We start from the raw sequence: 288,358 nt of genomic DNA on the forward strand, positions 1-288,358 counted from the left end.
CTTTCGATTGTACCTTAGCATGAATGTGAACAAGATGAAATATATTTTCTGCCTGCTCTACCCCAAGACATCACGGTAGCCAGAGATCAGCAACATATAATTTCCATACAGTTCTGCGGAATGGTGTTGGCACAGTTATATGCTGTGACCAAGAAGTTTTTTTAGTGTAATGTTTGCTTCTGTGACTGTCCTGAATTGTAGTTGGCGGTGTTCATGCTTTTGTGTATATATTTCAATACAACAAATTGCAGGCCAGTTGTCAAGCGTAGCACCTGCTTATTTAAAAGAACATCGCTTTGCACAAAGCAGCTAAGGGAAATGATTTTGAAGTGCACTGAAGCGAATTTGTGAGGCTCACGTTTTTGCTCGCACTCCGTGGACTGGCTGAAATAAACTCACGTTTCATCGTTTACCCTGACTGCGAGGCGGTATTTACTCTATAAAGACAAAGAACAACTACCTTGCGCAGTTTGCGTCGGCTGCAGCAACCAACAGCAGTGACGTAAATTCAATTCTCTATGTGATAGGGCGATGTCCAAGATTAAAATTGAAACCAGTTGTGGTTTGGGCTCTTTGAAACGTGCTCCGCATCCGTCAATATCATTGGAGCGCATTGTAGATATCTTACTAAACGACATACCGCGCTTCCGCCATGTTGTCGGCTGTGAAATGCATGAGAGAAACCTGCCATTACAGCTTGGAATCGTAACAATCACTAGCCGGTGCATTAAAAGTGAATGAACCCCCTTCACGTCACCGGAGACGCTTAAATGCGATGCGCTTTTCCCCTATTATAGCGTCTTGCCTGGCTCGTGCCTATATCGTAAGAGGCATGTTCATTGGGGACTGTGTCGCAAGCAGTCGGTGCTTATGGCAACACCATGCATGCCAATGGGAACTGGCCAGCGCGTAAGTGTTAGTCTGAACGCGTTCTGCGATTTCGCTCTTGGAGGATTGACCGTTAGAGCGTCACAATGGGGAATTCAGTATAACAAACATTGTCAAAAACAAACATATAATCTTAAAAAAGATGCACAATCAGGGATTCAAACTTGCGGCTTGGTAAAAAAAAATGCCATGTGCTCCTGACCCCTCGGCCAAAAGCCAGCAATGCCAGCGGCGGAAACATTATGTAGATAATGTATAGCCAGCTTAGGTTTTGTTTAAGCATTTAAAGCAGCTGGGATGACCATTTCTTGTATAGCGCTTGTGCATTAGGCGCTCCTATATTTCTCTCAATACATCATGTCTAGCGACTGCATTGCGTATCTGTGGTCGCGTGGCTGACTGCTGTGCGAGTTCACTCAGAGCAAGAAGTTTATCCCGCACTTTGGTTTGAGGCTTTAGGATACAGGTTTTGGTTGAGTTTAACTGCTTAGTTCCAAGAGAACGTTCGCTGACTCTTCTACCGCCTTCAAATGGTATTGGAGTTTTCTACTAGCGTACTGGCGAAGCGTCGCATGTGGGCTTGTGCGGAGCGACTTTGACTTAGAGCTTGATACAGCCTATAAACTTACAAAGTAAAGGCACATTCTTTCAGGAACAAAATTTTCGTGGCTTAGTTTAGGCTGAGCGAACGAATTGTCACGACCCCATCTCCCGCGGCCGACTAAATGGTGGGCCGAGTGGTTCTCTCGGAGTATAGAGGAGCCGTGCTGCAGCGTAATCAAGCCAAGCGATTTTGTATTGACGCCTTATGAAACGTCAAAGATATCGGCAAAGAGGATGCAGAGATGAGGACAGCATTTTGAAATTGATGTATCTACTGAATAAAGTCGAGTAAACACAGCTAAAGTGGTCAAAACATGGCCTAGATACTCGGTACTACAATTTGCGGTGCCCCGCACGGGGCACCTTGAGTAATCTTGGTGACGGTACTGGCGATACCGCGGACCCCGAGCCCCCCAACATAAGCTGTGACCTACCGTGGTGACGTGTTTTTAAGGTGAAGGGTAGAAACCTCTAACGGTGGCCGTTGGAGCCTTCGTCAAGCTCCGGCCGATGGGCTCCCTGCCTGTCCACCATGCAGGGAGCTCCGGGACCTCTTTGATAACCATGGTAAGGTCAAAGAAGAAGGTACCCCCGTCTCCCTGCTTTTTCCTATGCCATATGGATAATTCAACCCCCCCCCAGACGTGATCAGCCTCCGAAAAGGGGCCGCACCGAAGTTTCCTTTCTATCCCTTCCAACAATCCACATTTCGAAACCTGATAACTATCCTCGATTCTTGGTTATCGAGCCAGTTGACAAAACTAACCCTGTTTCTTCCATGTCCGCATTCTTGATCACTAAGTTCCTGGAAGGCATCCTCGGAAAATCGTTGGATGCTAAGAAACTCCGTACCGGTGATGTCCTAGTCAATGTCAAGACGCAACAACAAGCCAGTAACCTCCTCTCGCAAACCTGCATGGGAGATCTGGCCATCAGAGTCACTCCCCATCGTAGCCTCAACTGTTCTCAAGGTGTGATTTCGGAGACCGATTTGTTGAATGAGACCGAAGCTGATCTGTTAGAAGGCCTGAAAGATCAGGGTGTAACTGCAGTGAGGCGTATCACCATCAGACGAGACAAGCAGGAAATCCCCACAAAGCATATAATCCTGACTTTCAACCGCTCCACACTTCCTGAATCCATTAAGGAAGGCTTCATCTCGTGCTCCGCCCGAGCGTACATCCCGAATCCGCGTCGCTGCTACAAGTCCCAGCGGTTCGGGCATGGTACCAACTCGCGCCGGGGCCAGCCAACCTGCGCTAAATGTGCCCAACACCATCTCACTGATGACGGTTCATCCAACCAATTGCTCTGTGCCAATTGCCAAGGACCTCACGCTGCATATTCGCGAAATTGCGAGCGGTTCAAGCTTGAGAAAAAAATAATAAACATCAAGGTCACGGAAAACATCACCTTCCAAGAGGCGCGAAAGATGTTCGCCTCTTTCCCCCTGGGGAGGTACGCCGACGCAGCTCGCCGGGGGGCGGAGCGGCGTCTGGTTTCGGCGGGGACCCAGTACCGCGAGTCAGACTTGGTCCCGCAACCCCCCCCCCCCTGGGTTGCCTCTGGGAGCCGAACCTGCCTCCGCACCGCTCGGTGAGCCATCAGCGGTTGTGGTGGCAACCTCTTCCGTCGGGACCGGTGCCCCTCCCGTCCCTGCCTCCCGATCCTCCAGTGCTTTGGAGGGTGCCATGGACACCACGAGCTCCGCACCGGCTCCCACCGCCACCGCACCACAGGGGGGCCAAGTCCGGGGGGCCCGGTTCAACGGGTACACCCAGGACATCGGACGACGAGATGGACGTCGAGCCACTCTTGCCTGCAACGCAGCGCAAGGATCAGCCTGCGACGTCCAAGCCTACAAAAAGGCCCAGAAAGCCCAATCCAAGAGTCACAGCCCCGAAAGACGACACATAAACATACACACTCCAGTAGCTCTTACACTAAATAATGGGAAGAGAAAACATATTTCAATGGAACTGCAGAGGCTTTCTGAATAATCTTGACGACGTGCATGAGATTCTGCATGCCAATCTGCCAAGTTTAATGTGTGTCCTGGAAACACATCTGAATTCCAAGCACACAAATTTCTTGAATAGTTACCTGGTATACAGAAAGGACAGGGATGGCTGCACGCACTCTTCTGGCGGTGTGGCCGTAATTTCCCGGCAACCTTAGCCTGCCACCCTGTCATTCTGAACACTGCCCTTGAGGCTGTAGCAATTCGAACAATAATATTTAATAGGTTGATAACGGTATGCTCCATATACATTCCTCCTGATGTTTCACTTTCGAGCTGTGACTTCGAGGCGCTGGTTGACCAGCTGCCCGAACCGTACATCCTTATAGGCGACCTTAATGCTCACAACTCTCTTTGGGGCTCTTCTCGCACCGATGCCCGAGGTCGCCTGATAGAGAAATTCCTTAAATCTTCAGGAGCATGCCTTTTCAACAATAAACAGCCTACATACCATAACATAGGACACAACACATACTCATATCTTGACCTGGCGATTGGCACCGCAGTTCTCTTTCCTCTTCTCGAGTGGGGTGTGGGCACTAACCCATACGGTAGTGACCACGTCCCCACCTCACTAACGTATATAGGTAAAGGCCCATGCAGTCCATCTTCCCAAAACAGGTTCAATGAAGCAAGAGCTAACTGGAATACATTTACAGAGACATCCAAACTACACGACACATTCATAGGACACCTACAGGTTGAAGAAGCTACCCAACTGCTCACGGCGCACATCCTCGACGCCGCCGAAAGGTCCATTCCCCACGCCTCTGGTGCCCCGCGCAACCAGCGGAGGCCGTGGTGGAATGAGGACTGTAGGCGGGCGCGAGAGGCCGAGAACAAGGCGTGGGGTATCCTTCGTCGGTAACCCACGTCGGGAAACCTCCTCTTGTTCAAACGGGCCAAGGCGTTAGGAAAACGTGTGCGTCGTGAGGCAAAACGAGAAAGTTGGCGTACATTCATAACATCAATAAACTCCTACACAGACACACGGAAAGTATGAACGACATTACGTAAACTCAAAGGACAACAAAAACACAGCCTGCCTCTGGTCAGCACAACAAGGGACACACTCGAAGACCAGGCGGACACACTCGCACAACACTTCCAACACGTTTCTAGTTGAGCACACTACACAAACACTTTCATGAAACACAAACAAATGGCCGAAAAGAAGCCTAGAGTAGATAACAATCGGTCAACATCTTCTTATAACTCAGAGTTTTCACTGCATGAGCTGAGGGCTGCTTTGAGCACGTGTAAACCCTCAGCTCCAGGGCCAGACAACATCACATACACAATGATACAACACCTGCACGCAGACACTCTTCTAACACTCTTACTCCTATATAACAAGATTTGGCTTTCGGGGCACATTCCAAACTCTTGGAAGGAGGCTATAGTTGTAGCTTTCCTGAAGGAGGGAAAGGACCCGTCGTCCCCCTTAAGTTACCGTCCTATTGACCTGACGAGCTGCCTGAGCAAGCTCTTCGAGAAGATGATAAATCGCAGGCTCGTGTACTTCCTTGCGTACAACGGTCTTCTCGAGGGCTGCCAGGCAGGCTTCAGGGCTGGGCGATCCAGGAATGATGAACTCGTCGCTCTTGAATCTTATATTAAGGATGCTTTCGTGCATAAACAGTATTGTGTAACTGTGTTTTTCGACCTCGAGAAGACCTACGACACCGCTTGGCCCTACGGGATGCTCAGTGACCTGAAATCTTTCGGTGTTTCAGGTAACATGTTGAACGCTCTTGTCAGTTACGTGTCAGACAGAACGTTCCGAGTAAGAGTCGGTGGTGCACTCTCAAAAGTTCACGTGCCAGAAAATGGCGTGCCACAGGGTGGCGTGTTGAGGTGCACTCTCTTCATAGTAAAAATGAACTCTCTAGGTAAGGCACTGCCACCTACAATCTCTTATTCCATGTATGTAGATGACGTCCAGATATCCTATAAATCATGCAATATGTCAATCTGTGGACGTCAAGTCCAGCTTGGTGTAAAGAAACTTGCCGGCTGGACAGACAAGAATGGTTTTAAAATTTATCCCGGAAAGAGCTCTTGTGTTGTATTCTCCAGGAAGCGTGGGGTCCACCCGGACCCAGACATCACTCTTGCGAATGTGCCAATTCCTGTGAACAAGGAGCACAAGTTTTTAGGCATTTTATTCGATGAAATACTTACGTTCATTCCTCATATAAACATTCCTCAAAAACAACGAATATTCTTAAGGTTCTCTCACATCAATTTTATGGGGCCGACAAACAACTCCTGCTGCACCTGTACACAGTGTCGGTGGGGTCTCGGCTCGACTACGGCAGTGTCGTGTATGGGTCGGCGACAAAGACCGCACTGAGAATGCTCGACCCAGTGCGGCATCTTGGCCTTCGCCTCTCATGTGGCGCATTCCGCACTAGCGCTGTTGAAAGTCTTTATGTCGAGGGCAACAAATGTTGTCTAGGGCATCAGCGGGAGTATGTTGACCTGCTATATGCATCCAAGATTGTGTCCCTTACCAACTATCCTTTTAATCTCATCATGAACAATACATCAAACTTGCAACTCTTTTTAAACAGGCCATCCATTTCTTTACCTTTCTCTCTCAGAGTTAGGGAGGAGGAGGCTTCTGCACTCACGGTCCATCTTACAGACAAGCACAAGACACCCATCCATAATTTAATTCCACCATGGCATCTACATTCTATATAATGCGACCTATCATTCACATTAGAAGAAAAAAATAGGGTACCCAGGAGTGCAATTCTGCAGCACTTTCTGTTCCTGCCGGACAAGTACAGGTGCGCAGAATTCTAAAGCGACGCGTCGAAAACTGGTTTTACTGTATCTTGTGCAGCGCACGGACCAAATTTTACCGTTACTAAAACAATGAATTCTCATAGCAGTATTTACACGGCAGAAGCCTATGACATATTACTCGTTTCATACCACATCCTCGAACATAAAATTCCAAAGTCCATCGTCTACACAGATTCTCTAAGCGTTGTACAGGCTCTGTCATCAGGAAAGACATCTAAAAACTATGTGATCAATGCTCTTTTCAAGGTACTAATGACTGCATATGCCTCAAATCTTCAAATAACTACATTCTGGGTACCAGGTCACTGTGGGATCCCTGCCAATGAGACTGCTGATCAAATGGCTGGTGCTGCTGCTCTCATGACCACAGTTGACATAACAACAGTACCTTACAGCGACCTAACGACACACATCAGACGACAGCTTCGTAACACATGGCAATTACGCTGGAGTCAACAAGCAGACAACAAACTACACGTAATCAAACCACAACTGGGACGCTACATAACTGACTCACACAACAGATACACTGAAGTCGCCCTGGCTAGGCTGCAGATAGGCCACACTCATGTTACGCACTCCCACCTGCTCACTTGAAGTTCGGAACCCCCGTGTAGCAGGTGTGGAAAGGGCCTATCCGTAGTCCACATACTAATCACATACAAGGCACTTGACACAACACGACACAAGCATTTCCCTGAAATATACAGACGACACATTCCTTTGCACCCATCATACTTTTTAGCCGACGAACCAATGTTTTCTAGTCAACGTGTATTTAAGTTTTTAGTTGAGGTAAACTTCCTGCAGCTCTTGTCATATCACGTGTAATCACCCTGGCCCTATACACCAGCCATCTCCATTGTCTTTTGTTTTGCATCACCTTCACTTTTAGTTACATATTTTAGTACTTACGGTCTGATGAAAACTCAATAACTTCTTCTTTGGCGGTCTTTGCTCATAGTCGGCCTTAAGCCAATAAAGCCCAACCATCATCATCATCATCATTCCAATTTGCGGTAGTAATCGCGCAATGCTTACAAAGAACCTCAGTGTCCTTTTAACATAACCAATACATTATATAGCAAGTTTTGATCTGTAAATTCGTAACACTGCTGTGCACTAGACCATTCTGGGAACACTGATACATTTTGTTTGTGCAAAGTCGTCGAATTGTACTGCCTCCTAGATACGTGGAGTGCTTAACATTTCTAGAATAAGTAGAAAAAGCTCTGTTATCGGGTATTCAGCGGAATGCAAGATTTTCTCTGACTTTTAGCTGTGATAAACCAATATATACAGCATTCAGAAATACTCCAAAAATCATCTTCGAACTGATGCTGTGCCGTTAAACACAGCCAATGGGGCCCCATGGCGAGAACTGTTTTGAATTTCTTACGTAACAGCAGTATGTTCAATACGAAGGGTCGTCTAATGACTAAATGTAGAATTGAGATGTAGAAGTGGGGAAACAACATTGTAATTTATTGAATATTTGAGCAAAAGAGTTATTAGGCGTGTCTTTAGATCATCAAAGGAAAAAGGTAAGATTTTCTCAGGCTATATCTTATCATAACATGACAAAAGGATAAACCATAGGCATAAAAACGCCAACAAATAAGCGACTATGCGTTAAGAAACCCGATTTTTGTAGTTTGTAGCCGCACTTGAGCACAGGTTACTTCGCAATGGTCGATCCGTGTGCTACTTTGGCAATAATGGCAGTGTACGTTCATACGTTCATTCATGTATGTTCTTCTACTTTCATATTTATAAAAAAAATTCCCTCGTGCTGGGAGGGATTCATGTTTCAATACTTGGCGTCAACACTGGTCGTCCTTCCGCAAAATTTCAAGTGTCAAGGTTAATTAAACCGATTGGAAATTTTGCTAGCTTAATCAAACTATTGTGCTTTATAGAATAGAAGAGAACTTAGGAACCCAATCATGACCACACAGCCTGGTGACTGTTTACACTGCCTGTAACATTGCACACACAGTTGCATACTCTGCAAGAGTGAAGCTACTATGTGTCGTGCACCATGTGTGTTCGTGGGATCAAGAGTGAGCGGGAACCAAACACTTGTGCAGTGTGCATAAAGCCTGGAACATGCACACAGTTGCCAGTTCTGGCAAAAAAAGCGTCCACATGTGGGGCGGGAGGAGTTACAGGGAACTTCCCGACAGCAGCAGATGGCCAGAGCTGCAAGAGGCAGACAACCGGAAGCGCGACCCTCGTCCCAATTCTTCCAATTCTTTTTCCATGTTCCCCCCTCCCAAAAATAAAAAAGAGCAACCTGGGGAACAACACCCGCTCCAGCAACGCTATGACAGGTTTCCAGCCAATCAAAAATAAATGAACAGGGGTTATAACCCAAACGCACTTTTTGCAGTAAAAGCCAATTTGTAGAATGCAAAATTAAATACACCCCCATATTGGTACACTTTCGGCAAGTTCATAGCAGTTCGGCCAGTTCGTACCCGCACGGCCACGCAAGTCCACTGGCCCGTCCACACGCGTACGAAACGTGAGCGTACACCACCCTAAAACCTTAAGACATGCCACTAGGGCACGAGCGGGTCACCAATCCTGCCGTGCCCATCCGAATGCATGGGAACACCACTGTCAAATCGCGAACGGCACGCACTGTTTGAACACACGGCAGCAGGAGCACAGCACAAAGGAGCAGCGTCCGGAAGAATTACGCAGCGGATGACTGTACAGACACAGTTGACTCCACGAAAGCTCCAGAAGCTGTAGAACTTAAGTTCCGTCTTCTTCACAGTCTTTGCCTTCAGGCTTCGCCCAAAAGGTCGTAAGGAAAGGCAGCTGTCATGTGCAGAGCAAACAGGTATCTGCTACTACATGCCAGATTCACTGTCGTGAAATCTCCGGCATGCTGTTACCGACAAACTCCACCAGTCCTATTAAAATTTTCACCGCTTTAGCGTTGTCCAGTTCCTGACGCAAATAAGGAGGTTCCAGTGAGAGGCGAACTAGGCGACCTTATCTGGACACAAAGGGAACTGTTTTTGCACAATCCAGGAGATAGTGGCTGACGGGAGGAGCACTGAGTCCGCAGAAGCACGTATTCTTATGCAGCAGATCAACCCAGTGGAAATAAATGGGGAAACCATTCATGTCCGGTTAAAAGTTGGGCGAGTCTTCGGGGCGGAGGAAAGAATGTTGGTATGGCCAGAACACTTGGTACCCATCGAAACAACTTAGTGTCTGTGTTGTCGGAGCTCCACCTACGTTGCCACTCCAGCCGACCTACCTTCAAAAGCCGTGCTCTTACAATTCGCTTCGAAGTACGCCCCTCCACTTCTGCACCCCTAGTTGCCGCACTTGTAGCGACGAGATCGGCGAGCTCGTTGCCCCACACACCGGAGTGGCTGGGAACGTGGAAAAGGGAGACTGGAATGAAAGAAGCCAGTGATTGATAGTTTATTTGAATTTCGTGAACACTTTGTGAGGGGTTGAAAGGATCTCCTAAAGCCAAAAGCAAAGACAGACAGTCAGAATAAATGAAAACGGGACCGGAGGGCTTGTTGTTGTTGAGGTAGAGGAACAAACGGTGTAAGGCAATAGCTTCTGCGCCATAAGAGCTGGTCGGTGGCAAAATTCGAAACCTTTGCGTCACCAAAACCTCATCAGACGAGCTGAGCACAACGAACGCTGCACCGGAAGATGTCGTGGTAAAAGAACCGTCTGTGTACGCATGTAAACCGGGGCTCAACTTTATCCTCTCAGCTGTAGGGCAGTCTATCCTGCGGTGTGAAATTGCGAAGCGTAGAGCGGGATGACAGCAGGTCCAGAGAAGAGGATGTTCCACCTCGCCCGGGAAAATCGTGTTCCATGCAGCTCAGTGGACTGCCGCCGGTGAAACAAGTCGAGAAGACCTGTCTCGATGTCCAAGACGATCGACAGCGGAAGGGAGTTTGCCAATACTTCCAGCGCCGCGGTTCTAGTTGTGGTGTAAGCTCCGGTGACCACAAACAGTGACGAATGCATCAAGGAGTGAATTTTAGCGTTTAAAAAATGGTGCTGATGATCGCCCCACCATGCCGCTGCAGCATAAGTTACAGTCGGCAGAATTGCTCTGTCGTAAAGGCGAAAGTGACTGCGGTCCAGAAAGGAGTGAAGACGCGCAAAACGGATGAGGGCGGCGGACATCTTCTCAATGCGGTTCCGCACATGATTCGTGTGGGCGACAAAGGTCAAGTGGCTATCGAACACCACACACAAGAGCTTCACCTCAGTGACTTGCCGCAAAGTCGTGCCACACAGCTTAATGGTCGGCTTCCGCTGTGCACCTCTCTGTCTTCTCAATACCAGCAGACACGTCCACTTATTGGGGTTCAATTTTAACTTCGCAGCACGCGTCCATTTTAATATTTTCTCTAGGGTCTCATTGGCGAGATTCTCAAGCGCCCGCCGTGTACCTCCCTTGATTACGACTACTGTATCGTCAGCGTAGGCCTGAATATGTACATTGGGTGGTACAGGAAGTCACAGTAGGTCATGAATCGCGATGTTTCACAATAGCGGGCTCAAACGTGAGCCCTGGGGGCTGCCCATCGTTGTCTGGACACGCACACTCCCCGCATGGCTTCTGCAGTGCACCGACCTTCCATGTAAGAAGGATTCAAGCAAGCGGTAAATGTTAATAGGGCAGCGGTGGGCTCGCAGGAAGTAAAGCAAGAAAGGGTGCCAAATTGAGTCAAACGCTCCTTTAAAGTCCAATAAAATAAGCAGAGCCAACAATCCCTCTTCACCGCTAGCCTGGAGATGCAAGCGCAGGTTGTGCAGCGCCCATGATGCACTCTGCCCCTGAGTGAATCCATACTGATGTTCGTGCAGTAGGCTAGACGTGTGCAGCAAGAAGTACAAGCGACCGTTCAGCATGCGTTCCAGTAACTTACCGAGAGATGAAATGCAAATGGTGCGGTATGAAGAGCAGTCATGCGGCGGCTGGCTCGGTTTCATAAGAAAAATAGCGCTCGCTTCTTTCCAGACCGACAAGAAATGGCCGAGGAATAAGCACGCATTAAACACGGACAGCAAAAACGGGGAAGCATGCCCAACAACAAGGGCCACCATACTGGCCGTAATACCATCAGGTCCAGGCGCGGAATTTAAATTTAAATTCCTAGCAGCCAGTCGGAGTTCGTTCATAGTCCTCGGCCCACCGGGACTTAGCCGCTCATGTGTTGGGCGCGCAGGGTTAGGCTTGGCGCAAAAACTCGAACATTTTAGTAAGTGTCGAGGCTAGTGCCGCGTTATTTTTCTGCACAAACAGTGCAGTGCGTTATTCAGTATCGCGTTACTGCTACGACCACAAAGCATTTGATGTCTGTTTTTCTGCATGTGTCGGTTTTGTTTTGCTGACCCGGAATACACAAGCAATTTCGGTTGGTGGCGTGCTGGCGTAACTTTGTTGGGCGGGGTCGGGTTGCTCGCGATCCATTAGCACATTAAACTCGTACCGACTGCAAAACTTTTCCTCTGCCTTTAAAACAATTTCTCTCCAGGTTCATGTTTAAGCAATGGAAATAAAATGTTTTATTGTCTGGAACTGAAGGCTTGTGAGCTAGATGACCATTCTCTGTGTAAACGTGTGGGGGCATTACAGCGAGACGCCCAAGTACCACAAATATATATATCAGTGTTGAAGGCTGTTTAAAAATAACGCATTTCTATCGGTGGTCGCAGGCGTTTCCCTACCACACTGAAAGAAAATTAGGAGAGATGACAAGAGAAAGTCCTACACTAAAAGAACGCCCGAATCACCGCATACATGCCGACGACGTGACGTTCAAGAGTAACGAAGGCCAAATAGAGGGAGCTCTAAAGACGGCAGTGGATGACATTGAAGGCTATCTCCCGGGCAAGGTCCGAAACTTCTCGGCCAAAAGTCAGAATTTTTATCCTTCAAACGGCGGGGTCATTAATGGCCAGAAAGTGGCGATCGGAACTAATGCAAGCGCAGAAGCAATCCAGAATGCAAAGCGTTCGCTTCCTCGCCTCATTGCTTCAGTCCAGCGGCACACAATAATTGGACACAATAAAAAAAGAAGCCAACCTCCGTAGACTTGGTGAAGCGTATGTGATATGCAGAATCACGTAAAACCATGCTTAAAGCTATGGTAAGACAAATAATACAACCTAAACCTGCTCATCAGAAAATTGGTGTAGTTTGCACTAGGGGGGAAACGCCAGAAAAACACCAGACCTGGTGGCCCCCACGGATTTTCAAACTTGCACCTGAAGCTTGATTTTTGGCAAGCCAGGCTCATTCTGTCCATGGCCTTTCTCTCGCAAAGGGGACCGCGTTAGCACGTGCTAGAACGCACGCACTGGCAAGCCTAAAAACAACGCCCCCGAGCTACGAACCCAAAGCAAACGCTGCCACCCTGGAAGGCGGGGATAGCTCAGTCGTAGAGATGCTGGTGTTATAATGCGAAGCACCCGGGTTCTATTCTGAACACTGCAAAGGTTTTTTTCACTTGGCTGCCCATATCATTGTTCTCCGCTGCGACTAAACCCGAAATCCTCGGATATTTGGAGAGCGGGGAGCAGAAATTAGGTGGCCCGTGTGATGGCGTAGAGTTCTCGGGTTCTATGCCAGGGACCTCCATAACCATATTTTCTTCTTAAAGCTTCAAGGTTCGTTGTGCGACAGGCGGGCAAAGATACGCCTAAACGCTCTGCAGTTAAAAGCACCAAAACTGACCTACGACGCATTATACGTGCATGTGTGGACAAGCTCATCAAAATAGGCGTCGCTGACTGCCGTGGTGGCTCAGTGGCTAAGGCGTTGTGCTCATGAGCACGAGGATGCGGATTAGTTTGCTGGCAACTGCGGCCGTTTTTGTGATAGAGGCGAAAAGCAAAAGCGCCTGTGTGTACGACATTTCGGCACAAGTTAAAAATCCCCAGGTTGTCAAAACTATTCCAGAGCCCTCCACTACGGCGCACCTCATCGTCTCTGTGGCGTCGGTGCATTAAAACCCTACAATCAATCAATCAATCAATCAATCAATCAATCAATCAATCAATCAATCAATCAATCAATCAATCAATCATCAATCAATCAAATCAAATCAAATCAAATCAAATCAATCAATCAATCAATCAATCAATCAATCAATCAATCAATCAATCAAAGCACTGACATCAAACTAAGGATGGCGTGGCAAGCCACAGCCGACTGGGAAAATGATATTGCCGGGAAGTTTGAAACAATACCTGAACACCCGTTTTCAAAGAACATGAAGCTAGCGTTTTGTGATGATAGGCGACCGAGCAGCACCTAAGCGCTACAGAGGAAGTACAGAGGAAGGTTCGTCGTACTATACAATGATGGTGTGGAATATCAAAACAGAACACACAAAATTACGTTTGTGTACAAAGAAAAGATGGCGATACGCCCAAGCTGATGATAAGATGCCGGTTGGCCACAATGCTAGAATCTACGTACAAAAATATCAGAGTAATTATCTGCGGCCCCTATAAAGCCATAAGCAATTATAACAGAAGACGAATGTGAGCTGCGGCAGTCGGGGTAATTGTAAGGAACCGAATGAATCCCTGGCCGGGAAGCCAGCCCAGCCGGCTCTCAGTGGCAATGAAGGACCGAACGTGCTGTCCCGATGATTTACTTTCTGAGCAGACTGAGACACCCCTTCCCCGGTACACAATCGCCTGAAACAAAGAGGATAGTCACCTACCGAAAATAACACAGTACTATAGGCAAACCAGGAAGCAATACCCACACGCGGATCGCCATCTCAGCTATCAGGAAGAGGCAATGTGGGCGAAATTAGAGGTTGCAACCTACTCAAATTCTTTACCAATTAGGGAACTCTACCTAGGTCAAACGGAACCTAAATGCAGACACTGCGCAAGTCTGGGAGCCATGGTTCACATGATATGGACGTGCAACCAAAAACGGCTGGCACACACTAGGCACTTGGGAGGCCCTGATGCTCTGCTCAGACGAAGAACCTCAAAAGAACCAATTGGCCGAGTTGATATTTATTCATCTTCTTTAACAGCGTGCACACACGAAGACCAAGGCAAAGAAGGGGACAGCATGCGCGCTGATTCACAGCTACTGTTTATTGAAGAAAGACATGAAATTATGTACTAACAAAACACCAGCTGCGCATGACAATACAAAGGAAAAACATCACATTAATATAAAGCTTGATATGGATAACCAAAGCCAAATCATCAAAAGGTTACGCCACTACAAGAAGTAAGACTTTACCGGTTATCTAAACACTCTAATTCTTCGTGGCTAAGCGATATCGACGGATGGCTGACGCACGTTTTTCCCAGTTTGAACATATGGAATGCCTCCACCACCTCTCGAGTCATCGTATCTTTATGTTAGAATAGCACTTTTGTTTCTCTGAAATGAGGGCAGCACTGAGGAGGACACGTTTTCCAATGCATTGACAGGTGTGCCTGCGCGTCTTTTTTTATGCTATTCCTGTGCTCCACTAGACGCACAATAAGGCACCGCCCGCTTTGGCCTATATATTGGCTCCCGCAAAGCAACCGAATGCTGTAAACCACCCCCGTGCAACAATGAACAAATGGGTCTTTGTGATTCACCCCGCACCCTCGGCGCCTGCTTGCTCCTTGGACATCCCTCCTTTCAACCACCTGACACACACCGCTTAGCTTTATAGGCGCTGAAAGGACCCCATATACCCAATACTTTTTTCCAACATTCTTCAAACCGTGTGATAGTTTATGCATATAGGGGACGACGGCTAACGTTTATCTTTCTCTTTGAGGCGTGCTTTACGAAGAAAGGTGCTTTGCTGTCCTGCCAAAAGGGCTTTTTCATGAAAAGACCTGTGCTGCAATTGAAAAGAATTTTAGACTTGTTTTTCCTAATGAGAGTAGGAATAAGGAACGGGCCTTCACCCTACTTGAAGACCTTAACCTTGAGAAGGTGCGGTCGTGTGTCAAGAAGTGTCAATTGTCTCACCTGCAAGTTTTCCTTTCTGCAAAAACACACAAGGCTGAGATACCGTTCCGCGCTATTGTCACTGAAGGGGGCACATGGAAATTTGCAGTGTCGAGCTACTTCCAGGAGCAACTTCAGTCATTGGTAGAGGGAGACCCATTACTTGTGGTGGATTCTGGTGCTGTGGTTAAGTTTCTGAAGGATGAGAATCCAGGTGTGTGTCATGCATTCAGCGTCGATGTAGAGGATTTGTTTTATTCTATACCGCATGATGCCTTGTTAACGTTTATAAAAGACTGCATCACGGAGAATAATGACGAGGCCCTGTTTAGGCAGAGCTGTGGAATTTCTGTTGAGGCATTTGTAGAGTTAGTCTTTTTACCTCTAGTCCACAGTTGTTGGTTGGCATGGTCGGTTTTAGGTACAGAAGTCTGGAGTTTGTATTGCTTCTGAGTCGCGCCTGCTCTCAGCAACACTTTTCTTGGTAGAATAGACAGGGCACTGGAGCAAAGTTTGGGGGACATGCACACAAGGACTTCCCAGTGTGTTGACGACTATGTAGTGTTCGCTGAAAAACAAGGGTTTGAGTATAGGATGGCGCACATCCTGGACATGCTCAAAAAAAGGGGGTTGGGGTTGCTCTTTACGTTTGGAGTGCCGCGGTGCAATGAATAGCAGTACTTGGAATTAACCCTCCGTTTCTTGAGCAGTCATGTGTGCTGGCTTTACAGGCCAAGATCTGTCAAGCCATTGTTGAAGTTTGATTCGGGGCACTCTAAGATAGTAAAATCGAGTGTTGCAAAGTATCGCCTTCGATCCTCACTTCAGAAGTCTTGTTTACACACGGTTGAAGAGCCGTTCTTAGAACAAGTAACCCGGATGAAGTCAGCTGGGTACCCTGATCAGGTTCTGGCGCAAAGCAGTCAGAAACTATTACATGGCTGAAGGGTACGTAGTCGGCTGACGTGCCAGAAAGCACGCCTCAAAGAAAATGAAAAAGGTTAGCATCGTCCCCTATATGCATAAACTATCACACGGTTTGAAGAATGTTGGAAAACGGTATGGGGTAAATGTGGTCCTTTCAGCGACTGTAAAGGTAAACGGTGTGTGTCAGGTAGTTGAAAGGGGGGATGTCCACGGAGCAAGCAGGCACTGAGGTTGCGGGGTGAAACACAGATTCATTTGTTTCGTGTTGCACAATGGTGGTTTACAGCATTCGGTTGCTTTGCGGGAGCCAATGTATAGGCCAAAGCGGGTGGTGCCTCAATTTCCGCCTAGTTGAATATTGCCCTTGTGCTCCCTTGTTGTGAGGCAAGTTCCTGTGGCGCCAACGTGCGGGTGTACCTCTCGCAGCTTCACGTAGAAGTTCAAAACTTTGTTGTGAACGTGGCGAGAAAGAACAATGCCGCTACAGTTTTTCCTGTACAGATGTTTGGGCGTTGATGGGCTCTTTGGGTGAGGTTAACTCGTCTCAGACCTCAAGCGGAATGACGAATCTGCACTGCAAGAAACAGTAACAAATGTGGTTCCAGGTGGGACTGCGTCGTCATGTTCCGCTAAAAAATCTATATCATGCGAGACGTATATGTTGGAGAATTAGATGGAAGAAGATGTGCGAAGAAAAAAAATGCGGAAAAGAAACGCTCACAATACTCTAATACTTCGTAATTTCAAAGCAAGTCAATAAGCCATACGTGTGTATAATACACCACGTAAGTCACAAAAAGTAAACTTACTTTTGTAATTTTTACCTAATCAGGTTTCCGTTTACCTTTTTCGCCCCAGATTTTGACTGGCAACGGGAATTTTTTATGATAGGTATACGTTCTGCTACACGTTGGTTGTGGTAATGTATCCGACATTAAAAATTTAAATTCATCACATAATTAGGTTCACTTGTTTTGTTTTTGTGGGTTGTTTTATTTCGTGCTTCCAGAAATATTAGCAGCAATGCATTGTTTCCGCCGAGGGGAGGAACAGTCGGTTGCGGTGATGAGGAACAAGGGCTTCTTCTGTTGCCGGTATTAAGTTGTAACCTAGTATTGTAACGGCTGATAGGAAAATAACGAATAAACGCGCTTTCTACCCCGTTTGCGGCTAAGCTCTCTTCAAATATTGCTAGTCATGCGGTGCACCATTGCTGACAGTAAATCTGCGGGCTTCGCGTACGCATCACACTCAGTTGTATTAAATTTATTCGCAAAAGCCGCTCCTTGACGAAGGTTAAGACATTTCCCATTGTCTGTGATTGATTCAGCAACAGCTCAACGCTTTGGCAGGGACCACCCATTGCCAACCCCAATTTGTTTAAAGTTCGTATCAGCGCTCCCACTGCATCCGTCAGAGGTTGCGATTGGGATGAGAGCAAGCCACCCAAAACAATGGCGGCGCCCGCAGGAGCATGCCAACCAAGGAGGTTAAAAAACATTTTTTTAACCTCCTTGATGCCTACGTACAGGTCGTGATCAAAATAGCATTGGGAAGGCAGGTGGAGTAAAATTTACGTATCTAAAATTATTTCCCAACTCAATTTTTGTTACTGAAGTCGCTCGGAGCATTTCTGTCTAAATTTTATTTCTCGATTTTTGAAAAGATAATAATTTGTCTTAATGCAAGGCTTTCTTCATCTACAAGCCAACGATTCTTTTGTGGTATGCGGGACAATAAACTCTCAAGGCGGCGAAGGCGCGGGGATGGTTTTTCAGTCATGAAGCACACTGTAGATTTCGCGGCAAGTTTACCCAGCATTCTCCTCGCGGAGTTGCCTGCCTGCCTGCGGGTGCGTCGACGGCACGGCTTTGTCGTCTGGTTTAGCGACGGTTATTTTGGGCCTACTTTGGCGCAGCTTCGCGTCCATTGCGTGCTTGGTTCGCAAGGCTTAATGTTCGACAGCATCTTCTGGTTAACCCACACCCGGCAGAATTAAGTGTTTGTACGGCAAAGATATGCAGGGCGTCAAAACAAATTCTAGAAACCATAAACAGACATATACAGACACCTGACTGCTAGGAAAACCCTACATTTGCGCACCGCTTGCAACGAACGGGACTGTTTAAAAAATTGGTAAACACAAATTCGGTTGTGTTCTGAGAGGTATTAGACAAAACGACAGGAGCAACTGGTTCTGATAAATAGCGATTATAAAAGTTCCTTCAGCTTTCGCGCAATTCTCAAACTTACTAAACTAGTTTCAATGGGCATAAATGGGTATCACTAAGCTGACATGCCGGTTTGTTTCGGTGTCGGCGCTTGTGTCTGGCGGTGCTGTGGCGCCGACCTAGCACATCAGGATGAGAAGGTTTCGCTGTCTCACCCTTCGAAAGACGCTCCTGTCCCTTTTCTGTCCCTTCCCTTTCCTAGAGCGGCAGCTTCCGGCGCTCTAGCCCGGCTGTGGCTGAGGCTCTTGCTTCGGGATGCCGCCTCCGCGAATTCCTGGTCACGGCAGGCAAAAGATCTCGTTTCACTTTTTGTAGAGCCAAGTGTGAAAATTTAAGTGACGTCGCATGGGCAGTTGTTGTGGGTGTCATTGAAATCATTGCTCTCCAATCTGTGGATTGAAGCCAATTCTTTTAACGGTTCATTTCTAAATGTTTACTATGTTTCTTACTTCAGATTATTCGGCGGTTAGCGGTAAGTGGTTGAACACTTCGTGCTTTCAATTAAGACACAGGACATGCTTGATAAATAAAAATTGTGAATGCAGCGAATTCTTTCAGAGTTCGTTTCTGAGTGTTTACTATTTTTCTCTCTGCAGAGTATTCCGCGGATGACGGTAAGTAGTTCAACACTCTGTGTTTTAAAGTAAGAGACGACAGTTCATACTTCATAAATAAAAATTAAAATTTTAAACTTTCGATTGTACCTTAGCATGAATGTGAACAAGATGAAATATATTTTCTGCCTGCTCTACCCCAAGACATCACGGTAGCCAGAGATCAGCTACGTATAATTTTCATACAGTTCTGCGGAATGGTGTTGGCACAGTTATATGCTGTGACCAAGAAGTTTTTCTAGTGTAATGTTTGCTTCTGTGATTGTCCTGAATTGTAGTTGGCGGTGTTCATGCTTTTCTGTATATATTTCAATACAACAAAATGCAGGCCAGTGGTCAAGCGTAGCAGCTGCTTATTTAAAAGAACATCGCTTTGCACAAAGCATCTAAGGGAAATGATTTAGAAGTCCACTGAAGTGAATTTGTGAGGCTCACGTTTTTGCTCGCACTGCGTAGACTGGCTGAAATAAACTCACGTTTCATCGTTTACCCTGACTGTGAGGCGGTATGTACTCTTTAAAGACTGAAAGAACAACTACCTTGCGCGGTTTGCGTCGGCTGCACCAACCAACAGCAGTGACGTCAATTCAAAGTTCTACGTGATTGGGCGATGTCCAAGATTAAAATTGAAACCAGTTTTGGTTGGGCTCTTTGAAACGTGCTCCGCATTTGTCAATATCATTGGAGGGCATTGTAGATATCTTACTAAACGACATACCGCGCTTTCGCCATGTTGTCGGCTGTGAAATGCGTGAGATAAACCTACCATTACGGCTTGGAATCGTAACAATCACTAGCCGGTGCATTAAAAGTGAATGAACGCCCTTCGCGTCACCGGAGACGCTTAAATGCGATGCGCTTTTCCCCTATTATAGCGTCTTGCCTGGCTCGTGCCTATATCGTAAGAGGCATGTTTATTGGGGACTGTGTCGCAAGCAGTCGGTGCTTATGGCAACACCATGCATGCCAATGGGAACTGGCCAGCGCGTAAGTGTTAGTCTGAACGCGTTCTGCGAATTCGCTCTTGGAGGATTCACCGTTAGAGCGCCACAATGGGGAATTCAGTATAAAAACCATTCTCAAAAACAAATATATAATCTTAAAAAAGATGCACAATCAGGGATTCAAACTTGCGGCTTGGTAAACAAAACGCCATGTGCTCCTGACCCCTCGGCCAAAAGCCAGCAATGCCAGCGGAGGAAACATTATGTATATAATGTATAGCCAGCTTAGGTTTTTTTTGTTTAAGCATTTAAAGCAGCTTGGATGACCATTTCTTGTATAGCGCTTGTGCATTAGGCACTCCTATATTTCTCTCAATACATCATGCCTAGCGACTGCATTCCGTATCTGTGGTCGCGTTGCTGACTGCTGTGCTAGTTCACTCAGAGCAAAAAGTTTATCCCGCACCTTGGTTTGAGGCTTTAGGTTACAGGTTTTGGTTGAGAACTGCTTAGTTCCTAGAGTACGTTCGCTGACTCTTCTACCGCCTTCAAATGGCATTGGAGTTTTCTACTAGCGTACTGGCGAAGCGTGGCATGTGGGCTTGTGTGGAGCGACTTTGACTTAGAGCTTGATACAGCCTACAAACTTACAAACTAAAGGCACATTCTATCGGGAACAAAATTTTCGTGGTTTACTTTAGGCTGAGCGAACGAATTTTGACGACCCGCCCTCCTCCGGCCGAATAAATGGTGGGCCGACTGGTTCTCTCGGAGTATAGGGAAGCCGTGCTGCAGCGTAATTAAGCCAAGCGATTTTGTATTGACGCCATACGAAACGTCACAGAAATCGGCAAGGAGGATGCAGAGATGAGGACAGCATTTTCAAATTGATGTTTCTACTGAATAAAGTGGAGTAAACATAGCTAAAGTGGTCAAAACATCGCCTAGACACTCGATACTACAATTTGCGGTAGTAATCGCGCAATGCTTACAAAGCACTTCATGTCCCTTCAACATAACCAATACTGTATATAGCAACTTTCGACCAGTAAATGCGGAAAAGTGCTGTGCACTAGACCATTCCGGGAATACTTATACGTTTTGTTTGTGTAGAGTCATCGAAGTTTGCTGCCACCTAGATACCTGGAGTGCTTTAACATTTCTAGAATAAGTATAAAAAGCTCTGTTATCGGGTATTCAGCGGAATGCAAGATTTTCTCAGATTTTTAGCTGTGATTAACCAATATTGACCGCATTCAGCAATACTCCAAAAATCATCTTGGAACTGATGCTGTGTCGTAAAAGACATCGAATGGGGCGCCATTGCAAGAACTGTTTTGAATTTCTTCAGCAACTGCGGTATATTAATAACGAAGGGTTGTCTTACGGCTAAAAGTAGAAATGAGATGTAGGAGTGGGGAAACAATGTTTTAATTTATTGAATAGTTGAGCAAAAGAGTGATTAGGCGCGTCTTTAGATCATCAAAGGAAAAAAGTAGCATTTTCACAGGGCGCATCTTATCATCACATGACAAATGGATAAACCACAAGCTTTTAAACACGCCAACAAATAAGCAAGTATGCGTTAACAAACCTGTATTTTGTAGTTTGTAGCCACGCTTGAGCACAGGTTACTTCGCAATGGCCGATCCGTCTGCTCCTTTTGCAGTAATGGCAGTGTACGTTCATACGTTCATTCATGTATGTTCTTCTTTCATATTTATAAAAAATTCGCTCGTGCTGGGACGGATCTATGTTTCAATCCTTGGCGTCAACACTGGTCGTCTTTCCGCAAAATTTGAAGTGTCAAGGTTAATGCAATCGATTGGAAATTTTGCCAGCCTCATCAAACTATTGTGCTTGATAGAATAGAAGGGAACCTAGGAACCCAATCATGACCACAGCCTCGTGAGTGTTTACACTGCCTGTAACGTTGCACACACAGCTGTGCACTCTGCAAGAGTGAAGCTACTATGTGTCATGTGCACCGTATGCATTCGTGTGATCAAAAGTGAGCGGGCACCAAACACTTGTGCAGTGCGCATAAAGCCTGGAACATGCACACAGCTGCCATGTCTGGCAAAAAAAAGCTTTCACATGGGGAGCGGGAGGAGTTGGAGGAAACGTCCCGACAGCAGCAGATGGCCAGAGCAGCAAGGGGAACACAACCGGAAGCACGACCCTCGTCCCGCCCGGACAAAGCCGCTCATGTGTTGGGCACGCAGGGTTAGGCTTGGTACAAAGACTCGAACATTTTAGTAAGTGTTGAGGGTAGCGCCGCGTTATTGTTCTGCACAAACGGTGCAGTGCGCTATTCAGTATCGCGTTACTGGTACGACCACGAAATGTTTGATGGCTGTTTTTCTGCGTGTGTCGGTTTTGCTTCCCGGAATACACAAGCAATTTTTGTTGGTGGCGTGCCGGCGTCACTTTGTCGGGCGGGGACGGGCTGCTCACGATCCCTTTGCACATTAAACTCGTACAGACTGCAAAACGTTTGCACTGCCTGCAAAACAATTTCTCTTCTGGCTCACCTTTTAGCAATGAAAATAACATGTTTTATTGCATGAAACTGAAGGCTTGTGAGCTAGATGACCACTCTCGGTGTAAACGTGTGGGGCATTACAGCAGCACGCCCAAGTACCACTAATAATATATCAGTGTTGAAGCCTCTTTAGGAATAACGCATTCCTTTCGGTGATCGCAGGCGTTTCCCTACCACCACACTGAGACAAAATTAGGAGAGATGACAAGAGAAAGTCCTACACTAAAAGAACGCCCGAATCACCGCATACATGCCGACGACGTGGCACTCAAGAGCAACGAAGGCCAAACAGAGGGAGCTTTAAAGACGGCAGTGGATGACCTTGAAGGCTATCTCCCGGGCAAGGTCCGAAACTTCTCGGCAAAATGTCTGAATTTTAGATGCGACTACATCTCACTCACTCGCCTTGTCCCTCCATACGGCGTTGTACGTCCACACCCCTCCCCCCACACTATAAAAAAAATATTAGTTAGCGGCGCCTGCTTTCGATCCCACGACCATCTGGGTGGAATGCGAGGTATATGGTGCCCTTCCCACTGCGCCACAAAACCGAGACAGAATCAAATGCTACGAACGCGCCTTATATCCTTGACTCATTCAAACTACGTCAAGATGCTGCTGTTACCACGCATGATGGGGCAATGATTAACACTTGCAATAAAAGAAAAGAAGCTCCCACTTAGAGCAACAATGATGAAGGAAAGGTCGTTGCGACAGCGAAGCCCCAAGCATACCACTTAGAGAGATTGACCAGGATTGGCCAATAAAACATAATAATATTCAAAAAACATAATAACCATACGCGTTCCCGACACGTTTCCCGCGATCTCAGAATGAATCCAAGGGAAACACCAAGTGAACCCCACGATGCGTCGCATCTACAACGGGTTCCCCTCGCGGGGAGGTGGGCGCAATTTTTATCCGACGATCGGAACAAATGCAAGCGCTGAAGCAATCCAGAATGCAAAGTGTTCGCGTCCTAGCCGTATTGCTTCAGTCCAGCGGCACACAATAATTGGACACAATAATGAAAAAAGCCAACCTCCTTAGACTTGGTCAAGCGTATGTGATTCGCAGAATCACGTCGTATCATTCTTAAAGCTAAGGAAAGACAAATTAAATAGAGGAGAAACGCCAGAGAAACAGCAGCCCTGGCAGCCCCCCTCCCTTCGTCAGAGACTTGGAGTTTCAGCCTCGCACGTATTTTCAAACTTGCAGCTGAAGCTTGATGACTGGCAGGCCAGGATCATTCTGTCCACGGCCGTTCTGTCGCAGAGTGGACCCCGTCACCACGTGTTAGAACTCACGCACTTGCAAGCCTAAAAACAACGCCCCCGAGCTACCAACCCGAAGCAAATGCTGCGCACCCGGAAGGCGGTGATAGCTCAGTCGTAGAGAGGCCGGTGTTATAATGGGAAGCACCCGGGTTCGATTCTGACCACGTGAAGGGTTTTTTTCAATTGGCTGCCCATATCATTGTTCTCCGCCGCGGCTGAAACCGAACCCCTCGGACTTTTGCGGGCGGGGAGCAGTACTTAGGATGCCCGTTTGACGAGGTAGACTTCTCGGGTTCTATGACAGCAACCTCTATAACCGTATTTTCTTCTTGAAGCTTCAAGGTTTCTTTTGCGACAGGCGGGCAAAGATCCACCTAACCGCTCTGCAGTTAAAAAGCACGAAAATTGCCCTAGGACTTAGGATATGTGCATGTGTGGACACGCTCATCAAACTGGGCGTCGCTGACTGCCGTGGTGGCTCAGTGGCTATGGCTTTGTGCTCTGAGCACGAGGATGCAGATTCGTTTCTTGGCAACTGCGGCCGCTTTTCTGATAGAGGCGAAAAGCAGAAACGCCCATGTGTACGAGATTTTTGTACAAGTTAAAAACCCAAGGTTGTCAAAATAATTCCAGAGCCCTCCACTACGGCGCACCTCATCGTCTCTGTGGCGTCGGTGCATTAAAACCCTGCAATCAATCAATCAATCAATCAATCAATCAATCAATCAATCAATCAATCAATCAATCAATCAATCAATCAATCAATCAATCAATCAATCAATCAATCAATCAATAAAATCACTGACATCAAACTAAAGATGCCCTGGGAAGCCACAGCCGTCTGGGAAAATGATATTGCCTGGAAGTCCGAAAGAATACCTGAACACCCTTTTCCAAAGAAAACGAAGCCAGCGTTTTGTGATGATAGGCGACAGAGCAGCACATGAGCGCTACAGAAGAAGTACAGAGGAAGGTTTAACGTACTATACACTGGTGGTGTGGAATATGAAATCATAGAACACAAAATTGCGGTTGTGTACAGAGAGAAGATGGCGATACGCCCAAGCTGAGGATGAGATGTAGGTTGGCCACAATGGGCGTAGCGCTAGAATCTACGTCCAAAAATACCCAAGTAATTATCTGCGGCCCAATAAAGCCATGCGAAATTATAACAGAAGGCGAATGTGAGCTGCGCCAGTCAGGGTAATTGTAAAGAACCGAATGAAACCCCGGCCGGGAAGCCGGCCCAGCTCTCAGGTGCAATAAAGGACCAAACGAGCTGTCCCGATGATTTACTTTCCGAGCAGACTGAGACATTCCTTCCCCGCTACACATATCGTCTGAAACAAAGAGGATGGTCACCTACCGAGAAATAACACAGTACTGTACGCAAACCAGGAAGTAATACCCACTCGAGGATCGCAATGTCAGCTATCAGGAAAAGGCAATGTGGGGAAAATTATAGGTTGCAACATACAAAAATTCGTTACCACTTGGTGAATTCTAGCTAGGTCAAATTGAACCTAAATGCGTACAGTGCGAAAGAGTTGCAGCCATGGTTCACATCATATAGACGTGCCCACCAAAAAACGGCCGGCACACATTAGGCACTTGGAAGGCTCTGATGCTCTGCTCAGACGAAGAACCTCAAAAGAACCGACAATTGGCCGAGTTGGTACTTATTCATCTTCCCTAACAGCGCGCACACACGAAGACTAAGGGAAAGAAGAGGATAGGACGAGCGCGGACTCAGTACTTGTTATTGAAGAAAGACATGAAATTATATACTAACAATACACCAGCTCCGCATGACAATACAAAGAAAAAACATCATATTATTATAAAGCTAGATATGGATAACGAAAACCAAATCGTCGAAAGGTTACGGCACTGCAAGAAAGAAAACTTCACCGGTTATCTAAAAACTCCAATTCCTCGTGGCTAAGCGATATCGACGGATGGCTGATGCACGTTTTGCACAGTTTGAAGATATGAAATGCCTCCACTACCTCTCGAGTCATCCTATCTTTATGTTTGAATAGCACTTTTGTTTCTATGAAACGAGGGTCGCACTGACAAGGAAAAGTTTCGCAATGCACTGACATGTGCGCCTGCGCGTCATTTTTTCTCCTATTCCTGCGCTCCATTAGGCGCACATTGAGGCACCACCCGGTTGGGCCTATATATTGGCTCCCGCAAACCAACAGAGCGCTGTAATCCACCCCCGTGCAACACGAAACAAATGTGTCTTTGTGATTCACCCCGCACCCTCGGCGCCTGCTTGCTCCCTGGACATCCCTCCCTTCAACCACCTGACACACACCGCTTAGCATTATAGGCGCTGAAAGGGCCACATTTACCACATACTTTTTTCCACATTATTCAAACCGTGTAATAGTTTATGCATATAGGGGACGACGGCTAACGTTTTTCTTTCTCTTTGAGGCGTGCTTTACAAAGAAGGGTGCTTTGCGGTCCCTCCAAAAGGGCTTTTTATGAAAAGGCCTGTGCTGCAATTGAAAAAAAATTTTGGACTTGTTTCTGTTAATAAAAGTAGGATGAAGGAACGGGCCTATACGCTACTTGAAGACCTTAACCTTGAGAAGGTGCGGTGGTGTGTCAAGAAGTCTCAATTGTCTCACCTGCAAGTTTTCTTTTCTGCAAAAACGCTCAAGCCTGAGATACTGTTCTGCGCTATTGTCACTGAAGGGCGCACGTGGCAATTTGCAGTGTCGAGCTACTTGCAGAAGCAACTTCAGTCATTGGTAGTGGGTGACCCATTACTTGTGGTGGATTCTGGTGCTGTGGTTAAGTTTCTGAAGGATGAGAATCCAGGTGTGTGTCATGCATTCAGCGTCGATGTAGAGGATTTGTTTTATTCTATACCGCATGATGCCTTGTTAACGTTTATAAAAGACTGCATCACGGAGAATAATGACGAGGCCCTGTTTAGGCAGAGCTGTGGAATTTCTGTTGAGGCATATTTAAAATTACTGTATTTTTACCTCTAGTCCACAGTTGTTGGTTCACATGATCGGTTTTATGTACAGAAGTCTGGAGTTTGCAATGGCTGCTGCGTCGCGCCTGCTCTCGGCAACATTTATCTTGGTAGAATAGACAGGGCACTAGACAAGAGTTTGGTGGACATGCACGTAGGGACTTTCTGATTTGTTGACCACTATCTTGTGTTCACTAAAAACTAAGGGTGTGAGGATAGAATGGCGCACATTCTGGACATGTTCAAGGAACAGGTGCGGGTTGCGCTTTACGTTTGAATTGCCGTGGTCTAATGAATAGCAGTACTTGGACTCAACCCTCCGTTTCTTGAGCAGTCATGTGTGCTGGCTTTACAGGCCAAGATCTGTCAAACCACTGTTGAAGTTTGATTCGGGGCACTCTAAGATAGTTAAATCCATGTGTTCCAAAGTCTTGCCTTCGATCCTCACTCCAGAAGTTTTGTTTACACACGGTTGAAGAGGCGTTCTTGGAACAAGTAACCCGGCTAAAGTCGACTGGGTATTCTGATGAGGTTTTGGCGCAAAGCAGTCAGAACCCTATTAAGTGGCTGAAGGCTACGCAGTCGGCTGACATACCGCAAAGCACGCCTCAAAAAGAAAGAAAAAGGTTAGCCGTCGTCCCTATATGCCTCAACTATCACACGGTTTGAAGAATGTTGGAAAAACGTATGCGGTATATGTGGTCCTTTCAGCGCCTGTAAAGCTAAGCGGTGTTTGTCAGGTGGTTGAAAGGAGGGACGTCCAAGGAGCAAGCAGGCGCCGAGGACGCGGGGTGAATCACAAAGACCCATTTGTTTTGTGTTGCACGGGGTGGTTTACAGCACTCCGTTGGTTTGCAGGAGCCAATATATAGGCCCAACCGGGCGATGCCCTAATGTGCGCCTAATGGAGAACAGGAATAGCATAAAAATGACGCGTAGGAAAACCTGTCAATGCAATGCGAAACTTGTCCTCCTAAGTGCTACCCTCATTTCAGAGAAACAAAAGTGCTGTTCAAACATTAAGATAGGATGACTCGAGAGGTGGTGGAGGCATTCCATATCTCCAAACTGGGCAAAACGTGCGTCAGCCATCCGTCGATATCGCTTAGCCAGTTGGAATTCCAGTTTTTAGATAACCGGTAAAGTTTTGCTTCTTGCAGTGGCGTAACCTTTTGATGATTTGGCTTTGGTTATCCATATCAAGCTTTATTTTATTCTGATGTTTTTCATTTGTATTGTCATGCGCGGCTGGTGTTTTGTTAATATATAATTTCTTGTCTTTCTTCAATAAAAAGTAGTTGAGAGTCAGTGCTCGTCCTGTCCCCTTCTTTGCCTTAGTCTTCGTGTGTGCGCGCTGTTAGGGAAGGGGGAGAAACTCAAATGATGGTCATCATTCAAGCTCAGGCAGCCGCAGGGCCCGAGAGATATTGGCCCTATCCTGGGAAGGGGTTTGGAAAACTGATTGATTGATACCGAGCAAACCTTTTCCATCTTGATCATCAACGTTGAAGAACATGCTCACATGAACGCTTCCTTAACCGAGGGTTATGCGCCAGTGAAAAGTGAATGAAGAGTGTCGGCTTCCTTGGCTTTCGCATGCAAGGAAACATCAGCGGCAAGCCAGGGCAGGAGTGTTTACATTCAGCCGCAACCGCGAAGGGGACACCTCGAGAGAGCCCACGGTTGCATTGTCTGCGGGCGTTGCAGGGGCAGTGCCATAAAATCGGCACGTTAGTTTTGTAGGCGCAATAAAATGAATGCATATTTCGGTGTGACAGCAAAATTCATTTATGTGATTGGGTTTTCTGGAATTCGTGCCGTATATCTGTGTATATCACAGGCGCGTGCGATCGAAATGGTGGCGGGGGACCAGAAAAACGTGTTATTCCGATTTGTTCATGATGTTCACGATTTCTTCACTCGCGGTGCAGCGCGATCATACTGACGCCAGAAAAAATGGGGCGTTGTTCAATCAATATGCGTCTAACGTGCCTAGTAAAATGTTTCACTGCAGCAAAGGGGAGCAGGTTTTTGCTGTTTTCAGAAGTGTTCACGATATCTGTTTACTGCAAAGCAGTATATGTCTAACCACCCAAGTTTTCATTCAGCTGCCATTGATTTACTCGGCACCAGCCGGGACTCCCTCTCACCACCGCTGACACATCTTTCACAACTATTTCCCCCCTCGCCTCACCAATGGCCCTTCGGCAAGTTGCGCAGTCAGCAGCTAACGGAAGTTGTGCGGTTATCAGATGAATGCAAGAATAAACAGAAGCATAGGTGGGCATCAAAAATACACTGACGATTACTGCACTCTTCATTAAGAAACTTGTGCGCAGTGCGAGCTGCAGTCTTCGCATTCACGGCGCATTTCTGCTGCGTCTCAGGAAGCGTTCGCATGATCAGCGAATGTATGGTGGCGTGCGCTACTCTTTGGCTACATTGCAGTGGGCCGCCGCCGCCAGCCAGGATGTTGCGTATGATCTTTGAACCTCCCACGCGAACGTCACGTGGTAAAGATCAGCGGATACTCGAACAGCGTCTGGGGAAAGTGTCAGGAGGAGGTCGCTCTTTGGTGGCGACACACGAAACATGTGTGAGGGAAAGGCAGTGACAGAGATGACGCCGTAGCCGCACTTGTCGTACTCTACTTCGCCCTTTGCAAGACACTTCTCTCCGTTCTATTTCTTCGTCGCTGCTGCGTTCGCTCACTCGGTTACGCGGACATAAACAGAAGCCGCTCCCGCGAAGCCCTGGTAACGGCTTCTAAAGGTGTCCCCTAAAACGACCGAAACCGGCTGCCACCGTCTCCACTCGAATCCCATATTGCTTTTGTTATCGTTGACGCCGTCCTCCCATCAAGGACGCAAAAAAGTGTACAAAATTGTCGCCACAGCGACAAGAAAGAGAACGTAGTTACCAAACACCAACCTAACGTCCACAAAAGAAAGGACACTTCGCCCGTGGAGACCGACGCCAAGTAAATCAAATGCATGCATTCGACATCGGGGGCATGTCCAGGACAGTACGCATGCGCTCAGGGCAAGCGGCACTCCAGACGTCATATATACAGCGGCCAATCAGAGCGCCAACGTTTTTTTCGCTCCTCGTATCAGTCCCCGTCTACCCCAATGTGGCGCCGTCAAAGGACTCAAAAAGTCGCACAAACAGCGTCGGTCCTGTGTGACTCTCTACTGCAGTCAGCAAGCGTAAAAAGGAGTCGTGATTACCGGGACTCTTTCCTGACCTTCTTTTAAACATGATAGCCTTTCTTAGGAAACGTGAACACAAAAATTTTGGTCTGTCTGTATGTCCGTCTGTCTGTCACTCAATTCAGCTGCCCGGCGAAAGTAAGACAGTATCAACACAATAGGTTCACAGACGCACCGACAAATCTAAACGGCTAAGTCCGGTGGCAATGTATATTTATTAATTAATTAATTAATTAATTAATTTATTTATTTATTTATTTATTTATTTATTTATTTATTTATTTATTTATTTATTTATTTTATATTTATTTATTTATTTATTTATTTATTTATTTATTGATACGGCAATCCCCATTAGAGGGATTTTAGCAGGGTGGTTACAGATATATATATATATTTTTAAATGTTGGCACTCTAGAATACATACAAATAAACAACAACAACAACAAAAAAACAAATGCATCAACAATGTTGACAAATACTTGTCAACATTGTTGAACAATGAGGTGCAAAACAATAGCAAATATGAGGTAAAAATCAATACCGAAGTAATATTGGCAGTGTTCGTTTATTATTATTCATAGATGCTTGGTTTTTGTGATACATTCACGGCAGGAAAAAAATTTCACTCTTTCGGCTGCTGTTGCCCGCGCCACTATAGCTCCTGGCGCAATTTTAAGAAATCTAATGGGCACAGCAGCGAGAGATTCTACTGGCTAATTTCCACGTTCCGCTTGGAACACACGAGTAGCAAGGCAACGTCGTTTTATAAACATTATAGTAGGGTGCCTGAATTCACGCGCGTCTCTACCCTGCGGCAGCGCTGACATCGTGGCACGCGGCCAGGAGCAGTGAAATGCGGTAAGGTGAAACTGACTTGAGGGAACCTCTAGCGTGCCCATCTTGGGAGGAGAGAGACGGGAGAGGAGCAGCAAAAGAGGTGAGCGGGAAAGAGGAGGTAGGCATTTACTTGGCAGGGGCTCCCGACGACTATCCTCTTTCGCCAACATTGGCAACGAAAGGAGCATATACGGGGCGAATTTTTTTTGTAGAGTGCAATTGCTTCAGCGGGCGGTAATTGTGAAGCTGCAGAATGCTAACGATTCGGCGTTGGAGCAATAATGACATATTGAGGTAAAAATGGCACATTGTCAATGCACCGAAAGACTTTTTTTCGGAATTTCCTGCTTGTCATTATTCTTATTAGTTGTCCCCCACATTAGCATGCATTAGTTCCAGTAACGTTTAAAGAGGAATGATAGAGGTGCAGGAACACAGACGTAGGAAATATATCGCGCCCTCAATATATCGCACCAACTGCACGGGATAGCTTTGCAATCAAATCAGCAGTGTGAGCGTACCGGGTGATGTTTGAGAAGGTATCATGACAAAAAGTTTGGTTATTGACAACATTTGTGCAGAACCTAAATACAATCACTTCGCCCACCATGGACATGTGTTTTTGGCAGTAAACAATAGGCTTTTAAATTTTTGTCTTAACTGCCACTAAATTTTTGTTAGACTACTCGCGCAGAATAGGTAGAACGGCATTTGCACGCGTGAGTGTTTCGGGAATATCATCCGAAGCAAAAAATAGGCTTGTGTCATCAGCGCACTGCACGAATTTTCCGTACTCATAAATGCTCACAATGTCGTTGACAAACAAGCTGAACTAAAGCGGGCCCAACATGCTTCACTGTGGTAGCCCGCACAAATCTGTTTTAAAGATGATGCACCCCCATTTATAACGACGGATTGTTTCATTCAAGTAGTCCACAATTGAAGTACAAGTGATGCATACGACGGATCCATAGCTTCTGAATTTTTTCAATGAGAATAACGTGCCTTAGGGAGTTCAATGCGTTGCTGCAGTTGACGAATATTTCAAATGTATATTTATTGGGTTCTTCCACTATCTACTTGATAGCCTCGTGAAATTGAGCTGTTTAAATTCCTGCATTCAGGCAATGTGTCAGTTATTTTTGTCATTTATTTGAATATCATATTTGTGTTTTCGCTGCGTATGCATTCTGCCGTAGTGATGAACAACCGAGGGTCCCGGTTCTCTTCTGTGTTTTAAACTCTGTATGTGTACCCGCGTGTATGTGCCATTTTAGTTACGCGCAATAAACCTTGTAAACCGTTATATTTATACACTGGAAGATCCAGACGGCGTCCTTTTCGTACAAACGACTACTGAAATGTTTGCTCTAAAACCAGTTTGATGACGCTTTCTCAGTATAAGAAAAATAGGCGCTTTCAAGCACATAATTTCACAGCGTAGGTTTCGTGCGCACCCCTGCCGCACGTGCCTGTGAATTGTCCCATCACCGCAACCATGACCTTTAGCGAGAGACGGGGGATTCTTCTGTCAAGCCCCGCCCTGGAGGATTAGCCACAGGTGGTCATCTGAGGCCGGACGTCGTGAGCAGCTAATGAATTCCTGTGAAGACAGAACCACTTCCGTACAATATGCAGTTGGCACTGAACGCTTTCTGAATTAAGTTTATTTTCTTTTTTTGTCTTTGGTACGCCAAAGAGGAAGAGATGGCCGGAACCTTGGCAGGCCACGTGATGCAAATTAAGGCGAACTGGAGGATCATACGTTTAACGAAGGGGATACCAAGAGACAGAAAACACATAATAAACACAGATGACCCGGCGGAGTAACAAAATACCGAACTGCGGGTCATAACACGTATTGAGAAAGCCACCTACAACAGTGGTTGATATGCCTGGTGGATGCCGCTTTCGTGTAGGCGACAGGAAATAAATAGGTTATTAACGCGGCTAATCACGCTGAATATTTGAGGCGAAAAATGTTTGTATGTGAGACGAATTTTGGCGACAATTTAGTAAGGGTTGCCGGTAAAATATCACGGCTGATCAGGAATAAAACATGTCAATCGTACGGGTCAAAATAGCACCGCAAGAAGGAAATGACCTTGTCCATTGAACTAAAGCCAATCCACAGACAACCGGCACTTGCCCAGACAAGCACTTTCATCGGCAGCTACTGCATCCCAACCCTTTTTTTTCCGATTCGTATGGAACAACCGATGCACAGCATGCGTACGGAGATGCAGAAATAGCCCAGAACATCTTTTACACCAACTTGGTGTGTTCAAAGTATCCGGAAGGGCAGTATACCTGCTCAAACCTCACCGGGGTACCTCTTCCTCCAATCACGGTAGAATTTCTGGCCATCCTTAATGGGCGGTCCTTGTTTGAGCACCGGCTCCTCACAAACCCACCACCGTGCCTGCACTATACAGACACCACACAAGCACTTCGGGAACTCTGAAGCGCCACATTTCTCTGCGCCGTGCGAGATCTGTGGAATGAATTTTTGGCACCTGGCCACGCCAACGCTTACCTGGCCTGCTTGCCTGAGAGCGTGACTAGGTGGCTAAACCTACTGCAGTTATCTAAAAGTGACAACCTGTTCATTCACAAGAAGTCTCCCCAGCCCATGTTATGTTTTTATGTTCCTCCCGGTGGGTCTTATTTTCCAAGCGGTGTACGCCGCCGTGAGGATTTGGCGCATCGGAGAATCCGCGGGGCGCAGGTTCGTCCCCGGTGATTTACACCTCATTGAAAACGCGAGCTCACGCGGAAACATTTCCTTTCTGTGTAGCCCATGCAATTGAAGCGACTCAGTATCACCTCTTGGAGACATGTCTGGGCCTTCAGCCATCACGAGTTCGCCATATGAAAACCCCTACGGGCCCCTTCCGAACTTGATTGTGGAGAAGGGAGTACTCGATTTCATTTAGATTATGCCGAATGGCACCTGTACCCAGGCGAGCCGTTCGTCAGCAACCCTTCCGTCGTTTATCAGGGAGGCACTTTATACCTGTCCATGGCGTGGCTCATAAAAATGCTCAAAGGTTAGCTGTGGCTTCTAAAAAGCATTTATAATACGGCAAAAGATATCTACATTACATCTTATCCTTGCTATTATAATAACCATGCAGGTCAAAAATTATTTTTTGAAGGAATATTTTGAAGCCTGCACAATATTCTTCTAAAAAAAGCCATGCGGCTAGGCAAGCCCAGTAGGCGGAAAAAATCGCTTGCTGCTATGGTGGTGCCTACCTTCGATAGTGGCTGCAACAACAGGGATTGAAGGAGGGCCAGTTGGTACATAGCTGAGTTAAAAAGTAGTGCGGGAAAAGAGACGGCGAGAGGAAAACCAGGTTTCCCTTTGGTATATATTATTATGAAGCTGCCTGGTGCCAACCTGTCCCTCCGACGGGCCCTAAGAGGTGCGCGCCTACTCGCGGACATCAGATGTGTTTGTTTAATTGCGTGGTCCCACTGGTCTTTCGGGGCTGACACCACCGTTAAAATAAGAAGAGAATATATTTTATCTGAAAGTGTAGGCTTTTTACGCGGGTCCTATAAGGCTGGTCTTACAACAAACATTATCTAAATGCGTTAGCTTTATTTGGAATGAGCTGATGTATTCACCATAGTGGTCGAGGCGGAAAAGTTGTCGGGAACGCGAAAAGCATTTTACGTAGGGTGTTAAAAGAGATTACTTCTTACGCTTCCTGTACATAGAAGGTCTGCATAGGCGATCTTATAGTTCAGTTGGAGCTAAAATATACTACCTCAAACGTTTTGTTGTTTACCTACTTTCTTTTTTGCACAGTTTCAGGCATCTACTCTGAATCAGTATTTGCTCAACCATCAAGCTACACGTCGGAAGCAGGTAAAAGGGTTACATTGTAATACTTCACGCCGTGCTTTGTTTCGCGGTCATGATATATTTAACGAGCACATTTTGTTAAGGCTTTTGCTTTTGTGATGACGGAGGGATGCTTTAGTCTGCGTTTATAGACTCAAAAATATTCATGGCTAAGGAAAGATGTTTAGCGCGATGATGATTAGTTCCGCGAACACTCTTTGTCGTGAGTGCGCCGAACCTTCTATGGTCACTAGTCAAGCCGCCCAAGAACACTTTTTATCGAAACCCTCCGTTTGTAATCTTTCTCTTCAAGTAGACGAACAAACTCCAAGAAGTAAATTTACGACAGATCGCACTTTTTTATCATAGCTGTTACACATCAAGAAATTTTGCTTGAAAAAATTATTACAATGGCTGAAAAAGGAGCATGTAGATGCTAACTGTTGTTTTAAAGGTGGAGTCATTGCAGCCGCGCTTTTGTAGGAGGGAAAAAATGCCTAAACGCTGACTTGACCTGAACGTGAAACTAACTGGAATGTAGTGAGCGTAGTTTGTATTTATTAGGAGCGGCACGAAGAGATAGCGGAACAGCGCGGACCGTGTTTCACAAAGCATTTCCTGTTGAGCAAGCAGATACGGGGCCACAGTTTCTCTTGCGCTGAACTTCACCATGCTTGCGCTATTTATGCTTTGTGAGGTGCACCCTATAAGAAGCGCATTTTAACCACCATTTAAATTGGTACGTTTTTATTTCTATTGCCTTTACGTCTGTATCTGTTGAAGTGAAAATAACCGGTGTTTTATTTCTGTTCTGCCCCAGGCCCTCCGCCACAAGAGTAAGTTTTCTGTGGCTTGTCACAGCTAATGGCAACCTTCATGCTACTCATGCTTATTCCGCGAGGACTGGCCCCGACTCCTAATTTGTTACCACGACTGGAGCAGCTAGGAGAGGATCCCGACTATCTCGCTGAATGTCCTCTCATTCTGGAACATTAGAAAAACATTTACCGCAAAACGAAGCTCATCCAGGAAGGGCGCGTTCCTGCAACAAAAGAAACAGACTCAAGTCTCTGCAGCAAATACAGAGGCTACGCTTCTAGCAGCGCAAGGTTCTGTTTATATTTTTGTCATACGCATCAATTGTTTTTCGGGAATCGTGGTTTTTCAGCGCCTGAAGCCGCTGAGCCGAGGAATTGGGATCCTTTTACCGCAGTAGGTTATTTTGATGCTGAATACGAGACCTAGTCTACGTCGCGATGCCCCATTCCGCAGGGGTGCATGGCTAAGGTAATAAAAAATATAGTAACCGAATACTCTGCTCCTTGTTGATTCGGGCATCCCACATTTTCAAAGGTGTAACATTCAAGGAGAAGCCCTTAAATATGCCCTTTAGCTTGTTAGTGTACCGCGACACCTCCCGCTGTCGTGAAGTGGAGGCGCGTTGTCTACACTCAAGGCGGTTTTGATTGAGGAACACAAATGCTCCAGTTTGCTGCCCATAAAGCCATTGAAGGCAGCTTTTACATAGATCATCAAGCCCTCTTTCTTTTGTCTGCCGAATTTCAAGGCACCGAGACGTGCTCGTTCTTAAACCGGAATTTCTTTTTTTTTCGGAATTGCATGGTTTGGACAACTGCGCAATAAGGCAATTGTAGGCGTGAGTGAGGCATCCTCCGCCTTTAACACAGTCTTCAACCGCTTCAATAAGCACAGATAAGATAAGAACGAAAGCACCGCTTCTAATGATAGTATAGTCGCCCAGAGGCTTAACTGGAGCAGGGCATTTGCTTTTAGCGTGGAATATCTCAAAAGTTTCAAAAAACTGGTCAAACGAATGTGGAGGAACAAAGAGCCCTGTTAAAACTTGAAGTAATGAAGCAGTTGGGACTTAACGACTTCACACAAAAGCCGTACGAAGCGATTTCTGGACCACTTGACTAGACGTAGGGGAAACCGCCTCTCCTCATATTCTCTTGCAACTTTATGCCTTGGTCAAGAATGTCTCGCCACTAGGCGAGATCTGTTTCTAACAGGAAAGGTGCTGATTAACATGGTTTAGGCAAGACGTGTTTCCCTTTTTTATTGCGGGCTGCAGTCATTAGGTTCAACAATTCAGTCGATTAGAAGTAGTTCTTGAAAAAGAGTTCCAAAATCATTCGTCTTGCCTCTTGTCATGGTGGCTGTATCCCACGTGGTTGGGATTGAGCCTCCGGATCCGGCATCCGTACGCCGTTTCGGCGTGACACAAGTAGACGGTGCCATGGCTGCATGGCATGTGGGGCCGTTCCAACGTAGGTTACTGCAAGCTATTTGAAGACATCGCCCCCCCCCCACTATGGAGGTGCAACGATTATGCACAGATCTGGATCCTCTACAAGTACAAGATGTACATGAGCCACAGCGGATGGTGTCCGTAGAGCAAAAAACGAGGCCCTCAGAGCAAGGTCACCTGCGGCCCACGGGCTTGGTTCTGTTCTTCTGTACTTGGTACAGCGTATGGCATTACCCGCAATGCAGTTAACCACGGTAAACTCAGCATCCTCCTGGGTCCGGCCAGTAGGCGTCCACCTCCAAGGAATGTGCGCCTTGATGTACAGCCCGTCAGACTTGCTAGCCCTTTGGAATGGTGATGGTGCAATATCTATCGATGTCGTCGCTGTCGGAAAAAATCTTTACCACTCCGCCGAGTTTCCAAGGCAGTGCCCCCACGTCGTCGTCCTGGACATTCACCACGTTGCCAACGCGCAGTATCGACGATGATGATGGGGGGGGGGGAGGGCAACGATGAGCGGAGCGGAGAAGTGAATATTAAAGCAAAGCTTTGTTAATCTCGTCGATTGGTTTTGCCGTCGCTGTAAATTTTACCTTGCATTCACCGCAGCTGCGCCGCATCTGCTTCGAACAAGACAGCGCGTGAACAAATCCTCGATTGTCTAGATGCCGCGTTCCTAGAAACAACCCCACCACAGAGCGCGTTCAGCGATAAACTGCTGCAAGCGCGACTGTTTTGAAGAGCTTCGGAATGTTATGACGATATCGCAGACTGTTGGTGGGATGTCACGTCTGGACGTAAAGCTACCAAAGGCGAGGATGAAGGCTCGTGGCGTCATGAGGTTAATTTATGGAGAACAGCCAGGGTCACAACACAGAAAAAAGCTGAACTATTTAGCTTCGCAGAAAGTTTCGTAGAGCGGAACAAAAAGAGTCCGCAGAAGTCTACACTCCGACGCCAAACGGCTACGAGTCTGCTGTGCGGTCATTCTGTAATAGTGCTACCGCGACTGCCACGGGAGGCATACGACGACGGTGTCATGCCAGGCACGACAGAAGAACCTTATTGATGGTTCGTCACCCTTTCAAGATAAAGAATCTCCACCGAGAATCCACGAGTCTAAGTTGAACACTGGTGGGCCGAATTGCGACGTGCGTACGCAATGCGGTTGTGCGCCCACAAGGTGGATGTGACTTGGAAACAACATTGAATGTGAAGATTCCTCTGCCCCTTAAAGTTCCTGTAGGCGGCCTCCAACTCCGAGAAAGCCTTCTCAGCCAATATCTAGCCGCAGGGTTAAATTGCTGGAGGATGACGGCAGCGGCTGGCCAGCGTCACGCGTAGCGTTCTTAAATAGGGGCAATTTTCTGTACCAGCTGGAGCCAGTACTGCTCCGCCTTATCTTATTATGGTGACATAAGTTGTCCAGCTGCTGATGTTGGGCTTGGGAAAGGGTTACAAACAAAGCTCATAACCAAGGCGGATGCTCTGGACCGTGAACCAGAGTTCCCGATGTTCAGCAGCGGGGTAGGTGGACGAGCTGCTTGCTGTGAAACTACAGTCAGGAACTCGGACGCAAGCTGCCTGGTCAAGTGGTCAGGCTGGTCAATCGCAGCATTCGAATTCAGAGGCCAGTTACCTTCTGTTTTGGCCAATTATGCAGGTCCACTCCACTACGTAGTCTCCACTGTAAGGGCTACCACAGCCTGTCCGTGCATCAAAATTCTCGCCGGGTGTCTGCTCTAGCACATTTACTCCATGTTTACCCCTTAATAAGCAGCTCGACTGAGCCTAAAAAACCACCACAAGGCTCACGGACAAGCATCATCAGAAAAATTGCAGTTTCCACTTCAACACAGGAAAATAGCATCGCAAGAATAATACAAAGAAATAAGTTACACACTTTAAAATATTTACAATACTTCGCAAATGCCCAAAAAACACCGACAACAAGGTGAGAATATAATTTCCTGGAAGTCATGCAAAAGATAAATGCCAAAATATGTATTCAACAAATCTCAAATTAAGTACACAGAAGTAATCAAATATAATCATACAACAAATTTCAAAAATATCGCCGCGAGCAATGCATTGGGTGTGTTTATTTATGTTTTGCTTTTACCGCCCGTCTGCGCCGGTCTGTGTTATCTGTGTGCCAAGGAAAGCGCGGGTTCCCTTCTTTCTTTCTATGCGGCATGTGTTATCTCTTCTGACAGGGGGAGCGTTCCGAACTAACGTGAATAGCCTGGAATAATCTTCTTTGTTCTGCATGAAAACCGACGGTTCGAGAAGCACTCGCGCCGAAAGAAAAAAGGATGCAGAGCAGAGGCCGCGGCTTTAATTCGACTCTCGACGCTCGCCCATGCACGTCACTTTTTTTACTGCTTTCTCGCCGCCTGTGTATTCTTTCAGTTGGTAGGGAAGCACAAGTTCGCTCCAATAAACTCGTTTTCTTTGAAGACAACTGCGTCGTCTTTGACTTCGTGACATCTGGTGGAGGTGCTGGGTACGCACGCTTCATGCTCCCTACAACCTCTGGAATCCACTAAGCCAGTCCACAAGAGCCAGCCTCCGCCTCCAAGGTTTACCACCCGATCTCGGTCTACTACCGGAGAAAGCGAAGAAAGACGTCGCCACCAGCACCATGGTCAACCAAGCCAATGCTCCTGTCGTTCTGCAGCAGCCTCGGGAGCCCCCATCATTCCGAGGATCCCCTGGTGAAGACCCGGAAGAGTGGCTGGAGAAGCTGGAGCGCGTCCGATGTGTCAACGGATGGGATGATAAAGAAACTCTGAGGCAAGTGTTTTTCTACCTCGGAGACTCGGCTCAAGTCTGGTTTGAAAATCACGAGAGCTCGCTAACATCATGGAGCATGTTTAAAGTGGAATTTTCGAAAGCATTCGCAACTGTCGTACGGAAAGAACGAGCTGAGGTGTTGTTGCAGACGCGAACCCAACACCCTAACGAAGGTGATGTGGTGTTCGTTGGGGAGATGAAGATGCTGTTTATATGAGCTGGCCTAGAAATGGCGGAAGAAGCTGGCTTTCTGATGCGGGGAGTTAAACAAGGGCTCTTCGCTGGACTCATTCGCAATCCGCCCAAAACCATCGTTGAATTCGTGACAGAGGCTTCGATGATCGAGAGGACCCTCGACTTGCGTTCGAGGCGATACGATCGACCACCGAACGTGTTTTTTGCGAACCGCGTCAACACCCCTGGATTCGCTACGGAAGACCTGCGGGAAACGATCCACGCCGTCGTTCGTGAAGAATTGAGGAGGCTTTACCCAACAACGCCGCAACCCCAGATCGCCTCAATGACAAACGTGATCCGAGAAGTCCAACTCGCAATCGGGACTTCTATGCCGTCAGAAGCACCCCGCGAACCACAAGCGAAGAGCTGCTCCATGGCTGTTCGTCGACCCCCCCCTGCTCCAACTCGTCGTCAAAAGTTCCCGCCATACCGCCGCCCACGGTCGCCCGCCCGACCCCCTGTGGTCCAAAACCAGACGCTGAGGAAGACGGGCGTATGGCGAACTCTCAATAATCGTCTTCTGTGCTACCACTGCGGAGAGGCCGACCACATATACCATCACTGCCCCTACAAGTGGCTTGTTTGCGAGGGTTCTCCGTCGACGCACCCCACCCCTGACCCGGCCACCGCCCATCGGAGATTGAAGAATACCTGTCCAACACCAGCCGTGGACCAGCCCGTTTCAACCTATCGCCGTCGCCTTACCAATACCAGCCACCCAATCGCTGCAGCAATGCCTTATTCGCACGTGGAAGGTCCCCCAGCCCACGCGGGGGAAACTAAAAGCAGCAACTTCTGGAGGTGAAGTTGCAGAACGGCGGAAAAATGGAAACCCTCGAACGCCGAAGACCATGATTCACGACATTCCCTCATCCCGACGACCCGACCGAATCCTGATGAGACTCCCGAACACGACGGCAGCTACACGGCACGACGTGTACCCAATATGACCAGGACTGCCGCTGAGAAGACGACAACGACGCACAGTGCCCGACCGTCAACACGCACAAGCCGAGATGCGACTATTCGAAAAATCAAACTATTCAACAACTTAAATTTGACGAAAGGCAAAAGGTGGCTTAGCGATGGGTCCTTTGGTTCAACCGCTCACGCGTGTGCTCTGAGGCCAGGCCGTAGTCTATGCAAGACTGTCTATTGCCGCTTTTATGCCCATTTTATTGCCGTCCCATTTATGATCCAGGTTAACTATCACCAGTTGCTGTTCTTTACTTATATCTAGACCTAGGGCGCCGTTATAGTCCGTATATTCATCTAGATCCCCAATGTGGGCATTTAAGTCTCCTACTAATATCACCTCGCCGGATTTTTAAAATTCTTTGTCCTTCCTGAGGCACCCCAACCACTTTTTGGTTCTCTGGTGTCATTTCCTGTCCACAGATAGGCCACTCCCAAACGTGTCTTTTTCGCCCACCGTTTCACAAACCCATAAGTGCTCCTTACAGCCCTGATTCTTCCTTTGCCAGCAGCACTAGTCGCTACTGCCAAGTAACACGCCGGCGATTCTAGGCCTCCTTGTCATTCTTCTATGCTGTGATGTTGCCGCCGATGTACCTGACCACCGGCGGAGTTGACGATCACGTCCATTTGCTGATAATCCTGAGCTTGAAGCCGGGTTTCCGACGGGGCAAGCTGTTCCGATGTGATTAGCCGACTGGTGTGGCTGCCGAATTGGTGTCCTACTGTCAGTTCGATGAGCTCGTCGACCCTGCCGGCTCGCGCGACGCTCAAGTCCGGTCAGCGGTGCGGGCTGCGGCTTGGGTGCTTTAATCAGAACCCAGGCGCTGGTTCATTTCGCACGATGAATGCGTTCGGCGACGGTACGCAGTGAAGCCAGCCGCGGACCTGGAACGCTGTGCGTGCTGCACACGCTTGTCTTAACACGGGAGTGAGGAGCCATTACACACAAACGCTGCTGAGTAGAACTTCCACTTGTCGCCAGTTCATGGGGTTGACCGGCTCAGTAACAGAAAATTCCTTTTCTGTGCCGGGAAACTTCGGTGCATGCACAGGGCATGACGGTAGCCGCGCAGGAAGCGTGAAAGCACAAGCTTCACCAGATCCAGCCGAAGCGCCCGTGCGAGCCACTTCCGCACATTAGCAGGGGACGCGAACGAGAGTACTTTTTTATGTTGTAGCATAAGAAAGAAGTCGTTCACCAGCCTCGGAAATGCTTCCTGCAAATTCTATTGTTTGGCTGACTAAGATTAATTGTTAACAGTAAGCTTCACCGGCGCGTGAGCCAAACTTTTTCTTCAAAGTGACCTTTAGTTAAAGGTTTCATGCAGAAATTAAAAAAAAAATGGGTCACGGCATTTAGAACTGTGGAGTCTTGTTTATTAAACGAATAATGCATAGCGGTTTCATTGTGCAATATCCGCATATAGGTATAAAATGCAGCTTAGGTTTCACCGAAACGTTTCTCCTTAACTCGTGAAGTGACGGTGTGTTACGAAGCCAATCATAGCTCGCCCTTGCCTGCCCAACATGACGGCGTAAAGCTCGTCCCTAAAGGTCACATACAGCTGCAACAACGGCGCCATGATCAAATTAGCCAGCAGCAGAATGGGGGATGCCTGATCTCTGTCTAATACGATTGATCAACATGGCCGAATTGTCAGTAAACAACCCGCACAAGTGGTGCTGGCTGAAGTAACAATGTTTAAAATTAATCTGCGTATTTTAAAAACAGTTTACGCTGTTTCGCACTAGTTGAAACTTTTTTTTTGGTAGCAGTTATTGCCCAAGATTGCCGACGTCTGACATCGCTTCTAATAAAAGTAGGGCGAACATGAACATCGTAACCTGGCCATCGGGATAAATTACCAAAAGTACAACATGCGAATTTACTGCATGAAGACGTTTATTCAAGGAACAGTAATCGGAAAATAAAGCAAGCTCGTCTTTTACTCTTCAAGCCAAAAAATAACACGCGAGAATAAGCGATACAGCTCGTCGCCCAGTCACACCACCACTCAGGTCGGTTGTTTTTCTACAATCGACAATGATGATGATGACGGTTGGAGTTTTTTGGTGCAAGGCCAGCTCGGGCAAAGAGCGCCGAACAAAAGTATCTTTAACAAAATAGTGGCTACTAAAGCCAGAACAATAATAAAATCAACTAACGAAAATGGTGATGGCTGGTCTAGAGGGCCAGATTTGATTATGCGTGATAGGAAATGAGGTTTAAAAACTTAAGGTCTGACAAATACTCAAACACACGTTTCTCGGAAACCATGGCATCGTCACCTAGAAACAGCGATGGATGTAGGGGGAATCTTTTGTCTGTAGAGTTCTCTGAAGTGTTTGTGTCGTGTTGTGTGAAGTGACTTGCATATGATTAGTATGTGCAACACGGATAGGGCCCCTCCGCACCTGCTGCAGTGGGGTATAGGAGATCCCTTCAGCACATACGAGTGCGTTGCATGGGTGTGCCCTATCCGCAGCCTACCCAAGGCGATTTCCGTGTGTCTGTTGCGTGAGTCAGCTGTGTACCGTCCCAAGTGTGGCTTTATTAGATGTAGTTTGTTATCTGCCTGTTCATTCCACTGTGCTTGCCATTTCCTACGAAGGTGTTGTCGAATTTGTTGCTTAAGGTCACTCTGTGGTAGTATTGTTATATCAACTGTGTTCCTTAGTGCAGCAACTGGGGCCTTCTGATCCGCAACCTCATTGCCAGCAATCCCAGCATGGCCTGGAACCCAGCACAACACCAGAACAAGTTTTTGGGCATATACAGACATGATAGTGTTGAAAACGATATGAACAATTCCGTTTTTGCCTGGCTTGTATAATGCCAATGCGCGCACAACGCTCAAGGAACCTGTATAATATGATGGACTTCAAGATTTTGTGTTCAAGAATGTGTTGTACAATGAGTAAGATGCCATATGCTTCAGCTGAGTAAATTGTGGTGTATGTGCTCATGGTCCTGCATGCAGCAAAGTTTGGTCCATGAGCAGCTCAAGACACTATGGTTCCAGTTTTTGATGCATCACTATAAAACTCTGCACATTGATACTTGTACTGCAGGTACAAGACGTTCTGAAAAATTGCAGTTTGTGGTACCCTGGTTTTATCAATATTCGTGAAAGACAAGTCACAACACACAGGTTGAAGCTGCCAGGGTGGTAAAACGTCAGTAAAAGATGTGTAAATGTCGGAAAAAGAGATGTTGAAATCCGAAGCCTCCTGTCTCACTCTAAGTGAGAATGGCAAAGGAACGGACGGACGATTTACAAACACTGGTGATGTGGATGCGTCATTAAAAAACGGTTTAAAAGGATGGTTGTTCATCGATAAAATTTTGAAAGCGTACATCAAGTCCATGTACGTTCGTTGATCCTCAAGGCACCATTTGTTACATTCAACGTATAGACTCTTTGCGGGCTAGTGCGGAATGCACCCGATGAAAGGCGGAGGCCCAAGTGGAGTACTGGGTCAAGCACCCTTAGTGTCGTTTTTGATGCCGACCCATACACGGCGCTGCCGTAGTCTAACCGAGACCCGACTAAGGCGGTAAAGACGCGGAGAAGCAGTTCTTTGCCTGCATCATAGGATTGGTGGGAGAGGACCTTGAGAATGTTTAGTGTTTTGAGGCATTTATGTTTAAGTGCTTTGACGTGAGGTATGAACGTGAGCTTGTCATCAAATATGACACCTAAAAACTTGTGCTCCTTTTTTTAACTTGTGCTCCCTTTTAACGGCCAAGAGCAATCTCAGGGTCCGCACTAAGCCCACGCTTGCGGGAGAACAGAACACAAGTACTTTTGCCCGGGTTCAGTTTAAAACCGTTAAGGCGCGCCCATCCAGCAAGCTTGTTAACACCGTGCTGTACTTGACGTTCGCAGATTGACAGGTTACAGGATTTAAAAGATATTTGAACATCGGCTACATAGATGGAATAGGAAATGGTTCGTGGCAATGCCTTTCGGAGGGAGTTCATCTTAACTATAAACAATGTGCAGGTTAGAACTCCACCTTGCGGCACACCATTTTTCTGCACATGTATCTCGGACAAGGATCACCCAACCTTAACTCGAACTTTCCTCGGGGACATGTAACTAGAAATGGTATTTAACGTGTTACCTGACACACCAAAGGACTTGACGTCGTTAGGGATGCCACATCGCAGGCTGTGTCGTAAGCCTTTTCAACATCAAAGGATACCGTAAGGCAGAACTGTTTATGAGCAAATGCATCTTTTATGAAGGATTCCAATGCAACAAGTTGATCGTTGGTAGATCGCCCCACCCTAAAGCCTGCCTGGCAGCTCTTCAAAAGACCGTTGTACTCAAGGTGGTACACGAGCCTGCGATTTATCATCTTCTCGAGCAGCTTGCACAGGCAGCTTCTCAAAGCGATGGGACGATAACTGGCGCGAGAGGAAAGGTCCTTCCCTTCCTTCAGGAACGCCACTACTATGGCCTCCCTCCAAGAGTGCGAAATCTGCCCCAAAAGCCATATTTTATTGTATAGGTGTAGGAGTGTTTCAAGAGTGTCTGGGTGTAGGTGTTGCATCATGGTGTATGTTATCTTATCGGCCCCTGGAGCTGAAGCCTTATATGTGCTCAGGGCAACCCCCAACTGATGGAGCGCGAATTCAGAATTGTAACCAGATTTTGACCTGTTATTGTCATGTAGGGACTTTTTTTCACATGCGATTTTATGTTTCAGGAAAGTTTGTGTTGTGTGCTGAGCTCGAAACGTGTTGGAAGTGTTGTGCAAGTGTGTTAGCCTGGTCTTCGACTGTGTCCCCTGTTGTACTGACCAGGGGCAGGCTGTGTGTCTGTTGTTCTTTTAGTTTTCGTAATCGTGTCCAGACTTTGTGTGTGTCTGTGTAAGAGTTTATGGATGTCAAGAAGGTGTGCCAACTCTCTCGTTTTGCCTCACGGCACACACGTTTTCCTAACGCCTTTGTCCGTTTGGAAAAGAGGAGGTTTCCCGACGTAGGGTACGAGGAAGGATACCCCACGCCTTGTTCTGGGCATCTCGCGCCCGCCTACAGTCCTCATTCCACCATGGGGCACCAGAGGCGTGGGGAATGAACTTTTCGGCGGCGTCCAGGATGTGCGCCGTGAGGAGTTGGGTAGCTTCTTCAACGTGCAGGTGTCCTATGGATGTGTGGTGTAGTTTCGATGTCTCTGTAAATGTTTTCCAGTTAGCTCGTGCCTGATTAAACCTGTTATCGGAAGATGAACTGCTTGGGCCTTTACCTATATATGTCAGTGAAGTTGGGAAGTGGTCACTGCCATATGGGTCAGTTCCCACACCCCACTCAAGACATGGAAAGAGATATGCCGAACCAATAGCCAAGTCAAGATTTGAGTATGTGTTTTGTCCTATGTTATGGTATGTAGGCTGTTTCTTGTTGAAAAGGCATGCTCCAGATGATGTTATAAACTTCTCTATCAGGCGATCTCGGGCATCCGAGTGAGAAGAGCCCCAAAGAGAATTGTGTGCATTGAAGTCGCCTGTTAGGGTTTATGGTTCGGGCAGCTGGTCGACCAGCGCCTCAAATTCAGAGCTCAGAAGTGCAAGATCAGGAGAGATGTAGATGGAGCATACCGTTATCAACCTATTAAATATTATTATGCGGACGGCTACAGCCTCAAGGACGGTGTTCAAGGTGGCAGGGTGGCATGCTAAGGATTTGCGTGCGATTATGGCCACACCGCCAGAAGAGTGTGTTCTAAAAAGTGGTTGAATTAAATAAAACAAGAAAACGCAAATGTATTTTCTCTTCATTACCACTATTTCACTGATCACTCGAATGCAGATTCAAATGGCTCTTACAGGGTTTGTGTCAAATTTAATGTGTCCCCGTTCCGCGGATCCACCCCTTTGTTCCGTCAGCTAAGTTCTGGAAATTTTTACAGATAATGATATCGTGAGTAAAAGTGCATCTACAAAAGTGTGAGCCAATTCAACTTTTTTATTTATTCACACGATATATTATTTCAAACAGACATTCTTTGCTAACGGTAAATAAATGCGTAATCCATGAAGGACTGTTGGTTTAAGCGAATTGGTAAATCACATGTAAAGGAAGCTCAAACGCGGTGTTAGGCGATCTCACTTCTCTTTCATGACTGCCGCCACTGACGGAGGCGACGAAACCGGCGGCAGAGACGCAGGAGAAATGAGATAACATGCGTTGGTGTGAGGGTCTTGGTGGTAGGCCACCTTCAAAAGTCTTTTTTTTTCGCGAGATCAATTTTTAGGTTTTTTTTGCACGTCCAAACATTCACATATATGTTGCAACAAAAATTATCCTCCTATCGTCATTAGTTTGCGAGTTACAGCAAGTTTTCTATACCCTATACTTCTATAGCGAAACCGAAACCACATTTCCAACTGTGGTTTCGGTTACAATAAATCGCTTTCGAAAGTAAGTGTTGTTTCGTCTATATTGATGCTATTCAAAATACTTTATGCATTTTATTGTGACTGTTATATAAGAGGACGTCATTAAATACAACAATATGTTTAAAAGTTTTCGTCAATCTCTAAAAACAGCCACAAGGGGGACGCACGATGCTCGTCGGAATTTTTGTCTTTTTGTTGTTGCCTTGGCCAGGGTACGTCAGGCTTCGTTCTGCCTTTGTTACACGTGTCAACGCTAGTAGGCTGTATTCTTAGGCCACCTGGACCATATTACGACCAGCATGGGTAAGTGCAGAACACAGAACACGGGGAAGCGCAAGTTTGCTGAAAATCGCTACACGACGACCAGGCTGCCTGCTGACACAGACGGGGTATTTCGGCAACCGCGAAGAAGCTTGGGGACATAACGAAGGCGTACAAGGCTCCGCTACAGAATTCTACGCTCCAAGGGAACAGGATAATGGACATTGGTATTCTTTCTTCAGTGTTTTCAGCACTGGCAAGTTCCGAATGCATGGACACAACGCTGAATCTCGAGGAACGCTCTCACCAAGAGATATCCTCGGCTTTTGCGGTCGTGTGTACCGACTGTGGGTTCGAGCGCCCATTTCATACGTCGAGAAAGGTGGGTCGTGCCAATGAGAACAATTTACGTCTGGTTTACGCGACGTGCCAGTTCGGAAAAGGGCACGCTGGTGCGAAAACTTTTTCCAAATTGATGAACATGCCTGCTCCTCCACGTCACTCCGCCTACGACAAATTGTCATCTCGGCTTTCTGCAGCCGCAGGAGAAGTGGCGTCGAAGTCGATGGCTGATGCGTCTGTGGAAGTTCGTCGTGTTGTGGGGAGTGCCGAGTGTGGTGTTTTAGGTGATGGCACATGGCAGAAGCGTGGCCATTCATCTTTGAATGGTTGTGTGTCTGTGATTTTTGTTGACACGGGAAAGGTTATTGATGTTGAGGCTCTTTCTAGATCGTGTAAGTCTTCTAAAATCAAAAGCAAGTTGAGGCAAGATAGTGCTTCGTACCAGGAATGGATGGCAAACCACACTTCCTGTCAAGCAAATCATGAAGAAAGTGCTGGCAGTATGGAGACGGTTGGTCTATACCAAATATTTGAAAGGGCGAAAGCCAAAAGGGATTTGAAGTACCTGCAGTACTACGGCGATGCTGATTCCAAGAGCTATGCCGCTGTGAAAGACATGTAGGGAAACGACAGTGTGCAAAAACTAGAATGCATTGGGCATGTCCAAAAGCGTGTTGGCTGCCGCCTCAGAAAACTGAGGAAGACAGTGCGTGGACTCGGTGGTAAAGGAAAGCTCACTGATTCCCTCATTCACCGCCTGCAAAACTACTATGGCATCGCCATAAGGGCTAATGTGGGGAACCTTTCTGCAATGAAAAAGGCTACCCTTGCCAGTCTTTTTCATTGAAGCTCTCCCGACAAGCAGCCGAGACATGGCCTATGTCCACTTAGACCGAAAAGCTATTGCGGATACCAAACGGTCGAAGCCCTCGGCCAAGGAAAATATGTACACAAAAGAGGACCTCCAAATGATGTGCTCAACAAAGTTAAAACTTTCTACAGCGATGTGTGCTCTGATGAACTTCTAATGAATTGCCTGCATGGAAAGACGCAAAATGCTAATGACTGTTTCAATGGTCTAATATGGCAGCGAGCACACAAAGAGGTCTAGGTAAGCTTGCCTACAGTAATGTTTGCCTTGCATGATGCTGCGGCACACTTTATTAATGGCAGTTTAAGCATCCTAGATATCCAGAGGCAAGCTGGCAGAGAACCAGGGTACTACACGACGAAAGCTTGCATTGCCAGGGATCACCCGCGCATGCAGAATGCTAAACGCAAGTCAACGGATGGGACAAAACAGGCCATGAAGAAAAGACGAGCAGCCACCCGAGCAAAAGGAGACTATAATGCTTCCGCAGTAGGGCCCAGCTATGAATCTGGTGCATTTTAGGTCTGCATGCGAAGATTGTGACACTTTTTACAAGCTCGGAAATCTTTGTTTACGTTTTTCTGAAAATAACAATTTGCTCCAAATGATGCGACGCAAACTTTCATAACTTATTTCACAGCGTATACTTCGAAATGAAATTTTGCACAATCATTTACAACGTATATATCTGTGCAGTGAACTAGAATAAAAGAAATCCATGGACTATTTTTCAATTCACAGCTGAATTCTCAAACAGTTTCAGTCTAAATTGGCTCTTTTTCTCCGTTTTTTTGTTTTTTAACATTACTTCCTTGATATTTACTGCATAATATTTATTCTAGTTCACTGCATAGCTCCAGCCATTATTTACACAAATTTTAAAGCTTTAATGAATAAAGCCACCCATTATTCAGCTATCAAAGCTGGCCGGGCTAGCACTTTTAATGCAATTTTTGACAAAGATTACCCCCCAATAAATATATATTCAATAGTTGGAACTGTAAATGGTTGCGTAAGTTAAATAAGACATGCTTGTTTTGAGGAAAAATTTTTTTCAACGCTGGCTGCTCTTAAAAAAAATATTGTTTTTGAGTGGCCTACCACCTTAATTACATCGCCGCTGTAGGCGGAGCACACAGCGGCGCATTAGGTTGCGTGACGCTATCATGTGCAAGCGGGTAAACCCCAACATCTGCTCGGAGAGTGCACCCTCTGTCTCCCACGTCTAAGCATGAACTCGTAGCTCAATCGATAAGGCGATTGGCTCTCGCGATGTTTGTTCGCGGAAGTTTTCTTTTGATACCAACGGTCACGTAGAACCCTAGGGTGGCGCTGAAGAGAAAACATCGCAACCAGCAGAAAGCATGAGGACTTGGCAAATAAGACAGTACTGGACGGGCGCTTTGCCCACGTGCGATGTACTACAGTTCTGATTTTTTTCTTCCAGCGCAAACCACGTAGTGTTTGCAAGATTGGGGTCGAGGCTTTGCAAACGTTTAGATCCGCCCCTGAGCGTTGCCAGAAATAATATTATCATTCATGAAGTGGAGGAGGAAGGTGCTACGCCAAGGCGTGTGAGGGTAAGTGGCGAGCAGCCAAGGTGCCAGCGAGCAGCAGTTGGGAGTGCGCGACCAAGAAAAAAATGCCCTAACTCACTCTTTGAAACTGTATGAAGGCGAAGCTTTAAGGGACACCGACAACAATCACCCATGAGGTTTTACTTGAATTCACAAACGTAGCTCTACAAAGAGCGAAACCAGGGACAACTGAAACGCACCTAACCACTACCTCCTGCTTCAGCCCCTAAAGGCGCTGAGTTTAAGGCCAAAATTTTCCCCCCAATTTTATGTGTCGAGCTCTTTATGACTTCAGCTCAGGCAGTATTTTGTAGCGGACCGGCTAACTGTCGTGGCAATATCATCTGTGTCAAGGACCTTCGTTTGCCTCTACATCCCGGCATCTCAACAGATCTGGTGCCATGGCACAAACAACGAAAAATGCTGGAGTTTAGCTTTGGGTAGCCCTAGTTGATAGCGGAAGCTTCACTCTCCAGGCTAGGGCCATTGTCAATGCGTGCTTTCGCAATCATATACAGACATGTTGAGAAAAATAGCAATTCATCATATTCTTTCGCTCACGGCGTTGATTGAGCCTTGCCGCTGTAAAAGCGACCAAAGCTGGATTTTCGTCTTCCTCTATCGCACACCGCTCTGCAACGGACGCAGCCTCCTGGCCTTTTTTGTGGCGCGGGCCTATTACTGTGGCGGCGGCCTCCTCGCCTTCCCCCGCCAGTTGGCAACACAGGTTCCGGGACCGTCTCCGTTCTCTCCTGCTCTTCCTCCACGCGGTTGCATATTTTCCCCCGCTATCGCGCCGCTGCTCGGTGCCGGGCGCTTTTGCAGGAGGTGACACGTGTGCCCCCCAAGGCTCCCTTTCCTCCTCGCCTATCTCTCGGCAGAAGGATTGCAAGCTGTGCTAGATCGAAAAGCATATTCCTGGATTAGGCAAGCGAGTACATTTGTACGAGATAGTATGAATTGTCATTAAAGGGCCCCTCATCATTCCATGTTTCCTCACGTTGTACTAAGTGCAGTGAATATAAACACTATTTTCTTGCAACGGACATTTTATTTAGACGCCGTGAAGCGTACAGACCATCGGAAGCGTAAAGAACACCATGAAGACCATCGCAAAGCCAAACAGGTCAATCGTATAAGTAGCGAGCTGAATTTTATGGGGATGACCCGTAATCCAGTCAGAGTGCGTGCGCTCCAGTGCGAAACGCAAAGGTCAATGTGCTCTTCAAATGAGCGTCAACACACAGTCAACTCATCCAAATATCAAATGGCGAATTCGGGTTTTGCGTCGCCATCAACGCTGTCCATCATTCTTTGATAGGTGCTTGGGCTCTTTCTTAAACCAAAGGGCATGCGTATAAATTCAAAAAACAATCTGACAAGTGAACCCCGTCTTTTGCGCGGCGGCCGGGTGTATTTCAATTTGAAAACAGCCGCAAAAACAGCCAAGGGTAGTGAAGAAGTACCTTGCACCAGACATTGCATAGGTGATTTCCAGAATAGACAGGAAAGGGTAGGCATCTTTTACAGTCATCGCATCAAGTTTGCGGTAATCCTCACAAATCGACCCATTCTTGTTTTTTTAGGGGCACCATTTGAAATGCCAACAGGCTTTTGGATGGGCGGAAAGTTCCGGTTTTTGGACATATGACCTAATGTCTTATCAATGACAACTCCTTTCCGATGCCTCAGAGGGCTTGGATTGCACCGCCGGGGGCGGGCGTTGCCAGTGTCTACAAAATGTTGCTACACCGTCGTTTCCCACGCTTTTCTGTTACCCTAGTGGCAAGCTGCAACAAAAGCTTCTCGAGCCAATTCCTCTGAACTGCCGTTCCTTATGAGATTTGCAGCTGGTATTCCTGAGGCTACGGCAGCTGGGCTCGAACAGCGGCCGAGGATTCCGTGATAACCGTGACGCCCTCAGGTAGAATCGCAAATGGGTGGAAGTCGCGTCAGCAACAAGCTTGTGACCACAAGCGGTAATGTCAAGCAACATCTTGTCCTTGCAATAAAGTCTTGTCCTATGATCACTTCAGCCGGCATGTGCAGGACAAGCGTTTCAAATTTTTGTTTGAAACCCTTGCGTTTCAAAGCCTTGCGTTTCAAATTTCCCTCCAGGACGAGACGTAGACGGACGGCGCTCTTGTTCACAACTGCATTGTTGGATGCCTTGCGGAAGTGAAAGTCGGTATCTCTGAATTTCATATTCTTTGCTTGGCAGCCCTCGTATGGCAAGTCACCAATAAGGGAAACGCAAGAACCGCTGTCTGGCAGTGTTGTTACAATGTAACCATCGTACTTTGACTCTTATTGTTGGTTCAAGGAACCTTGGTATAATTGAGACTCGGAAAACAGAGGGTATCAGGGTGGGCTCACCAGTATAACACCACCAGGTGGCTCACAATCCAGGTTCACGTTATCCCGAAGGCGTAAATGCGACGAATTCGTGGGTTCGTCGGGGACCAGCTGGCTCTCAACCCCGTAGCTCATGTTGGCAGGAACCGCGTGACCTCTCGCCCCACAGCCCGCGTGGTCAGGGACGTTGTGGTGGTCTCTGGCCCCGTACCTTCCATAGTCAGGGACGGGGTACCCTCTGGCCCCGTAGCCCGAGTCGTCAGGGACCGGATGGCCAATAGCCTCGTTGCCCTCGTCGTCAGGGATGTGGTGGCCTCTTGCCGTGTAGCCTATGTGGTTGGAGGCGCGGATAGGGTAGTGCTTTGGTCTTCTTGTTGCGGCTGTCCAAGGCCATGTATCATGATCGGCGCGTCCCACCCCTCGAGTGCGGCTGGGTTCCAATAATACCTCACATTGTAGTGGGGGCACGTACTCGGGGGCTGCGATCAAGCACTCCTGAATAGAACGCGCATGTCTGGCCACCTCCTAATTGCTTGAAACCCTCCGAATGTGAAGGTAACCGATAAAGTGAGGATTTCACTTTCCCAGAAGACTCTCTACGCGCTCTTATACCGGTGCTAGCTGGTTTGCTTTGCGGTACAGGTCTGGTAAACCTTGAACATACACCGACAGACTTTTGTTCGGATGCTGGGTTTCAAGGTAAAGGTCATGGATTGTATAGTATTGATGCCCTGGAGGCAGGAACTTGTCCCAGGTCTGTCATTCGGCCTGCAGGCGCCACGAACATGCCGCTGACCCATATAATGCAAGCGGCAGCACTCTGTTAACAAAGTGGCTTTTCCGACTGTCCGACAGCTGCTTGTACACGCCCACGTGGTCCAAGAAGTCGCAAAGCTTGCGGGTCGTTGTAGCTTCCGTAGAGTGGAGTTATGGTACGTGGTTCTGGCGGTGCATTTTTCCAACAGCAGGAGGCAGTTTTTGATGACGTCAGAAATGCTGGGCACCTTCCCATGTGCGTCATCTGCATTCGCCATCGCTGCTAACAGAGAAAACAAACACATTGAAGAAGCGACGGCCCCAACACTAAAACATTGCACACAAGCCGGTTGCAAAACCTCTTTAGGCGCCATAGTAGCAGATCGCCCTTGGCTCTAGCGGGAAGGAGCGTACGCTGAACCAGTGTTTCAAGAACATGGCAGAATTTTTGCCACTTCCAACACCTGATGCCTGATGGTTGCAGTTCACCTCCTGGGACCCTCTTTGCAGACCGGGTGGTTCTTCCTGAAGTACCGGCGACGCCGCCTTAATGGCCGTCGCTTGCTGCCCTCAGGTGCAGTCGTCAGTGCTCTCGTCAAGAACCTTGTGTGAGGGCGGCTGCAGTCCACAGCGGCTCCTACAGCTACAAGAATATGGCGGTAGACCGGCGCCACAAATGACTTCCTAAAATCTGAGGGTGCTTGCAGAAAACCCAACCATGGCAGGGTCACCTCCGTCACTCGCTCTCCGCGGGATTATGTCCGGCGCAGTCGTCAGCAGCTGTCTCTCCAAGGAGGAAAGAAAAGCCTCCCACCCGGAGCCCAGGCCGGTTATAAAGACTGCCCGGGCAGCTCGCATATTGCGTCGCGCACGAGTAATCTCGTAACGCCTGTCTGGTGCGCACGATCCACAAGATACACTGGTTGCGGTAGCACGTGTCCAAGCATAGACTGGCTGTGTGGGCCCCTTACACGTGCATCGGCACTTGCTTAATCCTTTTGAGAGAGAGAGAGAGAAACAACATTTATTTGGTATCCGGCATGTGGGAAGTCTCCGGCCACGCAGGGCGCGGTTGATCCCTGTCGTTGAACTATGGCTAATACGCCCTATAGTTCCGGGCTTAGACCCCGAGGATTGTGGCTCCGGCTAGGCGTCAGGTACTCGGCCTCCTCTACTCCCGTTTACCGGGGCAGAGGTTCCCTTTCTCGTCTGCTTTGCTAGAGCCTCCTCGAGCCGCTGGATGGCCCTGCGTTGTGTTGTTGGATCTTCGGAATGTAACCACGCTCCCACTTCTTCGGGGTATGTCGCATCCAGGCACTGCGCATCCCCTGCGTTCACAGCACTGTCACCCTCCCCCCACATGATGTGCTTGAGGGTGGCGGGTTCGCGTCTGCACACACTACACACGGTGTCCGCGAACATTTCTGGGCATATGTGTCAGGCCAGGGTGGGAGTCAACACACATTCTGTTTGTAGTTATCGTAGTCTCACCGCCTCCGCGCGCGTGAGTTCACGGTGCGGTGGCGGAAAGGCTCTCCTGGCTACCCTGTAGGCTGCTAGGATCCCGCTGTATTCTCTGAGGGGCTCGCAGTCTTGTTCTTGGTCTTCTCCGCTGGTGTCGAAAGACGCGGTCGCCTCGGTCCGGCACGCGACGAGGACACGGGCCGTGGCGTCCGCTTCTTCGTTGCGGTTCTTGATGCTGGTAGCTAGTTCGTTGAGTGCTCGAGAGATATAATACTCACTAAAAATTTTGTACACGCAAATGGTGGCGTTAGTGGTTTGCCGGTATCGACTATCACCCTGTCGGAAAAGGCAGCTAAGGCAGTGCACATCACGCCATGGCGTGACGTGGTGCTTTGGTTCATTGTGGAAGCCTGCGCAAGCGATTGTGATGGCGTCATGAGCGATGCATTTAAGAATACGAATGCATCTTCAAAGGCAATACCACTTGAATTTACGGCTAAAATCTCTGCATTGCGAAGTGGTATGTACGGCTGCAGAATGGATGCACAACTGTCCCACTTACCAAATTCGTCAAAGAGCGTCGCCATCATTCGAAAGGTACCACCCTCGCACTCTGAAGAGATCGCTGACGATAACGAACCGATGTACATCAAAAACATCGCCAGATGAGCTGCCGCCTGCGGATTTAAGTCTTTCTGGGGTATTCAATCAGGAAGGGTCAGTCAACCCACAAAATACCATAACCAGCCTTGGGCGAGAGTTCTCAGGCTGCGTCGCCACGACGTCAAAATTCCGCCGTACGCATGTGTGCGGGGTACCGCATTATAACTAGGGTTGCACATTTTCGGGGTTTCAGCCAATTTCTCCCCTTCGAGCATGTATCAGGGGGATCGGGTTACCCAACTAGCACAAAAAGGTTTCAAAACGTATATTCTGCGTATATCCGAGACGAGAAAATGGCTACAGAACGACTCGGAAAAAACTGCCGGCGTTTCGACGACGTCCTATATATCTGGTATTTTCCGGCTGGTTAAACCTTTTCTACAAGATCTAAATCCGGTTTGCTAAACGTTGAGAAAAATCCGGTTTAGAATGGGACAATAAAGGATGTGTAAAATACATTTTCGGTGTATCCCTGAATACTGGTATCTGAAAAATTCTGGTTCAAATATACTCGTTCGGATACCATTATTATTTCTTTGTTCGCTTACTGCAGCTCCATTTAGGCAGCGTGGTAAACGACCATACTGTGACCTTTTTTTCTCTCCCTACACGCCATTTCCGAATAAAATAACAAAAACACTGCAGTGTTCTACAAAATACAACGCAACGGACGCCATGCGTTCGTTACGCACTCTTCGGAACAAAAAAATTGCAATCATTCGAAACATCTCATTCATTCCAGTTCAACACACTTGCAGACACTGCAATGTTGGACTGACGGTTTTGTTGTGGTTTAAAAAGATTAGTCTGGAATGACTATAAATTTCCCCAGGACATTCTGGCCTCTCTTGCATCGATCTATCGCTGTCTTGGCAGCGGAAAAAATTTCATAGAGCGGTCATAGTAAAAAAGGAACGCAAAAAAGGAGATTAAGCAGACTGGGGCGTGATAACACGAGAATTCGAACCTGCAACTTAACACTCCTCAAGGGGCTCTAAAACGCACTGGAACATCACCAAAAATCACGATGTTTGCAGATACAGCCATCAAACGTTGCATACGACATGGCACAGAAAATTTGAAACCGGTGTTAAGGAGAAACATACAAAACAGTGTTACTGGCTGCGGAGAATACACGATTTTTCACAAGCCGGTGGCGGAGGCGCACGCGCGGTATGGGCTCTACAGGCTCCGGTGGTAGACATGCCGATGCATGAACGTCTGTTGGCGCACCGCGGCTCAGATTCCTGCTGCTCGCGCCCTCCGGCCGTTACTTTTCCAACCCTGCACGACTGAATTGCCCCAGCCTTTTTTAAAGGGTCCAATGCTCCCATTGGCTGCTGGCGCTGGCGGGAATACAATATTCCGGACCACGCGATCGCGTGGCTAAAGTGTTCGCTGCGGATGCTGAAGGCACGGCGCCTGCTTTTCAGAGTGACCTGCGATGCATGCGCGTCTTTGCTTAATCATAGAATCGCGAGTTTTCACCCGTGCAGCAGCCCCGCTATGGCTGTTCGTAAGCTACCGCGGGGCGACGCATTCGTAGCATTCATTTCTCCACGACGACCAGTCCACGGGCCGACGGACCAATTCAACGCCATTGCGCGTGTGTTCTTCACGCTCCCAGATTCCTTAGAAAACTTCTTAGAAGATTCCTTAGAAAACAGCGAAGTTGTTTATCAAATCGTAATTTTTCGTGTCCGCAGTATAAATACCGAGAAATTGCAAAGCGCGCGCACGTGAGCGGGGCCTCACGACGACCGCACGCCAGTCACCAAAACCAATAAAATGCCTACAGCTCGTCTGTGCGTGACTCGCGACAACCGCTCAGCGTACCCTGTAGACGTTTTACAAGTGAAGCATACATACCTAAGGAGATTGGCCAAGATTTGCCAAAAAAATCCAGCGTTTTCAGTAATCGTGGCAACACTTGCTCGGGACGTGAAAGACACGTCATAGCGTACGGTCCTCGGAGGTGATTTACAATGACTATCACGTGCAAAAATGATAGAAGTTCACACCTATAGCAACAAAAAGAAGTAACGGTCGTTGCGGCAGCGAAGAGGCAAATCTGTGCTTCTCCGGACTTGAACTACGGACCTGCAGAGCACATGTGTATTCGACCATCTTCTGCGATACGACAGTTTTCTCGTGGCATCCAGATAAAACCCCTCGTGGGCTGATACAAGAATTTTACATTAAAACGGTCCAGGGATAGATGTGTTAGTGCCCCATCAAGAAATATTTTTTGATATGTTCCTTTCATTGCTATCGTAGCCGTTTTATATGTTATCGTGCTGCTGTTTTAATGTCCTTGCGCTTCGGTTCTCGCGTGTACACCGGTATATATTTAATCCCCGTAAAAAGTGACTTTCATGGTTTTGTCTTGGACGAGATGAGCGCACCAGGTGAGATGTTGAAAGTATAAATTTGTGTTTATTTTCAGTAAACAAACAGTTGCGAGTTAAATCCGTGTCGTCTCTGTTTCTTCTACTTTCGTCCCTGTTGTGTGAGCGCTTTCACGTTACGATGAACAGCTACCAACTATCCCGATTGTCCGTTCTACTGTAGTACTCATCAGCAGGATACCCTTTTAAGTAGTCTTGCGTGATTTCCTTCAGCTGGACCCCACACCATTCAGCGGCATCACTTTTAACCCACATTATTATTACGCACGATAACTGTCGTGACTACGGCCGGGCAACTTTCTTTATTTCTCCCACGTGCTTTCCTTAATCGAGATGTGTATCTAATACTCTACGTGATTTAACTCTGCCAATCTGACTTTTATGTCAATATATGACTCAAAATGAGTATGACATGATTAAAACCAGGAACAATTTTTAATTTGATTTCCAGACGCCTAAGCGCCATATATCTGAATATTTGTTATAATCCTGGCATATTTGTTATAGCCATGGCTTTGCCACGATTAATATCAGGAAGCATTTAATATTTGAAGTGAGTCCCATCATCGCGACCTTCCGTTTGGTACCCCGCACGCCCTACCTGCATTACTTTGAGTTTTTCTCCAATCTATGAGCACCCATGAAATGTCATGAGTATAACCAGGAGGCAATTTTTTTAACCCTAAAGTGTTCCTGGTGTACCCGGGCATAGGAGCGGGTACACCAGGATCTCTCGGCATCATATCTGTCATAGAAATGACATTGCAAGAATGATTTAAATTGACGCCGCTGCGCCCGGATTCGATCCATCAGCGCTCCTGCCTCAACGGAAGGTACACAGCGCTCTGCCGCCGCTATGCGTCGATGCCGCCGCCGATTCACAGCGTGATGTCATCTGCGTATATGGTACGGCGGGCGCCCTTTACTGTCAGCGCCCTACAACTCCGATCAAGGATGAAGAGGTTGAAGAGGGTTTGAAGAGGGGCGGCGAAACCACCGATTCGTGCTGCGTGCCTGTGGTGCCAAAGCATCTTCTATTTCAGTTCTACCTCGCGTGCAGTTCTACCGCCCGATCCGTAAGCAAGTCCTTGCGTATTTAAAGCTGGTTTCGCCCGTGTTCAACTAGGCGACTTGTGCAACGATCGCCGAATGCTTTACCTTGTCGAAAGCACTGTGGAGGTGCAGGCCAAAAATTATCTTTTATCACTCGTGCCTTCCTTGTCGATTATTTCTGTTTTAACCTCGAGCATGGCGCCTTCTGTGCTCAGTTTGTATCGGAGTCGTATCATGGAGTCTGGATAGAGGCCTTCCTTTTCGAAATAGTCTTGCCATCGGCGCTCGAGTACCTGCTCCAGCACCTTGCCCACATGGGATGTGAACGTGATTTAACGGAGGTGTTCGTGTCCGGCTACTTTCCCAGTTTCGGAATCAGGATGGTCCTGGCACATTTCCATTGGCGATGCAGCATACCAAATCCTCAGACTCGTTCCATTAGCAGGTAAAGGCCTCTATCGAAATGTCGTGTAGGTTGTTGAGAATCTTGTTCGTGGTGAGGTCTGGGACTGGTACCGAGCGGTTGTTTAGCTCGTGCACCTCAGCTGCCACTTTCGCCGTCGGGTTGCCCCCGTCAAGCCACGCGTTGGGTGACTCACCGTGCGGTGGGTGGAGCACCTTGGGGTCAGTAGTCGGTAAGTATTTGTGCTCCAGCTTCTGGAGCACGGCATCTTTACCCTAGTTATGCACCGCCATGTGCATCAACCTGGCGAGGCGGTCGCATTGGTGCTACTTGGTTTTAACCTCCCCAAGCAGGTGGTGTAGGAGGTTCCACGTTCTGGCGCGATGTAATTGTCCATCAACCTTGTAACAGATCTCATTTCACTACTGTTTGCACAGTACTTTGGAGGGCATCTCGATGGCCCTATTTAGCTCAGCCACTTTGTTGCGCAGTTTACGGTTCAGTTTCTGTTTCTTCCAACACTCCATGGTGGAGAATGTGGCCAAGATGAGGTGTGCCAAGCGGCTGTACATGCTTACTATGTATTCATTGGTCTCCATGGTTTTTGTTGCCGATCTGACTACTTTGAGAAGATTAAAGGTCCATTAATCTGTCTGGGATCACCAGACAATCTTTGGGTTGGTTTTATTAGAACCCGTTCGAATCCCTTCACTTGTGTGGCACGGTGTAATAACAATCTGGCGGGGTATCGACATCTCTATAATGTAGTGGCCACTGCCCAGATGGTCTCCGGAATTTTGCCACGCGAACTTGCCCATACGATTGTTCTTGGCGATAGTGAAGTCGGGTGTAAGCAACTCCTTGCCACGGAGTTGCCTATCCTAATGGTGTTGCCGGGGTCCGTGATGACTACGAAGTCGTTGTCCAGGGCTCTCTTGGGCAGGTCCCTACCCTTTACCGTGTCTCGGAAGTAGTCCCATGCTGCGTGCGACGCCTTAAAGGCGCCACCGATTACGAGCGTGCACCCGCTAGCCGCTGTCCTGGCAGGTAGAGGAGCGAGCGAAATTTCCCGTGTATGTGGTGGTGGTTGCTGTGACCGTTGAGCAGGAGCAGGCTGCCCTTACGTTGCTTGCTCGGTATGATCTCTGTAAATGTGCATTGAGTATTCATGTTTATTCGCTTGATCGTGTTTCGATATGACGAATGACAAATTCTAGCGCTAGGACGACACAGATAGGCACGAAGACATACAAAAGGTGCAATAGCGGGTTGTGTGTGTCATCTTGCGTATTTGTGTGGTCCTAGTGTTTCAGTTCTTCTTCATGTTCTACCAACAAGCCGAAAGCAGCACTCTCATGATACTAATGAGTCGCCATGCTTGAAGGGCGGTAGCAGATGCGATCAAAACACGTGGGAAATAAACGTTCCAACAGAGCCAAACAATTTCAAGTGGATATGAAATGTCTACGACTGAACAGTGCAGATCCCGATTGGTGGCTATTAAGACACCCCCGTGACGTTGTGTATCTGTTCCTCGATTGGGGTATATGTCAAACGTTTTAAGGGATGGAAGGTTTCACAATCTACAATAAATAAGTTTCCACAACCAGTTTCCACCACCAGTGCAGTTTCCACCACCAGTGCCATGACTTGAACACTGCGTGAAACTACATTCAAGGGTTTTTTGAAGTTCTATTCTGAGTCATACACACTTAGTCTGTTCGTGGATGCTGCGCAGCAGCCGAAGCCCGGCCCAAGCATGGCGTTGGTTTTGCCGTTGGGGTAGCGTTGTATCTCCGAACTCGCGTTAACGCGATGCACGTTAGCAGACAAAAGGTCTTTGCACCAAACAAAAACGAAGCCCCCAGGCTGTTGTGAGCCAGTGCTGGCAGTCGTGCGGTGTCCGGTCCGATGTGGTGTTCACTCTAGTTCGAGCCGATAGGAGCGGCAAAGATGACAGGAGTTTCCCGCAGGAGCTTCCAGGAAGAACATTGAAAACACAGTCAATGGCGGACGACACAACTTCAACGTCTAAAATGCACTGGTGACTGCTCATTAAACCCGCTCTTGACTGGATGAGTTTGGGACAACTTCTGAGGAACACCCCCCGTGCTAGAGTGTAAAGGACCACAGTATTTGATAGTCTGGAGCAGGGCGGGTTTTCTTTGCTGAGGTAATCTCGATTGCTCAGTTAGTTTGTGCTTGAACTGAGGTGCACTGGGGCCACCCTCAAGCCGTGTAGCAAAAATAATTCTCTGGAAGGTGACAACCCAGAAAAAAATGGAACGCTGCTGCACCAGAAGTGGCCTACGGCCAGGGAGAAGTTTTAAGATAAGTTGTGGGATTATCTCCATTATGCTAGTGAGTGAATACTGCAGCAGTATTTTAGGCGGCTCTGCAAGCATTTCTTAGGACAAGCTGTACTGTTTCAACGTAAGCGGCACCAATAAGGGCCACCAAAAAATGCCACGCGTTCTTCACGTGATTGCATTGGTTTCACACGCGGTGTGTCAGATGGTTCACTATCCCGTCTTTCTTAACCCAAGCCGCTGGAAACACAGGAGTAGGCTGATCTCAGGCCGTCTGGAGTTGCGCCCCTCGTTATTTCATTCGCTGCCACCGTGCATAATTGTCCTATGTTTCAGAATGATTGTTCTCTTACTGCGATTCGCTTCACCAAGATGACATATTTTTATGGACAGTTTAGTTTCAGAAATAACACCATATCAGCTCTTCAAAATTTTTTAGGTTTAATACGTATTTGTAGCTAAGCTAGAATATTCATGTAGAAAAGACCAGTCGCTAGAGGTTTATTGATTTCCGAAAAGAGCATGTCTAAAAACGCACACTTTTTGTCTAGCAGATTTTCTTCCGCAAGCCTGGTGGAATATTTTAAAATGTATAAAAAGAATACTACTTTAAGAAACGCCTTTCACACTCACTTCCTGATTAGGCAATTAGGCATACACTGAATCTTGGGGGCTGCGCGAATACAATGTCGGGTACACGGAGCAAGAAAAACTTGCTCCGTGGTCGGGTACTGGTTCGGGGGGAAAGGCATTCAGTGCAGCAACGCGGAGCACCCTCCCTCGTCCCCAAACTAATGACTTATTTAAAGAACATTCTTCAAAAATGATGTTCGAGGCAGTCGGCAAGGTTTACATCAAGAGGGGATTAAGGTTTCTGAGCCCGCCTCTGGGACAGACGGCGCCCAAACCCTAGTGCTTAGGAACTTGGCGGGGATGCCCGTGTCGGGAATGCTTCTTTTCTTCAACCTTCTCATGGCGCGGAAGGGGACACCTCCAGTTCTGTGGATGAGGATGCAGGTTGTAGCAACTCAGCCTCACAAATGGTTCTATTAGTGCAAGATGGAACCCTCTGCAAGCTCCCAACTGATTTTCTGTCTTCGTCAATGCACGACTGCCTTGGATAGAAGTAATCGTCAAAGCCTCAAAAAACAGCAACTATTGGTTCGCTGACTGCCTCATGTACGCTCATATTCTCTGCCAAAATGCGGCTGAAATATGTGTCCTGTCTTTTGTCTTACACGCTGTCTCTTGTCGGTTTTCCGCTACAGGCAGGACGAGACGCGGTCCATATGCTACGTCTGCCTAGCACTACTGGCCATATCGGTCTGTATAGCAACAGTTGCTTTTGTGCTTCATTCATATGACGGTAAGTTTATTCGTTATGCTTTTATAACGTCGCATACGGGGAAAAGATGTTTGTTGCCGTGTTTTTTTTACGGAGGTCATCTTTACATTTTTGAACGAGCCAGTGTCCTGCAGTTCAAAACATGACATATGAGATGGAAATTTTTGCGTGAAGCATGCATCACAAACAACGTACTGTTTTAATTATTGTTATTGCTGGGAGCACAGTGGCAAGGTTTTATTGCAGCCAAAAATTGCCTGGTGTGTCAGCGGATACCGTGCAACAGAGTTCTCACGTTCTACTTGTTTCTAAAGAGGAAAGAAAAGGCATACAGAAAAGTGTTATTGTTGTAACTGCGGTTTGCCCGCAGCTTTCATGCAACACCTGAGAGTGTATTTAAACTTTCTCGGTGTATATTGAGTTGCTTTGCTTCTGCACTACAATTGCCGTTTACATGGAGCCTCTCGGTGAAACCATGTATTCAGCAATGCTATGACGACCTGCTCAGTTTCCCATTTCCCAATGAATTTATATTTAGTCTATTTAGTATTATAGTCTTTCTTGCGCTACTTTGCCACGAACATTTTGTGGTGTTCAAAGTGCAAACAATTTTTCAAGAGAAACATACATACGAATAAGCGTCACAAAGAAACTTGCAGGACTAGGTCATACACGTCCCCATTTCTAAGAGCAAAGAAGACCTGAAACACAGTTGAGCAAAAGTGTAGCTACATAATCTTAAGTTACCAAGTTCTTAGTTACGGATACACGTTTCGTGTGGTTTTGCTGTAACAATAGCAAACGTAGGAATGATAAAAATGAATTTAAACATTAGCAAATGTTAGCTAATGATAGCGAATGTAAATGTAATGGCGCACGCTGGCACCAGCTCGTGCGAGATAAAAGCAATGTGAAAGAGGACAATGCTCGCGTGCTCATCCCGTTCTAGAAAGAACAAAAAAATGAAAATATAAGAGATGGTGCGTCAGCAGGGCAAAGGCGGGAAAATTGAACCGATTTAAACTACACAAATAACGTTTCAAGGAACCAAGAGAAAGGCTATGAGCACAACGAGTATTTTTACCTACTGGCCGTCACTTCTACCTCTGGAGACGCTGGCGCTGCAGTCGTTTTGACCTCACCCATCGGATCGCTGTGCCACGTTGTTGCGGAGTTGGCTTGCAGCGTGTGACACTTGCTTTAGGACGCACTTTCTAATTGTAGTGTCGAGTTAATTTTCGGCGTTCGAAGTCAGTTCTTAGTTCTTCAATCGTAATTTGACCTCCTGTGGTATTCGTAACCGTATCAGCTGCGCTAGACTTCCCGCAAACAACTAGAGCACGGTGGTGCATGCGCACCTACGCCACCGAATTTCATGTACGCGTACGCTGCAACTCGCTTTCCCGATCAACAATGTACGTCAGGACGAACGCTTCCCGTTCTGCATGCAGAGACGGTCTGACACAGCCATTACACACGCCGACTGTACGTGCACGAACGGCTAATGCAGCGGCTCCAACCGACGCAGGCGGCGGTAGCAACGCCTTGTCGCATTATAAAATAACATTGGTCGCGGAAAAAGACATTACACGAGGGCAAACGTAGACGGTAGTTTGGCGCCAAAATTATGCAATCTTTTTCCGCAGCGATGATTTCAAAATCAACGATCACAAAAAATGCCGCAGGTCCCACTGGTTGTCCAAAGATAGAGAAAAATCACAGCTAGCGGCTCCTCTCCCCTGGTCGTAGATCGGCTGGTTGCACCTCATATGTATTTAAGGACTTGCGTTAAAAGTTTTCCATGACTGCAAGCTTTCCCATCTTTTTAAAGTGGACCACGTCAGCCCGCACTAGACGTATGCCAGTTGGAAAAAGCCAACCCGGGGCTACGAACAAAAAGAGAATTTTTTTGCGCCTGGAATGTAGCGATAGCTCAGACACTAGGTTCATACTACGAGGCGGTTAGTTTTGATTCCGGAAAAGGCAAGCGTTTTTTTCCCCAGTGGCCAGCTTATCCTAATCTGCGCCACCGCTGCTAGCCCCGTAGCACTCAGGCCCAGTGGTGATGTTGCCGGTTGCACGAAGTAAAGGTGCAGGATTTGATTTCCTGAGACCTCTGGAACCACGATTCTTTGCTCAAGGCACGCACTCCCAACACGTGTTCAGGGTCTACTAGCCACTTTCCCATACTCTCCAAGGTTTTTTGTTGCAAAGGTTTTTGTTGCTTGGCTTGAACAGCTCCGCTTTTAATAATTGCGAATAGATAATACTCGCGAATAGACCGTTTTAGCATACTGTGTTCCGTACGTCCCGCTTGCACAGTGCCTACCACAGCCCAACTGGGACTGCGCAGGCGGGAACGGTGAGGGGTGCCGCACTCCGCCTGAATGACTGCGCGCATATGGCGAGGCGGGGGCGGCCCGTCAGTGGAACGAAGCCGCCCTACCGGAATGAATGCGCAAGTGCCCAGTCGGGTGACGGTACATACAGAACACACGGCCGCAATATACGGCAACCGACTGCTGAGGTCGCTGCGCGACCCTGCACAGCTGGCACCAGAACGTGCTTGTTCACGCGCGCTACGGTGAGCGGGTACGGAGGTAGAGGAGGATCAACACTTTATTAGCGAGTTTTAGCAGTCCGTCCGTTCCGTCGCGTACGTAGCTAGCGTGTGGACCGGGACCGGTCGGGCCACTTGGGCATTCGTCACGGTAGTGGGATTTGTTCCGCGGGCCTGCCTTCGCCATTTCCGCGCCTCCTCGACCTTCCTCCTCGCCCTTCCGCGCGCGCAGGCGTAGACCGGTTCCGGTGAACCCGGTAACAACGTAACGAATGAAATGGAGGGACTGCTAAAACTCTCTATTAACAGTGAAGTCAAGCGGTTTAGTAGGCGTGGTCGGCCCTACTCTCGAGGAAGAATACACAGGCTATAGCAGGCTTCTTGATTATCGATCGCTAAAATGACAATCGCCACGTAAACCAAGTCCCACATGAGAAATGGTTGCTATCATGTTATGAAAAGTTGTGTTAATGAATTACATTCGGAACGGTATTGCTAGCTGAGAATAAATATCTGCCTGACGCTAAAGATAAAGTTCCCAACATCCGACGTTCAGCAACTGAAGCCGGCTGCGTGCTGCAGGAGGGGACCCCCTTCTAAACTGCGTCTCCCGCTAGCTTGTTGAGTTTGGGTTCCTCACTTCTTCGGTTCCCAACGCTTTATTATCCTATTCTAACACCTCCTATTGCCGGAAATCTTTACATTACGACTTTTTGGCTACGTAAACATCCGCGCCTTTTGCGCGCTGTTGTACGTTCTTTACCTTGATGCTACCGACAGGTGCGCTTATTCAGTTAAAAAACCAAAGTAAAGCCAACGTTGCACATATAATTTCTCACTCTGAGGAGCTAGGAAAAAGTAAACAAAAGCATGAATAAAGCCGCTAGAAGCCGCTGAAAAATTTTGTTGATAAAGGGCGGGCAAGTTGTGGCAAAAGGTAAAAATCTCCCCCGTACAGACTGCGGCAGCGATTGTTAATGAAATGGAGGATCACTAAAAATCTTGCATCCCTTTTTCTAGCGACGACGATGGTTGAACGTGAAGCTTTGTCGTTGGGGATTATTTGGTTTGCGAACCCCACAATGCGAGTGTGTGCTACTGCGGAGGTATGCACCACTTTTCTAGAATACATTGAGCAACTATCGGGAGGGCGCTGTGTAGGCCTTACGCTTGGCTTGAGAGTGTACGGCGCGAATCGATACCAGTTGCGTCGCGTTCGCTTTGACCATGTCAAAATTGAGCACGCGGATAGTCGCTGGCTTCCCAACACGAGAGACCCAGGTTTTGTTCCTCCCACGGAAAGCGTTTCACATTAGAAGCATTGTAGGGGAGATGGGCGCGGCTTACGCCACAGTGAATAGATTTGATTATGCGGTTTAACGAGCCACGCTACACAGGCGCGCCGTAGGAAATGGCTCCGGATTAATTTTACCTACGTAGCTGCTTTAACGTGCACCAAATTCTCGAACATACGGGCGCTTTCGCTTTTCGCCACCAGCAGATTCTGGAAAATTGCAGATCATGCCAGCACAGTTAAGCATGTGGGTCCAAGCAATCAGCTAACGTTCTCGCGTACAGTTTATGATTGCCAAGCAATGCTTGCCGTAAGCGCGGTAAGATCAGAACTGAGCGACACGTTTCTGTCGCTGTTGCAAGACCTGTTACATTCGTTGCACACACATTCTGGTACATTAGGTAGCAAGTATTCCTTCATAAATTAACAGCGTACTTTCCTCAGCATCAGTTGCATTGTCCTATGGCGTTGGCTGACTATACGAGCTGTGAGTCTCAGTTGTAGCAACTATATATCTAGACGCGGCGGTGTCGCTAGGACTAAGCGAGTCGCTGTTTCCTTACACAAATGAGTCGGTCAGTCGACAACCTTCTAATGCCAGAAACAACGTGGAGGTTGGGACAAGGCCGCTATAACAAAAAAAAATTACTCGCCGCAGCATAAGCCCATGAAATGTGTTCTACGAAACGACAACGTGACACTGCATCTAATAAATGGCGTTCCTCGTAGGCTGCGCCACGTTATGTCATCGAGGCGAATACTGCAGCCTGTTGGCAATTATTTTCCTTTCATTTAATTTAACTGTGAAGGACAAATGTTGAAGTGAAGCAGTATCAGAAGGAATAAATTTGCATCACGCTGGCGGCGCCGAAGCGACATGAAATGTATAGGCTTGAGCTGAACACTGTAATTTATGCTTCCTCTTTTCTTTTTCTGAACTTCGCTGCCAGATGACGATTCCACCGAACCTGACGAATCTGCACCGGAGGGCAGTGATCGGGATGGAGGACCAAGGACTGGTCGCCCCGTTATCCAACCAGAGCGACGAACATCGACCGATGGTGCGTGCAGAAAATACACAAGCCCGCAGGAAGATGGAGTGATTTGCTACAAAAATAAAAGAGGGCTAGAAGCGTTCTACTTACCAATAAGATGACTGAATCAGTTTGCCGAGTTCCTCGTACGCGTTTGCAGGAGCGCAACAAAGGGGCAAAAAAAATTGAAAATAAATAGTCTTTTCATAACCTTGTAGGCAGGAGGCCTGGAATCGGTTATGGTGTAGCCTCCTATATTTATTCAGGATGTGTGAACCCGTCCTGAACACAGTGGGCGGCAAACACAGGCGACCGTCGCGTCGCACAGCTGAGGCAACAGTCCCCGCAGCGCTGATGATGATTATGGAGAGAAGCGGATGACGATCATAGAGGGGCTAAAGGTGGCCGATGTTGACGCCACTACAACCTACTTTGAAGGGGTTTCTCTGTTGATCTCTGCGTGACCCATGAACTGGTTACCACTGTTACTGGTGTGGTACTGAACCTGTAAGAATGCGGAGTAGGCTCTACAGTCCTACTAAGGAAAGACAGGCTCAGAAGGGGTAGCTGGAATATAAAGAATGAGGATAATAGGCGAGTCCAAGAGAAAATAGAATTTGCAAGAGTAGCAAGAGAAGTACGGAAAGGGAGGGCTTCCAAGGAAATTGTGAGCTCAAGGACGATAGTGGGATTGTAGAATTAGTTGAGAGTGAGCTGCTGAAAAGGCCAAATATGCAGTTGTGATGGCATAAGGGAAGAAACATACAAAGGAAGAGAAGAGCAGCAGGCAGTAAAGGGAAAGGGCGAGTTAGTATAGAACACGGTTAAAGGAAAATGACAGATTCAGGAAAATCATTGTCCACAAAAGTAAAAGAGGAAGGAGACAGAGGTAAATCGAAGGAGTGAAAAGACCGAAAAGAGGGGCTCAGAGGTCGCGGGCTATCGAAGTAGGCCAGGTTTAGTAAAAAGCGAAAGGCCGGAGGTAAGGGGAATCCTAGCAGAGAGATTATGAAGGGGACGCAAGGGAACTGCATGGTGGGAGGAAAATAGAGGAAAACTGTACATGCCAAAGGTTTCGGCGAGTTGCTATTCCAACCCGTACTTCATGCGCGCGAAAAAGACGACGGATGAAGCCCGCCGTGCAATATTTGAACAGTCTGAACATAAGGCGCATAGTGAACATTGTGAACAACATTGTGAAGAACAGCGCAAACTAAGTTCGCATTGAATTCACCCATTTTACCTCACGCAGGAGAACCTACCATATCGTCGGAAAACGCCATGGAGACGACGCCCCTGACTGGTAATACCGGAGCCGGATTATTTTGCACATTGTTATTTAAAATAATTCGTGGACTCCATTTATTTCATTAAAATAAACAATTTTTAGGCAGCAAATTAGTCCCTATGTGGAGTTTAACTTTACCACGTAAAGGGTATGCACGCGCGAGCGAAGAAAAGGGTCGGAAATCTTGCCGAGACATTTCGTACCGCGTAGGTTTGACTTTTGCTTGCCCAGTAAAAAAACACATAGATGGAATTTATGAAGGCACGGGAGATTGAGCATAAAACACAGTGTGGCAGTAAGGCTCCCCACAGGTCACCAGGCTAGATGTCTTCGTATAGGGAGGACTAACATGTAATGGGAGGTAACAATAAAGTGAAGAGTAGGTTACGTTCGGGAGCGCTGAGTAAAGGGACAAATACGGCTACTGCCGGTATTTCCACCATATGTGAGAAGCCGGGAGAGGAGGTTATATTGCAGGGTACTTAGATCCCGCTAGCGTCAAAGGACCTGTCAGAGTACATGTGCGGTATTACCCACGGGCAGCAGTCCTTACGTTTTGATTAGGCTGGAAGAGACTAGCCTCAATACGAGTGAAGAAGATTCCGTGCAGTGTAGAGCGTGCACTGTGGACGTTTGGCACCCTTACAGGGCGCCACATGGCACCATAGTTTAAAAGTACCCGTGGCTGTTTCCTAGAGCAGAAGTCAAAACGTAAACTAACGAAGACTCCGGGTGCACTTGCTGCACCTGCTGCAACGTCAACCTGCCACGTTCACCTGCTGCTGCGGCAGTATCTGAGTTCTGCAGGCTATGCCGTGAATGAAAACCGTTGTACTACTCAACAAAACCTGCCTTTGATGGTTTGCCCTCTTCTCTGACTGCTTGATTTCTAGGCCCTCAAATCCGGCATTTTAATGTTCACCGTTACCATTTTCACCCATTCAGACAACGTATCATGGTAGATATTACCATACTCTTGCAACTTTCCTGCGGGGCTGTCCGATAGATTCGCGCGAGTTAAACATCGAGTAAGAAAACCAGGGCTTGATGTTGAGCTCGTTGTTATAGGTGCATGATAAACGGTATAACGCTTTTGAAATTACAGATGAAAACCATAAAATGGAAATAACATACAGCAGGAGTGAAGTGCGATTTTCTGTTTCGCGCGTGTGCTTGAGCCTTAAGTTCATTCCGTGTATTGGTTGTTCTACAGGTGTGTTTTAAAAACGCTCACCACTTTGCCATGTGTACAGGTAGAGGCACTTTTTTATTCCTTCTGATTGCTTCTTTTGGCAAAAGGCGTGTGGTTCCTCTGCGATAGGGTAATTGCAGTTTGTCTATCTACAGTCTGGAACCGAACAAATTCCTTTGCGGTTGTGATTGCGACCAGCCCAGATTTTCTGTGGACTCAATTTTGGCCACCAGGCACGTGGTGTTCTTAAAAATGCTGTTATTCTTAACACTCTGCGTAAGCTGATGCAGCCTAATCACCAGTATGTGTGGAACCCAAAGGAAGAACTTCGGTTTATAAGCGCAAACATGCTTCATGTTGCCACACAAGCTTAGAAGTATGTGGGTTACAGAGTCGCCGGCTGCTTACAAGAATGCAACCCCCCTATATTCCATAGTAGCGGATTCTATTTGGAAGCATTATCTCATGAAACAAAATCTCACAAACAGTGGCGAAGTGAATTGTGAAGAACATTGTGAAGAACAACGGAAACTAACTTTGCATTGAATTCACACATTTTCCCCACACAGCAAAACCTACCACCTCGTTGGAAACCACCGTGAAGACGACGTCTTTAATTGGTAATACCAGACCTGGATTTTTTGCAGATTGTTGTTTAAGAATGATTCGTGCACTGCATGTGTTTTTAAATGAAATATTTCTAAGCAGCATACTAGTAAAAGTTGGACTTTCGCAAGTAATGGGTATGCACGCACGAGGGATGAAAATCGGAAATAGCGCGTCTTGGCAAGACACATCTTATGCGTACGTTAGACTTTTGCTTGGCCAGTAAATGGGAGCATATAATTTATAAAGGCAGGGGAGATTGAGAATAAAACACTGGGAGGTAGTAAGGCTCCGCACAGGTCTCCAGGCTAGACGTTGTGCTAGTGGGAGGACTAAGATGTAATCGGAGGTAACGATAGAGTGGAGGGTAGGTTATGTTTGGAAGCGATCAGTAAAGGAAGAAAAAAACGGGTGATGCCTGTCTTTCCGTCGTATGTGAGAATCCTGGAAAATAGGTCGTATTGCAGGGTTCTCAGACTCCGCTAGCGACACAGTACCCTCCAGAGTGCATGTGCGGTATTACCCATGGGCAGCACGCCACAAGTTTTGATTAGGCTGCAAGAAACTAGCCTCAATACGAGCGAACAAGGTTCCGTGCACTGTGTAGTGTGCACTGTGGACGTTTGGCACTCTTACAGGGCGTCACATGGCACCAACGTTTAAGCATAACCCGTGGCTGTTTCCTAGGACAGAAGGCAAAATGTAATCTAACGAAGGGTCCTTGCGCACCTGTTGCACCTGCTGCAACGGGAACCTTCCACGAGAACCAGCTTCTTCAGCGGCAGCTTAGTTCTACACGTTATGCCGTGAAGAAAAACCGTGCTGCTACCCAACAAAACCTTGCTTCGCTGGTTTGCCCTCTTGTCTGACTGCTTGAGTGCTGGGGTCTTATATCTAGCAATTCAATGTTCACTGCTAAGATTTTCACCTATTTAGACAATTTTTTACCGTAGGTATAAACATACTCTTACCAATTTTCCCCGGGACTCTCGGATAGATTTGCACGAGTGAAACGTCTAGTTATAACACCAAAGCTTGATGTTGAGCTGGTTGTTATAGGTGCATGATAGGCAGTATAACACTTTTGAAATTACAGACGGAAACCCCAAAAGGGGAGGAACATATAGCACGAGTGAAGTGCGATTAACTGTGTCGTGTGTGTGCTCGAGCTTTACGTTCTTTCTGTATATTGGTTGTTTTGTGTGCTCAAAAATGCTGTCCACTTTGCCATGAGTACGGGTAGAGAGAGGCTCTATTTTTTAATTCTGATTGCATCGTCTGGCAAAAAGGTGTGTGGTTGGTCGGCCGTACGGTAATTGCAGATTTAAGGGGGGGTTTATTTCATTAGAAAAACAGTAGAAACATGTTTTCATACAGACGAGGGTCCCAGATTCAACACACTGTAAGGTGACCCTCGATTATTAATGCACAAACAATTTAGTAAAAGCAGCAAATAGCCGTGAGAGCTCATCATATAATCAAATCAGTATAAAAGACAAGTGAAGTAAATTTCTAATGTACAGAAACTGAAAAAGGTGGCCTAAAATAAATACCAAAAATTATACAAACAATATGAAGAAAAGACAAAAAAGTAAAAGCATACGACAACATATGAGAATAACAATCATAAATACGAACTAAACAGGATTATAAGTAAATAAAAAAAAACTCTGAATGATTTTTTCAAAGCACGTAATATATGACGATAATTTGGCCATGACAGGCAAATATTCCGCAATGTGACAGCTGCGAAACAAGAGGTTTTCTTACCGTAATTAGTGCGAACAGTTGCCAATAAGAAGTTATATTACTTGAAAGTCTAGTGAAGCTTTTGCTTCTTAAACTAACAAGATCAATGAAATCATGTGAATGGTAACAGTGCAATAATTTGTTAAAAAATTTTCCCAAGTTGTAATTAAATACTGCTTTAATTGAGAGTATGTTATTCTCACGTCGTATACCTGAGGCGGAGGAACGACATGAAAAAACGTTATATTACGAATACATGAATTTTGAATGTAATGATCTGATGAAACGTGAGAAGAGCAAGCGTTTCCCCATGAAACAATGTCATAATGGAAGTGACTGTGAACAAAAGACAGCAAAGCATGATGCGGGAAAAAGCGCCGAGGCTCGATTAAAGGTCGAATGCCGAAAGCGGTTTTTTGCTTGAGATTGAAAAACTGAGATTGATATGCAAGGTTAGGGTCGAGATGAATGCCGAGGAATTTAACTCGGTCACATGGCGCAATTAAGTGAGGCCCAAGTTTTGTTCCCGGAAAACAAGTGATAGTTTTCTGACAAGAACTGAACACCATAAATTTATTTTCCTGGGTTAATAATTATGTTATTGTCATGACACCAGTTTACAACATTGTTAATCACTGCATTCAAGTTAGAGGTGATGAAAATATTGATTTATTAGATAATGATACGGTTGTCTTGTCCGCGTACAAGACGCCATGAGAAGAATTACAGCAACATATACATTGTATTGTCTGTTTAGTAAGCAACTTTTCAGAAACAATAATGCACGTCCGTTTATGCCATAAGCTTCTAATTTATTACACAAGATTTGGTGAATAATGGTATCAGAGGTTTTAGCAAAGTCTAGAAAAAATGAACCCGCGAAATTTCTATAGACAATTGATTTCTTTAAATAGTCAGTTCACGAAAGTAATCTAGGTTAGTGGAACGTCCAGACCGGAAACCGAATTGACAGGGGTTAAGTATATTAAACTTAGTGAGGTAGCCGTTGAGACGTTTGGAAAATAGCTGTTCAATAAATTTACTCATACAAGAGAGAATCGACATGGGGCGGTAATAATATTATAATAATTTATTAGGGTATTAATAATCGACCACCTTTTTAGAAAATGGGTGCCACTTTCGATTTATTTAGAGATGACGGAAAAGTTCCAGATCTAAATACAAGATTTATTATATGGCTGAGTGTATTTCCAAATAATGGGAAACGAAATTGAAATGGCGAATACAAGTGTTATCTAGGCATGGGCTCCTGTTTTTCAGTGCGCCAAGGGTAGACGGCACTTCTCCCGGCGTAAGAGGGAATAAAAAGAAAGATTGGCTAGCACGGCGTATACCAAGTTCCGCATTCACAGAGTGAGGGGTATTGTTAGAGGCAGAAGAAAAATAATCGCAAAAAGCTTCGGCAATTTCAGTTGGCTGATTTAGGTTTGTGGGTAATTTTTCGTATTGAGGCATTAACTGTAGTCATGTTGAGGAAGGTGTTAAACAGATTCCATTGTTTTTTGCGGTTATTTTCGTGTTTACCAAATTCATTGTTATAATAACGTATTTTTGCCTGTTTTAAAAAAATGTTTAGGAGGAAGCAGTATTTCTTGTAACGTATAGTTAAATTGGAATGGGATGGTTGCTTTTTGGTTTCTTTCGCATGCTTTCTAAAAGACCATTAGCAATTCAAGGATTAGTAGGGTAGCTGAATCTTTTTTTACATTTAACCGTAGTTGTGCTAGATGACACAGCTTTTACAAATGCACAAGAAAACTGCTGCATTGCTACTTCTGCATTATCCACAGAGTTATTTGTACATCTGTCAGTCGGCCATATAACGTCTCTAAATTATACTGAATCAAATACAGATGTAAGGTGAGAACTGCATTTTTCAGGCACGTCCGTGTCAAAAATAAGCAAAATAGAAAAAATATCGGTGATGTCTGTGTCAATAACGGCTGAAAAAGGTTATGGTGATAGGTTAGATAACGCATGGTCTCATAAAGTACAAGGACAATTGCGCACGCATCTGGTAGGTGAATATATCAGAGATTCGAATCCCAATCTGTATATGCAGCAAATGAGTTAGACTCGGTATCAAGCAAGTTAACGTTTAGATCGCCAACTACCAAAACGTCCATGTTTTCAAATGCTAGCTAATTAAGAATGGTGTCAAGGTTAAGCAGGAATTCAGCGAGAGAAGATGAAGGGGAACGATAGATGCAACCAATGACGAAATTTTTATTGTTATGTGAAAGGAGGGACTTATCTGTTTCGATAAAGACTGATTCGCAAAGGGTAGTAGTAAACGATAGATCATTTCTACGCGTGTACGAGATATTAGGGGAACTGAAAATTGCTGTTCCTCCATGGCTATCTGATGCTCGATTACAATACTCGTTTATTATGAAGGGAAACTGTACATATAGCTGTCAGAATCAGAAAGCTAGGTTACTGATACGCATAAGAACGAGAAGGGATGTTTGAGCGAAGCTATAAAATTATTGATTGCGTCGATGTTCTTCTTTAGGCTTCGTGCATTGAAGTGATTTGGAGACTGCTTGTTAGAAAGACGGATTTTTGCATAATTAGGTGACAGCAAAGCCCTTGGAGGAAGGTTGTCACTAGTTACTCAGAAAGATGCAGGACAGAGGATTATGTGAAGACCCTAAAGTCCCTCTCTGTCTCTATGCGAAAGCCCTTGCTGCCCTCAGTTTTTCTTGCCTTGATGCGACAGTTGTCGGTACATAGAAATTACCAGTTGTGTTCCTTCTTAAGAGCAAGGGCCTTGGAAAATTTTCTTCTTTATCTAATGTCAAATTCTCATTGACGAAGATAGGCACATCGATATTCCCAGAAAATCCTATGTTGATCGTGCACAGTCTTGCCTTACGAACCTTCCAGAGGAAGTCGTGCTTTTTGTCGCGCGAGAAAAAAACCACGATGATGTTTTTTTCATTCGTGTTTTTTGACATTGTTGAGACGCGATGCACGACGTCGATGTGAGGTACCTCAACATGGCACTCGATAGCGTTTGCCACGCTCTGCACAATGTCATGGCAGCTTTCACCTTCCGTCACTGGGGCTCCCTTGGTCTCAATGTTGTTCAGCCTTGAGTACTGCTCAAGTTCGCCCAACCTTTTTTCAAGAGCTGCGTTGCGTGCCGAAAGCTTCTTATTGGACGCTATCAACTGCGCCTGTTTGACCTTTATCAAGTCGTACTGTGTACTAAGAACGCCAACAGTCTCGGAAAGCTTAACATGTTCCCCGAGTCGCAGGTTTTCTAATTTAGCCTTAAAATTTTCAGCAAGTGTGTTGATCATAGAATTCAGCTTGTCTTGAAGCAACACCTCAACAGACGTAATCCTCAGAGCTAGCTCTGCGTTAGTAGGCATTGCACGGCAGAAAATGAGCACCAAGTCACCACAATCGCTGGGAAGAAACAATTGCTGCAATACGATAACCAGTAGTAGCAATATTTACACAACCAACCTGTATATAGAGCAGACGTGGCTTAGAAGCGTGTCTTGTCGCCGCAACTGCTGCACATTGTCCATCGGCAGACGAGAACCTAAAAAATGCCTTTGCGGTTGTGATTGCGGCCAGCCAAAATATTTTCTTCACACATTTTTGGTCACCAGGCTCGTTGTTGTCTTCAAAATCCTGTTATTGTTAACTCTTCCGCGTGAGCTGATGCAACCTCCTCACCAGCATGTGTGGAACCGAGGGGAAGAACTCCGGTTTACAAGCGCAAACATGCTTCATGTTGCCACACAATAATACATGCATGTGGTTCGCAACCTGGCTTCAATAATATGTCTCCATAGATTCCATGATAGCGTGCATTGTTAAAAACAATGTTAAGTGCATTGTTAAAAACAGCACAAAAAACGTCGCATTGAATTCACTCATTTTCCCCACGCAGGAAAACCTGCCACCTCCTTGGCGGCCTCCATAAAGACGACGACCCTGACCGGTACTACTGGACGGGATTTCTTTTGCAGATTGTTATTTAGATTTGTGAACTGCATGTTTATTTGATAAATTCAAAAATTTCCAGGCAGCGTACTAGTCAAAGTGTGAAGTTTGACTTTCGCACGTAATGGGTTTGCACGCTTGAGCAAAGAAAATAACCGGAAATAGCGCGTCTTGGCTAGACACGTCGTACTGCATACGTTCGACTTTTTCTTGCCAGTCAATGGGAAGCGTACATTTTTTAAAAGCAGGGGAGATTGAGAATAAAACACTGTGAGGTAGTAAGGCTCCGCAGAAGTCTCCAGGCAGGACGTCGTGGTAGTGGGACGACTAAGATGTAATCGAAGGTAACAAAATAGCGAAGAGTAGGTTATGTTTGTAAGCGCTGAGTAAAGGAACAAAAAACGGCCGCCTGTCTTTCCACCCTATGTGAGAAGACGAGAGAAGAGGTCGTATTGCACGGTACTAAGACCCCGCTAGCGACAAAGGACCTGTCAGAGTGCATGTGCGGTAGCCCGCACGGCAGCAGATCGCACGTTTTGGTTAGGCTGGAACAGACTCGCCTCAATACGAGCGAAGAAGGTTCCGTGCACTGTGGAGCGTGCAGTATGGACGCTTGGCACTCTTTTTGACGCCACATGGTACCAACGTAAAAACAGCGCCCGTGGCTGTTTCCCAGAACAGAAGCCAAAATGTAAACTAACGAAGATTCTGCGCGCACCTGGTGCACCTGCTGCAACGTCAACCTGCAACGAGCAATTGGTTCTTCAGCGGTAGCTGCGTTCTGCACGCTATGCCGTGAAGGAAAACCGTGCTTCTACCCAACAAAACCTTGCTTCCCTGGTTTGCCGTATTGTCTGAATGCTTGATTACTGGGGTCTGATATCTAGCATTTGAATGCTCACTGCTAAGATTTTCAACTATTTAGACAACTTTTTATTGTAGGTATGACAATACTCTTACCAATTTCCTCCGGGGCTCTCCGATAGATTTGCACTAGTGAAACGTCTAGTTATAACACCGAAGCTTGATGTTAAACCAATTGCCAATTATCCATGGAAAGACTGGAACCTAACAAATGCCTTTGCGGTCTTGATTGCGGCCAGCCCAAATTTTCTCTTGACACATTTTTGGCCACCAGGCACGTAGTTGACTTCAAAATACTGTTGTTTTAACTCTTTCGCGTGCGCTGATGCAACCTCCTCACCAGCATGTGTGCAGCCAAGGAGAAAAACTTCAGTTTACAAACACAAACATGCCTCATGTTGCCACACAATCTTAGATGTATGTGGATTAAAAAGTCGCCACCTGCCTTCAAGAATACGTCTCCATAGATTCCATGGTAGCATCTTTTCAGTGAAACCTTCATCTCAAAGAGCAATGGCTCACCAACAATTGCTATGTGCCTTGTGAAGAACGGCGCAAACTAACTCCGCATTGAATTCACCCCTTTTCTTCACGCAGGAAAACCTACCACCCCGTTGGCGACCTCCATGAAGACGACTACACTGACTGGTAATACTGGAACGAGATTTTTTTGCAGATTGTTTTGCAAAGCTGCGCATAGGTCTCCAGGTTAGACGTCGTTGTATAGGGAGGACTAAGACGTAATCGGATATAACAATAGAGTGATGAGTAGGTTATATTTGGACGCTCTGAGTAGCGGTACAAAAAACAGCTGATGCCCGTCTTTACACCCACTAGGAGAAGCAGGGAGAACAGGCCGTAGTGCAGGGTACTTAAACCGCGATAGCGATAAAGGACCTGTTAGAGTGCATGTGCGTAGCACGCACCGGAAGCAGGCCTCAAGGTTTGATTAGGCTGGTGGAAACTAGCCTCAATACGAGCGAAGAAGGTTTCGTGCACTGTGGAGCGTGCACTGTGGACGTTTGGCCCTCCTACGGGACGCCACATTGCACCAACGTTTAAACAGCAACCGTGGCTGTTTCCCAGAACAGAAGCCAAAATGTAAACTAACGAAGAGTCCGGACGCACACATGCTGCTGCAGGGGTAGCTGGGTTATGCAGGCTATGCCGTGAAGGAAAACCATGCTGCTACTCAACAGAACCTTGATTCGCTGGTTTGCCCTCTTGTCTGACTGCTTGATTGCTGGGGTCTGATACCTAGCAATTCCATGTTCACTGCTAGGATTTTCACCTGTTTAGACAACTTTTTAGTGTAGGTTTGAGCATACTCTTACGAATTTCCTCCGGGACTCTCGGATAGATTTGGGCGAGTGAAACGTCTAGTTATAACACCGAAACTTGATGTTCAGCTCGTAGTTATAAGTGCATGATAGACGGTATAACACTTTTGAAATTACAGACGGAAATCGCAAAAGGGAAAGAGCATACAGCACAAGTGAAGTGCGATTTACTGTGTCGCGCGTGTGCTCGAGCTTTACGTTCTTTTTGTATATTGGTTGTTTTTTTTATTCAAAAACGCTGTCCACTTAGCCATGTATAAAGGTAGAGGCTCAATGTTATTTATTCTGATTGCTTCTCTGGTAAAAAGGCGTGTGGTTGCTCGGCCATAGGGCAATTGCAGTTTGTCCATCCACAGACTGGAACCTAAGAAACGCCTTTGCGGTTGTGATTGCGGCCAGCCCAAATTTTCTCTCGATTCATTTTCGGGCACCAGGCCCGAGGTTGTCTTCAAAAGTCTGCTATTGTTAACGGTTCAACTTGAGCTGATGCAACCTTCTCACCAGCATGCGTGGAACCTAGGAAAAGAACTTATGTTTACAAACACAAACATGCCCATGTTGCCACACAATCTTAGATGTATGTGGATTAAACATCCGCCAGCTGCCTTCAAAAATACGTCTTTATAGATTCCATGGTAGCATCTTTTCAGTGAAACATTAATCTCATAGAGCAATGGCTCACCAACAGTTGCCAAGTGCCTTGTGAAGAACGGCGCAAACTAACTTCGCATTGAATTCACACCTTTTCATCACGCAGGAAAACCTACCACCTCGTTGGCGACCTCCATGAAGACGACTACCCTGACTGGTAATACTGGACCGGGATTATTTTGCAGATTGTTTTGCAAAATATTTTCTTGACACATTTTTGGTCACCAGGCTCGTTGTTGTCTTCAAAATCCTGTTATTGTTAACTCTTCCGCGTGAGCTGATGCAACCTCCTCACCAGCATGTGTGGAACCGAGGGGAAGAACTTCGGTTTACAAGCGCAAACATGCTTCATGTTGCCACACAATAATACATGCATGTGCTTCGCAACCTGGCTTCAATAATATGTCTCCATAGATTCCATGATAGCGTGCATTGTTAAAAACAATGTTAAGTGCATTGTTAAAAACAGCACAAAAAACGTCGCATTGAATTCACTCATTTTCCCCACGCAGGAAAACCTGCCGCCTCCTTGGCGGCCTCCATAAAGACGACGACCCTGACCGGTACTACTGGACCAGGATTTCTTTTGCAGATTGTTATTTAGATTTGTGAACTGCATGTTTATTTGATAAATTCAAAGATTACCAGGCAGCGTACTAGTCAAAGTGTGAAGTTGGACTTTCGCACGTAATGGGTTTGCATGCTTGAGCAAAGAAAATAACCGGAAATAGCGCGTCTTGGCTAGACACGTCGTACTGCATACGTTCGACTTTTTCTTGCCAGTCAATGGGAACCGTAGATTTTTTAAAAGCAGGGGAGATTGAAAATAAAACACTGTGAGGTAGTAAGGCTCCGCAGAAGTCTCCAGGCTGGACGTCGTGGTAGTTGGATGACTAAGATGTAATCTAAGGTAACACAAGAGCCAAGAGTAGGTTATGTTTGTAAGAGCTGAGTAAAGGAACAAAAAACGGCCGCCTGTCTTTCCAGCCTATGTGAGAAGACGAGAGAAGAGGTCGTATTGGACGGTACTAAGACCCCGCTAGCGACAAAGGACCTGTCAGAGTGCATGTGCGGTAGCCCGCACGGCAGCAGATCGCACGTTTTGGTTAGGCTGGAACAGACTCGCCTCAATACGAGCGAAGAAGGTTCCGTGCACTGTGGAGCGTGCAGTATGGACGCTTGGCACTCTTTTTGACGCCACATGGTACCAACGTAAAAACAGCGCCCGTGGCTGTTTCCCAGAACAGAAGCCAAAATGTAAACTAACGAAGATTCTGCGCGCACCTGGTGCACCTGCTGCAACGTCAACCTGCAACGAGCAATTGGTTCTTCAGCGGTAGCTGCGTTCTGCACGCTATGCCGTGAAGGAAAACCGTGCTTCTACCCAACAAAACCTTGCTTCCCTGGTTTGCCGTATTGTCTGAATGCTTGATTACTGGGGTCTGATATCTAGCATTTGAATGCTCACTGCTAAGATTTTCAACTATTTAGGCAACTTTTTATTGTAGGTATGACAATACTCTTACCAATTTCCTCCGGGGCTCTCCGATAGATTTGCACTAGTGAAACGTCTAGTTATAACACCGAAGCTTGATGTTAAACTCGATGTTATAGGTGCATGATAGACGGTATAACACTTTTTAAATTACAGACCGAAGCCGAAAAAGGGAAAGAGCATACAGCATGGGTGAAGTGCGATTTACTGTGTCATGCGTGTGCTCCATCTTCACGTTGTCTCTGTATATTTGTTGTTTTGTTTGTGTTCAAAAATGCCGTCCACTTTGCCATAAGTACGGGTAAAGAGAGGCTTTATTTCATTATTTCTGATTGCTTCCTGTGGCAAAAAGGTGTGCGGTTGCTCGGCCATAGGATAATTGCCAATTGTCCATGTAAAGACTGGAACCTAACAGATGCCTTTGCGGTCTTGATTGCGGCCAGCCCAAATTTTCTCTTGACACATTTTTGGCCACCAGGCACGTAGTTGACTTCAAAATACTGTTGTTTTAACTCTTTCGCGTGCGCTGATGCAACCTCCTCACCAGCATGTGTGCAGCCAAGGAGAAAAACTTCAGTTTACAAACACAGACATGCCTCATGTTGCCACACAATCTTAGATGTATGTGGATTAAACAGTTGCCACCTGCCTTCAAGAATACGTCTCCATAGATTCCATGGTATCATCTTTTCAGTGAAACCTTCATCTCATAGAGCAATGGCTCACCAACAATTGCTATGTGTCTTGTGAAGAACGGCGCAAACTAACTTCGCATTGAATTCACACCTTTTCTTCACGCAGGAAAGCCTACCACCTCGTTGGCGACCTCCATGAAGACGACTACCCTGACTGGTAATACTGGACCGAGATTATTTTGCAGATTGTTTTGCAAAGCTGCGCACAGGTCTCAACGTTACACGTCGTTGTATAGGGAGGACTTACACGTAATCGGATGTAACAATACAGTGATGAGTAGGTTATATTTGGACGCGCTGAGTAGTGGTACAAAAAACAGCTGATGCCCGTCTTTACACCCACTGTGAGAAGCAGTGAGAAGAGGCCGTAGTGCAGGGTACTTTAACCCCGATTGCGATAAAGGACCTGTTAGAGTGCATATGCGTAGCCGGCACCGGAAGCAGGCCTCAAGTTTTGATTAGGCTGGTGGAGATCAGCCTCAATACGAGCGAAGAAGGTTCCGTGCACTGTGGAGCGTGCACTGTGGACGTTTCGCCATCTTCCAGGACGCCACATCGCCCCAAAGTTTAAACAGCAGCCGCGGCGGTTTCCCAGAAAAAAGCCAAAATGTAAACTAACGAAGAGTCCGGGCGCACACCTGCTGCTGCAGCGGTAGCTAGGTTATGCAGGCTATGCCATGAAGGAAAACCATGCTGCTCCTCAACAGAACCTTGCTTCGCTGGTAATGCCCTCTTGTCTGACTGCTTGATTGCTGGGGTCTCATACCTAGCAATTCAATGTTCACTCCTAAGATTTTCACCTATTTAGACAACCTTTTGTGTAGGTATGAGCATACTCTTACGAATTTCCTCCGGGACTCTCGGATAGATTTGCGCGAGTGAAACGTCTAGTTATAACACCGAAGCTTGACGTTGAGCTCGTTGTTATAGGTGCATGATAGATGGTATAACACTTTTGAAATTACTGACGGAAATCGCAAAATGGAAAGAGCATACAAAACGAGTGAAGTGCGATTTACTGTGTCGCGCGTGTGCTCGAGCTTTACGTTATTTTTCTATATTGGTTGTTTTTTTGTATTCAAAAACGCTGTACACTTAGCCATGTATAAACGTAGAGGCGCTATGTTATTTATTCTGATTGCTTCTCTGGCAAAAAGGCGTGTGGTTACTCGGCCATAGGGCAATTGCAGTTTGTCCAGCCACAGAGTGGAACCTAAGAAACTCCTTTGCTGTTGTGATTGCGGCCAGCCCAAATTTTCTCTCGACTCATTTTCGGGCACCAGGCCCGAGGTTGTCTTCAAAAGTCTGCTATTGTTAACTGTTCCACTTGAGCTGATGCAACCTTCTCACCAGCATGTGTGGAACCTAGGATAAGAACTTATATGATAAGAACTTATGCCACACAATCTTAGATGTATGTGGATTAAACAGTCGCCTCCTGCCTTCAAGAATACGTGTCTATAGATTCCAGGGTAGCGTCTTTTTAGTGAAACCTTCATCTCAAAGAGCAATGGCTCACCAACAGTTGCCAAGTGCCTTGTGAAGAACGGCGCAACTAACTCCGCATTGAATTCACCCCTTTTCTTCACGCAGGAAAACCTACCACCTCGTTGGCGACCTCCATGAAGACGACTACACTGACTGGTAATACTGGACCGGGATTATTTTGCAGATTGCTTTGCAAAGCTGCACACAGGTCTCCAGGTTAGACCTCATTGTATAGGGAGGACTAAGACGTAATCGGATGTAACAATAGAGTGATGAGTGGGTTATATTTGGACGCGCTGAGTAGCGGTACAAAAAACAGCTGATGCCCGTCTTTACACCCACTGTGAGAAGTAGGGATAAGAGGCCGTAGTGCAGGGTACTTAAACCCCGATAGCGATTTAAGACCTGTTAGAGTGCATGTGGGTAGCCCGTACCGGAAGCAGGCCTCAAGTTTTGATTAGGCTGGTGGAGACTAGCCTCAATACGAGCGAAGAAGGTTCCGTGCACTGTGGAGCGTGCACTGTGGACGTTTGGCCCTCTTACAGGACGCCACATGGCACCAACATTTAAACAGCAACCGTGGCTGTTTCGCAGAACCGAAGCCAAAATGTAAACTAACGAAGGGTCCGGGCGCACACCTGCTGCTGCAGCGGTAGCTGGGTTATGCAGGCTATGCCGTTAGGAAAACCGTGCTGCTACTCAACAGAACCTTGCTTCACTGGTTTGCCCTCTTGTCTGACTGCTTGATTATTGGGGTCTGATATGTAGCATTTCAATGTTCACTGCTAAGGTTTTCACCGGTTTAGACAACTTTTTACGGTAGGTATGAAAATACTCTTACGAATTTCCTCCGGAACTCTCGGATAGATTTGCGCGAGTGATGTTGAGCTCGTTGTTATAGGTGCATGAAAGACGGTATAACACTTTTGAAATTACAGACGGAAATCGCAAAAGGGAAACAGCATACAGCACGAGTGAAGGGCGATTTACTGCGTCGCGCGTGTGCTCGAGCTTTACGTTCTTTTTGCATATTGGTTGCTTTGTGCGTATTCAAAAACGCTGTCCACTTAGCCATGTATTAAGGTAGAGGCTCTATGTTATTTATTCTGATTGCTTCTCTGGCAAAAAGACGTGTGGTTGCTCGGCCATAGGGCAATTGACGTTTGTCCTTCCACAGACTGGAACCTAAGAAACGCCTTTGCGGTAGTGATTGCGGCCAGCACACAATTTCTCTCGACTCATTTTCGGGCACCAGGCGCGTGGTTGTTTTCAAAAGTCTGTTATTGTTAACTGTTCCACTTGAGCTGATGCAACCTTCTCACCAGCATGTGTGGAACCTAGGAGAAGAACTTATGTTTACAAAACACAAACGTGCTTCATGTTGCCACACAATCTTAGATGTATGTGGATTAAACAGTCGCCTCCAGCCTTCAAGAATACGTGTCTATAGATTCCAGGGTAGCGTCTTTTTAGTGAAACCTTCATCTCATAGAGCAATGGCTCACCAACAGTTGCCAAGTGCCTTGTGAAGAACGGCGCAAACTAACTCCGCATTGAATTCACCCCTTTTCTTCACGCAGGAAAACCTACCACGTCGTTGGCGACCTCCATGAAGACGACTAAACTGACTGGTAATACTGGAACGAGATTTTTTTGCAGATTGTTTTGCAAATCTGCGCATAGGTCTCCAGGTTAGACGTCGTTTTTTAGGGAGGACTAAGACGTAATGGGATGTAACAATAGAGTGATGAGTAGGTTATATTTGGACGCGCTAAGTAGCGGTACAAAAAACAGCTAATGCCCGTCTTTACACCCACTAGGAGAAGCAGGGAGAACAGGCCGTAGTGCAGGTTACTTAAACCCCGATAGCGATAAAGGACCTGTTAGAGTGCATGTGCGTAGCACGCACCGGAAGCAGGCCTCAAGCTTTGATTAGGCTGGTGGAGACTAGCCTCAATACGAGCGAGGAAGGTTCCATGCACTGTGGAGCGTGCACTGTGGACGTTTGGCCCTCCTACGGGACCCCACATGGCACCAACGTTTAAACAGCAACCGTGGATGTTTCCCAGAACAGAAGCCAAAATATAAACTAACGAAGAGTCCGGGCGCACACATGCTGCTGCAGCGGTAGCTGGGTTATGCAGGCTATGCCGTGAAGGAAAACCGTGCTGCTACTCAACAGAACCTTGCTTCGCTGGTTTGCCCTCTTGTCTGACTGCTTGATTGCTCGGGTCTGATACCTAACAATTCCATGTTCACTGCTAAGATTTTCACCTGTTTAGACAACTTTTTAGTGTAGGTTTGAGCATACTCTTAGGAATTTCCTCCGGGACTCTCGGATAGATTTGCGCGAGTGAAACGTCTAGTTATAACACCGAAACTTGATGTTCAGCTCGTAGTTATAAGTGCATGATAGACGGTATAACACTTTTGAAATTACAGACGGAAATCGCAAAAGGGAAAGAGGATACAGCACAAGTGAAGTGCGATTTACTGTGTCGCGCGTGTGCTCGAGCTTTATGTTCTTTTTGTATATTGGTTATTTTTTTTATTCAAAAACGCTGTCCACTTAGCCATGTATAAAGGTAGAGGCTCAATGTTATTTATTCTGATTGCTTCTCTGGCAAAAAGGCGTGTGGTTGCTCGGCCATAGGGCAATTGCAGTTTGTCCATCCACAGACTGGAACCTAAGAAACGCCTTTGCGGTTGTGATTGCGGCCAGCCAAAATTTTCTCTCGACTCATTTTCGGGCACCAGACCCGTGGTTGTCTTCAAAAGTGTGCTGTTGTTAACTGTTCCACTTGAGCTGATGCAACCTTCTCACCAGCATGTGTGGAACCTAGGAGAAGAACTTATGTTTACGAACACAAACATGCCTCATGTTGCCACACAATCTTAGATGTATGTGGATTAAACAGTCGCCACCTGCCTTCAAGAATACGTCTCCATAGATTCTATGGTAGCATCTTTTCAGTGAAACATTCATCTCATGGAGCAATGGCTCACCAACAGTTGCCAAGTGCCTTGTGAAGAACGGCGCAAAAAACTTCGCATTGAATTCACTCATTTTCTTCACGCAGGAAAACCTACCACCTCGTTGGCGACCTCTATGAAGACGACCACCCTGACTGGTAATAGTGGACCCAGATAATTTTGCAGATTGTTTTGCAAAGCTGCGCACAGGTCTCCAGGTTACACGTCGTTGTATTGGGAGGACTTAGACGTACTCGGATATAATAATAGAGTGATGAGTAGGTTATATTTGGACGAGCTGAGAAGCGGTACAAAAAACAGCTGATGCCCGTCTTTACACCCACTGTGAGAAGCAGTGAGAAGAGGCCGTAGTGCAGGGTACTTAAACCCCGATAGCGATAAAGGACCTGTTAGAGTGCATGTGCGTAGCCGGCACTGGAAGCAGGCCTCAAGTTTTGATTAGGCTGGTGGAGATTAGCCTCAATATGAGCGAACAAGGTTCCGTGCACTGTGGAGCGTGCACTGTGGACGTTTGGCCCTCTTACAGGACGCCACATGGCACCAAAGTTTAAATAGCAGCCGTGGCGGTTTCCCAGAAAAAAGCCAAAATGTAAACTAACCAAGAGTCCGGGCGCACACCTGCTGCTGCAGGGGTAGCTGCGTTATGCAGGCTATGCCGTGAAGGAAAACCATGCTGCTCCTCAACAGAACCTTGCTTCGCTGCTAATGCCCTCTTGTCTGACTGCTTGATTGCTGGGGTCTCATACCTAGCAATTCAATGTTCACTGCTAAGATTTTCACCTATTTAGACAACCGTTAGTGTAGGTATGAGCATACTCTTACGAATTTCCTCCGGGACTCTCGGATAGATTTGCGCGAGTGAAACGTCTAGTTATAACACCGAAACTTGATGTTGAGCTCGTTGTTATAGATGCATGATAGACGGTATAACGCTTTTGAAATTACAGACGGAAATCGCGAAAGGGAAACACCATACAGCACGAGTGAAAAGCAATTTACTGCTTGCGCGTATGATCGAGCTTTAGGTTTTTTTTGTATATTGGTTGTTTTGTGTGTATTCAAAAACGCTGTCCACTTAGCCATGTATAAAGGTAGAGGCTCTATGTTATTTATTCTGATTGCTTCTCTGGCAAAAACGCGTGTGGTTGCTCGGCCATAGGACAATTGACGTTTGTCCATCCACATACTGGAACCTAAGAAACGCCTTTGCGGTAGTGATTGCGGCCAGCACACATTTTCTCTCGACTCATTTTCGGGCACCAGGCGCGTGGTTGACTTCAAAAGTCTGTTATTGTTAACTGTTCCACTTGAGCTGACGCAACCTTCTCACCAGCATGTGTGGAACTTAGGGAGAAGAACTTATGTTTACAAACACAAACGTGCTTCATGTTGCCACACAATCTTAGATCTATGTGGGTTAAACAGTCGCCACCTGCCTTGAACAATACGTCTCCATAGATTCCATTGTAGCGTCTTTTTAGTGAAACCTTCATCTCATAGAGCAATGGCTCACCAACAGTTGCCAAGAGCCTTGTGAAGAACGGCGCAAACTAACTTCGCATTGAATTCACACATTTTCTTCACGCAGGAAAACCTACCACCTCGTTGGCGACCTCCATGAAGACGACTACACTGACTGGTAACTTGACCGGGAATATTTTGCAGATTGTTTTGCAAAGGAGCACAGGTATCCAGGTTAGACGTCGTTGTATAGGGAGGACTAAGACGTAATGGGATGTAACAATAGAGTGATGAGTAGGTTATATTTGGACGCGCTGAGTAGCGGTACAAAAACTGCTGATGCCCGTCCTTACACCCACTGTGAGAAGCAGGGAGAAGAGGCCGTAGTGCAGGGTTCTTACACCCCGATAGCGATAAAGTACCTGTTAGAGTACATGTGCGTAGCCCGCACCCGCAGCAGGCCTCAAGTTTTGATTAGGCTGGTGGAGACTAGCCTCAATACGAGCGAAGAAGGTTCCGTGCGCTGTGGAGCGTGCACTGTGGACGTTTGGCCATCTCACAGGACGCCACATGGCACCAACCTTTAAACAGCAACCGTGGCTGTTTCCCAGAACAGAAGCCAAAATGTAAACTTACGAAGAGTGCGGGCGCACACTTGCTGCTGCAGCGGTAGCTGGGTTATGCAGGCTATGCCATGAAGGAAAACCATGCTGCTACTCAACAGAACCTTGCTTCGCTGATTCGCCCTCTTGTCTGACTGCTTGATTCCTGAGGTCTGATATCTAGCAATTCAATGTTCACTGCTAAGATTTTCACCTATTTAAAAATTTTTTAGTGTAGGTATGAGCATACTCTTACCAATTTCATGCGGGGCTCTCCGATACATTTGCGCGATGAAACGTCTTGTTATAATACCGAAGCTCAATGTTGAGATCTTTGATGTAGGCGCATGACAGACGGCATAACGCGTTTGAAATTACAGACGGAAACTACAAAAGGGAAAGTACTTGCAGCAAGAGTGAAGTGCTATGTCATGTTTCGCACGTGTGCTCGAGCCTTAGTTCTTTCCGTATGTTGGATGTTTTGTGTGTTTTAATAAACGCTCACCACTTAGCCATGTGTACAGGTAGAGGCTCTATTTTTTTATTCTGATTGCTTCTCTGGCAAAAAAGCGTGTGGTTGCTCGGCCATAGGTTAATTGCAATTTGTCCATCCACATACTGCAATCTAAGAAATGCCTTTGCTGTTGTGATTGTGGCCAGCCCACATTTTCTCCCCACTCATTTTCGGCTTCTGACACGTGGATGTCTTCAAAATTCTGTCATTGTTAACTATTCCACTTGAGCTTATGCAACCTTATGCAAACTTGAGCTTATGCAAGCTTATGTTTCCCAGAACAGAAGCCAAAATGTAAACGAACGAATAGTCCGGGTGCACCTGCCGCACCTGCTGCAACGTGAACCTGCCACGTGCACCTGCCTCTTAAGCGGTAGCTGAGTTCTGCAGGCTACGCCGTGAAGGAAAACCGCGCTGCTACCCGTCCCCCTCTCCACGACGTCGCTCGCCACCGCCGGGAAACTAGCCGGCGCGGCCGATGGGGGTGAGGTCGCGGGACAGTCTTTTTCGGAAATACCTCTGACTGTCTTAATTTTAAAGAACAAAGTGGACGTTATAATTGACGGAATTCCCGTAAGCGCTTTGGTGGACACTGGGTCCACGGTTTCGGTTATGAGTTTGAGATTTAAACAGAGTTTACGACGAAAGGTGATGTTTCATTGGGATCAACCTATTACATTTCGTGGAGTTGGAGGCGAAGTGTTGTGTCCGCTTGGGACTTGTTTAGCAGGAGTGCATCTCGGGGGAAAGGTGTTCAAGACAGAATTCACTGTACTCCCCCATTCCACACACGATGTCATATTGGGTATTGACTTCCTGAAAGAGTGTGGCGCTACTGTTGATTGCGCGAATGGAGAAATTCACCTGCCAGATGATGTTCCTTCACCCCTCATGGACGATTGCACTGATGTCGCCGCTCTTTCTGTATTGGAAGACTGTGCCGTACCAGCACTTTCGGCAAGATTTATTGTTGTTACTTCGCCCACAATCCCTTCAAGCACGTTCGAAGCCTTGGTGGAGCCAGTACATGAACGCTGTGCCAAAAAGAACCTACTTGTTCCGCGCTGTGTCGTCTCAGTTGCTGATGGCTATGCCAGATTGTGGGTGGTGAACTGCTCGAACAAAACCACCGTGCTTCCCCAGGGCATGAAAATTGCCTCGTACGACGAATATGCCCCAACCGCAATTTCTGCACTGACCGATGCCCCAGTTCATTCTCTGGATCCTTCTCCCCAGGAAGCAAAGTTCATTGGAATGATTGATAAATCTCTCCGCTCTGACGAACGCCGGTCTCTATTGAGGATTCTTTCCCGGTACTCTGCCGTATTTGATTTTTCCCAGACCCGCTCCACGCTGTCGTTTCCGAAATCCCGGGCGCACCACGTCATAAATACCGGATCAGCACCACCAATTAGGCAGAAACCTTATCGAGTATCACCATCCGAGCGCAAAGTTATTAACGACCAAGTCGGCGAAATGTTTAAGCAAGGCGTGATTCAGGAGTCCTCGAGTCCTTGGGGAGCGCCCGTTATTTTGGTGAAGAAGAAAGACGGCTCCTGGCGGTTTTGCGTTGACTACCGCCTTCTGAATTCTGTCACAAAAAGGATGTATATCCTCTACCAAGGCTTGACGACGCTGTTGACTGCCTCCACTCAGCTTCTTACTTTTCTTCCGTCGACTTAAGATCAGGATACTGGCAGATTCCTATGCATCCAAGCGACAAAGAAAAGACGGCTTTCGTCACCCCAGATGGACTATACGAATTTAATGTTATGCCCTTTGGCTTGTGTAATGCGCCTGCCACCTTCGAACGCTTCATGGACACAGGTTTGCGTGGTCTGAAGTGGAACATATGCATGTGCTATCTGGATGATGTCGTCATTTTCGGTCGCACGTTCGACGAGCATAATTCCCGCCTAGCTGTTGTGCTTGACTGCATACAGAACGCAGGCCTCGTATTGAACAAAAAAAATGTCGCTTCGGCGAGCGCCAAGCCCTTGTTTTAGGCCTTTTGGTTGACAAGGATGGTGTGCGACCAGACCAGACCAGAGCTACCCCCTTGTTGACTTGGCAATAAACCGTCGTTCCCCGCACATAACAATATTATAAAACAGAGCAGAAAAAAAACAATAAACAGAACAAAACCAGGAAAATACAATGCACTTCAATGCTTCTGATTATACAATGTTAGCTAAAGCAGTTTTAAAAAGTTGATGGTCAGAAATTGTTGCCGTCAGTGCGGGTAGGTGGTTCCATTCTTGTGATGTACGCGGTATGAATGACTGGGAAAAGGAGTTAGTTCTGCAGGATGGCAAGCCGGCTTTAAGGACATGATTAATGCGAGCTGAAATGTACCGAGGAGGCCGGATGAGTTCGTCGCGTAGATGGCTGTGATGAAAAAGCTTATGAAAAAGACAAAGGCGAAGGATTTTTCTACGAGAAGATAAAGAAGGTAACCTGAGGCTGGATTTCATAGTGCTTATACTAGCAGTCCGGTTGAAGTTAGAAAGTATAAAACGAACAGAGTTATTTTGTACCATTTCAAGTGAGTGTGTTAGATTTTCTTGGTTAGGATCCCAAACTGATGCAGCATATTCCAGTTTGGAACGTATAAGCGTTTTGTAACGAGTCAGTTTTAGTGTTGAGGGAGCCTGTGAGAAATTTCGACGTACGTAGCCGAGCATGCGATTAGCGTTATTAATTACGTACGCTGTATGCAAGGACCAAGTGAGGTCGTTAGTAATATGTATTCCGAGATATTTGTAAGTTCTGACAGATTCCAAAGGAGCATCGTTCAGATAGTAAGTGGGCAATAAATGGTTAGTTCTAGATACGCGAAGAAACTTGCATTTGCTAGTGTTAAGTTCCATTACCCATGTTTTGCACCACACTGAAATAGCGTATAATCGGATTGAAGGTTTAATAGGTCATTGTCATTAGATATTTCACGAAAGAGGACGCAATCATCGGCAAACAAGTGAATGTGAGATGTAACAGATAAAGGTAAGTCGTTAATGTAAATAAGAAATAGCAGGGGAGCCAGGACATATCCTTGAGGGACTCCAGAAAAGACGTTCGTTCGGGGTGAGACGTCATCATTAGCTAAAACAAACTGAGAGCGGTTAAAAAGAAAACATTCAGGCCAAAATAAAAGTTTGGGATCAAGATTAAGATTTTGTAGTTTGTGAAGTAACAACTTGTGACATACTTTATCAAACGCTTTCGAAAAGTCTAAAAAAATGCAATCATCGATAGATGAACGATCAAGAATGGTGTGTAGTCCATGGGTGAAAGATGCACGCTGAGTTTCGCATGAATAATTTTTCCTAAAACCGTGTTGGCACTTAGAAAAAAACGAGTTAGATTCGAGAAAACCTGCCAGGTTGGAATATATTATGTGTTCTAATATTTTACAGGGTATGCTGGTTAGCGAGATGAGCCGGTAGTTAGATGATGAATGTTTGTTACCCGTTTTAAACAGTGCAGTTATTTTTCCAATCTTAATGTCGATGGGGAGACAGCCTTAATGAAGCGATTGTTCGAATATCTTTCTTAGTATGATTGAACAATAAGAGCTTGTGTTTTTCAAAAATTTCGGACTATTCGTATCACACCCAGGAGACGAGCAAGGCTTTAAAGACTTGATTATACTCTCTACACCAACGTAGTCAATAGTAATGGGAAACATGGGAGGGTAGTTAGAATGGGGGGCAGTCGGAATAGGAACATCTGTTGTTACAGAAAAATTTCTGGAAAAGGCATCATTTAGGGCTTCTGCACACAGATGAGGGGGAATGGTGTTTCCAGTACTGTCAGTCAAGGTTATCGTATCGCTATCTTTGGGGTTAATAATGCGCCAAAATTTCTTAGGATCAGTTAACAACATTGTCGGTAGCGTGGTGTTAAGATAGCAATATTTCGCATTTTTTATGGCGGTGATGCACTCTTGCGACGCTTTTTTGTAGTCGTCCCATCGAGCGATGCTAGAGGATTTTTTCGCGGCCCTATAAATACGACGCTTTTTGTTTAAGAGGCGCTTAATCTGTACGTTGAAACATGGTGCATTGCGGCCGGATGTGATAGTGCGAACAGGAATGTATTTATTGGTTAGTTGTTTCACCTTATCTACAAAAACGTCCCAGTTAGTTTGAACACTACGACTATCAAAAGTGGAGAGGAAACTATCAAGAAATGTGCAGAGTTCATTATTAATGGAGCTAAAATCGGCTTTACCGTAGTCATGAATTGTTTTAACCGTTTTTACATGCTTGGGACAGGATGCATTGATGATTGAACTCAAAAAGTAAGCCTAAAATAAATACTAAAAGGTATACCAACAATTTGGAGATAACACGAAGGAATTAAATGCATAAGACAACATAAGACAACAACAATCATAAATATGAACAAAACAGGATCATAATTAAATCAAAACAAACTCTCTAGCATTTTTTAAAGCACGTATTAGATGACGATAGTTTGGCCGTGACAGGCAAATGATTCCACAATGTGACAGCTGCTAAACAAGAAGTTTTTTTACCGTAATTAGTGCGAACTGTTGGTAATAAGAAATTATTATTACTTGAAAATCTAGTGAAGCTTTTGCTGTTTAAAATAACAAGATCAATGAAATCATGTGAATGGTAACAGTGCAATAATTTGTAAAAAAATATTCCCAAGTTGTAATGAAAAAATGCATTAATTGACAGCATGTATTCTGACGTAGTAGACCTGAGGCAGAAGAACGATATGAAATAAATGTTATAAATGGAATACATTGATTTTGAATGTGTTAAACCGATGAAACGTGAGAAGAGCAAGCGTTTCCCCATAAAATATTGCCATATGGAAGTGGCGGTGAACAAAAGCACAGTATAAAGACAGCAAAACAGGATGAGAGGAAAAGCGGCGAGCCTTGATTAAAGGTCGAATGCCGAAAGCGGTTTTTTTCCTGAAATTGTAAAAGTGACATTTACATGTAAGGTTAGGGTTGAGATGAATGCCAAGGAATGTAACTCGGTCACATGGCGCAATTAAATGAGGCCCAAGTTTTATTTCCGGAAAAATACTGATAGTTTTCTGACATGACCTGAACACCATAAATTTATTTTCTGGTTAAATAATTAGGTAATTTTTATGACACCAGTTTACAACATTGTTAATAACTGCATTCAAGTTAGAGGTGAACGAATTTATTGATTGATTAGATAATAATATGGTTCTGTAGTCTGCATACAAGGTGCAGTCAGAAGAATTAACGGAACCTGGAATGTCATTATTATATGAAAGAAAAAGTAAAGGACCTAAGATTGATCCCTGAGGTACGCGTTGATTAAAAGTTCTGGTATCAGAGAAAGCATCAGCAACATATACAGTGTATTGTCTGTTTAGCAAGTAACTTTTCAAAAATAACAATGCAGCTCCGGTTATGTTATAAGCTTCTAATTTATTAAACAAGATTTGGTGAATAAGAGTATCAGAGGTTTAGTAAAGTCTAAAAAACTTAACCCACAAAATTTGCATAGTCAATTGATTTCTTTATATAGTCAGTTCACGAATGTAATCTAGGTTATTGGAACGTCAAGACCGGAAACCTAATTGACAGGGGTTAAGTATATTAAACTTAGTGAAGTAGCTCTTGAGGCATTTGGAAAATAGCTGTTCAATGAGTTTACTTAGACAAGAGAGAATGGAAATGGGGTGGTAATTAGGTATTAATAATCCATCGCCTTTTTTGAAAATGAGTATCACTTTCGCTTTCTTTAGCGATGATGGAAAAGTTCCAGATCTAAATACAAGATATATATATATGGCTGAGTGTACTTCCAATTAAATCGGAAACAAACTTCAAATGGCGAATAGAAGTGTTATCTAGGTCTGGGCTCCTGTTTTTGAGTGCGCCAAGCGTAGACAGCAATTCTTCTGGTGTAACAGGGAATAAAAGGAAAGATTGGTTACCACGGTGCATATCAAGTTGCGTATACACAGAATGAGCGGCATTGTTAGAGACAGAAAAAAAATAATAGCAAAAAGCTTCGGCAATGTCAGTGGGCTGGTTTAGGTTTATTGTATTGTGGGTAATTTTTCGCAATGAGGCCTTAACTGTAGTCGTGTTAAGTAAGGTGTTAAACAGATTCTATTGTTCTTTGGGGTTTTGTTCGTGTTTAGCAAATTCATTCATATATAACGTTTCTTTGCCTGTTTAAAGGAATGTTTAGGAGGGAGCAGTATTTCTTGTAATGTATAGCTAAATTATAATTGAGGGGTTACTTTGTGGTTTATTTGTAGAGGTTATCTTTCTTCCGCATGGTTTCTAAAATACCATTATTATTCCAGGGATTAGTACGGTAGCGGAATCTATTTTTTTACATTTACCCGTAGTTGTGCTAGATGACACAGCTTTTTAAAATGCACAAGAAAACTGCTGAATTGCTACTTCTGTATCATCCAAAGAGTTAATTGTACACCTGTCCGTCGCCCTTATAACGTCTGTGAATTTTACTAAACCAAATACGGATTTAAAGTGAGAACTGCAATTTTCAGTCACGTCCGCGTCAAAAATAAGCAAAATAGGAAAATGATCGGTGATGTCTGTGTCAAGAACGGCTAAAAAAGGTTGGGGTGATTGGTTAGATAACGCATGGTCTAATAAAGTAAAAGGACCATTGCGCACGCATCTGGTAGGCGAATGTATATAGATTTGAATACGAATCCACTAAAGCAATCTGTATATGCAGCAAATGAGTTAGACTCGGTATCAAGCAAGTTAACGTTTAGATCGCCAACTTCCAAAACGTCCATGTTTTCAAATGCTAGCTGATTAACAATGGTATCAAGGTTAAGGACGAAATCAGCGAGCGAAGATGAAGGGGAACGATAGATGCAACCAATGACGAAATTTTTATTGTTATGTGAAAGGAGGGACTTATCTGTTTCGATAAAGACTGATTCGCAAAGGGTAGTAGTAAACGATAGATCATTTCTACGCGTGTACGAGATATTAGGGGAACTGAAAATTGCTGTTCCTCCATGGCTATCTGATGCTCGATTACAATACTCGTTTATTATGAAGGGAAACTGTACATATAGCTGTCAGAATCAGAAAGCTAGGTTACTGTATGCATATGAACGAGAAGGGATGTTTGAGCGAAGCTATAAAATTATTGATTGCGTCGATGTTCTTCTTTAGGCTTCGTGCATTGAAGTGATTTAGAGACTGCTTGTTAGAAAGACGGATTTTTGCATCATCAGATGACAGCAAAGCCCTTGGAGGCAGGTTGTCAGTAGTTACTCAAAAAGGTGCAGGACAGAGGATTATGTGAAGACCCTCAAGTCCCTCTCTGTCTCTATGCGAAAGACCTTGCTGCCCTCAGTTTTTCTTGCCTTGATGCGAGAGTTGTCGGTCCATAGAAATTGCCAGTGGTGTTCTTTCTTAAGAGCAATAGCCTTGGAAAAACGCTTCTTTTTATCAAATGTCAAATGCTGATTGACGAAGATAGGCACATCGATATTCCCAGAAAATCCTATGTTGATCGTGCACAGTCTTGCCTTACGAACCTTCCGGAGGAAGTCGTTCTTTTTGTCGCGCAAGCAAAAAACCACGATGATGTTTTTTTCATTCGTGTTTTTTGACATTGTTGAGACGCGATGCACGACGTCGATGTGAGGTACTTCAACATGGCACTCGATAGCGTTTGCCACGCTCTGCACAATGTCATGGCAGCTTTCACCTTCCGTCACTGGGGCTCCCTTGATCTCAATGTTGTTCAGCCTTGAGTACTGCTCAAGTTCGCCCAACCTTTTTTCAAGAGCTGCGTTGCGTGCCGAAAGCTTCTTATTCGACGCTATCAACTGGGCCTGTTTGACCTTCATCATGTCGTACGCTGTACTAAGAACGCCAACAGTCTCGGAAAGCTTAACATGTTCCCCGAGTCCCAGGTTTTCTAATTTGGCCTTAAAATTTTCAGCAAGTGTGTTGATCATACAATTCAGCTTGTCTTCAAGCAACACCTCAAGAGACGTAATCCTCTGAGCTAGCTCAGCATTAGTAGGCATTGCACGGCAGAAAATGAGCACCAAGTCACCACTAACGCTGGGAAGCAACAGTTGCTGCAAGACGATAACCAGCAGTAGCAATATTTAAACAACCAACCTGTAAATAGAGCAGACGTGGCTTAGAAGCGTGGCTCGTCGCAGCAACTGCTGCACATTGTCCATTGACAAACGGGAACCTAAGAAATGCCTTTGTAGTTGTGATTGCGGCCAGCCGAAATTTTCTCTTGGCACATTTTTGGCCACCAGGCACGTAGTTGTCTTCAAAATCCTGTTAATGTTAACTTTTCCGCGTGAGCTGATGCATCCTCCTCACCAGCATGTGTGGAACCAAGGGGAAGAACTTCGGTTAACAAGCACAAACCTGCTTCATGTTGCCACACAATCTTAGAAGTATGTGGGTTCAACAGTCACCACCTGCCTTCAAGAATGCGCCTCCATAGATTCCATGGTAGCGGCTTTTTAGTGAAACATTAATCTTATAGAGCAATGGCTCACCAACAGTTGCCAAGTGCCTTGTGAAGTACGGCGCAAACTAACTTCGCATTGAATTCACTCATTTTCTTCACGCAGGAAAACCTACCACCTCGTTGGCGGCCTCTATGAAGACGACCACCCTGACTGGTAATAGTGGACCCAGATAATTTTGCAGATTGTTTTGCAAAGCTGCGCACAGGTCTCCAGGTTACACGTCGTTGTATTGGGAGGACTTAGACGTACTCGGATATAATAATAGAGTGATGAGTAGGTTATATTTGGACGAGCTGAGAAGCGGTACAAAAAACAGCTGATGCCCGTCTTTACACCCACTGTGAGAAGCAGGGAGAAGAGGCCGTAGTGCAGGGTAATTAAACCCCGATAGAAATAAAGGACCTGTTAGAGTGCATGTGCGTATCCCGCACCGGCAGCAGGCCTCAAGTTTTGATGAGGCTGGGGGAGGCTAGCCTCAATACGAGCGAAGAAGGTTCCATGCACTGTGGAGCGTGTACTGTGGACGTTTGGCCCTCTTACAGGACGCCCCATGGCACCAACGTTTAAACAGCAGCCGTGGCTGTTTCGCCGAACAGAAGACAAAATGTAAACTAACGAAGGGTCCGGGCGCACACCTGCTGCTGCAGCGGTAGCTGGGTTATGCAGGCTACGCCATGAAGGAAAACCGTGCTGCTACTCAACAGAACCTTGCTTCGCTGGTTTGCCCTCTTGTCTGACTGCTTGATTATTGGGGTCTGATATGTAGTATTTCAATGTTTACTGCTAAGGTTTTCACCAGTTTAGACAACTTTTTACGGTAGGTATGAAAATACTCCAACGAATTTCCTCCGGGACTCTCGGATAGATTTGCGCGAGTGAAACATCTAGTTATAACACCGAAGCTTGATGTTGAGCTCGTTGTTATAGGTGCATGATAGACGCTATAACACTTTTGAAATTACAGACGGAAATCGCAAAAGGGAAACAGCATACAGCACGAGTGAAGGGCGATTTACTGCGTCGCGCGTGTGCTCGAGCTTTACGTTCTTTTTCTATATTGGTTGTTTTTTTGTATTCAAAAACGCTGTCCACTTAGCAATGTATAAAGGTAGAGGCTCTATGTTATTTATTCTGATTGCTTCTCTGGCAAAAAGGCGTGTGATTGCTCGGCCATAGGGCAATTGACGTTTGTCCATCCACAGACTGGGACCTAAGAAACGCTTTTGCGGTAGTGATTGCGGCCAGCACACATTTTCTCTCGGCTCATTTTCGGCCACCAGGCGCGTGGTTGTCTTCAAAAGCCTGTTACTGTTAACAGTTCCACTTGAGCTGATGCAACCTTCTCACCAGCATGTGTGGAACCTAGGAGAAGATATTATGTTTACAAACACAAACGTGCTTCATGTTACCACGCAATCTTAGATCTATGTGGGTTAAACAGTCGCCACCTGCCTTGAACAATACGTCTCCATAGATTCCATGGTAGCGTCTTTTTAGTGAAACCTTCATCTCATAGAGAAATGGCTCACCAACAGTTGCCAAGAGCCTTGTGAAGAACGGCTTAAACTAACTTCGCATTGAATTCACCCATTTTCTTCACGCAGGAAAACCTACCACCTCGTTGGCGACCTCCATGAAGACGACTACACTGACTGGTAATACTGGACCGGGAATATTTTGCAGATTGTTTTGCAAAGCTGCGCACAGGTCTCCAGATTAGACGTCGTTGTATAGGGAGGACTAAGACATAATCGGATGTAACAATAGAGTGATGAGTAGGTTATATTTGTACACGCTGAGTAGCGGTACAAAAAACAGCTGATGCCCGTCTTTACACCCACTGTGAGAAGCAGGGAGAAGAGGCCGTAGTGCAGGGTACTTAAACAACGATAGCGATAAAGGACTTGTTAGAGTGCATGTGCGTAGCCCGCACCGGCAGCAGGCCTCAAGTTTTGATTGGGCTGGGGGAGGCTAGCCTCAATACGACCGAAGAAGGTTCCGTTCACTGTGTAGCGTGTACTGTGGACGTTTGGCCCTCTTACAGGACGCCACATGGCACCAACGTTTAAACAGCAACCGTGGCTGTTTCCCAGAAAATTTAAAATAACGAAAAGTCCGGGCGCACACCCGCTGCTGCAGCGGTAGCTGGGTTATGCAGGCTATGCCGTGAAGGAAAACCGCGCTGCTACTCAACAGAACCTTGCTTCGCTGATTTGCCCTCTTGTCTGACTGCTTGATTCCTGGGGTCTGATATCTAGCAATTCAATGTTCACTGCTAAGATTTTCACCTATTTAAACACCTTTTTAGTGTAGGTGTGACCATACTCTTACCAATTTCCTGCGGGGCGCTCCGATACATTTGCGCGAGTGAAACGTCTAGTTATAATACCGAAGCTTGATGTTGAGCTTTTTGATATAGGCGCATGACAGACGGCATAATGCGTTTGAAATTACAGACGGAAACTACAAAAGGGAAAATACTTGCAGCACGAGAGAATTGCGATGTCATGTTTCGCACGTGTGCTGGAGCTTTACGTTCTTTCCGTATGTTTGTTGTTTTGTGTGTTTTAATAAAGGCTCTCCACTTAGCCATGTTTACAGGTAGAGGCTCTATTTTATTTATTCTGATTGCTTCTCTGGCAAAAAAGCATGTGGTTGCTCGGCCATAGGGTAATTGCAGTTTGTCCATCCACAGACTGGAACCTAAGAAATGCCTTTGCGGTTGTGATTGCGGCCAGCCCACATTTTCTCTCGACTCATTTTCGGATCCGGACACGTGGTTGTCTTCAAAATTCTGTCATTGTTAACTGTTCCACTTGAGCTGATGCAACCTTCTCACCAGCATGTGTGGAACCTAGGAGAAGAACTTATGTTTACAAACACAAACATGCTTCATGTTGCCACACAAGCTTAGATGTATGTGGGTTACAGTGTCGTCACTGGTGTTGAAGAATGCAATGCCTCCATAGATTCCATGGTAGCGGCTTCTCAGTGTAATCTTCATTTCATGAAGCAATGGCTCACCGACGGTTGCGGAGTGCAGAGAAGCTGGCCCCATTGCTGCTCTTACCGCCCGGTTCCGCTTCACTCCGCGGTAATTCATGCAGCTTAGATAGTTTCCCTTCTGCACTCCTGCACGCCTCATGTCATCACAGGCCAATCCACGACGGCGGCTGTGCAGATCTCGTGAAGTCTGGCATAAGTTTTTTGTGTACACTTACATTTTGGTGCCTCTGTCGAACGTTCGCGGACATACTTGCCCAGATTTTGGGGAGAGGGCGTCAGTTAAGGTAAGTGCTGTTTTTTTTTATTGTTCAGCTCGGTTGTAATCATCCAAGAACGTGTGATTTTAGACATCTCGGTGCCCCGGTGTGGTCGGGCTTTGCGCACTCAGGGACTGTGTGAGCGACCACCATGATCACTCGAATAAAATCTCGCGTTGTTCAAAGGAAAAAAAATGTGATATTGAGGTCTCGTCGGAGGTATTAAGGGTAGATTTGACAACTGAATCTTTTGAGCATAACTTCAAAATCGCCTTACTAATTGTTCTCAAATAGGCTGATATTTTTTATTGCAACTCACTTTGACCTTCCTAGCTTGAAGCCAAATTCCTATTGCTGTTGATTGATAGCTGTTCATGGCAGGTAGATAACACAGCTAAAACGAGAAAGTGGATGTCTATTACAATTCTACGGCAGTACAGCAGGGTAAACGTCATACCTACTTGTTCTCTTATGGCCCTTGTTTATCTGCTGTCAATGCATAAGTGTCGGCTCAGAGGTAGCCCCCATCATACAGAAGTTCTCGCTTTCACACATTGATTGAGTCTTCCAACTTTATTCTTGTCTTTTGAAGTACATCAAAGAATGTAATTATAAAGAGGAGGTTCCAATATACTGCAGTGATGCACTGCAGTAGTATACTGCGGTTATATACTCCCTTAACATCCAGAAAATGAGAAGTCGATCAACAGGTGTCTTGACGTTTCAAAGAGTTGAAAAAAATATTTTATTGCTACCAACTAATCTATAGGCGAGCGTTTCATCAGCATCCATGCGATTGTGCAAAGCAGTGATCATTTCCCAGGAGTTTCCCAGCCAAGCTTTTACACCTTTAGTAGAGATACCCAGCATACGGTGAGATAAGAGGTCTTTTTTGTTACGAATGAAAGTAAATCCACTTTTGGGGCAATTGAGACCGACGACCGGGCATATTACAAGAAAGTATGGACACAATAGGCACTATATACTGCTTCACCGCTGTTGCCTCGGCGGCCAAACAGATGAACGCTCAGTGAATAGGCCCCCTTTAAAAATAAGAGACACGTGATGGATCTCCGAGTGAGCGCACCAGCAACGGAGAGCAGTATTGCGTGCTTTGCAAGGAGATTGGGCACCTAGCTGTTCCTCCGAACTGCGCAGCGACGGCAATTTACCAAAAAGTGGCAAGGAATAAGAGGCCTACAGGAGCGAACAAAGCTCTCGCCGTGAATCAAGACGCCGATTTTGTTTGTTTATTTATTTATATATTGTTCATTTATTCGGGAGTGTCCACCACAAGCACTTTGCTTCCGTGGGTGGGGAAGGGTACGGTGCATTGAAGTACAGATGCATGAAAATAGAGGACGTCACTCAGAGGAAACAAACAATGTAGTAGGGAGACTGCTTGAGAAGTACAATGAATTGACATAGCAAGGCGAAATGCACCCAGAGTACACTGTTTAGGCGCCATTCCAGTGCGGGGCTCATCGGGTAGAGTCTGCATAGAACAGCAAATAGATGATGATGATGGTTAGATGTTTATGGCGCAAGGCCAACTGGGGCAAAGAGCGCCAAACAATAGTCATATATGAGGGCTGAAACCTTAAACACTAAGTAAAGTCAGCAAAAACAAATGTAAAATCACAAAACGACAATGAGCATGGCTGGTGTATAGGGCCAGATTTCATTATGCATGATAGAAAAGGAGGTTTAAAAACTTGACGTCTGACAAATACTCAAACACACGTTTCACGGAAACAATGGCATCGTCACCTAGAAAAAACGATGAATGTAGGGGAATATGTTGTCTGTAGAGTTCTCTGAAGTGATTGTGTCGTTTTGTGTGAGGTGCCTTGCATGTGATTAGTATGTGCACTACGGATAGGGCCTCTCCGCACCTGCTGCACTGGGGTCTAGAAGATCCCGTCAGCAAATACGGGTGCGTTGCATGGGTGTGCCCTATCCGCAGCCTACCCAAGGCGACTTCCATGTGTCTGTTGCGTGAGCCAGCTGCGTACCGTCCCAAGTGTGGCTTCATTGCATGCAGTTTGTTGTCTATCTGTTCATCCCAATGTGTTTGCCATGTTCTGCGCAGGTGCTGTCTTATGTGTGGCCTGAGGTCCGTGTAGGGTATCGTTGTAATATCTACAGTGTTCCTGAGTGCAGCAGCAGCGGCCCTCTCATTTGCCAACTCGTTCCCAGCGATCCCTGCGTGTCCTGGGACCAAGCAGAAGACCAGCTTATGCTTTAGTGCATACACAGACATGATAGTGTTAAATACAAGATTAACTATGTGGCTTTTGGGGGGTGTATTCGATGACAGTGCGCCAACAACACTCAAGGAACCCTTGTAGATGATAGACTTCGGAATGTGATTTTCAAGTATGTGTCGTACAATCAGTAAGATTCCATATGCTTCTGCTGAACAAAGTGTTGTGTGGACGCTCATGCTTCTGGCTCACTGAAATTCGGACCATGAGCAGCGCAGGAGACCTTAGTGGAGGTTTTAGACGCGTCACTGTAACATTGTGCAAGTGAGTATTTAAACTGCAGAGACAGAAAGTGCTGCAGTATGGCAGCTCGCGGTACCCGATTTTTGTCAAGTTTCATAAAAGAAAGGTTGGAGGACACAGGACAAACTTTCCAAGGACGTAAAATGTCTGAAAGGATGATCTGCACACATCTGAAAACGAAGCGCTCAGATCCGAGGCTCGCTCTCTCACTCTAAGTGCAAGGGCAGAGGAACGGATGGGCGATTTACAAAAAGCACAGATGTAGATGTGTCGTAAAGACAGGATAAAATGGATGGTTATTCAGCAATGAAATTTTAAAAGCATAAAGTCCATCTACGTCCGTTGGTTCTCAAGGCTCCACTTATTACACTCGGCACGCAGACTCTCCACAGGGCTAGTGCGAAAAGCACCCGACGCAAGCTGTAGTCCCAGTTGTAGCACTGGGTCAAGCATTCGCAACGCTGTTTTAGACGCCGACCCATATACCACACTGCCATAGTCTAAATGAGACCCAACCAAAGCAGTATAGAGCAGTAGTAGGAGTTCTTTGTCGGAACCATACGATTGATGGGAGAGAACCTAAAGGATATTTATTGTTTTAAGACATTTATGTTTAAGTTCCTTTATGTGTGGAATGAATGTGAGTTTCTGGTCAAACACAACACCTAAGAACTTGTGCTTCTTGTTCACAGGAAGCGACACACCATTAAGAGAAATGTCTGGGTCCGGATGGACCCCGCGCTTCCAAGAGAACACAATGCAGGAGCTTTTTGCAGGATTCAATTTAAACCCATTCTTGTCTGCCCAGCCAGTAAGCTTCTTGACACCAAGCTGGACTTGACGCTTGCATACTGACATATTACATGATTTAAAAGATATTTGCACGTCGTCTACATACATGGTATAAGAGATTGTTGGTGGCAGTGCCTTTCCAAGAGAGTGCATCTTTACTATGAAGAGAGTGCAACTCAACACGCCACCTTGCAGCACGGCATTTTCTTGGACGTGAACCTTTGAAAGTGCACAACCAACTCTTACTCTGGACTTTCTCTCTGACAAATAACTAACAAGGGAGTTCAACATATTACCCGAAACACCGAATGACCTGAGGTCACAAAGGATCCCATAATGCCAAGCGGTGTCGTAGGCCTTCTCGAGGTCGAAAAAGACAGTTAAACAGTACTGCTTATGCACGAAGGCATCCTTGATGTATGAGTCAAGTGCAATCAATTGATCGTTTAGCGATCGACCCACCCTAAAGCCTGCCTGGCAGCTCTCGAGAAAACTATTGTACTTGAGGGAGTACACGAGCCTGCCATGGTTCATCTTATCGAAGAGCTTGCAAAGGCAGCTCGTCAGGGCTATTGGATGGTAACTCGAGGGGGACGACAGGTCCTTTCCCTCCTTCAAGAAAGCCACTACAATGCCTCCCTCCAAGAGTGTGGAATGTGCCCCGAAAGCCATATTTTATTATATAGATGTAGAAGTGCTTCAAGGGTGTCTGCGTGTAGGTGTTGTATCATGTATACGTAAGGTTGTCTGGGCCTGGAGCTGAGGGTTTACACGTGCTCAGAGCAGCCCTCAGCTCATGTAGTGAAAACAGGGAGTTGCAAGAAGTCTGTGATTTGTTTTTGTAGTGTAGGGACTTCTTTTCACAAAAGGCTTTATGTTTCAGGAAAGTGTTCGTGTAGTGTGCTGAACTGGACACGTGTTTGAAGTGTTGTGCGAGTGTGTCAGCCTGGTGTTCCAGTGTGTCCCATGTTGTACTGACAAGGGGCAGGCTGTGTGTCTGTTGTCCTTTGAGTTTGTCTGTGTCTGTGTATGAGTTTATAGATGTTATGAATGAGCGCCGACTATTTCTTTTTGCCTTACGCCGCACACGTTTTCCGAATGCCTTGGCGCGTTCGAACAAGAGGAGATTTCCCGACGTGGGGTACCGACGGAGGATATCCCACGCCTTGTTCTGGGCCTCTCCCGCCCGCCTACAGTCCTCATTCCACCACGGCCTCCGCTGGTTGCGCGGGGCACCACAGGTGTGGGGAATGAACTTTTCGGCGGTGTCGAGGATGTGCGCCGTGAGGAGTTGTGCGGCTTCATCTACGTGTAGGTGTCTTATAGTTGTGTAGTGTAGTTTCGATGTCTCTGTAAATGTGTACCAGTTAGCTCGTGCTTCAGTGAACCTATTATGGGAAGATGCACGACTTGGGCCTTTACCTATATATGTAAGTGAGGTGGGGAAGTGGTCAGTGCCGTATGGGTCAGTTCCCACACCCCACTCGAGAAGAGGAAAGAAAACTGCGGAGCAAATAGCCAAGTCAAGACATGAGTATGTGTTGTGTCTTATGTTATGGTATGTAGGCGTTTTATTGTTGAAAAGGCATGCTCCAGAGGATGTAAGAAACCTCTCTATCAGGCGACCCCGGGCATCCGTACGAGAAGAGCAACAAAGAGAATTGTGAGCATTAAGGTCGCCTGTTAGAAAGTATGGTCCGGGCAGCTGGTAAACCAGCGCCTCGATGTCAGAGCTCAAAACTGACACATCAGGAGGAATGTATATGGACCATACGGTTACCAACCTATTAAATATTATTAAGCGTATTGCTACAGCCTCAAGGTTAGTGTTTAAAGTGACAGGGTGGCATGCTAAGGATTTCCGGATGGTTATGGCCACACCGCCAGAAGAGTGTGCAGCCATCCCTGTCTTTCCTGTATACCAGGTAACTATTCAAGAAATTAGTGTGGTTATAATTCAAATGTGTTTCGTGAACACACATTACACTTGGCTGATTGGTATGCAGAATCTCATACACGTCGTCAAGAATATTCAGAAGGCCTCTGCTGTTTTTTTGAACAATATTTTCTCTTCCCATTATTTAGTGTGAGAGCTACTCGAGTGTATATGTTTATGTGTCGTCTTTCGGGGCTGTGACTCCTGGATTGGGCTTTTTGGGCCTATCTGTAGGCTTGGACGTCGGAGGCCGATCCTTGCGCTGCGTTGCAGGCAAGAATGGCATGACGTCAATCTCGTCGTACGATGTCCTTGGTGTGCGCGTCGAACCGGGCCCCCCGGACTTGGCCCCCCTTCGGAGGCCCTTCGTTTGACCCGCCACCGCAGCAGGTATTGGAGGCACGAGAAGTGGCACGAGTGGTGCGGTGGCGGTGGGAGCCGGTGCGGGGCCCGTGGTGTCCAATGTACCCTCCAACCCATTGGAGGATGGGGAGGCAGGGACGGGAGCGGCACCGGTCCCGACGGAGGAGGTTGCCACCACAACCGTTGCTTGCAGTGCGGAGGCGGGTTGGGCTGCCAGAGGCAACCCAGGGGGGGGGGGCGGGACCAAGTCCGACTCGCGGTACTGGGTCCCCGCCGAGACCAGACGCCGCTCCTCCCCCCGGCGAGCTGCGTCGGCGTACCTCCCCAGGGGGAAAGAGGCAAACCTCTTCCGCGCCTCTGCGAAGGTGATGTTCTCTGTTAATTTGACATTGATTATTTTCTGTTCTTGTTATAATTTCCCACATTTGCGGGAGTACGCCGCGTGCGATCCCCCGCAGTTAACACAAGTGAAGGTGGTGGAGTTGCAGTTATCTGTCGGGTGGTCCTGTGCGGCGCATTTGGCACAGGTCGTTTTGCCGCGGCAAGAGTTGGTACCGTGACCGAACCGCTGGCATTTGAAGCAGCGGCGCGGGTTTCGTATGTACGGTCGGACTGGACATCGTATGAAGCCTGCATTGACCGACTCGGGGAGCGTTGAGCAGTCAAATGTCAAGATCAAGTGTTTTGTATGGATTTCGGTGTCATTTCGACGCATGATTATCCTTCGCACTGCCGTCACACCCTGATCTCGAAGGCCATTGAGCAGATCTGTCTCTGTTTCGTTCGTCAGGTGAGGATCGGAGACGACGCCCTGGGAACTGTTCAGCGTGCGGTGGGGTGTGATCTTTGTGTCTGTATCTACCATGCGGGTTTGTTTGAGGAGGTTGATAGATTGCTGCCTGTTGTTAATCTCGATCAGGATTTCCCCTGTTCTGAGTTTCTTGGCTTTGTAGGATTTCCCTACAATGCCCTCAAGGAACTTGGAGATGAGAAAAAGAGACTGTCCAGTGACGGGCTTTTAGTTGTCAAGAAATTCCATTATTAGAAAGCGGGAGAAATTGTCAGGTTTTGGAAATGTCAACTCTGGCAAGAGAGGAAAGGAGACTTCGGTGTGGCCCCTTTTCGGGGGCCGATCACGTTTTTGGGGGGGTTCTAACCATATATATAGCATAGGAAAAAGCATGGGACGGGAGTACTTTCTTCGCTCGGTTTACCGTTATGCCGAGAGAGGTCCCGGAGCTTCCTGCCTCGTAAACAGACAGGGAGCCCTTCCGCCGGAGCTTGACCTGGGCTCCGACGGCCACCGTTCGTGTTTTCTAACCCTCCACCTATAAACACATCGCCACGGTTGGATCCAGCTTATGTTTGGGGGCTCGGGGTCCGCGGTTGCGCCAATACCGTCACTAAGATTGCTCAAGGTTCCTCGTGCCTGGAGAACAGCAAATAGAACCAAAGACCCCAGTCTTTACCTCCCACGGGCGGAAATGCCAAGACGCGGAACGGCAATATAAGGAATTAGTTTGAACAGCAGCCGAGGCACCCAAACTTTGTAGCGAAAGCGCCGTCTAGCAAAAAAGAAAGAACTGCGCACTGACTTTCGCCAATGGGAAGAAGCTCACAGTGACTGCTGGTGCGACGATGAGATGAAAGTATTCGACTGAAATGAAGCGGTTACATCGAGGCCTCCAGACTGACACTACTACACTACCATCGCCACAAGCTGAACCGGAATTACCCTCACGAAGTAACACCTTTATTCAAGTGTACCAAATCACGAGATTCCCATTATGATTCAAATAGATCTATCAGTGAAAGAGAAGAAACAGCAACTTCGGAATATTGCTGCAGCAGGAACTTGCACATTGGAAGAGCCCCTGATTTGTGTTCATCAACTCATACACGCTGTACACGAAATCCTCGAGTAATACAGGGACCAGCCGCTTCAGCTGATCACGCAGACATTGGCACACATCATAACAGCTTCAGGATTGTCGCAGACGACGCCTGCCGGTCAACGACATCGCCAACATGCTGAAGAATGACACGGACAGCCCGCATTGAACACAGCTGACCAGTAATGAATACATCGGCATCTTTAACACCTCCTTATTTCCTGCAAGGGAATTGTGCCTTGCTCCGACAGTCGCCTGGAGAGTTGAAGGAGCTCTTCAGAGTTGTTGGCAAGCCTGTGCCAATTGTACTTTACCAGACGCGAGTAGGTGGGCCGGGTATTTTGAGGTAAAAATGGTGACTCTCATGCAGCCGTAGGACTTCGGCTACCCAGGAGTCAACAGAAAACAATAAGGTTGACGCAGAGGCGGATGTGTACTTCGTCACGACTACCCCCCCCAAATTATTCCTACTTTCTGCTGCAGCAGTTTTGAATAAATACTTGGTGTACATATGGGCATAGAGAAAATGAATGCAGTCCTTGTTTCGTATTACGCGTGTTTCCCCTTTGCTGTTGCCGCCTTCGGTCCAACGCTGACCATATCGAGTGCAAGTCGATGCTTCATTTGAGAAAACGGCAACCCAGAAACAGTTTGCTGGAGACTGGAGACTTTAACGCGTATGTACCATTGTGGGACAAGAGTACCGCCGACGGACGAGGGACAAAACGTGAGGAGATGGCGGACACTGCTTGCCTCACGCTCATTAACGACTTAGAACACCCTACTAGGAGCACACTTCCCGCAGGGCAGCGGGATACCATCGTTGACTTAACTTGGGCGCACCCCGATTTTGTCAGTGAGTGGCAGTGTGGTGTAGACTGTATAAGTTTTGGCCACTACACATGATAGATTGATGTAAACACAAAGCTTCGGAAAGCGTAACCACGCAATAAAGCGCAATCTTTTGGACGGACCACTACACTGGGACACTACCCTTTTTTTATGCTAATAGAACCAGCTCTTCTAAAGCATTCAATTAAATTAGTGCTAATTGGTTTTCTTTGTTGCAGTAGGGGGCACTGGTTCATTAATTAGGTTTGTATTTGTCCTAATGTGCATGCACCATTCACGTTGCGGGAAGGAGCAATTCGTTATTTTCATTTTGCCATAAAGTAGCTATACTTAATCTGATACCTTCATTTTTCCTGCACTTAGACATATTTGTAGACTGATCGTGGAGTTCAATGCCATTTTATGGGATTTTACTGGGGAGTTTCGAAGGTTAATGGTGCCACCTTAATGAGAACGGAAGCGGTAATAAACCACCATGGGTGTGCCGAAACAAGCTCAACAATAGAAGAAAATTATCGAGGCAGAATTATAGTGGTTTCACGTTGGTAGAGGGGCTTTAAAAAAGCACTTTTTTGGGCGGTTCAGCACTAACATTCCGACACTTTGTCCCCACAGCTGGTCCCAAATTTTTGACTTCCCTATTTTGCACGGCGAGGATAAGTGATATTACTTCACCACCCCTGCTTCCGGAGGACGGCCTTTGCTCCTATACGTTCCTGGATTCCATTTATTTGCCCAACAGACAGAAGCTGAAACCTCCTTATACCGGCGGGGCAAAGGAATTCATTGACGCAGCGAAGATTTCCCGGAGGACGGAATATGGTTTTGGGCTTCACTGGAAGTGAGTCTTTTTTGTCATTCACACTCTGTTTGCATCAGCAGTGTACAGATTGATAAGTGCACACTCGGGAGCTCACGTCTGAATTCCCAAATATTATGATGGGGCAAGCCTACACAAAAATGCTCCCCATTGTTGAAGGTAATCCTAGGCCGACTCAAATTATACGCTTTGGGGGTTAAAATTCGACAATACTTATGAAATACTTTTCACTGCACCGTTCTATTTTCGTTTCCTGTCTTTTGTTTTATAATCATAGATTTGTTGTGTCAGCGTTGCATGGTTTCTGCGTGAATGGTGAGAAACAATGCCGCGTTGTTGCTTTTTGTGTAGGGTCATCTAGAGGAAAAAGAAAGGAGCAGTTCTGACAATTTTTTTAGGCGGGCATGCTAGAGTGGACGTGCACATGCCAGCATCCTTGCTCATGTGTTTGCGAATAGGCATTTCATGACCTGCAGTTAAAGTGGCTGTTCTTACGTACCGTACATGCGCCAAGTTGGAGGTTATAGTTTGATGGCATAGTGAAGAATAAACTCATCAATGCAGAGCAATATTATAGCGGGGAAGCTTAAGCCTTCAACAAGCTTCTCTGCGGCGCCCTGCAGATGTGATGGTTTCACCAGAATAATTGCGTACACCGAGCAGTTACAACATGCTAGAAAAATGACAAAACAATACCAGAGGAACGTTGAGAGAAAATACAAACAAAACAAAACAAAAAGAAAAGCAAAGGGCGGAGAAGAAAATATTGCTAAACGATTCAGCTCAGCCACTCTCTAAAGCAAGTGTGATGCCCGTTCCTCTCATATTCAGGTTACTTTTGCAAGGCAACCTTGTTCCGCATTACCATCAATACGCATTGTCGGAGTCCGAATCCAAGAAAATGGGGCTAACACCGAAAGTATTCCACCCTCAAAAGGCAGCCCACCAGATTGGCAGACTTATCGCCCTCACAGCAAACCGCAACCATGGCATCACAGAAGCTGACCTCCTTCGCCAAGTGCGAGTATTTTTTGTCACTCCCATCTCATACGCCGCCACCTTTTTAAGGTTTAAGCAGGCCGAAATTGGACGCCTCTATTGCATATTACGTAATTCGGTCAAGTAGACCATGAGGTTCCCACATCATACCTTTACTGACAAGCTTCTTAAATCCGTGATATACAACAACCTCGGGGAGCTCGTTGAAGCCCAGCGTGTTGACAAACTCCACCATCTGCCACTTTTCCGAAAGGTGGGTCCGTGCATCCTAACAAAATCTTGGTATCTCGGTTGCTACGCAGCGTAAAAATAAGGTCAATTTGCATGACTGTCCGATCCCACTACAGTGTGGCTTCCATCCTCCGGAACACGAATCCTGCATCCATAAAGAACGCCGCCTTGCGGGGACCGAGGCCTTACACAAGGCCAACGATCCGCACACCTATACCTGGTACGTCCACACTGCGGAACCTCCCGACCGTGATGCCTGCATCGCCGTTGTCGTCAACTCCTAAGGAGACTCCGTTGATATGTGCTCGATCTCCCCGCCGTACCCTGAAAATGGTGAAGTCGCCATTTCCCTGGCCCTTAAAGCTGCCCGGGCCACTACAATAATCTCTCAGCCGGCTCTTCAAAACTTTGTTACAAGTCGTGTATCCCCCATCACTGCAAACATCCTGTAGACACAACTGAATTCCCCTGCACATTGCCCACGCATAATATAAACACCGGCCCATTCGTACCTTCCGTATAACAAGCTGGCAAAGGAGGTAGCCCGATATTTCTGCAGCCGGGATGCCTCGGATGCTGTCGGTCACCTTGGGAGGGAGGGAGAAGTCGCCTAGTCATGTATCGGGAGGTTTCGCAGCACTACTGCCTTAGTCGGACGTACTTTCCCGGCCCCGAACTCACCTTAAAGCGGAGGGAGTTTTTTCAGTGGTGTCGACTTCAGACGAACACTTTCCCGCATCCCGCAGTGTGCCACCTGCAACGCGCCTTGCGGTACTGCCACACGAGCACGTGGTGCGACGCATCGTGCGCTTCCCTTCACCACACAGGGGGCGCGTGCGCCGCGAAACCCCCTCCATGCTACTCTGTCTGTACACCTTACCACGCTAGAACAGTGAGAGGCGGGGCTGGTCAGCTCCGACCCGCTAGCGCAGGAGTGTATGATACAGCTGGCCGAGCTCGCCGGTACGCTCCACTGGGTCCTGGCCGTCCATTAGCGGACTGTAGTGTGCTAGGGCTCCCAGCCGGTGCCTCATTTATACAGCTTTGGATGAATATTTTTCACCACCCCTACCACTGGACTGTTAGTAGCTATTTATTGAAAAGTTTAGATGTCACGTTCTTCACTCTACAACAGTGGAAACCGCCGCAGAAATGGCCGATGCGCCATGAACATGGTACGGCTTGTGAAACCACGCCCCCAACGCCAAACCAAATGCACCGGCGTGCATCGTCGGCTCAATTTCAACCGGATTCTCAACTGTAGTGACAGCAAAGATGTTATTAATTGCACTCGAATTGTACTCGAGGAATTAGTTTGCGTTTCGTTGGGTAGAGTAATGAACGTCCAACACAAATCATGTGCTTGGCACGGACAAGTACAACCATCCCACGGAGCCCCACGAAACCAGTAACGACGCACTCACATGGTTCCCTGCATCCGGGCCTCGCCAGTGCATACAAGTTATAGAGACCTCGCGGCAGTGTTTCAGTCTTAACAAATGTCACGAGACTGATACTGTTAAGGCTCAGGACAAATTCACAGCAAGAGTCTTAAGGGTAGTTCTACCGGGGGTGAAATCATTCCTTTTTTTATGTCGGATATACAATATTTATCTGTAAAGATACAAATGTTCTACAGGGGTTTATTTCTACAGTCGGAAAGGGATAATTCGCTATGCAATAACACTAAAATTATCGAGCACTCTGTTTCACATTGTTCAAAGGCAGTTAGTTATCTTCCCTGACGTACTCGAAATGGTATTTTTGGAGAACAGCAGAGAAGAGGATGACCTTGCACCTGGTACATAGCAAACCACTCTAATCATCATTGTACATTTGTTATTCTTTGCCACTAAAGGGGTTCTATCGTAGGTGTCGCAGATTCGTTCTCTGGTGGCGAAACCTTGACAACATGGTCGTTCCTCGACATTTGGGGCCCAACACCCCAGTCAAACCAGCGGTTCGCAACGACATGGGCGGACAACCTGACTGCCAGTAACCGCTGACAATGTGGACAGAAACACGAAGAGCCAATGAGAGCCCCGTGTATGTGCAATGGCTGTCCCTCGCACAGACAGCCCCTTGCTGACCTTAAGCGCACGCTTCGACGGTAGAGGAAACGTACACCCGCGGAGATAGAGATGAAGGCACGAGCACCTTTGTTGTCTAACGAGCCGCGCTTTGCGTTCACGAACCACAGCTCGTACATGTTGTATTCACTGACGTGGCGCACATGCTGGAAACCATGTGTGTTCGCCACCATGCCTGTGCCGACGCGGCGCCGCTGCTACGGCCAAGTTGTATGCATTGGCTGTACGCAGCGCAGGCTGCATCGACTTGTGGGCTTTGTCACCATAACGTGGGTTCTGGGAAGGCGATGGCTTTTGCGTTCATCGGTATGACGACCTTGGGCTGAAATTTTACCTAAACTTCTTTATGGGAGAGTAAACGTTGGTCGTGCCTAAAAGGCTGCAGAATGAGTGCCGTTGTAGTGCTGTTCTGCGTTACCGTCTGTGCAGGCAGCAGCAGCAGCGGCAGTATAGTGTCCCAGTGAGCTCAAACCCATTACTTCGACATCAACTGCAGTTTAGCTCAGCTTCCTACAGCCTACCTGTCCAAAAAGACGAGTGAAGGCGTCGGCACAGACCAGCTGATAGCCAGCTTCCGGGTTTTGGTATTGGTCATAGATTGCTCATCTGTAGACAAGCGCCTTCTCATTCGGCCACTTTCCGGTAGATGCCGCTAGTCTTCCAGCTAATAATGAATTCACTGCTACACGGCCGCTTAAACTAAATTGCCGTGGGTGTGCACGCTCATAAGTTGTTCTCAAGAAATGTTTTACGTTTGTGCTCAAATAATTCTCTGCCGTGGCAAAATACGCGCGCACCTGGGCTGCAGCGTTAGAGATTTCGTGCGTCATGCGCGCTTTCGTTCGCGACCGTGGCTCCACTCTGCGGTGGTGATGCGGAGTTTATATGGGAGGGTGCGTAGACAATCACCCCATTATGTCACTTGGATTATCCATATCTTTTTACGCCACCCCAAGAATTGGGTGGTAACGGCGAAGACAACGGGCACCGGGGTCTGTGTTATTTTCTGCGAGACGCGGAATAATGTGCAGACATGGCAGGCATGGTCATGGTGGTTTTTATAGTTGCCAAGACAACAAATCTAGCGCTAAACATTTACATAAACACCAACTACAAGAACGCCCACTGCCACTACATACGGTTGCTCACGGCCCACGCCGCTGTCCGAGCCTGCCTGATACCGTCCAAGCCTATCAGCCGCGTGCTACTTCATGCGGTTTAATCCCATCTTATTCCTGTCCTCTAATCTACACATTAAACAATTCCAGGACAAAACCCCCACCAACAAAGATATCGCAGGTTGGAACGAAATCAAAACAAAGAAAATGGGGACTAAGCCAATAACAGTTTTAGAGAAAAAACGATTCGATGTTGATTAAAAATAAAATGCACTCCAGATCTAACAGAGCTACACTCTACATCCACACCAAGGAATCATTTACTTCCAAGCTCATTTTTAAATGTAACCATATGAAACCTAATATGCGAAAATAGTTGAAGGGCGTTATGAAACGACCACACACTAAAGCTCCATAAAAAAGTACACTGATTGTGTCATTACAGCAAGTTCTACAACTATGTGAAATTGGTACATCAATGACCCTTCCTCACCGCATGCAGACCCTCGGACACAGTAATCACACTAAACATATCCAGCAGACATATATCCGCTAGAAGTGACACGGAACCTAATAGTTCAAAAGAAAACAGTATTGGAGGGAACGTAAACACTTTCGTGAATTAAACATTGCACGGTCTTTCCCATTGTACAGCCATCAACTATAAATACACTTCACTACGCCGCCGTGTCTGCGTCACTGTGATCTAAAACTGGAGTTCATCATTCACCAAACCACACTAAGATGACGCCGGAGTCACTACGAACGCGGATTAGGTGCATGAAAAAGTCACCACTAATCACCGCACCTCGCAGCCCTTAAGCTGCTTGCGTACGTAGAGTTGAGCAACATGGACGCCACCGGCCCTGCCGCTTCGAATCGGTAACACCTTCGTCGCCAATCTCTTCGTGTAATATCGTGTTGCAATGTGTTTATTTGGCCTTTATTTTGCTCATTCTTGCCCTCGCCGATAGTTTCAATCGAAAAACAGTTTTTGGTGTTGAGAAAGATGGCGGTTTTTAAGCTATTAAACCTGACGAAGTAGCGCATGTCGTCATTACAGCAACGGGGTCACTGGATCACGAGTGGCCACGGCGGTCTCTCTGTGTTAGGAGATGGCGCTGCGAGCACCACGCGGCTATGGGCGGAGGGCACGTGCTTGAAGGGGTCCTACGTGCAGGGCGTGTCGCGTGCGTGTAAATCTCAGGGTTTCAAACTTAATGCACGTGGGCTACGTAGACTTTCCAATTGCCCCTAACTGAACTCCATACGCACGAGATACTAAAACTGCCTACTGTATGCTATCCTGTTCCTAGATACCTGTAGTGCTAGGAAGATGTAACCTCACCGCGGCTTTCTCTGCACAGAAAAGACTATGCTACCAGCGGGAGCTTTATACTACAAAACGTTCTCGGTGAGGAGAAGATAGAATTGATACTGATGGAGGGTGTTTTATGAATATATGGCATGGAAGTGCCCATTACCCAGTCCAAAGAAGGGGGACCTGCGTAGTAGAACTGGAGAATGGAGGGTGCCACTTCCAAGAGACAATGCTGCCAGCACTAAGCAATGGTGTGCATGAGGGGGTTGTCACCTGCGACTTGCCAAGGGACAGTCCGGAGTGGTATAGAACAATATGCAAACAGCAGAGCTTCATAGGCTGTCACTCCTGTCTCTCAACGTAGGCATACAAATACTGAGAAAAATTACACCATCTTCCCGCGGGGAACCATGGGGTGATGCGGAGCGAGTACTGCTGCTCGCTCAGGTACTGCTACTCGACGTTGTCGTTTCGAAGCGGCTTGTCGTTGTCGTAGTTCAGGTTTCGCTGGTCGACGTTCTCGAACCGCCGCTGCTTCACGTTGTCGTAGTTCAGCATCCACCGCTCGACGTTCACGAAGCAACGCTGCTTCACGTGCTCGAAGTTCAGGTACTGCTGCTCCACGTTGTCATTTCAAAGCGGCTTCTCGTTGTCGTAGTTCAGGGTCTGCCGCTCGCTTCAAGCGTTTACGTTCAGCATCGCGTGCCCTTCGCTTAGCAGCTTTGTCTTGATTGGAAGTAACGTTCTGCGTGCATTTGTGCTGATGCTAGTATGAGGTTGCTTCAGCCCACCCGCAGACGGGGCTGCTGCTTCCATCGCACTGCATCTGAAGTCAACGGAGTCAAGCGGAGTCAACTGACGTCAACCGAAGCAAGCGCTGCACTGACGCGCGCAGCGCGCTACCGCAGCTTATATTCCCACTTGAAGGAGAGGAGACTAGAGGAGGAGAGATGCGAAAGCGCCGAGCATGCGCGGTGTGGGTGGAAGCGAACGCACGCGAAGCGCACGCAGCTGTTAGAGAGAGAGAGAGAGAGAGAGAGAGAGCGGAAAGAGTAACGCGCAGCTGTTGGAGAGAGGGAAAGAGTAGAGTTGCGCATGCGCAGTGTGAGTGCGCACACCGACGACGCCGTCGCCGACGCGGGACAGGCAACCGCTATAAGATGCTTCGCATCTAAAAATACCGAGCGCACATAAGCGTGCACCTCGTGAGGAGCTCCATGTTCGAGAACTCTTGGAATAGCATTTCTGTTGCTATCTCTCCCGTGGTGCTCTCGCGCCAGTTCCCGGGTGTTGGCGCTTGAAATGGTTAGCGCAGACGCCCAGTGCACGCTACAGACACACAGATTCGCGAACTTGGTTAGCGCGGATTCTGGTGTTCGCTAACTGAGTCCACTTTGGGAGAGATGTCAAATCCTGTGGAAAAAACGATCCGGGCCCGCCAGTCAGGAGGAATTTTCAGTGACAACTTCAAAAATCTATTTGAGCTGCAACAGCCGGGCTTCCAACTTAAGGAGAGGAGCCGCCAGCTCTGCTGTTTCTCCAGCCTTGCAGCACTAGTGCAAGCTGTGCCAATTTTATGGGCGAATTTCGTTAGCGGCTCGTTCTATGACGTATCCTGTGTTCGTCGTCGTTTCATGTAGTCACAGTGATAAAACACTGGAACATGTGTTTTTAACGCCTCGCGCTATAACGTAACGCCTAACAATAAAGCCCTCCGGGACACTTCTTTTCGAACGCTTCGCACTTGAATGTTTCATCTGTGATCTACCGGGACACACCTCGGGCCAGTCGTTTATGAATACCTCGAGGTAGAACAATGCCTGCATCAAAGACAAGACTTTTAAAACAAAGCTGTATACCTCTACCCGTCAACGGTCGATTCTCCCTGAAAAAAAAGGACGCCAAGGCGCCAAGAATACACTTATATACACTGCACACTTCGCCCCTCCCTGCGTTTCACATTGGGTAGGTGGCCTGACATTTTTTAGGCGTGTGGAGTCACGGGCACACTTGGCGTATTTACGGTGTGCAGACCATTGGACGACTTTCTGTTCCCGTTGTGAACAAAACCCTGCAGGAGATCAAAATACTTAGGAACAATTTTATCGGCCCCATTATACCGGCGGAGATGGAGAAGAGCCTTGGGATGAGGCGGTGTGCCGCCGCATAAATAGAGCCGATGTGCGCGATCTGTTTCACATCTTGCACATTCCCGAACCCCGGAATTCCAAAATTCGAGAAATAATACCTGCGTTATGCATGGCCTTCTCTACATCCAGCACAGGCATTGGACATTGCGAGGGGAACACGCACAGAATTCTCACCACTGATGCCAGCCCAGTCCAAGGTAGAGCATAGCAAATACCGTATTCGAATTGAAAAATGCTGGATCTCCATGTGAACGATGTTCTAGAGCATTGATCATTGAGCAGTCCACGTCACCCAGCAGTGCACCGGTGTTTCTCGTAGACAAGCCAGAAGCTATTACTGCTTTGTCGTAGACTACCGTGACCAAAATCGTATCAATTGTGTGGACCCGTACCAATTAGTTAACATCACCGAAAACCTGTTTCTCACGGTCGTAAACGTCTCGTCAGGCAATTGGCAAACTAAAATGCATAAACATTACAAAGACAAGACTGCATTCAACTCATTCTCCGGACATTACCAATGGCGACGGATGCCTGTGGGGTTAGTTTGGGAGTTCAGGAGCGGTTTTGTGCCCGACAGCCGATGTCGTCCTCGTGAGGCTGTTTCGAAACAGCTGCCGTTTTCATTTTGACTGCACAATAAATTATAGCCGCACGTTCGAAAGTGAACATCTGACCTACACACTTTACTTCGCATGCTACAAGCTTTGGGCTTAAAGCTTCATCAATAGAAGTGCCAATTTCTCCAACTAAAGGATAAATATCTCCGACTACTCGTAATCGGTGAGGGGGTGCGACATGACCCATCTAAGATCTACATCGTGTAGTATTTCCCCTGGCGTAAAGAAGGACGGACTTGAGGCAATTCCGGGGCCTTCTCTCTTACTACCAGCGGAATGTACCACTATTTGCTGAGGAGACGCGGCCGCTCACGCAGCTCGTCACAAAGATACCCTTTCAATCGAAACCGGAGCAGCAACGGACCCTTATGTGGGTGAACGGAAAGTTTGTTGAAGAGCCCACACATAAGTTTCGAGGCTTCAAGCGGCCCTTCCCACTCACGACGGATGCTTCCAAAACCTATTATACCGCCATGCTGTCACAAGAGTTTCACGACAAAGAACACCAGTCATGACATAGAACACCCAGCAGGCCGCTGAAACCAGCCAAGCAAAAGTATACAGCTAACGGTACGGAGTGCCTCACAGTAGTAAGGGCTGTACTCCATTTCAGGTGTGAGTGAGTTCTTTATTGATATAGAAAGTGGAAAAGAAGTTGACTGGGGATATTTTGAACTCACTTGGGAGTTCAACAGCATAGAACGCAGTCCGGCGGTGGAGCAAAGGGGGAATGCAGGGCGTGGCTGAGAACTAATGCGGATAGAGAACGAGAGAGAGAAAGAAAAAGACAAGGGGTGCGTAAGGCTGACCGGCAGGCACTCGGCTACAGCCGTTGTATGGGGTTGGTACACTCGAGGAAGGCCAGGACAAGTAGGAATGGTTCCCGCAGGATGGAGCTGGGGTCCATCTGAAACCTGGTCAGGGTGTGGTCGGGCAGACCAGACGCTGGAGCGCGGCGCGGTGCCTTGCTCGCAGGACTAAGTGCTGGCGGCACGAGCAGAGCAGGTGCTCGACGGTCTCGGTCTCTGGGCAGTCAGCCCATGTGGGCGACGACCGTAGTTGTTGTCTGGGCAAGCGTGCTTACTTGTTGTAGCAATATAGCTGCATGCGGAGGAGTATGGAGCGGGCTTCCCTGCCGATGTGGCCAGGTAGTACCTGTGGAGCTTGGCCGCTCATGACGCTGGGGTCCGGGAGCATCGTATCCACCTCCCGTGCCAGAAGGCGTTGCTCAGCATCGAAGCGCCTCAGATTGTGGGAGGCAGGTACCCCATCCTGCCGAGAAAAACCTCTGGCCAGGGCGTCAGCCACCTCATTGATGGTCATTCCAACGTACGATGGCATGTGGTACTCCACCAGTGAAGCTTCACCGCCATTTCAGGTGGTATTTATACGGGCGCCACTTTCGAAAATTAACTGAATGACCGCCACTAAAATGGCTGATGAACGCCCGCTACCCAAACTCGAGGCTAGCAATGTAGAACCTGCTCTCGGAGGAGCACAACTTTGAGATTCGCCACAGGTCCGCAGCAGCCAACCAGAACCCGGACGCCCTAAGCAGAGCGCCCATTCGAGTGGCAGGCATCTTCATACCATCGGCGAAAGATGCCCGTAATAAAGGAAACAACGCGATGATCAAGAATGTGAGACAACTATCACATCACTGGAAGTGAGCACTAAAAGGGCAAAAGTACTTGAATGAAGGGGAAATCTTAAGACACAAGGACTGGGCTGACAAGTCGCACAGGCGAATAGTAGTGCTGTGTTGAACAAAAAGGAAACTGCTTCGCCTGCGCTATTAAGCCCCGCACGAGGGTCCTGGCGAGACATAAAAGACTCCCCAAAAGATACGCACGGCCTACTTGTGGGCAGGCATGCTCGAGATGTCATGGAGTAATATCAAAAGTGTCATTTCTGGTCTCAACAGAAGAAACTTTCCAGAACCCAGCCAGAGTTGTAATGGGCTCCTTACCGTCGTACTCGACGGAGAACAAGTACATATAATTGTTTGCATACCAGTTCAGCCGTAATGCTAAGTTTTTCCGCTTCCAGACAATCATTCGAAACGTTCGCTAGAGAGTTCAGGTATTTCTTTATTTATTTTTTAATATACCATGCAGGCCCATTGAACAGTATTGTGTAAGGGGGGTTACATTACTGTCAGATCAATATTACATATCGCGGAAAAGAAGAAAAAACAAGTACACAATATAAAGTTTGCGTAGTCATAATACATACGTAAAAAAAACATGGTATAAACGTTTCTACTAAACAAATATTGCAAACGCACAGGGTTTTTGTGGAATCTAAAGCAACAGATAACGCTCAAATACAACGTGAAAACATCAATAAACAGTAACAATATTATTCTGGCAATGCATGATTTAACAATTACTAAGCAATATCGGTGCAGATTTTCGGTAAAGCTATAATGACTAAGTATGGTTGCAATTTGGTCAGGAAGATCATTCCAGGGCATGATGGCTCGAGGCAATACCGATGAATTGAAAGCAAGCGTCTTGACAAAAATGGCATGATACTATGTCAATTATGAAGGCGTTGTGGTGTACATACTGAAGTTTTAGAAGGCAGGGTGTTTGGTGTAATTCTAACTATGTATTTATGGAAAAGGTATAATTGCGCGATAGTTCGGCGGGTATCTAGCGGCTGGAGTGATAACTCTTGTTTCATTTCGGTAACGATAAAATGATGGTCATACATGCGTGTTATTATTCTTGCGGCTCTGTTTTGAATTGATTCCAGCAGGCCGTTTATGTAGTTTTGGTGATGGGACCAGGTTGCTGACGTGCGCGAATTGTAGCAGTGGACGAATAAAGATTAGTTACGCATGTTTGTGGACAAGTACCGGTGTGCTTCGTAAATTTCGCTGCAGATAGCCGAGTGATTTATAAGTGACTTATATATACATTTATAAGTAGATGGCGGAAATGTGGGTGCTCCACCACAGATTAGGTGTAGATGAACACCCAGGTACTTATTATAGCAAGCGGAAGCGCCATTCCGCATGCGTGGCGCGTTGAGACGCGTATTATACGGCTGCGCTTAGCGGACCGCCGTTACCAGAGCGGACCATGAAAACCGGTCAGCTAAACCATGTCATTAAGAACCTACGGTCCTGGGCGTAAGTGACTTAAATATATATTTATAAGTAGATGGCGGAAATGTGGGTGCTCCACGACAGATTAGGTGTTCGATGAACACCCAGGTACTTATAAGAAGCGGCTTGCGAAACTGCATTCATCGTTCATAGACAGAGAGAACCTTCATTTGCCCAGAAATGAAGAGCTTGGGCTCTCTTTGCAACATTAGTCAACCAGGAGATCTGGGTCTCTGGCGGCTTATTCGGCCATCCGGAGAACGCGTAGCTGTGTTCGAGGATCGGAGCGGCGCAGCAGGGTTTCCCAGTGTTCTAGATGATTTATATATATCGGAGGGCAGGGGGTCTTGTTCCGTGGTTTTTTTTTGCCATTTCCACATATTGTGCGTGAGGTCTGCGCGGTGGCAGCAGTTTTTGCATAGAGAAAACTGTTCTCGGCCAGTGTGTAACTGAGTGGACCAGGGGAAACAGAGCGGGGCGCACATTTTCTGTCCCGTCATATAAAGGAAGTGTGCGACCTATTAGTCCTTAAGCGAGTTTTTGCTGACTTGTTTTGCCGGTGCGGTCCACTGAGATAGCAAGCGGGAGCACCATTGCGCATGCGTGGCGCGTTGAGACGCGTATTATCCGGCTGCGCTTAGCGGACCGCCGTTACCAGAGAGGACCATGAAAACCGGTCAGCTAAACCCCGTCATTAGGAACCTACGGTCCTGGGCGTACCACCTTTAATATATTAGGAAGGCTGAACCAAACTGGTCCTCATGCTATACACTACGTTGATCGCGATCGGAAGGAATTTTGTCAGTGGCTGCCCTTTGCCGTGTTGGCTAAACGTACGAGCCTCCATGAGAAGTTTAATGGTACTTTTAAGTGCAGAACACTTGAGAGTAATATCTAGGCACCGCCACAATCAGGTTAAGTAGCGATATATTTTACCCACCCAGACCGCACGGCATAACGGCGTAAAGTAGAAGGTTCGTAAAATAAGTGGTTTCTAGTGTCATAACCATTCGAAACTCCTGAACCGCTGGCCCTTGTCATACATCTCCCAATTATTTAGCGCAACAAAAAACTGCTGGTTCATTTAAGGCAAACTCTCTGTAATTACCCATCAGGATCACGCTGATGTAGTTGTGAGCTCTCGTCGCCTTGGTTTTTACGATAGACAACGAACAAAGTTCAAAAGTTAAAAACTTCGGAGAGAGGCTCCGGCACGTTTGAGATGAAAGTGTCTCCCGGTCGACAAAGGACGCGCTAGCACTTCCAAGGCGAAAAATCTCAGTTCCATTGCACAAACCTCTGATCAATTTATCAGCAGAGGAGTAAGACAGGCAGGGGAAGAGCGTGAGCGGTTGTAGCAATGAGCTGATAACGCCGCCACAGCCTTTTTGGCGAATTCTTGATCCGCACTTCCGACAGCTTTTACACTGAGTGGAACTGCTCAAATTGTTTTCCTCCTTCAGGGTCACGACACATCAGGGGCATATTCCATAGATGCGTCAAACTGAGGAATACTTACTAAGGCACGCCAAAAGGTACCTCTCGGAGCCAGCTCAACGCCGCTCAGTTTGCCGTCAGTTCAGGCTCGAGGCATTCAATAATGTGGCGCAAAACGAAAGGAGCCTTTTGACAAGCACAGCTAAGACGCGCCGGAAAACGTGGGCACAGGGTGTACGTGAGAGTAGAATAGCAGGTCCCAGGCCTCGCGAAGAAACAAGCGCCAAAAAAGCAGGGTCCCTTTGGCGTCGTTGAGGAGGTTTCAGGTGTGACTTTCAAAGTGAAAAGCATCTGACGTGTAGGGTACAAACACATCAACATCAATAAAGAGAAAACTGGAACCGCCACGCATGGTCTGTTTAGGCAGCACTTAAGAAAGGTGTATAATGGACGGTGTGACAACAAGTTGCCCCTCGGAAGCGATAGCCCAACGGCAAGCACCTTCGCAGAAGCCTTTCCTGAACCCAACGTGCAGGAAATCATAGATAATTCCTCTGAATATAACGAAACCGCGGTTACCAGATAAATCGTCACTGACACAGGTGACAGTACGGCTCTGTGAAGCCGACGCCTGGCTAACGCTCCGTAGCAGAGGTAGTACGCCTACCTAACAGTTGGGAGCATCCGTCCAAGTGCTCGTAGAGGTATGGCTCCAACTGTGCACATGCTTGGATCAGGTAAAATGGCTTCCTGGCAGAGACTAAGTGACCACAGTCACTTGGGTCTTGTATATGCGAGTTCATAGGCTAATTGTGCTTGAACGTTTCTGGTGCTGACGCGTATCCCCGACTAATATAACTGCATTTATTGTGGCGCCTTGACGTTGTGGTGCGGCGATTTTCCTCATTCGTGGCGACCGAGCCGTACAGCTCGGTTTCCCTATTTGTAGTCGACTCTTTGCAGAGAGAAATGTCTTCTCTCTGGTCAGGGTGTTTACATATCTGCGCTAAAGGCCCTTTCGGTACGGTCTTTTCGGGCCACGGATATTTGGGGACATGGGCGTTTCGGTACAGCGACATTCCGTGCAAAAAAATTCCCCCGCATTTCCCCGAGGGGGAGAATGTGAAAGTGCGAATGCACGGTTGTCGGCCCGCTTGCGGCGCTTGCGCTCGGCCCCCGCAGCCCACCGCCTCGCCGCCTTCTCTTCCATCTCTTCCATCGGGTTTGTAGTATCACGTGTACACCACGCAGTTATCAAGCCGCTATAACGCCGCTGAGTCGCCAACGCACGCCGCTGACGACGTAGTTTGAATGCGTTAAAGATATAATGCGCGTCACTAACACTGATATCAGCGTCGCGTCCGTGGCTTGGTCGGTAGAGCGTCGCGCTGCGGCTGCAAAGTCCTCGGATCGAAACCTGGCGCCGGATGCTGTTTCTTTTTTAAATATAGAGGAGCACTGCGGACGCCGACGCCGCCGCCGCCGCCGCCGGCGGCGGTGGATGGTTTGGGGTCACTTATAAAGTGCATTCGCACTTCAAACGTATTAGGGCGAGCGTTTCAGGCAGCAACAGGCGTGCATATGGTTGAGGTAAGAGTTGCAAGCACGCGAATTGTACAATTGCTCTCGCTCGTAATTCTGCGGGAAGGCTACTGAAAGATTACTCGGCCTTGTCAAGTATCTATCTCTAAAGGAATTGCAATAATATGTGTTGCTTTCAGATAATCTGGCTCTTTAGTATTTTAATGTCCTAACGCCACCAGCATTTTATACAACATAAACGATGTTTTATTCACTCGTTTTGAAATCATTCATTATCACGTGTTTTTTTTAATCTCAGCAATCGTAGTATACATTTCTTTCGCTTTCGAGAACCCGCCATAAAAGCTGTGTAATTGAAGGACCCCACAGGTGCAAGAGTGTGTGCGTTGCTGTCTTTTGATAACGTTTTGACAACGCCACTGCATAGCTTCCGTCTGGCATCATCGTTTGGAGAGGCTCCGGTGGAATTAAATGAAGAGAAGGCCCTGGTATAATATTCAGCATTCACTGCATTGTTTTCTGCATCGTGAATACACAATATTTTTGCAAGCACTGCTCACTTTTCGTTTTCTGCGGTTGACTGGAAATAACGCTTGTCCTTATTTGCTTTGGGTTTTCTTTTTATCGGAGACCAATATCAGCTCCAGGTTTCTGCCATTTGAAGTTTCTGCGTACATCGGGGCCAATCGTGCGTCATTTTGACCGCCTGTACCTATTCAACTTCACAAGGACGCTGCAGAGTGGGCATCGGTGCCGTGCCAGTTCAACGTCGTGATGGTGTCAACACGTTACGGCTCGTGCCAGTCGTTCGCTTTGGAAAGCGCCGTCCAACTACGAGGTCACAGAACACGAGTGCCTGGCAGTCATATCCGCGACGCAACGCTTTCTTTTTTACCTGTACGGCCATAGCTTTACCGTAGTTACGGACCACAACAGCATCCAATCGACTTGCTACTACCGCCCATCACTGACAGCCCCCTTCATGACCGCTGCATCGCCAAACTGCCTCCTGTTCTACCCCGCCTACTGCACTCGTTGAAGTCACGTGGTTCCCACGTCCCCGACCCGTCACCGGCGCCACACCACTACCATAAAAGCACCAGCGTCACCCGTGGCCCCTCCAGTGGGCTCGGCAACAGCGTATCGATGGCGAACGCTCACCTGCGCTGCCTGTTTTTTATGCAGGTAACGAACCGCTACTCCATATTTGCCAAGCCTACACGGCATTATGCGTTGATAGTGTTGCCGAGCCCACGGTATTGCATTGGTGCCCTTTATCATTACTGCTACTGCTTACTAAACGTGTTGTTGCTCTCCGGAGACATAGAAGAAAACCCAGGCCCTACTACCCGTTCATCCTCCACCCAAACAGCTGGCGACGTACTGTCAGCCCATGATGAAGTTCGATCATCCCTCCTAAAAGAAATGAAAAGCATTCAAACTACACTGTCCCAGTATGATAAAACTTTTGAGAACATGAACGAAAGGCTTGCTAAAATTGAAGCAGGCTGTGCGAAAGTAGCGACATTTCAAACAGACTTCGAGGAAATCCGTTACATCGCTGTACAAAGTTCTGAACAAATCGCTGAACTAAGTTGCAGTATTGACGATTTTAACGATAGAGCCCGACGAAATAACCTTATCTTTTATGGACACAAAGATTCCGGACGCGAAACGTGGGCCCAATCCGAGGCTTTAATCATAGATCATTGCAAGGCTTCCCTTAATCTGACTGTTGACCCACGCGATATTGAACGTGAACACCGGCTGGGAACTTTCCATCCTGGCAAAGAAAGGCCCATAATTGTAAAGTTCATGCATTTCAAAGATAAAGACCTTATTCTATCGAACGCAAAAAAACTAAAAAAATACTACATATAGCATTTCACAAGATTACTCCCCCAACACCCGTCTGATACACAAACGACTGATCGAATTTGGGAAACCCCAGTCCCGACCTTATAACCTCGCATACCGTAAATTAACCATCGATGAGGTGACTTACATTTTTGACCCGACTACACAAGCGGTGCTCCCATGTGCACCATAGCTACCCACTAAAGCCCATGTTCAATAGAAAAACTTTCAGTTATTTATACTAACATTAGGAGCCTATTGCTTAAACGCGATTCCCTGCACAGTCTCATCCAGGCTACCAAATGTAAATTAGTAGTACTAACCGAAACATGCTTGAATTCATTTATCTTCGACTCAGACGTGCTTCCTGTATTGACTGATTTTGATATTTTCCGCTGTGTTTGCCAAAACAAACGGGGGAGTGGGGTCTTAATTGCTGCTCACCACAGTTTGCCATTCTGTGCGGTAGACATTCCTTGTTGCCTTGAAATTATCTTCATCCGCTGCAAAGCTGCAGCCACACCCATTACAATTGACGTCTGCTACCGCCCCCCTGACTCCGATTCCTCTTTTATTGGCAACTTTTATGATGCTCTCCAACTGGCAACTTCAGATTCGCAGGGCTCCCCTCTCCTGCGATTCGGAGACTTCAACTTCCCCTCAATAAATTGGCCCAACTTAGCATTAACAACATCAAAAAATAATATTGAAAGTGACATTGTAGATACTTGCCTAATGTTCAATTTATCCCACGTGATAACATTCCCTACACGAACAACCCATAATTAAACAAGCTTGCTAGATTTACTCCTAACGTCCGAACATGATAAAATTTCGTCTGTTTCTTATCTAACCGGCCTAAGCGATCACTCAGTCATTCATGCGAGTTTCCAATACAACTTACCGAACCCCCCCAAAATTAAGAAAAGAATAAATACTTGAACTACCCTGGTCAAGCCGGAGTGACGAGGCCACAGGCGTCTGCTACATGGACGTTTGGAACGACATGGGACAGCGGGCCATAGCCCAGCCATCCTGGGCCTTACCAGTGTACCATAATCGTCCCAAAGTATCCGGAAACTACTCTGGAACGAAGGAGAAAATATTCGAGCGACTCAGAAAAGATGGAATGCCTGTGGCCGGCCTCTAACTTATATCTAAACAGTGTGGCGTCTGTCACGCATGTAAACTGATCAAGAAACCGTAAATAAAATAAACACAACACAAAATATAAACTAATCCACAAGTACGCCCCAGGACCCCCCTCCCAAGAACCTGTCTACTAAATCTTTGCAACATGATCAGGCTTCCACGCAAAACGCAAGCAGCGAGCCAACTCATGTCCGGCGCCGAAAGCCCCATCGCCGCACCAGCATCCATCGTCTCTCGACAAAACATCGCTCGTGCCCTGAAAGGCCTTCCATGAATGGACACTTATCGACCGGGAAAAAGCCCTTTCAAGGAGGAATACTTTTGGACATTATCTTTACGTTTTAGCTTAAGGTGCCCTTCATTGAAGTCCCAAGTTACCGCCACGTCAACAATGACTACCTCTTCGCCGACTTGAAGCACCAAGTCGGGTTTCAAGCGAACGCCTTCCTTAGTCGTGAACACCTTCTCCTCCGTGACGGTTGCGCCTGGAACTTTTTCTTTGGCCAAGCGAGCTATCTGGCGGGAGACGAAGTTATGTCGTTCTTGCCTAGAAAGGTTGATAACTTCGCATTCTTGCAAGATGTGGAATGCGGTTTTCGGTCGTTCGCCGCAGCGACGACAGTCGCGTGCAGCGGGAACTGACGCATGTTTGTTGTAAAGAGTACGAGTTGGAGCTAGGTTCGTTCGAAGTGCCAACGCATGAATGCGGTCGCGATCGTTGAGGAGTTTGGAGTCGTGATATAGCCAAGCGTTGGCCCTTTGCTGTTGGGAATGAGCAAAGAGATCCTTGTTGGTGTACATATCTCGCATGTTCGTCCACCACTTTGCAGCAGCTCGTTTAAGGGCTGCGTCTACCGACTTTGGATCAGTGATCCCAACAGGAACTTCAAAACCTGAGGCTATCCGAGCATGGCACGAGCCAAGAATCTCTTCAAAGACAACGTCTACTACCGGGTCCCTCAAACGCAGCAATCGACATAATGACTTGAATTGCACAGCCTGAGCAACACGCTCAAGCTGGAGTGTCCCAAGGCCGCCATTCCGAGATGGCATCCCGATATGACTGCGGGGGAACTGCGTAGGCAAATGCATCAAAGCCTTGATGTGCATGCCGAGCGTTTTGTCCCATCGCCTAGACTCATGAAGGACATCAAGTGTGTTGGACACCGCGTAGAGAAGAGCCGGAGCCACAAGCTGATGAATACAACGAAGTTTCTGGAAAGGTTTAAGGGAGGACGACACAATAAGCTTCAGAAGACTTTCAGCCTTGGTCGGATTGACATTTGGACTTTTAGTAACGAACAATTCCAAACCCAAGTGCTTTATGGGATGATCTGGAGCAATGGACGCGAGATTCGAGTACTGAAACTGCAAGCGAGGAAGGTCATATTGTTTGCCATGTGTGTAGTGACTGATTCGCCACCCAAAGTACTCAGGCTTTGAGGGATTAATAACCAAGCCAGCATTTTCGAAATAAGCCTCTGTCTGAAGAACCATACCCTGAAAACCCTCAAATGTATTGGAAACAAGAAGAATATCGTCTGCGAAAGCTAACGCAGACATACAAGACCCGCCCACTTGTATATCCCAATTTGGAGGAGTTAAGCTGCTCCAAGAGTGGATCCAATACACAGTTGAAAAGAAAGGGAGACAAAGGATCGCCCTGTTTTATGCCCCTATTAACCCGAACCCGAATATCATCAGTTATCCCACCCGACCAGTATGTCGTGGAAGCCTCAGTGTACATCTCTCTAATAACCTCTTGCGTACGAGCACGAACCCCCCGAGCATCCAACGCCGCAAAGATTGCAACGTGCTACACCGAATCAAGTGCTTTACGCAAGTCCAGACTGACTGCGAAGAATGGTTTGGAAGATCTCTTGGCCATCCACATAAGAGCCTGAAGTATGAGCAAGTTGGAAGATGTGCTACGGCCATCAGAAAAGCCCGACTGATACTTGTGGAACCCATTCAATTGTGATAGTTTACGCAATATAAGTTTGGAGAATAGTCTAACGAACACTACAGATATAGTGAGAGGTCTAAAGTCGCCTGGCCCTTCTGGCTTGGGACATTTCGGTATGAATACAGTCTTAGACTGTTTAAACTCCAGTGGAATGACCGCGTACGACCCCCAGTTGTTCATAATAAGTGTCAGTGCTTGCAAAAAGATTTTCTTTAACTCTTTTACCGTCACACCATCCGGTCCAGGCGCAACCCGGTCATCAAGAGGCTTCAAAGCATGCTCAACCTCGGTTACCGTGGAGAGGTCCTCATCAACTGTGAGCTTGACGGTCGATACCAACGAAGTGTTTATTGAACGAGATTCACCACCGAAGAGTGTGTCATATAGTGAGTGTAGACTAGGCAGAGGACATGCCTCTGCGTCACCTCCCAACAGCAAGTGATCACCTAAAACCTTCGGATCAAGAGCGTACAAACGCTGGTGTTCCCTATAAATAGCTCGCCTACGCTGAGACTTATTACCTGTTAACTGAACAGGCGGTGGTCTCGGTTTAGTTTTCGAAGTGCGTAGTCGAACTTTGAACTGTTTATATACCTTGCAAATGTCTGAGTAAGACAAAGGACCCTGAGAGACAGCTGACGCAAGGGAAGAGCCCAACCTGGAGTCACGTATCAACTCGTGGACATCATCAGTATCTAAATGGAGTGGCGGCACCCTAGCTAGACGAAAAGGAGGCAAGGATGGAGGAGTGATGAAATTGGAACGACAAAGCGTAAGAACATCCTGGTAGCGCTCAGTACGTCGGACCTGAGCAATCGCAGATACTGAGCGCGATGAGAACTGCTTCTGCGGCGTTTCATTTATCATGGGAACACGACCAATCTTTAACTCAATCAGCGCCAAGGCATACAGATCAGAGGCAACCCAACGACAATGAAAGTACACCGGCTGAGAAGCCGGGCAAAACTCAACTACCCCTGTAGGCTCACTCTGCACATCTGCATGACAGAGCAGCGCATTGTGCCCGATCTTTAAGATCCGACAGAATTCACTTATACCTAACTGTGCGCGCATCTTCTCAACAGCCTCATGCGTTCTAAAGGGAAAGTGCGCCTACAATGCCGCTACACGAGATCGGACATCCGAAGGAAAGTCAAGCACAAGCCTAGCCATTTTCTCTAAGTCATCTTTGCTCCACTGTCCATGAGTGAGTGGAACATACTTCGAGCCTGCACTACTACCCCTCCCATGTCCGACTCGATCAACGGAGTCATCAGACCCATCATCCACATCCTCCCCCTCTTCCTCTACCTCATCGATTGTAGACAGCGGTACAGAAGTTGACCCTGAGCACACAGATTGATCCAGGAGCCGAGGCTGCGGATCAGGAAGACCCACTGTCGAAACAGGAGAGATCTCCACAACATCGGACGGCTCATTATCATCACCATGAACATCGGGTGAAACAACAACAAACCCCACCCTCAACTTTGTAACATCAACCACTGGACGAGGGAAGCTCCTCTTACACCTAGTGTAGTGAAGAGACAAACTTTTCCACGATGGTAACACTTTATCATCACACCAGTCACACCTCCAAAGTATGGTAGCCTTATGAATTCGCCTATAGTGTTCAGAGAATTTTTCGCGAGAAGTCAACCGAAGGTCGCAGTAGCTACACACATACGCTTGGAATCTGAAATAGAATTCAATCTCCATGGTGATTATAGGCAGGACAAAAACACAAACGAATTTGTCCGCCTAGGCGGAAAAAAAGGTGTAGTTTCAGCGAGTTCGGGCAAAGCCCAGGAGTCAAGGACCCTCTGCCTCAGTACAACCGAGGGCGCCGACCGACAAGCAGTACGACGAGTAGAACGGGCGGTTGTACACGAGAACCGAGGTCCCCCTTCCTCAGCAGAGCCAAGGGCGCCGGCCGACCAGCAGCACGACGGATACAAATGCACTGGCACCCCTGCCCCAGCAAGCTGGGGGCACCGTTTGAGTTTAAACCTGGAACACGGTGAACCCACGAACACAAGGACCGAGGTCCCCCTATACGACAAAGCCGATTATGAAAGTATGAATAACGAACTTTCCTCTTTCTGCGATTGGTTTCTTATAGATTTCTGGAGACGGTCTGTTGACGAAAACTGGGAGCTTTTTAAAGAGAAAATGCAGCAATTAATAAACACCTATATTCCTACCATCACCATTACAGAACGCCCTACTTCTCCGTGGTACAACAACGCATTAAAACGCCTTAACAAGAAAAAGAAGAGACATTTCCGCTCGGCTAAGGCGTCGAATTCCAAGCATCCATGGGAAAAATGTCGTAATGCTGAAAAACTTTACGAATCCATGATTTCAAATGCTAAACGAACGTTCTTCTCGTCTACCCTCCCAGACATGATACGCACTAACCCCAAACAGTTCTGAAAGGCCATTAACCCAACTCATATAAAACCTATCTCGTTATGCGATCCACAAAATGTTACGATACCGGAGCCCTATGTCGCAGAAACACTAAATTGTACTTTTTGTTGTCTTTACTAATGGACCAGAAGATATACTTCCTTGTGCTTCCACCCATGATTTTCCTGTTATGCCTAACGTCATCTCCGAACCTCACGGTATCATTAAAGTGATCGAGTCATTAAAAGTGACGTCATCAGCTGGTATTGACTGCATAAATTCTAAAGTTCTGTTAAACACTAAACATTTTTCTGCTGTTATATTGTCTCATATCTTTCAGCAATCACTGTCATCTGGAGTGTGCCACGAGACTGGAAGGTCGGAAAGATTATTCCAATTCCCAAGAAAGGTCCGTCATCCTCACCTTCCAGCTACCGTCCAATATCACTAATATGCATATACTGTAAACTTATGGAACATATTATCTACTCTCAAATCGCCAAATTTCTTTCGTCTGTAAATTTTTTCCACCCCAGTCAGCACAGTTTTCAGAAAGGCCTCTCATGTGACACCCAACTTGCGCTTTTTATTAACGATATCAGCTCATGTCTTGATCATAATATTCCTGTTGACGCTCTCTTTCTAGATTTCGAAAAAGCTTTTGATAAGGTACCCCATAAACACCTCTTTCTAAAACTTTCGCGCTTAAACCTCGACCCTGCCGTTTTAACCTTGATCCAAAATTTTCTTTCAAACCGTGAACAGTTCGTTTGTGCCAACCAGGCATCATCATCCCGTTGTCAAGTAGTCTCAGGTGTGCCCCAGGGTACGGTCCTCGGTCCCCTCCTGTTCCTTATTTATATAAACGACCTGCCTAATAATATCTCGTCAAGTATCCGTTTATTCGCAGATGACTGCGCCATTTATCGCCCTATTAATGATCCTAATGACTCCTGCATTCTCCAAAACGATCTATTAACAATTGAAGCATGGTGCAGAAATTGGCTAATGACTCTAAACATAACAAAACGTCTCTCGTTTCTTTTCATCGTAGTAAACATTACTCGACTCCAACATACTTTATTTTCGGCTCTACGTTATCCCCCGTGGACTCCTATAGGTATTTAGGTATAAACAAAACTCCCGATCTAAAATTGGACACCCCATATAATAAATATCTGTAACGAAGCAAATAAAGTTCTTGGCTACCTCATACGAAACTTACGCCTTTGACCTCCTTCTGTAAAACGTCTAGCCTACCTAACATTAGTACGCCCGAAACTCGAATACGCTTGCGCCGTCTGGGACCCGCACCAATCCAATCTATCTAAAATGTTGGAATCTATTCAGAATAGGGCAGCAAGGTTTATTTACCCTGATTATTCATATCACTCGTGTCACTAATCTGAAAAGCCAAGCCCAACTTCAGAATCTAGAATTGCGACGCAAGGCCACTAGACTAAACATTTTTCACAAATTCTTTCATTCATCGTCTGGTGCATCCATTATATGCCCGCACATCGAATCTCTTCTCGTACTAGGCACCGCAACACTGTTTATCCTGCGCATGCCCGTACAACTGCCCACCTTCGCTCGTTTTTCGTCCAAACAGCAAAGGATTGGAATGATCTTCCACCCGACGTCGTGCACCACTCCAGCCCGGTTCTGTTCAAAACCCACATCGAAAGAAATTTGTACCACAGCCCACCCCTCATGTAACACCCCATACTGGGGCATTTGAGGTATAATAAATAAATAAACTCACTGTGTTCTCTTGTGAACTTCCGTGACCCTTCAGGCCGTCTTGCACGGTGGCATTTGCGTCTTCAGGAATTCAACTTTACGGTCACCCACAATAGCGGCTGCCAACATTCTGATGGAAATTGCGTTTGCCGCCTCCCAATGGAAGCAACCAGTGGTGATTCTTATAACCTGTACGACAATCTGGCAGCTTTGACAAAGGCGTTCTCTGACTTCAGTACATTCAAGAAGGCACAACTGCAAGATCCGCACGTATCATCACTGTTTTACTCCGCACATCACAGTCCAACGCGCACCTCCTTTTTCTGTGTGCACGACTGGGTACTCTACAAACAGAATTACTCGTCAACCGGTCCCGGATTGCTTTCTGTGGTTCCCGAAGGCTTGCTTGTTTCGGTTGTCCACACCATGCACGATGATGCCACAGCGGACCACATGGGACTTGCTCGGACGCTTTACCCGATGCTCTAGCGCTTTTACTCCCCCCAAATCTGTCAGGTGACAGACCGATACGGCGCGAGGGTCCCCCAAAGTAACTGCACAAGACGACTGCGTCCAGGTCACTTGGCCAGCTGCAACCGGTAAACCCATTGCACTCTCCATTCAGGAAAGTTGGTATCGACCTGCTTAATATTTTCCCACAGTGAGCGCACGGTAACCATAGAATAATTCTTTGCGTGCACTTCCTGTCCCGTTACACAGAGACAGCTAGGGTCACATCAGCCACTGCTACCGAGGTAGCAGTACCTTACGTGAGCGCAGTAACTTTTGGTGCAATAGCAGTAAGTTCCTTTTGCACCGTATTCTTCTTCGCCACGGTCCGCCTTGCGTCATCAGTGACCACAAGCGCTGAATCAAAGCTGGTGGTGTTTGAGAACTGCTCCAGCATTCTTTCTGGCAGCTTCGGCACTCAACTCCTAATCCGCAAACAAATAGCATCACTGAGCGCACCAATCGGAAACTTACCAACATGATATCTATGTACGTTTATTCCAAACACAAACATTGGCTCCAATACACGCTGTGAAGGTGGTTAGAAAGCAGAGCTTTAAACGACAGCCATAACAATTTCCCATGCGACGTCACTAGAATTCACGCACATGGTTGCACGAAGAGCAAAACCACAGAAACCACAGATTCTGCTAGCCTTTACCTGGAGTTCGCGTGGGTGCCATCCCTAGCGTAGCAGCGTCAACCACAGCCGGGTTAGAGCGGCGGGCGACACCGCCGCTGTAGCTCGGACGTGCGTCGGGAAAAAATGGAGAGGAGCATCTTTCGGAGGGTAAGACAGCGGAACCTTCCCATCCTGATCTGCCAGCTAAGGGCTACCCCACCGCAAGACACAAACGCGGACATCGAAACAATTCTGCATGTGAACTTAGTGATTCCCATTTATACTTATTTAAACTACTTACCTTAGTAAGTTTCAGAATTGCGTGAATGCTGAGGAACTGTTATAATCGCTTTTTATAAGATCCACTTGCTGCTTTCGACTTCTGTAATACTTGTTCAAAGACGACCAAATTGGTATTCACAAATATAGTAAACGGAGTCCCATCCGTGGCAAACAGTACGCAAACGTAGCGTTTCTCGAGTGGCCAGATGTCTTTATTTGGTTTGTACATTGGTTTTTCCCGGCGTGCAAACTAATCCTTAACTTATCTTTGCCGTACGACCACTTACTTCCGTCGGGACCGGGTTACCCAGGATGTGCTGTGGAACAAGTTAATCAAGCAATGCGAAGGAAGCGCACAAAGGACGCGAAGCATGCCAGAAGAGGCCAAAAACCACTATCGCTAAAGCAGACGACAAAGTCGTCCTCGTAACACGCTCGCAATGTAAGCACGCGCTGCGCGTAGTGAACCCTGGGTAAAAGCGCCCTGTCGCCGCACCATCTGCGCTGTCTTCCTAGAGTGAAAACCGCTCTGCGCCTCCCCATGCGCGTTTTGGAGTTTCTTGTCCCGCACGCCACGAAGGAGTCGTTGGCTGGTAGAGGTAGAGTTTGGCTTTAAAATTGGCGCGCCATCTTGGCCTTCATTACGTACACATATATTACCGCCCGCGAAGAGACGACGGGATACAGCCCTTTCTACTTGCTCAAGCTCCTTTCTCACAGCTTCGTCATTTTCCACGCTACGTTAGCGAGTGTAGAAAATAAGAAAACAGCTCGTACTATCCTTGAGCAGCAGGCTGACTCTGACGCCGGACCGGTTTCTACTTCTAGCCCTATGAATTACCTCGTGTTCAAGCTAAAACGCCGTTGAAACTATCAATACATTCTTCCACTTACTTAGATGAAACAACGCTTTCTTTACTTACCGTCTTTTTCTTTTTAGCGTAAGGTAATTTATTCCCAACTTCTGCACTGCTTAAGACTCAAGTCCACCACACTTGTTTAAACTATTACGGCCAGAATGCTGAAGCCATGGGACGCTTAAGCTGAATGGAATGCCCCAGCTAAGCCTTGTTGTTCCCGAGCTGCTGACTCAAGTTCGCTTGGCCTCACGACGCGCTGAAACAGCCGGGCTGAATTTGGCCCCGCTTTCGAATGGTCCACAGCAAATGTGAACATACCTCGCTTCGCTCTTCCCCTCTTCGTTGAATCGTCTAATGCGTTTCTGCGCGCCCATTGGTCGAATTGAAACAGCAGCAAACGGAGAGTCCTGACTGAAGGAATTTGAACTGGTGGCGGACGAAACGGATCCCAGAGATATAAAAAGCCCGAGGCGCACGGCCGGCGGGCGGCAATCGACGGGATCCCGGAGCTGAGGTGTGCTCTTGCCTTTTTGCGTGCCATGTAAAGCCCTTGTAGATATTGTGTAGAAATGCTTCCTTAACTCACCATCGCCCCAGCAGCTTCATTCCTCAGCTGAGCGAAGCAATGGTAGGGAGCTAACGAAGGCATCTTCACTAACGCCTGTTGAATGTACTTAAAAAGCGTAGCATACCAACAAATTTATTTTCAATGCGATATTTTTCGCTTCATTGTGCTACAATACATGTCTGTGTGTACACATTTAATGCTAACAAAATGGATGGCGCGCATAGACTCTCTCTCACCCAGAGAAGAAGCTGCCCGCAAAAAAGGATGCCTGTTTGCCAGCAAAATATGGCTCTCTGCATGTCTGCCTGCCCAACAGCCAGACTACTACGGCGAGGTTGGGTAATTTCGATACGCCAGGCGTTCCGTCACGAGCAGGCCAGCATTGCAAGCCGTACTACGCAACATTCATGATCATCACCATCCTATATACGCCCAGCGCAGGGCAGAGGCTTCCCCCATTATTTATTATAACCCAGGTCCTGTGCTAGCTGCGGCCAATATATACCCGCAAACTTCTTGATCTCATCAGCTCATCTAATTTTCTGCAACTCCCTGCCCCGCTTGGCCTCTCTGGGTATCCATGGTTACTCTCAATAACCAACGGTTATCTTGCCTTCGCACTACATGCTTTAACCACGTCCATTTCTTCTCCGTTTTTTCTGCTAATATGTCCTTAAAGCGCGTTGGTTCCCTTACCCACACTGCTTTCTTCTCGTCCCTTAGTGTTACATCTATCATCTTCCGTTCCATTGTTCGCTGAGTCGTCGTCAATTTAGGTTGAATCCTCTTCGTCAGCCTCCAAGTTTCTGCCCCGTATGTGAGTACCGGTAAGATGCAGTTGTCATACACTTTCTTCTTGAGGGACAATGGTAGGCTGTTACTTATTTTCGGAGAGTGCCTGCCGAATGCACTCCACCCTATTCTTACCCTTCTAAGTATTTATGCCTCATGGCTGGCATCGGGGGGTCACACTTGGCCTAAGTAGATATATTCACTTACCACTTACACTCGCCAATTCTCTCAAACCACTGTGCTCTCGTCATATTATCATTAGTTTAGCTTGAAGGGTATCAATTTTCAGTCCCACGGTTCTACTCTGGTTGTCCAGTGCGGTAAGCACGCTTTGGAATTGGTCCCCCGAGTTACTTCGCAAGCCAACGTCATCAAATATTCTTATGTTAACGAGGTATTCTCCATTAACCTTTACTCCCACCTGTTCCCAATCCAACGTTCTGAATACTTCTCGTAAGCATGCTGTGAATAACATTGGAGAGATTGTGTCTCCTTGTATGACGCCCTTCCTTTAAGGTATTTTACGGCTCCACGTATGGAGGACGATGGAAGCTGCGGACCCATTGCAGATATCCTCTAGTATTCTTAACTAATGCTCGTCTACACCCCGGATCCGTAATGCCTGAATGACTGCTGAGGTTTCAACCGAGTCACATGCTTCGTCACAATCTATGAAGGGTATATATATGGGTTGAGTATATTAACCGAGCTTCTGTATTACCTGATTGATGGTGTGGATATGGTCCATTGTTGCATAGCCTTTAGGAAACCCTGCTTGGTCTTTAGGTTGACTGAATCTAAGGTGGCAGAAATTCTGTTAGCGATTACGTTGGGAAGTCTCTTCCAGACGACTGACAGCAAGCTGATCAGCCTGTAATTTTTCAAGTCCTTCATGTCTCCTTTATTATTATTTAGGAAGGCGTTCGCTTTCTTCAAAGACTCCGGTACACTCCCTGTCATTAGGTATTGCGTGAGCAGGTTTGCCATTTTTACTAGTTCAATTTCCCCGCCATCCTCCGCAAAGTCTGCGTTATCTGACCTTCAGCAGGTGCTTTCCTCCCTGGCAAAGACTTTCAGAGTGTTTTTTACTTCTTCTGCGCACTTCCTGATAATGCGTGTAAGGATGTCGCTAGCTACATCTGTCGTACACTTTGCTTCCTGGATATCGATTCCTGAATATCGAAGAGCTGAATATCTATGCTGCAGCGCGATCCTGAATTCGTCATTTTTACGTCTTAATATTATCTGAGCGGCAAGTTCAGGGGCGCAGCGGTGGCGTAGAGGTAGAGTATCGGGCTCGGGCGCAGAAGGACCATGATTCGAATCCACGGGTGGCGCTCTTCGCCCCAGTTAAAAAACCCGCCCGCACCTTCCCACGGGGGGAACTCGAGTAAATGCGTCGCAGAGTGGTGGGGGTATCGCGTGAATGTTGCGTAATTCGATATGGTTTGGGAATGCTTATTTGTTATTTCGTCTTTATTATTCCTATTTATTGAATGAAGGAGAAGCGAAGGCAATGAGTGTAAAGTTAAAGTCTGTCTTTATAGCTTGGTGGCGTCAAGCAAAGCGTCAAGTCAAGCGAAAGCCAAGCAAAGACGCCCTTGACTGAATTCCGAACGCGCGCTCCGCCGCTTATATGCACGCCGCCCGCGTTCGAGGGAGAGGAGTATGGGGGAGAGACGCGCATGCGCACACTTCTGTACACAAGCGCGCGAACTTTCCACGCACCCACCACGCCGTTATCACGTGTACACGCCCTGCCGCCGTTACTGTTGCGCGCAACGCAGCGCACGGGTAGCTACGACGCATGCGCGCACAGACGGGCTCCCCCCGCACCGCCGAAGCTGTTGTTGAAAGCGACGGAGTGCACGGGGTACACGCGCTACTCCCGCACCGCCGCACCTGTTATTGAGAGCGAGGAGGGTACGGGCGAGAGACTCGCACCTGCGCCTCGACGCGACGCGCATGCGCAGTGAGAGTGTGGACGGCGCCGACAACATCGACGAGTGACATCGCGAGCCTAAGAAATGCTCCTCATTTAAAAAGATCGCGCGTTGATGGAATTGCAGAATGAGGCTTCGGGTGTGGCCTGATCCCGGCGGGCAATATCCGGTAACGCCCGTCCTCCCCAGAGGCGGATTGAAAGAGGCACCGATGATAGAGCGAGCAGAAATGCGGAGGTTGAAAGCTTGGCGAAAGTGTGAGAGGTAGGGTGTTATGCCGATGCCGCGCGAGACATGCCTTCGGCGGCGGCGCGGTATAAGTTAACGCCAGAGTATCGCGCGCGCCGTCGTGCGTTAGCGGGTGATGTGATCTCTTCCTGAAGCACAGCATGCCATCGTCACGAAGAATGCAGTTCACGATCAAAATTCGAATTATTGAGTATCCTTGCGTAAGCCAATTTTTTTTTAAATTTCCACAAGGCAACGGTGGTGTAGGAAACTGCTGGTCTAAAAACCAACTATAAAATAAAATATTTTGCTAAATGAAGTAAAATAAGCTATTAAAATAAACTGGCGGCCATGGAGTATTGCGTTACCATTCACAAACCTGTCACCTCAAGTGTCCCCGAAAATGATTTATGGGAGGTCCACGATTACAGCACTGCATCATGTAGTGCTGTAATCGTGAACTTCCCATAAATGTTTTTCCAGTGAATTATACAGGTAAAGCGACTCATCACTTCCAGTAAACGCTTTCACTCTTTTTTTCGGGTGTGGAACCGCTGAGAAAGCTATTGCCAATGCTATCACGCAGAAGCACTGCGTGTTGTGCTCGTCACAGCGGATAGGGCTTCCGTTTCGGCGTTGCTTCTGTTGATTTCTTTTTGAACCGGCTATCAAGTGCATTTTTTTCTGTAACTGAAGAAAAGCCGACCATAAGACGCTACGGCGCTGTAATGGCGCAATTCCAGCGGTCGAGGGACGCCAAGACAGGGAAAAAAAGACAAATAATTAGAGATAGTTTCTAAGTTATCTGATGGGCATAGAACAGTAATTTGTCACGAACGTACTTTGAGGCCCCCTCATCTAAGTACTAGACGAGTTGGGTGACTACCCGCAGCAAGCATTCAGAATATAGAAAAAAACCCGCCCGCATCTTCCCACGGAGGGAACTCGAGTAAATGCGTCGCAGCGTGGTGGGGGTATCGCGTGAATGTTCCGTAATTGGGTATGGTTTGGGAATGCTTAATTGTTATTTCGTCTTTATTATTCTTATTTTTTAATGAAGGAGAAGCGAAGGCAAGGATTGTAAAGTTAAAGTCTATCTTTATTGCTTAGGGCCGTCAAGCAAAGCGTCAAGTCAAGCGAAAGCCAAGCAAAGACGCCCTTGACTGAATTCCGAACGCGCGCTTCGCCGCTTATATACACACCGCCTGCGTTCAAGGGAGAGGAGTACGGGGGAGAGACGCGCATGCGCACACTTCCGTACACAAGCGCGCGAACTTTCCACGCACCCATCACGCCGTTATCACGTTTACACGCCCTGCCGCCGTTACTGTTGAGCGCGACGCAGCGCACGGGTAGCTACGACGCATGCGCGCACATACGCGCTCCCCCCGCACCGCCTCAGCTGTTGTTGAGAGTGACGTAGCGCACGGGGTACACGCGCTCCTCCCACACCGCCGCACCTGTTGTTGAGAGCGAGGAGGGTATGGGGGAGAGACGCGCACCTGCGCCTCGACGCGACGCGCATGCGCAGTGAGCGTGTGGACGGCGCCGACAACATCGATGAGTGACATCGCGAGCCTAAGAAATGCTCCGCATTTAAAATTTCAAAGAAATTTTGGAGTTATCTTTTAAGATTGCCAAAAGAATACTTTTGCAAAAGGGAACGTGCATTATGAATTGTTTTTTCTGCGTGACAGAGATAAGAATGAAGAGCACAAAAAATTAAAAAAGTTGTGGTTGATATCTCTCTTATACAAATCGGCAAAACTAGAAAGTGACAGGTGCCTTCACAGGAGCAGCTGAATGTTAAGGATACTCCTTCATGTGCGAAGGGTTCCCGAGCGTGACCCCGCAGACGAAGGGACGCCGACACGTACGACAGAATAACTTGGCGGCCTTAGAGTATTGCGTCCACATACGCACACCTGTCACCTTAACTGTGCCCGAAAATATTTATGGGAGGTCCACGACTACAGCACTACGTGATGCGGTGCTGTATTCGTGGACCTCCCGTAAATCATTTTCCAGTGAAACGAACAGGTAAAGCGACTCTTCATCATTTTGGATAAACGCTTTCAATCTTTCTTTCGCGTCTGGAACCACTGAGAAAGCTATTGCCATTCCTCCCATGGAGAAGCACTGCGTGCTGTTCTCGTCGCAGCGGATACGGCTTCCATTTCTGGGTTGCTTTTGTTGATTTCTTTTTACAGCGGCTATCAAGTGAATTGTTTTCTGTAACTGAAGAAACGCCGATCAATAGCCGCTACACCGCTGCAATGACGGAATTCCAGCTGTCGAGGGACGCCAAGACCGCGAAAAAAGACAATTTTTACTTACCTGATGGGCATACAGCAGTAAGTGTTGGCGCAGGTACTTTGCGACCCCCTAATCTAAGTACTACACGAGTTGGTTGACTACCCGCAGCAAGCATTTAGAATTAAGAAAAAAAGTTCAAAGAAATGTTGCATCGACCTTCTAAGATGGCCAAAAGAATACATCTGCACAAGGGAACCTGCATTATGAGTTCTTTTTACTTGCGGGATAGAGATAAGAATGAAGAGCACAAAAAAGGAAGAAAATTGTGGTTGATACCTCTTTCATAGCAATCGGTAAAACCGGACAACGAAAGCTGCCTCCACAGGAGCAGCTGAATTCTAAAGAAACCTCCTTCGTGTGCGAAGGGTTCCCAAGCGTGACCCCTCAGACGAAGTGACACCGACACGCACGAAACAAATAAATAACCGGTTTATGCCGGGACCAGAGAATCAAAAATGACATGCAGAGAAATTGCAGCTTAAGTTTGAAACACATACCGGTCATGGGAGCAACGCGACAGCACAGGGGGCCTCAATTCGCGCGCGTCTCCCATACAGGGTGGCGCTGGCATGGAGGCGCCTACTGACGGCGCTAATTAGCGTCATGATGTGCTACTTCGCCTCGCCTCTCCTTGGCGGCAACACCATCCAAAAGAGTCACAGGGAAGGGCATAACGCGCGTTGATCTAGTAAAGAGCCTAGTAGGCATAACGCCACGTACCTCCGTTGAGGCGAGAAGGTCGTGGGCTGGAATCCTGGCACCGCCGCGTCAATTGCACTTTTTCTGGCCACGGCTCCTCAATGACGGATATGACGTCAATCAGATCTTTGTGTACCCGCGCATAAAACATTTTCGCGCTAAGAACAACCCTGATTTTTTTATGCAAACCCATTTGAACCCGTTTAAACTACTCCGATCTGATTTGAACCGGAACATCATGGGGCTCAGAAACTGAGCCGGAACTAACCCGAAAGGCTTGAACCCGAACCTGAGGCGAACCAGAAAAAATTCTGCTTCGACGCCTTACATACAATGCGCACAAAAGGCGGAAAATACCACCAGAGGAATTGCGATGGCGCATCCTATAGGTGAACAGATGAGTCAGTGCCACCCTTGTCCATCCGCGCGACTTTTCACTTGCTTTGACGAGGAGAAGGTGATAGTAGCTGACAATTTGTGTCCACAGCACCGAGGACTTGTTCCTGCCAAGCGATCATCTCCCTCTGAAGTATAAGTGTGCACAAATTCGTCATGGCTTCGGTCATCACTACAGTGAAGATCAGAGTAACTTGTATAGAGTGAATTAAGTGCAACGCTTCTGTCTGCTCTCTGGTTTTCATAAAAAAGGTTTCTTTCCCTTCCTACTAAGACAAATATCTCGTCATTAGATCGCAATCACGCACGTTGCTCCACCTGGAAACGCCTTCTATTCGAACTACAAGATATTGAAAACAACGATTATTTTCCGCTTCACTTGCACTCTAAATATATCCTTCAACTTGAATAGCGATGCAAATACAACAGCAGCCACTAATTAAGATGTTAGAAGCGCGAAAACTGGCCGGCAGGAAACGAAACATCGTTTCTCGGCTTACACACATCCCGATGTTGTTGAAGCGCGCTGCTCATATTTGGTTCTAGATGCCCAAAATGAAGCAATCTTTGCTTACTCCAGAACAGGTTTTGCAACATAAAACACAATTTCATGCAGGTCGAGGCCATCAACTAATGTTAAACGCCATGATTTTTGTCAACAAAGTGTCATCTGGTGCTGTCTGTCATTGAATCTATAGGCAAAAATGAAGAGCTTGTGTCCTGATCCCGCTAAATTTATAAGTGCAGACGTAAATTTCGCGTGAGATTGGTATCGCAGTAGTTCCGAGGTCCACGATACTCTGGATCTAATCAGAAATCAGAAAACGTTCATTCATACGAAACACACATAACACAAGCAAGGTATACAGACAAAGGGTCTCATAGACAGAGACTGTAAATGAAACTCCCGTGTGGTGTAGAAGTGGCAATAGTTTTAAAGGGACACTGAAGTGAATTTGTCAAGCTCCCGTTTTTGCTTGCACTGCGTAGACTGGCTCAAATTAGCACACTTTCATCGTTTATCCGGTTGACAAATCGGTAATTATTTTACAAAGCGCGAAAGAAGAAAAACTACCATGCGCGGTTTGCGGCGGCCGCACCAACTAAGGCTGTGACGTTGAGAGGAGGGGCGCCGTGATTGGACGATGCCCAAGGTTAGCAATCAAACAAGTTTCGGTTTCGGTTTCGGTTCTGTAAAACATAACCAATGGCGTTGTTGGATGGGCATTCTCAATATCTCAGTAATCATCGTACCGCGCTTCTGCCATGTTGGCGGCTGTAAAATGCACAAGATAAGCCTCCCAGGACGGCTTGTAGTCGTAGCATTCACTAGCCGAGACCTACGCAGTGCATGAACGCCCTCCGCGTACCCGCAGACGCCCAAATGTCATGCGCTTTTCCCCCATATTTGGAGCTTGCCTCCCTCATGCCTGTATCGTAAAAAGCGTGTTCGCACCAGGCCAAGGGTCTGTTCATTCTGGCCTGTGCCCACTGCCTGCAAGCAGTCGGTGCTTATGGCAACAGCACGCCAACGAGAAGTCGCTAGCGCGCCAGTGCCGGCCTGCGCGTGTTTTGTGAACTAGTTCGTGTAGACATGAACGTTGCGGCGCAAAAAAAGGTGAACTCAATATAGAAAACATCGGCGGAAAACATAAAAGTTAACTTACAAAAAAAAAAAAGCACGTACCCGCGGGGATTCGAACTCGTGACTTGCAAAACATTCGCGGTGAACTACACAACGCCTCAGGCCACTCGGCCACGAAGCCGGATCCGCAGGCCTTCCTAATATAGGGTATATATTGCACAACCGGTTTAAACTTTTATTTCGTTTTGGCATTTCAAGCAGCTTAGGTGACTATTTGTTGTACTGCGCTCGTGCAGTAAGCGTCGCCCGAGTTTCCACAGTAGCTCACGTCTAGCAATTGCATTTCGTTGACGGAAAAGCGTTCGCAGATGCGTAGTCGTGTTGCTGACCGCTGTTCTTGTTCGCCCAGCGCAAAAAAGTGCTTCCCGCGCCCTAGTTTTACGCTGTACGGTAAAAATATCAGTTGATTTTATTTATTTAGTACCTATATTAACTTCGCTGACTCTTCTCCCGCCTTCAAGAGGCCTTATATTTTCCTACTGGCGTACCAGTCAGCGAAGCGTCGCATGTGCGCTTGTGCAGCGCCTGTGTGAAGCGACCTTGACTTGGAGCTAGATACAGTGTACAAACAAACCAAGTAAAGAAAGGTACATTCTTCCATTCACAAACGTGTCCTGGCTTCGTTTCAACTAAGCGAACGAATTGCGACCAAGCAATTTTTTTAACCTCCTTGATTGCGACGACCCGCCGGCGGCCGGCGGACGAAACGCTGGGCCGACTGACGCTGTCTGAAGGCCGGGGAGCCGTGCAGTAGCGCAGCCAGCCAATTGCCACCTTATCCCCTCCTGACGTCACACGAAAACGCCACAGAAAATGGGCGAGCGTAAAGAGAGGAGGACAGCATTTTCGAATTAGTTTTTCTACTAAATAAAATCGCGTAAACGCGCCTAGAGTGGTCGAAACATTGCCTGGGGACTCCGGACTACAATTTGCGCTAGTAATCCCGCAATGTTTACATATCACTTCAGTGTCCCTTTAAGGTACAAAGAAGAGAAACGCAACTTGACTAATTTGCAATTGAAACAAAGAAGTGTCAATATAAGCTTATAATCTCACAGAAACAATTGAAAATCAATAAACGCACTGTCATTACAAAAAGAAGCGACTACAGAAAGCAACTCCTAGTGCACCATAAAGAATTAAGAAATAGAAAAACAGGCTAACTCGTTGCATAATATGATCTTTAGCTTCGTCCTAATTACATTCAGGGAGCGGAATGCTTTAAGGTCAAAAGGTAAACTATTCCAAAACAAAATTGCTGAAAAGTAAATTGTTTGCTTGCCGTGATTAGTCCGTACTTTAGGCAAGAGAAAATTATTGTAAAGAGCAAACGTTTTGACGTTACTATTTGAAAGGATTGAAGTTAAGAGCGAAAATTGATTGTTTGTTATTCTATACAAATAAATACCAAGGCTATATTAGATGCGACCGCATCTCATTCACCCGCCTTGTCCCTGCATCCAGCGTCGTCGGCGTCCGCCCTTCCCCCATTCTCCTCGCCGCGCCAACTGCGCTCTCCGCCGCTGACCCCCTCTCCTCTCCGATGAGAACACTCTCTCGCGAGGGGCATTGGATTGGATTCGATTGGATTGGCTTGGCTTCGCTTGGATTGGATTGGATTGGATTTGATTGGATTTGGATTTATATTGGATTGGATTAAAGTGGATTGTGTTGGATTGTATTGCGTCATAGCCGCGGCAGACGCACTGGCTCCGGCGCATCCCCTCACTGTTATGCGTGCTATAAAACGCGGTGCCTGCGCCGCTCCGCTCCATCGTTCCAGCGCTGTTTCTCCGCTGTCCAACGCTGCAACGTAAACCCCCTATGCGTCGCATCTACACAGGGGTTCCCGCGAATGGAGGTGGGAGTTTATTTAACAAGTTCGGGAACAGTTAATATATTGTTTTTGTGAAACAATGACGTAGCGGTAGTGAGAAATGGGCTTGACTTAGCAATTCTTATTGCTTGATTTCGAAATATCTGCACTGGTGTAAGATGAGTGGTGTATGTGTTACCGCATGAAATATTACACTAAGAAATCTGTGAATGAACAGAAGAAAAATACAGTGACATTATTTTTAAGGAATTAAAATAATGACGGCATTTATTCAGTAATATGACTGCATACATTATTTTTTCTCTAATACAAGCAATTTGTCCGTGGTATTTCAAGTTACTGTCAAGTACTACGCCTAGGAATCTGGAGTTGTCGCGTACAGGGATCTATTGAGAGAACGTTTAATGGGGGAAATGGAAGATAAAGGTTTTCGCGGTGAATTGAAGACGACAAATTTTGTCTTAGGCGTGTTAATTTCTAGCATATTATTACTGCACCACCGAGCAAATTGTGACAGGTCAGAATTTATTTTTTGAGTTTAGGATGTAATACTACTATCGGAGTTAAAATTGTGGTGTCATCTACGTATAGTATACAAATGGATGAAGAGAGACAATTCGGCAAATCATTAATATAGAGTAACAACAAAAGAGCCCCAGAATGGAGCCCTGAGGTACGCCAAGGTTAGTTAATTTGGTTGAGGAATGCACATTAGAAATTACCACCTTGTGTGTACGGTTATGGAGGTAGCTACGTACTGATAGTAATGGTGGTCCCTTTATCCTAAGTGTTCCAAGTTTATGAAAAAGAATGTAATGATTGATCGTGTCAAAAGCTTCAGTTAGGTCGATGAAAACACTGGCCGCATAATAACCACTGTCTATATAACCTTTTTTAATAGGTCACTCAGTGAAGTAAGCGCAAGGTCACTAGAGTAGCCTGAACGGAAGACAAATTACTCGGGAGATAGTATGTTAACTTTATGCAGTTAATTTATCAGTCGTGTAGACATCCGTTTTTTCATTACATTGCTGAAAAAGGGTAATATGCAAATGGGGCGGTAGTTATTCAGTAACGAAGTGTCTCCTTTTTTACGCACAGGGAATATTTTACCCTGCTTCAGTTCGTGTGGGAAAATACCAGTTTTAAACATTAAATTCAAAATAAAAGAAAATGAATTTGATATACGGTGAGCTACCATTTTTACAAGGAAGGGATAAACGCTATCAAGGCCAGCATTTGCCATTTTTAGATTACATTTTACGCTCAGTATTTCATCTGGAGTCGCGGGAAACAGAGAGAACGATTGAGGAAGGCGATCAAAAACCACTTTACTTAGTGGAGGTTGGGTGGACGTGGCTTTAAAGAAGAACTTAGCAAACTGATCGACGATGTCAATTGCGTTACTATACGTAACGTCATTGTGAACAACTGTGGTTATTGCATCCGGATGTGGATTTCTATTTAAAAAAGAACTATGATGTTCCATTTTTTTTCGTACTATTTCCGGCCTCAGTTATTTTTTGTTTGTAATACTTTCTTTTAGCTTCTTTTAGATTGGTGTTTACTAGGTTGCAGAACTTTTGTAGGGAACAAGCAAATTTGCGTTTAATGCTTGCCTTTTGGTTTTTTGTAGAGGCTCTCATGTTTTCATATGTCTGTTAGGAACCTGTTCTTCAGCCATGGATTTGCTGGTGATGGTATTATTTTTTTGCATTTTCTTTTATCTGTACACGATTGAACATGTCACAGGAGCAAAGATAGAAAAAGGGTGAAAGCGTCTTGTGCGTCGGCTTTAGGATAAACTTCAGACCAATCAGTGTTACCAAAGGTATCGATGAATTTCCCTTTGTGCAATGTATGTCGGATAAATAAACGTGAATTACGTTTTGCAATGAAATGAAAGCGCAAAAATATGGCATAGTGGTCCGTAAGATTAATTTCTAGCACTCCGGCATCTGGTGCAGTTAGCAGATTTGAAAATGCGTGATCAATGAGGGAGCAATTGCTACAGCTGGTTGGACTAGCTGGAAGACTGAATAAACACTCATACGCGAAGGTGTTTAGTGCAGGTAGATGGGTGATTGAGTTAGAGGACACATCGTCTAGTGAATTATTGTTGAAGTCAACTATTATAATAGCATTTTTGTTTTCAAGGGCAATAACATTTAGGAACGTTGCAAGCTTGTTCAATATCGAGGAACTGATGAAGATCGTGAACCGTAAATGCAGCCGAATAGGAATCCTTTTCATCTATATTAAGAAATGTATGCTCAAATTCAAGCCAGATTTATTTCAAGATGAAATCTTCGTTTGCAGGAAGCATCAGATAATACGTAAGCAGATGCACCACCATAATTGTCAGATAACCTCTGACAGTAATAAAGTTTGTAGGAAGGAAAACAGAAAAGATTTCTATCGTCTTCCGGTAACCAGCTTTTTGTAATTCAAATTACTGAGAAAGGTTTGGTGAATGATGAAAGAAGATTACGGAATTCATCAAACTGCTTTCGAAAGCTTCTGGCATCAAAATGAATGAAAGATGGAGAATTATTTCCCAGAAATGAGTTTAGTTGCGCAGGGGACACAAGAGACGACGTGGAAGACTTGGCTGGCGCATGCGCAATATGTACATTTTTATTCTGTATAGTTTACTGTCAGTTGTCTTGCGTGCTTTGATTTCACAGTTTTCTGTCCACAGAAACATCCCTTTCTTCTCTTTCTTTAGAACCAAAGCCTTGGAAAAGAGGGACTTGTTAGCCGGGGTAAACTGTTCATTCCCATACACAGGAATATCAGGTGTCTCTGTAACGCTGATATCACTCAGAGACAGCTTCGCTCTTCGGGCCTTACTAGTGAACTTCGATTTCTTTTCCCTTGAACAAAGTCGCGCGAGAAAGTTCTTATTGCATTCCTTCGCTGTAGGAACACGGTGAACAACGTCGAGGTCACATGGTGACACCGCGCATTCGCTTCTTTCACCCACCGTTTGCAACATCGCGACAGAGTTCTCCCTCTTTGTGCACGACACACCTCTCATCTCGACGTGGTGAAGCCGCGAATATTGTTCTATTTCAGCTATTTTCTTCGACATGATGCGTTTCCCAGACTTCAGTTACTTGTTTTCTGAAGACAAGTCAGGGTTGTCTTGGCTGGGTTCCTCAACAACTTCTTGCGTTAATTTTGCCCTAGCAACAAGGTCATCTACTTCTTTCTTCATTTCCGCCACACCAAAACCAGAATTATGCAGCTTCAATAAACTCTTTGCCAACACCATGTCCACAGAAGTCTCACTTTTCAGCTTCTCCTCCAGTTTCTTTACACTCTTTGCTAGTTCAGCGTTCGTTGGCGTTTTGCACACAGTTAGGAGACCCTCAGACAGGCTGGAAATGCGACCTTTGGCAGCAGCGACAGCAAATAAGAATCGCAAATGATCTGCTGTGGAAACCAACCGGCGAAAATCGATGGTAACCTCGGTCAGTTGCTCAGTTCCCTGTCGCCGCTGCCAATGACACCCCATCGACAGTGTTGTTGCGGTTGAGACCTTCGTGAATACCAGCGCTAGAACAGGTGGGCTATTAATATTTCGTTTTGGTAGGAGGGGGCATAGAATTGTGAACTTTGAGGCACCGGTAAACTCCACAGAATTGCGAACGACGCGGGCACTGAAGACATACAGCGCTCACGAAAACAAACAAGAAGTTTGCGTGCTTTCCAACAACATCAATGCTCGACACCAATCATTTCAGTGCCGGGTGCATAACTCCGAGTTCCTCGCGCAGTGGTTGCTAGAACGTTTGCTACAGCATTCCGCTGACGGGAACCTTCTTCCAGCATTGGCGCCAGCCAGACCAACAGAATCCGGTTATTTTTTTTATTCAGATACCCTAAAGGCCCCGAAGGGCATTACATAGGGGAGGGGGTGAACAAAGTGTAGGATACATTTCAATTCAAGAGCAAACAGTCAAGAGCGGGGATGTAACAGGAAAAGGTACAAAAGCAAAAAAAAACAGTAAATGGAAAATAAATACAAAGCAAGCGCACATAATACATGGTTCATGTCTCTGATAATTTTAGCTATCTATACATAAAAAGCGCTTCAAACGGCTTACAAACAAATCGTGATTATGAATTGTGGCAATATCTTCTGGTAATCGATGCCAATGAAAGATGGCCAAGAACAACGGGGATGTACGAAGAAGGTTAGTACAGGCAAACAAAGGGAGGACTTTGACAGCGTGATCTAGACGTGGAAAAATGCGATGGGCAGGTTTGATATGCGATGCAGCAAATGACGACGCACTATGATAAAGCCGGTGGAAGTGAGATAGTAATGCTAGTATTCTTCGTTTTTCGAGGGAGGGCACCAGTAGAGATTCTTTAATGGCTTGTTGCGGAGATATGAACCCGTCAACTACGAATCATGACGGGGATGCACGTATGCGCGCAAAAACAAAGCGGGTGCCAGTATAAAAACCAAACAAAAACTTTGGTCGCACATTAGAAATGCCTGTTGTACAACAGAAATATCTGTCGCAGAAAATGAGTCTCTATTGGGACTACACGATGGTCTGATGCGCGACAGGAATCGCTGTTGTGGAACGGCCTTATTTCTTTCGCAAGACAGACATTTCCGTTGTGCCTACGACACAAGGTCCTATTACATAAAGGATAATCCTGGGGTATTTTCTGTTGTGTTTTTTGACTGGGGCCTAAACGCGCTGTCTTGAGAAAAAATTCACCGCATTTCCCCGAGGGGAAGAATGTGAAAGTGCGAATGCACGAGTTGAATTTGCGCGGTTCGGTAATGTTCGCGAAAGAGAGATCACACACACACACACAACTACAAAGAAAGAAAGATGCATTTATTCACAGACACCTATTTGTGTTGTCGTTGTACTTGATTGCTAGAGCGGATCTCAGCTTTGAAATTTCGTGTCAGTACTCCTTTAAGCAGGTGCATTAGCTTTTCTCACGCCCGATTCTTGGCCAATCCCCCACGTGGGTATGTGCCATGTCAGCGGCCAGGCAGCGCGCGCCCATCTCCCCCCGTTGCCAAGGAAGACGAGGAGATTCCTGACCAATCCCCCACGTGGGTATGTGCTATGTCAGCGGCCACGCTGCGCGCGCCCATCTCCACGTGCGCGGACATCGCCGGTGGGCGCAGGTTCAGGGTCGCTTAAGAAGTGCATTGCACTTAAAACCAGAGAAGGGCTGTTTCTTGCAACTTCTGACTCATGAAAAAGAGCTGATGGAAAACAGAAAACGTTTGTGTTCCTCCATCTGACTCTCTCTATCTGGATGTTTTTTGAGCTCTGGCTTTTTGAAAAAATCGCTCGTGTCTAAAAGGACCGATATTACGAAGCACGAACTGTCATAAAATAGTCATACCTAGCAGGATTGTCAATATGCTACAGTTTGCTATTACAAAGCCAAGCCTTTTACCTGTACTCCACAAGGGTTCTTTCGCTACTGTTAGTGTCGGCACAAAACTCCCGCCAAAATATAAAGGAATATACTTGCACCACAAGAAATCAAACCTTGAAATATTAGAGTAAAAAAGCGAGAGCCTGTTCTCTTACCGATTTAGCTACGAGCCCACACGGAGGCGGGAAAGGCACATCTACAGGTTTACCCCCTTATTCTCGCTGAATGCCATGTGATAGCGCCATGAGACCTCTCGCGCCGCTTTGGGCTCCTCCCACAGCACCGCTAGCGGCCTTGTGGCGCCTTGCGCGTGTACTAGCAGTTACAAAAATTAAAGGAAGCCAACACCAAAGCATGGCATCTCACTTCTAGTGCGCCAATCTGCTAAAGCCTGTGGCCTGCAGTGTTCATGTAAAGAATCACAGTTCCACGTCGCCTGCCCTCACGCCAAACGACACATAAAGGAAGAAATTCAAATACTCCTTGATGTCCAGACCATCACTCGAAGCCCCAGCATAAAGACCCTGGGCCTACATCTCCAGGCCAACACCGGGCGTGACTTATTCATGCCACGCCTCAAATACAGCATCAATCAAGTCATGCGCATGATCAGGTGACTTGCCACCAAGAAGCGAGGCCTCAAGGAATTTGATACCTCTTGAATAATTCAAGGTTTTGTCCTCTCGAGAATCACTTATGTCAACCACCTGTCTTCTCGACAAGGAGGATATAAAAACATGCTTCATATAATGATTAGAAATGCGGTTTAGCAGGCCTCACCTGCTAGCGAAGCCAAGCGAATATATCTACTTTGGCCAAGTGGTGACTCCGGATCCCAACCACGAGGCAGAGATAATTAGAAGGATAAGAATGGGGTGGTGTGCATTCGCCAGACACTCTCAGATAACGAAGGGCAACCTACTATTGTGCCTGAAGATAAAAGTGTATGACAGCTACATCTTACCGGTGCCCACCTACGAGGCAGAAACATGGACGCTTACTAAGAGGGTTCAACTTAAATTGAGGACGACTGAGCGAGCAATGTAACAGAAGATGGTAGGAGGAGCATTAAGGGACAAGAAGAGACCAGAGGGGGTCAGGGAGCAAGCGCGTGTTAAGGCCTTATTAGTAGAGATTAGGGAGAAATGGACGTGCGCAGGGCATGTAATGCGAACGCAAGGTAACCGTTCGTCCTTATGGGTGACAAAGTGGATCCCTAGAGAAGGCGAGCGTGGCATGGGGCGGCAGAAAGTTGGACAGAAGTTCGCAGGAACTCAGAAGAAGGAACACTTCGTAAACTATTCTGGGTGTACGACTTCCGCCATGAGCACCCTCTTCTCTTTCCATCAACTAATCAACAAGAGCAACGGGAGATGCTGCCGACTAGCCTCTGTCTGCCTACCCTGCTTCAGCTGGTGAACAGAGTACAGGCGGCGCGGACTGCAAATGGCCTCCTGCGAAGAAGGAACTACTCCCCTTCGCGCAATCTGGGCCGTTTCCAAGTCTTGATAGAAGTATTTCCTTCTCTTCCTGCAATCCATCCTCCGTTCCCTCCTCCTCTGCAGCCTATCTCGTCACCTCCCTCCGCGGCGGCAGAGACTGAGAAATGAGATCGTCTAACACCGGGTGTTAGCTTCCTTCATTTTACAAAAATAGAGTTTCTACTCATGTGCGCCGCCAATACAACTCAACAACAACGAACGGAAACCTATGAAAAGGGATGGCGCAAGGCCGCATGGGGAAGGATAAGGAGGGAAGATGAAGACGTAAGGTGTCCCAAGATGTAGGAGTCAAAAGCAAACCGGCACAGAGCGGATAAAGGCTGTTTGATGCGGCCCTTCGGGCCGATTCAGTCCTTGTAAGCGCGTACCCAGGCGGGCCGATGTGTCTCACGTGGCCTTACGAGACCTATGCAGTCCCATACAAGGTGATGGGTGGTTGGCTTCAGCGGCTACCCACATGCGTAGCAGACGTACGAAGGGTCGGATGGTGATGCGGCCACAGATTAAAGGTCTTCGGAAGCTTCTGCTGTGGAATTGCTGCGCCTCATTGTTCTTGTCGAGGCGTTCCTCCACCTGGCCGCGACGTCATCAGTTAAAGCGTATCGTGAGCGCGCACGGTTAAGAAAGGCTTGTGCGGTGCGAGGAAGCCCAGCAGGCACTGGGTCCGGCCGGGTTGATGGGCACTGTTGAAAGGATCTCCTTACGGCGGCCTTGTTTGCGGCAGCAGCGTTCGCAATCGGGAACAAAGCGGAGCTTTTGAAGCCGTATATCTAATGCATGCTCGCCTCGCTGCTGACGTTTAATGGAGGAGTGGTACGAAGCGGGTATACCCAGTTCTTCTCGCGTCTCTTCGAAGAGTCTAGAGCCTAACGTGTGGGGCCGATTCCCCACACGTCGCGTAACTTTGGCCCTCATTGTGACGCAAATATTTCCGCAAACCAGTATTGAGGAAGCGCGACAGGTGGCTGAGCGACACGTTCGCGGCTGACGCGCTTTCTTAGACGCAAGTAACTCCACTCATCAACTCAACCAACCATCGTTCATGAAACATGGGTTGATTTCACCTTACCAACGTTATCTCTTTGAAGTAATAAAAGGTGTGGTTTAGTGGATTTCAGTTCTCTCTGGTTTCACTATTTGTAGAACGACGGGAGTGAATTTAGGTGACGTCGAATTGGTAATCGCTGTGTATGCCGTTTACAGCTTTTTTGGGCATGATACTCGTACATCAAACGGTACATTTCAATTTTCATCTTCTGTCGAAGTGAAGGGGGCAATAGGCGTTCGAGACGCCTGTCGAGGCCCCGTATCTAAAGATTGCAAAATGGCAGCAGCGATAGCTTAACAGTGCACACTTAACAACGAAACAATGCAAATTATGACAAAATAATGAGACACTGCGACGCAGGCGAGCATGCATAAACATAAATACAGCTTAATTGTACACCATAAAGCACAAGAGAACATAGTGTGATAACGCAATTCAAAAAATGTTACAGACAGTAAAATAATCAAAAGAATTTTTCGCAAACTCGAAATTGTAAACCAGAACAAATAATACCCAGACTAAAAAGTGTTATTGAGATCGGCGATGGTACTTATAGTATGTATACACCACTTATATCCAATGAAAATAGGATACACAATGACATCGTATTCAAAAGCAATGTGTTGGCAAAAAATTAAAAAAAACCACAATCACAGGTTGGATTGGCGCAAATTTTTTCTTCGACCCCACTTTACCGCGAATATTTTTACGCTACAATACGTTCTTTATATCTGAAAAACTGTTGTCAAATTAAAAAAAGATTCCCAAAATGTTGGACAGAGAGCTCGAATTCCATAATTAGCTGTCCACCAATGCAAGAGTGGGCCAACCCTAGGTAATTCTTGAGTTACTGATCTTAGCTGTCGCGCACAATGTTTACAGCTTGGTGTTGTCCTTGGTTTTTGTATAAGTGGAGGGGTGGCATTCGTCAACACCTGCTACTTGACATTATATACGCATTGGGGCACTGCTAATACAGAACACAAAATTGTGTGTGCAAAATGGCCGACGATGGGGGAATGACAGGCTGCTGGCTCCAGCGCTTTTTCACGTAGTGCTCAGGCAGATGGCCGCTGCTTCTTCAGTAAGAAAGTAAAGCACACTCATCACCATAAAGTAGGCGTGTTGGAACGGCTTATTCATTACAAGATAAAGAAGGCCCCAACAAAAGCGCTTCTAAAATTTTAAACTTGTTATAACCTTGTTATAAATTCTGATTTTGCTTATAATTTACAAACAGGAAAACGATGTTTGGTGTACACAAATATCTTCACCCCGTACAGTGGGTAAATGTCTTTAAAGCAGCATACGTAATTTACAATAAGTTTACCAAGTATCCCAACTGAGTCAAGTTTTTATACGTTTCATAGCTATAAGTGCCAAACATCTTAATGAAAGCGTCCTATTCGGGCAAAGCTGCAGCTTGTGCAAGGAAGTTTAGGAGGGAAGAAATAACGCTTTGAAATAGTCGTACACAGCTTGTGATAATTTTGCGCACCGCTTCCCGTCTGATGGCGCAGTGAGACAAACCAAATGGAGCTCGATCTGAAGGACACCACCGGTGCCAAGACGATTCTGGAGGGGCTGCGCAGCCAGCGAATATTTCACTACGGATACTTCAACACGCCTACCCTCGGTTTCAGCAAAGCCAAATTTATGGAGGCAATGCTACGAAACCTCAAGGTACAGCACAATTACCCATCAATTTATTTTCAGTGGCCAGAGAGAACAGTGATGTCGCAGTGCTGGTGCAGTAGATAAATACGACATATTTGCGGTAATACGTGACACAAATATCACTTAAGAGTACGCTGCGTTAACTAAATGGGGGTAGTGATTAACCTTGTATTACAAGTAAAAAAGTTTTGCTGCTAAAAGCAAGAAACGCACTCAGTCCAAGAACTCTGTGGCGGCTGCTGTCCTGCGTGCCCGCTTTACCAACTGTCGCTGGTCCTACGCGTCCGAGCTGCACAGCGCAGCCTTCAACAGCTCGAGGGTGGTGGCGAGTAATCGAGGATGCTGGTGTATTCTGGCAAGCCCATGTGGTATGGCTCCGTGTTAGATATTTCTTGGAGTGTGGGAATGTTGGTGAATATTTTGTGGTGTATGATATGCAGAAAACTGAGGTGTGGGTATGTGTTAGTTAGCTGTTCCCCCCACGCTACCGCGTCCAACTGGGTGAGCTTTTGGTGCGGTGGTGGGTAGGCACTTCTGGCAGAAGTGCACTGTACTGCTGGAGGATACGCTCTCGGTCACGGGACGACTGGTGCGGCGTCCGGAGGATGTTTTCTCGGCCTGTAGCGTATTCACCTTGTTTTCCGTAAATCCCTGCGCGACTTGGCGTTCACGTAAGAACAGCAGAGTTTGGTGCATCCTTGAGAATTTAGTAGGAGGAGGGCTGATGCTGAGCAGCGACCATTGTCGCAGTTTCTGAATGCCTTTCGGCAGTCTGTGATTTTGTGAAAGGCTTTATTTGTAGATCGAGACGTCATCACCCGACCGATGGCCGTTTCTTCGGCTTCGATGTTTCTAAGTTTTTACGGTCGCGGAGCGAACGACATTGCTTGAGCCATGGATGATGCTTTTGCTGTGGCTAGGTGGGATGCGTAGAAGCCCGCATCCGTGAATTGCACATGCGCATGGTCTGAGTACGTTTTTTGTAGGAATTGTACCTGTACTTTCCTGTGCTGTCCGTGATGCTCAAGATAAATTTTGCGCGGGCGAGGATCAACGCTGATGAGAGTACGGATGTCCTGTGGCACATTTTTCCGCCGAGGATTATTGGCGTCCGCTATGTCATAACCTATTTGCCTCAACACCGTATGGCCGGTCGAAGTTTGCCTGAGCCAATCTAGTTGGCTAATGCGGTTGGCATGAATGATATCCTGCACCTTGTTTTGCATCCTGAGGGCTTCCAGCTCCCGTATTCTCGTGTGACGAGGAAGGCCTAGCGCTTGTTTGTACCGCTTCCGCAGGAGTATGCCGATTTTGTCTATTGCCCTTGGTTTTAGCTGGAGGTAAGGGGTAGAGTACGCCACGCGGCTGACAGCCAGAGCTTGCAGCAGCTTGATGACATCCTCCTCTGCCACACCCTGGTGTCGGTTCGGGACTCGACTCACAATACGCGTAATTTGCGACGACGTGTGGTTGAGGCGGTCGATAGTTAGCGTTCCTACCCGTCTTGCTGGATGTAAAGTCCCAATATACAAACGGTTGGGACTACGGGAACGGCAGTACACTGGAGTTTTATTTTATTGTGGAGTGTTGAACAGTGATTGGCTCAGACTTCTCTACGGGGCATTGAAGACCGCGGATACCGGTGTACTGTTTGTGTCACCGACTTGCTGGCCAGCACCCTGCGTGTCGCCTTCTTACCCACCGGTAGTCTAAATTGTAATATAGTTTGCGTAGAGCGCGTGTTTCATTCCTGGTATGCCCTTAAATGAACCATGAAGACAAAATACAAGTTTGTTTCATTCTTGAGATTTTGTGTTTCATAGTGCCATCAGCGCTTGTCCGGATGCAAACAATGTATTGTTCCCTGAGAAGTTAATCAATTTACATTACAATTTTTATTTTTCCGCTAAATCACGTGTTTTTTGGTCTGCAATCACATCATAGCAGCCGACCGCTCTGCAGCCGATTGGAAAGCCTTGTTTACTGTTAGTGAACCTAGATGGCGCAGCCATACCGCAGGAAGCCGTTTTCTGCATCTGGTTGGTTTTTCCCTGTGTTTGAACCTGGTTGGTTTTTGTCCATGGAGAAAATGGGCGTTTCGTGAAACAGAGTGCTCGCTCAAGAAGTATGATCATGTAAGACACCGTTGGCTGCTTCCATCGGCCAGTGGCGTTTAACGCTATCCCTAAGCCCCGAAGTCCTGTGCAGCTAAACCAAGGTTAGTTCGCGCATATCAACAGGAGTATGCATCGTTACTTCTATGTTTACGTGTGCTTTTGTAACTTCCACTGTCGGTCCCACCATTCTTGCTGCTTAAAAATGTGGCCTAAATTTAAAGCCCAAATAGCCCGTTCGGCAAGCTAATCAGCTCGCCTAATTTGCGTTTTCTGTTGCTGTCCTCCGCAAATCGCAGGGCTGGCTGGTATGACATCACAGGTTTTGTTGCAGGAAATGAGCGATTGGGTCGCATGGCATTCCCCTTTTTTGCTAAATATACAGCTTATTTGAGAGAAGTTTAGGTTAAAAGTGGTGTCAGTACGATTATAACGAGGGAATCGTTTGAATGAACCAAACTTGTGTTTTGTCTTCATGGCTCCTTTAATTGTGGCAGGAGTTTCTTCATAGCTATATTAAATATAGTTCGGAAAAGCACCACTCCTTGCAGCGTTCTTTTGTTGACACGGTTTGAGGGTCGTTCGTAGTGATCCAATGCCTACATTCCCCTTGCTGTGGGAAACATTCGTTTCCCACAGTTGGTCTCCTTCAGGATTGCGAGGATGGCATCGTAGCTCACATTGTCAAACGCTCCTTTGATATTGAATTATAGGATATGTGGGGTGGAATGAGAGGAAATGTGAACCGAGACCTCTTCCTTTCGTTGAAGAAGGATGTCATTAGTTGACAGATGGGGCTGTAATCTCAACATTGGGTGCGGGCAGGGGTCTTGTACCTCTATCTATAGTTGTAGGTGCGCGTGATTCAATGGCTCAAAATGCTTCTCCACGCACGACGTTAGCGATCTGCGGCGCAATGTGCTTAGCTTCGTAATTTTTCCTCGGTATGAAATGAGCAAACTTTCCGCGCGTATTCATTGGGCCGGTATTGTGCCTTGTTCTCAGTGCTCCTTGCAGTACGCCTTCTTTTTGCACTGACTAGTGTTGCGAGTCATGGTCTGAAGTTCCTGCCAGAACACCTCGGTCGCTATTTGACCAGCTCAGGGTTAAGATGCCTTCGTCCGTGCGACGAGGTGCGAGAGGTAAAGTGGTGCCAAAGTACTTATTTATAGGCTATCTTCTTGCAGCCAGAATGGATGTGTATTGAGCGATAGATGCTTTCTGACTTTTCATCTTACTGTGTGTGGGGACCAGCTACTGGCGGAAGAGCTTCGACTTTGCCGTTACCAGCGTGCCCTGGAAGCTGCCGCAGAGCTTTCGCAAGTTTTGTCGCGTGAGCTCAGCTGCGTACTCGGCTGCTTGCTGTGTGATCTCCGCTATCCAACATTTAAAAATTGTATGTTTCTGCCACTTTTATCTTGCGCATGTCGTCAAAGACGTCACCACAATAGTTGTTAAGGTAGCCGCAACGTAAAGTAATGCGCAGCACTCTTACTCGAATACCCCCCCCCCTGTCATGGACTGTGTAACGCCCCACTTTCGCAGAACAATGCACAGGTGGCAATAGTAACAGCGTTGTGTTGTTTTTAGGAACGCTGTAAATCAAGATAATTTGGGGAATGTAATTTATAAAAACAAAAAATTAGAAATACATCAAACTATATTTTCTCGAAAATCAAATCAAATCGAACTTTATTTCAACATTGGCTACAATGCTGTACGCTCTTTGCGAAACCGCTGAAACACTCGCTTGACGACGTCAGAGAGCCGTTTCACTTGAACAAACCACACCACATGAAAGCACTTTTCAGGTCTCGTTTGAGTTTGCAGTCCAACAGTAAAAAACAGTACATTCCGTGATCAAGATCATAAACATAGCTACCATACACAAAGACAATTTGATATCACGTACAAACAAAATTCAGCAAGAAAACCTCGTGTGCATAAAAATATATGCAATTGAATAACAACACTATGCAGACAAATATCACGCTCAGTCTTTTGAAGTACAATGACAAAAGAGGCAATTTCTCCTGGAACCTCAAACTACAGGAACGACAATTGACTCAATTGGTCAGTGAGGGACAAGTTGCGCCATTCGCCACGTTTGAGTCCGCCACATTACCTTAAATGCCTGCTACAAGGAAATTTTATTTCTCCTAAATTAATTTTCAACGTGTGGTCATCATCATCATGAGCCTACTGAGGTCACCTGTAGCATACACCTCCAAAAGTCTCTTGCGACATAACTTCAAACTCCTCAATCTGGCAGTTAGTAAATTAAAATCATTCTATTTACGCCATTTTTCAGCCATAAACGTATACTCGCCGTCTCGACGGTGAAATAGGCGACACTGAATGGCTCATGAAAATCGTGGATTCTGGCGTGTATTAACGCTTCCATGCACAGAAGGCCAGTTTGAGAGGAAAACCAAATTTTATTGAAAGAATCGGGAATTCGCTATGAAGAAATGCTTTTCTTACAAGAAAAGCACTTTTGGTTCTGACGTTATGATGTGTGTCACGTTTTGTGGCACGTCTCGACCAGCTCAGAAGAATGGACACTGGAGAATCGTTGGCACGTTTACCACAGCACACATTTATTATACAGAACTACAACCCCTAAGCAAAATAAGCAACAAAGCAAACAAATAACTCAACCAAAGAAATTCCTAAATACTAATCCGTCACAAAAACCCAGAAAAGCCACCAAACAAAACCGAAAGTCACTATAATGAAGTCCCTAATAGCGCAACCAGTCCTAGTTCCTCTCTATACAACGTCCATGTTAGCCATCTTAACAAGGGTCATATAATACCCAAGTCCCTAGCGGACGGGCCTACCGCTGTCTCCGGCCATGACGTGTCGTAACCGTAGCGTGGCCGTGACACGCTGGTGGTCGTCGTTGTCCGCTGCCGCGGTGCCGGTGGTGGTGGTACCAACGTAGTTGTGCGTGGTAGTCACCCGGTGGACCGCTGTTCAGCTACTCCTCGTGGTAGCCCTTGTAGAAGGAAGCAGCCCCTGGCCTCGAGGACGTCGCCGTGGAAGCAGGTAGCACCGGGGAGCTACGGGAACGTCGCCGCGTGGGAACCGCCAAGGCGTTAATTGACGGTGCGTGCTCGCTGTACGCAGGCGCCCGACCGTCGCCGCTGGGGCCACCAAAGCGCAGGTTGGTGGTAAGACACGGAAGTGGGAGCCGATGCCACGTCGGTCCACTCCGGCCCAGGCTGACGTGGCTCTGGTCGATGGCGTGGCCTCGTACCCCCGGCTTGTTCCTCGGACTCGTGCCACCTGACCTTCCTGCTGTGGCGTTCTTCTGATCTCTCTCTCCCCCTCGGCCTGTGCCCCGGGGATTAAATGGCCTCTGCCCGGCCGTCGCGGCACTCTCGCATTCCCTGTGCCCGTGTCCGCCGCATGGGTCACCACCACATTGCTTAATTCTCCACGTGCCTCCATCGCGTCACCTCGTCATTGGTCCTCCCTCTTCGCGGAAAATTTGCATTCTCTTTGTCTTCCGCTTCGTCGGGCTCTGGCTCTACTATGGCACGTCATCTTTGCGCCCTTAATCATGACAATGGGCCCCCTCTTCAAGAGTTTTTTTCCCAAAAAACTGCTCACTTGTCGCTGATGTATCTTCAGATCACCACAATGTTCACTACTCACACACAACACACCTTATCAAACACCACCGTTCACTTTTTCATCACTCTACAGTTCACTCTAACTACACACCATAATATACATTTCGTCCGCACAAACTTCATCACGTTACAAACCCCCAAGTAATCATGTCTCACACAAATCTACTCACGCAGTTCGCTGTTCACCTCACCTGCTCACTTCTTTATTCGTACTTTTCACTACACACTTCACTTTCATTTCTTTAACACTTGTCTTGTGTTGACACCATTTTCACCACTTCCATTGCCAACACCACACTTTCTCAACCCTTATCTATAGTTCATTCATGCCTACAGGACACACACATTGGTGCACACCACGTTCCCGTTCTATCACCGATAAATCACTTTCTCAAACACCAATCTACTCAAACACTCCGCTCTAACACATCATAAAAACCAAACGTATGAATAATCTCTTATTCAACAGCACTGTTCCCAAATCCGCCCAAAATAACGATTTTTTCCCTCCTCCCTCTCCTCAATCCGCACTTTAAAATGACTTTTTTTATCTCTACACGTCATGCACTGATACCACACTACTGATACAATTTGTTCTAACATCATCAAAATCAAACACTTCTGTAAATCCCACCTTTGACACCAATTTTCCAATCCTCACTCCACCACTAACTCACTCATCTCTCCAATAAATACATTTACACCACCCTTGTTTTTCACCCTACTCAAAGATTTGTTTCACCACAATACACAACTTATTCATCACCATTATAGTTCGTATTCCTTTCCAAGTCATGTCCATGTTTTCGATCGGGGTTGACCTAAGGCTTCATCTTCACCTTCTTCCGCTTCTTCCATTCAGCACCTTTCACTGCACAATCAGTGTTGTTATTACAACCCACCTTAGTCACACCACTTGGGTGCCGGTAGCCATTAGCCTGCCTGAATGGTTTTGCTGGTAAGCAAACTTTTACAATTTCACCTGCCACTCTGCGCTTGTGCGCTGCTCTTTGCCCTTTGCGAGCTCGCAAGCAGCTAAGCACATTCCCTCTTCTATGACGTGAGCTAGCTTGCTCAGCGTGCTGGCTCTGCGCGTTTTCAGCTCGCTCATCTCTAAGCGTCTGGCCTTGGGCTGAGCCACGCCCAGCCAGTACGCTGCCTCGCACTTCGAAGGCGCGTCTCCCCTTGGCGGTCTTTTCCGAGAACCATTGCTCTTTTATTTTCTCATTGAACTCCTCGCTAAGCGCCAAGCGCGTACTGTCCACAGCTCTTGCTTCTTCGCCAGGTTTATAAAGAGACACTGAAGTGAATTTGTCAAGCTCCCGTTTTTGCTTGCACTGCGTTGACTGGCTCAAATTAGCACACTTTTCATCGTTTTTACGATTGACAAATCGGTAAATATTTTACAAAACGCGAAACAAGAAAAACTACCATGCGCGGTTTGCGGCGGCCGCATCAACTAAAGCTGTGACGTTAGGAGGAGCGGGCGCCGTGATTGGACGATGCCCAAGGTGAGCAACCAAACAAGTTTCGGTTTCGGTTCTGTAAAACACAACCGTTGGCGTTGTTGGATGGGCATTATCAATAACTCAGTAATCATCGTACCGCGCTTCTGCCATGTTGTCAGCTGTAAAATGCGTAAGATAAGCCTCCCAGGACGGCTTGGAATCGTAGTATTCACTAGCCGAAACCTACGCAGTGCATGAACGCCCTCCGCGTACCCGCAGACGCCCAAATGTCATGCGCTTTTCCCCCATATTTGGAGCTTGCCTCCCTCATGCCTGTATCGTAAAAAGCGTGTTCGCACAAGGCCCAGGGTCTGTTCATTCTGGCCTGTGCCGACTGCCTGCAAGCAGTCGGTGCTTATGGCAACAGCACGCCAACGAGAACTCGCTAGCGCACCAGTGCCAGCTTGTGCGCGTTCTGTGAACTAGTTCGTGGAGCCATGAACGTTGCAGCCCAAAAAAAGTTGAACTCAATGTAGAAAACATCGGCAGAAAACGAAAAAGTTAACTTACAAAAAAAAAGCACGTACTCGCGGGGACTCGAACTCGTGACTTGCAAAACATTTGCGGCGACATACCCAGCGCCCCAGACCACTCCGCCACGAGACGGGCTCCGCCCACCTTGGTAATATAAGGTATATATTGTACAACAAGTTTACACTTTTATTTATTTTCGGCATTTCAAGCAGCTTATGTGACTATTTGCTGTATTGCGCTCGTGCAGTAAGCGTCCCCCGAGTTTCCACAATAGCTCACGTAGACGGAAAAGCGTTCGCAGATGCGTAGTCGTGCTGCTGACCGCTGTGCTTGTTCGCCCAGCGCAAAAAAGTGCTTCCCGCACCCTATTTTTACGCTGTACGGTTAAAATATCAGTTGATTTTATTTCCTTAGTACCTATATTAAACTTCGCTGACTCTTCTCCCGCCTTCAAGAGGCCTTATATTTTCCTACTGGCGTACCAGTCAGCGAAGCGTCGCATGTGCGCTTGTGCAGCGCTTGGGTGAAGCGACCTTGACTTGGAGCTAGATACAGTGTACAAACTAACCAAGTAAAGAAAGGCCCATTCTTCCGTTCACAAACGTGTCCTGGCTTCGTTTCAACTGAGCGAACGAATTGCGAGGACCCGTCGGCGGCCGGCGGACGAAACGCTGGGCCGACTGACTCTGACTGAGCCGTGCAGTAGCGCAGCCAATTGCGAGCTCGGCTCCTCGCGACGTCACACAAAAACGCCGCAGAAAATAGCCGACCGTAAAGAGAGGTGGAAAGCATTTTCGAATTAATTTTTCTACTAAATAAAACCGCGTAAACGCTCCCAGAGTGGTCGTAACATGGTCTGGGGACTACTGACTACAATTTGCGCAAGTAATCCCGCAATGTTTACATGTCACTTCAGTGTCCCTTTAAAGCACTCATTTCCAGGGTGTCGAACCGGAACCGGAACCGAACCGAAAACCGGACCCGAACCTGAATTTTTGCCCGGAACCGGAACTGAACCGAACCGTATTTTTTCCGCCATTTTGGAACTGAACCTGAACCTGAACAAATTGAAGGAACCGTTCCGAACCGGTTCCGGGGCCTCAAAACTGTGATTTCTAGTTTTCCATCCCGGTACCCTACCTTGCATCCGAAGATATTTTCACCATTCGCCAGACGCCACCACGCAATATGTTGCATAGTCTGCAGTTCCCAAGGCCCATAAGGTTCTCATCTTATTATTACCCTAAATTTAATGTATAGTGCGTATACACTATTAGTTTGCTTTAGGTATTGCCCATATCCCCAAATTATCTTTTTGCATTTACAATAACTTAAGTTAGAACGCATATTCCGTGGCAACATATCATGGGGTATTCTTTATGGTTTCTATCTGCAGTGTGTTTAAAATCGTGTGAAGTTTTCACGTTGTCAATTCGAATGCATCCGTGTCCGCTTGTGAAGGCCTTCAGGGACCCCATCAACAATAAATCCGTATCTTATACTTATTTTAGTTTGAGTGGACACTTATATAAAAACAGCACTGAGACACAAACACTCAAAGTTCTCTACGTCACCATCACTTTTTCTTGTACAGTGCCGTTGTGTCCTTTGGTTACTGCCCTAGGAGAACATAAGAATTGAAAAACAAAAATAGGGGCCTTCTCAATTTCACTTTTAAAGTAAATGCGATAGCATTTCGATGCATGGGTTTAAGTTGATTAACGCGGATTAGTGGGTAGACTAGGGTGGTTTAGTGAGATGAGTGAATGAACTAATGTAAATTAGTGGGACTGCGGTGTTGATTAATATAGATTAGAGGAATTAGCGGGTCAGTTAGGGCGGATTACAGGGTTGGACCAAGCATGATATATTTGGGGTCCTTTGCATTTCTAAATTTTGCAGCGTTCTCTTTCTCGACCAATCAGGAAATTTAGTTACGCACAAAATAGCCGGAAAGTTATGTGTCGATCACCTGAATGCTATAAAAGGCCTTTTTTATGTACGTATTACGCTCTTATGTTATTTCTTGCGTAAGATTTACATCTCGCAATGAAGTTAAAAACTAATTGCCTAATGCATGTCTTATATTCACCAAAAGGTTCTCAAAATGTGGATAAATATGAGGTAAGACTAGGAAGCAACTAAAGTGAAAGAGAAAAAAAAAACGATCAACTGGTTTGATGCGAAAGACACCCGATAGCATTCTCCGATACCTTCTCTTTCTTCGTGCTACCGTTCTGCAGACTTCCACAGATGTAGCATCTCAACCTCCGAACACAGCCCCTTCCAAGCTGAGGAAGAGGCGATAGCACGTGCGCTTAGCCAAAGGGCCGCCAAAAGTCTAATAACAAACTCTTATCAGGCATGGCGCAACTTTGCCAATAGTCTATTGCATGTTACAACACTTCGAATGAACAAGCAGAGACCACCAACGAGAGAGAGAGAGAGCGAGAGAGAGAACTCTTTAATGTGGGCTGGAGAGGTCAGCTCTGCTAGCGGCAGTGCTTGCTACGCCAGATGGGGATGATTACAATGCAGTGAAGTGAATGTGAGAGATCGGGAAAGCAGCAATAGAGAGAAAAAAAAAGTTCAATAAAAATCGCACGCAATGTAGTGCAAGGAAAAAACTCGAAATAAAGTTAAGGAAAAGAGATAAAAATTGAGCGAATGGAGCCCAGGAAGCGCAGAGCGCCTAACAAGAAAAAGGAGTCAAAGCGCGCACGACGCAAACGCGTACAGACGCAGCCATGCGCACAGTGGAAGAATTACAAAGTTTTGTCTAGTCCTGAATCTCGCAAAAAACGCAGAAGAATTTTTGTCCCTAAATATGAGTCATTGTTGTTGTCCCAGGGTCCAAGAAAGTGACACAACTGAAGGCTTGCTCCGCGTCGAACACGAGACAGGCAGCTCGCTGCTCTAAGTCGCGCAGCGGAAAATCGCGGGCATATACGCAACAAGTGCTCGGTAGTCTCGCGCACAGCGCACGTGGGGCACAGTGGTGAATCCACCCACCCTATTTTGAACTTTAAGCTTCGGGTGTAAGCCACGTTGAGACGCAAACGATGCAGTACACCTTCAGACGCTTTGCTTAGGTCGGGTGGAACACGGAATTTACAGAAAGGGTCAATTCCATGTAGAGGTCGATATCCGCTGCGAGGGTGCCGCCACTTCAACATTTGCTCTCTCCAACCAGTTTGAGAGACAAGGGCACAACCATCCTCTCGAGAGAAAGGAAGCTGTGTCGTGTAACGCAGAGAGTGGCCAGCGCTGGTGGCTGCATCAGATATTATATTTCCTTCCATTCCCGAATGACCAGGAAGCCATTGAAGCACGATGTAATGGCCCGCGTGCACTACCGCTGTGTGGATTTCACTGATTTCACACACAAGCTGACTGCAGTGGTTGGACAGCCTTCTTAGAGCTTGCAGAGCACCCCGTGAGTCTAAGAAGATCACCCATAGTCGAGCTTGATGTGCACCAATGAAATGAAGGGCAGCCCTTACAGCCGCTAGCTCAGTACCGGTGGATGATGTTTTATGGCTCAGTTTTTTTCCTTATTGTGCACTGGATCGACGGAATCCACACGCCAATGGCAGATGATCCTTCGGTCACTGAGCCATCCGCATAAACGTGGGTGTGGCTTGCGTACGCGGTAAATAAATACTCAAGTGTGAAAAACTTCAGTGCAGGTGCGGGCATGGACGACTTCTTGCTTATTCCGGGAATTGTCGTTATTATATTCGGTGGTGCAAGTAACCACCGTGGCAATGCTGGCTTCACAGGTCGCTGGAAATTTGCTGGAAGCGAGTCTTTTAATGGGATGCAGTGGTGGCTGCCAGATGATGCGCATGGCACCGAGTGCCGTGGCGTAGTGACGTTCGAAGGCACTCTTGATGTTGAAGCACTGACGCAGAGAGGCACCGAGCTTCCCGCAGTGTTCCAATTGTCGACGTGCATTTGGGAAGACCCAGGCACATGCGTAGAGCTCTCGCCAGCACTGAATCTATGACCTTCAAATTTGTAGAACACAGTTGATTCAGGGCCGGCAGGCTGTAGCGGAGAAGGCCGAGAAAGAGTGCTTGATAGAGTCCAAAAAGAGAGGACACGGAGCATCCCCAAGATTGTCCACTCAGCATGCGCAAAATGCGCACAAAAGACAAAAGCCTTTCTTTCAGCTGCCGGATATGAGGAGTCCAAGACTTTGAGCGGTCAAAGACGACGCCGAGAAATTTGTGACATTTGACATAGGGTATCTGCGTACCTTCTACACTGAGCGTGTATCGTGAGACGTCACGCCGAGTAAACGCAATCGCTGCACACTTCTGAGGGGAAAAGATCTACCCGCAGCATCTCAGGTACTTTCGCATCGCCAGGATCGCTCTCTGAAGTAGGGCACGAATGTTTCGGCGGTTTTTGCCTGAGGCCCAGATGCAGATGTCATCGGCGTACAGCGAAATATTGACGCGTTGGGGAAGAACCGTTGGCAGGAGTATAAGGCATATGCTGAAAAGAGTCGGACTCAAGACGCCGCCTTGAGGAACTCTATGTGTGACAGGATGCTCGGTCGTTGCGCCATCACTGGTGACCATATAGACGTACCGATGTTGTAGGTAATCGCAGAGCCACTGGAACATACGACCTCGCAGCCCTACGAACGTCATCTCTCTTCGGATAGCTTCGTGTGCCACGCTGTCAAACGCTGCCTTGACGTCCAAAAAGACAGCTATGGTGATCTTTCCAGCTGCTTTTTGTCGCGAGATATCCACTGCCAGGGAAAGTATGTTATCCGTGTTGCTTCGTCCTCTCCTGAATCCAGACATCTGCGATCGATAAACACCTCGATTTTCAAGGTCCCAAGCAAGCCGTTCTAACACCATCTTCTCCATCACCTTGCCAATACAACTTAAAAGTGCAATTGGCTGGTATGAATCTATATCGGTTGCCGGCTTGCCTGGCTTAACGACCGCAACGATCCGGGCGACTTTCCAGCTGGCCTCTCTGCCACGATTCGTTGTACACGGAGAGGAGCTGATGAAGAGCTTTTGGACCCAAGTGACGTAGAGCCAAATACGTGGTGCCATCAGCGCCAGGCGAAGAAGACAAATTGAGATTATTCAACGCCCTGGTGAGCTCTTCAACGGTGAAAGGTTCGTCCATCAGCGTCGCATTTGTGGTGGAGTGACAAAACATGGACACCTCCGAGATCACAACGTTGCAGGGAGAAGTGGTGATCTTCATGCAAAATTCTTCTGCAACACTCACTTCACTAACACCCTTCTGAAGAGCAACCGTCGAGAACGGGTGAAGTGGACTTGACGGGGTTCTTAAGGTGCGAAAAATTTGCCATATACGTGTTAGTGGCTTTCGTGGATCCAGCCGAGAGCAGAACTGGCTCCAGCGCAGTTTAGCGAGCTTGCGGATGTGCTTTTGGACATGTTTCTGCGCACGTCTAGCAGCTCGAATGTCGTCCAGAGACGACGTCTTGCGTGCTCGCCGCTCTGCTCTCCTGCGAAGGGCGCGAAGGCCCTCGTACTCACTGTCTATCGCTGATACTTCTTTGGGAAGCAAACAACGCCTCTCGGACGCAGCCCTCGCGTTAGAGATATCGTCAGCAAACTTTTCATGTGTAGTAAAAGTCGCACTGCCATCCTCCAGGATACCTCTAAACTTCTCCCAATTCATGCTGCACGCTGTGAGTTTTTGCGGACCACCACCAATTCCCTTGAATACTGTATAAGTTGGAAGATGGTCACTGCCAAAGACCAGCCAGGATTGTATGGGCACCAGCTCATAATTGCATCGCCGGCAGACAAGATCACCAACCTCGTGGCTGGACATTTGACCCGCATAGCCAGCGCTGATGAAGCCGAGCCCGAGCGCATGCATCCTGTATACATACCAGGAAATTAATTAGCACTATAGGCTCTCCCGTAGAATGTATTCCTTCCCGCACAAATCGCTAGCGAATAACCAGGAAAGATTATTCCCTGCACTGCGGATTAACACCTTCCCACACATCACCAGTCTTCCCCTCTTTGATCGGACACAATTCTCTCAATTTCGTGGCTTCTGTGGGGAGCCTGGGAACCTTATACACACAGTAGGCGGCTGTGACAAGTCCACCCTAGATCCACCCAACATACACGTTTCCATAGAGATTTGGGAAAAAGCCTTGGCCAGCTCCGGCCTGGAAGATTAGTTTCTCTTGATGGAAACGACTGTCGACTCTACCCCTTGAATGAGGACGCCTCTCTGAAACTTTTCCTCGATTTATTTAAAGTTCATTTTCACTCTCTCTGCGAGGGATAATTACTGCTGCTTGTGACTTCACTCAGCTATTATCTTTCGTAGAGCCCAACCGCTCTCACCTGTCGCTGAAGTTGCATTTAGCAAGTTCCTATCTCCGGTGGTTCCCTATCCAATGCCGTCCTGTACACGGCGTCCAATGAGTCGTTAAAGCCGTTCTTTCTTTCTAACTTGTGCGTTAGCATATGAAAGATGAGCAGAAGGAAATCGCTTTAAACGCCACCAGCCACGCTTGACAGTCGGAGGTTGACGCCGACGCGGGACTGTTTTCGACTTCTAATAGTGCTAATGATTTCGTGTTAAAGCTAAAGCGCCGTTGAAACAAGGGGTACATGAAAAGCGTAGCAGACCAATCAGTTTATTTAAATGCAAAATTATTTGGTTCATTGTGCGAAAACGGGGGTGCATGCGCGCGAGCGTGCCTAGACATTTGGTGGAACCAAAAAAGATGTTGGGCGCTCAGGCTCTCCTGCGCGCCAAAAAGACTTCCCGCTCGCCAGTAAACTACCTGCCTGCCTGGCTGCCTGTCAGGCAGGCGATTCCTACGACGATGCGTGATTTCGGGACGAGGGGCGGCCCGCCACTAGAAGCCCGGGCGGAGAGGGGAGGCGGCGGAGACGCAAAATACTGTCCCATGGCAGGGTACTAAAAAATTTCTGCTGAAACTCAAACACTTATCTACTAATGCGTAGCATTCCTATACCGCTTGTCCTCAGTGTGAGTTTGTACAGCCAATTTTTTTGGTCTTTATAAATCCTGTCCGACCAATTATCTCAATTGACGCTGTCATAATTACAAATGGAATATTCGCGAAATCTCAAATATTGTGGAAATGCAGGCCGTTTTACGGTTCCCCATTTTCCTTAATTGCTTAATATTTTTCTTATTTTATAGTTTTTCAAAATTTCGTTCGACCAATTATTTCCATTTGCGCTAATATAACGATTACATTTGTAACTCGCGAAATCTGCCTTATTGTGGAAATGCAGGGTGTTATACGGTTCGCCAGTTTCCGCAATTATTTTACATTTTTTAAATTTTTACATATATAAATTTTGTTCGACTAATTATCTCCATTTACCGTATATAACGATTACAGGTGGAAATTTCCCGAAATCCTCATTATTGTGAAAATGCTGGGTGTCACACGGATTGCCAGTTTCGGTGATTACTTTTTTTATTTTTTAGTTTTTCATCAATTTTGTGCGACCAGTTATCTCCATTTAACGCTGTTATAGTGATTGCAGGTGGAACTCCCACTAAATCTGTATTTTTGTGGAAATGAAGGGGGTTACATGGTCCTTGCTGTGGGCAAAGAATGGTGCGCATTAAAACGATTGTGGACGGACGGGTCGTCTGCTTAGTAGGACGGGGCAATAGGCAGTCTGTTGGGAGGTTGCCCATTACCAGAAGATTCTAGCGAAGATGCCCCGAGTGGGAGGCGTCGGAGGAACCCGTGTGCTGCCCACAGGTCAGGAGGCTAACTGTTTGCCTTCCAGAAGACTGTGGTGTGAACGCATTATTTGGAGACGATGTGCGGCCCGTCACTTGTCGGCGAAGGGAGTGGATCACATGGCTGCACAGTGGCTACGTAGAGCCATGAGTTAGAGCGCAGACCTTATGCACCCGCTCCTGTGGTTTCACGTAGTCCCTCAGTGTTGGACTCGTTGTAAACGAGAGAACGAAGACGCCACCGAAGATAGAGCTGGCAGGAAAACGGAGGTTGCAAGTATGACGAACGTGTAAGGGGGAGGGCGTAATTCCGTGACCGTGCGAGACGTGCTTCACAGTGGCGACCTCTTACGAGATAACGACAGAGTATGCCGCGCGCCATCGTGCATTAGCTGATGACGCGATCACTTCCTGAGGCACAGCATCTATGCGCCGTCGCCGAGAAGACTACAGTTTGCGCTGCACTCAAATTTCGCATTAGTGAGTGTCGTAATCGTCCTTCGTTTTCCTCCTCAAGAAAACAACTGCGGGGTATAAAACTGCAGTGTTATGATCCAAGAATAAATTAAAATAAATTATAAAAATGAAAGAAACAAAATCAATAAAAATAAACTTGCGGCCATAAAAAGCAGGGATTTAAAATTCATACAAATATGCCGTCTTATGTATCCGAGTGAATTTTTCATTTCGCTTCAGTTAATGTTGTAATCCTGGACCTACTATAGAAAACATTTTGCAGTACATTTTACAGTTAAAGGAACTCTTCAACACTTTAGATCAACGCTTTCACTCTTATCTTCGCTTCTGGAAGCACTGCAAAAGTTATAGCTATTGCAGCACAGAGGAACGGTGCTCGTCCTAGCAGATACGCCTTCCGTTTCTGCTTCGCTGTTGTGGTTTCATTTTAATGTCGCAACTTAAGGAAAGCCGGCATATAGCCGCTACATGGCTGTAATGACGTCATTCCAACGGTGGAAGAACGCCAAGACTGGGGAAGAGAGAAAAATATTTCAAGCAAGTTTGTAAGTTATCTGATTGGGACAGAGCAGTACTTTTGTCTGAGGGACTTGTTGGTTGACTACTTTCTGCAAGCATTCACGATTTCGAACAAACTTGAAAAAAGTGTTGCAGGGTTGCTTATTTTTGGCCAAAACAAACATTTGCACAAAAAAACCTACATTATGGCTTCGTTTTTGAGAAGGAAACCTGACAAGGAAACGAAAACCCAGCACAAAAAAATTAACAGAAAAAAAAAACACGCTTGTTTTTTTTTCCCCGAACCCGTTCGAAACCGTTTGAACCGGTTCGAAGCGGAACGGAATGGTGCGCCGGAACTGAACCCGAACCGAACCCGAAAGGCTTGAACCCGAACCCGAACCGAACCCGAAAAAATTCCGGTTCGACACACTGCTCATTTCTCTGCGTCTGTCCTGCCACCGCGTCACACTGACTACGTTCACCCCTTCGCGCTTCGAACGCGCCTTTCGCGTCAGTGGGCTGTCTGCAGAAACAATCGTTTTCTTTGTGTTCATGTTTACTCGAGACTTCATCGTGATCTGCGACCTGCGTTCTATCAAGCGCACGTGCTCCTTCGCCGTCGCAGTTTTTCGTGCTTTCCTTCTCACGTGCCTCGTCGCAGCTGACGACGGTCCGTGTGCCTTCGATCTCACGTGCGGCATGCTCCCCGTTCTCGTGGCTTCTTTTCTCCTGGGCGCTCTGTCGCGAGAGACCCTTTTCTTTTTCCATTATTTTGTTTTTAGCATCACAGCTGTGCGCTAGGCGCGTGCCCTGACTTTCACGTGCGGCGGATTCAACGCTCCCTCCGTGTTCGTAGAAACTATTTCCCCCGAACCGCCGCCTCGATTCTTTTAGTTCTACCTTCTTTCGCAGTTCTTCTATTTCTGCATCTAATTTCTCATGCACTTTGAGCTCTCTTCATTTAACAATTAAAAAAACTGCTTTTTGTTCAAACCTCGCGCTTGAACTAGCGTCAACAACCTTTCCAAATCCATTCTCCAAGCTGGTTAGACACGTGACTGGGCCCGATGGAAATATCCTGGGTGAGGATAAATCTATCCTGGCAGGCTCGCCAATTATTTGTCACGTGAATGGATGGTGGGGTCGTCTTAACCGGCTCGGAGCAATGGACACAGGGAAGCCGTTCACGAGTTGGACAAAACACCCATTTAATGCACAATAAAAAAACCCTAACGCACAAGCACTCTATAGTTCAACTACACACAAACGATAAACACTCACACCTCTACTAACAATTCCAACATACCAGTCAACTCTCAGCCCAAAAGGCTCTACAATAAAGTTCTATGCAATTCGTCCGAATCAACTCATTTATCACCCTCTAGGTGATCTCACTAAACCACAACTTCCTAGTTGTGTCCTGTGATTGCGTCCCTATTGGACTGGCCTACCCCGGTCGTCGGCGCTGACGTGTCGCACCCTTGCGTGGCCGCGACTCGGTGGTAGCCGTCGTCTCACTTCGTCGGTGCCGGCGTTCGATGCGCGCGGTCACTCCTTGAACAGTGTGGGCTCCGCGCGTCCTGACTTCTTTCCTCTGCGGCTACCCCCTGGTGGCCGCCATCGCTGGAGATCGTTGATGCCGGTGTTCGACGCGCGCGGTCATCCCTTCGGTGGCGTGCTTCCTCGGTGGCAACCCCCTGGTAGGCGCTGCCGCTTGACGTTCCAGGTAGGCCCGGCCCGAACATAGCCTTTCGGGGCCGTCGAGACGAACGTCGACGGAGCGTGGACGCTGGTGCCCGACCGATGCCGCTGGGGCCACGAAGACCCAGGTTCGTGGTGCACCTAGGATGAAGGTGCCGATGCGAAGTCGGCCCGCTCCCGCCCAGGCTCGGATGGCGTGGTCGATGGCCTGGCCGCTTCCCCATGGCTCGTTCCGTGAAGCCCACGTGCTCCGGCTGCCTGGTTATCTGCCTCCCGTTGTCTTGCCTCTCCCTTCTCTTTGTGCGCCCCGCTTTTATACCCTCTGGGCTCTCTCGTGGAGCGCTCCCATTGGCTTCTTGCTTCTTCCCTGTCCTTACATGGTCATCTCGCCACTTGTCCCATGCTTGGCCTTCCCTGATTGGCCGACCAGTGCGCTGCCAGTTTTCCCATGATTCCTCTGTGCGTCGGTGCTGGCCCTTGCTGATTGGCGCGCTCTTGGCGCGCACTTCAAGTGGCCGTTCCTTTGTTCTTTTCTTTCCTGTTTTTCGGGGGTTTAATGCGTCCCCCTCTCAGGGGGTGCCCTGACACATGACAAGATTGCGAGGAAACAACCTGAGGTTGCTTTATCGCATTCACAAAGGGACATTGCATGTTTCGCACGTCCACGACGTTGTTGGTGGTTTAAACTTCGTGATGCACTAACCGCACGTCTGCATTTTGCACCTTTTTTGGTAGGCGCTTGCTTTGAAGTACGCGCACTGCCGTGGCTACATAGGGCTTAGATTTCTTATCTGCACCAAGACTGTGTTTGACGACCTTCCCTTCCTGCTAACCTGGGCATCTGCAGTGAGGGATGTCACAACACATCTGCAAAAATCTTTCAAAGTAAACTGTTCGACTCCTTCGAGTCAAATAGTTGAGCTCCCGCACCTGCATCATGAACTTTGTAGTCGGAATCGCTGTGACTGTAGCTGTCACGCCCGGCCAAGCTGTTCGAGTCCGATGGTGTATTGACGAACTCCTCCGCCCAAAAACCAAGAAAAAAGATATGTTACCACCCCTCTCAGACCCTTAATGCATGGTGGTCCCTTTCATCATCATCATCATCACCAGCCTATCTATGCCCACTGCAGGGCAAATGCCTCTCCCATTATTCTCCAATTTTCTCGGTCCTGTGCCAACTGTAACCAATTTATCCCCGCAAACTTCTTGATCTCATCTGCCCATCTAACTTTCTGCCGCCCCCTGCAACGCTTGCCTTCTCTAGGGATCCACTCTGTTGCCCTTAATGACCAGCGGTTATCTTGCCTTCGCATTACATGCCCTGCCCAGGTTCATTTCTTCTTCTTAATTTCAACTAATATGTCTTTAACACCAGTTTGCTACCTGACCCACTCCGCTCTCTTCTTGTCCCTTAATGTTACACCTATCATTTTCTGCTCCATGGCCCGCTGAGTCGTTCTCAATTTAAGTGAACCCTCTTAGTGAGCCTCCAAGTTTCTGCCCCGTAGGTGAGTACCGGTAAGATGCAGCTGTCATACACTTTCTTATTCAGCGACAATGGTAGGCTGCTATTCATTATCTGAGAATGTCTGCCGTATGCACCCCACCCCATTCTGATCCTATTATTATCTCTGCCTCATGGTTGGGATCTGGGGTCACAACTTGGCCTAAGTAGATATATTCTCTTACACTTCCACTGCCTCGCCACCTATCTCAAACTGCTGTGCTGTCCCGAGGTTATTGATCATTACTTTAGTTTTCAGCATATTAATTTTCAGGCCCACGGTTATACTCTGTTCGCCCAGTGCGGAAAGCAGGCTTTGCAATTCGTTCCCTGAGTTACTTAACAAGGCAACATCATCAGCAAATCTGAGGTTACTGAGGTATTCTCCATTAACCCTTACTCCCACCTGTTCCCAATCCAACGTTCTGAATACTTCTTGTAAGCATGCTGTGAATAACACAGGAGAGATTGTGTCTCCTTGTCTGACACCCTTCCTTATAGGTATTTTACTGCTCTCCCTATGGAGGATGATGGTAGCTGTAGACCCATTGTAGATATCCTCTAGTATTCTTACATCATCCTCACCAGCCTATCTACGCCAACTGCAGGGCAAAGGCCTCTCACATTATTCTCCAATTACCTCGGTGCTGTGCCAACTGTGACCAATTTATCCCCGAAAACTTCTTGATCTCATCTGCCCATCTAACTTTCTGCCGCCCCCTGCAACGCTTGCCTTCTCTAGGGATCCACTCTGTTACCCTTAATGACCAGCGGTTATCTTGCCTTCGCATTAAATGCCCTGCCCACGTCCATTTCTTCTTCTTAATTTCTACTAATATGTCTTTAACACCAGTTTGCTCCCTGACCCACTCCGCTCTCTTCTTGTCCCTTAATGTTACACCTATCATTTTCCGCTCCATTGCCCGCTGAGTCATTCTTACATAATGCTCATCTACCCCCTTGTTCCGTAATGCCTGAATGACTGCTAGGGTTTCGACCGAGTCAAATGCTTTCTCATAATCTATGCAGGCTATATATAGGGGTTCAGTATACCCAGCGCACTTCTCTATCACCTGATTGATCGTGTGAATATGGTCCATTGTTGAATAACCTTTACGGAACCCTGCCTGTTCTTTAGGTTGACTGAAATCTAAGGTTGCAGAGATTCGGTTAGTGATTACCTTGGTAAATACCTTGTAGACGACTGACAGTAAGCTGATCGGCCTGTAATTTTTCAAGTCCTTCATGTCACCTTTCTTATGCATTAGGATGATGTTCGCGTTCTTCCAAGATTCCGGTACCATTGCGGTCATTAGGCATTGCGTATACAGGTTTGCCCGTTTTTCAAGTACAATTTTTCTGCCATCCTTCAAGAGGTCTGCTGTTATCTGATCCTCACAGGTGCTTTGCCCCTTTCATTTCTTTCAAAGCCTTCCTTACTTCTTCGGTAGTTACTGGTGGGATGTCTATCTCCTCTGAACTACTGTCTCGTTCGGCATTATCCTGTATGTCACGGCTGCTGTACAGATCCCTATAGAACTCCTCTTCCACTGTGACTATTTTATCCCTATTTGTGATGACATTGCCTTGCTTATCCTTAAGTGCATACATCTGATTTTTCCCCATGCCAAGACGTCTCTTGACTGCTTTCAGTTTGGTGGTCCCTTTAGGTGACCGCCAAATTCAACGACACCGCGCTTTTTGCTGCGAACCCTCAAGTGCGAACCCCCATTTGATAGTGTAACGATCCTTGGAAAAGGCAGGACTAAGAATGAGAGGGAAATACTGGAGGCGTTCTTCATAAGACAACAGCAGGAAGGCAACTGCATTAGCGCATTGTCTATCACCCTCAGCGATAAAGAAATCGGCTTCCTCCAAATTTGAGTGGTGTTGATACGAAGGTAGAGGTAGTTAGTAAAAATAGCCTTTTCATTCGTTTCACGCGTACGTGTTGGCATGCGTTGACACTGTCGTTATCAGAGTGTGTAGGTGTCTTCTATTAAACTTCAGTTGCTAGTCTAGCGTTGTGTTGCGTCGTCTGTCCTCGTGTTTTCCGTCCTTTTTTGCTGGTTTCCGTTCCAGTGATATGTACCAACTGGCCCAGCAAGCTGCACTTCTATAGAATAAAGAATATGCCCAGGGCCTTTTTGGCACAACCAATCAAACCATGGTTTTGTGAATTCTTCCTTAAGTCGAGCCTCCAGTCGAGCAAATTGTTGAAACCAATTTGTCGATATGCACTCACTGTGGAACCCTGACTCAGAGGAGTTGAGGAAACACATGGAGTGCAGGACAGACAAAGAACACGGCCATCAACGCAACTTCTCACTGTATAATGAGGAACTTGCTGGCTTTTCTCCTGTCGTTTTTTAGCTTTTAATGCTGGAAACACTCGTGCTTACCCGTCAAATGCTACAATGCACACATCTGCATCTCGTGTGTCCCTGTGTGAAATAAAAAGTGAAATATTCCTCTTTCATGCAACAGAGAGTGGCCTCTGTGTATCGTAACAATGGAGTCCTGATGCCTTTCATGTTCTGCCCTTCACACTACTGAGGAGCAACATCATAACATTCCACAGGTCACTTTACTGAGGCGCACGATGGAGCACTGCTGTTTTACCATGAGGCGGCAGTATCCTGCAGTTTAGTGTATTCCTTGATCTTAGTTGTAAATAGAACACTTCCAGTGTCCATGACAGAGTCATTGATTTCTTCAAGGCCCTGCCTGAAAAAAGAGACAAACAAGAAAGCGAAAAGACGACATACCACTTTTTCTTGTTCTTTTTTTATGTCTGAGGCTTCTGACAGAAACTTACAAAACCAACAAGTCCATCTAGCTGAGATATTCGTCATTTTATGTAAGGTGCAAAATATTCCATTAAAAATCAGTTCTCAAGCAAAAAATTATTAAAAATTTGTTGATCGCATCCGGAGTTGTATAGTAATTTTGCTCCTAGTATCGCTACTCTTTGAGTCGCAGGATCAAGGTCAAAGCTTTCAGGCCAATTGCCGACACTGTCCTTTATTAGCAATTCTTTCTCCAACGATTCCATTATTGTAATTTTATCGGTTTATTACCTGGCGCCTTTTATTTGTTCGCTCCATGCACAATATTAGGCGGTTGTCCCTGTGAAATCCTACGCCCCCCACACAATGAAAAAAAACACTCTATGACAACAAGAAAAGACTGCGGCAGAACAGTCGCAGCACAGACAGCGTTCTTCATTTGAAAATTTGGCTTCGCAGCCAACCACTGAGCTTCCCTAAAGTGGAACAGTGAAAAATAATAATGTGATACATTACCTATTAGATGCAAGGCATCTCTTACACTCGGCCTGTTCCTTCATCCATCCGGCATCCTTCCGCAACCCTCTTGCTTTCTCCTCGCCCGCTAGCTGCGTTAGCATGTTCTGCTCGCCATGCCAGCTGTGCGTTAGTGCGCATGAGTGTCTCTCTCTCAATCCGTACGCAACCCTCATCCTTTCCCCTCGCCCGCCAGCTGCGTTAGCACGTTCTCCTTGCCATGCCAGCTGTGCGTTAGTGCGCATGCGTGTCTCTCTCTCATCACTCTCTCTCGCACAGCGGCTATATAACCGCGGTATCTGCAGCGCGCTCCTGAGTCGCTCCGTCAGTCGCTCTTGCTGCTACTGCTCCGACTGCTGCTCCGATCAGTTGAAATGGACACCAATACCCCTGCTACACTAGGGTCAAAATGTCATTTGAACCAAATGTCATTTAACTCAAATGGGTTGCTTCGAATGCCATTTAGAATCCGCCGTGCTACACTACAATTTCGATGGCATTTGCAAGCTTTCACAACTGTTCGCTCTGCTGTTGCGGCGCTGTTGTTGCCCCGTTCCGTTTTCGTACATTAATACAACAATCAAACTTAGGAGCAGTCCGAGGCAGTAAAACGATATCAAATTAGAAGAGACACAAGTTTTGACTCTAAATATGGCTGCCTTGCGTTGTTTTTGTTGGTATTTTTGCAACTGACCCACTGGTTTTGAGAATATGAAAATTAAATATGTTGATTTTGTATTTTAAGTAAATAAACAATGAACAAAGTTTCACAAAAAAGAATATTTTGTTTGTTTTACATAAGGAAGTATTATATATTTTATTGCCGATCGATGACGCTGCGTCCGAGAGTGCTGGAAATGGCATTTGAAATCTTAAATGTCTCTCTCGGTGCTCATTTGGCTCGAATGTCATTTGAGGCAAATGGCATTTGAAAACCTATTGTAGCAGCACAACTTGGCATTTCAGTCAAATGACATTTGGTTCAAATGACATTTGGACCCTAGTGTAGCAGGGGCATTACATGCCTGCTACCGCGTTGGCTGACGCAATAATTTAAGGTTCGCTACACTTAAACCACATTTGGGTAACCAACATAACGAAAACGTGAATTGAACCCCGTGAGATACCTTGCATCTCCCCAGGGTTCCACTAGCGGAAGATGGTGGCAATTCTATGGTACAAAATATTGCAGCTTCACGCACCCAGCAGCAGTTGGAAGTTGTTTACGCATGCCTTAGTTTTAGGATGTGGTACCTTCTCTACGAAATATATGCGGCTATAACTTCTAGGTTGGCATTCTTTCGTATCACCTCTCGTGGAGATAAAATTTTGGAAGGCCTTATATAATTACTGTATTACGTTGTGACGTAATCCTCCAACCCGTCTTTTCCAAGTGTGTCAGCCCGACAACTTCTAAGAATATTGTTTGCAAAATTTAAAGAACGGGAGTATTGTCAAGCAAAATTTTACATCCTACCCTTATTTCGAAGTAGACTGGCTATGAGGGCTTCAGCGGCCCATAACTCCTAACTTGTGCATGTGGACGCAAGGTTGTCTTCAGTAAAATTAGGGCAGGCGACTTGTAATTAATCGTGAAGTTAGACCCTTTTTGACAGTGCAGCGATAGCCGCCGCAAAGGTGTGGATCGTTGTTTTCCTTGCGTATCCACACAAGAGGTGTACACCATTCGGCATGCTGCGTTGGCTGTAGCACCCCTTGCTCTTCCAGGCGGTCATCCAGATGTACTGGTACACCAGCATGGCCAGATATGTCTTCCACAAAGACTCCCAGGTGCTTCTGTAGAAGCTGGGCAATGTGTGGGTGCGCAGTTGACTGATAAATGCCACCGATTGTGACATTTGTTTTTTTTTGGATATGTCACATAAAAATTGTTGTGTCAGTCTAAGTGTTTAGTACGTGATTGTGTTTGGTATGGTAAGAAAGATATGTACTTCAGGAACTGTCAACCGAGCGTTGCACTTTTTCTTCAGTTCCTTAAAACTTACCGTACTTCCTAAACCACTTTTATTTTAAAACACATATCCTTGCCAAGTTAGAGTTCATATTCCTTTAATCCTATCCACTAAACCTAACCACCTGATCTGCCCGTCACGGAACGGGGTCTTTAAGTTTTTTATCGAATCCTTTCCTTTTCCTATGGCCAGTGTTCTATGAAATTGTGACATATGCCAAACACACACAAGGCAGAAGCAATCATGCTCTTAAGGTTTCTCTGTATCATCCTAACACGAACAAGTCTAAATATCGCTTCATGCCACAAATAATTGAGCATTGGAAGTCGTTCCATCCCCAGGTGTGCCTTGACGTGACCCCTGGTGCCTTGACTTGACACGTGTGCCTTGATTTTACAAGAGAGTCCTGCCTTGGCTCGCGTGGGTTTACTACTAACATTCAAGCGTTCTAAACCATGCAAATGTACCACATCGTTTTTTCTTCAGTTTTTTTTGTACGAGTGTATTTTTTTGTGTAATTGTACCCACACACGCATTCTAGATCAACTCATTGTGATTCTTTACTTTGGCTTTAGAATTCTGTACTTCCTTTTATGTTGCTGTTGTATCATTACCATGTTTACCTAATTACCACCGGTGTTGTAATGGTTCAAGGTATATTGGGCTTTCCATCCCACGTATCCTACTCCTGATATAGCTCGAAAAGGTGATAGATATATATAAGGTGCTATAGGTGCTATATATATATATATATATATATATATATATATATATATATATAAATATATATATATATATATATATAGCACAGAAATAAGGGTTGGCAGTCGAGAAAACCTCGGAAAGCAAAGGGGAGGATGTGGTAGATCATTGAAACAGATTAAGAATTTGGAAAGAAAGAAAGAAAGTGAAGAAAAAATGCCCGCCAGGTGGGATCCGAACCCACGACCATATATATATATATATATTGTTATGAGATGGATTTATTTACAGTGAGGTCGGACGGTGTAGGACGAGCGCAGATGGTAGAGCGGTCCGTGAATGATGGTGCCAAGCCGGAGTGCAACCTCGTTCTCCTCTTCTTCCTATCAGCTTGCTCAGATGGTTGACCGTTGAAATGTCATAAACGCATCCGCGAATATACGGCACTGATGGTGTGCGTAACATTTCCCCCGTCGCAGACGAAGCCCCCAGGGCGAGTCAGCTTGTGGAGCGTTCTTCACAGCGTTTGAGCCGGGCAACATGGACTACTTGCGTTCTTTTGCTCTGTCCGCCAGTCGAAGTCAATCGCGAGACGACGTATGTGACATCGCTGAGGCGTTGTAGCACAACAAACGGACCCACGTAATGAGGCAGGAACTTCTCACACAAGCCGCGCTTACGCAGTGGTGTCCAAAGCCACACTAAATCACCCGGTGTGTATGTTACATCACGCCGACGACTGTCGTAACGCTGCTTAGAGCGCTTCTGGGAGGCCAGGATTCGCAGGCGGGCAAGCCGACGTGCTTCTTCGGCAAGGCAGAGCGTCTGACGCCATGTTTGTCGACAACGAGGCCTAAGACAAGAGTTTGCCGCTCTCCGAATCGACATTTTTTTGAGTTCAAGATGAGACCAGCCTTTTCTAAACAGTCCAAAACAGTGGCCAAGCGCGTGTTGTGTTCCCGAAATGTGCGACCAAAAATGACGATATCGTCGAGGTAGCACATGCACACTTCCCACTTGAGGCCCCGAAGTACCGTATCCATGAAACGCTCAAACGTAGCAGGGGCGTTACAGAGTCCAAAGGGCATAACATTAAATTCAAATAGTCCATCGGGTGTGATAAACGCTGTTTTTTCTTTATGGTCGGGGTTCACGGGAATTTGCCAGTAGCCTGATCGCAAGTCAACTGAAGAGAAGTACGAAGCCGAATGAAGACAATCTATTGCATCATCTATGCGGGGAAGAGGGTAGACGTCTTTTTTAGTAATTTCATTGAGGCGCCGATAGTCAACACAGAAGCGCCATGACCCGTCTTTCTTTCTGACCAATATCACCGGAGCTGCCCAGGGACTTGAAGACTCTTGAATCACGCCATTCTGCAACATGTCTCGTACTTGTTCATTGATAATCTTACGCTCGGATGGTGAAACGCGGTACGGCTTTTGTCGAATGGGCCGGGCTTCCCCAGTATGTATTGAATGGTGGGTCCGTGTGGGCGGTATTGACGAGCATCGATGTGTTCGCCCGAAGTCAAATACGCGTGAGTATTGTGCAAGCACGGCAACCAACGCATGGCGTTTTTCTGGTTCAAGGGATTCGTCGATCATACTTTGCAATTTGGCAGGGTCCACCGGGGAAGGATCAGTGGACGGATTTATGGCTTCGGACAAAACTCCTACTGAAGTTGAAAAATATTCGATCGCTTCGGCAAGTTTCAGCCCGCGTGGAAGTAGAGTGGGTTCGGGCGAAGAGTTGATAGTCCACACAGAGGTTTGTCCCCTGTTTACCGTAACAACCGATCGAGGCACCAATACATTTTTCTTTGCACAGTTTAGGGGAATCGGCTCCAGCAAAGCTTCAAATTTATCCAGATCAGTTCCCGTGCAAAGGACTGACACGAATGCGGCTGACCGCGCCGGCATGATGGTGTCGCTCAATACGCAGAGTGTGCGGGTGGTATCGGGTGAAGAATCTTCTACAAAGGCAGATAGGGCGGTCCCGTCCACATATATCTCCCCATTACGACAGTCAACTGTGGCACCACACTGCTTCAAGAAGTCTAGACCTAAAATCACATCGTGAGTTGACCGCGGCAATACTGCAAACTCCGCCCTGAATGTGTGGCCGCCAAACGAAACAGTCACTGAGCAGATTCCAAGTGGGCATAGGGACTCACCACCGACACCTTGAAATGTTACCATTTTGTCCCAGTGAAACATTACTTTGCGGCCAAGACGGGATTTAAACGCAGAACTCATTACCGACACTGTTGCGCCCGTATCAATCAAAGCCATCGTTCGGGTGCCATCGACTAATACTTCCACTGTGTTTTTTAGCATTGATACAGGCGAAGGTAGTTCCCAGTTAGGCTGTCCGGTAAGAGGCATTTCACGTGACAGTTGTGCCGCGGCCTCACCTCCATTGGCCGCGCTGGCTAGTTTTCCGGCGGCGGTGACCGACGCCGGGGTGATGGTGAACGCCGCTGTCGTGAAGCGGGTGGGGTCAAGCTGCGGTCAGAAGCCGGTGAATCGCGGCGCGGTGGTGCCTCGGAGAACAAAGCTGTTGGCAGGCGAGTGTCGTAGCGGGCATTTCGGGCGTTCGGGCGGTTCCACACGGGAGTTTGCTGGTACCGTGGAGCTTGGCGGCGACGGCGGCAGTAGCGAGAAATGTGGCCCTCAAAACCACAGTTGTAGCAGACGGGAAGGTCACGCTCACGGGGAGGGAAGGATCTCTCGTAGACGCCATCAAAACGGCGATCATAAGCCGGGCGCTGAGGACGCTGGTCGTAAGTTGGACGTTGAGGGCGCCGAGAGAACTGCTGGACATCGTGGCTGTAGCGTGACGAATCCCAATTGTCGAGGCGCTGCGGGCTTTCATTGCGAGGCGTATAGCTCGGATCACGGAACTGAGCACTCGAAGGCGAGAGGCTATTGGCCTGTACATCTTGCAGCACATAACTTTCGTGAACGTGCAAGCCGTCAGTATAGCGCCGAGGCTCTTGGTGTCGCAGCAACTCCTCGCGGACGATGCGCCGGATAGTTTCAGCGTAGTCCGGTGGTGGGGTCACATCAACGCTTGCCACAGTAGTTACATTAGCCAAGCGACCGAACTTTGGCGTAATACGACGCTTCTTCAACGCCTCGAAGGTTCGACAGTGCTGAACAACGTCTGACGCGGATTCCAACTTTTCACGTCCTATCAAAAAGTTGTAGACGTCTTCAGCGATCCCCTTTAACAAGTGACCCACTTTATCGTCCTCAGACATTTGGGGGTCGACGAGTCTGCAGAGCTTTAGCACCTCTTCAATGTAGGTGGTGCATGTCTCACCTGGGACTTGGGCGCGATGCAGCAACGTCTGTTCAGCCTGCTTCTTCTTTCCGACGGAGTCGCCAAAGCGGGCTGAAATTTCCTCGACGAAACGGTCCCAGGTTGTGAGCTTGCTTTCGTTGTTCTCAAACCAGGTCAGGGCAGTCTCATCTAGCGAGAACACGACGTTCGCGAGTTGTGCAGCGGTATCCCAGCGGTTGTACCGGCTCACTCGCCGATAGTGCGTCAGCCATTCCTCAACGTCCTCATCGGCGTTCCCAGTAAACATTCGGGGCTCTCGCGGGGGATGCCAGCCAGGCGTGGGGGCCGGTGCAGTGTTCCCACCTTGAGGCATCGTAGGAGACAGCGGTGGCAGACCCGCGACACGTCGGCTGCGGCGGAAATCCTGGAGGCCCGACGTGGCGTACCCCGCACCTCCACCAAACTGTTATGAGATGGATTTATTTACAGTGAGGTCGGACGGTGTAGGACGAGCGCAGATGGTAGAGCGGTCCGTGAATGATGGTGCCAAGCCGGAGTGCAACCTCGTTCTCCTCTTCTTCCTATCAGCTTGCTCAGATGGTTGACCGTTGAAATGTCATAAACGCATCCGCGAATATACGGCACTGATGGTGTGCGTAACATTATATATATATATCTATATATATATATATATATATAATATATAAAATAACAAACAATTCCCTTGTTAACTGCTCAACCTGCAAATCACTTCGATTGCAATGACAATATTCACCTACATCCCAAAAGAAGACAACGCACGTAAAAAATTTAACCTAAAATACAAGGTCGTTCACATTTATTTTTCTGCTTGTTGAGCCAAGCTCTTCGGGTTCAAAACGAGGGCAAATTTAACACGTAATACCTTCGCTGGCTTCGGCGTGCATAGTTTAAATAAACTCCTAATATTTCCCAATGGCAAAAAGCGTTTAACAAACTACAAATGGGGGCGTGGTTTAATATAATGAAAGAAACAATGTAAATCAAGATAACAACAGTGAGATCTTCCACTGTGCATGCTCGACCCAAAACGACTTGAACTCCTCTCCTATCTATTTACATACCCTACAAGCAAATTTACATTCGGACCACAACATATTTTGCTCCCCCCCGCCCTCATCATCAGGAGGCCTTAAATATTGTTTATACATCTTAAGGAGCTGAAGTGGTGTCCGCAGCGTATCTTGTGGAACATGCGCGCACGATATTTGCGCACCGTATCATGTGCGGGCCATATTCCTCGTTCGAGAAGTTTATGCAGAAAATCTAGTTGATGTTTCGAATTGTGTTCAGTGCCACCCGTGCCCGCACAGAATTCTGCATAACTATCATAGATTCTGGAGTTAAAGCAATAGAAGCAAGTAGACAAAAGCCAGAGCTGCAAAGGCAAGTACGCTAGTAACAATACAATTTGCTCTTTTTTTCAATTCAACCCACCCTAGACGAACTGAGTGCACTCCGCATGTTGCAATTCATGTTATGGGTTCCTTAATTCACTGAGATCTTTTATATGCCACTTCCAGACGTTTGTTAACTTAGCACGTGGCGAGCGCACACGCTTTAGCCTAATTCCTCCAAGTGCTTTTTTGCAGGACCGTTTGCGCACCGAAGCAAAAGAACACGCGGTTGTGCATAATTTCCTCTACATGTGTACAAGTTTCGTCTAGTAAACATCACAGCATCACCACACTACTCTTTGAGTAAACTACACAGCAATCTCCCGAGTACTATCTGTAGATTTACAAAAAAGGAACCGTGGTTAGTGGCAGATATACCGTTAGTTGCCGGAGTTCGGTAGTCTGAGTTGAGAATGCAGGACTCGTGGACAACTGATGAAACACAAAGGAAGGTCCTTTATTAGGAACTAGCCCGGAAGTGAACGGCGTCATGCTTGGGCGCGCACTGCCGCATCAGGCTCCCGCAATCTAAGTCACGTGAGTCACTATTGAAGTGGGCCCCACCAGGTGGCTGTACTCTTCTGCTCACTGCTAAACGGAGCGCAGTACTTGACTTTAGAGAGCGCCGTACATGACACCTCTTCCCTCTTAGAGAGGGTAGGTGCGAGGTTTGCATATTGCTCGCTGACAATTCCGAGGCTTCACTGTGTCAGACATTCGTCCGTTCACTGGAGCATTCGCGATGTGTTCAGCTGGACGTTGTTCCACGACTGTTTTTCGTAGGTTACCCCGGTGTTCCGGCGTGTCAACCTTGTTATTTATATCCAGGTCTCACGCCAACATCCCTGATGGGCCATCTGTGACTGTCTTGGTATCCCGTTTTCTTATTTGATTCGGGTGTCGTCGAACGATTTTCCCTACCCCAACTCGGACGTATCAAGATTGGTGGCCGATCTGTTTCTCGCGGACTCCTGAAATCTACTTGGGCTCCTCTAGAAACTGCCGAACCATGACTTGTTTGCCTGCCACTAACTCTCGGCCCTTGGGTAGCTTTTCTTGTTTTTCAGTTGGTTCTGGTGCAGGCTTGATCTGGTCTAAGTGGGTTGGAAGCTCCCGTCGAAACATTGCCGTGGCTGGGGTTATTCCTGTGGTCTGGTGGATGATGCTGTGCTGCCGAAACAAGAATCGCGCGAGCCGGCAACACGTCGGACCAGACTTATCCCGTGCCAGTGCTGTTTTCAACTCGCCAACATAGCGACCTGCCTGTCCGTTGGTGGCAGGGTGGTACGGCGCCGAGGTAATGTGGCTGAATCCATTGTCTGTGCAAAACCTCTGCGTTTCAAGAGACACGACAGGTGCGCCATTGTCAGACGCAACTTTTCGCGGTACGCCAAAAGTAGCGAAAAGGCTGCGCAGCAACACAATCGATTGATTGATTTTGGGGTTCAACGCGCCGACGCAACGCAGGCGATGAGGCGCGCCGTAGTGGAGGGCTCCGGATTTATTTTGACCAGCTGGGGATCTTTAACGTGCGCCGAAAGCTCGTAAGCACGGACGTTTTTGCTTTTCGCCTCCATCAGAAAAGCGGCCGCCACGGCCGGGAATCGAACCCGCGACCTTGTGCTCAGCAGCGCAACGCCTTAGCCACTGAGCCACCGCGGCGGGTGCAGCACCACAATCACTGCTTCCGACGTATGCTGGTTCACTTCTCGCGCTTCCAGCCACTTGGTAAAAACATCTGCTACCCCCAAAAACGTATGTTCGCCCACACGTCCAGCGAAATCCACGTGCAATGTGTGCCATGGCTTTGATGCCAGTGTCAATCACTGCTTTGGGGCCCTTGCTGGGTTGCGCTGCGTGCTCTGGCATGGCTCACACGATCAAACTGTTTCCTCTGTGTCGCCATCTAAGCCAGGCCACCAGAAGTAGCTGTGCACGCAGCCTTTCATTCTATTGACAACACGATGTCCTGCATAACAGTGACATCGCTTGTTTGCGTGCCATCATGGGAATGACTACCCTGGATCGCCAAGTGATACAACCACGGTTGATTGCCACCTCAGAGCCTCTCCTGCGGTGCGGTGCGAATTCATCTCCCTTGAGCTGCTGTATTGTATCTTCTTGTACGGCTGTGAACAGCTTTGAGAGAGTCTCATCTTCCTGTGTTTAAGGGTGCTATGACACCGGCTGTCAGTGGTGGCCGTGACAGGGCCTAAAACATGAGTACGTCACCTTTAGCGTGCGGCTCTTCTATGCACTGCGGTAGCGACAACCTGCTCAGCGCATCCGCATTTTGGTTCAACTTTCCCGCCGGGTATTTGAGGTCATAGTCGTAGGCTGCCAGTTACAAGCACCATCGTGTCATGCGGGGCGAGAGCATCTGCAACACTGCCTTTTTTGGACCCAGGATTCTAACCAGAGGCTGATGATCAGTTATGAACGTGACTTTGCGTCCTAGGATGTACCTGTGGAACTGGTCAGCAGTTAACACTACCGCAAGACCTTCCCGGTCTCGCTGCGTATAGTTACGCTCGGCTGCCCCCAGTGTGCGTTACGCAAAAGCTATCGGGGCCTCTCTTCTCAGACTTTCTTGCTGTGCCACTACTGCCCCAACGCCGTAATGTGATGCCTCACATGAGATTATGACAGGCTTGGCTTCGTCATAATGTGCCAAGACGGTTCTTGTCAAAATGAGCCGGTTAAGCTCATCAAAAGCGTTTTAATGGTTCTGATGCCATTTTCATGGACTATCTTTTCGCAGGAGCTCGGGCAGCACTGAAGCGATCGCTGCTCGGCCTTCTAGAAAACGGTCATAAAAGGCCAACAACCCTAGAAATGACTGCAAGGTTTGCTTGCTTGTCGATACAGGTGCTCCGACGATAGCCCTGACCTTGTAATCCATTGTGTGAATCCCTTTGGCATCAATTCTGTGGCCTGGAAAATGTACTTCAGGTACTCCAAAACGACACTTGACCTTGTTTAGTCGAAGGTTTACCTTGGCCAGTCTCTGTAGAACTGCTTCCAGTCGGTTGTTGTGCTCTGCCAAGAAGAATCGCTGCTCCGCAGACTACAAACCAATACCTTTCCTCACCCAGTTCGCCTGCATCGTATATTTCCAACTCAATACTCTGCTGTATGCCAGTTTTGTTCACAACCCGGAACTCTAGCTCATGTTATAATACAGTGTGTGTGCAATCAAAAACTTTCACCTCTCCGATCCCCTCTTCCCACCCCTGAGCTGTGGGAGAACCTGTTGACCAGCGACCGTCTGGACGTCCAGCAGCTCCTGGCATCTAGAGCGAAGGTTCTATGCTCACTTGATGGATTCCCGGACTAGGGAACCACTCCCACTTTAGAAAGCTCAAATAAACGTTTTCTCTCTCTCTCTCTCTCTCTCTCTCTCTCTCGGTGTTGCCGCTGACGATAACGTCGTCGAGGTAAACACAAATGCTGGCAAGTCCACACAATGTTGTCTCCATGAACCTTTGGAAAATGACTGGGGCTGCTGATACTCCGAATGATAGCCGCTTAACCTTGTACAATCCCTTTAGCGTGTTGATGGTGAGGATCTCTGCCGTCTCTGGAGTCCCCCGAAGCTGTTGATATGCTTGAGCTAGGTCGAGTATGCTGAAGATCTTTCCACCTCGCAGGCTACTCAACAATTCCTCTGTTCTGGGAAGGGGCTATGTCGCCTCGTTGTGAGTGCAGCGATGGAAGCCGCAAAGGCGCAGATCGCCGTTTTTCTTGCCTGCCCACACAAGAGGTGTAGCCCGTTCGGCATGCTGCGTTGGCTCTAGCACCCTTTGCTCTTCCCGGCGGGCAATCTCAGCTTCATATGCCGATCGAATTGCAAAGGGCACAAGACGCGCTCTCATGAACTTTGTTTTCGCTTCCTCTGTCAACTCCAGTTGTACTGGTACACCTGAATGGCCAGGTATGTCTTCCGAAAACACTCCCTGGTACTCCTGTAGAAGCTCGGCTATGCGTGGGTGCGTAGTTGACTGATGAATGCCACCGATGTGAATTCCTAACTTGGCAAGCCAGTTGCGCCCCATCAAACTGAAGCCTGAAGCGTTTACCAGTTTCAGTGGCAGTTGGCACATTTTGTCACTTTGCTTGACATCTACCGTTGCTCTTCCAAGAACCTCAAGCGATTGCCCAGACCAATTGCACAGGTAAATGTAGTTAGGTTTTAGCTTGGGCGCGTTAGTAGGCCACAAGGTACAAAATTTCTTGTGACTGACCATTGTGCAGGCGGCCCCCGAGTTTACCTCGAACGTTACCGGCTTACCCTGCACCTGTACTGTCGGCATTACCTTGGGCGGGGTGCCTTCACTTGGAATCACGTGAAGGTCGTAGGCCTCTGATACCAGCGGATCCGCCTGTGTAGGTGACAGATGCTCAGGTGGCGCGCTCAAGTAGTTGTTGCGCTGACACCGCTTCCTTCTTTTCTTCTTCGCAATGCAAGCTCGCTCTATATGCCCCAACTTGCCGCAGAAGTTGCGCGTTGCGTAGCTAACTTGCACGTTTTCGGGTGGCGCTTGTCGTCGCACCGCCAGCAGCGTTGTCCTTTCTTGACTTGGCCTTTCCTGTGCACCGTTCCGAATGCTACACTGCTGCTTACCTTGTTTACTTCCGTCGGTTCTCCTTTGATGCTCTGCTGCTGACGAACCACACCCTCCGCGCGGAACGCCAGGTAGTAGGCTTGGGAGAAGGTCGTCTTTTTCGGCGAAGAGCCGCTGTTGGAGCTATTTGTCGCGGAGGCCGCAAACTAATCTATCGCGTAACATTACTGCCAAAGGGCGCCCCTGTAATGGCGGCTGCTTCCGCCGGCTCCACTGCAGCTGGCGTCAAGGTCACCGAAGGAAACGTTCTGAAGTTTCAGCTAGCGGAGAGCTTGCGTAAAGCTGCCGCGTAGCCACTCACTGATTCTCCGTGAAGTTGATCCCGCCACAGGAACATCGCCCAGGAGTACACTTCCGACCGCCGCGAATCGAAGTGCGCCAGGAGCGCGGCCACAATGTCGGCGTAGTCGACTTGGTCCGGCGTGAGACGGTGCAGTAGCGCACAGACAGTCTCGTACGTTTGCGCGCCGCACAGCGTGAGAAGGTGGGCCCCTTTCTTCACTGGGTCCCTGACATCGTTAGCTTCAAAATAGAGCTGTACACGCCTGTACCTTGAAGTCGATGACGCAACGTTGCCGCGGAATTCCTCAATGCGGCCGGCGTAGTCCATCGTACGCGGTGTCATTCTCACTTCTTGAGTAGCTCCTGCCGCTGTGGGTGCTCCTCCTCGCCGCGAAGGTTAGTTGCCGGAGTTCGGTAGTCCGAGTTGAGAATGCAGGACTCGTGTACGCACACACAAAACACAAGGCACTTTATTAACAACTAGCCGGGAGGTGACCAGCGTCGTCCATGCTTGGGCGTACACTGCCGCACCAAACCTGCGCAATCTAAGTCACGTGAGTCACTATTAAATGGGCCCAACCAGGTGGCGGTACTTGTCCGCTCACGGCTTGACGGAGCGCATAACTTCACTTGGGGCCTGACAGAGCGCGGTACATGACATAGACAAAGATACTCCTATAGAAGAATGGGAGTTTGAAGGCGCACACACGGAATACCAGCACAAAAATACGTAGACTATTCTGACCCTTTCCTAAGAGCAGCAATGAAGAGATAGGAATGTGACGTTACTAATGAAACAGATCAACTATTATAAGACATGGCCGACGTGGCAGGAGTTTACTCTACCGGAATGTGCGTTGTGGAAGGCGAGGTCTTGTAAGGGTCGTGATCATGTCCGTCAAAGAAAAGGACTGAAGCTGCAATGTCGAAGCACGCTACAAAAGTGCGTCGGATCTTCAACAGGAAACGCCGGCGTAACCAGCCTAATGAATGAACTGCTGAAAGTGGGAGAAAGCTTGCTGCCACCAAAATAGCCGTACGGCACTCATTATTGTCGACATGTCAATACAAAACATAATTAGTGCTCTTCCAGTTCGTGAAGAAGTATGCCCTGCCATAATTTAGCAATCGCCATTTGTCATGGACGTCAATGTATTCACTCCTAGTTCCTAGCTGCGGACTCAGAATGATAGGCTAATGAAAAATAACCGCTACGTTGAAGCTAATGGCTCGCCACCTCTCATTATGGCTGTGACGTTCACATACGAACACGCCAAAATCACATGACCACTAGAAAAGATAATTTTCCTCAAGAACCACGACAGCCGTCAGAGGCTTATAGACAATTCACCAAGTCTCAATGCGAATCACTATAAACAGTTCCCCACTTTCACAACTAAACGAGTACAGGAATCCCATATTTTTTATAAATTAGAACAACGCTCACGCCACAACGTAACTAATGAGTTCAAGTACTAGCAAACATGAAAGGGAGCCAGAAAAGCTTTGTGAAGGTGGCAATCAAATGCATTCAGGTGGTAGAACACATAACGGGAGATTTGTGAGCCAAGCGTGAGCCCCATACGTTGTACGGATAATTTGTAAACAATTTTTGAAGATCGCCTTTCTCAGCCGACGAGCGCGCCACCGCAGTGAGCCGACCGCGGCTGACGCAACGGCGATCGCGGCTGATGCAACGGCGAGGCGCCCCCTGATTCGGCCGATTGTTGGTCGCCGGCAACGTCACGGCCATTGGCTTCTGGCTGCTCTTCCTCTTTCCTGCACGATCCCGAGGCAAAGGCGGGTCTGCAGCGATTGACGCATGCCTAGGCGCAGGAATGTAGCTAGCGGAGAGCAGAAGTCGAGCGTCGCGATGTCACATGGCTATTCTCAGTGTTTCCAGCTGCTTTGAAAGAAGCATAGAGGGAGGCGGAATCGATCCGCAAGGGGGGAGAGGTGCACGTAATTGCTTCTGGCGCAGCTAATACTGAATGTAGATGAATAATTTCAATGGCATTGCATCGCTATATTGGTGCTACGCGACAATAAAGCCCTTTTGTAGCTTTTAAAAAGGCTTTTATGCGTCCCTTTGAGACAGGGAGGACTAAGCCAAAAAGGAGACGACACACACGCTAGAGCTTTAAGTTTATGCCACAGAAACAGGGAACCACCAAGTAGTATATATTTGAAGGGTTATCATAAAAGTGCAGTGAAAACAAACAAAACAATATCGCTCAAATCACAGCTCACATTAACGCGCTGGCCTGTGTCACAGGGTGCAAATTAACCCCACACATGTGAAAAGTCCTTATGCATCGCCCTGCGCAAGCACCTTCTCCAGTAAAAAAACTGAATGCCTTTGCGGACAGCCGCAAAGGCGGTGCACTGACGCACCTTTCGCCTTCTCTGCCTATCAAGAAAGCTTGAACAATTTCTCGATCAGTTTCGGAGAGTTACCTGTACGCGATGCTTGCTGACAGAAATCTCGAGTGCAATCTATACAGTTACGGTAATGATCAACTAGGTGGGCAGCCCCCAATCTGCATATTCACAGCCGCATGACGCTCTCTGAGCCTTACATTAAGGCACCTGCGTTTTTTGGCCATTGCAGCACTTTTTGCACAATATGGGACACAATAATCCGCCCTGTTGAACAATCCACAAACTACTTCTGTGCTTTACGGCACAGCAGGGCTTGGTGCAGAGTTTATTTACCCTACGAGCATCTTTGATAGCTTCTCAGCGGCAGAGAACCCCGCGTGCGCAACACACTTCCCCCAGACCTTTTTCATGTGGTTGGACACTTGGTGTACGCATAGCACAGCTACCAAGGGAACTTTCTGCGTTTGACATAGCGAACCGAACACGTGGTCTGTTTTGAGATCCTTCACAAGGCTCTCGCCCACACGGGCCACCATTTCAGGAGGAAAACCTGCCGATTTAAGTCTTCTGCTTTCTCAAGCAAGGAAGCCTGTATTTTATGCTCGCAAGACTTGGTAAATGCCGCTCTTAGAATGTTCTTTGCTATGGCTCAGTTCATATGCTTTGAATGGGCTTACTTGTAGGGAGGGAGGACATCTTTACTACTCAGAGCATTCTGCCAACAAGGCTGATCACCCCCCAGATGCAGGCGCACATTCGAAAGCTGCAAAACACCCACCTAAGGGAGCTCGGACGTGAACTTCAGACCACCTGCACACTCAATTGAAATGTGTAGCACATGGGCAACACTGATATTTTCATCACCGCTCCTAACGTGATCCACCACCATCAAAGGATCATCGGCATACCAGCAGATCTTCAAAATCGAGCTTCCCGCAAGGCGACAAGCACTCTTCCGGTTCAACCTGGCCACAACAAGTCGCTAATGGCTGGGGCGATACACGAACCTATGCAAACACCCTTTTTGCACCACAAGCACACCTTCAAACCTCACCAGAATAGATGACAGATACGTCTAACAAACAATGAAGCTACTGGATCGAAATATCATGTACCACTTGGTGTTTCCTGTTTCTGTAGGATAAACTGAGTTGAAGTTCTAGCGTGTGTTTCATCTCCTCTGTAACTCTTATTGCTCTCTAGTATGATGAATGTCTTAGTCAGATACCAACTCGCCAAATTTAGCGCTTTAGTGGCAACATAACTATTTGCAATAAACATGTTAGTTACAATTCCACAAAGAAGGTCTTTATATTTGTTCAATCATTCCTTCTTCGTGAAATTGCCTGTTACGCGAAAAGTTACCATCTAAAGCTATGACAAACTTGAAAACGCAGATCCGGTACTATTTACTCACAAAAGATGCAAACACCTTCGCACAACCATGGTGAAGTGATCAACATTATATGAAACGATCTGCCTAGAATGCGCATTGTTACAGGGCTTTTGGGACAGTGATTTCGTACAGCAGTACGCGAAACCGACCCTTATTTTGTGCATTTTAAATGCAGAGCATTTCTTTAACTCACGATGTCGCCCGGCGTTGTCGGCGTGCCTCGGCGTCCGCAACAGCCGTTCCAGGTGCGCCCTCTCCCCTACTCCTCCTCTACCGCCTCACGCTGCCCTAACGCTGCCTCCTCGCTCTCAACAACAGGTCCGCTCCCCTCCCGCTACACTATATAAAAAATAATACTTACCTTCGCCTGGTTTCGATCCCACGACACTGCGGGCGGAACGCAAGGTACAGGGTGCTCTACCCACTGCGCCACAAAGCCGACACAGAATGAAAGGCTACGAACGCGCCTTATATCCTTGACTCAATCAAATTACGTCAAGAAGCTGCTGATAGAACGCATTCACTACCTGTGGGCGGAACGCGAGGTACATGGTGCTCTTCCCACTGCGCCACAAAACCGACACAGAATGAAAGGCTACGAACGCACCTTATATCCTTGACTTATTAAAACTACGTCAATGAGCTGCTGATACAACGCATTCACTACCACCAACTCCCCAAACACTAAACGTTAAAGGAGCCATGAAGAGAAAACAAAAGTTTGTTTTATTCGAAATATTAGGTGTTTCATAGTACCCCAAGCGCTTTCCCGGAAGCAAATGATGCTTTATTCACTGAGAAATAAGGCAATTTAAGCCAAAATTTTAAATCTCGCGCTAAAATTGAACATTCCGTGACATGTACAATGGCGTCATAGAGCCGGTCCATGAAACAGATACTTAGTATGTCGACTCCATATAGCACACACACGCGGGAGTCGATCGAGACGGCGGCCATTTTAAAAATACTAGTAAAACCTAGTGCACCCGCAGCCCTAGTCATGGAATCGCCTGATCCAGAGAACAAAACTCTCGCCGAGGAGCTCGGGCTTGCATTTAACAACCTCACACCACAAAAACGCTCAATGCTTCTAAGTGCGCGAGCGGCAAGAGTTGTGGGATACGCGGTGGACGGGAAAGCGACCATTCCGCGATAGCCACAACAGACGAACGACCAGCCGTCGGCACCGCTGCCTCGTCAGCCCCGTCGCGACGGACGAATATAGACTGGTACGTATGTGCCGTATTTTGATTACGGTTAATAATAGTTCAATTTCAGTAGCAGTATCACTTATGCCAGTTGGCCGGTGTCGTGTATGGAAAGCCGTTCGCGCGAGCTCTCTGCTTCGACCAGAAAGATACGAGCATCAATGCGCGGTGTTTACGGCATTTTTTTCCCAAGGTCAGAGTGATTTGACGAAGTCGGCGACGAGCGCCAGCATGTCCCAGGAGTGAGCTAACGTAAGGGTCCCTGCCGTAACTGAACAAACTGAAGTTTTTAGTGGTTGTAAACTGGAAACGAGCTCGTAACGACAGCAGCAAGCCAACACCATTCGAAACTTACGCGACGACTGGCACTATCTCGTCGCTTCTTGCTGTTCCTTACTCCCCTCCTTTCTATTTTTACATTTGCTGGTGGGCGATATGACGGCCAACCTCCTGTGAAGGGATTACGATACGAAGCAAGATCGCGGCTGTGCGTGCTGGAACGGTTCGTTGGCCCCGAAGAGCCTCGAACCCGAAAATTCGTCTGCGCGACGGCGAGATGTCGAGCTCGGCCGGCGCTAGTTTCGTACGCATTGGCGCACACGCTTGCGAGTTCGTTCGGACCTTCAACCGTTTACTCCACCGTTCTTTGTCATAAAAAGAATGTGCAGTATGTTTCACGGGCATTTAGCTCGCTATGCAAGCTGTAAGCCCTGCCTAACATGCGTTTGCTTTTGCCGGCCTCCGCCAATCGCAGAGCATTCCCAAGTGACATCACAGGTTCTGTTGCGGAAAATGAGCTGGTGGGTCGCATGGTCATTTCCTTTTTTCCTAATTATGTAGCTTATTTCAGCGAAGTTTGCGTTATAAGTGGTGTCGTTATGGTTCTAACGAGGCAATCTTTCGAATGAACCAAACTTGTGTTTTCTCTTCATGGCTCCTTTAACGCAATACACCCACCCCCTATGCGACGCATTTACTCGAGTCCCCCTCGCGGGGAGATGGGCCCTTTTTGTAACAAAAGGAGGCATCCCCAATTTTATAGTATATTTCGTTTCCTTGAGCAGAGAGAGAGAGAAAGACTTTATTTATGGCCAGCAGGGAGTGGGAGGTCGGGATGCGCAGAGCCTCCACATCCCACCCACGTTCACTACGTCTTCGGGACTAGGCCCCGCCGGCGTCGGCGTGAGCGGTGCGCGAAAGGTACTCGGGAGTTCGTCCCTTTCCCCCCGCCTGCGACTCGCTCCGCTTCTGCCTGGCGAGAGCAGCCTCGAGCTGCTGGACGGCTAGAGTTTGTGCGGCCAGGTCCGTCGAATATACGGCACTCGTTATGGTGTCCGGCAGCCGGCCGTAGAGGTCGGCAGCTTCCACGGGGTGCACTGCACAGTCCCACAGAATGTGGGCCAGAGTTGCGCGATGTTGCCCGCACACACTACACACGTCACTGGCGTACACGTCCGGGCACACGTGACGCGCGAGCGCCGGCGTGATCACTGACTGTGTTTGTAGTTGGCGTAGTAGCACTGCCTGCTGTCGTGTTAGTTCCGGGTGGGGCGCCGGAGCGGTGCGCCGGCCGAGCCGGTACCACTCCAGCACCTCCCCGTACGTGAGGAGGGGCTCCGGGTCCCACTCCACGTCGTCGTTGTCGTCTTCGTCGTGGTCTTCGCGTTGCCTCCCTCTGTCGCGGAGCTGGGCAGTGGGGAAGAGACCGCCGCCGCGCGGTTGGTCAGTCCTCGCGCGGCTGCGTCCGCCGTCTCGTTGCGGTTGGGGAGACCGTCGCCCACGTTGCCTCTGATGTTGGTGTGCGCCGGGAACCACCGAAGTTGGGTGGCCGGCACCGCTCCACTGATCACCGCACTGCACTTCACCGCACGCACGGCACTTTCACATACGTTGTTCTTAGCCTAGTTCGCGATGGCCGACCGGGAGTCACTAAGCACTGTGGTGCACTGGGGATCCGTCAGCGCCAGCGCGATCGCTGTCTCCTCCGCCTGGCTGGCGGACGGCACGCGGACGCTGCAGGCGCTGTATATTTCTCCCGTGGTAGCGCGGACCGCCACCGCTACGTAGGCGTCATGACTCAAAGACATTTGTAATACAGCACAATAGTGGAAGCTCCACTGCAGACAGAGAGGAAAAGAAAACAGAGATGGCAGCCTTTGCTGTGTTGCTTATCTGTCTGGGCAGCGCGACTTGCACTGCGTATTAATTTGCTAGAATTTATAAGCCAACAGGCTCAGCTTTCAGGGCTAGACCAATAAAATCTTACTCGCTCAGGAAAAGGTCAGCATGGTATGTTAAATTATTTTGTTTTTCTGCTCTAACACTTGCCATGCCTTGTTGTTCCCTTCCAGAGAGTGGATGAAATACTTGCAGGACATCTCGTGCTTACAGTGCTGACACTAGCAGTTTACGCAAACCAATGGACTGACGTGGCCAACAAATTGTTTAGGTGAGTAAGTATCGTGTTCTCTCACACTGGATCACCGCCACCTGGACTATAAAATTTTAACACACTTTAGCTCTTCGGCTTGTGTTAGTGTTGAGTATTGAATTCCAAATTGCAGTTCTGAAACAGGGACTGCCTTTAATTCTAGGTGCGCAAGAAATGAGCAGCAACTGATTTCATTCACAGCCACAGACTTTCTTGAAATAACATACATTGGGACAACTCTTCCCGTATTCTTCTAGATCCCCCCATTAAAATTGTTACTCTGTACGCTAACACATACACAAGACCAAAGAAAAGCGCTCGTAAAGAATAAAGTTTATTGTGGGGACCTTGCGACATGCATGCCAAACGCTTCCATGCGAAAAAGAAAGTACAGCCCTTGATATGCAGTTCATGTTCGCGTGATATTAGTGTTGCGCCACCCCGTAATATTGAGGCCATGGAGAACGTAAGATTTGGTTGCTTCCAAAGTTCTCTAGAAAACTTCCTTTGGTATTTCCTTCAGAAATTTTAACATTTTCTGTTAAAAAAACTTATCTGTAGAACAGACGTGGCACAAGGGTGAGCCATCATTGATAACAACACCATCTAGAGCACTACTATTTTTTCATTCTCTTCAAACCAGGCTGCGAGATGTATTGCTCGGTTTCATTCACCCGTATTAAATATGATAATGTAGCTTAACCTCAAGTATTACAAATGTTGAGAAACAAAACCAGCACGCCAGCATAGCTAATATTAGGCTATGTAGTGCTTTCATTCACATTTAGGTGAGCATGATATGAGAATATTACTCAATATTTTCCGTGAGTTCCTTCCATCTGTCATTGGTACTAATTATTTAAAATAAGCCAGCGTTCGTCAGTTGTAATGATCATCGTTCAGCAGGAATAATGGGGGCCCAGAGATTGCAAGGTAATTTATGCATTATTTCACCGACTTCTTTCAACAGTTTCCACTGTCACACACAAACCCGCACACTCAAACTCCCGCTCATACGCACGCGCACGCGCGCACATGCATGCAAGCACACACGCACGCACACACAGCTTCAGAGGCATGCCTGCACGAGTTTCGTTCAGTAAATCGGCGGCCACATTAGTTTAACACACCGCGAGAGCAGCCTCCAAACCACGGCACATATTTGGGAAGTCAGGAGTGAAGACCTCTTTCCATTAAATGCAAACGGCAGCTAACAGAGCATCACTACCGATAAGGTGCTACACCCGTCTTGCCGCCATGTTGTAAACACAGGGATGTGGAAGGCTGGCGAGGGCCCTACCGTACGCACACTACTTTTCATATAGCGTGCGTTGGTGTTGCGTCCTCTAAAAAACGAATTTGCATACTGCGCATGCGCAGTGCGAACGACGCAAGGGAATAGCGGACGCTAACAATTTGCATAGTGCGGATGACACTAAACTGCCTTAAACAGTGCATTACATTTGTTTACTTCTGTTTTTTACTTTTATAGCCCGGCTACGCCAAGGCTGTGTTAACTGAGCCTCGAGTGAAGCACATGTTCTATTCCTTCGTTCTTATTCTGCACAGAGTATCCATTTTGACAGGGAGAATGTTTCGCCCTAACTCCACTAGCCTACAATACTCTTATTTTGTCTGCAGTGCTCTCGATGTAATTCGATGGTCAGGGATACATCCGCGCCGGAAGAATAATGCCCGCACAGCAGACGCCGCGTTATTCGATTAGACGACACTCGCCTATGCCCGTCAGGTTGTTAACTATGCTGCTTTGCCGCCGGGGTATTTTTCTCTATTCTCACGATGGCGACGCCCTTCGAAGTTTTGCCAGGGTATTGCGTGCCGTCGTGCGTTCAACAATGACGCGATCACTTACGGAGACGAAGGGAATGCTACGCCTGCAAGTGCGGCTACACTAGCCGCCCAAGCGCTCGCTGAGCCCCGCGGACGGCAGTATACAGAAGTGTACGCCGCTGAAGTAGCGTATAGGCACCTCGCATACACGGCAACTCAGAAGTTGAAAAGACTGTCTAGTCTCGGATGGGTCAATCTCCATCAAACTATTTGGTACGGATGATAAAGTCGGTAAATTGTGTGCGGCGATGTTTCAGAACGGCTTGATAGCGGTGGCGGTCTAGTTATCGCCTCCGCGCTCACAAGAAACGCAGTGCACTTTCTGCCCCTCTCGAGCTACCCCGTTCTTAATTGGGGGAACAGTATTCTAGACATCATGACAAAGAGTACCTTCGAAGTAAATACGTGCGAGACTATCCCCTTCCTCTCCCTCTCAATGGCTCCCAAGGCCAAGGTCAGTCATCGGCGCAGTAAGCCCAAAATATGTCTATCAATTTCTCCCGCCACAATGCACCCTAATGACAGTCAAGGGCTTGGGAATGGGGTTTCTCTGAGGAATAATATACTAATAATAAAGTGGTCTATACCCACACATGTAAGTCTGTCTGAAATTTTATGCCTAAGCGTACTTTCATACTCAAAGCAGTTGAACAGCCGTGCTCAAAATCAGCATTAGGGAGTGTCACATTCATCAGGCATCTTTTTGCATCGTTATTCAATTTTTGTGAGTGTTGTTTTATTAGCAAGAAACAAGACTTTCGACGTGCCGTATCAACTACTCCTTCCATCTAAGGGGAGATTTGTAGCTAATACGATCTCAAACTTATGCTGCGGACAGAAGTTGAGCAGAACCCATTATCATCGACAGACCATTGTATCTAATTTAACTAGATGTGATTGATACGTCTTGCGTGTCATACGAAGAGGGTCGACGTTTAAGTTGACCGCAGCGAAATTCTATTGACAGATTATCCTCTCAACATAGAGAAGTTTTGAACTACGTATTCTGGTAGAAAACATGCGTAGCACGCGAATAAAATTCTATATGCAAAGACAGTAACTGAAGTTCAATTAAAATTTGAGCGTTTTCATTTCTGTGTGGTTATTGGGTACAGGGACGTCTTTGAGCCTGACGTGGTGGTTGTGCTGGGATATTTTCCTCACGTTGACCATAATTGGGCACAATGTCGAATCGTACCCACGACCTACATTGAGAGCCCAAACTTCCCCTCCTACAAACCGTTCCAGAGCCTGGTAAGTAAAAACACCATTTTTCCGCTGCCCGATTTAGCAGGGACGGCATCCTTACAGGCTGGTAAACTTCTAAAGCGCTTTAGCTCCGCGCAAGGGCTGAGCGCTAGGACTCGGACTGGAGCGTATTCTCTTTAGTGTTAGGTGACCAACGCCACCAAGGCACACGAATTCACACGGCGACTTCAGAGCCCCGTCAGTTCCGTGTTCTCTATTGTGAGTGGGCCACACTGGACATAGGAGGATCACTGGTTCCTCACAAGGAAAACTGCGCTTTGCAGGCGTGAATGTAGGCCCCGAAATAGAACAGGCACGCGTGTACCCTTTGAAGAAAGTGGTGGGTGCTCCCATGGTATGTGGATTACAACCTTGAACCTTTGGCATAACAGGCGAGTGCTGTATTACTGGGCAATCACTGTAGTCATGCAACGATGGCTAGGAGGTGTAGGACTGTGGGATAACTGGCGGCAGTCTCGTTACAGTGGCTACGCAGTTGATTGTCCACCTTAGCTACAGAAGCCACGTGTGCCTTCGCATGCCTTGGTGGAGCCGTGCAACGACCGGTAAAACAGGTACATGGTACTCCTAGGCAGCGTGGCGATCGGCCCTTCGTTTTCACCCCAACGCTCCTCAAGTTGACGCGGACTGTACCGGATATCGCCCCTGTGGGATGGGGTTTCCTAGAGAAATTCAACATTTCTAGATATGAATCAGTGTTTTCTGGAGTAAATGTTGGGTTGTTGTAACTCAGAGTCCCTGAAATTTTTGTCTTGTGTATCGGTAAACGTTTAAGCTGCTCCTAGGTGTAAGAAGTTAGGCTTACCATTTTTATATACTATTTATCAGAAATATAACTATTATAAAGAAATATCAGGAAGCAAAGACTAAAGTACCATATTCGCTTGAACCATAGGAATAAAAACGAACGCCTAAAAATTCATGCACAGTTTTTGCCTCATGTCCCGAAGTACTGAAGATTTTGTGTTTGCTATTGGCGAGTTGTACTCCCGAGATGTCAGCAAATATGCAAATGTATACTTCACACTTCGGTGCGTGTTGCGATAAGAATTCAAGGATTAAATATATTTTGGCGAATCCAGAGGATAAAAACATTGGCGTGAAGTGCATAATGGTTGGTGGTTTAGTGGAACGCCATCAAACGACAAGAGGCTATTGATGGGGCACATTAATGTACTTGGGTGGTCTAGGTGCTCACACCCCGCTAAGGGGTCGTACGATTTTTCTCTCATTTGTTCACTTCTGCGCTGCAGGAGTGGTCTGTCAGCCTCATCTCTCGGCTCAAATCGACGTCAAAAGCTACGTACGCACTGGGACTGCCTCTGCACGGTAAACTTTATAAGCCAAAGTTTCCGGATCAGGACAATACAAAACCGGGGAACTACTCGTTTTATAACCAGTGCGTTCAGACGCCGAGCGGCGAATTTCACCCGATTGCCACGGTAAGAACCAACATAAAGTGGTTTGCTGCTGGCCACAGGCACAGTGTGCGCAGCGTCCGCAATAAACTCTTAAAACTGCCAGCTATTTTTTCTCAGTCTCGGTCAATTGTATATAATATGTAGGAACTAGAATAACAAAAACCGTCGCGAACAGTATCGCTAACTACAAAAACGATTTTCTCCAACGTAACAATGCACTAAACAGGCATCAGCACAGATCTAAGAAAACGTATCCAGATCCACACAATTATTCCTATATTTCCGCATATTTCCAACATCATTTCATCAGCAAACAGATCGCCTTGGTTTCTTAAAACGGCACCTACTTCATGCGCTCCCCATTTAAAACTGCTAGCCTACGCATCTTCAATTTGCTCTCAACTTGAATACCCGTTGCCTATATGGAGCCCTCATTCAGCATACTTAACCGACGCACTTCAAATCGTCCAGCATCGAACAGCTAGATTCATTTGTTCATTATATTCATGGAACATACTCGCTTTATGCCTCAAACAAGAATCTGGTCTTTTAATCGTCAACATTCGTCACCGCATTGCCAGCCCCTTTTTGTTCCGCAATTTCTACCACAGTAAATTGTGCCACCCACCCTTTATCTTGCCTGCTGCCCGCATACCTCGCCACACCGCTCATTCTTTTCATGTCGCTCGACCACGTGCCCATACCACGACATTTGCCGCGTCATTCTTTTTTCGCGCAGTCTCCGACTGGAATGACCTTTGCACTGAGCTTGCCACCATTTCGTGCCACTCAACTTTTACACAAAATGTCACGCACTTCTTTTCACATTGAATACTCAAGCGTGTTATTTTTTGTATCCCTGGACTCGCTTCTCTCTTTTATTTGTTTTTTTCTTTCTGTAAGTTGTTACCTGTTTGTATTGATACACATCTTGCTTATGTTTTGCATTTATTGTATCTTCTTTGCACTCCTTATGTAGAACCCCCTTTAGGGGTTATTTAAGGTAATAAAGTCATGAGACCTGATGTGAAATATTTTAGTTAGACTGTCATTCACTTCCACGCCAAATAGCAATGCGAAATTGATGCAAAATTTTTGGATTTCAGTAAAGCTTTTGACACGGTCCATCATCACAGTTTATTGCTAAAATTATAAAAAGAAAGGCATTCGTCTTTTCAGTGTTACTAATCCGTGAATTCTGGACTATATAACTAATCCTAAGCAAGTTGCCTCGCTCAGCGACGGAAAATGGACCTTCCAATTTGCTCTTGCGGTACCGATAGAAGTGTTTCGGGACGATTGCTTTTTGTTATTTTCGTTAAAGATATAGCGTATATAGGTTCCACTTAGTTGAAACGAGGTATTTGATGATGACGGTGTCCTCTTGTGCAAACTAAACTTCCCTAGAAGGTTCAAGAGCGTAACTAATTGGTGTCCAGGCTACGGCATGGCCTTAAACACAGATAAAAGTGTCCTAATCCGTATCACACGCAAGGAAGCACTGACCCGATGCAGCTATATGTTTGGATCACTACCCAAGAAAAGAGGTCACTTTTGCAAACTACTCAGGCTAAAAATTATTGCTTCTTTTTTTCCTCAGAGGATAAACGATTAGAATTCCGATATCATTCCCCTAGTGTAAATCCCTCACTTGATTTTGTATGTTTATTGCGTTTTTTTTTGGGGTGTGCCCGTTCAGTTTGTAAAGTGCCCGCCCTGCTTGGACCTATGAATTTTCTGGAGTATGTGCAAAAAAATGATGAATAAATAAACGCAATAAGAAACAATTTATACGTATATTCTCAGTTGACACTAATTATGTAGTGTTGTCAGTTATACAGAGAGTATTTTCAAAGTATATTAGCTTTTTCCGTGAAGGAACTTCCTGTGAACCTATGCTCCGGATTTGTGTATTGGGGGAATGTCAGCTTTGACAACTCGGATGTCAATTACTCAGTGGAATGTGTTTTTTCTTGAGGTTTCATGGGCTTTGTAGCAAACGTAGACAAGGAACGTGGACGGACACGTCTCAGTGTGTGTCTCTCTTCAATGACCTTGACGAGAGCGGGGTGATTTAACGAAGTAAATATAAAATTTATTCGATTCTGTCTGCTCACCACTTGGCATCCCACCTAGACAAGCACTGCATAGAGATATCTGATAAAGTTGGGAAATGCGTAATTATATCGTCAACCCTTAAATTTGAGGAATATATCACGGCAACTTTCAAGTCACACTCGAAGAATTTGTAAACAGTGCGAGATTACTTAAGGTATCTTTAGTATGCAGCCTCTAGGCCATGTTTCGACCAATTTCACTGTGTTTACAACACTATATTCAGTAGAAAAATCATTCTAAACTGCTGTCCTCTCGGCACCCTACTTGTTAATTTTCTATGATGTTTAGTGTGACGCGAAAACAATGTGGCTTAGCTTGACTGCGCTACTGTATGGCTCGCCGACCCTCCGACAGTATCACTAGGCCCAGCGTTTACTCAACCAACCGGCTCTTCATGGCAGTAAGTTCGCCCAGTTGAAACAAACCCCCACACGACTTGTGCCAGGAATAATGCGCCTTTAGTTTGTATTAGGCTTTAAGTGCAGGCAGCTCCACACAAGTGCACGTGCGGCGATTCACTCCCTGGTGCGCTAGTAGAACGATCTGAGGGTAGTCAGAGGCCGGAGAAGAGTCGGATAAGTGAGTATTGGTATGAGGACTTAAAACAACTCACATTTTATCGTACAGCGTCAAACCAACCATGGAAAGCATTTTTCCAGACACCAGAGACACAACGGGCCCATCTTTCTTTTGCTATACTGAGTAACTTGACAGTAGAAATTTAGCATCTACAATTGCACCATTCAGTCGCATCTTTATGGTGAAAATATGTTTTCGCATGCATTACTCAGGAAGTCAAGTGCATTAGAAAGTAGTATCAAAGAAACGGCCTTTAAAGAAACAAAACTGAGTGGTCTACAGGCAATTCTGTCGTTCTTTCGCAAGGCTTGTGTATTAAAAGCTTCAACAATAGACTCCGCAGCCTCAATTCATGAGCACACAACACGGTGGATTATCCTGTCACCATGCCGTAAGCGCAATTTTTCGGATGCTACTCTTAAGCCCTCATCAACTTTTCTTACAGATTTGTACGAACTTTCCTTTCAGACTGAAATTTTGTTTTATGGACACACCCGCTCCATTAAGTCGATTTTGGGATCAATACGTCCACTGTTTGTTTTCATAGGTGGCATTGTTTTGACCAAAAAAGTCGATAATAACACCACTTCATTCAATTGTACTGCTCTTTGTGTATAACCTATAATTTTTGTTACGCCAATAAACATGGAGGGACTCCTGAATGGCCTGAGGGCGTTGCTGGTGAGAAGTACATATCTGTATGTTGTTGTTTTGTGAAAATAAATCCGCAAGTTGGCTCCTACTTTCTCCCTCCTGAATTCGTCCTGGTCTTTGAAGCAATACTTATTTCTCTGTCAGTAGAGAAGGGTAACCTTTTCTAAACATTTAAAACTGAAGATTTATATATCCAACAAGAAGAAGATACCGCACACCGGGCCACTGCTGCCTCGAAAGCCCTATAGGCAAATCGTACACGGCTAAGAAGCTCACAACGGGAGAAGTCCTAATTGAAGTAGAAAACAAACAAACATCCTCGAAGCTCTTCATGCAAACGCGCATGGTCGATGTTGACATCAGGATCACGCCCCATCGCAGCCTCAATAGCTGCCAGGGCGTAATCTCAGTTAGAGATCTAATAAATGAGACTGAAGCAGATCTGCTCGATTGCCATCGTGATCCGGGTGTGAAAACAGTAAGGATAATAACGATATGCCGAAACTACCAAATATTACCGATTAAACACATAATCTTGACGTTTTACCGCTCAACACTTCCTGAGTCGGTCAACGTAGGCTTCATGAGAAGTCCGGTCCGACCCTACGTTCCAAACCCACGCCACTGCTTCAAGTGTCAGCGGCTTGGGCACGGCACAACCTCTTGTCATGGTAAATTGACCTGCGTAAAACGTGCTGCACAGGATCACTTAACCGAAAGATGCGAATCCGAAAGCTTTACCTCTGCGAACTGCCACGGACCGCACGCTGCCTATTCTAAGAGCTCTGAAAAATTCAAGCAGGAAAAACAAATCATTGCCTTTAAAGACAATGAGAACATCGTTCCGAGAGGAGTGAAAGAGGTTCGCCTTCCCCTTGGGCAGTTAAGCCGACGGGGCTCTCCGGGGGGCGGAGCGGCGTCTTGTTTCGGCGGGGATCCAGTACCGGGAGTCGCCCTTCGTTTCGCCCCCACCCTCCGCCAGGGTTGCTCCTCGCAGCCCAACCCGCCTCTGCACCCCTGCTCTGCCAGCAGCGGCTGTGGTGCCAACCACGTCTTTTGGGGATGCTGCTGCATCCACTGCTTCCTTTACACCGGCGCAAAGCACACGCGAGGGCACGGAGGAGATGGAGACAGAGACCCCCGCGGCAGTTGCCACCCCCGCCGCACCGCCTCTGCCACCTAGGTCACTTCTGACGCCATCGGCGATCGCGGCTCCCTCTAAGAGCAAAGGGAAGGTTGCCAAGTCCAAGGGATTCGGTCTGCCGGCTGCTTCCGAGAAATCTGATGACGAGGTAGATGTGGGACCTTTTCGGTCTGCTTTGCAGCGGAAGCAGCGGCTATCTTCATCCAAACAACTAGAGAAGGTAAAAAAAAAACCTTCCAAGATTTGAAGCCCCGAAAGACCTTACATAATCACACTCCAGTAGTTCTGAACACTCAATATTGGGAAGATTTTTCAATGGAACTGCAGAGGCCTTCTGAATAATCTTGACGACGTGTACATTCTGCGTGCCAATCAGCCTAGTGTGATGTGTGTCCAAGAAACGTAGATAAATTCCAATCATACAAATTTCTTAAATGGCTATTTTGTATTCAGGAAGGATAGGCTTGGCAGCACACAATCTTCTCGCGGGGTGGGCATATTCACTCAGAAATCCTAAACATGCACCCCTGTCATTCTGGAGACTGTCCTTGAGGCAGTAGCAATTCGAACCATAATATTTAATAGGTTGATAACGGTATGTTCCATATACATTCCTCATGATCTTGCACTTTCAAGGTCTGACTTTGATGCGCTGGTTCACCAGCTGACCGAACCATATCTCCTCACAGGTGACCTTAATGCGCACAATTCTCTGGGGGCTCATCTCGCACGGATGCCCGTGGTGACCTAATAGAGAAGTTCCCTACATCTGGAGGAGCGTGCCACTTCAACAAAAAAAAGCCCACATACGTTAATATAGGACACACTACACACTGATATCTTGACTTGGCTATTGGATCCACAGTTCTCGTCCCTCTTCAAAAGTGGGGCGTGGATACTGACCCATTAGGCAGTGACCACTTCCCCACCTCACTAACCTATATAGGTAGAGACCCACGCAGTTTATCATCCAGTACATGTTCAATGAAGCAAGAGCTAACTGGAATACGTTTACAGAGACATCCAAAGTACACTACACAACCATAGAGCACACACGCATTGGAGAAGCTTCCAACTAGTAATGGCTTACATCCTCGACGCCGCCGAAAAGTTCATTCCCCACGCCTTCTGTGCCCCGCACAACCACAGGAGGCCGTGGGGAAATGAGGACTATAGGCGGGCGTGAGAAGCCCAACACAAGGCGTTGGGTATCCTTTGTCGGCACCCAACGTCGGGTAACCTCCCATTGTTCAAACGGGCCAAGTCGTTTGGAAAATGGTTGCGCCGTGAGGCAAAACGCGATAGTTGGCGTTCATTCATAACATCAATTAGCTCCTCCACAGACGCACGAAACGTATGCACACGAATACGCAAAATCCAAGGTCAACAAACACAGATTGCCTAGTGTGAGCAGAACAGGGGACACACTTGAATACCAGGCTGACAGCTTGCACAACGCTTCCAACTCGTGCACAGTTCCGCATACTACACAAACACTTTTATAAAACACAAACTCGTGGCCCAAAAAAGCTTCACATGACAATAACAGATGAGCAACTTCTTATTACTCTCACTTTACACTTCATAAACTGAGGGGCGCTCTTAGCACGTGTGCACAATGTTTATGTCTTCAGCTCCAGGCCCAGACAACATCACATATACCATGGTACAGCACTCACACACAGACACTCTCGTACAAATCCTTCACCTTTACAACATATGGCTTTCGGACAACACTCCAGTCTTGCAGGGATGCTATAGTTGTTGCATTTTTTAAACAAGGGAAGGAGCCTTGCTCTTTCGCGAGCAATCGACACATGGCCCTGACCAGCCGCCTGTGCAAGCTTCTCGAGAAGATGATAATCCGGAGGCTTCTGTACTTTTTGAAGTACAACGGACTTCTTGAGAGCTGCCAGGCTGACTTCAGGGCGGGGATATCCACAAACAATCAACTTGTGGCACTAGACTCATACATCAAGGATGCCTTCATTCACAAACACTTCTGTTTAACTGTGGTTTGCAACCTACAAAACGCCTATGACACCGCTTGGCGTATGGGATGCTTAGTGACCTCGTGTCATTCGGTGTTTCTGGTAATATATGTAACACTCTGGCTAGGGACTTGTCTAAGAAAACCTTTCACGTCAGAGTTGGTTCTGCTCTGTCAATTGTTCATGGGCAAGAAAATGGCATGCCGAAAGGTGGAGTGTTGAGCTGGACTTTTTTCATAGTTAAGATGAACTCTCTTAAAAAGGCAAATGGTATGTCAAACGTTGGAGTGTGGAGCTGCAATTTTTTCATAGTTAAGATGAACTCTCATAAAAAGGCATTGCCACCTACAATTTCTTATTCCATGTATGTAGATGTCGTCGAAATATCCTTTAAATAGTGTAATATGTTAATCTGCGAACGTCACGTAGAGCTTAGCGTCAAGAAAGTTGCCGGCTGGGCAGACGAGGATGGTTTTAAAATTAATCCTGAAAAGAGCTCTTGTGCTGTGTTCTCCAGTAAGCGTGGGGTCCACCCGGACCCTGACGTCACTCTTAACAGCGTGTCGATTTCTGTGAACAATGAGAACAAGTTTTTAGGTATTTCATTCGACTAAAAGCTTACAATCAATCGTCATATCAAACAGCTTAAATCAAATGCTTAAAATCAATGAACATATTTCAGGTCCTCTCACAGCAATCTTACAGGCATGACATCTTGCTGCGCCTTTACACAGCCTTGGTGGGGTCTCGGCTCACCTACGGCAGTGTCGTGTATAGGTGGGCTACAAAAACAGCGCTGAAAATGCTCGACCCAGTGCTGTATGTTAGGTTTCGCCTCTCATGCGGCGCTTTCCGCACTAGCCCTGTAGACAGTCTGTATGTCGAGTCTGACAAATACTGCCTGGGGCATAAGCGAATGTATTTTGACCTGCTGGGTGTGACTATGATCGTGTCTCTCACAAACCATCCTTTGAATCCTATCATGGATGATACATCACCTAGCAACTCTTTTTAAACACGCCATTTATTTCTTTACCTTGCTCTCTCAGTGTGAGGGAGGAAGCTTCTGCACTCAATGTCCCCCTTTAGGACACGCACAAGACGCCCATCCACAAATGTTTCCACCATGGCATCTTCGTCCTATCTCATGCGACCTGTCAATCACGCAACTAGAAAAAAAGGGTACCCAGGAGTGCAATACTGCAGCACTTCCTGTTCCTGCAAGACAAGTACAGTTACGCAGAATTCTTCAGCGACGCGTACCAAACTGCTTCTACAGTACCGTGGGCTGCGCACTGACCTAATTTTAGAGTTAGCAAAACAATAAATTTTCATCACAGTATTTACACGGCAGAACCGTATGACATCTTACCTCTTTCAAATCACATCATCAAACATAAAATTCTCAAATCCATCGTGTACTGACAGACCCTAAGCGTTGTACAGGCACTTTCATCAAGAAGGTCATATGAAAAATATGTATTCAATGCTCTTTTCAAGTTACTAATGACTGCATATGCCTCAAACCTTCAAACTATATGCTGGGTACCACGGTACTGTGGAATCCCTGGCAATGAGGCCGCCGATAAAATGGCGGGTGCTGCTGCTCTCATGACTGCAGTTGACATTCCAACAGTACGTTACACCGACCTAAAGACACACATCAGACGACACCTTCATAGCGCATGACAATTACACTGGATTCAACGAACAGACAACAAACTAGAAGTAATAAAACAACAATTGGAACACTACATAACTAACTCACACAACAGATACTCTGAAGTAGCCCTGGCTAGGCTACGGATTGGTAACACACACACGTATTGCACTCGAACCTGCTCATTGGGACTTTGGAACCAATGTGTAGCAGGTGTGGAAAGGGCCTATCCGTAGTCCACATACTAATCACAAGCAAGGCACTTGACAAAGCAGGACACAAACATTTCCCCGAATTATACATACGACACATGATACTGCACCCATCGTACTTTTTAGCCGACGAACCAATGTTTTCTATTCAACGTGTTTTCAAGTTTTTAGCTCAGTTAAATTTCTGCTGCTCTTGTCACATGACGTGTAGTCCTCCTGGCCCTATACACCAGCCATTTCCATTGTCTTTCGTTTTTCGTCACTTTTACCAGAGTCCGTCAATGCTTTTCTTTTACTTTTAGACACATGTTTTAGTATGTACGCCCTCATCCAAAATTCAGTAACATCTCTGGCGATCTTTGCCCTTGTTGGTCTCTCGCCATTCGGCACCAGCCATCAATATCACACACCATCCGGCCACATCCTTCCGCAATCCAACACGCCATAACCGTCCCGCGTAGAGTGTCGATTCCCCTCACGGGAAAGCTGAAGCAAGAGATCGAGAGACTAGTGCGCATGGGGATAAATAGAAAAGTAGACGGCCCCACTGAGTGGTGCGCAGGAATAGTGCTGGTCACCAAGCAGTCGGAAGAACTGAGAGTGTGCGTTTACCTCACGAAGCTCAATAAGGGCGCTGTTCACGAGCGCTCTACGTTGCTAACGGTAGACTAGGCTATATGCTATCTGGCAGTTTGGTAAATAATTCTGAAAGCTTGATGCCTTCTTGGGTTTTCACCAAGTGAGTCTAAGCAAAGACTCCGAAGAGCTAACTACGTTCTTGACTCCTTTAGGTAGGCAGTGTTTTACCAGACTTCATTTCGGAATAACATCCGCTCACGAGTATTTTCTGAAATGAATGTCCAGAATTATGTGTAGCCTGCCAGGTTTTGTCAGCGTCATGAACGATGTTTCCGTGTTCGGCGAAACGAAAGCCAAGCATGATGAATGTTTACCCTGGAATCTGTCGCGCTTAGCTAGTTCCACGGTAATCCTTAATAAATAAAAAGGCATGTTTGGTGTTAATGAAGTGCGATATCTTCGACATACTTTCAAGGGCAAGGGAATTAAGCCTCATCCGGCTGTCAAGAATCTCAGCGCATCGATAAGAGTCACCGAAATAACAAGCTTACTTGGCAAGGCTATCACTTGGGACGCTTTCTACCTCATTTGGCACAAACTACGGCCACAATACTTGCTCTTTTACGCAAAGATAGTGAATTGGTATGGGGATGTGACCAAGAAAAAGCCCTAAATGACCTAAAAGAGCTTATTGGTTCTGCGAAGTGTATGGCCTTGTGCAACGCAACGCTTCCTACCGTACTGTCGGCAGGCGCATTCTGTTTGGGATTAGGAGCGGTTCTTTTTTAGACGCAGAAAACGGGTCCCAAAACGCCAATAGCTTTCGCGTCTCGTTCCCTTACAAGCACCTAGCGACGACACTCCCAGATGGAGAAAGAAGCGCTGGCACTGATATGGGCTGCCTAAAGATGTGGCGTGTATACGCGTGGCCTCAATATCGTGTTTGAAACAGATCACAAGCTTTTGGTGTCCGTATTTGGCCATTGACGACACGCCGCCGTGAATTCAACATTCCGGCTGCGCCTTATGCGATAACTGTTCAGTGGCCAGTACATTACCGGTAAATCGCTTATCACAGCCGATACAATGTCATGGACCCCGGTGGCACTGAGCGATGGTGAAAAAATGCCGAGTGTATCAGACGTCATGGCGGTTCTAAGGCGTGTTTGCTGGGTTTGGAAATGGAAGACAATTTTTTGTTCAGAGTGAAACGGTGTCAAATGAATCAGGACATTTTTAAACGGTTGCACTGGCTGTGCGAAACCGCTTGGCCAAGAAAACCCAATGTTACTTCGGTCGTGATGCCATACTGGCAAGATCGGCCGTGTGTCAACATCATTGATGGTCTTTTGTGGAAAGGAACGAGGCTTGTAGTCCCGCAAACTTTAAGAGCAGAAGTTCTGCGCAAAATTTATGATGGGCATTGGGGCATTGGGCGATGTCGCAGTGTAGCTAGAGGTTCGGTTTGGTGGTCTGGTTTAGTACCGTACTGGCCCAGGTCGTGAACCAGTGTTTTGTTTGCGCACAACACCCTCCGAAACTAGCTGTGCCCATGATAGCGACCGCGACCGCTTCGTTCCCTCGGGAGAGAGTGTCCGTGGACTAATGCGTTATTAAAAAAATACATTATCCTTGGCTGCATCCTGTGAGTTCAGGACGAGCAGCTTGAAAAGTGTGGCTTTGTTACTTCGGCAATTTTCAAGTGACGGAGCTGGGACGCCGTGTCTCTTTTAGTCCGTTCGTCCCTGGCGGCTGCCAGCACAAGCATAGAGTTTTTAGTACGTATACTAGAGATGAAGCTGCGCCTGAGAATTCAACGCGGCGTGGAGGGTTATGGCCCTATGGGAAGACCACCGCTTCTCATTTGGCGTGTCTATCGGATTCTTAGGCCCCTTCTTGTGTTTGGTTGGCCTATGGTAGCCGCTCCGGCCGAAATGGCCGAAACTCGCTTCGCTTGGAAACTCATTATTTCCTGCTTTAGACATCTATGCATCATTATAAGCCAATCAGAGGACTAGTGCCGGCGAGCGACCACCATTACATACATAACTACAGTCCCACAATGTGACAGATGAGTTCGTGGTAAGGAAAGTGCACTTTCGGGTTCTTTTTTGTTTGCAGTAGCACTACATGTGTTAATAGAACCTCGAAGTGTTGAATAAAGGGGTAATTTGCGGCTGCGAAAGTTTTAGCGGACGGTTTGCTACGAAAGCACGAACGAAAACACCACGAATGCGATGTACACGTTTTCGAAAGTACGCGCGTAAATCTGTTCTGAGCGTTTCAAATAATCTTCGTAAGTTTTTCACCTTACGAGTGCTTATTGACGTTCTCCCAGAATTTTATTTACATTATTGTTACCTACGAGCTAGTCTGCACAATAGTAAGCATAACAGTTCTGGCAGACTCTTCCCAGCAAACCACGTTACGCCGTGCAGATATCCCGGAGACGTCAGCAATAGACATTGCAGATGTCCAGGAGACGTACTGTTGGGGTCAGAGTTACATATAATCAACGTCCCCACAACTGCAAAAACCCCATCCAAATAACACGAAGGAATACGTACTGTAGACGTCTCATGGTACTTTTATACGCTGTTTGCAGGACGTTACCTTAGTGGTACGTCGTATGGATATTGTAGTGGTACGCATGCAAGACGTTTATAGACGTCTGTTCTACATTCTTTTTCTGTCTTCGGCACAAGCATTAGTTTGTTATATTCATGACTAGTGTACGTTAGTATAATATTGTAGAGATGAACCTGTATAATGGAAATTTGGATGTTTTGCCAGCCCACTTTTCAAGGCTGCCTACGTGTTGTAGGCAATAATATTTAAAATTCATGTCTTACTAGCTATTCAGCACTGTTTGCTGTTACTTGTCACCTGGTTTCTAGAATACTGTTTCCACTTTTGAAGTGCTGCATACTGCATGAAGTCTTATATGTGAAGTAACAAGCTGACCACACACTCTTACAGAAGCACACAAAGCACTGCTCTAAACAAGAAATGTCGCATCGAAAACAAGTGGCAGTAAGTAACAGCAAACCAGTCCTGTTCAGCACAAGTGACCTTGACACTAAGGCAACAACAGTAGCGTCATCGAATTGTACCACCAGCATGGCTGTACAGGCCTTCTGCAAATAAACTATCAGGGAAACAATTCAAAAATTAAACTATAAAATGACAGTCTTGCCAACCTAGATGTAAGTAAGTGCAGCTGGGTAGTAAGAAAGCTTTCAATGCACACATAAAACAGAAGAGTTCAGTAACACAGTTTATGTTGACTTCACAAAATTATGTAATATGCTTTCGCAACACAACCACTTTATTTTGAATCCTATTTGCCCTGGCCCACAGGGTACACATTGTATATTTGCAAGAATAGTAAAAATATTCATGACAAATTAAATAAGTCAAACACAGCAAAAAGGTTGACAGAAATAGAAAAAAGCAAACATGTAAACCCAGCGTACAAGCACAAGATAGTTATGCAACTTGAAGTATCTCACATTATGTGAAATGGGTGAAAAACAGCAGTGTGAAAAAACACAGTGTGGAAACAAAAAAAAATGGTTGAATGGTGGTTACAAAAACAAAGCAAATTTACCGAACTAAATAGTTCAAATCTAGTGAACAATTTGTGGAACAATACACCAAAAGCACCTTGGAAACACAAACGTGGTGTTGAGTGGTGGGTGTGAGTGCCATACAAATTTGAGATACTTTAAACAAACCAACATCTAGGGAAATGGTTATAGACACTAGAAAATGTGAGTATACAGAAATGAGTGTACGGCGGTTACAAGAGCAGTAGTAATTTACGTGATGAAATAATTCACACTTAGCGAAATGGCAGGACAACAATAAAACAACAAAAAACTTTAGCAACAACTTATTCAAGTCTGGATAGGAAAACAATACAATGTTACACTATCTCAATATTTCACACAAAGTGATATGATTTGGCAACAAAAAAACGGGGAACACGGAAATGATTGAATAATATTTACAACAAGACAGATATACACAACTACATGATTCACACCAAGTGATACGCTCAAGGAACAATAACACAAAATAAAAATGCACCAAAGCAAGGAAATAATTCAATGGTGGTTCTATGGTGCATGCCTCCATCATCAGTTATGGTAGGGATTCTCGAACAGTTTTCATTCTTCGTTGTGGTGCCAGAAACTTTCAAAATAGTTGCGGACCGGATTGGTTGGAAAGTGAGTAGAAATTTCATGATCCAAAGGCTGAAAAAATAAATGCCTCTTCTAGCAATAAAAAGTAAGAAGCCGCAGGTTGTCGACAATGTTGATATTTGCGCAGGATGTGACTGACAATAAAAATCTGGGCCCTATACATTCATTGTCTAATGAAAGAATTTGATGTCTGTAACAACAAGAAGATATCTAGTTACACACAATTCAGGATGTCGTTCGCAGGTGGAAAAAAGGGTGCTTCTCTTTTTCCCAAACCAGGGGAACTCCTGCGCCAAGTTGACCGTCAAAAGTAGCTCGAGCAGGCGCCTTGTGCACTGTTGCAGTAGCACCTCCCTTGCAATCCAGTTCTTCAATCTAGGCATGGGTACAGGAAAATCTATGTTGTTAATACAGCTTTTTAGGCTGGTATAATACAGAGTGGCCGCCTACCATTGTCCTTGAAAACTACAGTGTATGACAGCTGCAGCTTACCGGTACTCACCTACGTGGCAGATACTTCCAGGGTCAATAAAAGGGTCTAACTGAAGTTAGGGACTACTTAGCAGGCCGTAGAACGTTAGATGATGGGTGTAACATTAAGGGAAAGGAAGAGAGCGGAGTCGATTTAATTTAATGCCAGCATTGGCACTACTAAGGCAACCTTAAAATTATGACTGCTAATGTGAGGTACCAATATTTATACGCACTATATTTTGTGAATCGGGACTCTGAGGACATTTTAGCCCAGCTACGGGTCCGACCTGAACTTGCAAAATATTTTTCTGTGTTTATGTTAACCACTTTCTTGAGTGAAGTGACAATATATACACCGATGAAGCCATGTCCACAAAATGTGGCAAAGGGAAACATGCACAAACCCGGACAGCGTCTCTGCCATGGACGTACATCCTGCAGCACAATGGCGAGGTGGGCTAGTTGGTATATATGCATAACTAAACCTTCAAAAACCACATCACTGAAAAACTCGTCCTGTTGTCCTGTTCGCTTGTCTTGTTAGGCCTACATTTTTATTTGAAATATACGTTGTACAGCAGGAAACATCAAGGTAGTGCCAGAAATATTTACTGCACACTCAAATTTAAACATAGACTTCCCTTAATTTAAACACTATGGAAAATTTCCAGTGGCCACTGTATTCGAATTTCTGAGGTTAGAATTCTATTGTAGTGAGTTGTTTTGGCAGGCTTTCATTAAACGAAGTGCATTTTGCTTATGTTCTTTCAGTGGCGTTAGCGTTTAAACAACAGACATGTGACAGTGGTGGCTGCGGCATTGCTTAAAAACAGGTAGGAATGAAACCAAAATAAGATTCCCCCACTCACTTTGGTTATTACTGCACCTACTATGCCCTGAACACAAGCCAGCCGAATATTTTTACAATTCAACTTTGCATCAATATACAGTTAATGAGGCCACACCTCACGATCCTACAATACAGTGAAAGGTGGGGCATGGATGGCATTGGCTTGCACCAGAAGATAAATAAGTTTAAAAATATTCGTCTGAGCAATGAAGCACATGCAAAATATAAAGACTTAGGTGGCATTTAGGCGACCAACAAACATGACTGGTGGACGGTATAATCAGGACGCAAACAAGACGCACGTGAAGTAAAACATGATACATGCAATGTGCAATTGATACTGGCTCAATTTTACGGCATACAGCAGGCTTTGTTCGTTGCATAGGTGGGGTGAATTGACTGTATAGCAATGCTATTGGGGTAGGCCTTCCCCAAGTGAAAGTTGGCAGTCAGTCTTGTTACGAGTTTGGTGTTGCATTTGCAGTTCAGCGCTAGACATAAAAGAGACACCAACTTGCGCAAAAACAAGGTTGCTATATTCAGCAGAACGGCGTGTTAAAAATACAAAAGTTACAATTGCATTCTTTGAGACTGAGCTGAGTTTTTTTTTGCGTTCTTTTAGGAATGAGTCATCATCTTCACCCACCAATCTACGCTCACTGCAGGGCAAAGGTCTTTCACATAGATCGTCAATTATCCCGGTCCTCCGCTAACTGTGATCAATTTACCCTCGCAAGCTTCACCTCATCTGCCCATCTAACTTAATTTCTGCCGCCCCCTGCCACGCTTGCCTTCTCTAGGGATCCACTCTGTTACGCTTAATGACCAATGGTTATCTTTCTTTCGCATTACATGCCTTGCCCACCTCCATTTCTTAATTTCTACTAATATGTCATTAACACGCGTTCGTTCCCTGATCCACTCCGTTCTCTTCCTGTCGCCTAATGTTATACCTATCTTCCGTTCAATTGCGCACTTCGTGGTTGGGCGCTTCCGTTCCATGGCGTGCTGAGTATCATCGCACAAATTTTGTCATTCTACAGTTTCTCTGCCCAAATCGCAGAAATATATACGCACAGGATATAACAATGAAAATTCCTGCCTTTCGTGTTCATTACATCACTGCTGCACATCAGAGTTTTCCCGTTCAGGTGCACAATCTCTCGTTCTGTTTTTTTACTGACTGTACAAAAGGCGCCTTCTACGCTGCGAACGCAAACAAATCCCGATGACACTTCTGAGGCGTTGTGCCTTCACGCATGAGTGGGAAACGAGGCTGTGCTAAAAAGTATAGACCAAACCTTCACACAGCTAGTCCACTTTGGCAAATCAGCATTGCGGAGCCAGTAGGAGCAACGGGTGTAGCTAGCAGGGCGCAAGATGACGTTTACGTCAGGTGGTGTTGCCATTCCTATCGGATGTGTCCCGGTTTATGTCTTTCGTGTCTGAATAAAACTCAGAGTTCACCGCTTTGTCCTATTTTCTCTTCTTATGTTCTCGTCTACGTGCGCTGTAAATCCATTGAAGATCGCGTCGTCAACAACAGCTTTTGTTGAGGCACGCTTCACAGGAGTTTGAACCTCGACTGGTAGGTTCGAGGAAAGGCGTAAGCCAATGGAGCGGACGGGGCGGAAACTAGAGAGTTTTAGAATAACGTACGCAACCGTATGCAAAAAGTTAGCGGACGCTTATTCTTTGCGTCGTTCTCACTGCGCATGTGCCGTACGTTAAGCCGCTTCTGCATTTGGCGAACGGAAGCGAAATAGCGTTCCTACGTAAGGCCGCTTGCGTTTCCAAGAGGCGGCAAGTAGCGCGACAGGCATCCACGGTTCCGCCTTTCTGTCGACAGTAATTTGCCTCCGATGGAGAAAGTTCCTTGCTTTACGTGTGCTTAGCACATCTCCCTCGCACAGCTCTGTATCGTCGTGACATCGCTGACTGTCCAAACAAAGCTTTGTAGCCAGGCAAGCGAACGAAGTGGTGTGGGTGTGTGTGTGTCTGTTGTGGCCGCGTTCGCGATGAGAGGCGACGTTGTGCTTCTGCGGTGAACAAAGCGCAAGTGTTTATCTGCTTATCGCTCCGCCCCGTCTGTAACGCCACCGCTTTATTTCGAAGGCACGTTTCCCACAACGCAGCAACAACGTACAACCCATATGCCTTTTCAGAGATATGCTGGCAAAACTAATAAACCGTGATATTTCATTAGTAACGACGTTGAAATGCACAATACTCACGAGGGGAAGGCGATGAACAAGGTCGCAACTGCAACGGTCTAAATAGCGTTGCATCGGTGACAACTGTCGTCGCGCTTTCGGCTCGCTGAGCTCTTCCAGACGAATTGAGTTCACAACACAATTCACACGGCTGCACACAGTCTTCTTTCATTCACAGTAGTAACAGTAGACATTTGAGTAACATTCAAGGCTCTCATCCTGTAACACGTTTCAACTGAACGGCGCAGCACGCGTCTGGCCGTTGCACTCGTTAAACCGGTTAAACGCCGAAGGTCATGACTAGTGGATTGGATTGGCTCATATGATCTGGCTTTATAGCACCGTCGTTATTTTGCGGTCTCAAAACAGCATATGCAACAATAAACTTTTCAATAGTCCGAACTGTAGCGTTACTACACATTTAGTGTATTTTATCTGGTTTTTATCTTAGCGGGAGGAATTTATACTCAACTTTGGGCACTGCGGGAAATGACGGTGAGATATTTGAGTGGCGCCCTCTGGATGTGACGTCTGAGGGACTCGCTCCTCTGTCGTCTGCTACATTCGCGCCGCGATCGTCCGGTTGTGATTGGCAGCAGTGCCTTTGCTAGAAATCGCCCGCTTTGATGCTCTGGGGCCTTAAAAAGCGTGTTTTTATTCAGATTCCGACAGCTCTGAATAATTTCAAGCTTTATCCCGCACAAGTTTACAACACACGAGGAGAGCGATAACGTCTTACAAAGAGCACCGCTCAGACGATCGTGCGTAACGCGTCCTACCTAGCGTATCTGCGAGTTTCAGTGCTCAGAGCTCCTTGGTAAGTATTGAAAATGCGTAAGCTTCCCCGAAATATTTCTGAGATGCTCTTAGGAAGACTCAACAGTGTAATGCTACGTATGAAGCAGCGGGGCGCACGGCAGGAAATAAAACGGGTGTTTTCCATTTCTTTCGTTTTTGTTGACTTGTGTTAGATGAAAGTTTTTTTTTTGTGCCCAACGCATTCATTTTTCTGCACCGTCCCAAACGTCCAAGGAGGTTTGGAGATGTTTTCAAGGCTCACAAAGTTTGTGTGGATATCCAATGCAATGAGATTTGTGCTACGCCGCAGATAATGTTGTCCACAGTACTCGAAGAAAGCTTTTGCGCACCTAATTTCTATCGAACCATCGTTATCGTAACGAACTCAATCTCAACCCGAACAGTTATGCCATGATTACGGTGTTGAAAACTTGATATATTCGCTAACGAACGCAATAAATAGTGTACATGCCAATTTTCAGTATAACACAATTCGAAACCAATGAATATGTCCAGGCAGCTTTTTATTGTTTTCCAACCACTTCAGGCGCAAAGAACAAATCCTGGGCAACTCGGGGTGACGTTCGGTGAATTGAAGAATGAATCTTTCTCTCTCGTCTGGGACTGAGGAGCCTGCCCACTAACCAGCTCGATTTTACTGTTAAAGTTTTCTCCTCCGGCTGGTCCTCCTCCTCTTGAGTGCAGTTCTACTATAACGCCTATCTGAATATTGGGATAATATGGCTGTGGCAAATGTACCAAATTATCCCTCCAAATTTGAAAAAAAATGCCTTTCTGTATGTTTGCAAAACCGGTTACTCGTCTTGCTCAATAAGCCTGCATACTGCATACTCAATAAGCCTGCATACTTCCTGGTATAAAACCAGCACGCGCCTATACACACAGAAGGTTGTTTGGAAACCAACCTACATTATTTGTGCCCCATAGTGCATGTCGGCACACTCTCATGCCGTGACAACGTAAAGTGACTTTATACAATAGTTTCGAGCGTTAGTAAAGGTTGCAAAATCTGTTTTACCTTACTTATACGATTAGCTGGAATCGTAATGCCTTCTGCCAATGCCGACAGCCCTGAAGGATTGGAATTTGTTTTGGTCCTCCATTTTCGCTGTTGTCGGTTGTCAGCCTCCGGCTTTTACGTTTGTTCGAAAGACTGCTGCATACAGAGGCTGACGCCTAGCTCAGACTCTTCGCGCTCCTCACGGGGCCAGCTTCACAGGAATGCATGGGCGACGCCGGCAATGTTTTTTTCCGGAGCGGTATCACAAACTATACTTAAAATCACGCCTTGAGCTAGTTGACGCTATTTTAAGTCTTTTGTTACGAAAATAGTTGCGCATACGCGAGATCTGCTGCTGACAAGCACAAAATCTCAACCGCGCGCAAAGAAACATCGGAGAGAGCGAGCACAAGGACCAAGTAAAATGATGGTTTCAGTGAATGAAAACTCCTTTAGGCATCAAATTTTGTTCAGGCTTCTGTTGAAGATAATTTATTTATTATGTCCTCCGCATTTATATTTCTGTAAAAGCAATATTGGTGGATAACAAAACTTGCACAAAACCCCTCGGTACAAAACCCATACAAAACACATACAAAACTCTCGGTAACATGAAAAGGTTACGGCTGCGGAGAGTTTGAAAATAAGGTATAGCAGATATAGCTAAAAATATGTAACTGTGATAGACATGTACGAAGTAACAAGCAGACGTACCAGCAACATCTGAACAACGTCAGAAAAATATGTCTAAATACCGTCCACAAATGAAGCAGCAGCAACATCTAGAGTACGCCGTCAGCATAGTTGAAATAACGTCCCACATTAAGGTACCAGCAACGTTATCTCAACATCCAAAAATTTTCAGAAAAATATCGCACGTTGTACGGATGTCTAATAGAGATACTGCTGGGACATAGACGTTCGGATCTTTTTGGGACGTCGGAGAGATGTTAGTGGTTTGCTGCGTTAGTAAGAAGAACACGTCTTATTTTTTTATGTCGTCATTTTTAAAACAGGGCGTTTTATAACATACCTGTATGAAATTCTCTTCTTTGTGTTTTTGTGGCATCGTATTTGTACCTGCGCCCACTAAAATGTGTCAATCCGAGCCAATGATGAAACTAATGCGAGCGCTCGGTATAATGGCGTGATATGATACAGACCGCCTTGAACTGTGCCGCATATACGCTTGCGTCAGATTCCTCTCTAATGTGTATAGTAAGAAACTCTTAGAGCAGGAACGGCTGATGTGAACTCACGTGCAGACTAAGTGATCAAGGAGCTGAAGACGGCCAGAAAATACCTGCAAGTGTGGGTCAAGGAGCCTCAGATGTGTCGTCCTGTTGCTGCCGCTGCTGCAGTGCCTGCCGTTTTTCCATGCTTGTTCGCGCAGATCGGCGTATCTGTCAATACTTCTCGACATACATTTTACTTGAAAGTAGAGCTTTTTGTTATTGGAGTGTTAAATGCGCCGACGCAACGCAGGGGATGAAGCGCGCCTAGTGGAGGGCTCCGGATTAACTTTGACCAACTGGGGATCTTGAACGTGCGGCTAGATGTCGTACACACGGGCGTCGTTGCTTTTCGCGCTCACCAGAAAAGCGGCCGCCGCGGTAGGGAATCGACCCCTCGACCTCACCCTCAGCAGCGCAATGCGTTAGCCACCAAGCCAGCGTGACGCGTGAAAGAAGAGCATGCCCACGTCACCACTCTTTGCCTTTCGTTATATTTTTTATTCTGTAAATAATTGCTCCCCGTAATTAACTAATTTAGACCTACAGCCCTTTTGTTCGCCCATTGTAATACCCTTGTCGAACTATTCTTTCTGTGAACTAGGCTTGCAAAGACCCTGCTCTAAAGGCAACAATGTACGATTACAATTTAGACGCTGACTTTTCGTATGATAAAAAAGCGAAGAAATTTTGGACGTACGACAGCACCCGGGCTCTACGAAATAAGGTAAGCCGACATTGTTACCTTTACCTTCGCAAAAGAAAACACGGAGCAATTTGTTTCGCATTTCGAAAATCATCATACTTCGAAAAAATTGACACGAGTGCTGTTCTTTATTCCAAACTTCCGGTATGTGTTCGGATGCATCGGGAAAACCGAATTTAAAATCTCTATTGAAAACATCGTCTAGCTCCCATTGTTCACTGGTATGTTTACTTGACGCCTTTTTACATATCGCTAACAGGATTATCTCTCCATATTTCTCTAAATATATCTAAATATACGATATCTAATTACGAATACCTCTAAATATAGACTTGAAATTGTTTATCTCAAAGGGTGATCACGTGTTTTTTGCATCTTAGTGTTCTTAAGCGGTACTAAATGCGACGTTTGTAAATGCGACATTTGATGGAATTGACATAAACGTTTCACTTGCGATTTTTTCTCCGAGCAACACAGAACATCGCCATGACAGTGACAGCCGTGTCTGCGCGCGCGTGCGCATATCCAAGAAAAAAAGAGGCCCAGGCGTCCGTAGTCTGCGCCGTTACCACAAGATTCACGGCCGTGGCTTCGACAGATGTGAACAATCCTAGTGACCTTGCGCTGTGATGCTCTACTCGCCTTGGGAAGTCCGCCTCCCTACCGCAGAATTTAGCCGCGGCCGCTGTAAAAACACGCCAAATGTGATTACGCTCAGGAGCAGTTACCTGCGAATCGTGATAGCGACAATGTGCGCCCGCAACTTACCCACGGCAAAATAGTTCAGTACGAACGCCAAATATTAACGCTTCAGAAGAAAGCGATATAATCCATGTCAGCGCCAACTGCGTGATAACTCGTACCGTAGCAGTACGTTCTGTGTTATCTTGGAGTCTAGCGACATCATTCGGCAAATAGCCGAAGGAGAAGAGACTCGCCTAGCTGAGAAATCTGGCCGATACGAAAACACGTCAGCTGGTGATCAGCAGGACAGTGCCGACGCCTTCACAAATGTATTGCTACTGGTAGGCTGTGGCAAGCAGCGCTACGAAGTACTTGGCGTCGAGATAAGCGCTTTTTTTCTCATCATACGTGGGACACAATACTGCTGCTTCTCACATTGCAGCCTTTTGGCCACGACCAACTTCTACTCGCTCGTAAGGCAGTTGGGGTTGATATTGCAGCGCAATGTTGTAGCACCGATGAATGGAACAGTCACTCTCTTCGCGTAACCAGATGTCGCGGCCGCTTCCGCTGCGAATGGGCCGTGGATGGGCCGTCGCCTTAGCAACCGGGACGCGCAGCCAAAGGCATTGCGGCACAGACACAAGTGTGCTCGGCAGTCGCACCACGCCACAGAATACCACCTACCACATATCAGTGTAATATCACCAATCTGAGCTTGGTATAGAAAATTTCAGTAGCTGTTGCTCTTGCACTAATTAGAAATCACACAATATTTCCCAGTTACCCCTGACTGCCAGCCGAGCGCGGTTCATTGACCAACACACAATCCTTCCCCGCTAAGCACTTTTCTACCAAACGTGTGCTGGCGAGTGGCGCAAGAAATACGACATTCATGCGGTTAGGCTGATGTTCGTTTGAGGCTAAATTATATTTGTGTTATCAAGACATCATACAACATCATGAATTGGTAATGAAATTCATCCCAGCTATCAATCATTCGCTTCTTCCGTTAGCGTCTCCCTTGTCCACGTTCCCTGCCACACCGGGGTGTGGGGTGTCAAGGAGCTTCCCAATGTCGCCGCTACAAGTGCAGCAAAAAGGGCTGAAAATTGGAGTGGCGTACGTTGAAGTCAATTGCAAGAGCACGAGCACGTCGGCTCAAACGGCAGCGGAGGTGGCGCGCCGACAACTCAGACACTGACTTGTTTCGATGGGTAACAAGTGTTCTAGTGATACCTTGCTACTTTCCTGCGCCCCGAAGACTCGCCCAACATTTAACCTAACACAGAGAGTTCGGCATTTTACAGCGAAGCCGTATATCTCTAACCCCCCCCCCCCCCCCCCTATTTTCATTCCGGTGAAGCGGATTTACTCAGCGCTGTTGAGGCCCTCCCCCCACCCCCTGCATTAATTGCATTAAAGTCGATTCTTGTTCCACAACAATGTCCTGAATGCTCCGAAAGCCTTGCTTTTCTCTTTCCCCGCAAGGTCAAAACATTTACACGCAGTCGCTTGTCACCTTATTTGGGGTGCCGAAAATTAAGAGCTTCAAGTTATTCAATTACTCGTTTTAAAATGAACTTCTGATCAGATGAGCATTGATGCTTCCCAGAATCCGTGAGAGTAACGTTGTCGTTGTTTTTTGACAGCTTGAGAAGAATTTTTCCGTGTCCTTTTACACGTAGACGTTCACGCGATGCTTACAGCGATTTTATCTTTTGCAGCTTTGCAAAACCAAGGCCAACTTCTCATCGACCAGGTACACGATCGTTGTCATGTCGCTTTACTTCGAGGACGGCAAAAATGATTGCGGACAAGGAGCGTACTTTCGCCTCCACTTTTTGAAGAGGTTGCTGAACTTCTTCAGTGTGAATTTCACGTCCCCTGCCGCCCTTAGTGACTGCCTCAATGTTCACTGAAGCAACGTAACGTGAGGAAGACGTGTAAATAAAAGACAACGCCACAATATGCTTCATCCCAAAGCTTCTTTATTTCATAAATACAGAAGAATTACACAATCTTTCCGTACGGGAACCCTGAGTATTATGCGAAGCAGCCACGGGGTCGACTGAACTTCTCATTAGTTTTCTGATCGTCGTTTCCGTTGACGTTCAGCTTCGCCTGTCTTCGTTGTATCAGTAGCTTCTTGACATAGTTTTAGTGAGTGAAGGACATAAGGCGCATTCGTAGCACATGCTGCCGTCTCTGTTTGCAGCGCAGTGGGAAGAGCGCCACGGCCCTCCTGTTGCGGCCAGAAAGTCGTGGGAATCGAAACCTGGCGCCGCCTAACTCTTTCTTTTTATAGTGGACGGCGCTGACGGCAGCCCAGACGCTGACGGGGCAGAAGATACGCGCATGCGCAGTAGAGTGCGGACGGCGGACAGGGGAGGGAGGGACACAGCCCCGAGAATGAGATGCTCCGCAACTAAGAAACGTATCAGAGCTAAATCTCCATCGTTTGAAGAGCGGTTGGTGATGTTAGTGTGGTTTTTGACCGGTACAGAATGTGGCCACCATTAGGAAGAGTAAATAAAATTTTGCATCCCGCGGAAAGTTCCGAAGACGGAATGAAACCACACTCCGCTGAAAACAAACGAACACCTTCCCCCTCCCCCCCTCTCCCGACCCCACCTCTCCCGACTACAAAACTTTATCCAACCTGATATCCAAAGCTATGCCCCAAGTTCAAGCAACTACCATACGGCAGCAGTATTCCACGAGATTAGGAAACACCCTCTAACACTAGTGCAGCGGAGTGAGGCACTGTCTGCAGCCGACTATGATGAGCAGTGCTAAACAATCGCCAGAGCAGCCACCGGTGCCCTGGAGACTGGAGCACTGGACCTGGGTACCAACAACGTCGCAATAACCAATAAAATATTTGTTATTCCTTTTTATGGCTCTCCCTCTCTCTCTTTCTCTCTCTTTCTCTCTCTCTCTCTCTCTCTCTCTCTCTCTTTCTCTCTCTCTCTGTTTCTTTCTCTCTGAATTATCTTAAGTTGCTACTCATGCCTTCGCGATACCCCATGGGAGAGAACGAGGGAGTGCGGGCCAAGGAAACCGAGGTTCGTGCTTGAGCCCAGTGCGCATGAAGGGGTGAGAAGTGAGTGCAACGCGATGTAGAGAGGAAGAGGACGACATTTGAGGCTGAGCGGAAAATCTAAGGCTGATAAGATGCAGATGGTTACTGTGAATAATAAGGGTAGGGCATATGAGTTCGAGTGACCGTGAGAGTTGAGGCGAATGGTAACTACGACTGCCAGTGGGTGCTTCATAAAAAATAATTTTTTGCGACATGAGTGGAGTACTTCCAACTTTGCTGCGTTGTTGTTTGAAAACAACACTAGTGCGATTTAAAAAGTGGTTTCCTTTTTGCCGCCTATTGTGTAAAAATGGTTATTCTGTTTTGGAACGCATAAACTGGGTGCGATATCCCGAGTCTGTCGGGTGCCGCGTTCAGCGAATAGAGTGGGCAAGCGGAAAAGTCCCTGTGTTGCGTATTCTGTGAGCAGGAAATTGTCGGGCGGAGCGTTCACTTCAACGTAGCCGCGATTGGGAAGCACCCTGAAAGCAGGGCGTGAAAACGCGAACCAGGGGAACTCGGCGCCTCTTGCGGGAACTTGCCGGCAGCGGGAGGGGCTGTCCGGACAACCCGGTAGCGGGTTTCTACCGACTGGCAGCAGCCACAGGTTCCGGCGCCAAGGCGGCGAATGCCAGTGCGTAGCCTATGCCCAGACCAGGCTGGCCCCACGAAGTCCCGCATGTCGAAATTTGTGGCTCCCCGCGTCTTCTGGTTGGCCGCGGTGAACACGAGCTCCTGGGGGTCCAAGCGGGGGTCCGCGCCGAGACGCATCGCCTGCTCCATCCAGGGCCCGCCTCGAACAAATAGCGGATCCTGCGCAGGCCCGTACTCTCAGTGCATGCAGCACGCCTCTAGTTTTGCAGGCACTGGAAGCACGGCTACTGAGGTTACACCGCCGTACCTTCCGTCGTCCGCCCATTACGTGATGTCCTAAAACACACTACCCCGAAAAATCAGTATTGCTTGCTCCCGGCAGCCGTTTACTGGATGTTGGAGCACGTACGAACGTTGAGGAGCCATAGGCGAATGCAACAATAGTACGTGATACTTTGTATCAGCGACCATTCCCAAGTGAAAGTAAAGTGGAACCTACTTCTTGGTATGCATAAATAAGCGTCGAGAAATACGATTCCATTTGTGGAGCTCTCGGCAAAAAACTGTCAGTTTTCGCTCCTTAGTTCGACCAACAAAAAATGGCCCGAACCAAATCTTCTGCCGTGAAAACATTTCTGCAACGACCGCGCGTAGGCATCGAAACGACAACGATGGAGTGACACAGTGGCTCGGCTGCAATAGTGGCCCACTTCGAAGACGCGGCGGCGAAACCCCGTAGCAAACGCTCAGCTATGGCCTCTTGGCGTAACACATACTCGCCACGGGATGGTTGCAGGAAGGGCCATTGGCGGTTGTCACGACTTGCGTGATCTGTACTCCGCTGTAAGGAGTACTGCGTAGCTCTAACTCGAAAGGCCAACTCTGGGCCGTCCAACTCGCCGAAAACACTGCCAGAGCCTAGAGGCTTCTGGCCGACGCCAAGAAACCCCAGGTGGCATCTAAACAATTTTTATTCTCCCTCTCTCTATCGAAAACTTAATGCCTCGACAATTAGGGTTATCCTTGGTCTGGTCTATTAAGGCGTCCACACTAGGCCTGGGGTATTTCCTCCTCAGAGCATCATAACCTCGCGTTTAAAACTGCGTCATAGACAAAACACGTGTCAGGTTTTACGTCCATCGACTATTGCGGATGCGTAATGCAACTATCACAGATGTTAAAAGCTCGGGCCTACATGCAGCGAATCTAGGCGGGGTCTCATGATGTAAAAGTGAATTTTGTTTGGAACAATGGTTCAGCAGAACACGCCGTCGTAATGAAAATAAAGGTTGATTGGTCAATGCACGAATTGCCGCTACAGAAAACACTACAGGATCGGAGCTACACGTGTACTCGCTAAACGAAGAGACCGCATCTAACCCGGTAACACTAACGAACAAAATATAAATACTATCTACGCAGGTTTGTTGCAGCAATTACTCAAGCCCACTTTCACTACGCATGTCTGTCGTTGAATTGATAGGGCACAACGCATCTGCGCTGGAAGCCGAAACTCCAGCAGTTTTTGGACTGGCGGGCGTCTCTTTCTCGCTTCGAAAGGTGTGGGCTGTCGCTACGAGTACTATGGAGCAGAGCGAAGACGGAAGTGGTCCAGAAACGTTATGTGGTACTGCCGTACCCTTGCAAACTGTTAAATCTCGCTGGCCTGATATAGCGAACGGTTCAGGCCACGTCAAAGATACCCACATAATAATTCCGTAGTCCTCCACTACGGCACGCCTCATCGTCTGTGTAGCATCGGCGCGTTAATCGCCACAATCAAGCAATATAGCAGACCACCCGGGCAGAGGAGAAAAGAAAGAAGAGGTTGTTTGGCGCTACATGGCGGGTCCAGTGAGCCCGCACAGAAAAACAATAATTTAATGTCTCGCAGATTCCATCTCGCGTTGCATAGGATTTTACGGTGCCAAGAATCCGGAAAAAGGACCGTATCAGCCCACGTGGACCTGAAGAAGTTGCGCGGACATGAAGGTGTTCTTCGAAGTGCCACTAGTCTTTTGGCCTCTGCCAAAGAGCTTTTGAAGGACATCGAATCGACCGCTTCAGACTTGCAAGTAGCAACCGATGACCACAAGAAGAAGGATGCCACCTTGAGTGAGCTGGTCATGAAAGGCACCCAACTTGTCGATTTTCAAGCATTTGAAGAAGAAGACATCTTCAGTGCTCTAGATTACCACAAAAATATCCGGCACGGACTCAGCAAACTCCGGTTAGTACTCAACGCGTTTTCCCTTAGGACGTCGCCGATCCAGGAGTGTTGCTAGAGAACGACCAACGGCATGGCGCTTCTGCTGGCGCACGCGACGAATTCAACCACCAACACCCTACTCACGTCAGCATCTGCGCTTTGGCCTATGGAGGTGACTCCCGTATTCTCCGGTGCGCTTCAGCAGTGGTCGGGTTCTGTGGGCATTTTGAGGCGACTATTCACTCACAACCGGAACTTCCCAACATCGAAAAGTCTCAATACTGAAAACGTACCTGATCAGGAATGCTAAGCGCGCAGTCGCGTGCATACGCTGACCGAAGGCAACTTAGAGGAGTAAATCTGCTTATGGATTGTTTTGTCCGTACGGACACCTTTGTCGATGACCGTATCGACGCTCTGGTTGACATTCATCTTTTTACATGCAAATCTTCCGGCTTTAAGACCTGTGCGAACAAATAATGTTCAGAACAGGTTGCCTGACATAAGAGTGCGCAGTCAATTAAGGCTTGGGCAAATCGGTGTATGGTTTTGACGGAGGGGAACCGCGCAATATTGGCCACAGACAACAATACACACAGCGCCGTGTGGTCGTTTTCTTCTTGTGTGTGTTCAATTTGGCGCTGTTCCCCTCAGTCAAACGTCATGCAGGCCCGTGAAGACTCGGCAGTACTGCACCGGCAACGTATAAAGAAAACTCCAGTCGACGACTCTGCTGCGCCAATATCGCAAGATCACGAGGTCGTAACGTAGAAAAGAACGGATTCGACTGTGACATTGACCGAATATCAGGCGCGGAATGACGCCTCTCCTGAGCATCCGTCCGCGCTGGCTTTGCCCACCTTCTCAGCCTCACCAGGTACAGCGAACATGTCCACTAGGCTAGGGGTCAGGACATGGACTCGAAGACTGCCAGGCTAAGCTGTCGGCGGAAGACAAGTGACTTAGTCTAGGAGGGAAATGTTGTTTTGTCATATACGGCAAGTGAAATCACTTCGCACGCAACGGCCGCAATGCCACGGGGTTTCGGTGTCGGCACTGCTCGTGACGCCACTTGTCCCTTCTCTGAGACGTGGGGGCATGGCCAAACTCGATGGTTACCGATCCACTATCACCTTTTTGGAGCATGCATTGAGAAGTAGCGGCCCCGCAAGAAAACTCGGTCACGATCGCTTCCGCTAGTAGTACCATCATAGCATGCGTCCTGCTGCGAACGGATACGCTATGGGTAATCGGGGAACACTGGCGGCATCCTGGTCCGCCTTCTCTTTGACATCGGAAGCTGGAGAAACGCTTGTGTGCAACGACTTGGCGTAGAAGCTCGGGCTCCCTCCGACAGGCGCGGATGCCGTTACAGTATTCACATTCGGTGACTCTAAAAGCACGCGGTTGTATCACTGCCGGAGGTTTAACGTTACGCTCTTCAGTCGCTTCGAACTAGAGGAAATAACCGCCGACGCTCTCGAGGTTCGAGAGGTTTTTAACATACGAAATTGTCCCATGAAACATATTTTGAACACTTGGTAGCCGAAATGTGGTCGTCACTGACGAACCTCAAGATGACGAAGCTCAGAGCGCCACTATTCGTGTCTTGATATGCTCTAACACTTACTGAAAGCTTGTTGCCGTACGTTTAACTCACAGTATGCGGGCAGGGGGGGGGGGGGGCAGTTTTTGGTTGGGTGATCCAGGGAACACAGAAATTCTACCTTCTTTATCCTAGCCTGTTCCCACGCATGGAGTACGCGGTGCGATAAGCTTACCCCTTGGGCCTTAGTATAAGAGACTCCAGTGTGAACAACAGCCCCCTTGAGCATGCCGCGCTTAGTCAATTTCGGAACGCTGTGCACCGAGAGGGAGTCCGCCAATGATACGATCCCCAGAACTCATCACTTCCACGAACCGTGTCATTGCTGAAACCCTTCTTCAACGCCATCTCCAATGCCTTCAACATAAACCCGAATTTCTAAAAGAGTGTAGTTGTGTTTCCAGCGAGTATTACAAGAAGAGTCACTCAGAGGCAGTGCTGTCGTCTGACGTTACCAGAAAAAGAATTCATATTATCCCGTCATCCCTAAAGAGGCTGTAATACCAAAGGTTCGTGTCGTATTTGATGCGTATTTATGCAACCAGGGCGAGACATCACTAAACAATCTTTTAGACAAGGCCTTACCTTTCGCAGGCCCTCTTGTGGTTCAGGCGGTACCCAACTGTTTTGACCGCTGACATTCAAAACGCCTCTTTACAAATCTGGATGAGACGAGAAGACCAAGGCGCGCTCCGCTTTTGTAAATCGGCCGACTGCGTACTCCTTAAAATCCGGTCCCCAAATCGTGGAGTGGAGCGTGACAAGGGAGTCCTTTGTAGCGGCCTCTGGTTCATTTCTGCTACCAGCAGCCCTTCAAGACAATTTCAAGAATTGGAAAAAAACACATACGAATGCTGCACGCCTACAGCAATAACTTAACATTGACGAGAAAGTTACGGGGGCATCATTGGAGGAAAAAGCACTGGCGATCTACCACTCTGCCAACAATATCGTAAGAGGCACAGGGATGGAATCAAGAAATTGGAGCTGAAACTAAATTTTGTTGCAAATTGTTTGCGACTGAGGACCTGACAGCGAAAAAAACGTCGCTGGTAAAAGGCACTGTCGAAGGTACTCGGCTTGTTGTGGGAGCGCTTAACAGATGACATTATCATGCCCCCACAAAAGGTCTCACCTTTCATCTTGACACAGACCTTCGCAAAGCGAACGGGGCTGCTGCACTCTTTTTGCGCCTTTTTTCTACGCAGTGGGCTCACTATCACTTTTTCACATGCGAGCTCGGCTGATATTTAAACAGCTATGCTGGCTAATTACAAACGAGTGAATGCGCTTTACTTGTTTGTGTAGTCATTCGTTCCTCGTCCAGCTTGGCGCCAGCAAAGGTTCGATTGAAGAAACCAAGTAGCCCCATTTCAAGCTCTGGTGATGTGTGAGATGAGCCCCTGGGAAAGGACACTGGGAAAGAGTGGAAGGGCTAGGTTTCTGAACTTCCTACTCTGTCCTTTGTGCGTAAACAATGGGGATTCCTGTCTCGCGTGCCAAATAAAAATGCTAAGGTAGAAGATCACTGCTTTGCTAATTGGAGTTGCTTGGCTTTCGGGCAACTCCACTGTTCACGTTCTGGTGACCAACTCCCGCATCACTCGTTAGCACAACTGGAGTCTACCTTTTACCTGCGAGGTTACGAAACTTCATAAACCAAATGGAAGGGTTTTCGAACTGGAAGGTGGCGTTATACACTGAAACGCAGTTCAGTGCGATAGCACTGTACTGGGTTCCAGGTGGTGCTTTCCGCTGAGATAGGTTTGTAAGAAACGGTTCCTTTGAGATACGGTTGTTAGCAGGAGGATTATCGTGGCGGCACTGTGCTAGTGGCGACATCCCGTCAGACCTACTCACGCGTGGAGTGTCTGCCACTGGGTTGCTGAAGCAGACCGGGTGGAAAAAGAGACAACCGTGATTATCCAAAGCACAAGCTCGCCTGATTGTGTCTCTTCTTCCGACTCCGCAAACTGTCAACAGTGAAGTAGCGTCAGTGTACACAACTACATCTGTTGGGCAAGTTGGTGCACTATGATCCAAAAAATAGAGCGCGACTTGGACAACGACGGCAAGAAGGATGACGGGACAAGCGCTCACTTGACTAACATTTATTGAGGCATCGTCTCATATTTATGCTTGAATCATCAGGACCATGCGCACGCGCACTTCGGAACACTCCAACGCATCAACCAAATAACTTGATCAAACTGACGTTATCAAAAATTCAAACTCGCTGGCACGCAAAAACACAGAAGTATGGCTGACGCACTTGTACCCTTTCTGCTTAATATTGCCGCAGTACGATCCCCAGCATCGGGGTATGCGTCATAGCGCCTGTGTGAAAGAACTGAAAGGAAGACGAGGACGAGGATCAAGACGAGTTCTGCCAGAGGACGCCGAACTCATCACAGAGGAAGAATGGATCATGGCGCTCCACAGCGAAGACTACTACACACAACTCCGGGCTGTCCAGAAGGCCTGCGTTAGGGCGGAGGCCCTTAACCTCCTGCCACCCGCGCAGGTGCGGCCCGCGTCGACTCTGGACGGTCCTCCGGGCCGCTAGGTTAGACCTTCCAGATCTAATAAAGTTCAATGTCCGTCTGTCTGTCTGCTTCGCCAGTGCTATCGCATCGCGGCCTAGTGTGTTTTCTCCCTGTGTTTCCACACCATTAAACTCACCTGTTTCATTTTTGCCGTGACTTTTTTGGTGGAGTGTGCGGGGTACCAACCCATGCACTTCGACCCCGAAGAAACCCTCGCCTTCAAACCAAGCGCAGTGGACACAGCACCCGTCCACAAGGTCAGCCGCCACCTGCGAGGCCTTGAACCCGAGTTCGGCTGTCTTACAACTCGAACAAGGGTCGTCATGACCAGCACCGCCAGCCAAACCACCCAGCGCAGCGGTTCCACCTCGCCGGTGGTTTTTCACACACCACGCATACCACGGCCGTTTCACGGAGAACCCTATGAGGACGTGGAGGACTGGCTGGACGATTTCAATCGTGTAGCCGAGTTTAATGACTGGGACGACAATCGCAAGCTCCGCCACGTTTACTTTTCGCTGGAAGAGTCTGCCCGAATATGGTTCGTAAATATTGAGCACAAGATGACCAGCTGGCCAGAGTTCCGGCGTAAGTTGCTAAAGACCTACGGCAGCGACGAGCGGAAAGAGAAGGCAGAGCAGGCTCTTCTGTCCCGGGCTCAGAAGCCAAATGAGAGCGTGGCCATGTTTGTAGAAGACATGTCTTTTTTGTTCAGGCGCGCCGACCCCGAAATGAGTGAAGCAGTGAAGGTGCGCCACCTCATGCATGGTGTCAAGGAACAGCTTTTCACTGGACTTGCTCGAAGCCCTCCTACGACTGTAGCCGAATTCGTACGAGAGGCGTCCACAATGGAACGCTCGCTGCGGCAACGCGCCACGCAGTACGGACGTCAAGTGAACATTGCCGCTTGCGGATCACCATTTGACGACATGGGAACTTGTGCGTAGCGTTCTGCGCGAAGAACTGCAGTTGCTACAAGGAGGAGGCAACCAGCAAACCGTCGCTACCATTTCCGATGTTATCCCTGAAGAAGTGCGCCGAGCGGTGGAACCACCAAGAACTGAAGTCGAACGGTCAGTTCCAACTTACACGGATGTGCTGCGCACCGCAGCTCCCGTGACACGTCCAGTATCAGCTTAAACTGATGTCGTCCGCGCTCCTGCTCCTGTAGCGCCTGTGTTTCGGCCTGCTGCCCCACAGCCATTTCAGCGCGTCTTGAACCCTGCGACCCGCTACGAACCAAGACGCCTGGAACGTAAAGCGGCCTTCTGGCGCACTTCTGACAACCGGCCCCTGTGCTGCCATTGTGGAGAAGACGGTCATGTGATCCGCCACTGCCCTTATCGCCGAATGGGGCTCCGTGGGTTTTCACCGGATACGCCGCGACCGCGCTATGGGGAACGGCCACCGGAAATTCAGGAGTACCTGGCCGTGAACGAGCTACCCTCAACACATCGAGTAGTGCACCAATCCCGGTCTCCCTCACCCCGACGCTACTCCTTGCCTGGCCGTCCTTTCAGTTCTGACCAGACTGGGAACAGGTCCCCGAGCCCACGTCGGGGAAACTGAAGCCTGCGACCTCCGGGGGCAAGGCCGCTGCGTATCAAGGTCCAGAGCCTTCATCGACGCGACGGACTCCTTTAGCTCACCCGACCCAGACAACGAACTGTGACGAAAACGAAATAATTTCTGCCGACATTCCAGTATTCGTCGATAATCACCCAGTAACCGCTCTAGTCGATACTGGTGCCGATTATTCTGTCATAAGTGGCTCCCTCGCAGAAAGCTTCGGAAGGTTACAACACCCTGGAATGGCTCGCCAATCCGTACAGCGGGTGGTCACCTCGTGGTGCCCGTTGCCATGGGTACTGCGAGGATCGAAATTCGCGGTGTGACCTTTACCGGTTGTTTCGTTGTGCTGCAGGAATGCTCAAAGCAGCTTATACTCGGCCTGGACTTCCTTCGCGAGTACGGCGCAATAATAAACCTACGGGCGCTGGTCGTCACATTTTCCGCCCCACAAACACGGTACGACGAGAAGGCTCAGCCAAGACCGGCACTCCGCATCTGTGAAGACAACGTGACGCTGCCGCCTCAAGCCAGCATGTTTGTCACCGTTGAATGCCAGCGAGCACCGGCAAATTGTGGCATCGTGGAGCAAAACGTTTCGCTTCTTCTCGCTCGGCAAGTTTGCGCCGCCCGTGGCCTGGTTGACCTTATTAACGGCCGAACCGAAATTCTCTTGACGAATTTCAGCGCAGAACACCAGCATCTGCCATTCCTTACAGCCATCGCCTACTTCGAAGAAGTCAGCTACGGTCCCAAGCTGCACAGTTTAGCGGAGCCATCCACCTCAGCTCATGTCTCAAGAACTACAAAGGTTGACGTGAACCCCAACCTGACAGCACAACAACAGCGGCAGCCTTTCAAGATTGTAGACTCTTTTAACGATTGCTTTGCTACGTCATCAAAAGTACGGCAGACCAGCATAACAAAACATCGTATCATAACCGATGAAAACGAGCGACCCATACACCAGCGCCCTTAGCGAGTTTCGGCAAAGGAACAGGATGCTTTTTGCCGGCAGGTGAAAGAAATGCTCGCCGACGACGTCATACAACCGCCCACAAGTCCGTGGGCATCACCTGTGGTCCTTGTAGAAAAGAAAGACGGTACTCTCCGTTTCTGTGTGGATTACAGGAAACTGAACAAGGTGACAAAAAAAGATGTGTACCCTCTCCCGCGTATTAACGACTCTTTAGATCGCCTCCGCCATGCTACGTTCTTCTCATCGATTGACTTACGCAGTGAATATTGGCAAATCGACGTTGATAAACGAGACCGCGAGAAAACCGCATTCATTACTCCAGACGGGCTCTACGAATTTAAAGTGCTCCCATTCGGCTTGTGCACCGCTGCTGCCACGTTCCAGAGGATGATGGACGCTGTTTTATCCGGCCTCAAATGGCAAACATGCCTCGTCTATCTAGACGACGTGGTGGTGTTTTCCGAAACTTTCGAAGAGCACTTAGCGCGACTCCGTTCAGTTCTGCAAGCCATTCGTTCTGCGCAACTTTCTCTCAAACAAGAAAAGTGCCACTTTGGGTACAAGGCACTGAAATTTTTAGGCCATGTTGTCAGTGGTGAAGGCATCCGTCCCGATCCAGAGAAAGCAGCTGCCATAGCCGCATTTGCCGTTCCTACTGAGAAAGGAGCTGTCCGCCGCTTTTTAGGCCTCTGTGCATACTATCGGCGCTTTGTACCGAATTTTTCTAAAATAGCAGAGGCTTTAACCCGCTTGACGAGAAACGACGTTCCCTCCAGTTGGGGCCCGGAGGAGTCCGGAGCATTTGGGGAACTGAAAAATCGGTTACAGAGCACGCCTGTCCTTGGCCACTTTGATGAAGACGCAGAAACAGAAATACACATCGATGCAAGCAATATCGGCGTAGGAGCGGTACTTGTACAGTGGCAAGATGGTGTCGAGCGTGTAATAGCATACCCCAGCCGAACTTTTTCACGCGCCGAAGGCAACTACTCCACAACAGAAAAAGAATGCTTGGCAGTCGTGTGGGCCATATTTATACGGGCGACCTTTTAAAGTGGCAACGGATCATCACTCCGTCTGTTGGCTGGCGAACCTGAAAGATCCTTCAGGGTGTGTAGCCCGCTGGAGCCTCCGATTACAGGAGTTCGACGGCACGATAATGTACAAGTCGCGCCGCAAGCACAGCGACGCAGACTGCTTGCCTCGCGCCCCTGTTGCTCAGGACTCAACCGATGCAGACGATGATGGCAGCTTCCTCGTTGCCATAAACCCAATGGCTCTGGCTCAAGAGCAGCGAGATGATTCAGAGCTCAGTCCCCTAATTGATTACCTCGAAGGGCAAACCTATCGGTTACCTCCAATTTTCGCACGCTGCCGCACATCGTTTTGTCTCCTCAACAACGTCCTGTACAAGAAGAATTTTGGTCCCACGGAAACAACGTACCTACAAGTCGCTCCGGAAACTCTCCGTGAGGAGATCCTCGGAGCCTGTCACGACGAGCCGTCCTCCGGTCATCTCGGCTTCTCCCGCACCTTGGCGCGCATACGCCTCAAGTATTACTGGCCGAAGCTGACTGAGAGCGTGAAGCGGTGTGTTAGAACCTGTCGTGACTGTGAGAGGCGCAAGATGCCACCGACAAAGCCAGCGAGATTTCTGCAGCCCATAGATCCCCCAGAAGTACCCTTTCAACAAGTGGGGATATACCTTTTGGGTCCTTTTCCTCTGTGCTCGTCTGGCAACAAGTGGATCATTGTTGCTACTGATTATTTGACTCGTTATTGTGAGACCAAAGCTATTTTCCGGGGCACTGCCACAGAGGTTGCGAAGTTCTTCGTTGAAAACATAGTACTTTGCCATGGTGTCCCGACGGTAGTCATCACAGACAGAGGAACTGCTTTCACTGCGCAACTTCTTGACGAAGTCCTGAAGCTTAGCTGCACCAGCCACCGTAAAACAACCGCATCACCCTCAGTCTAATGGACTTACAGAACGGTTGAACAAGACAATAGCAGATATGCTTTCAATGTACGTAGACATAGACCATTGAACCTGGGATGACATCCTTCCATATGTGACGTTCGCCTACAATACGGCGGAACAAGAAACTACGCGCTTTTCTCCTTTCCGCTTAGTATAAGGTCGGGATGTCATCACAATGCTCGACTCGATGCTTCTTCCTTAAGGGTGCGCCAACGTCACTTATGGTGCTGAAGAAATCGTTCAGCGCGCAGAAGCCTCACGCCAGCTAGCACGTCAGCGCATTCGACACCAGCAAACCCGTGATGCGCGGTGGTACAACCTCCGGCACAGACAAGTCACTTACCGGCCAGGAGAACAAGTGTGGGTGTGGACCCCGGTTCGTCGACGAGGGCACTCCGAGAAGTTACTGCGACGCTACTTCGGACCATACACAGTCTTGCGCCGGATGACTGACGTGAATTATGAGGGTATTCCTGAAGGAACAGTGCGTTCCCCGCGGGCCCCTATGCGAGCTGAGGTTGTCCATGTTGCACGGATGAAACCTTATCACGCTCGTTGAACTCAACCTCAGACAACTGTGGTGTTTGCGTAAAACTGTCATGTCTTTTGTTTTTCCTTCCAGAGGACCTGTTTGTAAAGCATCGGGACGATGCCTTTCAGGGGAAAGGGTAATGCCGCAGTGCAATCCCCCCCATCAGGGTATGCGTCATAGCGCCTGTATGAAAGGACTGAAAGGCAGACGAGCAAGAGGATCGAGACGCGTTCTGCCTGTTTCGACAGTGCTATCGCATCGTGGCCTAGTGTGTTTTCTCCCTGTGTTTCTACACCATTAAACTCTCATGTTTCATTTTTCCCGTGACAATATAAACCGTTTCAAAGAGCTCCCTCGCCACTGTATTATAACTTCTGCCGAGAATTCTAGTCTGCTCAAAGAAAGGTCTTCATTTTTCCAAGGAACTGACAGGCCTGCAATCTTGGCAATGCGCGGGTAAATGAGCGCGCTTATTTATTGTTACGAGAACAACTATGCTCGCGTGACTGGTCATTCACACATCTGCCCGTCCGGCCGTTGTAGGCCTCCCCGCATGAAAGCGGTATCTCGTAGGCTACCCCGACGTCTCACGGCACAAAACGCTTGGCATGCTTCTTTTCGCACTTCTTCGGTTTGGGCTTGCCGGAAATTAGCGCCCGCAGGTGACCAAGTTCTTGTGGAGCAGAAAAAACCACCGGCACTTGATACTGTTCTGCCACGTTCTTCAGGTTGTGCGTAACGCTATGTATATAGGGCAGAACAACAGGCTTCGCCTTAGATTGTTCTGGCCGCTTCGCACCTACTTAGCCTCTGGCTTTCCGCAGCAAGGCTTCGGCAAACACCCACCAAGACATTGCTCGGGTAACCAACCGACAGAAGTCTCTTCAGTTAAGAGTCAAAGCTCGCTTAAACAGCATGTGCACAGGACTTCTTCTTCGTGCATATTCTAAAACCAGAGACGCTGTGGCCCTTTGAACAGACTTTTAATGTGATGATGAAAGTGGCAAACGCTGTTTACGGGCACGCGGGTGATAGACCCAACAAATATGGTCGGATGAAAACTTAAAATTAATATCTAAAAACTGCAGGGTGTCCTCACTGGGAACCTCCTGTGTAAATGCAAGACCTTTCCCATGGAAGCTAAATATCTCTCAAATCCCTCGTCGCATTTTTTGTCGCATTTTTTATGCTTGCCTGAACTTAACAGGACCCCTGTTTACTGCACCTACATAGCTATTTAAAAAGCACTTTGTTGGGCAAGTCGGTGCACAATGTTGAAAAAATTAGAGCGCGTCTGTCACAACGACAATAGAAAGATGACGGTACAAGCGCTTTTGCCTTCTTCCTTCTCTTGTGGATGCGCCAGTGGCGCTCTAATTTTATCACATAGGCGTCTGTGCCCTATGTGCATAATGTGTAGTGTTCTCAGCTATGACATTTTCTCTTTTTATTTTTCCGCTGTGTTTTGGTGCAACAAATTTAACCCTATAATAAAAGGTATTTTGAAATCCCTTTCGTGTGGTTTTACAATACGGGAGGGTAGCAGCGTGTCCTCGATAGGACGCGTGCACGGAATGCTGTTACGAGTGACGTGTTCTAGCGACTTTTCTATCACTTATGCTCCTGTTCGGACACTGCGGCCATGTGATCGGCCTGTTGCACCTCATGAGAAAACAGAAACACTGATGGCGCTTGTGAATGTTTTGTCGCTTCCATATAACTCAATCGCATAATGAACTGCTTTGATAACTCAACGAAAAAATTGTAGTGGCTTAGCTCGGCTATTCCAGGGTATCCGTAGCGTGAGCTAAGGCTCAGCTGGTTATGGTTATTCTTAGCTTTCGTGGTTCGTAGATCAACTAGATAATCACGCCTACTGTTGCTACAGTGACACAGACACACGGTATACGCATTATGTGCACATGTATGTTTATCAAGCGGCTCCGGCGCAGCGTCATCAATCGTCCCATCACTAAGCTGGTTCAACAGGTGCACGCCGGTGTTTCTGCGACGGAGCAGCCAGTTGTTCCACACCCCGCCATCATTCGCAGGATCATCAAGGGGACCGGGCCGCCACGCATGAAACGGAGACCCTGGGCGCGTGGAGTGGGTGAGAGACGCCGGGTATCAACCAAGGTTCTGTGTGCCGTGTGACGTCACTTCTGCCAGCGCATGTGCAGCACGGCTCGACAGGAGCCAAGCGAAATTCCTCAATCTCGGCCAGTATAGCTCACGCCCGAAAAATTGAAACTTCAATTTTCCATCTCTACTCAAAAACGCACCAAATATACGCTGATTTAAAACATGTTTAGTGGAAATCTCTAAGCTGGAGTAAGTTTCTGCGAAGAAAAAATTGGCATGCACCTCAATGCAGCCGTGCCCTTAAAATGGAAAGCTGTACGGCTTTGACAAAAACTGCGCAGTTGAAGAAAAATTTGTGTTTTTCCTGAATTCGAACCCTGGACCCCCTCGTATACCGGTTCCCCCGCGTACAACAATTCCAACTTCGAGAAGCGTTTTTCTTCGTTAAAGACGTCACTTTCCACGCTCGATTGTCGGCTCCTAGCCTCGTCACCACTTTCCCTCCCACTTTTAGATGCGACTGCATCTCATTCACTCGCCTTGTCCCTCCATACGGCGTTGTTATTGTCCGTCCACACGCCTCCCCCATTCTCCTCGCCGCGCGAGCTGCGCTCTCCGCCGCTCACCTCCTCTCCTCTCCGATAGCGAACACTCTCTCGCGAGGGGCATTGGATTGGATTCGATTGGGTTGACTTGGATTGGATTGGATTTGGATTGGATTGGAATAAAATGAATTGTGTTGGATTGTGTTGCGTCATAGCCGCGGTCGTTCCAGCACCGGCGTTACGATTTCGGGCACGTGCATAAACTTGATCTTCGCTGCAAATTGCACGGTGGTCCCGTAACTTCACCATCCACTACCCGTACACTTCATCGACCACAAGGCCGTCATCGTTAACGTTACGCCGCGTGTGAAATAAAGAATACATCGTACGCGTTCCTCACACGTTTCACGATATTTGAGAATCAACCCAACGGAAACACCAAGTGAACCCCAAAGATGCGTCGTATCTCCACAAAGTTCCCCTCGCGGGAAGGTGAGGTAATTTTCAGCCTAGCCTTTTCCTCATCTACACTTTACTGCGACAAGTTTTGGTTGGTACCAAGCACAGATGAACCTGAAGCCTAAACGGAACATATGTTGTACAGGAACATATATTTGAGATATTTGAGCGTCATTTCAATAAAACTCGATGCGAGCCTCCGATTGGTGCCTGGTGTGTGTCTATCCATTTATTGTTGTTTCGCTGTGTAGCGTAAACATTTACGTTTCTAATGTTTTCATTTTAAAGCTTTCTTCTTATCTGCTGGTATGGTTACGTACAATGAAAGCATGTATAATCGTGGGATGATTCATGTATTTTCTGATTCGTACACAGTTATATTGACACCAGAGGCTATATTTGAGGAGCAACAAAAATAAGCATTCGTTCCATTTCATTGGATGCGCGGCATATTTTCGCATCGGTCTTACGCCAAGTAGCGTGCAGATACGCAAATGCACCCATGGAGCAGTTCTTTTTATTTCTCGGGTTCTATGTGCTTTGTGCACGTCGACGTCGCAGGCAGCTGGTCCGTGTACTGTCATCTGCTTTTATTGGAGAAGGGACGCTTTTCTAAAATATTTCAGCTTGCATTCCCGCACAACTCTTCAGCGGAATATTTCTATGAATACTGCAACTGTGAACGAAAAAAACGCGGTAATTGTGTAATAACTACCCGGTTGTTGTTGAAATTGAGCCCCGTGGCGAACTGCTGTATATGTTTATTTTGTTTTTCAGAAAAACTTCTGCCGCCGATACCAGGTGGCGCCATATGTTTACTTGAATCTGCAGTGCACGAGCCCCATACCCGTGTTGCATCTTGCGAAGTACCCCTTCACCTAGCTCAAAACAAGTTAAATCGGCTGTAACTTGCAGTAGTATGGTGGTGCCCGAAGCACTTATTCACGTCCTTAGGTAGCCGCCAGAGTATCGATGCGGTACACCATTTCGAGAGTGCTGATCTTTTGAGAAAGTTCCAGCGGTTGAGCTCTTACCTTGTCCTCTGACTACGGAATGCTATCCGTTTTGAGCCAATGCCGAATGTCAGATTTGCACGACATTCGTGGTAAATGCTTTTTACAAAGCTACGCTTTAGTAATGAGATTTGTCGATCAAGATTAGGCCATTGGTTGCAATGTTCGGCAACAGATTGGCGGTCAACCACTTATTGAAGTATTTGCCATCCACATTGGAGTCCGTGTTCTTCCCCTGTTTTCTTTGCAAATTTTCAGCAGCTCCTTGAACGAAACCAGTTGCACTGCTCTTACCCGGTTGAAGGATAAAACGGGTCTCTTTGCCGAAGGGCGCCGCCAATCCCGCTGTTAAACCTTGCAGATAAGCACTTCGCAGTCCTGTCCTGCAAGGCATATTTTCTCCCGTTCCCTGCATTGACCCTTCTTTGTTTCTAAGTAGATGATGCACCTGTACAAAGCAGCACAATAGAGTGCGCAAGCTAGTGCGCGCAAGTAAACACACCCATTGCAGCAGCACCACTCTTAGCATGATCATAATCCCAAATTCTCACTGCTTTAACAATAAACAAAAAAGTACAAATACTGTTCATATGAAAATTGTATTTTGTTCTTCCTCAATTAATTCTTCGACTACTTTGTCGCCAACAGCTGCTCAGAAATAATCGAGAGAGAAATCTCCGCGGTAAAGTTCCCTTTTCCGGGCTCACATTTTGCGTTTAGGTGGCATTTCGCAGTCAGTTTTGATTCATGCTAAGTTTGGGTAGCCCACTTTCCTGATTAGGTAAGAGTGGTTTCGCACTTTACAGCAACGGTGGCGCCGCCACGTGCCTTTTCTCCGAAGCCTTTTGTATATGATCGGATTCCCGGGCGACGGCAGCCGGAGCGTTCCGAAACGTGGGGATTGAGGACGCAAAACCAAAAAGCAATCGAATTTGCTGTGTACCGCTGCATAAAAATCGCTCAGTGCCGGGAAAAGCCGGCGTTCATACCTTTCTTGGAGATAAAAAAGCCGGAAAGGTTTGGAGAGCTATGCTCCGCGTTGGAAAAGGTGTCAGCAACACAATGGGGTTTGTAGTAGTCACTTCACGAAAGCTGATTTCTTCTGCTGCAATATCCGTAAGTTTATTTCGCTCTCTCGTTATTGATGGTGTGTTTTTCGTGAGAGTTGAGTGTGTCGTTCATAATTAGATGGCCGGCAGCTACTGAAACCGCGGTTGAAGAAAGGCGCCGTGCCGCCACATAACATTCCTATGCGCGCGCCTAGAAGAAAGCCAAGCCAAGAACCAAGAGGAGAACGTCATTGTTCTTTTATTAACGTGCTGGTTTCTAGCTGTTTCTTTTAATAAATACTGTATTCCAGCTGCATTTCGTGCTTTGTTGGGTTGTTTGTGCTTCCTTCTCTTTTTAACATTATGTGTGGTTACCGTTTTGAACTTGCGTCTTCTTTTTGATTCTAAAACCCCCCACAGGAGTGGGCGATGTAGGTATTTGTAATAAATTAATAAACTTGTAACGGCGGTATCGTTTCCGAAAGCGCGCTGAAAGCACAGCACAGCTGATGTAACAGGCCCATGCCGTAGAGGCGTCAGCTTTGGTATTCAGTTTCCGTATTTTTTATTATTGCCTGTAACCTGCATAAACGCCCTTATATCTTTCCTTGTAAAAACGGTTACAAAATTATAATTTACTCGCATTATTCGAACTTAACCCGACACAATTGCGAAGTGGCAATAACAAAACGCTGTGCTCGGTTGCGTGTACCGAGCTCTGCTTGGTGCCTAATAAATATTCTTAAAGTGCGCTTGAACAGTTTTACGAGCATAGATGGAAGTGTAACATACTTTATAGAACCTGCAGTGCCAACAAATGTTCACGCAGTGCGGTCCCCTGGTGACGCCATTCGGTTGCAGGCACAATCCATCGATGCTCAGCACGTCATCGGGGGCCTCCCTGATGCCGCAAAACACTGTGTGACTGGCGTTATAAACGGCTTCGCCTTCGACAAAGCACTTTCGTCCCTCATCGGCAAGGGAAAAGATGGTCTGAAGAGACATTAATGGGCACCAAACGAATTTTTCCTCCAGACGCGCGCGCTTACGCGAAGTCTCGATCATCGTCCCCTCCTCCATTTTGGATCCCCGTCGCGCCACCTATATTCACTGGAAAGTGCTAATTGTCAGTTGCCTTTTTTTTTGGTGACTTCAAACAACAATAGACGACATTCGCAGCAGTGGCTCTGGTAACTCGCATATTTCAGGGGAACGAGTGCTGTACAGTATATGTTGACTTACCGCTTCAGTGACCACTATATGGCACTATCCACGGCAATAATACGACAGCTATTACATGTTAGTTTGTCCTATCACGCCAAACAGTGGAGATTCGGCGAATAACTTCACTTATTTAAGAAATTACCCCAACCAGAAAAGGTAAAGTGGTCGTAAAATGCGACATATCTCCAAAAGCTCAGCAGTAACACGCAGTTTGCTAACCCTATTTTTTTTTCAGTTTGCAATTCAGATGTAATACGCTCTATTACAATAATGAAGTTGCAATGTAGCCGCGGCGCCAGTGCATGATGTCGCTGCGCTCGATCAGGGCAACATTTCGTTTTCTGTCAGGAAACGTGAAGCCCATGCCCTTCATTACCACTGCCAGGTCGTTTTCCTGAAGTTTCGCTAGTTGTCGTCTTCGTTCACAACCTTGCGCGCACTGTCAAGCGTTGGGATCCCGCGCTTGGCGTAGAGGTGGCGCACTTTCAGACGGAAAGCAAGGACTGTGAAACCGTTATGTTTGACGATTTTCGAACTTGAAATCTTCACATCACCACGCCTTTTCTTTGGAGACTCCAAAGGCCCTCGAAGACGCTCCACCTTCAATTTCGCAATGCTCCGTGGTGATGCCGCGGTGTCCTCGATGTTAACACTCGGTATTCCAAGGACACATTTCTTCTAAAAACACATCCTGGTACGGGCGCGCATATTTGCAGTTACTTGCTTGGCGCTCCTCGACAACTTCGATGTACCAGCCCTCGAAAAAATGTGTGCATGGAAGTTGGTCGAATCCAGAGAGCTGAAAGCCATTTTCCTAAACTGACTCGAGGAGTATGCAAAACACGGCCGCCAGGGTTGCGCATGATAGAAAAACCACGATACTTCGAATCCGACAAACATGAGATACACACTCGTATATTGGAATGTCTTTTTATTTTTTTCAAATAAGATATCTTCTCCTCTAGTTTGATCTCCGATCCAGGTAGTAGGTTTCCTGTCCCTGAGTGTTACTCCAATCAATATTCGTAGCATAGCTCATTGAGCCGACCTAACTTTGCTTTCTAGTGTTTTATTAAGCCGCCAAGTTTCACCTCCATACGTCATTACCGGCAGTATACACTGGTTGTAGATTTTTCTTTCGAGTGACAGAAGTAGGCCACGTTTCATTATTTGGGTCTGTTTGCCGAGTGCTCCCCAACCCATACTTTTTTTTTGCCGGATTTCTATCGCGCGGTTGGGATGAGCACTAAACCGCTATTCGAGGTAGTTGTATTCGTCTTCTTTTCGTTTACTCCTTCTAGCGTTTCATTTTCTTAGCTGAAGAGGACGTTGTTCGAATGCATAAAAATCGTTACTTTCAATTTATTCTTATATATTTTTAGCCCCACAGCTATGCTTTCTGATTGTAGTTCCTCAAGCATTGTTTGCAGGTGTTCTGCAGTCTCACGCCGCATTATCATGTCGTTCGGAAAACTGAAATGGCTCAACTATTCCCAGTTTATCCTTTCTCCTGTGCTTTCCACGTCAAGGGTTCAAAACACACCCTCGAGACAAGTTGTAAGTAGTTTTGACAAGATGGTATTTTCCTATTTTACTCCCTTACTGATCGGGAATTTATGGCAATGTAGTGAGGCGAACCGACCCCCGGAGGACAATTAGGGTGAGTTGATACAAAGAGACGGGTCTAGAGGAAGGGAAAGGGCGATAATCCGTCGAGAAGATGAATAAAGAAATCCGGGGTGAGTAAACTGTGGACTCCAGTGGTGCAGGACAGGAACAGTTGGAGGTCAATGGGAGAGGCCTTCGCTCTGCAGTGAACCTGAGTAGGATTATGATGATGATAACGATTATGATGATCATATTTCAATTTCTCCCCAGCAATACGAGCATTTTCTCAGTCTGATGACAAATTTGTAAGCTTTAAAGTTGTCGGGGAAGCTTTTATTGTTTATCGATAGCAACAAGTAAACCTTTACTCTTTAGTCAGTAAGTACATAACGCCAACAGGAGCGCTACCTTTGACAGCTTTGCTCATGTTGCACATGATGTATGAAATGGAGTATGGTGTCGTTGCTATCCCATTTCTGGCCCTGGTACATTCGAGACGAAAACCACAGATATATCATTATGAGGTACCCCAATGTAGAGACGAAAAGAATATTTTTATTTAGTAGTCACTACTCCTACACAGAAATTTCTCTTTAAAACTGCTATCGTCGCAAACATTTTTCATATAGAAACCGTTGTGTACGGTTCGGCAGCGTTCGGCAACAGAATACTATTGCTGTGAATGCTTTGATTGGGGCATAAAATAGCGGAATATTTGGAGTATCTTCTACAATCTCTGGACGTTTCCACAAGTTGCTGCATGCTGAAGCATGCTAACCACCCTTCACGCCGATTTCAAAGCCGATGTCCCGAAAGCCCTCCACAAATGTTAATGTTGTGGAAGTCAATTTCTAGCATGCATTTGACGCAAACTGCCTCACTTTCGCCGTCATTTTGGTTATAGGCAGAGATCTATTGGTCACCTTTGGGCTTTGAATATTTCATGGGGACGGTGAAATCGGTTCGGCCTTAACGTGTTTTCGGCGCCGTCACGACTGCGGCTGGCCATGGCCACTTTGCTTGTTTGTGCTTTCATTTGCCACCTTCAACCAGAGTATGGAAATTGCAAGAGCAGAAACGGATGCACGCATTAACGTCTGCCGCACGGGATTTCTTTTCTTTACAGTCTGTTGAGTAATACTGGCAGACACATCGTTCTTGCAGGTGATTTCTGAGAAAAATTGGGGGCGGTAATTGGCAATCGTTGATTAAACGAGCCTTCGTCTTTTGGGACACACTAAGCGTTCCTCATTTTGGGCTTCCTCATTTCAACAGGGCAAAAGGCATGCTTCACTTCACTACGTGTGGGAAAGGCCTAATTGGGTCGTCGCTAAATCGGAACTGCGCAATAATGGCGGCCAGTGGAGCAGTCACGAGTTGTATTTAAAACGACCGCCTTGTCCCTAATGGAAGACTAGCGTGACGCCTTTGCCGTTTTCTATGCATTTGCAATCAAAATAATTCATAAAAATTAAACTCAAATTACGGAGGCGGCAAATCAAAGGCGATATGCGGAACAAAGCTCTAACTTTTTATCATACTGCATCTGTAAGAAAAGAACAGTTTTTAGACCAACGTTCAAACGAACGAAGAGACAAATCTAGTTGGCTACTAATATTTAAAAAACTGAGGAAAAGTGTGTTCATCATAAAATAATACAGTTTAAAGTATATCCGTAAATATGCGACAATAAATTTACAGAGCAAGCATGTTCTTCATATCTCGTTAGAAGGAGTTGGTACAGTAGTTTGAAAATTTCCATTATAACAGTAACAAACGCGAGTAAGGCTCGAACAATAAAAATTGACATTTCTACACACTAAGACTGTTTCAAATTTTTTTTAAAAGTATTTTACCTCTCCTTTGAAGACATAGTACGAAATCAGTGGAAGTGCCTAATTGAAGTACAAGTGGAATTCTCGCGCAACTTTCGAGAAGAACTAACGGGTAAGCGTCGCGTACTTCCTTTGTAATTGGGAATTACCGAGGGCTGAACCCCTCAAAAACCGTTTCTATCATAACGACCCATATTTTAACGGTGGATTGTGAGCCATTGGCGAGCGACGGGCAAAACAATATGTGACGTGAAGAATAATAATACAATATCGAAATAGCAATATTGCCGGTGTGAAAACAAAATCGCAACTCTCCCAATACCTGTAAACATTACCCTCCCCATTAAAAAATTGCAAAATGACGCAAATTACTGAACTTTTGATCAACATACCTGTAAAAAAACAGTGGGAACTAAAGTATCTTAAACTTGATTTATTTTTTATGATGCAGTAACTTATATTATTTTTTAATTTTTGTGTTTTGTAGGAACGGAAGAAGCGTACATTTTGTGATGACGAAAATTGTCCAGTACCTCCATTTTGAACTAGCCAGCTATCACAGCCTCTAGTGCGGGAATCCTAGAAAGCTGTGTGCCTTTTGATGTAAAATAAAAGCTGATGCATCAGCAAATTATAGAAATGTTGTCACGCGTGGTTTTGCAGCAATAGAAATGTCCAAGCTGAGTGCGAGTGCGAGGGCCGTTTCACTGTAACCACAAAAATTATTCAAACTTCTCCAAAGGCAGTAGTTCCCCGTACAGGACTGCAGTAATGCAGGTTTGCACGGAACAGGGCATGTTAAGTCTGAATATCAGCGTTTAGTGGAGAATTTTTACGCCATTGCTATGGCACACTGGCCACTGAGGAAATCGAAAAATCAATACTCATATGTGGCCCGTCCATGTCAAATCAGAGCAAAATGTTACACTAAGCATTTTTTGTGGGCTTGCAATTTCTATGGATATGCGGCCTGATGTTTTCATTTGCTGTATCGTAGTATTCTCAAATCCCTGAATAACATGGCCTTCGTTTATGACAGCGCTTTCTGAGCCTTTCTCACCATTTTTGTTTGCCTGAATTGTATGTTTTCCCCTGCACCAACCACGCAGCTGAACGAAGGAAGAGGGAAACAAGCTTCGGCTCTGGCTGCATAACCACCATATTTGAACAGCTTAACTATTCGTGTGTCATGCGCCATACACCTTCCAACCCTATTGCAAATAAATATTTTCTCAGATGTAACAGTAAATCATAGGAAAATATATATGGCAGTAGTCTCAAAACACTAGTATGGGTTATGCCGAAGTAATCATAATTCCAGTTATATAGAGAGATATGAATTTTTTATTTATCGGCTAAGGAATACGGGAGATATTTTATAAAAACACATGAAATTGTGAGAATAAAATAACAGAAGTTTATCATAATTTCTGTCACTCGAAACATGTCCTAAGGCTCCCTGCTGTGATGAGATGTTAGGACAACCAGACACGACAATTCCAAACCAAAAGAACCTAAATTGAAACCTAAACTGTTGGAGTGACCATACAAAAATCTGTTTGAGAACCACACTGGTGAAATAACCAATTCAGCGTTCACTCAGAAGCGCTGTTGTGCCCGTGCAATTTATAAGTTGCGGAATTTTACAACATGAGAAGGTCGCAGCAGTGCGTTGATAATTCAGCAAGCACTGATGGTGTCAATTGTCACAACTTTCACGACCCCCGGCAAATATATTTAAAAGGTTGTTTAGACCTTTTAAATATATTTAAAAGGGTGTTTAGAGGGCCTAATTAACATGTTAAACAAACACCTAATAAATAAATATTTTATGTAGAGGCTTGATAAATGCAGTGAGTCCGAGTTTCTCTTTTGGAACAATTTTTGAGCACGAAGGAAGCGAATGACGCATGGGGAAGATTAACGAACAGATGGCAATCAGAATGGGCTGTGGGAAGACGTAGAAAAAGTAACACCGTGTTCAATCTATCTAATATAACAGAGTTACTTCAATAAACTGTTTTTACTACTCCTAAATTTAGAAAACTTCAATTGTTTTCTAAATTTGGCAACATGCTCTGAAATAAATCTTCGCACGTGCACCAGCTTCACGGAAGAGTTTTTGATATAGCCTTAAAGTAATTTGCAGAAACGTGTTCTTTGATGCTGTTCTAGTTTCTTTTCTTTGTGTAGTTAATACTTTTGAACATTTATTGTAGGGTTTATCTGTGTATACAGGTTTGCGCCTACAGGCTTGTCAGTTTTCAAGTACGATTTCTCCGCCATCCTTCAATAGGTCTGTTGTTATCTGATCCTCACCAGCTGCTTTGCCCTCTTCATTTTTTTCAAAGCCTTCCTTACTTCTTCGGTTATTACTGGTGTGATGTCTATCTCCTCTTAACTACTTTCTCATTTGGCATTATCCTGGATATCACGGCTACTATACATATCTATATAGAACTCCTAGGCCACTATGACTATTTTATCACTATTTGTGATGACATTGCCTTGCTTATCTTTAGGTGCATACATCTGCTTTTTTCCCACACCGAGACGCCTCTTCACTGCTTTCAGGCTACCTCCGTTCTTTACAGCGTATTCGATCCTCTCCATAATATACTTCCGTATGTCAGCTGCCTTACGCTGATTGATTAACTTCGAAAGCTCCGCTAGTTCTATTCTGCCAGCTCGGGTGGACATTGTAATGATTTGCTGTTTCCTAATTAGATCTTTCGTGTCCTGGGAAAGTTTACCAGTATCTTGTCTAGCCATCGTGCCCCCGACTTCTACTGCACACTCCGTGATAATGCGTGTAATGTCGCTGGCTTCCTGTACCATAAGCTCGGCTTCCTTGTTAAGAGCTGAAAATCAGTTCTGCAGCGTGATCCTGAATTCTTCTACTTTACGTCTTACTGTTAGCTCATTATTCGGCTTCTTTTGTACTAGCTTCTTACGGTCCCTCCTCAAATCTAGCCTCATTTGAGATCCTACCACACGGTGGTCACTACACCTTACCCTTGAAAGCACTTCCACATCATTCACGACGCCAGGGGTATCGCATAATATGAAGTCTATTTCATTTGGTAAGCAGCTTCTAAACACCAGAAAGTAGGCTGATGGGTCGGCAATTTTCGAGGCCCTTTGTATCTCCCTTCACATGAATGACAATGTTATATGCATTTTTTCCAGCCTATGGGCACTTTTTGAGTCTTCCGGCTTTCCGAAAATAGTACAACAAGCTTTCCAGTACAATACCTCCACCCCCGCACGGGGCATCTTGGGTAATTTTAGTGACGGCATTGGCGACTTCGCGGACCCTGTGCCCCCTTACAATGGTTGTGATCACCCGTTACGATATGTTTTAGGGTGAACGGTAGAAACCTCAAACGGTGGCCATCGGAGCCCAGGTCAAGCTCCGGTGGATGGGCTCCCTGTCTGTCTACCAGGCAATAAGCTCCGAAACCCCTTCAGCTATCAGGGTAAGGCTGACGAAGAAAGTACCCCAGTCTCTCTGCTTTTATACTATGCTGTATGGTATTTTCTAAGCCCCCTCCCCAAACGTCATCGGTCCCTGAAAAGGGGCCGTGCGGAAGTATTTTTCCCCCATTGCCATCTTTACATTTCCTGAAGCGGTTCATTACTCTCGATTTCTTCTCATGGAGTCTCTCAATCCAGCCCATCCTCTTGCACCTCAGTCAGTCTTCTTAATTGCGAAATATCTTGAAGCCATATTTAAAAAATCATATAAGGCCAAAAAACAAAGGTCTGGTGAACTCCTCATCGAGGTAAATGACAGGCAGCAGTCCCCAACACTTCTAGCTCAGACTAGACTGGCTGATCTAGACATCAGGGTCACACCCCAATGGAGCCTCAACAGCTCGCGGGGTGTGATATCCGATACAGATCTTTCGAGCGAAACGTAAGCGGATCTCCTTGCGGGCTTGCAGGATCAGGGCGCCACTGCCATGAGACGCATCACCATCTACTGAGACAACAAGGAGATTCCGACCAAGCACATCATCTTGACTTTTGACCGCGCAGTTCTTCCACAACATATAGATGCAGGCTTTATCCGATGCTCCATCCGTCCCTACAAACCGAACCCACGGCGCTGTTTTAAATACCAGCGGTTTGGGCATAGTACAAACTCTTGCCGTGGCCGAACAACCTGTGCACAATGCGCGGCGCATGATCATCCGAGCGACAACTGCCCATCCGACACCCTCACTTGTGTGAACTGCTGCGGGCCGCATGCAGCGTGCTCCCGCAAATGTGGAAAATTTCAAATGGAGAAAAAGATCATAAACATCAAGGTAACTGAGAACATCTTCACAGAGGCGCAAAAAATGTTCGCCTCATTCCCCTTGGGGAGGTACGCCGACGCATCTGTCTCGTCGTTCTTCGCTTTTTCTATCCTCGTTTGTAGCGCTCGTTTTTCCTTAGGCGGAGTGGCGTGTGGTTTGCACAGGGACCCAGTTCAGCGAGTCTGACATGGTCCCTCTCCCGCCCCCGCTGGCTTGCTTCAGGCAACCCAACCCGTCACCACGCCGCTTGCTCAGGCAGCAGCGATTGTGGTGCCTACCATCTCTGTTAGGACCGATGCCGCTCCCGCCACTGCCTCCCCGTCTCCAGTACGTTGGAGGGTGCCGAGGGGATGGACACCAGGGGCCCCGCATCGGCTCCCACCGCCACCGCACAACCCGTGCCACCTCTGGCGCCCCCAAAGCCCTGGGCAGTGGCGGCTCAAACAAAAGGCCCCCGGAGTGGGTCCCAATCCAGGGGGACTGGTTCGTCGGCCACCCCTGTGACATCTGACGAGGAAATGGACGTCGGGCCGTTCCTGACTGCAACGCAGCAAAAAGAGCGGCCTCCGATATCCAAGCCTACAGAGAGGCCTAAAAAGCCTAATCCCAGAGTAACAGCCCCGAAAGACGACACATGAACACACACACACACACACACACACACACACACACACACACACACACACACACACACACACACACACACACACACACACACACACTCCATTATTCTTGAATGTAAATAATGGGAACAAAAAACATCATTCAATGAAAATGCAGAGGCCTCCTTAAAAATCTTCATGATGTGTATGAGATGCTGCATGCCAATCAGCCAAGTGTCATCTGTGTCCAAGAAGCACACCTCAATACCATAAAAACAAATTTTCTAAATAGGTACATGGTATTCAGAAAGGACAGGGTTGGCTGCACACACTCTTCGGGTGATGTGGGCATTGTCGCCCTGAAATACTTAGCATGCCATCCTGTCACTTTGAACACCGCCCTTGAGGCGGCAGCCATCCGCACAATAATATTTATTAGGTTGACAACGGTGTGCTCTATTTACATTCCTCCTAACCTTGAACTTTCGTGCTCTGACTTCGAGGCGCTGGTTGACCAGCTGCCCCAGCCATACATCCTCACAGGCGACCTTAGTGCGCACAACTCTCTTTGGGGCTCCTCAAGAACGGATGCCCGAGGTCGCCTGATAGAGAAATTCTTAACATCTTCGCGAGCATGCCTTTTTAGCAAAAAACAGCCTGCATACCATAACATTGGACACAACACATACTCATATATTGACTTGGCTACTAGTTCTGAAATTCTCTTTCCACGTCTTGAGTGGGGTGTGGGCACGGCCCCTATGGTAGTGACCACTTCCCTACTTCACTAACGTTTATAGGTACCGGCCCAAGCAGCCCATCTTCCCACAACATGTTTATTGAATCAAAAGCAAACTGGAGTATATTTACAGGAACATCTAAACTACACCACGTATCCCTAAAACACCTACACGTGGAGGAAGCAGTCCAACTCCTCACGGCGCTCATTCTCGACGCCGCCGAACAGTCCTTTCTCCAGCCTCCAGTGCGTCCCGCAACCCAAAAAGGCCCTGGTGGAACGAGGACTGTAGGCGGGCGCGAAAAGCCCAGAACCCCAGGTGTGGGGAGTCCTTCGCCGGTACCCCACGTCAGATAATCTCATTTCCTTCAAACGGCTAAAGGCTTTTAGGAAGCGTGTGCGTCATGAGGCGAAAAAAAGAGAGAGTTGGCACGCCTTCCTCACTTCCATCAACTCATACACCGACACTCACAATGTCCGGACACGAATACGCAAACTAAAAGGACAGCAGACATACAGCCTGCCCCTGGTTAGCACAGCAGGGTAACACGCTTGCACAACGCTTTGAACATGTGTCCCTTTCAGCAGACTACACAAAAACTTTCATAAAACACAAAACATCTGCGGAAAAGAAGTCCCTGCGTGATAACAACAAGTCGCACGATTCCTACAATTCTCCTTTTTCAATTCATGAGCTGAAGGACGCTCTGACCGCATGTAAGCCTTCAGCTCCAGCTGCAGACAAAATCACATACACCATGATGAAACACCTACATCCAGACACTCTTGAAACACTCCTATAACTAAACAACAACATATGGCTTTCGGGGCATATTCCAAACTCTTGGAGGGAGGCCATAGTAGTGGCGTTACTGAAGGAAGGGAAGGACCCTTCCTCTCCCACCAGTTATCGTCCCATCACCCTTACAAGCTGCCTGTGTAAGCTGTTCGAGAATATGGTAAACATGAGACTCGTGTACTTTCATGAGAACAACGCTCTTCTCGAGGCTTCAGGGCGGGGCAATCTACAAATGACCACCTGGTCACATTTGGATCATGAATGAAGGACGCTTTCATTCACAAACACATTCGCGCAACGGTGTTTTTTTTCTTAGAGAGGCCATGACACAGCTTGGCGTTACGGGATCTTCAGTGACCTGCAGTCTTTCGGTGTTTTGCGTCATATGCTCAACACTCTTGCTAGTTATGTGTCCGAAAGAACGTTTCGCGTGAGAGTTGGTAGTGCACTGTCAATGATTCTGTACCCTTTTTATAATTAAAATGAACTCTCTTGGTAAGGCAATGCCACCTACCATTTCTAACTCTATGTATGTAGACGCCGTAAGGATATCTTTTAAATCTTGTAATATATCAATCTGTGAACGTCAGGTCAAGCTTTGTGTTAAAAAACTTGCCATCTGGCCACACGAGAATGGTTTTAAACTCAACCAACAAAAACGTTCTTGTGTTGTGTTCTCCAGGAAGCGCGGAATCCATCCGGACCCGGATATTACTCTAATGGCGCATCAATTCTTGTTAAAAAGGACCACACGTTTTTAGGCAAAATATTCGATAGATAAAAAACCAACATTTGTTCCACACTTCAAACACCTTAAGCACAAATGCCTAAAATCATGAATATTCTCAAAGTTTTCTCCAACCAGTCGTATGGTCCAGACGAGCCACTCCTTCAGCGTGTTTAGAGTGCCCTAGTGGGATCCCGCTTCGACTACGGCAGTGTCGTATATGGGTTCCCGCAACAAAAACGGTACTAACATGCTAGACCCGGTGCTGCATTTAGGGCTACGCCTCGCATGTGGCGCTGTTCGCAATAGTCCTGTCCAAAGTCGGTATGTGGAATGCAATAAATTGTCCCTAAATCGCCACAGCGTGCACATGGACGTTTTATATGCCTCAAACAACACCTACACATTTATTAAAAGGGATGGCTCTCTACATAATATCGCCTATATGCATCAAAATGGATAGAATGCTCTGTATCGCTTATATGCCTCAAAAATCATGTCTATAACAAATCATCCTTTTACTCAGAACATTATTAATGCATCCTCACAGCACCTCTTTTTAAATCGCCCATCAATCTCCATGCAGTTTCCTCTAAGAGTGCGACATGAAGCTTCTGAGATAGAAGTCTCGTTTTCAGACATCCACACAAGCCCATGCTTGATCCCACTCCACCATGGCATCTCCGCCCTGTGTCATGTGACCTGCCTTTTATGCAATTTAACAAGAACAGGTCACAACGATTGCGATTATGCAACATTTCTTTTTTGTGCAGCATACGTACCGCTGTGGAGAGTTTTACAGAGACGTGTCCTAGACTGCAACAGCTGTGGCTTGTGCTGCGCATGGCCGAAACTTTCACGTCACTAAAACAATGAACCTTTGTAGCAGTATATTCACAACGGAAGCATACGGTATTTTATTGGTACTAAATCACATAGTCCAACATCAAATCTTATAATCCATCGTGTACACGGACTCTCTAGCGTTGTACAAGCATTTGCACCAGGAAAGCATTCTAAAAACTTTATCATAAATCATGTTTTTAAAGCTATCATGTCTGCATATGTATCAAACCTTCAAATAACTTTCTGTTGGGTCCTAGGGCACTCTGGAATTTCCGGGAGCGATACGGCAGATCGAATGGCCACTGCCGCTACACTCTTGAATACAATGAACAAAGCAACAGTGCCATACACAGCCATGAAGCCACATATCAGACACCAACATCGCAACAGCTGGCAAAATCACTGAAGTGAACAAACTGATAACACGTTACAAGTTATAAAATCACGCTTGGGGCCATAAACTACTGACACACGCAACAGATACACAAAAGTTGCCCTTGCTAGGTTACGGATAGGGCTCACACATGTCACACACTTGTATCTTCTCACGGGGTCTTCAAGACCCCAGTGTGGCAGGTGTGGGGAGGCCCTATCCGTAGTTCACGTACTAATTCAATGCAAAGCGCTTCACACAACACGACGCAAACACTTCCCGTAGCTATACAGAATACACGTCCCACTACACCCACCGTTTTTCCTATCTGAGGAGCCCATGTTTTCTATCAGGTGCGTTTTTAAATATTTACAAGTTAAATTTTTAGACCTCATTTCATACCACGCGTGATCACTCCCTGGCCCTATACACCAGCCATGCTCATTGTCTTATCATTTATGACTATTATCCTATATGAATATTGTTTTGGTGCTCTTTGCCCCCGTTGACCTCGCGCCATAAATCTCCAACCATCATCATCATCACAATACCTCCTCCCTCATTCAAAAGCTTCGCGGTTATGCCATCGTAACCAACAGCTATTCTTGTTTTCATGCCTTTGAGAGCATTTCCAACTTCCTCTCTAGTTCTGCTATCTTAATTCCCTCGTCGAAGCTGTGCGTATTGTTTCCGTGCTCGTCTCTGAGTGCCTACATTCAGTCGTTGCCGATTATTAGCTTTCTCTTAGTTGATTTCTAGCTTCCCTTAAAACGGGGCACCTTGAGTATTCATGGTGACGGTGTTGGCGACACCGCGGACCCCGAGCACCCAACATAAACTGTAACCTACCGTGGTGATGTGTTTAAAGGTGAAGGGTAGAAGCCTCAAACGGTGGCCGTCGGAGCCCAGGTCAAGCTCCGGCGTATGGGCTCCCTTTCTGTTTACCAGGCAGGGAGCTCCGGGACCTCTCTCGGCATCAGGGTAAACCGAGCGAAGAAAGTACCCCCGTTTCCTGTTTTATACATGCTGTATGGTTTTTTCTAAATTTCCCAAACCCAATGATCGGCCCCCTAAAAGGGGTCGCACCGAAGTATCCTATCCACCCCTTCCGACGACAACAATCCGAAATCCTGATAACTACCGCCATTTCTTGATAATTGAATATCTTGAACAAACCAGGCCTATTGCTTCGCAGTCAGTGGTCTTGATTTCGAAGTTTCTGGAAAGTGTTATAGGTGAATCCTATAAAGCAAAGAAACAAAGAAGGGTGAAATCTTGGTCGAGGTACATAGTGAGCAGCAGGCCCCAAAACTCTTGAAACAGACCCGTATTTCCGATCTTGACATCAAGGTCACGCCCCACCGCAGCCTCAACAGCTCTCAGGGCGTGATCTCGGAGCCAGATCTTGCAAATGAGACAGATGCCGATCTTCTTGAAGGCCTGAGAAGCTAAGGTGTGACGGCAGTCAAGCGCATCACCATTAGAAGAGACGATAAGATAGTACCAACTAAACATATCATCTTGACTTTGGACCGTTCCACTCTTGCTGACCACATCAATGCCGGTTTTATCCGGTGCTCTGTCCGAGTGTACATTCCGAATCGCGGCGCTGTTTCAAGTGCCAGCGGTTCGGGCATGGTACTAACTCATGTCGGGCCCACATAACCTGTGCCAAGTGCGCCCAACATGAGCATCCCACGTATAATTGTAGTTCGCAACAACTCCTGTGCATTAACTGTCAGGGCCTACACGCGGCGTACTCCAGAAAATGCTATCCGTTTCAACTTGGGAAAAAAATAATAAACATCAAGGTCATGGAAAACATCACCTTCCCAGATGCGCGAAAGCGGTTCGCCTCTTTCCCCCTGAGAAGGTACGCCGACGCAGCTCGCCGGGGGGCGGAGTGGCGTCTGGTTTCGGCGGGAACCCAGTACCGAGAGTCGGACCTGGTCTCGCCCCCACCCTCCTGGGTTGCCTCTTGCAGCCCAAACCGCCTTCACAACGCCCGCTGAGTCGGCAGCGGCTGTGATGGCAACCACATCTGGTGGGGACGCTGCTGCACCTACTGTTTCCTCTTCTCCACCGGCCCGAAGCACACGCGAGGGCCCGGACGAGATGGCGGCGAAGGCAGTCGCAGCGACCCCCTTCCCCACCTCACTGCCTGTGCCATCTGTGGTGCTCCCCAAGCGTGCGGCACTGGCAGGGCAGGCCAAGAACACCCGAAAGGGTACCACGTCAAGGCGACCCAGTCCGCTGGGCACCCCCTTGCCTTCAGATGACGACATGGACGTCGAGCCCTTGCGGCTTTCATGGCAACGAAAGGAACGGGCTACGACGTCCAGGTCAATAGAGAAGGCCAGACAACCCCTTCCAAGACTCCAAGCCCCGAATGAATCTGCATAAATAATCACACTCCAGTAGCTCTGAAAACATAACAATGGGAAGAGAAAATATTGTTCAATAGAACTGCAGAGGCCTTCTGAATAATCTTGACGATGTGTGTGAGATTCTGCATGCTAATCAGCCAAGTTTAATGTGTGTCCAAGAAACAAATTTAAATTCCAATCAATCAAATTTCTTAAATACCTATATGGTGTTTAGAAAGGATAGGGTTGGCTGCACACACTCTTCGGGCGGTGTAGCCATAATAGCCAGGAAATCCCTTGCATGCCACCCTATCACATTGAACACCATCCTTGAGGCTGTAGCAATACGCACAATAATTTTATTAGGTTGATAACGGTATGCTCCATAAACATTTGTCCTGATTTTGTGCTTTATAGCTCTGACTTTGAGGCGCTGGTTGACCAGCTGCCCGAACCACACATTCTAACAGACGACCTTAATGATCACAATTCTCTTTGGGGCTCTTCTCGTACGGATGCCCGGGGTCGCCTGATAGAGAGGTTTCTTACATCCTCGTGAGCATGCATTTTCAACACTAAACAGCCTACATATCATAACATAGGACACAACATATACTCATGTCTTGACTTGGCTATTGTCTCCGCAGTTCTTTTTCCTCTTCTACAATGGGGTGTGGAAACTGACCAATATGGCAGTGACCACTTCCCCACCTCACTTACATATATAGGTAAAGACCCAAGCAGTTCATCTTCCCATAATAGGTTCAATGAAGCACGAGCTAATTGGAACCCGTTTACAGAGACATCGAAACTACACTACACAACTATAAGACACCTACACGTAGATGAAGCAGCACAACTCCTCACGGCGCACATCCTCGACACCGCCCAAAAGTCCATTCCCCACGCCTCTGGCGTCCCGCGGAACCAGCGGAGGCCGTGGTGGATTGAGGACTGTAGGCGGCCGCGAGAGGCCCAGAACAAGGCGTGGGGTATCCTCCGTCGGTACCCAACGTCGGGAAACCTCTTCTTGTTCAAAGGGGCCAAGGCATTCGGAAAACGTGTGCGCCGTGAGGCTAAAAGAGATAGTTGGCGCTCAGTCATAACATCTATAAACTCATACACAGACACACGCAAGGTATGCACCCGTGTACGCAAAATCAAAGGACAACAGACACACAGCCTGCCGTGGTCAGTACAACAGGGGACACACTGGAAGACCAGGCTGACACACTCGCACACCACTTCCAACACGTGTCCAGTTCAGCACGCTACGCGAACACTTTCCTGAAGTATAAAGACTCTAATGAAAAGAAGTCCCTACACGACAACAACAAATCACAGACTTCTTGCAACTCCCTGTTCTCACTACATGAGCTGAGGGCTGCTCTGGGCATGTGTAAACCCTCAGCTCCTGGCCCAGACAACATTACATATACAATGATACAACACCTACACGCAGACACACTTGAAGCACTTCTACATCAATATAATAAAATATGGCTTTCGGGGCAGATTCCACACTCTTGAAGGAAGGCCATTGCAGTGGCTTTCTTGAAGGAGGGATAGGACCCGACGTCCCCCTCAAGTTACCATCCAATAGCCCTGACGAGCTGCCTGTGCAAGCTCTTCGAGAAGATGATCAATCGCAGGCTCGTGTACTTCCTCGAGTACAATGGTCTTCTCGAGAGCTGCCAGGCAGGCTTTAGGGTGGGGCGATCGACGAACGATCAACTGGTTGCACTTGACTCATACATCAAGGATACCTTTGTGCATAAGCAGTACTGTTTAACTGTCTTTTTCGACCTCGAGAAGGCCCACGACACCGCTTGGCGTTATGGGATCCTTAGTGACCTCAGGTCATTCGGCGTTTCGGGTAATATGTTGAACAGCCTTGCTAGTTATTTGTCAGAGAGAACGTTCACAGTAAGAGTTGGTTGTGCACTTTCAAAGGTTCACGTCCAAGAAAATGGCGTGCCTCAAGGTGGCGTGTTGAGTTGCACTCTCTTCATCGTAAAGATGAACTCTTGGAAAGGCACTGCCACCAACAATCTCTTTTTCTATGTATGTAGACGACTTGCAAATATTTTTAAATCATGTATTATGTCAATATGCGAACGTCAAGTCCAGCTTGGTGTCAAGAAGCTTGCCGGCTGGGCAGACAAGAATTGGTTTAAATTGAATCCTGCAAAAAGCTCGTGCGTTGTGTTCTCCAGGAAGCGCGGGGTCCATCCGTACCCACACATTACCTTAATGGAGTGTCGCTTCCTGTGAACAAGGAGCACAAGTTCTTAGGTGTTGTGTTTGACCAAAAACTCACATTCATTCCACACGTCAAGGAACTTAAACATAAATGTCTGAAAACAATGAATCTACTTAAGGTTCTTTCCCATCAATCGTATGGTTCCGACAAAAAACTCCTACTACGGCTCCATACTGCTTTGGTTGGGTCTCGTTTAGACTACGGCAGTGTGGTATATGGGTCGCCGTCTAAAACAGCGTTATGAATGCGTGACCCAGTGCTACACTTGGGGCTACGGCTTGCGTCGGGTGCTCGTCGCACTAGCCCGGTCGAGAGTCTGTATGTCGAGTGTAATAAGTGGAGCCTTGAGAACCAACGGACGTACATGTACTTACTTTATGCTTTTAGAATTTCATCGCTGACTAACCATCTTTTTCATCCTGTCTTTAACGACACATCCACATCTGTGCTTTTTGTAAATCGCCCATTCGTTCCGCTGCCCTTTTCACTTAGAGTGAGAGAGCGAGTCTCGGATCTGAGCGCTTCGTTTTTAGATGTGTAACGATCATCCTTTTCAGACATTTTACCTCCTTGGAAAGTTTGTCCTGTTCCCACCGACCTTTCTTTTAAGAAACTTGACAAAAATCGGGTACCGCGAGCTGCAATACTGCAGCACTTTCTGTCTCTCCAGTTCAAATACCCACTTGCAGAATTTTAGAGTGACGCGTCTAAAACCTCCACTATGGTCTCCTCCGCTGCTCATGGTCAGAATTTCAGCGCAGCCAGAACCATCAGCGTCCACACAACAATTTTTTCAGCAGAAGCATATGGAATTTTACTGATTGTATGACACATATTTGAAAATCAAATTCCGAAGTCTATCATCTACACAGATTCCTTGAGTGTTGTTCGCGCACTGTCATCCCATACACCCCCCAAAAACCACATAGTTAATCTTGTATTCAACACTATCATGTCCGTGTATGCACAGAAGCATCAGCTGCTCATCTGCTGGGTCCCAGGACACGCTGGGATCGCTGGGAACGAGTTGGCAGACGAGAGGGCTGCTGCTGCTGCACTCAGGAACACTCTAGACATAACAACCGTACCATACACAGACCTCAAGCCACACATAAGACAACACCTGCGCAGAACATGGCAAACACACTGAAGTGAACAGACAGATAACAAGTTACACGTTATAAAACCACGCTTGGGACCATACACTACTGACACACGCAACAGACGCACAGAAGTCGCCTTGGGTAGGCTGCGGATAGGGCACACCCATGCAACGCACTCGTCTCTGCTGACGCGATCTTCTAGACCCCAGTGCAGGAGGTGCGGAGAGGCCCTATCCGTAGTGCACATACTAATCACGTGCAAGGCACTTCACACAACACGACACAAACACTTCAGAGAACTCTACAGACAACGTATTCCCCTACATCCATCGTTTTTTCTAGGTGACGATACCATTGTTTCCGTGAAACGTGTGTTTGAGTATTTGTCAGACGTCAAGTTTTTAAACCTTATTTCCCATCACGCATAATCAAATCTGGCCCTATACACCAGCCATCACCATTGCCGTTAATTGATTTTATTGGTATTTTGGCTGTAGTAGCCACTATTTTCTTTTAGATACTTTTGTTTGGCGCTCTTTGCCCCAGCTGGCTTTGCGCCAAAAAACTATAACCATCATCATCATCATTTCTATCTTCCGCCCATTTGCACCGCTTCCTCGATCACCTCCATGTATATGCACGAATGTCTTTCGTTTTATTTCTGTTAATCAGTTTGACATATCTGGTAATTCAATCCGATCCGCCATACTTGACATTTTCGGGTCCTTACGTTTGGCAATTAGTTCTTTCGTTTGGTTAGTTTTCCAGTTTGTTCCCTAGATTTTGCCTCTCCCGCACCTGCTGCTGATACTGTGAGTGCCGACGTTAGGTTATCATTTAGCCTGTCCACGCTGACCTCGTTTTGCTCGTTCAAAAACGAGTTATTTTGTTTTGAATAGTTAGTTTAAAATCCTGCGATCTGGCTCGGACAGATTCGTTGGCAGGTTTTATAGTTTTTACGGTTTTCATTGTTTCTCTTTTGAGGTTCCGCCTTAACTTCCATTATAAGAAAGGAGACAAGCCGAAAGTGTCCAATTACCGCCCGGTGTACATTAGGTGCGCTTGTTGCAAGCTACTGGAGCACACAGTAGCCGGTTAGATTCAAAACTTTTTAGTGGAAAATAATGCCTTATCCTCTTTCCAATATGGCTTTCGGAAAGGCCTCTCTACTGTCACTCAGTTGGTAACAGTCGTGCATGAATATTCCGAGGTTTTTGACAACGCTGGGCAAGTAGATGCTGTGTTTCTTGACTTTTGAAAGCGTTTGACAAGGTGTCCCAGAGCAAGCTGCTGTCTGTGCTTACGGTGATCGGTCTTAACGTGTATTTTATTAACTGGGTCCTTGAATACTTAAAAAATAGGATGCAATTTGTTGATGTTTGGGAATGCGTTCGGGAATGCATGACGTTAAGTAAGTCTCACACCGCAGAAGATTGGAGAAAAACAGGGAAATAAGGAAACATGTAAACCCATGGTGCAAGAACAAGGTAAATATGCAACTTGAAATATCTCACACTAAGTGAAATTGGTGTAAAACAACGCCTGAAAATGTAGAAGCACAGAAATGATTGAATAGTGGTAACAAGAACAAAGCAAATTTACAAAATTCTAAATCATTCACAGCTACTGAAAAGATTGGGGAACAATAAAACAAAAGAAGCTTGGAAGCTAAGAAGGAATTAAGGGGGGGTTGCGGGTGCCATACAAATATATGCTGCTTTCAATAAACTCACATTTCGGGAAACGGTTGTGAACACTAGCGAAAAAGCTGTACCCAAACAAACGATTGTACGGTGGTTATAAGAGCAGTAGAAATTTACGTGACAAAATAATTCACACCGATTGAAATCTCAGGTCAATAAAACAAAACAAAAACTTTAGAAACAGAAATTATTGAGCGGTGGTTTGGAATACAGCACGCAGTCACACTACTTCAATACTTCCCACAAATTCATATGCTTTGGCAACAAAAAAAAACCCGGCGAAACAAAGAAATGATTGAATAATAGTTACAATAAGACAGGTTTACAATACTACATAATTCCCACCTAGTGATAACATGGGAAATACTAACGCAAAATAAAAATGCTTGGAAGCACAGAAATGATTCAATGGTGGTTCAATGGTGCGTGTCTCCATTAGTTAGTGATGGCAGGGACTCTGGCACAGTTAAAATCCATCTTTGCCGTGTCAGAAACTGTCAAAATAGTTGCAGACCGGAACGGTTGGAAGGTCGGTAAAAAGTTTGTGCTCCAAAGGCTGGAACCTATTTAACACCTCTTCTAGCAATAAAAACTAAGACGCTGCAGGTGGTCGACCAAGCTGATATTTGCACAGGATATGACTGACAATAGAAATCTGGGCCCTATATAATGTCTGGTGAAAGAATTTTCGGAATTTGAAAGCACGAATATATCCAGTTACACATAATGCAATGTTCCACCAGCAGAAGCGAAAAAGCGTGCTTTCCTTTTATCCCAAGCCAGGGCAACTGCTGTACCAAGTTGTCAGTAAACAGTTGCTTGAGCAGGTGCCTTGTGCAGACTGCTGAAGTACCACCACCCTTGCCAGCCAGTTCTTCAATCTAGGTATGGGTACAGGAAAATCTGCGTTTTGTAATACATCTTTTAAAACTGAAATGATACAGAATGGGAGCCTAATATTGTCGCTGAAGAAGAAAGTGTATCACAGCTGCAGCTTACTGGTACTCCCCTACGGGGCCAAAATTTGGAGGATCACAAAAGGGTTCAGCTTAAATTAAGGACGACTCAGCGAGCAATGGAACAGAAGATGATGGGCGTAACATTAAAGGGACCCAGAAAAGCCTTTTGTAAAGATTACGAAATGCCTTTATTGTCGCGTAGTTCCAATATAGCGATGCAATGCCGTTGGAATTATTGATCTACATTCAGTATTCGCCGCGCCAGAACCAATAAAAATCACCTCTTCCCCTTGCCAATCGATTCCTCCTCCCTCTCTGCTTCTTTTAAGCAGCTGGAAACACTAGAAATAGCCATGTGACATCGCGACTCTCGACTTCCGTTCTCCGCCATCTACATTCCTGCGCCTAGGCACGCGTCAATCGCTGCAGACCCGCCTTTGCCTCGGGATCGCGCAGGAAGGAGGAAGAGCAACCGGAAGCCAATGGCAGTGACATTGCCGGCGACCGACGATCGGCCGAATCAGGGGGCGCCTCGCTGTTGCGTCAGCCGTGGTCGGCGCGCTGCGGCGGCGCGCTCATCGGCTGAGAACGGCGGTTTTCAAAAATTGTTTACAAATTATACGTACAACGTATGGGGCTCACACTTGGCCCAAAAATCTCCCGTTATGTGTTTTACCATTTGAATGCATTTGATTGCCACCTTCACAAAGTATTTCTGAGTTCCTTTAAGGTACAGTAAAACAGCGGAGTGGGTTATGAAAAAACGCGTGTTAAGGACATATTAGAGGAAATTAAGAAGAATAATTGGGTATGGGCTTGGCAGGTAATGTGAAGGCGAGATGGCCCTTGGTCATTAAGGGTAACAGAGTGAATTTCTAGAGAAGGCAAGCGTAATACGGGGAGGCAGAAAGTTAAATGGGCAGATGAGATCAAAAAGTTTGCGGGAATAAATTGCTCACAGTTGGCACAGGACCGGGGTAATTAGAAATCGATGAGAAAGGCCTTTGCCCTGCAGTGGGCGTAGATAGGTTGATGATGATGATCATGATACATAAATCAAGGGTAATGTTCATTCAAACTCCCTACACTGCACATTACTGACTTTAAGCGTAAAACGAGATTTAACACGGGTGTTTGTGACCGCTGAATCATCTGATGTAGCACTAAATGTCTCTGTATATGGTTTAGTTAGGAGGTGGTCGCCTGAAATATAAAACAGTTCTGAGGGCACCCACGGCGAGTGGAGAAGCTGGAGAGTCATTTGATTGATTAAATGAAAAAGGAGGAATCACCCATTCGAAACATTACACCCGCTCCTCTCCTCAAACTGCGCCACATAAAAAAAGAAAGCATGCTTTATTTCACACGTTTCACTTAATGTCATGTAAAACTGCCACGTTAGCATACAACTGAAAATAACAGGTTACCCTGAACACAAATTATCTTTACGGAACGTTCTGCAGCTGCGTTTCGCGCTGCCAGCAAAGGAGGACACAAGCAAAAAAAGTAGATTGTATTGTGATCATGGCGCAAATCATGATATCTAGAATTTGGAAAGCAAATGCACTGTTTTTATGATGAGTAAAAAACTACTGTGGTTCATGCGAGCGTTTATGCACATGAGAACTTTGGTCTGTTTTTGTCTGATTATATTATGTGCTTAACAACATGGTTTAATGCAGAACTGGGCAAAAAATGAAATTTTGTAGATTTAACGCACTAAAGCTGCACCTAGACACTTATCCCCGTAGAGAAGAGGACTATATATTGACAGCATGATGAAATCTTGAATGTCCATTGGAGTCTCGACCATTAGGCATTCTTTGTTGCATGTATATCCAATACGGCTGCCGCTGTCAGGATCAAGCCGGATCATCCAGTTCATCACCGCGACATCTTAACCACTAAGGAGCCATCGTACGTTAAAAAATGCAGGCAGGTTGAAAATAACCAATAAATAAAACCAAATTCTCGGGCCCACTACACCAAACACGTAACCGGAAACCTAAACACAGACCCGCACAACCACTTCGGTTGGGGCCCAATATTGCTGTTGCATTCCAAACGCACCACCCCCTCTTCTAGGACAGCCCACCCATATGAGTAAGCTTTGCAGCTATAAACAATACATAGCAGAGCATCGCATCACCTTTACCGCAGCTCTTTTCCGCCCACGGTAAGGTCATGCAGTAGGAGCGCGAAAGGTTAAAGGGCAGCCAATGCAAGACTTGCTCTGGGCCAACTTATGATCACTGAGTGTGCGGCAGCAAGAAAATTGTTTAGCTTCACTCTCTTTTATCCCAGCAGCTCGTGAGCGTCGGTTGGCACTTTTCATGACACCGGCACGATATTGTGTGCTGTTGCTCTGGGTACAGTCACCACAGCCTGAGACCGTTTGACCCAAAACAATACTTTTCGTTTTTGCACATGATCCAAATATGAATTCATAACACCTTTACAGCGGAAATGTTTTTGAGCAGGACACAATTCCCAAAATATCTAAGAATGAGTTTTATCGGTAGACAATTACTTATCGCTAAGTTACTGTGCCCCATTTTCTATTCCAATACCTTCCTTTTAGCTAAAAATGTGGGCTTTGGAGCAAAGCACATTGATTAGTCCTACTCTGCACAGCGTAATCCTTTGCTCAGTTCCACTAGAAATCTCTGTCGCTTTCCACTTACTCTATGCACTGTATAAGTATTTCCCTTTTCTGTTTAGTTTGACTTGACATGGAGATAACAGATAATTAGGGAGATTACGGATAACATACGACTGATACTGAGCACTTGAGTTTTCATTTTTCGTACTTTGCTCACAAAAAAGGAGCAAGAGAATCAATCCTCTCACAGGAAGTGTTTGCAATTAAATGGAAAGTTTTCTTCTTTTTAGTCTCACTTTTCTTTGAAAAAGCTGCCTTCTGATCAAAACTGATGGATAAATGAAACATTCTTTAGTGTTTCAAAAGTGCTTGAACCAAAGCTTTTTTCGTATTCGCAAAATAGTTGAGAGATCCTTCCCCAGCACTAGGTATCATGTCACATAAAAAACGAGGAAACATTTGCTATGGTGTTTCAGCTGGGGTGCTAGCCTTCCTCAAGTAGCCTCATTGCTCCCGTCGGGGCAACTCATGTCAAGCGACAGCTCCGCACAAGCATGCGATGCGGCCTTAACATAAATACTGCACAATCAGGTCTGCGCACGGCGGCTGCACAGAATGCGGTATTGAAGTTGATACCCTAATTTCTGAGATGTAGGATCCGTTTTCTCTCTATCTGCACCATATTTTGATAGCTACATAGGCCATGTATTATTCTAAAGAGAATTGCGCACTAGTCTATACAGATGTCTGCTCGTTGAGCATAGGCGAAGACTTCTCAGATACCTTCTTCGCCCAAAAAAAGGTTTATATTTTTCTGCCGAAGTCACTGGACGCAGTCGTTTTTGATCAATCGGTGAAGTTTTGATTTTTAGAGCGGTTACCTTAGAGCGGTTACCTTAAATTTTTTTCTGATCAATTTCCCGAAACGGAGCTTCACATCTGTGGCATGGGGATATGGAGAGGGACATGGTGTACTCTGGCAACGCAGCCAGCAAACTCGATTTGCCGCATTGTGGCAAGACATTTAGCAAATTTTACCATTTGTGGATGAGCAGTTGTTGCAATTTTTGTTACTCTAAAGCTAGCTCTTATGTGTAGTTTACAGAGCGTCGGTCATTTATTAACGTTGAAGAGAAGCCTGTGGGCCAAATGAAAGGTGCCAGCGAAAATCCAGTATCAAATGCATGCAGCTCATTGAAGTTCATATTGATGCAAGTAGTGCTTCCCCCCCGATTTCTATTCTAGCTATTCGTGCCTCCAGTGAAGCAAAGGGCCAGCGGGTATGGTTCTCAACACGATGTTTACAATCAAAGTCGCAACTTTGCTCTGATAAACGAAATAATTTGTTGCTACTTTGACGAAGATTCGACCGAACAAATAGGCCAAGTAACAAAATGTGGTTGCACACATACCGGTCTTGTTTTCTGCCAATAGCGTGCAATTCAGGCACCAACCAAATCGCAATATATCAATGCGGAGAATGGTTGACTTTAACTACATTTTCTTATGTACGCCGCTTCGGGATATTATTTGTGAGCAACGTTCCACACTAATGAACTCTAAGCAGGGGAACGCAATGTACGCGAACTGCTCGCGCTTTGTTGTACCTCATTGCCGTAAAAAACTGAAAAGTGTGCTTCTAAACATTCTCGTGAAACAGGGAATTCTTACTATTTCATGCACGAGAGTGTTTTATGTAGGTGTTTTGTGGCGCTGAAAGAAACTTGTGTTTCTCTGTAGCTTCTACTGAAGTTTACTTTTCGCGCGGCAGTGACAGAGAGCTCCGATTTTTTAGGTTTTCAGGCAAAATGAAAAAAACGAACAAAGGAGTTAATTTTTTTCAATATTGCAGCTTGATTGTAGAAATAAGGTTGCTGATGCGGTACACCACGTTCTTTGAAGAAGATATATTTGCCAAACTCCATGCGTGTACACGTACACAGCCTTGTATTTGTACTTTGTGTGTGTACTTCTGTATAGAGTGCCAAATGTTTATATTATTTGTCTGTAAATGATTTTAAATTGACGTGTACTTGTACCAGGTGCGCGTCTAAGCGTAAATTTTATTTGTTTAATTTGTAGGTTGCTGTCATTCTTTTTTTTCCTTGGTAGCCGATGTCATCAGCGTTCTTTTTACCTGTAAATTGTGCCCACCCACCGTGGCCTCACTACAGACAGCGCTTTTGTAAATCAAAAAAATTCGTTCAATTTGCGCAAACGTTTTAACAATACATATGTTCATCGTAATATTTTACCGCAGCTCCATATGCATTTGCAATTTGTAGTGGCAGTCGCAATAAACAATGCTCACCCGGCATTCGTATGTTGTCTTTATTATGAAGAATTTTCGGATGAATGTGCCTTTTATCGCTCCGACAAACAACGGTTGATTTAAAAACAAAAAGTATTTCACCGGTTTCTAATACGCATCCTTTATTCCTAACATTATGAAAAGCCTTGTTGAGGCAAAACATTCCTTCAACATTTTATTTGGTTTTGCGTCAGAGTTCTCTGCTGCAGTCGTACGTAACTTGAAGTAACTTACATTCCCCCGACAAAGTAAGCAAAATGCTAATGCAATCATAAGTAAACTACTAGGAAAATGCGCTTCTCATGCAGTTCTGATTGGCTGGTAAAAATTGGGTTGTGTACTTGAAGAATACCTGATGAGAATTTGCTCGGGTGATTAGTTCTGGCTGCTTTATAAATTGGTGGCTAGGAAGTCACATAGCGGAACGAAGTCTGGGGTATTCCACATAGAAAATTTGTGCGAAGAAGCTACTGCGGTAAGTGCAGGATGGTGAATCGTTTGTTTTCGCCAATTAGGCGTTAGCGCCAACTTCGCGTTTATATCTGAACAACTTTCACATTATTCTATTTTTTGCGTTCTAAACATACCAAAGTGAGGCACAAACCTGATATTCTCAACATGCATTCATGGTACAGCGTATTACCTCCAATATTATCAACGACAAGTCTAAAATACTTTTCGGTCCAGTTTAAACTTATTTATCACTGCACTAGTTTCTTATAAAATACGAATGTGCAGTTGCCCCACTAATTTCTCTTTACTCTCACAGAAGCGATAAGGAAATAAGTACAGAATTCACTGCTTCTTTATGAAGGTGGAAATAATTTTTGAAAAAGTGTGTATCCCAGTACTAATTTTTTCATTCAGGTAAACTCTTTAAATAACTTTTAATAAAGCACTTTTCCAGCTTTCAGATTCGAGAGATCGTCATGGCTTTCTTGTTCCAGGTATTGTACTGTTTATTATCATGTGTTTTTATTCATATAGTGGAATTACGTTCAGCTGCGAATTATTTATTTATTTATTTATTTATTTATTTATTTATTTGTACACACTGCAGCCCAATAGGGCAATCAAAGGAGTGGGTATGTACGTAGAGTGAAATAACACTATTCCGCACAGATCAATTCCCACAAAATTGACAACGCTATAAAACATGCGCATGTTTCCCGGAGTTGAGACACAGCAGGTAACAGCAAGTACACGAATGATTGAATTATACAAAAATTCACGCAGCAAAGTCAATTTAAATTGCACAAACATTTTTCTAAAGGCAATGCCCTATTTCACCTGGTAGAAAATTCTATTCTTCAATTGTTAAGGAGAAGAAGCTGTACTTAAATACATATGTGTTTGGTCGAAAAAGTGCAAGGTTAACCTTCTGGCTATTCCTAGTACATTCAAGCCTTTCAGGTGAAAAATAGTTGTTCTTCAATAAATAGCTTGGAGTGTTCGTGAGAATATGCAAAAGTTTAATACATTCGCGATCACGGCATACGGACAGTGGTTGTAATTCCAGTGTGGCAAGTTTGGATGACGGGGAAAAGTTCCAGTCGAAACGGCGGCAAATGAAGCGATTTGATTTCTTTTGAACTTGTTCAAGCATTTTAATTTCAGATATTTCATAAGGATTCCAGATAGTACAGGCGTATTCTAGGATGGGTCGGGCGTTTTTGATGATAGCAATTTTGTTTCCAGTGGAGCTTCACCCAATGTACGATTTAGGTAGCCCAATTTTTTTAGTGCCTTACTGCATGTGTGGTTGATGTGTTTAGACCAGGACAAGGTGGGTGGGAAGACAACACCTAGGTACTTGTATTCAGACACCCGCTGCAGGGAAGATCTGTTGAATTAATAATTAAACAAAGAAACATAACTGCGTGTAATGAAGGATAAGGTTGCTGTTTTTGTAAAGTTCATAGTCATTTGCCATTTATCGCACACTTGCAAAACTGTGTAACAGAATAGTTAAGAAAAGTATGGTCCTCATTGGTGCTAAATACGTGATACATAACACAGTCGTCTGTATAGAGACGGATTTTCGCAGATACATAATTTCGATCATTTATGTACAATAAAAACAAAAGTGACCCCAGGACCGAACCTCGTGGCTGACCTTCGATTACACACGAAGGTGAATGCGTACATTGAACTTCATGTCTACTTCCGAAGAAATCCCCGGTGACTCGTTTACTCAGAGATTTATGTGTAGCTACCATTTTGTTTTGCTATAAAATAATCAAAACCATTTTATAGGCACGGCACGGCCTTCAGTTGCATTGCAGTACGAATGTTACATTAGCGGTTGAACCTCGGTCGAAAATATGGCCGGCGAAAGCAGCGCCACTTGAGGTGGGCTTAGGGCGCACTATTCATGTAAATATCCAGCCTTTTTAACGGTTGCAGATGAGCATGAGGATAGTTTATAGAATTTGTATTGCTCCGCCTTTCTTCGGCAGTCGTGAATATCAAGGGTACCGATACCTTTAGAATGAGAAGTTCATATGCTGTTCAGAAAGATGTCTGAGCTGCTTATAGACGAAGTAACTTTGCTTATTGTAAACGCTTACTTCATTTCTGAGGGATGATTTTGACATGAAAACAGCCTTAAGAAAGAAATGGTGCTATTGGAAGCAATATAAACAATAGATCGAGTATCAAAAACAGAAGTAAACTTTATTTCGGGAAAGCATTCACCTTCGTCGCAGCGTAACCCGGCGCAATATATTGTTCAGCAGAGCCTGAACACTGCCGTTTTACCGCTGCAAATACATGTTTGGGTTGCACCCGCATACGCACAACCGGTTTCTGACATTTTTCGGAAGGGCAGTGGCACCGGCCGGCGATTGCGTACGCAAAATAAAGTGGTTCTTCGCTCTGTACAACTCAATAAAACCTAAACCTGCACCAATACTGTTTTTAATGTATATTAATTTGCTATGGGACATGCTTCTGAAACCTGGAAGAGTAAGTGTAACACCCAGAAAACACTTGAAATAATAATGCAGCTGGCGTTATGGTGTTTAGTTTTAAATTTCACTTTTTATTTTTCTCGCACTGAAGTTAAAAATAAGCCTGTCTTGTTCCCTGGAAAAAGTTAAGTTACCTGGACTATCATTAAGCTTATCTTTGTGGTAATCATTACAGTTTCAAAAATATTTCATAAAGTAAAGCCCAAACACTGCACCTCCGTTTTTGTATATAAACATTTTTTCTATTACATTGAAAAAGCCCCAAAAAAACTTTAGAACTTCTGTACTTAGTAACTATCCTGATTGGCACTTTTTAAGATAAAAAATACAGCAAAAGTGCACCGCAGAATTGTTTTGAAATTCCGCTCTGCCAACGTAAAACCCACAAAAACCGCAATTGGAATTGCTTCGAAGTGTTTACAATTAACAGTACAAATATTCTGTCTTGCATGTTGAACACGTAAGCTGCCACTGATCCCCAAGCTACGAAAAATGTTCACCAAAAAAACTTGCAGTTTCTGGAATAAAAGAGTAAACAAAATTGCGCTTGTTTGTTCTTAAAATAAAAACGTACAAATGATTGCAGTGGAAAAACTTCGGTAGTAATAACAAATTTTAATACAGATTTTCAGGTTGGAGATTGCATTGATGACGGTTTTTATCTTTGCGCAACTGGCTCCACCAATGATGGCCTGTTCACCGTACCTAACTAAGGTAAGAATATCAAAGACGTTTTTATTTCTGGTGGGACTGTATTCCTTATGTATCCTATGTTTGGGACATTATGGAAAACTAAGATATCAATGAACATGGTCAAGTGAAATAAATGCAACATTCGAATTGTATACTTGTATACAGACCTGAAACTCGGCTGAAAGATGAACCACTATAGTTACAAGCAAAACAAGGCCCTTGACTGCCTCGTGATAGTTGTAAAAGCAAACATTTACAAGGGCCATTCGTCTTGTAAGGGACACGCAAAGGCTGACAATTGTTGTAATTACGTAAGCATTTACGTCTTGCTCTTCTTACGTAAAAAGCTACAGATTGGTGTTGATAAAAAATATGGCAGGGAATATTTTCAAACAATAACCACAACTGTTGCCGGGAGTCGATAAATGTCCCAATCCGCAAATTATAAAGTCAGAACTGTGTCTTTATGAAATGCCAAATGTTTCCAAAAGGTGTGTAAACGTTACCTATATTCGGCAGCTGGGGTTACTCCCGAATACGTACGGTATCAATTTCGTGGCCACTTCCTTATCATTTTGGAACGTAGCATTGTAGTGTACAATTCTCTTTGTGTACTCGGGTCTAGCATCATAACGATCAGAGATCAAGGAAAGGGGGTCCAATCTTGTTTCATAGAAAGCGACATCCCTGCTTCTCTGCTTTAAATTTTTCTAACCTGTACCAGAAGGGTAGTAAACAAATAACGCAAGCTAGTTGGAGTTAATGGCTGGTATGAAATCCCAGAGTTGCCCCCTAAATGCCCATTTCAATGTACAAAACTAACGAGTCAGCATCTGTTTTAGTATCGTCATTCCACGCACCAGACCTCTGCCAAATATATATCACGTGAGACACTGCTTGAATACCGGAATTCGAACACTGTTGTGTGGGTGGCGACACCAACTAAAAAAACTACTTCAACTGAAGCAGTACCACCAAGCCAGTCCAGATTTCTAGTTCATTTGATGTTTTAAACTGTGTAAGAACCTGCGTACTCTGGCGCCGATGCCAATGAAAAACGATTTTATTCTTAGCTGTCTCGATGCAAATGTCGATGAAATTTTCGATAAAATTTCTCTTCAAATGTTAACATTTACTGGCCACCGTCATATATTGTGAAGAAGAGAACAATTATATTTGGCACAATTTAATCCACTACAGGTCCGATGCAGGCCAATGCTATGGCATTGCCATTCTAGTAGGCTGCTTGGAATCCCGTTTCGCCATCTTCCCTAAAAAAAACACATTTATTTTTTAACCTGTTCTGACTATCCTTACCTTTCTTTGCACCTTTTTCGGTTCTCTAAATAGTTTTTCGACAGACTGTAGAGTGTTGGAGAAGAGAATACCGAAGGCTAAAACACACAGAGAAAACGTTCAGATTGCCAGTGTTCCTTGGCGCCAATGAAAAAAGTTCTTACACTGCGCTTTAGTACGTTTGGTGTCATTGTTTTTTTGTTACCCTGATTTTTCTTCTATTGTGTAATTGGCTTTTTTAAGTTACTTGATCTCATTTTTTCAGTGCTCTCCTGAAAATGGCCAGCACTGCTGTGAAGGCTTATGGTGCGCCGATATCGCACTGATGGTCGACGGTAAGAAGGCGGTCTGCATTCCTGTGCCTAACGAAAAAGCCATAAACAGCCAGACCCAAGTCAGCGATGGAAGCTAGACTGTGCTGAACCAAAAAGCCTCGGGCGGCAGGGAAGCAATATATAGAAATGTATTCCAAAACTGGCGGCCTGATAAAGGAATTACGAATATCCTTGTTTGACATAAAAATTGGTCTTTTCTGCATTAAACCTTGAAATTTAACAAGCACAATGAGTCGGAAACATTTAAAGCAAAGCAGACGTCCACACTTCCCTTTTTATTTAAAAGATATCAAATAGTACTCGTAGTTTTGTATCAAATTATTTCTAAGGAAAACTTGAGGCGAGGACACACCGCTTCTTCCAGTCTTAAAAATTATTTATGTCTGCGCACTTTTTCACCGCCAACATTTCTTCAACTCCGCACTTCTACAATGCATTGTACAATATGGCGCTACTGAGAGCAATTATTTCATACCTTAGGCATAATTGTTTGTGTTCACTCGAATATTTCTTTGTTCTCTAGCGTGGTTTTTAAAGAACGGTCACAAGCTATGCTCATAACGCCTGTAACTTCATTTTAAGAAGAAATCCAGACTAGGCCTAGCGCCAGAACTGTAGGCCATTTTGGGGGTTTGTAGCTATCCCGTCGATATTAAAAGCAGACTTACTGTCATTATAAACTACCGGTAAATTCTCGCCTTTTTGGAGTATTCACAAGGTAATGCCCATATTTAGCAATGAAGGTGGCATTCAAAAACTTTCCCAACCAAGCGTTATTTTCTCATAAAAAAACTTGAGAGTACAGATCTTTTGACACACCACTCAAGAATTTAGCATTTCGGAAGACTTCGCCAATTTCAGTCTCGAATATCACCGTGGTGACAAAGCAAATTTTAATTTAGCTAGCCTTGTTAGTGAACTAAATGAAGGTGCACTAATGCACCTGGCCTTCCAATGCACTTGCATCTGCTCCGTAGGCCTCTGTGAATGCTCTGTCGTCCTTTGCACAGTAAGAGCCACAACAAAACAAAGTTGTACCCTTGCAAAACTGGAACCCTTGATGGATTGCTGTCCACACCCACACTACTGCTTACACCACTTTACCTTTCTAGAGGTATTCCCCCAGTGCAACAAGGCACCTCCTGATGAGCTTTCCTTGATTTTTATCTAACCGTGAAGATACGTTTTTTTTATGTATATGCCGGTTTATTTCTTTGGAACGGTAAAGAAAGGCGATAAAGTTATGGGACATTTTGAATAGGCTGGTTCCCGATTGGCCACAATACAAACGAAAAGTGAAAGGTTAAAGTTTATTTTTTCGGAAGAATTTGCTTGTGCGGCTGTACTGTACAGCCCCCGTCATGACTGCAAGTATCATCTTGGGGTAGGCGTATGTTTGCCTGCCTTCAAAATTTCCCTAAATGGATATACTGTTGTTGTTGCTCGAATATGATTTTAAAATAATCAAGGCTTATCTTCTGCGCAATAGATTCAATATTTGCGCGTTGGTCTCCTAGACAGGAGGAACGGGCCTAAAACGCAAAGTACAACACATTTACTCAATTAATTTCGTTACTCTTTTACTGCTGTGGTCATTTTACCGGTAAAATAAACAAGTTTTGGCACAAAACGCCAGTAAGCCTTTTATTTCGGAAGTCTTTGCATAAGGTTCTGGAGGAAGCTTTTGGTTCAATTTATGTTTGCTGCCTGGCCAAGCAAATCATTTCGTCATTCCACAGGACGGCCAACTTGCGTCTATATCCGGGTAAAACTTAAGAACGGCAGCGGAAGTTCCCAGCTGCCTTATTACCGCAGCCGCGGCGCAAGTAGTGGGATACTAGGAATACTTTGAGCACTGCACGACCGGCATCCATGATTTTCTGGAATTAATGTGCCTGTAAATTACCGCAGCGACAACAAACAACCTCCGTAAGAAAAGGAAGATGATATTCATAATTCATAGCAAGGTACTTTCAAAACTCGCGCGCCGGTCGACATCTGGGTCCGTCGCTCGGATTGGGTGAAACCGTACATGAGCTATTGCTGTTGTTACCTTGTTGGTAAGTATATCAGCACATCCAAAGATATGTTCCATTTAACTTCAAAGTGCCTATTTAAGGTAAACTTACAACCATGGGCCCTTTTACAACACCGTGGTAGTCGCAGAAAATATAAAAAAACCAACCACATGAAAATGACTCTTGTTTTTAGGTACCCTGACAAAGGCGCAACATTGTTTTTGTCCAACATACTACGCAGACTGCAGTTTCCACTGAGCTAGGAGCCTTCAGGAAATCTGTACTCGGCACTGATATGATTAAATTATGGTTGCAGCTGAACCTGGTTTAAGCAGCTGGTTTAAAACGTACACTGTGTTCTATCTGAGGGTGGCTGTGATTTGCCCAAATAAAATAATAAAGGAAAGACATCACGTCCATTCGTAGCGCGTGGACTACATTGCAATGCAGTGCACAGAACGGGCCTGCCCTACACAAACTTCACAATTCGGAGAGAAATAAAGCAAACCTATCTACCTCCATCAGCCAATTGTTCTTTCGTGGCGTGCGACACAATAAACTCCCAGCGTGGTGGAGCCCGCGGGTGGGGCCGGGGAAGAATGCACCGGAGGAGCGTGTTCCTCACGGGGCACACGGTAGATGGCGCAGCAAATTTACCCAGCGTTCCTCGCACGTAGGTGCTTGCTCGCCGGCGGGTGCGTCGGCGGTACGGCTTTGTCGTCTGCTATAGCGACGGTTGTTTAGGGCCTGTTTGGCGCAGCTTCGCGTCCATTGCGCGCTTCCTTCGGACGGCTTGATTAACTGGTTCGAAAGCACCTCCTGGGTAACCCGGACGCACAGAATTCCGTTGTCGTATGGCAAAGATACGTTAAAGTAAAGAGATACTGAAGTGATTTGTAAACTTTGCGGGATCACTAGCTGAAGTTATAGTCCGGAGATTATAGGCTACGTTTCGACCACTCTGAGAGCGTCTACGCGGATTTATTTAGCAGAAAAATCAATTCGAAAATGCGGTCCTCCTCTCTGCACCCACGTCCATTTTCTGTGGCGTTTTCGTGTGACGTCAAAAGGAGATGAGCTGGTAATTCGCTGCGCTACTGCACGGCTCGCCGACCTTCTGCAAGAGTTGATTGATTGTAGGGTTTAACGCGCCGACGCAACGCAGGCGATGAGGCGCGCCGTAGTGGAGGGCGCCGGGTTAATTTTGACCACCTGGGGATCTTTATCGTGTGCCAAAATCTCGTACACACGGGCGTTTTTGCTTTTCGCCTCCATCAGAAAAGCGACCGCCGCGGCCGGGAATCGAACCCGCGACCTCGTGCTCAGCAGCGCAATGCCTTAGCCACTGAGCCACCGTGGCGGGTCTTCTGCAAGTGTCAGTCGGCCCAGTGTTTAGTCCACGGGCCGCTGACGGGTCGTCCTAATTCGCTCGCCCAGTTGAAACTAAGCCACAACACATTTGTGAATGGAAGAATGTGCCTTTCTTTACTTTGTTAGTTTGTACGCTGAATCAAGCTCCGAGTGCAGGTTGCTCCGCATAAGCGCTGCACAAGTGCACATGCGATGCTCCGCTGACTGGTACGCTAGGTGAAAAATCTAAGGCCACTCGAAGGCGGGAGAAGAGTCAGCGAAGTCAATATAGGTACTAAGGAAATAAAATCAACCTAAACTTCTACCATACAGCGCAAACCTAGGAAGCAGGAAGACCTTTTTTGGGCTGAATGAACAAGCACAGCGGTCAGCAGCAGGACCACACATCTGCGAATGCTTTTCCGTCTAAGAAATGCAATTCCTAGACGTGAGATATTGTAGAAGTTTTAGGGACACACACTTCACGAGTGCTATTGGGGAGGCGATTTTAGAGTGTTGCCCCTAGCGCGGCCAACGAGAAACTGAATGAAGGGGCAAGAAAGCAGACAACACCGGCTTTTTCACATGGCCGAAGACGTACCTTATATTTCTGGAGTACGATATTTAGCGCTAATATCGAATTCTAGGCAGAACTTTTTAGTATATGTTGATCTGAAAGAATTTCTCCAACTGTACACATTTCCCGAGAAGATTTTGCTCGCTTTGCTCGCTGTTTTACAGCGTTTTGTCTGAATTAATATCCTACTTACGTAACATTCAGCTGCAACTCTACGAGAGCTGCCGCAATCAGTCATTCTTACCATGGCTATGAGAATCCGTACAACTGCTGCACGAGAAAAGTTACTAAATGAAGAAACAGAGGAGCGAAGTCTCCCACGTTGTTTAGTTTTCGGCGTTCGAATAAAATTTCAGTTAGGTAAGAAACTGCATTCGCGTTCGTGTATTGGTCCTCGGACAGCTGCAAAATTTCCTCTCCCCAAGAGAACATAGTCCAACCCAATAGACGCTTAAGGCGGCAGAGTTATATTACCTTCACAGGCTTTTGCAGACTACACACGTTCAAATACGCGTGACACTGACCTGGTTATATACGCATGAAAAGCCCCGCTAAGTTCGCTAATGGCGCGCGGCTGTTAGAGCCACCGAACGAACGAACTGCCCTGACGGCTGCCCGCGCTTTCTTCGAGTGCTGTCGTTCAGGAGAGGGGGACAAAAAGAGCAGTGAACTATAGCATATTTGTGTGTTCGTACTGGTTTCTACCATCCAATGAGCGCAGATTGCTGAAGAAAGATAAGTGAGGTGGAAGGTGCTGGCGGCCTCAAAGTCAAATTGTCTTTCTTTGTAGACATTTATTTGAACAGCCACGGGTCGCCTTATTGTTTAGTCCAATGAGTTTTGCTGTCGCGGGGACAGCTCGTTTGAAACGTACTTGTTTTCTCAACGTGTGAAGTTTGAACGTTTAAGTTTGGTTATTTGGTTTTTTTTTTTGGTTATGAGCGGTCACTGTCCGTCTTGGCCATTGATGACCCGTTTATTCTACGGAACCTGAATGAAGTAAACACATTCCTGAACACTCTTGGCAAGAAAAAGTAGGAGCGTTCTCTGCCGACGTAAAAGATCTCCACTATTCACTCCCTCAGGACCCCATACTTGAAGCGGTGAGCGACTGTGTGGATGAGTATGGAGCGGTTCGCTTCCAGAATGCATGCGCCACCAGCGTGTCTGCTTTTCTTGAGCTGCTACGGTATTACCTACGCTCGACTTTCATTGAACACGATGGAGGATTGTACATCCAAAAAGATGGACTCTGCATAGGATCGTGCCTGGGCCCCATTTTGAGCGACTTGCTGCTTGCCCGCTTGAACAGACAGCTACAGGGAGCCCTTTCTGAGCACGGAGTCCTAAAGGTATTCAGGTTCGTGGACGATTTCCTAGTCATTTTTGAAACCGAGAAGCGGACAACCAGTGAGGGGGCTGAAGAGATTTTTGGCGTGTTCCAATCGCACCGCACGGCTTTCACCTTGACTATAGAACTGTCCACGGATGGCCAGATGAGATTTCTGGACCTCAGCCTGCATTTTGAGGAGGAGCACACCTGCTGGGAGTATGCACCTAGGTCCCAAAAGGGCCTACTACCATACAACTAAGCACACTCGAAGCTGGTCAAGAGGGGAGTTTCCACGAGTGTGCTAAGAAATGCCCTCAAGAGGTCCTGCCCCCATCTCGCACAACAGAGTTTTTAGGCGCAAGTCTGCCGTTTGAGGTGGGCCGCGTATCCGACGGACCTCCTGCGTGCCTTGGCAATGAAGCGGCTACGCGAACTCACTTCGAAGGCTCCGGAGAAGTGCCCTCAACCAGAACGATATAAGACAGCCGGCATCTCGTATTTTCATGGAGTGAGCCATGCGCTCAAGAAGATTGTTGGCAAGGCGGGCGTACGGCTTGTGTTTTCTGCTCCGAAGAAACTGAGCCGCCTGTGTAAGCGCGTTAAAGCAAAAAGCAGCAAATCACCAGCGTGCGTCAAAAAGCACGAGACACGTTACGTCGACTGTGTGAGTAACGTCGCGTAAGATACTCCGTTGTCGTGCAAACGCTCCTATATCCTGGCACGCTATCAGCGCACTGCACCTCGTGTGGCTGCACCCCCCGGTTTAACGAATGCGCCACACTCACCTCTTGCCAAGGGCGAAGGGAGAGGGAAATCTTCGAGGCCTTCCAAATCAAGAGGGAAGGGACCGACTGAATCAGCGAACCATCCGTGTCACTGTTCGATAAAAAAATCGCGTACCTACGTGACTAGTCGTCTTCAAATCGGTTGCTATCACCTTTTTTGTCAAAATTTTATTTCGTATTTTTATGTCTCTTCCCTTTTCTTCCCCTAGTTTTTCATGTATATTTTTTTTTAGAATTACAATCGCACAGTTGTTCGTCAACGCTTGTGCCGTCCATCACTTGGTCAGTCCCGTCTTCCGCGTTGTTTTCAAACGATCTCCAAAATGAACTTAATTGATTTTTTTTTTGTAATCCGTCGGTGTCCTTCGCGGTACTATTTTTTTGCAATGAGCAGCGCGTTGTGGACTTCCGATTCTGTAGTGGGGCCAAAGAACGCACTGAAGCTATTTGACGTTGATAGGTGTGACACGATTGGTTCATTATTTTGGCTTTTCGTTTAATTGACGAAATAAGTGTTCGAGAGGTCTGCTAAGGGCTTACCAAAAATATTCTTATAATCCTTCGCTTTTTCAAGTGGTGGGCCTTCAGTTTTTCTGCGGTGTAAAAGAATATTATCTGTACGCCACATTTCGTAGTGGCTAGCATTCGGTTTTACGAATAGATCATGATAATAGGCACGCTTCGCGTCATGGCTGTGGCCTGTAACCATGTTTCTATATATTTTTTGTACTTCTTTTAATCTTTTAAACTTCGGCACTTCAGAAATGTTGCGCACATGTTAAACTTTTTTCGTATCATTTTCAGACACTCCTGGTTCATTCAGGTTTACGTGTATTTTTTTATTTATTAATTATTTTAGGCTTTAAATTTTCTTTGCAAAATTTAGTACATGTAAACACGAAGGTGCTGTACGCATAGTTTGCGCATTTCCTATCAAAAACTGGTTTCCAATCAACCGTTAAAAGTTGCAGTTTAAAATTCTAGAGCGTGCGGCCCGTAATGTCATCATTTTTCAGTTAATGCTAAGCGGAAGTGTGTCTGTCCTGTCTGAAGGAAAGTAGTGTACTGGCGATCAAGATAGACGATGTATCTGACTTTGCATTGGTAAAACCGGCGGCTAGAGCATTTAAAGGCAAGGCCCAATTTCAAGGTGAAGCTTGAGTTCTGTTCAGGTCTTCAGTGCTAGCAATCCTGATAGCGGGAGTGTGGTCAGCCTGGCAGGCAAAAATTTTTTGTTTCGCACGCAGACGCACTTGCACTGCGCATCTCGCTTGCGTACGGCCACCTGCCCCAAGAGACGCTTCAGAACAGAGTACAAGTGCTCATTTACGAACAGAGGTGCCTGTGGTCCAAACCCCAGGGCAGAGCAGTTCAGCCTTTTGCTGCGGGCTTCCTCAGGGAATTTGTCTCGCAAATGCCTTCGGGAAAATTGTACTACAATGTTTTTGTTTCCTGGCTGATAGCCCTGGGAACCCTGTCAACGCTCTCGAGGTCGGCCGGCACAACAAGCCCGCCCATTTTTTCACTGATTTTAGCAATCATCTCTACTAGGCTCTCCTTGGGTGTGAACGACACACTCTTGATTTCAGTATACCGATTCCTAGGATATTGTTCAGCCTCAACAATTCTGGCCTCTTGAAGCTCAACTTGGCATGCCAGAGCGTCACACTTCTGATCCAGCTTTGAATTGGCTAATTGCTTGTATTCGGCACACGTTTCTTTGAAAACCTTATTCATAGAATTAAGGCTTGGTTTGATCTTCCTTAGTTCTTTGCGCATTTCTCGCTCGAAAGTGTCTTTCACACCCTTTAGCTCCGCTCGCAATTCCTGCTTGGAGTCCTCCAGCCGTGCAGTGATTTCTTTAGTTACGACCATCTCTAAACCCCAAAAGTTCACCGTCGACACAAAAGAACACGAATAATACACTATAGAAGCAGCAACAGAAGCAGGATTACAATATCCGAAGGCTGATCGTGCAACAGTCACAAAACTGCGTAAGAAACGAAAGTGTTGATCGTCGCTGCGCTTCCTGCCACCGCTGCTTCCAAGTGATCGACGTTCCTGAAGCTGGCTGCTTTTGTACCGCCGTCCGCACGGAAGCAATCACCAATGACTGTGAGTAGCGTCAGAGACGTCGCAGTCTTGCTGGTCACACGTGCTGATACTGGTCCCGGCGCAGCATTCCGAAGAATTCGATGGTCCTGTTTGTCAGCGGATGAGAAGTCCGTAAGAAACGGAAGCACTGATCGTCGCTGCGCTCCCTGCCCCCCCTCCCAAAGCGACGTGCTAAGGCGGCGCGTTAAATGTCGCTTATCGCTCGCTGAGTTAGCTCGTCTGTGTCGGTGTGCCGTGTGTCCCATAGATTTATTAAACTCTATGGTGTGTCCATCTCGCGGTTTGCCTTCTGTTACCTGTGCTTGGTCCATCACTGTCTGCGTGTAACTCGCCCGTCTTATATGCGCTGCGGGCTCTTCGTGCGACGACGTATAATGACCATTCGATACCGATTCACACAGCAGATTGTGTGGTACGTGTAGCGCTCCCTATTTTGTGGGGATTACGGGTCGTCCGCGCTGTGAGCGTCTTCTGCGTTGCTACCTTTAGGTACCGTGGTCTTGACTGTTGCGCAACAGCTGCAAAATAAAAATAAATCGTTCTGTGGTATTGTGCTACGCTCCTTTTTTTGTTAGTTCGCGGAGCCGTACCCTGGCATTTCTTCATCAGCGCTTTCACCTTGGAAACATCAGCTTGTTTTAACGGTGGCCTGTGGTGTGAGCGTTGCGGGTGACCAGCGCTGATGTTACTTGTATGCGTTTTTGATAAAATGGGCACGTTTTTAGACCACTCTCGCGTGCGTTGTTTTGAATTAAAGGTTGCTAGCAAAAAAATATTTTCAGAGCACATTTAGAATGTTCAAGTTTCATTTCTGCGTAGCGTGCACTGTGGGGTATCAATCGTCTTCGCAAGCGGGGCCCTATAAATTGCCGCAGTGACTTCCAACTCAATTCGTAGGTCTGGAACTTACTCAGTACACACAGCGTTCATCAAAAGTGACCAAGCGCCAAACTTTTTTTGTGTCCGGTAAGGCGGAACGTTCACTGCGAATTCTCAAAAATCTTGCAACTTTCGGCGGCTCATCGTCTTCACCAGGGGCATAGCCAGGGGGGAAGGGGCACACCGTGCCCGTGCCCCCCCCCCCTCCCGCCCCCGCTCCGAAATGTTTCATGCCAGGCTGGAGTACGGTTTACGTAGCCTGAAGAACCGGCTGATGTCGCCTGCAGGCGCGGAACCTGCAGTTTTAAGGACCTTCTTGTTCATATAAAGCTGAAAACAAGGGCTACGTCAACGTCTGTTCTTTGTGCTCGCTCCCGATGGTGTACATGTCGACATATACAGCCCAGCTGCATTTTGCGCCGGTACACCGAGCTGCGCCAGGAAGCTACCGCAAGCCGATTGAGGCAGTCCCGCTGTTTCGCAGGCGGAACAACACGGCCGGGAAATGGCGGAACAGCAGGAAAAGCCTCATATAGGCATGCATGTGGTCTGGACTTTAGCGTGTCATTCCTTTTCTTTACACTGGTAGAAAGTTTAATAACATGACCCAGCATCTCACTGTACATTGTTTACACAACTATCAATCCTTGATATGTTTATGTTTCTACCAACATCGCATTTCATTGACAATTGAGTTCCATAATTTCTGCTATATGAAAAGCATTGCTCCGTCCATCTTGTATTTCCTCAACATCAACAAAACTGTACAATTCTCTTTATTGCGGAGCTTTGTCTATTTGGCACTAGTTTATTGTTGCGATTCGAAGGTTATCCCGGGAAAGCTACTCTTTCAAATGAAGCAGACCGAGCACCAGCTTTAGCAAATCTTCCGTGCCAGTTTATTTATCGTCGGCGTAGATAAAAGGCAACCAAGTCTGTGCTTGATAATAACAAATGTAAAGCTTCACCCCCAAATAAAGGGTGGCAAGGCAGTCGTGCGGGCCGTTGTTAAAGCATAGAACCGCCAACAAGGGAGAGAAAAATGCGAAAGCTTGATTTTTATGGTTCCGAAACGAAACCGTCAGCGGCCTACGGTTTCGGTTTGGAACCATGAAAATAAAGATTTCACATTTTTACCACCCTTTCCCAAGCGTACCACCAGCCTACGACGCCGGTGACACGCTTTGCCACTCGATGTTGGCGCTATAACCTTCAAATTGTGCTCGACTGTACTTCATAGCTGATAAAAAAACCTAATAGTCCCTGTCCTAAAGGAAAATACAAAACACACGAATACTGATAGTAAACACCAAGTGTTGGCCTCCACTTCCGCCTGACAAATTTTGGGGACCGCACGCCGCTCACGAGCGCACTCAGGATTACATGCACGAGCGCGATCCCGCATATCCGCCTACTCTATGGACGAACGAACTACCCGTGGCTTACCCCATAGACGGGTGAACGGGAATTTAGGTCGTCATCATCCTCATCATCATCTAAGCTCCTTAAGGTGGGCTTTAGTGTTAGCGTTCAGCATACACAAATCGCATGTTGAAGTCCGTTATTTCAAACTGCGTTTGAACAACAACGTGCAAGAAGCCTTGCCTACATATTGTAACGAAGCCAAGGACGATGCAGTTGTGTTGAAGGAGAAACAAGTTTATTGGAGCGAACTTGTGCTCCCCTAACAACTCAAAAGAATACAGAGGCGGCGAGAGAGAGAGAGATAAAGACATTTATTCGGTGAAATCCGGCACCGGGGGGTGCGTCACGCAGGACTCCGCCCCGTCCGTGGAGTCCCCGAAAGGACCGGGCTGGATGACTAATGTGCCTGGGGAGACCGGGCGTGAGGGGCATTACAGCCACCACCTTGGTGACTGCCCGATCCGCCTCGTTTCTGTCTAGCCAGGGCTAGCTCCAGCTGCTGGATCACCGTCCGTTGCGCACTGAGGTCCGTAGAGTTGAGCGCGCACTGCACATTCGGGGGGAGCACCCGCGGGTACCCCTGAGTTTCGTGTTCTACACATCCCCACATTACGTGTGGTAAGTCTGCTAGCACCAGTTCACACACACAGCACGTGTCACTTGCGTAGTATCCTGGACACACATAACGCGCCAACGCCGGCGTAATCACTGTGTTTGTCTGTAGTTGACGATAAAGCACTCCCTCGGTACGGGTGAGGAGTGGGTGTGGCTGCACTGTCTTCCTCCGTTGCTCCCGATGCCAGGCGAGTACGTCTCCATAGTTCAGGATTGGGTGCATTTCATTGGAGCTGTCGCAGTCAGTCTCATTTCCCTCCGCCCGCGACGTAAGAGGTTCGGCAGTCGCTACACGGTGTGCGAGCTCTCGTGCAACTTTGTCCGCCTCCTCATTGCGGTTGGGGGTCCCCTTCGATAAGTTTCCCATGTGCGCCGGGAACCATCTGAGGTATGCTCGGGCCATTCTGTTTGTGGGTGCCAGTTTCCACGCGACGCTGCTTATCGCATCTCTGCTGTATCTGTGGACAGCAGAAAGGGAGTCGCTCAGTATCGTGATGGTTTGACCGGGTTGACAGGTCAACGCAAGCGCTATGGCAGCTTCTTCAGCTTGCACGGCCGTACGGGTCCGGACACTGCCGGCCGTTACACACTGACCATCGCGTGCTCGTATTACCGAGAGTGCAAAGACCCCGGTCTTGTGCTGATGTTCGGCTGCGTCGACGTAATATGCCGAGCCATCGTCTTCATACATGTGCGCTAACGCATTTGCTCGTGCTCTACGACGTCCCTCGTCCAGCCCCGGCTGCACGTTGCGGGGAAGTGGAGGCACGACTAGTTGCTGCGCAAGTAGATGCTTCTTGCCCGCGTGTATCCTTTGGTCTCCCTTTTCAGGCAGGGGGTCCACTGGCGACGTCAGACC

The 288,358-nt window shown here is 46.8% G+C and overlaps 1 protein-coding gene and 1 pseudogene across 1 annotated transcript; one reads left to right on the forward strand and one right to left on the reverse strand.

The window, feature by feature from the left end:
• Window positions 1–47,745: 47,745 nt before the first annotated feature.
• LOC144157654 (uncharacterized) lies at window positions 47,746–49,529 on the forward strand (annotated as a pseudogene).
• A 10,105-nt stretch (window positions 49,530–59,634) lies between these two features.
• Window positions 59,635–185,586, reverse strand: LOC144159760 (uncharacterized). The gene is made up of 4 exons (XM_077691453.1): window positions 184,396–185,586; window positions 184,198–184,288; window positions 60,465–60,580; window positions 59,635–59,874 (listed from the first exon to the last, which is right to left on the reverse strand). The coding sequence occupies exons 1-4, from the start codon at window positions 185,440–185,442 to the stop codon at window positions 59,635–59,637; spliced, it is 1,494 nt and encodes a 497-aa protein (XP_077547579.1). The 5' UTR covers window positions 185,443–185,586.
• Between the last annotated feature and the right edge of the window lie 102,772 nt (window positions 185,587–288,358).

Source organism: Haemaphysalis longicornis, unplaced genomic scaffold, assembly GCF_048455015.1.
Source record: "Haemaphysalis longicornis isolate Haplotype H1 unplaced genomic scaffold, Haemaphysalis longicornis Haplotype H1 scaffold_10, whole genome shotgun sequence".
NCBI lineage: Eukaryota > Metazoa > Arthropoda > Arachnida > Ixodida > Ixodidae > Haemaphysalis > Haemaphysalis longicornis.

Coding starts and splice junctions, on each gene's coding strand:
- LOC144159760 (XM_077691453.1), bottom strand. CDS start 185,442: ATGCCTCAAGGTGGGAACACTGCACCGGCCCCCACGCCTGGCTGGCAT. Junction 60,581..184,197: donor AGCCAGCGCGGCCAATGGAG/GTGAGGCCGCGG, acceptor CGTCGCACGCAG/CATGGGACTACTTCCGAGAC. Junction 59,875..60,464: donor TTAGGATAGGCAACTCCGTG/GCAAGGAGTTGC, acceptor GTGCATAACTAG/GGTAAAGATGCCGTGCTCCA.